This window comes from Balaenoptera physalus (genome assembly GCF_965194825.1).
Source record: "Balaenoptera physalus genome assembly, chromosome: 5".
Taxonomy (NCBI): Eukaryota; Metazoa; Chordata; class Mammalia; order Artiodactyla; family Balaenopteridae; genus Balaenoptera; species Balaenoptera physalus.
Window position 1 is genome coordinate 74,060,461 of NC_138884.1, and position 251,834 is coordinate 74,312,294.

At 40.2% G+C, this 251,834-nt stretch overlaps 5 protein-coding genes and 1 pseudogene across 15 annotated transcripts; 2 read left to right on the plus strand and 4 right to left on the minus strand.

Moving 5' to 3' along the window:
- Positions 1-20,033: 20,033 nt before the first annotated feature.
- LOC309662087 (uncharacterized protein) lies at positions 20,034-103,260 on the minus strand. 7 transcript variants are annotated; one of them, XR_014264501.1, is made up of 6 exons: positions 102,763-103,260; positions 94,731-94,881; positions 68,352-70,738; positions 42,529-42,589; positions 39,645-39,709; positions 35,316-37,688 (listed from the first exon to the last, which is right to left on the minus strand). XR_014264501.1 is itself a non-coding variant. In XM_082464508.1 (4 exons), the coding sequence occupies exons 1-4, from the start codon at positions 43,880-43,882 to the stop codon at positions 22,922-22,924; spliced, it is 336 nt and encodes a 111-aa protein (XP_082320634.1). In that variant the 5' UTR covers positions 43,883-47,215; the 3' UTR covers positions 20,034-22,921. The 7 variants fall into 7 exon arrangements, 1 of the variants encoding a protein (XP_082320634.1); XR_014264499.1 differs by lacking the exon at positions 42,529-42,589 and having other exon boundaries at positions 35,316-39,709; positions 68,352-68,418; positions 70,625-70,738; XR_014264502.1 differs by having other exon boundaries at positions 35,316-39,709.
- On the plus strand, positions 55,188-85,864 carry HOPX (HOP homeobox). Of its 3 annotated transcripts, none has more exons than XM_082464510.1 (3): positions 55,188-55,399; positions 78,715-78,871; positions 85,069-85,864. In XM_082464510.1, exons 2-3 carry the CDS (start codon positions 78,728-78,730, stop codon positions 85,144-85,146), a joined length of 222 nt encoding a protein of 73 aa, XP_082320636.1. In that variant the 5' UTR covers positions 55,188-55,399; positions 78,715-78,727; the 3' UTR covers positions 85,147-85,864. The 3 variants fall into 3 exon arrangements, with proteins under 3 accessions (XP_082320636.1, XP_082320637.1, XP_082320635.1); XM_082464511.1 differs by lacking the exon at positions 55,188-55,399 and adding an exon at positions 78,139-78,249; XM_082464509.1 differs by lacking the exon at positions 55,188-55,399 and having other exon boundaries at positions 78,278-78,871.
- On the plus strand, positions 102,061-182,145 carry LOC309662079 (small ribosomal subunit protein uS17 pseudogene; annotated as a pseudogene). The gene is made up of 2 exons (XR_014268391.1): positions 102,061-102,118; positions 181,475-182,145. The product of XR_014268391.1 is annotated as a small ribosomal subunit protein uS17 pseudogene (transcript).
- SPMAP2L (sperm microtubule associated protein 2 like) lies at positions 128,374-196,519 on the minus strand. The gene is made up of 9 exons (XM_082464512.1): positions 191,028-196,519; positions 175,243-175,273; positions 164,235-164,300; positions 161,974-162,102; positions 158,434-158,571; positions 149,698-149,809; positions 134,196-134,327; positions 132,194-132,369; positions 128,374-130,558 (listed from the first exon to the last, which is right to left on the minus strand). The coding sequence occupies exons 1-9, from the start codon at positions 191,509-191,511 to the stop codon at positions 130,444-130,446; spliced, it is 1,383 nt and encodes a 460-aa protein (XP_082320638.1). The 5' UTR covers positions 191,512-196,519; the 3' UTR covers positions 128,374-130,443.
- A 138-nt stretch (positions 196,520-196,657) lies between these two features.
- ARL9 (ARF like GTPase 9) lies at positions 196,658-216,161 on the minus strand. Of its 2 annotated transcripts, XM_082464490.1 has the most exons (4): positions 214,056-216,161; positions 211,046-211,208; positions 208,248-208,423; positions 196,658-196,944 (listed from the first exon to the last, which is right to left on the minus strand). In XM_082464490.1, exons 1-4 carry the CDS (start codon positions 214,323-214,325, stop codon positions 196,765-196,767), a joined length of 789 nt encoding a protein of 262 aa, XP_082320616.1. In that variant the 5' UTR covers positions 214,326-216,161; the 3' UTR covers positions 196,658-196,764. The 2 variants fall into 2 exon arrangements, with proteins under 2 accessions (XP_082320616.1, XP_082320617.1); XM_082464491.1 differs by lacking the exon at positions 208,248-208,423 and having other exon boundaries at positions 214,056-214,180.
- Positions 216,162-216,307: 146 nt separating this feature from the next.
- Positions 216,308-243,018, minus strand: SRP72 (signal recognition particle 72). The gene is made up of 19 exons (XM_082464482.1): positions 242,538-243,018; positions 240,534-240,654; positions 238,365-238,488; positions 236,918-237,061; positions 236,727-236,838; positions 234,834-234,865; positions 233,431-233,555; positions 233,280-233,337; positions 230,850-230,981; positions 229,838-229,966; positions 228,957-229,029; positions 226,926-226,990; positions 225,544-225,639; positions 224,571-224,674; positions 224,366-224,443; positions 224,002-224,139; positions 221,491-221,528; positions 218,539-218,698; positions 216,308-217,727 (listed from the first exon to the last, which is right to left on the minus strand). Exons 1-19 carry the CDS (start codon positions 242,644-242,646, stop codon positions 217,550-217,552), a joined length of 2,016 nt encoding a protein of 671 aa, XP_082320608.1. The 5' UTR covers positions 242,647-243,018; the 3' UTR covers positions 216,308-217,549.
- Between the last annotated feature and the right edge of the window lie 8,816 nt (positions 243,019-251,834).

Below are 251,834 nucleotides of genomic sequence, written 5' to 3' on the forward strand. Positions count from 1 at the left end.
CGTCAAATCCCTGGAATCTGTGAAGGTCTTTGCCAATGTGATTAAATTATCAGTCTTGAGAGGAGGTGCTTATCCTAGTGGGCCCTAAATGCAACCATATGTATCCTTGTAAGATAAATACACAGAGGAGAAGAGCCAGACATACAGAGGAGAAGCTAATATGAAGACAGAGATTCGGAATGATGAGGCCACAAGCCCAGAAATGCTAGGGCAGCCATTAGAAGACGGAAGAGGCAGGAATGGATTGTCCCCGAGGACCTCCAGTGGGAGTGCAGTCCTGCTGACCTCCTGATTTCAGACTTCTGGACTCCAGAATTGTGCCACAATAAATTTCTCTTGTGTTCATCTACCCAGTAGTGGTAACTTTTTACAGCCGCCTTAGGAAATGAATACAAACAGCGTTGCTTATATTCTTTCACCGTCTCACAGAGGTTTCTGGTTTTGTTTTAATTGAGTGAGTGTTCTTTAACTGAAAGCTCTTTTGTTTGTTGCTCCCATAGCACTCAGACACGGTTATATGGGGACCCCGGGCTGAGCGGCAGCCACCAAACTCTGATTGACAGAACATCTCTCTTCTGCACAGACTTGTCCGGTCTGGTTCCCTCTTCCTTTAGGAGCAGTCCTCTCCAAGGGCTTCCTCAGCCCCTCATGGCAGTCATGGGGACTTCAGATGGACCACCCAGCAACTCACGTGGATGGCAGGTGAAGATCTTGATGATGGCAAGAGACTGAACTCAAACTGGAAGTAACATGGGTCCACAGGCCCATGGGAATAACATGGGTCCATATACACACTGTAGAGAACTTGTCTGCCAGGGTTCCTAGCAGATACAAATGCACAAAGAGAGCAGGACAAGCTTATCTTTTTAGAGGACATAAGATGAAATCCCATTACAAACTGTATTCCAATTGCCCTTCAGCTTCTTGAAATGGTCTTCATTGCCTAAAACATTCTCCTCCTCAACTTCAACAAGATGTGAAGACTCTGAAAATCTTTTTTCTGTTGACAATTTGTACTGTAATATATTCTTCACCTGGAGAACCAGTTATCTCAGAGTGCGGCAATTTTTAAGGAAAGGTACCCTGAGCCACAGTTTATGATGACGCACTTTTGGGTGCTGTACAGAATTCCTAAATAAAAGATTGTATTTAAAATAATATGATTGGGGGCTTCCCTGGTGGCGCAGTGGTTGAGAGTCTGCCTGTTAATGCAGGGGACACGGGTTCGAGCCCTGGTCTGGGAAGATCTCACATGCCGCGGAGCAACTAGGCCCGTGAGCCACAATCACTGAGCCTGCGCGTCTGGAGCCTGTGCTCCGCAACGGGAGAGGCCGCGATAGTGAGAGGCCCGCGCACCGCGATGAAGAGTGACCCCCGCTTGCCACAACTAGAGAAAGCCCTCGCACAGAAACGAAGACCCAACACAGCCAAAAATAAATAAATTGAAAAAAAAAAACCTTAAAAAAATAAAATAAAATAAAATAAAATTATATGATTGGATCAGTGGAACAGAATAGAGAGCCCAGAAATAACCCGCACACCTACGGTCAATTAATCTTCAACAAAGGAGGCCAGAATATACAATGGAGAAAAGACAGTCTCTTCAGCAAGCGGTGGTGGGAAAGCTGGACAGTCACAGCACTTCACTGGTTCTAAGCCAATGAAGATAGAACACTCCCTCACACCATACACAAAGATAAACTCAGAGTGGCTTAAGGACTTAAATATAAGACATGACACCAAAAAACTCCTAGAAGAGAACATAGCAAAACATTCAATGACATAAATTGTAGCAATGGTCTTTTTTGTTTTTTGGGTTTTTTTTAAAGATTTATTTATTTATTTGGCTGTGTTGGGTCTTCATTGCTGTGCGCAGGCTTTCTCTAGTTGTGGCGAGCGGGGGCCACTCTTCATTGTGGTGCATGGGCTTCTCAATGCGGTGGCTTCTCTTGTTGCGGAGCATGGGCTCTAGGCATGCGAGCTTCAGTAGTTGCATCAGGAGGGCTCAGTAGTTGTGGCTCACAGGATCTAGAGCACAGGCTCAGTAGTTGTGGTGCATGGCCTTTGTTGCTCTGAGGCATGTGGAATCTTCCTGGACCAGGGCTCGAACCTGTGTCCCCTGCGTTGGCAGGTGGATTCTTAACCACTGCACCACCAGAGAAGTCCCTTTTTTTGTTGTTTGTTTTGTTTTGGGTTTCTTTTGGCCGCAGTGTGCTGCTTGCAAGATCTTAGATCCCCAACCAGGGACTGAACCTAGGCCCTGGCAGTGAAAGCACCGAGTCCTAACTACTGGACCTCGGGGAACTCACCAGCAATGTTTTCTTAGGTCAGTCCCTTAAGGCAAAAGAAATGAAAGCAAAAGTAAACAAATGGGACCTAATCAAATTTATAAGCTTTTGCACAGCAAAGGAAACCATCAACAAAATGAAAAGACAACTTACAGATTGGAAAAAACAAATTTGCAAACAATAGGACCTACGAGGGTTTAATTTCCATAATATACAAACAGCTCATACAACTCAACAACAAAAAAACAAACAACCCAATCAAAAAATGGGCAGAAGACCTAAACTGACATTTCCCCGAAGAAGACATACAGATGGCCAATAAGCACATGAAAAGATGCTCAACATCGCTAATTACTAGAGAAATGGAAATCAAAACTACAGTGAGGTACCATCTCACACCATTAAGAATGGCCATCATTAAAAACTCTACAAATAACAAATGCTGGAGAGAATGTGGAGAAAAGGGAACCCTCCTATACTGTTGGGGTGAATGTAAGTTGGTGCAGCCACTATGAAAAACAGTATGGAGGTTCCTCAGAAAACTAAAAATAGAATTACCATATGACCCAGCAATCTCACTCCAGGCATATATCCAGACAAAACTCTAATTCAAAAAGATACAAGCACCACTATGTTCATAGGAGCACTATTCACAATAGCCAAGACATGGAAACAACCTAAATGTCCATCAACAGATGAATACATAAAGAAGATGTGGTACATATATACAATGGAATACAATGCAGCCATAAAAAAACCTGAAATACTGCCATTTGCAGCAACATGGATGCAACTAGAGATTATCATACTAAGTGAAGTAAGTCAGAAAGAGAAAGACAAATACCATATGATATCACTTATATGTGGAATCTAAAAAAATGATACAAATGAACTTATTTACAAAACAGAAAGAGACTCACAGACATAGAAAACGAACTTTTGGTTACCAAATGGGAAAGTGGGAGGCAAGGGATAAATTAGGAACTTGGAATTAACAGATACACTACTATATATAAAATAAACAACAAGGTCCTACTGTATAGCACAGGGAACTATATTCAATACCTTATAAAAACCTATAATGGAAAAGAATCTGAAAAAGAACATATATATACATATACATATATATATATATGTATATATATATTCACCGAATCACTATGCTGTACACCAAAACTAACACATCATTGTAAATCAACTATACTTCAATAAAAAATTAAAACAACATGATTATACTGAGCAGCATGCCCAGTGTAAAATTTTTAAAAAATATTTATTTTGGATGCGCTGGGTCTTAGCTGCAGCATGTGGACTTCTTAGTTGCGGCATGCAGGATCTAGTTCCCCGACCAGGGATCAAACCCTGGCCCCCTTCATTGGGAGCATGGAGTCTTACCCACTGGACCACCAGGGAAGTCCCTGGTCAGTGTAAATTTACTCTTAAAATAATTTTTAAAAAGCTATCAGGGGCTTCTCTGGTAGCACAGTTGTTAAGAATCCGCCTGCCAATGCAGGGGACACGGGTTCGAGCCCTGGTCCGGGAAGATCCCACATGCCGCGGAGCAACTAAGCCCGTGCACCACAACTACTGAGCCTGCGCTCTAGAGCCCGCGAGCCACGAATACCGAGCCCAGCTACTGAAGCCCGCGTGCCTAGAGCCCGTGCTCCACAACAAGAGAAGCCACCACAATGAGAAGCCCGCGCACAGCAACGAAGACCCAACACAGCCAAAAATAAATAAATACATTTATTAATAAAAAAAAAGCAATCAGAAAAAAATAAAAAACTATCAGAAAAAAGTTAATTTTTTGAATAGGTAAATCACTCAAATGATTCAAAAGTCAAAAAGTATAAAAGGGTGTAAACATGAAAATTTCCTCTTGTTTCTATCCTCCAGTCATCCAATCTCTCTCCCTACTATACAGTTTGCTTATTCACAGGAAACAGAGGGGCAGTTTGTTTCTTATTATACTTCCAGAGATGTTTTCTGCACAAACGGTGGCATCCTATGCACAGTTTAAAATTTAAAAACCTTTTAACTGAAGAATAACATAAAGAATAATGCAGGGAATTCCCTTGTGGTCCAGTGGTTAGGACTCGGTGCTTTCACTGCTTGGGGCCCGGGTTCAATCCCTGGTCGGGGAGCTAAGATCCCACAAGCTGCGCAGTGCGGCCAAAAACAAAAAAAACAAAAAAGAATGCACACCTCAATTTTCATACACTGGACATATTTATGTTACCAGTACTGAGATCAAGAAACATCACTACCTGAACCCCTTGGCCCCCTCAATGTCCTCAGTGTCCCTTCCAGTCACTACATCCCTCAAGAGTCCACTATTCTCATTTTTAACAGTATACTTTTGCTATATTTATATAAATAGGGCAACCTTGACTTTTAACAGCATGGGTTACTTTTGCAGTCTATGCATACCTTACATAAATGGAATTATTCAATAAGATTGTGCCTGGATTCTTTCTCCAACATTATGTTTGTGAGATTCTTCCATATTGACAGATGTAGTTGTAATTTAGTCATTCTCACTGGTGCTTAATTAATATTCCATTGTTATACATACTATTTTTGCAACTTGCTTTTGTTTTGTTTTGTTTTACAATATATCTCAGAGAAATTTTTGTATCCATATTTTGAGTGCCCTTATTCTTTCTTTGTGTAGTAGTATTCCATTATGTAAATAACAACTTTTTTTTTTTACTTGTGCCCTAAGATAGACATTTAGCAACAACCTATATTTAAAAGTAATATGTGCTTCTAACAAAACAGGGACTAATTTCATAGGACTCTCTGTACATTAGTAAAATATTTTCTAATGAAAAAATTATGTTTTTAAAATATCTTTTAAAAATATATTGACTTATAATAATAAATGTATTTGCTTTATAAAGAAACCAGATTCAGTAAACCACCAAATGCCCCACAGGATGGGACTGTGAGGGCAGAGAAGCAGGGTGAATGACCCCCATGACCTGGGGGACGAGGGGGTGCAGGGGGTGGTGCAGAGCCAGAAGAACAAGTTAGTTCTTCTGATCCCACGACTGAACCAGTATCCTGGACCAATTCCAAGGCCATTTGCTCCACCTGCCAAGTCTCATGGTTTTCCAGCTTTTGTCATTGAAAAACTAGGAATAGAGAAATTTATTTAAGCTATCTCCAGCTAATGAAGAAAAGTAGAAATTCTTCATCTGTAGTTGGGTCATAAACATTTCAGCAAGAACATAAGTATAACTTTCCCAGGTAACATTGATAACATATTCTAATCCTTTGATGTCTGTGTGGGAAACAACTGAGTAATTTAATAGTGAGCTTATGCTTTAAGTGCAAAGAATTATTGTGGAATCAAATGTTCATTTCTGAATTTAGTTGTCACTTGCTCTTCAAGTACTTGCTCTTCAAATTCATTAACAATAAATGTGTTTAAAAATTTTTTTTGATATCATGCATTATAACAGCTTGATTAAAATTAACCAAGTGCGTCTCACCTCCTATGTCTTTTACACATAAAGATAAGCCCTCAGGTCAAATACTCTTTCTCTTTCCAGTTCGTAGAAAAATGGTTTGTGATTTGGTCTGTTGGGGAGGCAGTTTCTCACTCTGTCTCTCTCTAAATGACAGCATGAGGTTATCCGTTACATATCGTTTAAACATTCATGTTAAACATGCATATTTAACATTTATAGAGATAAGACCGGGGCCAATTTAGGGCAAAAACATGACGTTCACAAACTGAGGGGCTCCTGACCCTTGTTGGGGAAGAGATCAAGAAGCAGAGCACTGTGGTAAAGTGTGAACATCCCAATAGACACTCCTCTGTGTTTCTGAACTCCTAGATCATTATGGTAAATTCTTAGGAGTTGAACTGCTGTCAAAGGTAGGTGTATTTTAAATGTTGATGCATATTCAAAAATTATTTTCTAGAAAATTGGTAACAATTTATATATTTAATGAGTGTGTTTTTCTTACATCCTTGCCTACACTGCACATTGACAGCTTCCCTCCCTGTCTTTTTTTTCTTTACAGAATCTGTAAAGTATGGTAGTTAAGAGCATAAGCTATGGCTTCAGAGTACCTAAATTAGAATCACGGCTCTGCTACTTTCTAGCTGTGTGACATTGAGCAAATTACTTAATATCTCTGTGCCTCAGTTACATAATCTATAATACAAGGAGTGTAATAATATGTACTTTTGGGTTGTTGTGCAGATTCAGTGAATTAATTTTTGTAAAGTGCTTAGCAATGAACCTGAATATCTCAGGTTGAGCCATTTGAAACTAATAAACAGTAAAAAAAAATCAGCAATTGCACAGGGTTCAGTGCAAGTGTTAATAAATGTAAGCTATTATTATCTTTGTACATCTGATAAACAATATGTATTTTTAATTTAATATAGCTGCTATCTAATTAAAGTAGGTTGGTACTGGACTCTGACTAGACAGTCAAGCCAATGCCTCAGGAAACGGAACTCTGAAATCAACCCAAAACTGTGAAAATTTAGGCTATGATAAAGGTAGCATTTCAAATCATAAGAAATAAGGATTTTTAAGTTAATGGTGCTGGGACAACTGGCTGGCCACCTGAAGAAAAGCAAAGCTAAGTCTACAGTTAATTCTGTATGCTGAAACAAATTCCAAATGGAGAACAGATGCAAACCTAAAGAGTTTAGCCTATAAATTATTAGAAGAAGACACTGGAAAAATTATTTAAAATCCCAGAATGGAAAAAGACACGTTACCTTGAATTCATAAAAAAGAACTTTAAATTATCAAATATTTCTGCATGGTGGGGACTCCCTGGCGGTCCAGTGGTTAAGACTCCATGCTTCCACTGCAGGGACCATGGGTTCAATCCCTGGGCACGGGACTAAGATCCCACATGTCATGTGGCACGGCCAAAAAAAAAAAATTCTCCATAGAAAAAATACCTTAAACAAAGTAGAAGATCCCAGAAAAATACTTAAAACAGTTATGACAGACAAAATGCTAATTTCCTTTATATACAAAGAACTGTTATAAAACAATAAGAAAAATACCAATAGCATAAAAAGAAAAGAAATGGATGAAGGATGTGAAGAGGCAGTTCACAGAAAAAGCTTTTAAACATTGGAAGAGTCGCTCAACTTCATTCATCATTAAAGTAGTGCAAATAAAAACAAGACATCACGGGACTTCCCTGGTGGTGCAGTGGTTAAGAATCCGCCTGCCAATGCAGGGGACACGGGTTTGATCCCTGGTCCGGGAAGATCCCACATGCCGCGGAGCAACTAAGCCCGTGCCCCACAACTACTGAGCCTGTGCCCTGCAGCCTGTGAGCCACAACTACTGAGCCCGCATGCCCATGCTCTGCAACAAGAGAAACCATGGCAATGAGAAGCCCAAGCCACTGCAATGAGAAGCTTGTGAACTGCAATGAAGAGTAGTCCCTGGTCCTCACAACTCGAGAAAGCTGGCGTGCAGCAATGAAGACCCAATGCAGCCAAAAACAAACAAACAAGATATCAATTTTCACCTGTCATATTGGCTAAGAGTTGTACTGCTTGATTCTTTTTATTGGTTGTATATTTATCTTTCAATAAAATAATAGTAGTATTTCCAATAAAACAGTAGTTTAAGCCAATCTACAAGTTTAAAAATGGTAACATATAACAGTGGATTTTGAAACCAGAAATCAAAGACAAATTTACTCATTTATTCAAAGTTTACCTAAAATCTTGCTTCATTTCAACCCTTCTGAGATCCTTAGGTAAATGAACTCTTCCTGCTATAATAAGTCCGTGAGTATTACACAGAATATGCTTTAAGAGAGGCAAAGCACCCCCTCCAACATCTTTCTCCTCTTCCCTGTGCTGCCATCAAGAAGAAAGTTGGCATGGATTTTTCAAGTTCTAGGACTCTTATTGCGTCAAGTTTACTAGCAATTAATGTACATTAAAACGTCACTCATTTTGGGTGTGGGAAGACTGAAACTCTTTCAGCATTCTCTTCTCTCCATGCTGAAGAACTGGAAGGTGTCAGGGCCCATTCCTAGGTGTGTGTGTGTGTGTGTGTGTGTGAGCCCCAGGTTGCAAAATAGTGAGTGGACATGGGGTCTGCTTCTCCCAACACTACCCAAGGCCAGCCCAGCCATCCCTTGTCTCTTCTCTCCCTTCAATCACTGACAGGCCAGAGTCTGTTCTCCTTCTTGCTTCCCTTTTGCACAGACGCACACAGTGCTCACTACCCCAGCAGTTGTCTAAGCCAGCTCAGTAGTAGGCAGTGAAAACAAGTACCTTCTATCTTGCTGCCTGTGTGCTTCTTTCTGAACACTCTCTGTGTCTTGCTGGATGTGTCAGATTGGCTTTTTGCCTGAAGGTTCTTAGTCCTAACCAGACTGGCCAAAAAGGACTGATGCACGCATTTCAGTTCAGATCACCCGAGCTCTTCTCACTGAGTTCCAGGTCCAAGCTCAGTCAGCAACGAAGGCACACCAGCTACTCCTGGGTGTAAAGCATCAATGCAACTTCCAGACCCTACTTGCCAAATGGGGAGGGGACTTGCTTGGACGTGGCTAAATGGTCAAGAGCAGCTGGCCTGCAGCTGAGGGGACTGAGGAACATAGAAGTGGACTTGGATTTGACTTAACCCACTGCCAGGGCATAGCAGGGGCTCAATAAATGTGGACTGAGGTGATGACTGAGGTTGGAAAGACAAAAGAAACACATAGTGAATACTGTTTTTCACAATATAAGAACATGTCATCAAATACTACATTATGAGACGCAGCCGAATTTATTAGGAGATTGTACTAGTTAGGATAAAGACTATGCTACTGCAACAAAAACATCCACAAATCTGACTGGAAGAGGATAGAAGTTTATTTCTCTCTGGTATAATAACAACCATTTAGTCTAGGCTACCGAAACAGCGCTACTCTGCGAGGTCATTCAGAATCAGTGCTTCTTCCACCACTGCTTAGGGCTACAGTTCCCAAGTTGTCCCAAAGAGCCTCAGTGAGCTCACAGGAGCACCATGGGACGTGTCAGATTTTTGAGAAAAACACAGTAATCCTCAACATCTGATATACACCACATAAACTACTAGCTTGAGGTACTTCACAGTTTCAACAAGAGATAGCACTGCTTTCCTTTTGATGACATATTTCTGAATCTAGGTTTTTGGTGGTTGCCGTGATAAAAAGCAAGTCCTCTAAGAAAATCACTGTGGAACAGGGAATGGGGTAGTGGTGTCCAATCTGATTCCAAGGTTTGAGGAGTTGTGCAGTGCCCCATAGGTATACACAGTCCATCATCAAGTGACTGCAGTTGTTTAAAGTAAAATTTTTTTCTTTCAATTTATGCATATTATTAGTTACAAATGTCTACTAAATGTTGGAAGACAGTTTTTCATGGATCGCTCATGGTTTTGCATATGTTGTAAGCAGAGGCAATGACTGCCACTGATCCAGGCTATCTTTTCAAGGATGCTTGTATAACTAATAGGCTTGGTAGACAGAGATAGTGACTGCCTCTGGAACAAAGAGTGGGTGGGTCTACTTACTGTCTAGTATAATAGAAATGACGTTTCCCTCTAGGGCAAAGATCAGGCAGGCTTACTACCCGTTATAAAAGATTCAGGTTGCCAAAGCTTGGTAACGAGAGACTCAGGTTACCTCTCCTGTAACACAACCTGCTGCCTATGCAGGTGTCACACCGCCCTCTTCACAGAGCCCCATAGGAACTGGGGCTCAGGAAACCGAAGCCAATGCTGACACGCTGACTATTGCTCTTGCCATGAGTAAGGCATTCCATTGTCTCTGACCCAAGAGTCTCCTGTCTTCTGCCAACACCCATGAAATTGTGGCTGGCTAACTTGTTAGTTTACAAATAGGATAAAACCTCAGACTCTTCACAGTTCTTGACACTAAGTGGTTAGGACATAAGTACTTGTTAGGTTGTTTGGAAAAAACTACTTAAAATACAGAACTAGTCTTTCTTTTGGCCCAGGAGCACCATGATAAAATTACTGAGACACTAGGGGATGCTATGAACTGGAAAGTTTGGGAACTTCTGGCTCAGTGCATTGTTCTCATCCACATGCTTAAAGGTGAGACCTGTCACTTGCCAGCTGGCAGGGAGGGGAGAGGAGAAAGTCCAGGGAAGCAATTTCTTTTAAAAAGAAAACCAGGCATGAGTTACACACATCTCTCCTGCTCATGTTCCACTGGTGAACTTAGCCACAGGGCTACAGCCAGCTGCAAAGGAGGCTGGGAAGTGGAATCTCTACACAAGTGTCCCTATGCTTGGCCTAAAATCTATGTCTATGGAGGAGGGGGAGATGGATTTTGGCAGACAACTAGCATTCTACACCACAGAAATATTTCCCTATGGCTATCATTGCTTGAAATAGTAGTGCAGGGTGAGATGTGTAAACAATCTTTTAATGTCTTTACTGTGAGATGGCTCTGCATGGCTTTTATCAGAGAGGCATTTGCCTTGGTAACCTCTGCAGATTTCTTCCTTCCTTAGCCTCTCTTGGCACCCTACCCTAACCCTTACTTTCAGGAGCCCGCTAATGAGAATCTTTTCGTTAGCAGACTCTGGGGTGCTCTGCTTCTTGTCCTGGGTGGAAGGTCCTAGGATCAGCAATGTGTATGGCTGGCCTTGGAGCTCTTGGTGAAGGGGGAGCAGTGAGTAGGGAAGGGATACTGGACTCGTGTTTATGGCATGGTGGAGTAACCACATTTGGCACTGGTCAGGCAGGGTAGATCCAGGCTTTTATGTGCCTGAAGCTTATACAATTTGGGAGCCTTCTTTAAAAAACAAGAATACAAAATTATGAATACAAAATTAACTATGTATCGAGAACACAAAATAAGTATTTGTTTAGAATGAGGAAAGAAATCATAGTAATTTTCAAAAAATACACAAAATTAGTCTGAAATTAAGGTATACAGAAGAGCAATTTAAAATTGCTTCTTGTATTGATCTCCATAATTATGTAATCAAATTATTTTTATATTACTTACATTGACTTATTAATGGAATGTGTATGGGACTTTTGATACAGGAACACTTGCTTCTTCGGGCCATTTTCCTGTGTCTATGGTAATGTTGTGTTTGTTTTCATCAACTGATAGACTTTGTCAGCACAAGAAGCGTCCGATAGGCTAAGAGGTAATCTGATCAGATCTGATGCATAAGACATGAGTCTTCATACACAGATGTGCCTGCCATTGACAATACTGCTACAGGTATATGCCCTATAAACCTAGGAATTGTGATCAATTCTATTTTGCAAGATTTCCATCAAAAAAGAAACAATATATGATGCATTAATAATTGTGTACATTGTACCATCAAGTATATTTCTGAAGTAGCAAACTTTTAAGTAAGTTTCAATGAGAACTGAGCCTTCCACTTACAGTTGTACACATCTGATGATTGGAAGAACTTTCTGAAGACTAGCTTTTGGTCCCCTACTTTCCAAACCTTATTTCTCCTCCATTACTTACATCTATTTCTGGTGTTGGGTACCCTGGGACATGTTCATACCACTATTTTGCCCTTGGCTCTGCACTTTTATGTTATGGTGCCAGATGAGTTGGCATGGGAGGGTCAGGAGTATTCCTAGAAGCCATTTCCATACCAGGAGGCCTGTAATAACATGACCAAACCTGGAAGTGACTACAAATCACAGATGTATATGCCAGTCAATCCAAACTTCATGTATCCTCAACCCAACTTCTCTTTAGCCAGTTACCAAAAGCGCCTACTGCCACACATCACTGTTCAGTAGGAAAAGATTGATGGTGAGAAAGTCGGAGAGGAAAGACACAGTGGTCTTAAACCACTGCTGTTAAAATATCCTTATTTTCCAAGCTTTATAAAGACATGAGACCATTGGAATACATTGCTAGGGCTGCTCAATGGGCCTTGGATGGGGCATGTACAAGTGAAGCTTAACCTCCATGAGCTTCCCCTGGCTAGAGGTTGTAAGTGACCATGAGGAGATCCATCTTAAAACAAATGCAATATCCTCAAAAACCAACTGTTATTTTGCAGTACTTTATACCTTTCAGAGCTTTCATACTCATCACTATATCTGATCCTCAGAGCAGCCTTTAGGTTGCCAGAGCTGATACCAAAACTTTGGGAAGTGAAATGTTTTGCTCCAGGCAAGTGAAACCTCCTAGACTCAACAGTGAGGTCTTTTAACTTCAGAATTCATGCCCTTTCTACTGTATCATTCCAGAGAAGACTCATACAAGACATTTTTGCATGACATATATTAACTGCTCAATAAATATTCATGGGACAAATGAAAGAAAAGAAAGAAGTCAAGCAGGAGCCAGGAATCCTTTCAGGGGCCAAAGACAGACAATCCATCAGTAGGAAAGAAAACAGGCCAGAATCCCACCTTTCCAGCTGGGACAGATACTTTCCCTACATTTCTTACAGATGTCAACCTGTTTTCCATGCTCCATGGGCCAGGCCAGTGCTATATGGAACAAAACACAGATGATTACTCTGTAAGAGGGCTCTGGGTCCACACGCCCTCATAAAGCAGTTTCTATTTTTCTGGGTAACAGGTGGGGAGTGGGTTGGGTTTTTCTCTGTGGGTGGGGTGGGGCAATGGGGAGCAGATGGGTGAGCCTTCATTAGGGTTAATTGTAGCTTTGGTAAATAATGAAAATATGCCCAGGTAGATTTTTGATGACTGTGTCACTCACCAGTTCAATGCCTGTTGCTTAACTTTAGTTGTTAAGTGAGAGGAGGCAGGAAAGGAAATCTGCACTTTGAATGTAAAGAGCAGCTGGCTTGATCTTTATTTCAGATGTAGTGAGATCAGTGATATGCTCTGTGCTTCTCTTCTGCTTTGTCAGGCCTCAGACAAGAGGAGGCTTTTAATGCTGAATTCCAGCAACTTAAAAGCAGACAAAGGGATGGAAACTTAGGAAAGTTGATTTAACATGGCCCAGGCCTTTCAGGAATCTCATGGGTCTCTGGAATTTCTGACAGCCCAGTTTCCACCCTTTAGCATGAGGGCAGAGAAGGGCTTATTTAAAACTGGGGCCCAGAGCTTTCCTGGTGGTGCAGTGGTTAAGAATCCGCCTGCCAATGCAGGGGACACGGGTTTGAGCCCTGGTCCGGAAAGATCCCACATGCCGCAGAGCAACTAAGCCCGGGCGCCACAACTACTGAGTCCGTGTGCCACAACTACTGAAGCCTGCATGCCACAACTACTGAAGACTGCGTGCCTAGAGCCCATGATCCACAACAAGAAAAGCCACCGCAATGAGAAGCCTGCGCACCGCAACGAAGAGTAGCCCCCGTTCACCACAATTAGAGAAAGCCCGTGCACAGCAACGAAGACCCAACGCCACCAAAAATAAAATAAATAAATTTATATTAAAAAAAAACAAAACTGGGGCCCAGTAATTTGGAGACTTAAATGGTCAGGATAAGGAGGTCTCAGCCAAGGAGGTGAGGTCTGTTCAGAACCATTTCCATCTATGTTTAAAACCTTCCGTGCACCCTTTGAGAGCTCAGCTGGTAGAGCGGAGGACTATAGACCTGACATGTGTGGATATCCATCTATGTTTAAACCTTCAAAGGCTTCCTTACTTCCCTTAGAATAAAAGCCAGACTCCTTACTGTAGCCCACCAGGACTTGCATGTCCTGGTCTCTTATCTCTCTTCCACTCCCCGTCCTCTAGCCACACTGGTGACCCTTCTGGTCCTCACACATGCCACCCCCTTTCTTTCTTGTAGCCTTTGCATATGTTGCTCCTCTGGCTTTTCACAGATTCAGCTTCTTATTATGTTTCAGGTCTCAGCTTAGGGTCGCTTTCTCAGTGTGGCCTTCTCTAACCACCTCATGTAAAGCAGCAGCATAACCTCCGCTCCTGCCACTTTTACCTGCCATCAATCTCACTGTTTCCTCCCTAGTACGTCTTAGTTTATAACGTTCTTATTTATTTAGTTGTTTCCTTACTTAGCTTCTGCTTCCTTCACTAGGCCGTAGACCCCATGAAGGCAGAGGACTTACTTCTCTCATTCACCAGCATATTCCAGCTCCTAAGACAGTATCCAGTCCGTGGGAGGTGCTCAATACATATCTGGTGAGCAAAGACTGAAAGAATTGTTTCCCTTCAGGGCACTAGCTGCTCTATTGGTGGAAGGTTCATCTTAGCTCTCAGAGTGGTTTTCAAACTCTCAACATGTTTTGTTGCCTTCCTGCCCTGGGCTAAGCCTTTCCTCCATCCAAAGACCAAACAAAGTCTTGACTCGGGTCTCTCTGAGGTCTCTCCCCTGGTACACTGAGCGCTCCAAGGGAGCAGAAGTTTTCTCAGTGGGTGAAACAACCTGTTTCTCAAGGGTGTGCCCTCTCTCAGTCAGACAGGACGTGCCCTCAGAGCTTGCCAGGGCACGCTTCTCCAGAAAGGCAGGTGCTGCTCAAGCTCAACTGAGCCGCTGGAGCGTGGCAGCCAGGAGCGTCCACGGGAGACGACCAGCAAGCTCAGGAGAGATGCACATGGAAAAATAAAACTCTTAACTTGGGAGCCAACCTGGGGCTGGAAAGTCCACTTTCCAGTCCAAAGAGCCAAGAGAGTTGGAAAAAACAGGAAAACTCCCATCGACACATACATTTTCACTGGAGCCATTCCATCTGTGTTTGTTTCTCTAGGGCCTTGCCGTGAGGACCTTACTTGCATTGACCATCAGAAACCTTCAGTTCAGGGACTTGCCTGGCAGTGTGGTGGTTAAGACTCTGTGCTCCCACTGCAGGGGCGGCGGGTTCCACCCCTGGTGGGGAATTAGATCCCACAACCCATGCAGCAGAAAAAAAAAAAAAAGAACATTCAGTTCAGGGTGAAAAGGGAGAGGAGAGTGGAATGAAGATAGCAAGGCCACAGGCAAGGGAGAAGGGCTGCTGTGGAAACACTTCCTGGCTCTGGAGGGTAATGATCTCCAGAGTTTCCCTGGGGCCTCCTTTGGACCCCTCCTCCCGGAGAGGAGGGAGTAAGTTACAACAGGGAGAGCCTTGGCCTGACGGCCAGCAGCCCTGGGTTCTGCTTCTCCCATCTGTGCTCCTCGCTTTCTGAGTGACCTCGGACAAGCCACTTCACCTTGAAACGTGGGTTTTTCTTTTATTAAATGAGAAATTGAACTTTTTTTTTAATTGAGGTATAGTCGATTTACAATATTATAGAAGTTTCAGGTGTATAACAGTGATTCACAATTTTTAAAGATTATACTCCATTTATAGTTATTATAAAATATTGGCTATATTACCTGTGCTGTACTATATATCCTTATAGCTTATTTTATACCTAGTAGTTTGTACCTCTTACTCCCCACCCCCATCTTACCCCCTCCCCGATTCCCTCTCCCCACTGGTAACCACTAGTTTGTTTTCTATATCTGTGTTTGCTTCTTTTTTGCTATATTCACTAGTTGTTTTTTTTTAGATTCCACATACAGTATTTGTCTTTTTCTGTCTGACTTAGAATTTGAACTTTAAAAAAAAAAATGGTAAAATATATGTAACATAAAATTTATCCCTTCAATCATTTTTAAGTGTATATAGTTCAGTGGCATTAAATATAATCACATTGTTATGCAACCATCACCATCCATCTCTAGAACTTTTTCGTCTTCCCAAATGAAATTTCATACCTGTTAAAGAGTAACTCCTCATTCCTCCCTCTCCCCTACCCTGACACTCACCATTCTACTTTCTGTCTCTATGAATTTGCCTATTCTAGGTACCTCGTATAAGTGGAATCATACAGTATTTGTTCTTTTGTGATTGACTTATTTCACTCACCATAATGTCTTTAAGGTTCATCTATGTTCAAGGTTCACATGTTGTAGCATGCGTCAGAATTTTAAGTCTGAACAATATTCCGTTGTATGTATATACCACGTTTTGTTTACCCATTTATCCATTGATTGGGTTGCTTCCGCCTTTTGCCTATTGTGAATAATGCTACTTTGAACATGGGCGTGCAAGTATTTGTTTGAGTCCCGTCTTTCACTTCTTTTGGCTATGTACCCAGAAGTGGAATTGCTGGCTCATACGATAATTCTATGTTTAATTCCTTGAGGAACCACCAAACTGTTTTCCATAGTGGCTGCACCATTTTACATTCCCATCAGCAATGCACAAGGGTGCCAATAAAAAATTGAACTTTTATTCGTCAGAGAATCCATTTTTCAGAAGAAATGTTCCAGGATGCTCTATATGCAAAAGACATTAGAGTGGAGTGCTCCAAAGCAGCGGGGGCGAGGAGCCCAGTAACCCAAAAAGTGTTCTCTATGGAACAAAATGAAAACTGGATAAGACGTTCTCTAAGGCAGGGGTCCCCAACACCTCGGGCCGCCACAGACCGGTACCTGTTAGGCACTGGGCCGCACTGCAGGAGGTGATGGCAGGCAAGCGAGCGAAGCTTCATCTGCAGCTCCCCATGGCTCCCTATTGCTTGCATTACTGCCTGAACCCTCCCCCTTCCCCGCCCCTGGCTGTGGAAAAATTGTCTTCCATGAAACTGGTCCCTGGTGCCAAAAAGGTTGGGGACCGCTGCTTTAAGGCTCTTTCACATGTCAAGCATCAATTAGTCTACATTCACGTGACATATTGAGCAGCCAACAGGCATAAGGCATATTTGATTTACTTATACATTACCTGTTCCACAAAGGATTTGAGGAGATTTGCAAAAACCTATGCAATAGAAAAGGATAAAATACATAGTCAAGAGTATCAGGGCAGAGAAAGGTGGGAGGGATACCTTTAAGATATATGAGCAGACACTGCCTCTGCCCATGGGCTCTCTCAATCTGAGCACTGTAGGTGAAGGAATGTCAGAGAAATCCAGAGCAAGATTGCTCTATGAACATGTGGAATCTCCAGAGGCGAAGGAAGACAAGACTGTTTATATTATACATTACTTCACCCAAAGCCACGTTGCAAGACTCAAAGAATGAAGAAAGAATCTATTTTGGGTCGAACAAAAGTATGCTGAGGAAGCAGAGGCAGTGCTTCTAAGAATGAACCTAAGTCGTAAGCCCGAGGTTTACACCCTAGCTCCACTTCCTGCTTACCCAGGGCACAATACTTGACCTCTTTTTTTTTTTTTTTTTTTTAAACATCTTTATTGAAGTATAATTGCCTTACAATGGTGTGTTAGCTTCTGCTTTATAACAAAGTGAATCAGTTATACACATACAATATGTTCCCATATCTCTTCCCTCTTGCATCTCCCTCCCTCCCACCCTCCCCATCCCACCCCTCTAGGTGGTCACAAAGCACCGAGCTGATCTCCCTGTGCTATGTGGCTGCTTCCCACTAGCTATCTATTTTACATTTGGTAGTGTATATATGTCCATGATACTCTCTTACCCTGTCACATCTCACCCCACCCCCTCCCCATATCCTCAAGTCCATTCTCTAGTAGGTCTGTTAGAGTCTGTCATACAGAGTGAAGTAAGTCAGAAAGAGAAAAACAAATACAGTATGCTAACACATATATACGGAATCTAAGGAAAAAAAAAAAAAAAAGCCATGAAGAACCTAGTGGCAAGACGGGGAAAAAAGATACTTGACCTCTTTAAGCCTCCATTTTCCCATCTATAAATGAGGGTGACGCTAGGGATCGCTGTGAGGATTAAGTGAGACAAGGCAAGTCCAGGGCCTGGTATAGTAAGCTGTCAGTACATGGTAGCTGGAATTACACTCCGGAGGTTCCCATACCATGTCTTTCTTGTTCATCCCTCTCTCCCCAGCGCTTAGCAGAGTGCTGGTCTTAGTAGGTACTGAATGGATGCTTGCAGACTTGATTTGATATAGATGCTTTTCCTGTTTGACATGCCACACTCCCTCTGACATTGATGGGTGACAGGGTCACAAAGCATGAGGTCAGGCTAGTTAAAGGCGTTGTCCACTAGGTAACACCGAGACTAAATGCTCATGGAGTTTGATGAAATTCATGCTATGGAATGTATATGACCCAGGTCAAGGGCCTCTACTGTGCTTTGCCTCATGCCCTCCCTCTTCAAAGGAATGTGTTTTGTTTATTCCAGTGAAAGATGTAAAATGATAAATTGGATAATAAATTAGGACAGGAGAGATATCAGCCCTGCAAACTTCATTTCAATTCAAACTTCTACGATTTATTGAATGTTTAACATTTAAGGCTCTTGGTTGGGCACTGTTGGAAATTTGAAGATTAGCAAGAAAACACCTCTTCTCTCAAAGCATATACTTTCTAATAAATGGGTAGCATATAGATATGCTACTGTGAGAAAAATGCCATAAAGATGATCAAATGAACAATACGGGAAATGAAAGAAGGCAGAAATTACATTCAGTTATAATTATCTGGTTATGTTTCTCAAGGGAGGTACCTTTCCAGATGGTCTTTGCATTTGGTACCATGGGGTAGGGGAGGAAAGTAGATTAGAGGCAGGGGGAATGAGAGGAACAGAAAAGTGTAGCATGCTTGGCAATCAGTGAGTCATCTATTTTAGGTGGATCATACAATACACGTAGAAGAATAAGTCTAGAAAGAAAGAGGGCTTTGAGGGTCTTGAGGTTCAGATGAAGATTTATAGGGAATGGAGAGCAAATGAGAGATTTTTAGCAGGGAAGTGGGATGATCAGACTGGTAATGGGGAAAATTAAACTAGCAGCGTATGTGAAAGGAATTGCGGTGGAGCAAGGCAGGAAGTGAGGGATGACTTAGGGAGCAGTTGAAGTGCATCTGGGAAGAAATTATGATCGAGGGTGTGGGCAGCAGGAATGGGCAAGAGGGGCCTATTGGAGAGGCTTTGTTGAGGTAGCTACGACAGGATTTAAGAGTCAGTTCCCTTGTTTTACTTTGAGAGAAAATGAAGTTTGGATGCTTCATCTTTCCCAAATCAGCTCTCACAATCTTCCGGTGATCAGACCCCAGGCTTGGAAGCAAAGTGTGGAACCCGGGTCTGTAGGTTGGGAGAGGGCCTTGGAGAGCTGGAAGCATCTCTTATTCTCCCTGGTGCTCCATGTGCTTTAGCCCAGCCTCAGAGGAAAGAGCTAGAGGAGCAAGCTGTGAGAAGGAAGCTTCCCCGCGCCTCCCCAGGTTCTCAGTTCTGCTGGAACAGCCCCACATCACAGGATGAGGCTTGGCAACCTCGTTTGTGATAATAAAAACATAGCACAACAGTCATGTATCTCTTGGAATGTGACAACTACAAGATTATTAGCTTACGTGTTCTTAGCCTACTGTCCTTTCTCCCCTCCACACCCTCCACCAACTAAAGAGAGGTTTTTTTTTTTTTTTTACTGCTTAGCTTCTTCCCCTCCTCTACTCTCTAAGGAGAATTCCGTCTACGGATTCTGTTTTTCTTGTGATACAGAAATAGGGAGAGAGAAACCAGACTGGACAATTAGGAAAAGGGATAAAATTCTGATGGTTTGGTCCAGTTCAGGGTTACCCTTCTCTCTGTAAAATTCACGTCAAGGACTATATCGACTAGATACTAAAGAATGAAGCCAGAAGATCAAGTCAACCCATATAATATGGACCTAAGAGAGAAGTAGGGAAAAAAGAAAATGAAAAATAGTTTGGGCTGGGCTTCAGGGAACATTTGCAGGGGGAGTCTTGATAAATGAAAGGCTCCGAGATAGAAAATATGTTGTTATATAGTATGGACTGAATCTCTTTTAATACTAATTAAATGTTGTAATTTCGGTTTTGGCTGCTCACAGTTTTTAATGTTTTGTTTTTATGTCATACCATGCTTAGACTAGACAATATTGTATTCCAGCTTAACAGCAGGAATTCTGGAACCAAACTCTTGGATCTCACATCCCATTGCTACCACTTAATAGCTGTGTGACCTTTGGCAAGATACTTCATTCTCTGTGACTCAGTTGCTTTGTCTGCAAAATGAGTTAACAAGAGTATCGACTTCAGAGAGCTGTTGTGAGGATTAAATGAGTTGATATTTGTAAAGCTCATGTAAAGCCCAACATGTAGTTAGCACTACATAAGCATTAGCTATTATTAGTACAGGAAAATTTGAGGTCATGAGATTTTTCTGCCTTGGTTCAACCAAGGTGGCATAGACGACTGCCAGAGAAGAATTATTCTCAATAAAACAGATCCTAACTTTTGGGAAAGAATGGAGGTTCTAGGCAGTTGTAATAGGCGGATTTCTAAAATGAACCCCAAAGATTCCCACCTCTGGGTTTTCACACCCTTGTGTAATCCACTTCCCATTGAGAGTGGGCTGGACCTGGTGACTTGTCTGTAGCTCACAGAATATGGCAATGATGGTAGGATATCATTTTCGTGATTAGGTTACAAAAGGTTGTGATTCTGGTCTTGCTGGCAGGCTCCCTCTTGCTGGCTGTGATGATGCTCAAGCTGCCTTGGTGGAGGGGCCCTCATGGCAAAGAACTGGGGGAAGCCTGGGGCCAAACAGCCTGTAAAGAATTGAGACCATCAATCCAACAGCCCGTGAGGGACTGCCAACAACCACTGAGTGAGCTGGAAATGGATCCGGCCTCAGTTGAAACTTGATTGCAGCCTTTTGAGAGACTCAAGCAGAGATCCCAGTTAAGCCATGTCCAGATTCCTAACCCTAGAAACTGTGGGATAATTAATGTGTGTTGTTTTAAACCATTACATTTTAGAGTATTTTGATACATAGCAATAGATAACTAATTCAGCAATGTACCAAAGTAGGAACTGGGGAACCCAGCGACCCAGCTCTAGGATATGAGGGTGGAAGTTGGGGAGGCCTTGAGGGTGAGAGTCACCATTGAAGGAACATCCTATTGTCACACTGGGGAGACCACACCCTCATCTACATGGGGAGGAGAGTGACTCAGGCGGAGCCCTTCAGGATGAAGTGGCTGAGGCTATCCTAGGGCTTCCTGTTCAAGTGCCTATCAGCCTGGGAACACTTAGTTCTCATCTTGCATCATTGACCTCTTTGCAGCACTGGAGTGTGTACTCTTCTAGAAATGCCTCCTTATCTTTATGACACCACTCCATTCGATTGTTTATCCATTCAGGCAACAGCTATGAGCTGGACACTTCTATGAGGTCTGGATACATTATGAACAAGGAGAAATGGCCCTCACACAGTATAAATTTCTTCTGGCTTTATTCAGTCTTTTTAACTGCTCCTCTGTCTTCTTCCCTGGGGCGACTTTTGTTCACATACCCCTTAAAGCCTAGCGTTCTCCATGGCACTGTCCTTGCGCCTCTTTCCTTTTTACCTTATACGTCCCCCTGCATGATTCCAGGCTGTATCTATCACCTATCGCCACGTCCATGCTGACCTCTCCCATTTCTGAGTTCCTATTGCCCTTAGGGTCAGGACCAAGCACTTAAGTTCCACCTTTAACTGTTGATCTATGGAACCTTTCCCATGCCTGGGAGTTTAGTCCACTAGTGAATATCTGTATCTCTTTGTATAATAGAAGGGTATTTGACAAATCAAGAAGAGTAGGTAATGAGAAGGACTGGCAAAACCCAGAGCTGGCAAGACTGTGTAGCAACTGAAACTCTCACACACTGCTGGTAGGAGTGAAAACTGTTTGGCAATACCTATTAAAGCTAAATATTTATATATACTTTGACCCAGCAACTCCATTCTTGGGTAAACACCCAAGAGAAACAAGTGCTTATGTCCACCAAAAGACATGTACAAGCATGTTCATGCCAGCTTTATCTATGATAGCCAAAAACAGGAAACAATTCAAATGTCCATCAATAGTAGATTGGATAGGGGCTTCCCTGGTGGCGCAGTGGTTGAGAATGTGTCTGCCAATGCAGGGGACACGGGTTCAATCCCTGGTCCGGGAAGATCCCACATGCTGCGGAGCAACTAAGCTCGTGCACCACAACTACTGAGCCTGTGCTCTAGAGCCCATGAGCCACAACTACTGAGCCCACATGCCACAACTACTGAAGCCCACATGCCTAGAGCCCGTGCTCCACAACGAGAGAAGCCACTGCAATGAGAAGCCCGCACACTGCAACGAAGACCCAACACAGCCAAAAACAAATAAATAAAATAAATAAATTTATTTAAAAAAATAGATTGGATAGTATTTTATACAATACAATGTTACACAGCAATGAAAAAAATAAACTACTGCTATACATAACGACATGGATGAATCTCATAGACATAATATTGAGTGAAAGAAGACAAACAGAAAAGAACATATACTATATGATTCCACTTAGGTGAAGTTCAAGCACAGGCAAGATAATCTATGGTGTCTACACCCTTTTTGCAGAGTTATCTTTGCAGAGTTATGACTGGGAAGGGACACAAGGGAAAATCTGAGTGTTCTGAAAATATCTAAATATTGATTTGGGTGGTGATTACCCAAGAGTATATGTAAAAAGTTATCCAGCTATACACTTAAGATTGGTACATTTCACTGCCGTTAACTTATACCTCAATAAAGAGTTAAAAAGAAAAAAGAAGAGTATGTTATAGATAGCTCTTGCTTTTGCTATCCAGCATTTTTTTGTCCTTTTCTTAAAGTAATTAACCCTGATTTACCACTGTCCTTTACCTTTAGGGGTTGTAGACAATGCTCAGCTCATATATATGTCGCATGATCCAGGACTGGCCATCAGAGTTTTCCACACCTTGGCCACAGGGATGGACCTGTGATTTAAACCAAAGCAATGAGATTCAAACCCAGAACTTTAAAACAAATCCTATGCTTATGTGTACATTTACAAGGAGGTGAGTGGTTCTATGGACATATGTCAACTATCTGTTGTTAGATATAGCTCCTCAGAGGGAAAAGGACAGAAAAATACCACCTAATCCTCACAAGCCCCCTACTGAAGCTGTTGCCTGAGTCTGGGAAACAATTCCCTTCTATGTCCACCCCTCACTTGCCTGGAGGTTGTTGCCTCCCTGGTGAAGTGGACATGAGTAGAAAGAGTATGGTTCTGGGAATTCCCTGGTGGTCCAGTGGTTAGGACTCCATGCTTCCACTGCAAGGGGCCCGGGTTCAATTCCTGGTCAGGGAACTAAGATCCCACAAGCTATGCAGTGCAGCCAAAAAAAAAAACAGAATATGGTTCTGGGTTTGTCAGATATCTTCCATACAGACTCAAGGATCACATGATCACAACCTAGCTGCAAGAGAGGCTGGGCACTGTAAGAGTGTGGAAACAAACACATTTGGTGGCCCACATCACATCCCCTTGGCCACCTCTGATACCAGCCACGGCTACAATGGACAGTCGTCCTGTGTGAGCCCAGGTGTTGTTCTGACAGCATTCCTCCTCCAGTGTGAGGTCTCATCCTTCCGTGTTCTGCCCCAGGGCCTCCTCTAACACCCTGGGACCCTGCTCAGCCTACAGGTAATAGTACCCCAAAGTACAGGGGTGTAATGTCCCTCTTGGCAACTTCCAACCACTGGGGGATGGAAGCTAGTGGATAAATTCCCTCACCTTTAGGTGAATGGTTGTAGGAGGCCTTCTGTACTATTCTCATCTTGATAATACACTTTCCTTCTTGACATCACTCTCCCTGCTCCCCCCATTCCTGTTTCAGGGGATCCCTCTTCAGTAAACTACCTGGACCAAATCCTGCTGTCAGATTCTGCTTTGGGGGGAACTCAAGCTAAGATAAGAACTCATGGAAAATCTGGGGAGCACTAACTGTTCTCAGAGAGCAGTTTGCAGGGCTTTCTTTGTCAGCTTAAGGTAAGGTAAAGTTTGGAGACTTGAGAACTTACTGGAAAATTACAGGTTAAGGCCTCAGGGGTTTTGCAGAGCCCTTGGGAGAGGCAGCAGTATCAGAATATCTTTGCCTCACTACTTCAGGGCTACATCTTGGATTTTACTCCAAGTCATTTCCAACTCCCATTTATTATCTCATTGGCTTACGTTAGAGCAGAGTTTTGCTGAAAATATTGTTCAGGGCTTAGGTCCTTCATGTAAATGGCAGTGGCATGCTATAATTCTGCTGCCTTTCTGATGAGATGATGTGATTGTGTGGCTTTGATTTTTAAATAAGATTATACCCTAATTTCAGCCCTAATCGATGGCAAATCTGGCTGACACATATAAAGTTTAATAATTATTACTTAGGCATTATCTAACTTTGCCAAGGTGTGCCTCAAAGGTAATACAGATCCTCTAAGTGTCCGATTGGGCCTAGATGTTTCTGGGCTTCAGCAAGTACATTTATTTTAAATCCCACCAAATCAGCAGTGGTCAAATAGCTACTTCTTGGTAGGGGTTTCAGAGTTTCTCTGATTTAAAAAAAAAACAAACATGGATTAGATCTTACTCAGTGCCAGTCCCATTCACCACTGCTAATCGCTACAGTGCCCTGGCAAGGTGGTGGTCATGATTTCACCTTTACAGCCAAGGAAGAAGGAAGCTCAGAGCCTTGGTGACATCATGGGCTCAAGGTCACACAACAGGTGCACTGGCAAAGCAGAGATTTGAATGTAGATCCAGCTGATTCCAGATTTCCTGCTCCTTCCTCAGTATGCCATACTGGTGTATCTCTAAGTAGGAGAGTGTGTGGGAAGGAGAAAGGAAAGGAGATTCCCACAAATGAATGATAAGATCAGAGAGTCTCAGATTTGGAAGGATCCTTAGAGGCCATCTCGTCCACACCTGTGGGCAGGGCACATACGTCCCTCCTGCAGAGGTGCAGCCAGGTCAAAGACCAGGGGAAGGAGCCTGGACAAGGTGTGGGGTCAGGCCTGTATGCCCGGCAGGGGTGGTGGCGGAAGTGGCGGTGCAACTGTGCGATAAAAGAAAACCCTGTGCCTGCTGTCCCTGTTTTTCACAGCCTTGAGTTGTGTGTGTGTGTTTACATGTGTGGACACACACATGCGTATATGCACACAATAAAATACACATAAAATTCACCATTTCAGCCATTTCAAAGTATACAATTCAGTGACATTTAGCACATTCACAGTGTTGTGCAAACATCACCACTATCTAGTCCCAGGACATTTCCATCATCCCTAAAGGAAACCTTATACTCATGAAACAAGTCATTGTCCATTCCCCTCTTCCCCCCAGCCCCTAGCAACCGCTGCTTTCTCTCTATGCATTTACCTGTCTGGACACTTCATGTAAGCGGAATCATATCATATGTGGCCATTTTTGCCTGGCTCTTTTCACTTGGAAAAATATTTTCAAGATTCACTGATGTCATAGTATGTATCAGTAGTTCATTTCTTTCTATGTTCACAGCCTTGTCTTTATACTGCTTCCTTGAACATACTTTTATTATAGTCTTAAAATATTAACTAATGGTCACTTTAAATCTCTCTCTTTTTAAGAAAGTGACCAAAGGGCACAATTACTCCCCTGAGACCATATAGCCACCTTCCTCCTAGATATAAGGTCATCTAGTCCATGCTCCATGACAGAAGGAAACATTCCATTCCATTACAAAAGTATATGCAAAGAAAACTGTAAAGCTTTATTGAGAGTTGTAAAGGACTTGAGTAAATGGTAAGACAAAAATTTTTCCTGGATAGAAATGTTAAAGATGTTAATTCTTCTTAAATAAATCTGTAAGTTTAATGCAATTCCAGTCAACATTACAATAAGAATTTTGTGGGGGGAGGAGCAATATAGGGATAGGGGATTTTTTAAAAGGGTTATTACGGGATTATATGAAATCCTGGTGTGAAACTTTTGAAAATTGTAAAGCACTGTAGAATTTTAAAACTTTCATTCAATAAAAAAAAGATTTAAAAAAAGAATTTTTGTAAGAACATTATTTTAAAATTAATCTGGAAGAGTAAACATTTTAGAATATCAAAGAAAGTTCTGAAAAAAGATAACCCTGAAGGGGCTAGACATTTTAAAGGGTAAAACTATTTTAGAGTTACAGTGATTAAAGCAGTATATTAATAATTCTGGAATAAACAGGTAGTTCAGTGGAACCATCTAAAGTAGAAACAGTCAAACTCAATGGCCTTTTTCTCAGCACAATCTCCTTTCCTTCCATCAGCCTCCTTTAGTTATCCCTGTAGACCTATTTCTTCAACCTTATCAAAATCTTGAATCCCTGGCCCCTCTGCTTCTTAGTATCCACCCCCTATCTAGTCGTCTCTTGTCTTCACTCCCTTCCCAACGTGATGGAGACTCCATGTTCCGTTTCAACAATTCTTTGCTCATACTTTCAACTTCCTTGCTCCATTTCCCTGCCATTATACCCTGTGGCGGAAACCCAAAACAAATAAAGATAAACGAACTTGGATCTAGTGACTGGAAAGAGACACAAAGTTGGTATACTAGTTTGAATAGTGTCTTCCCAAAATTCATATTCACCCAGCACCTCAGAATGTTCCTTATAAAATAGGGTCTTTGTATATGTAATCAGTTAGGATGAGATTGTAGTGGATGAAGGTGGGTCCTAAATCCAATGAGTGGTGTCCTTATAAGAAGGCTATGTGAAGACAGAGAGACACAGAGATGCAGACATACACCAAGGGAAGAAGACCGTGTGAAATGGAGGCAGAAATTGGAGTGGTGCATCTACAAGCCAAGGAGGCCCAAGGATTGCTGGGGAACACTGGAAGCCAGGAAGAGACAAGGAAAGGTCCTTCCCTAGAGCTGACACTTTGATTTCACATTCTAGCCTCCAAACTGTGAGAGAATGGGTTTCTGTTGTTTTAAGCCACATTTGTTGTAATTTGTTACAGCAGCCCTAGGAAACTATTATAGGGGCTTCTAGGCTGCTGGATATACAAGTGCCTTCTCTGTGTGAATTCATCACGTTATATGTGATGTATGCCCACTTCTATGTATATAGTATACTTCAATTAAAAGTAAAAAAGTAAAAAGAAAAAATTAAAGCATCGCTCTTCCTTATCTGAGCCCACACCTGTGCCATTCAGCGCTGCTGGAGAAAATCTCCCAACCTCTGTGAGTGGTGCCTAATCTCTGCGGGGCTCTTGTGCTGCCCACCGATCCCTCCATATGTCCCTGGGAAGGGCTTTCTCTCTTCTCAAAATTCATTCCACAAGAGCATTTCCTCCTTCACTCTCATCAAATGACCCTGCTTCTAACTTGTCAGTGAAAAAGACACCACTTGAAGGCAACTCCAGAGTATCCAGCCCTTCCTCCTACACACATCCCACTTTTCCTCTTCCCTTCTAGTTAAAAGAGAAGAACTTTCCCTCCTCCTGCCAAGAATCATTCTGGTCTCTGGATCCCATCTCTTATCAGCCTCTGAAAAGATCTTACTCTTTTGCAATGTTCTCATATATATAAATAAATCCACACTCCCTTTGGCTAAATAGAAAGATCTCACCAATCCCTTCTCACCCCATGCCCTGGAGATTCTGAAAGGTTTTCCCTAGCAAGGTGTGCTCTGGTGCCCTTTGAGAATCCCTCCATCTTCTCTGTGTCTTCATTGGGTAAGAAGAGTCTAGAGCATCACCTTCGGTCATTTGCATCATGGAAACATTAGGGGGACTTCCCTGGTGGCATCCACTTGCCAATGCAGGGGACACAGTTTCGAGCCCTGGTCCAGGAAGATCCCACATGCCTCGGAGCAACTAAGCCCGTGCGCCACAACTACTGAGCTCGCGCTCTAGAGCCTGCGAGCCACAGTTACTGAAGCCCGCGCGCCTAGAGCCCGTGCTCCCCAGCAAGAGAAGCCACCGCAGTGAGAAGCCCGTGCACTGCAATGAAGAGTAGCCCCCGCTCGCCGCAACTAGAGAAAGCCCGCGCGCAGCAACGAACACCCAATGCAGCCAAAAATAAATAAATAAATAAATTTATTTAAAAAAAGAAAAGAAACATTAGGTACACGTAGTGTGTTGTTTTCTGAATGCTTTGTCCTGGTATTTCCTGTTTACCCTTTCCCTGACCCACATTTAGGAAGCTAGGCATTTTGTTTTGTTGTCTCAGGGATGGGGTGACACAGCAGAATGTGGATAACAAAAGAGGCTCATTTTGGGCTTTGCAGTTTCAAAATCCCAGGCCTCAGAGCAAACACAATGAATCAGGAAAAATATAAAAAAGCCAGGCTACCTCTGCAGACTAGATAATAATGAGTGAAAAGAGAGAGCAGCCAGGGGCACCAAATGAGCTCAAAGGCCGGTTGGCCATGGTGAGGGTTGCTGTGGACGCTGCCCACATCCCCCCTTTAGGACTGAACACTCACCCCTCCCCCAGCTTCTGGGAGTGCTGACTGCTGGTGGCTCACACCTGAGTCCCTGCCCAGGTATTACAGAAGGCTGCCTTGCCCAAGATTATGTTCCCTCCCTAGGGACAACCAGTAATAAAGATTCTTCTACGTGGAAGAACAAAGGTCCAGCCCCCTTGCTTCAACTTAGGATAACTCTGAGAGGCCATCCAGTGTCAGAGCTTCCTGAGGCACTGGTAGGGGCCTCTGCGGCAACTGCACCCCAGTTCAATCTCTCCCTTGGCCCAAACGTAGCTGCTGTTCCCAAAAGTCTCCCCATTCCCACTCCTTAGTAGCTTCTTGCACTCAAATGTTCATCTACCTAAAGGTTCCTGGCAGCTCCTGGGAAGACACCTGAAAACTGAGGAATGGAAGGCACCTGGAGAGGTCCCCAGAATCGCTGAAGCTTAGCCTAGTGCAGGAGAGTAGAGGAGAAGTGACGTGCAGCTTGTGTCAGCTGAGAAGGCCTGAGTCAGTCTCAGTATTTCCCACAGGCCCGAGCTTCTTCCAGAACAGTACAGGACCACTGATCTGGTCAGGAGGGTCCCAGATGTGGCACTGGCAGACAAGGGACTTGAAGAGGTCTCAGGGCTGGGACCTGCATGGACCCACAACTGATGACCAGATGAGAATGAGGGCACCTTGGAAGGCGCCACCATGACGGACTGTGATACTGAGAGCACAAAATTCCAGCCCCGCTCCTCAAAGCCTTGATACTATCCACATCCCCCTGAACTTCCTCAAGGAGAGGAAATCAGCCTGGGAATGGGCAGAAATCTAGTTTACATAGGCTATGAAATCGTGTTTATCAAACCTCCGTGTGACCTCCAAGCCAATAATCAAAACAAAAAATAAACAACAGATTGGAGGAAATATTTAGCAAACAGGAAGACAAACGACTACTATTTTTAAAATAAATTTCGTTATTATTTATTTATTATTTTTATGTTTTGGCTGTGCCATGTGGCATGTGGGATCTTAGTTCCCTGACCAGGGATCAAACCCTTGTCCTCTGCAGTGGAAGAGCAGAGTCTTAACCACTGGACCACCAGGGAAGCCCCCAGGAATACTTTTTTTTTTTTTTTTTTTTTTTTTGGCTTTGTTGGGTCTTCATTGCTGCGCGCGGGCTTTTCTCTGGTTGCGGTGAGCGGGGGCTACTCTTTGTTGCCATGTGAAGGCTTCTCATTGTGGTGGCTTCTCTTTGTTGTGGAGCACAGGCTCTAGGTGTGCGGGCTTCAGTAGTTGTGGTATGCAGGCTCAGTAGTTGTGGCGCACGGACTTAGTTGCTCCGCGGCACGTGGGATCTTCCTGGACCAGGGCTTGAACCCGTGTCTCCCGCATTGGCAGGCAGATTCTTAACCACTGCGCCACCAGGGAAGCCCCAGGACTACTATTTTTAATATGAAGAATCCATACACATGGACAAGAAAAATGCAAAGACCCCAAATGGGGAGGGGGAGACACTATACTCTGTTATTTGTATCCATTACCTCATTCAGCTCTCTCAGTTGTCTTTTAAGCAAGTTCTATCATTTTCTCTGCCTGAGGAAAGTGAGGCACAGGAAAGGATGGGCATCACACAGTGGTGGAATTAGGATTCAAACGCAGAGCCTGACTCTGTAGCCATGGTCTTGACCAGTATGTTGTATATATATGGGTATACATACATTTATATTTTCTGTTAAAATATTTATAAGGACAATTACAAACATTTAAAATGCCAATGAGATAATGTTACCTAAAAGGTGACCCCCCACGAAATGTGTGTGCACGGTGATTTGTGATTTTCTATGTACATTAACATGCATCTCTGAAGAGGCTGTAATAGTGCTATGCATGATGGTGATTTTTTTATTTGTCAAAGTGCAAAAAAGTAAGTAAGTATCAATCACGAGCCTAGGGTTGAACTCATTCATATGTAGTTCAGGTATCTGGGCTGGATCAGCTCCCTCTCCTTCCTACTCCACCACCCTGGCTTATTGTGCCAGCCTATCATTGTTGGTGTCATTGTTTGCCTCCCCAAAAAACACTATGAATTCACAAGAGAACTGGGGATCACAGCTGGGAAGAAGACAAGCATAGACTTGAACCAAGGGTTTTCTAGATTTGACCCTGGTTTTTCTGACTTTTATTATAGTTGCTATTTCCAGTCCATCATTCTACTTCCTTCTCTACCTAGGAATTGAAGCCTAATTTTTACAAAAATTTTATTGAAGTATAGTTGATTTACAATGTTGTGTTCGTTTCAGATGTACAGCAAAGTGAGTCAGTTGAAGCCTATTTTTAAAATACACTTCTTATTTTGGAATAAGTTTAGACCTACGAAGAGTTGCAAAGATAGTACAGAGAGTTGTGTATGGTCTTCACCAGCTTGCCCCAATGTTAACATCTTTCAAACTTAACTTTGTCAAAGTTAAGAAATTGGTATTACTATGATTAACCAAACTCCAGACTTTATTCAGATTTCACCAATATCCTTTTTTTTTAATCAATGAAAGAGTTTCTGTCTTTAATGAGAGGTTTTTTTTTGGTTTGTTTTTGTTTTTTTTTTTAAAGTACACAATTCAATGGTTTTTAGTATATTCACAGACTTGTGCAACCAACACCAGAACCAATTTTAGAACATTTTCATCAACACAAGAGATAATCCCACCCCCCCATAAGCAGTCATTCCTCATTCCTGTCACCCACCAATATCCTTTTTCTGTTCAAGGATCCAATCCAAGATACTACATTTAGTTGAAACCCATTTTTCTTTCATACACTAAAAACATCAAACCCACTCTTTAATTCCAGTGGAAAGCACTGCATAATTCTGGCTGTGGTTTTCCAAGTCTGCTCAAATAACTTTTTGTTTTTTCAATAACCATCTTCAGGAATATACAGTCTAGTCAGTTTTGACTACAAGGAACAGAGAATCCCTCAAACTAGCTTAAATAAGGCCAAGGAGCAAGTCCATGGGGATTCATAGACAGGAAGCAAAGAATCAAGGACAGGAACCGGAACAGCTGTCTGAAATAGATGTTGTTCTCTCAAGTTTGTCTCTCAGTTTCTCTCTCCTTTGCTTACCTCTGCACCTCTCCTTTCTCTCTCCTGACGTAGTTCCCCTGCTTACTTGTCCTACACATGCCCACGCTGGCCACTCTGGCCCACAATCCACAGAGTTTAGCATGTGCCACCAAATGCAACTTCACTCTGCTTAAATCCCAGCTCGTATATTCCAGCCAACCCCCAAGTCTTACGGGTGTTAGTCAACAGATGGTGGTAAAACTTGGGTCTATTTTTCATCCTAATCAACCTTGAAATATATCTTATATATTTACATATATACAGTGGTATTAAATATATACAATTTTTTGTTATTGCGGCAGAAAAATCAATTTATCTATGATGCAAGTTATCACTGATATTGGACAATAGCATTATTAGAATGCACTCGTAAAATATTGGAGGAAGGAGATCATCAAAATTGAATTTTTATTTGAGGCGGAACTAGAAGAGAATAAAATCTCTAGGCATTATTAAATACAGGGCTGCAGAGATTCTACCTCAAAGGAATTTGGACAAACTGTATGGGCTTCAAACATTTCCCAGAATCTCAGCTAATATCCTAGAAAAGAAAGTCCACAGCAAACCTAAATCTGCTAATTAATCTAATAGAACACGTTGGCTTTTTTTGGCTTTCTCCTTTGGGAAAGGAAAAAAATAACTCTGCTTATAAATTGATGGTTCCTTAAACAGACAGATTAAAACTTACTGCAGTTCTTCAGGGATTTTAGGCTTCAATAAACCAATGGGAAAGTCTATCCTTGAATACACATACACACCTTGTTACCCAAATAACACTTCCTACCCTTCCTCTCTTCCTCTCCTTCCCCCCGCTTTCCCTTCCTTCATTCCTACTACAAATACTTATTGAACACCTATCACGTGCCACATACAGTTAGTCCTTGGTGAAACAGCAGTGAACAATAAGTAGGGAAGGGGTTTAGAACACAACATCCCAAAATATGCCACTTTGGCATAACGATTATTTCGAGCTAAAGGCACTTGAAAAACAGGTGCAAGGGCACTCTGACCTCCCCTTTTCTTCCTGAAAGCAGGAGATGAAACTCTCATGTGAAAGATGCCCTCCCAATACCAGGAAGAAAAGAACATTTGTACCACTAGAGACAGGGAGTCGAGGCTGAGAGAAATCAATAGAAACCAACATTGTTAAAATAACACTTATCTTCCTTTAGCCCCTTCATGTATTTTACTTACTTTTCCACAATCATCCCTCTTTGTTCAACCTAGCATATAAACACTTAGGCCTAAGTTGCTTAGGTCTAAGACCCACATTTCTTTGGGTCTTCATTTTCCTGTGAGGACTCCCATGTACATGTAAAATTTTATTATAATGGAATTTTTATGCTTTCCTCCTGTTAATTTGTTAAGACAGTCCCAGGTGGAAACCCTAAGAGGGTAAAGGAGAAAATTTAACCTCCCTTATGGTAGAAAATAAGATAGAATGTTAGATGTGTAATGTGCTTTGGGGAAGTATGAAGCAAAGGAGGGGTCAGGGAGAGTTGGTGAGGGGCACTACAATTTTAAAGGGTCAGGGAAGGCTCCTTATGAGGGTGATATTTGAGCAAAGGCCAAAGCAGGTAAGGGAGGACACTTTGCAGATATTTGGGGCAAAAGCAAATGGAAAAGTGCTGCTGACGGAGTGTGCCCAGAAGTTTGAGAGCAGTAAGGATCAGGGCTGGGATTAGGGGGAGGCGAATCGTGCAAATGCAGGGTCGGGTCCTGTCTTTCTTCTAACTTTGAATATTTTGTGCATCATGGATTTTTTTGCATTAATTTTGATATTAAACTAAAATATTTATCTTGATTACTGAGTTTTTTGGCATGTCGAGGCCTGTGCCTCGCGAACTTCACTCTAGTTCAGACCCTGGAGTTGTTGGAGGGGTGAGGGGGGAAAGAAGAGAGTGGGAGGAAATGATGTCACAGCAAAGGGCACGGGGATTCGGAGGAGCGTGGCTTTTACCCTGAGTAGCATGAAGTCACTAGAGGGCTGAATTCATTTTCTATTGCTGCCATGACAAATTACCTCAAATCGAGTGGCTTAAACAACAGACATTTGTACCTTGCAGTTCTGTCGATCAGAAGTCCAACACGGGTCTCACCAGGCTAAAATCAAGCGGTTGGCAGGGCAGCATTTTTCACCGGAAGCTCTAGGGGAGAATCTTTTTTCTTGCTCGTTCAGTGTGTCGGCAGAATTCAGTTCCATGCAGGTGTAGGACCGAAGGCCCCCTTTCCTTGCTGTTGGCCATGGCACCCTCCTCCATTTTCAAAGCCAGTGGTGGAGGGTCAAGCCCTTCTCATAGCAGCTGTCTCTGACCACTCTGAGGCCTCTCTCTTCCGTTTTTAAGGACACGTGATTAGATTGCACCCACCTGGTAATCCAGGATCATCTCCCTATCTCAAGGTCCATACCCTGAGCACATCCTTAAAAGTCCCTTTTGCCATGTCAGGTAACATAGTCACAGGTTCTAGGGATTAGGACATGGACATCTTTGGGAGACCATGATTCTGCCCACCATGAGGGCTTTGAGCAATGGAGTAATGATCACTCTAGCTGCTTTGTTGAAAACAGTTGTGGGGAGGGGCAGGGAGGCCAAGAAAAGAAACAGGGAAACTGGTAAAGAGGTTAAAGCAATAATTCAGGGGAGAAATGCTGGTGGCCTGGTTCAAGGGAGGGGGCTGTGGAGGGGAGAGTTGAGGTTCGATAAGTGACAGTAGGTTTTATGTGTCACCTTGACTAGGATACAGTCCCCAGTTATTCAATCAAACACTGATCTGGGTGTTGCTGTGAAGATATTTTGTAGATATGTTAAAGTCTCTAATTAGTTGACTTTTTTTTTGGGGCTGCATTGGGTCTTCATTGCCGTGCGTGGGCTTTCTCTAGTTGTGGTGAGCGGGGGCTACTCTTCGTTGCGGTGCGCGGGCTTCAGTAGTTGTGGTTCGTGGGCTCAGTAGTTGTGGCTCACAGGCTCTAGAGCGCAGGCTCAGTAGTTGTGGCAAACGGGCTTAGATGCTCCACAGCATGTGGGATCTTCCCAGACCAGGGCTCAAACCCGTGTCCCCTGCATTGGCAGGCGGATTCTTAACCACTGTGCCACCAGGGAAGCCCTAATTAGTTGACTTTAAGTCAGGGAACTTATCCTAGATTCAGGGTGGGCCTGATTCAATCAGCTGAAAAGCCGTGTGGGCAGGGCCAAGGGTTCCTTGATGAAGAAGAAGATTTACCTGTGGACAGCAGTTTCAGCTCATGCCTGAGAGTTCCCTCCTGCCCTTCCTGATGGCCCACCTTACAGATTTCAGACTCACCTAACCAGCCCCTGCAATGATCAAAGCTGGTTCCTGGCAATAAATCTCCTACTGGTTCTGTCTCCTGTTGAACCATATATAGACACAGATCCTGAATACATTTTGTGATTTAGATCATTATAAATATGGACTAGCTTTTGAATGGGGAGCCAACATGATACGCTGGTGGGCTGGAAGTGGGACGTGAGAAAGAAAGGAGTTAAGGATGATTCCAAAATTTTCACCCTGAGCAGTTAGAAAATGGCTCACTTGTCTCCTTCTAAGGTAGGAATCGCTGTACCATGAAAGCCACCCAAAAAGAGCCCATTCAAATGACGTGAAGGAAGATGCCCCATTTCCCCCCGAGGAAGCCCCTTGCGAGGAAGGGTGTCCCAGGCAGGAATGGGCAGGTGAGCTGGCCAGCCCTGAGGTGGGCAGTCTCCAATCCAAAGGGGAAAATAGGGAAGAGAGTCCCCACTGTGTTTCCCTGCATTCTGGAAGAGCAGATCTTTTTACTGTTCTCTGCTGCAAACTCCACTTCCCCCGCTGGTCTGCACTGTGTGGGAACCAGTTAGCTGAACCCTGTGTCAAAAACAAGCAAGGAGAGCTGAATAGAGACTTTATAAGTAAATGCTGCTCTGTGGGCTTCTTTTTTCCTTGTGAAGGAACAGGGTGTGCTTGAAAGCAGAAAGTGACCTGGGTTTTGGCTTTTGTGGTTTTAAAAATTCTTCCTGGAAGGCAGAAAAGAAAAAGAAGGCACAGTATTTGTTTGTCACTTGTACTGCTCTGGTTAACACAGTGGTTGGGCCCCTGATCCCTCTCCAGGCCTCCCAACCTGGCACTGAATGAAACTGAAGAAATGAAAGGAGCTTTTCCACGAGCCTGGCAGCTCAGACAGAGGCTGAGGTGGCAGAGCTGTGAGGTACCGGCCCGCACGCAGAGGCCTCTGTTTCCTTCCACCTTCCAGAATGCAGCAAGCGGAGCTCCACAGAACTGCAGTCCTGTTCAGGCAAACCTCACCTGCATGTCAGGTCTTCACAGAGAATTGAAACCTCCACTCCTGTGAGCACAGGGTGGGCTCCTCAGTTTCTAGCCCAGTCGCTGCCAGTATAAACATTTGAGGGCCTCTCCGGTGAACAAAGCAATAGGCCGTCTTTAATCTGAAGGGGCCAGATACTGCGCTTCTTCAGTCTCAAACAAATGGCCAAAGATTTCACGCCAGGAAGCACTTCGTTAAACCAGCTTAGATTCCAGAGCCTTCTTCCTCCCTCGCCCTCTATCTGCATTGGACCTCCAGTGAGAAGTCAGAACCAGATCCTTTGACCCAGAGAAGTATCAGGTGTTTGTTTTTCCTTTAAAAGCCAGTACTCAGGTTTCAGGTGGACTTGGAGTGATTTCTGCAGGGTCTTTGCTTTCTCTCCACCTGAAAGGCTCACTGCTGAGGTAAAATTGGACGAGGTCCTAATCGCCTCAGGTCTGTATTGCAAAGAAAGTGAAATATTTTTGTCCTACCTCCCTCTGCCCTTGATCTCCACAGGAAAGGGGAAAAGCCCTGAGGAGTCTGGTTTGGAATAAAAACATGCACCATACAAGATTTTTGTGAGGATTAGACAACTTGGGCCAAAGTATCTTGGAAGCTGCCAAGGGCTCTACAGATGAGATATACAGAAGTCTTGGCTGAAAGCCGACTTAGATTGGCAAGCATAATGCAGACGTAAGAAGCTGAAATGGCCTCTGCAGTCCCTGAGGGGGACAAGGATGGGAAAAGGAGTCTCCCAAGAGAAGACTAGAAGAATTCTTGGCCCAGCGAGAAAGATGAAGAGGGGGAGAAATGGCAGGTAGCAAAGTAAAAAATGCTAGTGATATATAAGAGGATCTGTGGTGTTTTCCCATTTCTAGTTTCTAGGACTTCAGTCGTATGAGGGACACAGTCATTGCCAAGGGCACAGCCCAGGGGTCTGTGGGAAAACCAGCCCTGGGAGTCCCTGCCATCTCTGTCTCAGAACACAGGGTGAAGGACATCCAGAGCGTGGGATCTGGGGAGTGTAGGGAATTTTGGCTCCTATATGGTGTTTCCAAACAAAATATTTGTTACTTTCTGTTCATGAAGCTTCTTTTCTGATGATCTTGTGGTATGCATGCTAGGATGAGGACTGAGCTGGCCATGTCTGTCCCACATCTCAGCTCTTCCCAGAAGTGCTTGGCAAAGGAAAATATGGGTGGAAAGTGTGACAGCAAAATGCCTTGGAAACATGCAGAAGGGTGCGCTGTTGCGGAGGATGAAAACAAAGCTAATGTAAATTGATTGATGACTTGCTATAGGCCAGGCAATCTTCTAAGTATCGTGTTTGTATTAGCTCATTTGATCCTCAGTACAATCCTATGAGGCAGGACAATTCTTGTCGCCATTTGATGGATGAGGAAGCCGAGGCACAGAAAAGTTAATTTGCCGAAGGTCACACAGGTAAAGCCAGATTTTGAACACAGATCATCTAGCTGCATAATCTTCCATTAAGTGGATATAGTGTGTTTCCCTAGCCTGTCTCCCATCAGAAAATGGGGAAATAACATGCCAGCAAAGGCAAGACCTAGTGTAGACTATAAAGATGTAGCATCACAGCTTAGAATGTTAAAATGTTTTTGGCCACTGCATCAGTAAGTTACTCTACAAATAACAATATCTAACCAAAATTAATTAAAAAATAAGGACATTTATTCTTTCACATAGCAATAAGTCTGGATTCAGTCCAACTTTAAAAGATTGGATCAGTGATGTCTTCAAGATCCAGATATGTTTCATCTCTTGGCTCTGCCTTCCTGGGTATCTCAACCATGTCTCCCTCCTACTAACAAGTTGGCTGCAGCAGTTCCGGGCACCACGTGTCAACAAGATTATATCCAGTGAAGAAGGAGTTTCCCATAAGACCCTCAGAAGACGTCACCAGTCAGTTGGACTAAACTGGGTCTCATGTCTGTGCCTAGCTACAATTCGCAGCTCTACTGAAGGACAAGCTCCTCTAGCAAGTCAGAATGAGGTGGGGTGAGGGGTGTTGTGTCACTGATTTGACCACCTACTTATTGTTTTTATGTTTTACGTTTCTTTTTGAAATTTATTTATTTTATTTATTTATTTTTGGCTGCGTTGGGTCTTCGTTGCTGCGCGTGGGCTTTCTCTAGTTGTGGCTTGCGGGCTCTAGAGCGCAGGCTCAGTAGTTGTGGCGCACGGGCTTAGTTGCTCCGTGACATGTGGGATCTTCCCGGACCAGGGCTCGAACCCATGTCCCCTGCATTGGCAGGCGGATTCTTAACCTCTGCGCCACCAGGTAACCCCCTTTACTAGAATTTTTAATACGAGAAATGAAGTTCCTAATGGCCACCAGAGAGAAGTTCTGCTACACCCAGCACCAGAGAGACAGGAATCGTGCCTGTTAGAATTAAGTTCAGCTGCAACAGGGACATTAAACATGGCCTAAATATGACTGGCGTGTATTTCCCTCTCATGTAAAAGTCCCAATTTAGCCATTCAGGGCTGGTCAGAGGGCTCCACAGCTGGGCATAGCTAGGGCATGAACTTCTTGCCTCATAGGGTTGTCATACAAATTAAATAAGGTCATTTATACAGTGTCTAGTAGATCATAAACCGTCTCTTGTTTGATAATGAAAGTAATAATAACTAATATTAATTGAGCTTTATCTGTGTGTCAGGCCCTGGGTAAGGGCTCTCTGCATATTAACTCATTTAATCCTCACAACAGCCCTATGAGGAAGGGATGGTCATTCTCCTCTTTTCACAGATGGGACACTGAGAGATTAGGTGTCCTAATAAGACTGTCTCCTTAGTTAGTTGGTGCAGAGCTGTGGTTCAGACCCAGCTTGTCTGATTTCTGCGCCCAAGAGCCTAGCCGCCAGCCCCACCACTTACCTCCCCGTGTCAGAGCCCTCCCACCACCCCTCTCCTTCACTCCTCTGGCTGGAAGTCAGTCACAGTGTAACCGGGAAAGCAGAGCACGTGCTAATGAAAAGCTAATTCCTAATGCTATAAGGCAGTAGGGGCTGAGTGCCTAATGGGCGGTATGATTCAGATAAGGGAGAGGCTCCTTCCCCTGGAGTGAGCAGGGAAGGGGTCACAGTGGGGAGGGGCTGAATTGGGTTGTGACAGACGGGACGGAGGAAGGTGTGCCAGGCGTGGGGAATGGAGTGGGTAGAGTCTTGGAGGTGGGGAAGGAAATAGTGTGGTTAAGGAATAACAAGGAAACAGTCCTGGCTAAATCACAGGATTCTTACAGAGGAGTCCTGAGGGAGCAATTTGAAAATGAAGATTGGAATTAGATTAAGAAGAAACTTGAATGTTGTTCCAGAAAGCTGAACTGTATTCAGGAGACACTGGGTAGTCATGATGGGGCAAGGTTTGACCAGTGAAATCACATGATGGAAGCAGTTTCTTTAGGGACAACACGGAGGTTGTGGGAAGAGTGCCTTAGAGACATGGAGGCTGGGAGAAGAGCTAAGAGGGTCTTGAAATGACCTAGACATGAGGTAATGAGAACTTGAGATGGAGTGTTAGCATGAGGCATGAATGGAATGAAAGGGATGTGAGAGGCGTCACTTTAGAGCAGAACAGAGGTGCTTGGGAGGAGGAAAAGGGAGGGGTCGGGGATGACTGCCAGGATTTAAGCCCGGGTGATGGGAGAGTACTGTTATAAACAGAAGCTCTGACTCTCCTAGTCAGAGGGGAACCCTGGTTTCCACCCATCCTCTGTGAGGTCTCTGTGTCCACTGACCATCTTCACATACTCAGCATTCCCCAAAGGTACCTGGACCAGCCAGTTGTCTTCTCTTTCTTCTTTGCTGCAAAATACCACTTCCTCCAGAGAAGAATCTAGGGCACAAGGGGAAGCATGGAGTTAGGGTCAAAGATAGGAATTTAAATCTTCCTTCTCTGTCACCAGCATGGTAACCTCAGACACATTTCTTAATTTCTCTGAGATTCAGTTCTCTTTAAATTAGGGATGATAATACCTACTTGATGGGGGATTTGGGGGATTTGATAACATAAAGCATTTAATACTGTGCCTGGCACAGAGTAGACGCTCAATAATAATGGCTAATGCATGGAGCTTATACAAGCACTGCTCTAACTGCTTTACATACATTCACTCATTCATTCCTCACAACAGTCCTATGACGGTGATACCACTAGTACCTCCAACTCAGAGAAGAAGAAATGAGGCACAGAGAAGATACAGGACTCACTAAGGTCACAGGGACAACGTGAGGCTTTACCAGGGCTTGAACCCAAGCAGTCCAGCTTGAGAGTCTGTATTCTCCATCACTATCCTGCCCTTATATTAATAAGCAGAGCTATTGTTTGCACTAAAAGGAGGCAACGGGGGTATTAAAATACATCACCAGAATGGCTAGACAAAGAACTTGAGAGAATGGCTACAGGTCAGAGCTGGATCCTGGGGAAGGTGCAGGAGGGAGTGGTCCCAGGCAAGGGGCAGAGGTAAATTGCTGTGGCATGTCCTAAGGAGGCTCGGGGCAGTGGCTTTAAACAATTCATAGAGAGATGTCAACATCTTAACTTTCCAGTATGGCAGGATAGGTGTTTGCCAGCAAAATATCAGAACTGGTTACCTCTTACCAGTGTTCTCTAATCAACCTGTACACAAAACAAATAATGACTTTCTAAGGACATTTTCAGTGTTGAATAGTATACTGTTTTTTTTAATGTATTTTATTTATTATTAATACCATGCTTAAATTATTAAGAAAAAAAGATTTGACATACCTTGTAGTAAAAATCTCTTTGAAAATAAAATCATTAAGACTGGATAAATAATAAACATTGTAAATATTTTATACCTGAAAACCTAAACTAAGAATATACAATGAAACTGAGCACTAAATTTGGCTCTGAGACTCTCAGCAGCCAATGTGAAATAAGAAATAGGATGAATTTCCTAGTATTGATTATGAAAACAGGCCTAAATGCTTCTATCCATATGCTTAGAATTTAGGTGTGCAGGACACAAAGATGGCATTTTGATATGAAAACAAGAAGCCTCAATTTATATCCTTGCTCATAGAGAAGTCCATATCACGTGCTATTCCATGTAAGTTTCATATAATCAAAGCGAAGCATACCTTACTAGATATACTTCTGCCCAGTAAAAAGCCAGTCACCGTTTTAAAGTAAATGACTAAAGAGAAAAGCAGGCAAAAGGTGTGTTTGGTAGCTCAGGGGAGGAGAATGTGATATGAGTCGGCCTCTTGCTTCTTGTTGGCCTAAGAGGCACATCCTCATCTGGGTGGCATCTTGAATTACCTTAAGCAAGACAATGTGCATGCCATTGATTTCCCTCCACTCAAGTATAGGACCAGCCAATTATATGCAGTCTTTCCTCACCAGAGAAATAACTGAGAACTTTGCAAATACTAGAGGGCATCATGGTGCCTACCGACCTTCCTGGGGAGGCAACCACACAAGATGCCTGGGATTCTTTCCTGCAGACCTTCCTTGAATTAAGGGTAAAAGTTGCCATTGCCGTTTATTGGCGTAAGACCAGACCAAAGTATTTTGGGGGGCCTGTTTCTAATAGATTCTGTGATTAGGAAGATTACAGTTTTCTAGGATTAGAAGGAACACCTTCCATATCTTTTTTATTATTATCATATGACCTGAATTTCTCAGATCTCACCACCCAGCAAATGCAAAAGAGATTGCACTGGGATGCCCACCTGCTGACTCAGGGCTTCATATTCCAAAGTTTCCCCTTAAGATTTCTGGGACTCTCCAGGGGGTGTTTTACAAACACTAATAACAAGCCTGCTCTCAGTAGGTATCTGCTAGGCATCTTTCTTGTTTGCTGGGCATCTGCTAACTCCTGCCTTCCCTGCTGCCCCTCTAATGACTGCAGAGCAAAGGGGAAAGTGGGCATTTGGCTTCTGGGAAGAGAATAAAAGGATGTGGTCATGAAAATCTACCCCCGGGCTTGCACAGGATAAAGTTTTAGTTCATAAAATGGTGGATATCTGGGTCTACTCCTCATTTGTTATTTCACCTTGCAAAGGTCACCTTGGTTCTTTTTGCTTCAATTTCCTCCACTAAAAATGGCAAGAATTCTCACATCGTACAAAGATGTAGCAGGAACTGGCTGTTTAATGATTGGATGGTATTTTAAAAACATCAAGTGCAAGGTAAGTGCTAGGTTAGAAAAGCCAAAGACTTGTGGCTTCCCTAATGAGGCAGCGGGATGTGCCTGGTTTTATTTTCTTTTTGCTTTAGACATCCAAAGGAAATAAAATTTAAAATGTCTGCCTAATATTGAGAGAGAAAAATCTCAAATCCCCAAAATCAATAAATTGCTCTTTAAGCCTCCTTAAATGAACTAGGTTGTTGCATAGGTGAGACCCAGGTTACAAGGAGGATAAAGTCTTGAAAAATTCTATGCAATACGAAGTTACATAACTAGGGGCATTAGGACGATAGAAAATTTGGGAGGGAATGAGACCACATAAGCAATATTTGATCATTACATTTTAACAAAAAGGACATTTAATCCTGAAATACTCTAATGGCATTAAAAGCCTTAATGAAAACCTTTACTTAAAATTTAAAGAAGGTGTTTAGGAGATACAAGAGAATGGCCAGGGCCATGGAAAGGAGAAGATAGATATAATATTTGAAAATTTTACCTGGGATTGGGCCCTGCTCTTCCATTCATACTTTCAGAAACCACGTCAAAAGAAGCTCCTTCTTTCAAAAAATGAGAGACATGTTATGGGTTGAATTGTGTCCCCCCCCAAATTCATATGTTGAAGTCCTATCCCCCAGTACCTCAGAATGCAACCTTATACGTAAACAGGGTCATTGCAGATGAAATTAGTTAAGATGCAGTCTTACTGTAGTAGGGTGAGTCCCTAATCCAATATGACCTGTGTCCTTATGAAAAGGGGAAATTTGGACAAGATACATGCACTCAGGGAGAATACCACGTGAAGATGAAGGCAGAGGTTGGAGCAATGCTTCTACAAAACAAGGAATAGCAAAGATTACCAGCAAACCATCAGAAGCTAGGGGAGAGGCATGGAATGGTTTTTCTGTTATAGCCCTCAGGGAAAATCAACTTTGCCAAGACCTTAATCTCAGATTTTTAGCCTCCAGAACTGTGAGACAATACATTTCTGTTGTTAAAGCCACTCAGTTTGTGGTACTTTGTTATGGCAGCCCTAGCAAATATAGCACATTACACCCAACTGTTCTACCCTAAATAGTCATAAGTAATGTGGAGAAGAAGAGATTAAAGGTAGTTAACGTAAGGTTCTTCAATACTTATTCCACTAATATAGAGATTTATTTGGACTAACATTATTTTCTTAAAATACAAAAACTTCGGGCTTCCCTGGTGGCACAGTGGTTGAGAATCTGCCTGCCAATGCAGGGGACACGGGTTCCAGCCCTGGTCTGGGAAGATCCCACATGCCGCGGAGCAACTAGGCCCGTGAGCCACAACTACTGAGCCTGCGCCTCTGGAGCCTGTGCTCCGCAACAAGAGAGGCCGCGATAGTGAGAGGCCCGCGCACCGCGATGAAGAGTGGCCCCCGCTTGCCAGAACTAGAGAAAGCCCTCGCACAGAAACGAAGACTCAACACAGCCATAAATAAATAAATAAACAAATACTTTAAAAAAAAAAATACAAAAACTTCTTTTAAAGGCTATGATCATCAGTTATTTATACCTTATGGCATATTACATTTTCCAAAGATGGTCACAATATCTCCCAGCCCACATTGCTCTTCGAGAACCTTGCCATTTCTCCATTGAGGAGTAAGTCTAATTCCTCCTTGAATCTAGGTGGGTTTGTGACTCACTTGTAAGCCATGGAATGTGGCAGAAGAGATGCTGCGTGACTTCTGAGGTCATGTCATGAAATTTGATGTGGCTGCTGTCTTGGAAGCAGAAATACTTGCACTGGAGCAGTTTTAACTGCCCTGAGTCTGCCATGCTGTGAGGAGGAAGCACAAACCAGTTCTTTTGAAGAGAGCACATAGAGAGGCCCTGAGACTGTATGAAGAAAGAGAGAGATACCCAGCAAGACTGCAGCTCCTCTAGCCCCTCTGCTGTTCCAGCTCCAGCCGCTATCTGATTGCAGCCACATGAGGGATCCCAGACCAGAATCTCCCCACCAAGCCCTCCCTGAATTCCTGACCACAGAAACTGGGGAAGGTAATAAAATAGTTGTGGTTGATTTACGTCGCTGAGCTTTGGGGTGATTTATTATGCCGTTAATGGGCATGCCTTAATGCGCTACTCTGATAATCAAATTTCTTGACTTTTAAACTAACTGTTCCAGAATTTAATTTTCTTTAGAAAAGTGTGGGAAGCACAGGAGAAAAGATGATCTGGTAACCTAGAAACATCTACTTTGCAGATTTCCCCAGAATCTGGTGGGCCATTTTGTGTGCCCCCGAAGCCAGCAATGTCACTCTCCTTGGCATTCTGCCCCTTCGTTACTTTAGAACGTAAATGTGAAGGAGGTACTGTAGGCTTTGAAACCACCGGTCACACTAAATGTTTATGTAAATCAGTAAATTCCTGATTGGAGAGCCCTTTTTTCTCTCTACTCCCAGAGGTGTCCTAATTACGCAAAATTGTGCCATCAGTTGCCTTGGACACAAACTAGTTTGTTATCACTGCCAGAGTCTTGCATGTTGAATTTTCCAACGTTTGAAGACTTCTATTTTCAGTCAGAACCTGGCACTAATTCTACTGATTCTTACTTCATTTGCGATGGGGGTGAGAGGCCGGGGGTGGTGAAGATGTTTGCACTTTGAATAGTCCCCTGCCCTTGGCATCTTCCTAATAAGAGGTCCCTCCTGTCGTCAGCACTGACAGAGCTCTGCTCAATTAATGAAGGACCATTTCCCCCAGTCTTTTCCTTCCTTTCAGAAAAAGCCTGGATCCCTTTGACACCTTCATGTTCCAAATACTCCCTATCAGCCTGTAGCTTGTTTTCTATGGTGTCTTTGATTAAGGCCTTCTTTTATCTGGGCATTTGAATAATAATCCCCTCCGCTTCTCTTTTGTTATCTGAGTTCTTGCTCGATGCTTCTGGTCTCCAAGACAGCCCTCAGCCGTCACTGCCAGGGATTAAGATGCTTGTGAAATCCACCCTTGTGCTGCAAATGCCTTGCAAGGGTGTCCTTTGAAAACATTGACTTCTTTTCCTTTTTCAGCCCTGAAACAGTACTTACTGGGAGATAGTTATTCGAAAAAAAAAAAAAAAGAACATGGCTATTAGTTTAGAATCTTTGCAGACAATAGCCAAGGGGCAGCAAAGAAACTAAAAAGAAAAGGCTTCATAATCCCTTATTTGTGACTCCCAAGTGGTAGCTCTAAAAGTGACTTCTGCAAGCAGGCATCTGCTTCTGCCATTTACACTTAATCAGATAATCATAGGGCTGGGAGAGGCCTTAATCCACCCTTCTGCATTAGCCAGGGCCTGCAAGGCTTTCTGAAGATGGTTCCAGAATCTTCAAGTGCTGTCCTCACACCTACACTGGGAAAAGTAAAAACACTTGGGGAGAGGAGACATCTACTCCTTCTTGGAACAGAGACAGAAAGATATAACTTTTGTCACCCAATCCTCTTTCCTTCCTGAACAATCTATGGATGGATATCAACCTTAGTCCTCTAATACCATATATTGTTATCGTTATCCTCATTTCACCTATGGGGAAACTAAGGTTCAAAGAGTTTAAATTACTGGCTATGAAGTGAGAGAACTAGGATAGGGTGACCAACCATCCCAGTCTGCACAGGACTAGGGGGTTTTCTGCGACATGGGACTTTCAGTGCTAAAACCAGGACAGTTCTGGGAAAACCAGGAAGCTTGTTCACCCTAGGTTTGAACCAGGTCTCCAAAGCCTTTCCTTTGAGCCCTGGTACCACGCTGAATCATCCTCAGCCTGAGATCTGGCCCTGGGACAGATGGGGCATCCACTGGCAGCACCATGACGAATGCAGAGTTCATTTCCCTCTGAGTCAGAGAACAGAGTCAGGGGTGTGAGCTTTGGGAGATCAACTCAGGACAGCAGGCCCTCTTGCAGGCTCCTCAGAACCACTGGAAAGACGAATCCGGGAGCTGCCTCTCCAGAGAGGTGAAAACCAGACACAAGGGTGCACCCCACCGTTTATGCAATGCGCCACATCACAAGACATTTTACAGGAGACCTCAAATCACTGCCCACTGCACTGCCAGGGCCTCATTACAGAGACCTCAGAGAAGGCCACAGAGGAGTCAGGGTTTTGCTGAAATGCATAGAGCAGAATTGCACTGAATTAGTTAACAAAATCAGACCACAGCATATTTTTGCCAAAAGCAGAAATCAAGACCTTCAAACATTTTTTTCAGGGATGATCTACACTCCCTTCCCTCCTTCTTTCCCCACCTTTCCTGGGGTTTTCTCTCTCTCTCTCTCTGTTTTTAATAAATAAATAAATAAATTTATTTTTGGCTGCACTGGGTCTTCGTTGCTGCGCAGGCTTTCTCTAATTGTGGCGAGCGGGGGCTACTCTTCGTTGCCGTGTCCAGGCTTCTCATTGCAGTGGCTTCTCTTTGCTGTGGAGCACAGGGTCTAGGCACGTGGGCTTCAGAAGTTGTGACTCGTGGGCTCTAGAGCACAGGCTCAGTAGTTGTGGCTCACGGGCTTAGTTGCTCCACGGCATGTGGGATCTTCCCGGACCAGGGCTCAAACCCATGTCCCCTGCGTTGGCAGGTGGATTGTAAACCACTGTGCCACCAGGGAAGCCCAGGTCTGTAGCTTCTAATGAAAGCTCTTTTCTCCCTTCAGCTGATCCACAATTTTAGCCCAAATTATTTTCAACCCTTTCTTTCTCCACTATATAAAGCATGCAAATTGTTCTGTTTTCTCTTCAAACTTTATATTTTTATTAGCTCAGTCCTCCTTTCTTCTTCCTCTGTTCCCAAGTAGAATCATTCACAGAAGTCAAGTGTCTTAAACAAACAGACCTCAGAGCTGGGGGGACCCATGGGGAGGAGGTGGGGCTGCTCTTCGTCTCCTGCCTGGGGCTCTGTGAGTCGCTCTTAGAAGTGGCTGTAAAGATCGCCCCGTGCAGCAGTCAGAACAAGGACTGTGCCTGGCTTTGACACCCAGTCAAGCGAGTTTTTACCTAAGGATTTTGTTTTTTTCACTCCGGCTCCCCACCCGCTGCTTTCTAAAAGCACAGAGCCCATCCCTGAAATTTTAGTAGTGGGTGTGGTGACTCTCTTTCCTCACCCGTGTGTTAGGGGATTACAAGCAGGCTGAGGTGGCCCCGACCTGCAACATCCTTCAATTATTCATGGAAGAGGAAGGCTCTCAGGTGAGGCTCCACCGTCGCCCCCCCCCCCGCCCCGCCCCTTGAGAATGGCACACACTGCTTCTCTTGCAGCTCCTGCCAGCGGCGTTCAGTCCTAGTGCTGAGGGAGTCATGGGTGAAGCCCGTCATCCATGGGTGAAGAGAGATGCCTCCCTCCACCTTCCTTCCACAGACGGGGGCATGCTCCTCATTACCAAGGGCCTTCCCCTCCTCTGACCATTAGCATGAATGGGATTTCAAAGGAAAACAAGGCTCATGCCCTCCCTGTTCATTAGACTCTGGGTGAAACTAAATGCAATGAGAAGAAAAGGCAGCATGGGCCACGCCAGAGGGAACGGCCTTGCCCAGGCCCACTCATTCATGGGCGCTGCTTATAGGCTGCAGCATCTTAACCCCCAATCATCAGCTGACTCACAACTCCATGAGGACAACAGATGGATTAGGTAAGATGATGGAATCCACACTTAGAATGAAATACCTGCAGTTCACCGAGTGGATGACCTCATCATTACTAGGTATACAACAAACTACAGTGAATACAGAGTGTGGTTATGTCATAACTTCCAGTCCCTCTTCACCAGGGAACTTGTGAAACCCACTGCCGGGAGTAGCCAATGGAAACACCTCCAACCCAGGCCAGCTGGCATCTTTTTCCAGATCCAGATTCTCTGTCGTCTGCTGATTCTCTTCTACTTCCCACACGGTTCTGCACCCCAGCCAGGCTGGACCAGGAAGGGCACTCTGGGAGCCAGAACTCCCACACCATCTGTAGAGAATTCTCAGTCTCTCTGTCTGCAAGTTCATACCTGGTGGGGCAGAACTTTCAGCAAGTATGCTTCTACATTCTGGTTACCCCTTTTCCCCATTTGCTTCTGTACAAGTCAGATTTTGACCCTTGGGAGGTTTGTATCCTTCATAGTGAATTTTCTTAAATGCCTTTGGTAGTTTTCTGTCCCTCAAGGAATGGTTTTTCTCTCTCTGCACTACTGCTTGGTTCCATATGTTCCATGTTCATAATGTGGCTCTCTGCACTTCAGTGATCTCTAGCTTTGGGCAAGAAGAGAATAGCTGTCCAGATATCACTGCCTTCTGTGTGGTTCCACCAATCACCTCTGTTTGCTGGAGCGCTTGGGGGCTTTAGGTTTAAATACTTTGTGCCCATCGTGTGTGGGCTCCACAAAGAAGACTAAGGAAAATCTGGCATCCTGTTTTAAGTATTAGCAGTAGCTACTAATTATTGATCATGTACTATGTTCTAGACACTACGCTAAGATAATTTACCTATATTATGTATAGTCCTCACAGCAAACCTGTGAGATAAGCGTCATTATTCCCATTTTACAGCTGGGGAAACTGAGTCTGAGAGAAGTTACACAACGTTCCCTGGATCACATGCATGGTAAATGGCAGGGGTGGGGCTTGAATCCAAGTCTAAATGATTCAGAAGCCCATACTCTTTCCTTTCCACCATTCTTCCAGTCACTCGGCAAAAACTTATTTTTTTTTACCAACTCCCAGACATTGTTATTTCCTTGTGGAGCGTAACATCTAGCTCACCTCATCCTTCATTCTAATTCTCTTGATTGTGACAATTGAGAAGAGAATTCCTGAAGCTCACCACAAGGAAAAGGTCTAGAACAGCGAAGAGAAGAAAGTAATTACCTATCTGCAGGTGTTAATTGGAAGTTTGTTAACCACCAGGAGAAAAAGAACTATGTGAGAATTACTGTATCAATCATATATTTCTAGTTCACACATCCCAGGCAGTAGCTGGAGCTCTCAGGCAGAGACAGATGCAAACATGTAGGATTATGTTATCCACCGAAATATAATAGACAAGAGGAGGAGCAGGAAAATGAACCTTAAGCCCCTATAGCCTGTTTTGCAATCTTTTATAATTAGTTGCAGTATTAGACTTGATGTTTCTAAGAAGTCAACAGCATCATCAATCCCATTTGACGCAGGAGAAGAGGAGAGGCTGATAGATTGTGTGCTATTCCTTGGATATGCAGAAAATCAGTGGTCATATAAAGACCTCAGATCTAAACCTATAGAAAAAAATCACTGTGGCCAGCTACTTCCCTTATTTGTGGGTTGATGAAATAGTTTTAATTTTGCTGAGAGCCAAAGCGTTTTCGCACTTAAAAAAAAAAAAAGCACACAGAAATTGAGAACTGATATTGTGAAACCCAATTTTTGAGACCTGGATTGGTGCCTAAGCACTAAAGCTGTTTAGGTTATCATACTTTAAAGGATTTCTTGGATTGGCAGAACTGTTGGTAGCACTTCTCAACTACCTCCCTATTAACTGAACCCTGATTTTGTTTAGATATCAGGGAAATTTGTCTGGGGAATGTGGAACCTTTTCCTGGGCCCATGAGATGAACCTTGATCAGTGTGATTCGTTTCCTCTTTGCAGATGATGGATTTAGCCAATGTGGTGGTCATTTGATCCACTTCTCAGTAAGGAGACATAACTGGAAAACTGCTAATGTCTTCTGGATAGATTTTCCTCTCTAACAAAGAGAGATACTAAGGAGAAGGCCTACATCCCTTCCTACCTGTCTTTGAATGTTCCTTTTTAAGGATGTAATGTACTGAGCTACTGCAGCAACCTTGCCACCATGAGGAGAGGCAACACTGCCACTCTGGGGGCTACAAAATGAAAGAAAAAGCCTGGGTTCTTGGTGACCTCATTACACCACTGGACAACCTGAAACCACATACCTGCAGAGTTCTTAATTGATGTAAAACTGCTCTATGGTTCTAGCCACTTTTAGTTTCATATCCATGATACATGGATAAAGAGAAACAGCTTGAAGCCAATGCATTATACAAGAGCAAAAGAAATGTGTCTGAAGCAAGATGAGACTCTGCTGATGTCAGACCCTCTGTCTGTTGGTTTGCACAGCCTTCAAAGGAATTTAGAAACTGAGCAAATAGCACATATTTATTGAGCAAACCCTTACTATGTGCCATACACTGTGCTGGGTGCTGGGGTTACAAGAGTGGACAAGTAGGCAAGGTCATTAAGGTCATGGAAATCACATTCTGGGAGACCGATGATAAACAAGTAAGCAAATAACAATAGGTGAAAACATTCTTAGGCAACTTTCAAAATATTTCTTCAAATCAGTCCTGAGTATAAACCTAGACTCTGGAACCAGATAGATCTGGATTCAAATTCTACCCCTACCACTTGCTGTGACCTTGGGAAAGTCATTTAATTTTTCTGAGTATCAGTTCCCTCATCTGTAAAACTAACTCATAGGGTTGTGAGGATTAAATAAGCAATAAGAAGCTAACTCATAGAGTTATGAGGATTAAATAAGCAAACTCTGTAAAGTGTTTTACACAGAACCTGGCGCGTAGTCAGTTTCTCTAGATTCTAGATCATCATTATCATCGTCATCCTCACCGTCATTGTCATAATAATTTGTGCCAGGCACTGTGGGTGTCAAAAGATGAACAAGACATAGACCCTGCATTCAGGAAGTCTGGGAGGCAAGAATCCAGATTTGGAAGTCCAAAGTTAGGCAATGAATTAGGCAGAAACAAAAGAATTCCTCTGGTAACCAGGGTTGGGGTAGGCTAAGCCCCCTGTCTCTGCTTTTCTCTCACACATGTTTTATAACCATTATCCCCTTTTCCAAGAGAGAAAGAAATATTCTGAATGATTGCTGCTCTTCTTTCACATACAGCTGCTGTTCCCAAGAGAATCAAGTGGGCCTTTTCTAGCTCCAGTGAAGTGAAAAATATAGGATGTGTATATCTGGGTGGCACTTACCAGTTTGTGCTGTGTACCAGCAAACACACCCAGATACTCCCATAAATGATCTCACCAAACCCTCTCTCCCTTCCTTCATCCTCTTAAAATCAAACCCACTTAATGTGTTTAGTGTCGTGCAATTGACTGTTGACTGATGTATCTAGCTGTAAAATCCAGATAAACACTGACTAACCGGTCCCCACGCCCACACACATACCCTCACCCTTAGGAACACTTCCTTTGATGATCATACAAGCCACTGAACACTTACCCTGAGAGTGCATCTTCCCACAGCCTTGCTCACACACTGGCTTTTTATTTGAGCTCTCTTGGGGAATCTTGCAACTCTCAGATAGGAGTTTCATTAACAAAGGAAGGGGAGGGGCAATTGGGAGGAAAGTCCAGATGCAGAGGGAAAGAAATTAAAATTGCTTTCTAAGGGGACCTAAAATTGTATCATCCTAGCCTGATCCTCCCTTATAACTATTTGTACGTTCTGTGCCTGGAAAAAAAAAAAAACAACTTTTCATTGATTGGACAGTTGTCCAGGCTCTTAGCTTGGCATCCAGCCCACAGAGCTGTGAAATCAACCTCACCAAGCCTATGCTTTGAAATGAGGCAACACCTAACTGGAAGCCCACTCAAAATAAGGAGCACAGCGCAAGGGTCCAGGGCCCGGCGTTTCTTCCTTCTCTTAGCCGCACATCGCTCATCCGATCTTGGTGAAGAGATCTACTCGGCTAAGAAAGAGATCAGGGACAAGAAGGCAGTGCCAAGAAAGTTCCATGAGACTCTCAGAAGTCTCCGCCTGAATACTAAACCTGAATAACCAGGAGAGATGGAACTCTCAGGTGTTCTCCTCTTGCCCATGCTGCAGGTTTTTCAGGTCCCTGCTTAAGTGTGCACTCACAGGCATAAAAAAACGTGCTACCCACAGCCTGCGTCAGCCAACCCAGCTATTTAAGCAGGCTGGCTTCAGTCAATTTAGCTTCCAAATCCAGGGCTTGCTGTTGCCACTTCCACGTAAGTAACTTTCAGAGGTTTGTTTTCATGCAGAGGAATTAACTTATATAGAGATTGGACTGAAATGCTGTCATTACCATGTTTGCTATTCTGATGGGAAAAGGTAGAGGTGAAAGGGAGAATGAAAGTTAAGAGCCGGCCCCAAGCGGGGAGCCAGAGAATGCTGCGGGGTGTAAGGCATCAGAAGCTTGAGAACCTGCGTGGGGTGGATTTGGAGCAGGGGGGGGGGAGTCCATGTTGGCCTTTGGGCCAGGAGGTGAGATGTCTTTCTTGCTCTCTCCTATCTGAAAGACACAGTGAAACCAGCGCTTATATGACTGTGCCAGATGCATATGAATTTCTGTCATTTAGAAGTCGATATTGCTATTCTACTTCTTACTGTAAAATCAGACATAGTATCATTTTAAAATATTTTTTGACCCAAAAGGAGTCAAAACTCCCAGAAGGGGAGGTGTCTCTGGATTGATTAGAGGTGGCTCGACTGAATTTGCAGTGCTATTTGTTGTTACTTCTGGTTCCCATAATGCTTAACAGTTATAACAACGAAAACGTTGGTCTTGTTTAAGGTGAAAAGGAATCCCATGCTCTGGGGTTTTGAGGAAATATAGGTTTGTGATATTTGAGCACCAGGTATCCAGGTAAGTTGTTAAGTAAAGTGGAATAAGAATTAAAGGCACAACACGCTGCAAAGCTTAGGTGAGAACATCTAAAAGGTAAGAGGAATGCAAAAAATTCCCAGGTAGCACTGACAATCAACAGGGCCCTGGAGTGTATTTAGTTAGTAGGGTTAAGTATAGCCAGAGCCCAGAGAACAAAACAAAGGTACTGGGGACTGAGGAAGGAAAGAGTTGGGGGAGCAGATAGTAGAAGGTTTATAATTAGACATCATATTCATAAAATGCATGTAGGACTAGAATAAGGAATAAAGCATGGCATGAATTCTATAGTTCCTCCCTTTGGGTCAAGAATCTGGCAATTAAGAATCTGGGGAAATCCGAGAGCTCTTCCCAGGTTGTTCCCCCGCCCCCTGCCCCCAACACTCATGTTGATGCTCATTTTCTGAACCCCTAGCAGTCCATGATGCTAAATGAAGACCTCTGGTTTAAACAAATGCATTATGTTTTGACTGAGCTGAAACTGCTGACTAGGAAGCTACAGAGAAGTGGGGAGTTGAGACCATTAACACAGGAGGCACTTCTTGCCACCAAACTGAAGCTCAGTTGTGAGGTCATAAAGGTCTGATTTCCATTAAGCAAATAATGATTAAGGGGCTTCTCTGAGCAAAGATAAGTTGGGGGCCAGGAGGAAGAGAAAAGAAATAAAAGGTGGCTCTTGCTCTTAAAGAACTTGAAATCTCAAGTACAAGGACATCAGTAATAAGAAGCCAGGCAAAAAAATAGTACATACTGTATGGTATAAAATGATAGAAAATGCAAACTAATCTATAGTAACAGCAAGCGGGTCAGTGGTTACCTGGGGAAGGGGAGCGGGAGAAGAGGGTTATATGGATTAGGAGGGTTTGGGGGTGATGGGTATATTCACGATCATGACTGGCAACCATTTCTCATACGTGAAAAGTTATCAGATTGTACACTTTAAACGTGCAGTATTAGATGCCAATTATACTCAACAAGCAATACTTTAACAATCCATCTTTTTTAAACAATTAAAAGCATTTCTAAGAATTCGCCTATGCAACAGACTGAAAATGAAAAATGAGTATTTTTTGGGAAAAAAAAATCCATTCAAAAAATAAAGTGGAGGACCAGACCGTCAGGACTGTGGACTTTTATAGAATTGGAAGGGTCCCAGAGATCATCTAATGCAGTGGTTGCACACCTGGAGAACTGTTTTTAAAAATACTGAGCTCCGCCCCAACTAATTAAATAAGAACGCCTGGGCGGGTGGCCCCCAGCACTGCTTTTTAAAGCTCCGCAGGTGATTCTAATGTGCAGCTGGGGATGAGAACCGGTGACAGCCAAACCCCTCACTTGACACAGAGAGAGGGCAGGGTCTGCCCTTAGCCACACGACCACACAACCCCCGACCGACCGCCCTGTCCCAGGGCCCAGGGAGGACAGCAACAGGACCTCAGAGGACGAGGGATCCCCAAGACCATTACTTCTAGGTCCTCAACACCACATTTCCAACTCTAGCTAGGATAGGGTATCCAGCGCATCTGCAGCAAATCCTTAGAACCCAGACATGCTCCCGGCGGCAGGCGGGAGGAATTAGAGCCTCAACGGTACATCATATAAGGATTGTGCTAACGTGTGAGAAGGGATGTTTCAAAACTAAAGCTTCCTTTTGTTTCCTACATAATATCTGGTCTAAGCCAGAAGATTATAATTGTTGAAAAGAACCGCAGCGGACGCACCAGGCGCCCTGCTCCGGGGGACTCAGCCAGGTGGTTCTTGGCGGAGCCAGCCCGGGGTTCTCAGCACTGGGATGGGTTGATTCGGCACCACAAGGTTTTTTCATCGTGATTTCCGGGTCAGCACAGGCAGAAGCATGAGTGGAGTGAAGTTTGTGGTTTCTGTTCTTCCTGCCTGTCCCTCACCTTGGCGCGTGTGCCCCTGCAGGTGTGGCTGTAGGGCTGCCCCTGGGGCCACAGCGCCTCACCTGCTCTGCCTGGGCCAGCTGGTCATGTTTCAAGTGACTTCCCATCTCTCCTCCAAGTCCGATAATTTCTAGTGTCTCATCCCCTTAGGGCTATTCTTACCCAGCTCTGGAAAACTAATTAAAGTTATAATGTTAATAGACAATAATTGTTTAATGAGTTATGTCCCTCCCTGGTATATTACATAGGTTCCAGCAAGATAATGTTTATCTGGGAGTTCTTTGAAATGTTATATAAATATCATTACCATTTGGAGTAATCAGGAGAATCAGTTTTAGGCAAAATTTATAATCCCTACTAGTCAGAATCCCAAGCAGCTTGCTGGGGGAAAATATACCAAAATTGGAAGTTTTCAATAGAAATCCTCAAATCACATCCCATAGGGAACTCCCTGCACACTGTGGGCCCTGAGAGATTTCTTTTGCTGAATCAGTCTATTCTTTGTTAAATGCATTCGTCCTCATCGGAGATGGCTGCATTTCATTTATCTTTCTGAGAAATGGAAAGTCACATTAAGGTCACTACAGTAGAGATAAAAAGTCAATACATTCTGCTTACAGGGCTTTATAAATATTACCTGCTTCCTTCTGCAGGGCAGAAGGCTGGCACTGGCAGAACAGCTTGCCCAGGCTTCGTGACAAGGGGCTTCTTTCCTTGAGGACCGAGTCCTGCAGCTTGGGTCCCCTTAGTTCCTGTGACTCTGACGGCCCTTTCTTCCATACGGAAAGCTCAGATTGCTGCAGCTCTTGTTGGCAAGTGGCAGCTGTACTAGGTAGGTCCAGCCTCTGAAGAGGGGTGTGGTCAGGGGTGTACTTAACCTCCCTCTGGGGAAGTAGAGTCTGCAGGCTGCGGGGAGCCAGGTGGCACAGAGACCTCATTGGTGAGAACAGCAGTGAGGAGGGGAGGGGGAAGGTGAGCATTATCCTGGGTCCCGGGGGACCAGGAGATGGGGACCCAAGTTCTGGGGGAAAGGATTAGGCTGTTGCCACCAGGGCGACACCCCAAAATTGGTTTAATGCTGCTGTTCAGAAGCCAAATGTTCCTTCTTGCCATTCAGAGTTTCACCAAAAAAAATTATTTTTTAATGAGTAAATTAAAAAAAAATTTTTTTTTGCACCGCTGATGAAATAGGGTTGTAAAACAGCGACAGAATTTCTGCCTTCTTTGGATGACTTTTTAAAAAACATTTTCCCCTAATCTTTGTTTCCAAATTCTCTTAGTGTGGAATGGCTTATTTCCCTTGGGCACATTTTTTTAAGATTGTGTCATGACCTAACACGGATTAGTTTTTTGATGTTGTTGATGGCTTCCTCCAACTTTAAAAAAGCCAGGTGAACAGGGCTATGCAATGATGAAATTGTTAGAACGATGGCCTGTGGCCCAGAGTGATTTATGAAGTACTAACCTGCCCATTAAAAACCAACACCTGAGGAGGGACTTCCCTGGCAGTCCAGCAGTTAAGACTCCACGATGCCACTGCAGGGGGTGAGGGTTCGATCCCTGGTCGGGGAACTAAGATCCCTCATGCCACATGGTGAGGCCAAAAAAAAAAAAAAACCCAACACCTGAGCATCCCAAGGCAGCCCCTGGATCATCCCATCCTGTCCCCAGGCCTTGGGCCAGTGGAGAACAGGTTTGAGGCTGCAAATAAAAGGGGCTGTCCTGACACAGGGGCTGCCTGCATCTGCCCTCTTCCTGGCCCTGGCTCCCTTGGCCTCCCCTGCCTTTCAGTGACCTTGATGTGGATTTGGTGTTCCACTGCTGTTGATTCTGAACACAGGTGGGGTTTGGGATGTGTGAGTGCCTGACCAAGCAGGTGCAGGTCAGGCTGTCCTTTTTAATTGCTGGGAAAATGCCTTCATTGATTTTTAGGTGATATGGTGAACACTCTTCCACAGAACTCCAGTATAGACAGGTCCTGGCAGTGTAGACAGGTCTACAGTCCCATGTAGACAGCCTAGCCTGGGAAGCAGAGTAGGGGTCTGGTGGTCAGGAACCCAGTCCTATTTTCAGCTCTACTCCAGCTATAATGGAATTTTAAAGCAGGAGGTAAAAGCCTAAAACATCACTTGTCCCAGTGGATTATTAATAGTGCCTCCTTTCATTCTCAACAATTCCTGGCCATGAGCAATATACTCTATGGTCACCTGTGATTACAGTATATGAAGGTACAAGAGAGTAAAGAGAGTTGCCCTGTATCTTAGGACTAGTTGGAGGCTGAGCTGACTCTGAGCCCAGGCCTCCCCATGCCTCATTCTGGTCTCTCTGCCGAGTCACTCACTCCTGCTGTGACTCAGGTTCCCTGTGGGAAGCACTGTATCCATCCTGCCCAGACAGAGAGCTGTTTATTTATATTGGCTCACCAAAAAGAAGTTCAGTATGAATGCTGGGCATTCAAGGAATTGTTAATCACAAGGTCAGCTTACTCAGATATTTGCTTTAGGCTGTTGTTAGCTTATGGCCATGTTTAGGTCATGATAGAAGCTCTTTTGAAAGTAGGGAAGTTAACTTTTACCCACCCTCATATAATTTCTTGTAATTTACTTCTGGTGGTTTTGATAAAATGTGACCAAACATAAAAATCCTGTCAGATCTTTCATGAATGAACTATTCTATCTTTACATGTTAAAACAAAAACAAAGTCATAAACAACGTAAGGCAGACACTGATCAGCTCTAATCTCTTAGAGTACACTGGGCAGAAAACTAATGGTGGTCATTCCAGCCATTAGATCTAGATGGATCATGATGGAAATTTCCTGTAATTCTTAAGGGCATGACAGATCTGCTTAGATAGTCTAGTCTTTGTTGATGTCTTTTCATTTCCTTCCTGTGAGGTTTCTCCCTGAGGAAATTTACATAAACAATTTTCCCTAGGGTTTATATTCCCTGCCTCCTTTCCAAATTTCTAGTCTATTGGTTCAGGAGTAGAATCTGTTTTATAAAAATCTTTAATTCAATAATTTATGCCCAGAAATGTCTATCACTTTATTGTGTATTCTTCACACTCTTTGTGGATAGTATTGGGTTGGCCAAAAAGTTCATTTGAGTTTTTCCATACGATCTTATGGAAAACCCAAAATGAACTTTTTGGCCAGCCCCAATAGACTAGCATCCTTTGGAAATGACTAGAATTGAGGTTTTTGAAGCAGGAGTGAAGAAAGAGGGAGGCCTCTTCTGCCTTCATTAGCATGGTACCCGGTTCAGGGTTCCACAATTTAAAAGGGAGGAGAGTCCTTGGAACTAGCTAAAAAGAGCTCCTAGATGACTAACTAATGTTTTCAAAGTCTATAAAGAGTGGCAAAAGGACCTGGTGTTATTTAAATTGGATAAGAGAAGGCTAGAAAGCCATTTGATGATGGTGTTGAAAAGCATGGAGTACGGTCATGCAGGACAATGAGCTATTCACCTTGCCCTTCGGGGAAAAAACCAAGCCCAGGGATTGGTGTAGGCTGCAGCATGAAGGGTATTAGGTGAGCCATGAAGTATTCCCTCATTATGCAAAAAATACACTGGAAAGAATTATACAGACAAGCTCTGAAAGATGGGGCAGTCCAACAGTGTTCTAATTTTTAAAGTCTTTTTTTTGGTCTTTAGGCTCACGTTGAGTTAACACATTCCTTAATCCATAGTGCACACAAGACCCTTCTTAGGTTTTACATCTCATTCTATTTCTTCTGCTCTCCCACTCTCCTTCTTTCTTGCTCTCTCTTTTAACTCAACACCGTATTTTTATGGTCTACCTACATTGCTGATTATATTTCTAATGTTTCCAATGCATTACTTCTAACTCCATATATATAGTAACTTTGCTACTTATATACACTATTGGCTTATCTAATCCTCTAGTGTTGGGCATTTCTTCTGCCCCCAGTTCTCACCAATGATGCCATAATGAATACACTCACACGTATACTCAACCACCCTTTAGATCTGGTTGGTGGGAGACAGGGGAAGGGAGAGGTGTGGGTTAGATGGCCTACGCTTTCTTTAAGCAATATGGAATATTGAATTGTCCATAAGAAATGGAGATACATGGCATCATAAGTTCTAGTCTAGTATTTCAAACATTTAGGAGCTTCTCTGTGTTCCTTTACTAAGACTTTAAAAAGTGACCAAAATAATTTTCTGGAACTTAAAGAGTGTGATCTTCAGCAATCTGTCCTTCTCAATGTCATCTTCTTAAACTTGGCTGGTTAGTTTTAGAAGCATTTAATTTCTCCGTATTGGTGACTGATTACTGGACAAAGCAAATGAAATGTTCTAAGAAATCTTTTTAGGCATAAGTTTGATGAAGTTTCTACAATGTTTTGCTACACTAATGGTTGCAAAACCGAATGTTATTAGTTGCCCAACATTATGTCCTGAATCACTGGGAAAGCTGGATTAGAACCTTAATAATGGTATCTTGTATCTATATACTGTTTATAATTTATAATGCTATTCATAAACTTAATCCATCTCACTGAATCCTACTACAACCCTGTGGGACAGGTGGAGTAGGATTACAGCTTCAGTTATAGATGAAGAAATGGAGATTCAAAGCAATTAAGTGAGTTGTCCACAGTCACTTGGGGATTTAAGTGCTACTGCTGGAAGGAGAGTGCGGGTCGTTTGAGGCTCCATCCAGCCTCTTTCTGCAACATTATGTCTGATGCTCCGAGAAAGGATCTACTGTAGGTTCAGAGCTAGCTTTCTGGTGTTATCTGTCCTTTTCAATTATTTTGTGATGTTAATGATTAGGGTAGAGCAGCACGCCCTCTGTTTATCCCATTAGTTGAACACCTGTTCATAACAACCACTCAATGGGGGAAAACATAAGGTCCATATAACTGAGTATCATGGCAACAAGCAGCATGCATGGCTGGACTTTGGCATAACTTGGAGCTCTACAAAGAACCAGTTGTGTGTTATTTTATCCATTACTTAAAGTACAGTCATAAAATAAGAATGGTAGTTGGACCATAAAAAATAATAATTGATTCAAGTGTATGTGCGCAAAGAGAGAATTCCATTCTATCAAAGAGTCTTTTCTGCAAATGCACAAACAACCCGAGGAAGTTATGCCTGTTTGCATTGGGCAGGTTTCAAAGGCCTATGAATGGGCACCCTAAACATCTACCGATCATGCATGTGCCATCCCATGAAGGTCCCCAACTACTGTTCCTTACTAGGTAATTAGGGCTCAGGCAAAAATATTGTAGAACCCAGAATACATTTTCAAAAACAATAAATCATATTGACATGTCCCCAGAATTACAAATGAACAGCCCTTTTCAGAGTCAGGCACTGGAACGAGAACATTTTCAGAAAGAAACTAATTTTTTAACATTCTAAAGTGACTGAATGGTCACAGAGAAATATGACAATTCTACTTGATTCTCAATTGTCTATGTGTGGCTTATAGGGACTAAATTTTTAAAATATCAGACTGATTTCCATCATCAGCATTTAAGTTTCTGAGCATCCCTCCTTTTCTATGCAACAAACACACACACCTCCCTAATGACTTAATTAATATAATTAATGTTCTCCTAAATAAAACATAATTAGGAAGCTACATGGGTCACACAAAAATTAATAACATACTCTAAAACAGAAAAAGAATATTTATCTGCCATTTTGACTTATTTGTGCCACTTTTCTTCTCCACAAACTCTTTAGAAATTTGATCTTTTTGTTACTTGCTTCTAGGTTTAGTAGTGCAAATTTCCCTTTATGTTTAATGGTTTTCTTTAGAAATATTGAGACACCGCCTACCCCCCAACCCCCCCAATAACAGAACTCCGTCTAATTTCTTGGTGTATTAGGGAATCAGAGATTTTCAAAGAGGAGAGCTGATGATTCAATTTACTTCACAAGTCTCATGCTTCCTGTGTTATCTGGTTTGAAAAGCCCTGGCTCTGCATCATGGAAATCTCTAGTACAAGCCAGTTTTGTTCCTTTGTTTATATTTGATCATAGGCCCAAACTCTGTTTGATATGTAATGGGTATTCCCACTTACTAAGCATTAGTACAACTATACTAACAATACTCAAAGCAGGCAGAAGCCCAAGCATTATTCACCCTACCAGATAAATTTCTATTCTATGTATTCAAACTGCAATAAAAATGAAAGGTCAGGAAATTTGAAGCTATAGTATATCCTCTTACCTTTAACCACAGAGCTGCAACAAGTATGCTTTCTTAAGAGCAAAAAGCAGCCTCCTGTTCATTACTTTGGATAGGTGTATGTGGTTCTGTCCTCTAAGATCCTAATAGACCTGCATCTTACTAACAGCAGCTCAGATGCCTAAATTCAACAGGTGCATTTTTACTCTCCCACACCTAAGTGAAAAATTTAACCTTTTACATATAATAAGGGGACCAGATATCCAGGTTTGCCTGGGACATTTCTGATGTATGCCTGTTGTTCTGGTGCAATTATTCACAGCACCGCTTTTACACTTAAGTGTCCTCACTTAAGTGATGACAAATTATATGTCATGTTAATTTAACAGATAGGCTGAATATTAAAAAGCACTTTGGTTCAAAATATTTCATGGGCCCCTCAGTTGTTCTTTGAAGTAGAAACTAGGCACAAAGTGTTCAGCAAATCAGGGACATAGGCTAAAATAGGCCACTGTACTCCCCTTTCTCAGGTCAATGACATCAGTAAACTGTTGATGAAGAATAACATGATGATTTGAAACCCAGACCATTCTGATCATCAGAATATTAAAAGAGAAATGATCTCAGAGGTCATGTGGCCCAATAGCTTCACTTTTCTGGCTGAAGAAATAATCATAACACTTCCGGAAATGTGTATGTTATTTTACAGTTTTCTAAATTGTTTCATGAGCATAATAATCTCACTGGTTCACAACTGGAGTAAATAGGCAAGGAAGAAAGTTTTTAGTCACATTTTACAGAGAAGAAAACTAAGCTTCAAATAAGTAAAAGACAAACAAACCATGGATTGGTTCAAGATGGCGGAGCAGAAGGACATGTTCTCACCCCCTCTTTCGAGAACACCAGAATCACAACTAACTACTGACAAAAATCATCGACAGGAAGACACTGAAACTCACCAAAAAAAGATACCCCACGTGCAAAGACAAAGGAGAAGCCGCAATGAGACGGTAGGAGGGGCGCTATCACAATAAAGTCAAATCCCATAACCGCTGGGTGGGTGACTCACAAACTAGAGAACACTTATACCACAGAAGTCCACCCACTGGAGTGAAGGTTCTGAGCCCCACTCAGGCTTCCCAACCTGGGGGTCTGGCAATGGGAGGAGGAATTCCTAGAGAACCAGACTTTGAAGGCTAGCAGGATTTGATTGCAGGACTTTGGCAGGACTGGGGGAAACAGAGACTCCACGCTTGGAGGGCACACACAAAGTAGTGTGTGCACTGGCACCCAGGGGAAGGAGCAGTGACCCCATAGGACACTGAACCAGACCTACCTGCTAGTGTTGGAGGGTCTCCTGCAGAGACGGGGGGGCAGATGTGGCTCACCAAGGGACAAGGACACTGGCAGCAGAAATTCTGGGAAGTATTCCTTGGCATGAGCCCTCCCAGAGTCCACCATTAGCCCCACCAAAGAGCCCGGGTAGGCTCCAGTGTTGGGTTGCCTCAGATCAAACAACCAACAGGGAGGGAACCCAGCCCCACCCATGAGCAGACAAGCACATTAAAGTTTTACTGAGCTCTACCCACCAGAGCAACAGCCAGCTCTACCCACCACCAGTTCCTCCCATCAGGAAACTTCCACAAGCCTCTTAGATAGCCTCATCCACCAGAGGGCAGACAGCAGAAGCAAGAACTACAATCCTCCAGCCTGTGGAACAAAAACCACATTCACAGAAAGATAGACAAGATGAAAAGGCAGAGGGCTATGTACCAGATGAAGGAACAAGATAAGACCCCACAAAAACAACTAAATGAAATGGAGATAGGCAATCTTCCAGAAAAAGAATTCAGAATAATGATAGTGAAGATGATCCAGGACCTCGGAAAAAGAATGGAGGCAAAGATCGAGGAGATGCAAGAACTGTTTAACAAAGGTCTAGAAGAATTAAAGAACAAACAAACAGAAATGAACAATACAATAACTGAAATTAAAAATACACTAGAAGGAATCAATAGCAGAATAACTGAGGCAGAAGAATGGATAAGTGACCTGGAAGACAGAATGGTGGAATTCACTGCTGCGGAACAGAATAAAAAAAAAAGAATGAAAAGAAATGAAGACAGCCTAAGAGAACTCTGGGACAACATTAAACGCAACAACATTGGCATTATAGGGGTCCCAGAAGGAGAAGAGAGAGAGAAGGACCTGAGAAAATATTTGAAGAGATTATAGTCAAAAACCTCCCTAACATGGGAAAGGAAACAGCCACCCAGTCCAGGAAGCGCAGAGAGTCCCATACAGGATAAACCCAAGGAGAAACACACCGAGACACATAGTAATCAAATTGGCAAAAATTAAAGACAAAGAAAAATTATTGAAAGCAGCAAGGGAAAAACGACAAATAACATAAAGGGAACTTCCATAAGGTTAACAGCTGATTTCCCAGCAGAAACTCTACAAGCCAGAAGGTAGTGGCATGATATACTTAAAGTGATGAAAGGGAAGAACGTACAACCAAGATTACTCTACCCAGCAAGGACCTCATTCAGATTCAAGGGAGAAATCAAAAGCTTTACAGACAAGCAAAAGCTAAGAGAATTCAGCACCACCAAACCAGCTCTACAACAAATGCTAAAGGAACTTTTCTAAGTGGGAAACACAAGAGAATAAAAGGACCTACAAAAACAAACCGAAAACAATTAAGAAAATGGTAACAGGAAAATACATATTGATAACTACCTTAAACGTGAATGGATTAAATGCTCCAACCAAGAGACACAGACTTGCTGAATGGATACAAAAACAGGACCCATCGATATGCTGTCTAGAAGAGACCCACTTCAGACCTAGGGACACATACAGACTGAAAGTGAGGGGATGGAAAAAGATTTTCCATGCAAATGGAAATCAAAAGAAAGCTGGAGTAGCAATACTCATATCAGATAAAATAGACTTTAAAATAAAGAATGTTACAAGAGACAAGGAAGGACACTACGTAATGATCAAGGGATCAATCCAAGAAGAAGATATAACAATTATAAATATATATGCACCCAACATAGGAGCACCTCAATACATAAGGCAACTGCTAACAGCCATAAAAGAGGAAATTGACAGTAACACAATAATAGTGGCAGACATTAACACCTCACTTACACCATAGGACAGATCATCCAAACAGTAATACTAAGGAAACAGAAGCTTTAAATGACACAATAGACCAAATAGATTTAATTGATATTTATAGGTCATTCCATCCAAAAACAGCAGACTACACTTTCTTCTCAAGTGCGCATGGAACATTCTCCAGGATAGATCACATCTTGGGTCACAAATCAAGCCTCAGTAAATTTAAGAAAATTGAAATCATAACAAGCATCTTTTCTGACCACAACGGTATGAGATTAGAAATCAATTACAGGGAAAAAAACATAAAAAACACAAACACATGGAGACTAAACAATACATTACTAAATAACCAAGAGATCACTGAAGAAATCAAAGAGGAAATCAAAAAATACCTAGAGACAAATGACAATGAAAACACGACTATCCAAAACTATGGGATGCAGCAAAAGCAGTTCTAAGAGGGAAGATTATAGCTATGCAAGCCTACTTCAAGAAACAAGAAACATCTCCAATAAGCAATCTAATGTTACACCTAAAGGAACTAGAGAAACAAGAACACACAAAACCCAAAGTTAGTAGAAGGAAAGATGTCATAAAGATCAGAGCACAAATAAATGAAATAGAAACAAAGAAAACAATAGCAAAGATCAATAAAACTAAAAGCTGGTTCTTTGAGAAGATAAACAAAGTTGATAAACCATTAGCCAGACTCATCAAGAAAAAGAGGGAGAGGACTCAAATCAATAAAATTAGAAATGAAAAAGGAGAAGTTACAACAGACACGGCAGAAATACAAAGCATACTAAAAGATTACGACAAGCAACTCTATGCCAATAAACTGGAAAACCTGGAAGAAATGGACAAATTTTATACCTTCCAAGGTTATACCTTGGAAGGTATAACCTTCCAAGACTGAACCAGGAAGAAACAGAAAACATGAACAGACCAATCACAAGTAATGAAATTGAAACTGTGATTAAAAATCTTCCAACAAACAAAAGTCCAGGGCCAGATGGCTTCACAGGTGAGTTCTATCAAACATTTAGAGAAGAGCTAACACCCATCCTTCTCAAACTCTTCCAAAAATTGTGGAGGAAGGAACACTCCCAAACTCATTCTATGAGGCCACCATCACCCTGATACCAAAACCAGACAAAGATGCTACAAAAAAAGAAAATTACAGACCAATATCACTGATGAATATAGATGCAAAAATCCTCAACAAAATACTAGCAAACAGAATCCAACAACACATTAAAAGGATCATACACCATGATCAAGTGGGATTTATCCCAGGGATGCAAGGACTCTTCAATATACGCAAACAAACAATGTGATACACCATTTTAACAAATTGAAGAATAAAAACCATATGATCATCTCAATAAATGCAGAAAAAGCTTTTCACAAAATTCAACACCCATTTATGATAAAAACTCGCCAGAAAGTGGGCACAGAGGGAACCTACCTCAACATAATAAAGGCCATATAGGACAAACCCACAGCAAACATCATTCTCAATGGTGAAAAACTGAAAGCATTTCCTCTAAGATCAGGAACAAGACAGGGATGCCCACTCTCACCACTATTATTCAACATAGTTTTGGAAGTCCTAGCCACAGCAATCAGAGAAGAAAAAGAAATAAAAGGAATACAAATTGGAAAAGAAGAAGTAAAACTGTCACTGTTTGCAGATGACATGATACTATGCATAGAGAAGCCTAAAGATGCCGCCAGAAAACTACTAGAGCTAATCAATGAATTTGGTAAAGTTGCAGGATACAAAATTAATGCACAGAAATCTCTTGCATTCCTATACACTAATGATGAAAAATCTGAAAGAGAAATGAAGGAAACACTCCCATTTACCATTGCAACAATAAGAATAAAATACCTAGGAATAAACCCACCTAGGGAGACAAAAGACCTGTATGCAGAAAACTATAAGACACTGATGAAAGAAATTAAAGATGATACCAACAGATGGAGAGATATACCATGTTCTTGGATTGGAAGAATCAATATTGTGAAAATGACTATACTACCCAGAGCAATCTACAGATTCAGTGCAATCCCCATCAAATTAGCAATGGCATTTTTTACAGAACTAGAACAAAAAAATCTTAAAATTTACATGGAGACACAAAAGACCCTGATAGCCAAAGCAGTCTAGAGGGAAAAAAACGGAGCTGGAAGAATCAGACTCCCTGACTTCAGACTATACTACAAAGGTACAGTAATAATACAGTATGCTACTGGCACAAAAACAGAAATATAGATCAATGGAACAGGATAGAAAGCCCAGAGAGAAACCCACGCACCTATCGTCAACTAATCTATGACAAAGGAGGCAAGGATATACAATGGAGTAAAGACAGTCTCCTCAATAAGTGGTGCTGGGAAAACTGGACAGCTACCTGTAAAAGAATGAAATTAGAACACTCCCTAACACCATACACAAAAATAAACTCAAAATGGATTAGAGACCTAAATGTAAGACCAGGCACTATAAAACTCTTAGAGGAAAACATAGGAAGAACACCCTTTGACGTAACTCACAGCAAGATCTTTTTTGATCCACCTCCTGGAGTAATGGAAATAAAAACAAAAATAAACAAATGGGACCTAATGAAACTTCAAAGCTTTTGCACAGCAAAGGAAACCATAAACAAGATGAAAAGACAACCCTCAGAATGCGAGAAAATATTTGCAAATGAATCATCGGACAAAGGATTAATCTCCAAAATATATAAACAGCTCATGCAGCTCAATATTAAAAAAACAAACAACCCAATCCCAAAATGGGCAGAGGACCTAAATAGACATTTCTCCAAAGAAGACATACAGATGGTCAAGAAGCACATGAAAAGCTGCTCAACGCCACTAATTATTAGAGAAATGCAAATCAAAACTACAATGAGGTATCACCTCACACCAGTTAGAATGGGCATCATCAGAAAATCTACAAAGAACAAATGCTGGAGAGGGTGTGGATAAAAGGGAATCCTCTTGCACTGTTGGTGGGAATGTAAATTGATACAGCCACTATGGAGAACAGTATGGAGGTTCCTTAAAGAACTAAAAATAGAATTACCATATGACCCAGCAATCCCACTACTGGGCATATACCCAGAGAAAACCATAATTCAAAAAGACACATGGGACTTCCCTGGTAGCGCAGTGGTTGAGGGTCTGCCTGCCAATGCAGGGGACACGGGTTCGAGCCCTGGTCTGGGAGGATCCCACATGCCGCGGAGCAGCTGGGCCCGTGAGCCATGGCTGCTGAGCCTGTGCGTCTGGAGCCTGTGCTCCGCAACGGGAGAGGCTGCGGCAGTGAGAGGCCCGCGCACCGCGATGAGGAGTGGCCCCCGCTTGCCGCAACTAGAGAGAGCCCTTGCACAGAAACGAAGACCCAATACAGCCATAAATAAATAAATAAATAAATAAATCCAAAAAGTTAAAAAAGAAAAGGAAACAATGTTTAAAAAAAAAAAAAGACACATGCACCCCAATGTTCATTGAAACACTATTTACAATAGCCAGGACATGGAAGCAACCTAAATGCCCATCAACAGACAAGTGGATAAAGAAGATGTGGTACATATATACAATGGAATATTACTCAGCCATAAAAAGGAACGAAATTGGGTCATTTGTAGAGACGTGGATGCATCTAGAGACTGTCATACAGAGTGAAGTAAGTCAGAAAGAGAAAAACAAATATCGTATATTAACACATATGTGGAACCTAGAAAATGGTACAGATGAACTGGTTTGCAGGGCAGAAATTGAGACACAAATGTAGAGAACAAACATATGGACACCAACGGGGGAAAGTGGAGGGGGGTGGCGGTGGTGGTGTGATGTATTGGGAGATTGGGACTGACATGTATACACTGATGTGTATAAAATGGATGACTAATAAGAAAAAAGTAAATAAAAAATAAACATAAAAAAATAAATAAAGTAGACATTTACAGTTAGAAAAACAAAACAAAACAAACAAACAAACCAAAAAACCCCCAAAAAACTACCTCAGCCAAGGTCATGTGACTATTAAGTGGAGAAGTTAAAGTTGAAATCCAGGTCTGACTCCTTTCCCAGTGCTCTTTCCATTATTCCATACCAGTGTAGTGATTTCACTCATTAATGAGTGCAGAATAGTTCCTACATATAATTTATCTATTAAAGATACATAAACATTCCCTCTGTAATTAATGCTATATACTCAGAAGAACTTTATTTCTGCTTCTGGTTCCCCTTCCACCTACAAAGAGCTCTGGCCAGCAACTAAACTGTTCTTGTCTGACAGCGCCACTTAGGGGCTGCCTCAGGAAACATGAGGCACAAAATCTTTCCTACCCTCTTCTTCCTTGTCCCTTGGGTAGAAGGATGAGGAGGAGAAGACCATGCAAAGTAACCACTGGCTTTTTCTTTATCGTTCACCATTCACATCATTAATCATATCTCAGACGACCTACTTTTCACATCAATACTTCTCAGCATTCCCCTTCTTTCCTTCTTCCTCTTTCCACCTCCTTATTTCATCTATGACACACAAAAACTACAGCTCTAATTATTATGCCTTTATATCAAGATAAAGAAAAGTCATACTTCTTGAAGTGAAAATAAAGTTCAGTCAACATGCATTCAGTAAGTATGCACTGCACACCCAACAGTGTGTCAGGGACTATTGTGCATACTTGGCATATATCGTAGTTGTGCTATAAACCTCTAATATTCTCAAAAGCGCCCTGAAAACCCCTTTAGTATCTGCACCAAAACCTCACCTCTCTAAGTCAAATTTTAATTATTGGGCTGGCCAAAAAGTTTGTTCGGTTTTAAGTAAAAATAAAAGACCCATTTTTCATTTTCACCAAGAACTTTATTGAACAACATATTCATTAACCGAAACAAACTTTTTGGCCAACCCAATAAAACTGCTTTTTCTTAAGCATTACTTTCAAAATAAAGAAACAATTTCTTATTACATTTCACTAGGATATTTCATCAGGATTATTTTCTACTTTTTTCCAGTTATGAATACATAGCATTTCAGTTACACTCCCTTTTGTGGGTTAGCCTGGGATTCTGTCTACAATTTACAATGTTCTTTCTAAAGGAAAGATTTTCTGAATTCTTAACAATCATGTGGAGACAGACCTTTGGAAAAGCGACCTGTTTACAAGATGGAGATCTCCTCTAAGGAGATTGTAGAAATGGGATTGCTCACTTTCATTTGCCCATTTATTTCTAAGAAGGTAGACTAAATGCTCCACTTATTTCACAGAAGAAGTCTAAGGTTTTATTATTGGCTTTCGTCATTTTTCCATGTTTCCACATACAAATCTTTGGATTAGAACATGAGCTGGGTTATCAGTGAAAACAACTCAGTGTGCACGCAAAGAATTTTATGTCCAGGGTTAATTAATGATTAATTCACTGCTGGAAGTCAGTCACGGACACCCTCCCTTCCAATAGCTTTTCATAATATCTTGCTATTTTCTGTAAGTGGCTGTAAAAAGACTAAACCACTGACGGTTTTGTTCCAACAATAGTTTTAGGAGGTTCCCTAATCAAGTCAACAAAACTTTGTACATGTAGGGATTAAAACAGCAGCAATAGTCACTAAGATCCAGCTGGTTTGGTTGAAGCCAACTCTTCTATTCCATTCTGTCAGATGCTGTAACTTTTTCTCATTTGTGTACTGTATTATTCACATAATGTCATCTTTCACTTACGTCTGTACCAATTAAAGAAGAGCATGTGGGGAAAAGAAAGCCAGCCTGGCTGGTGGTGCTGGTGGTATTCACTGAAATCACTAGCTAATCCATTTAGCTGGGTCAGAGCCATGTCTGGTCACCAAGGTTGAGAATCGTGTCACAGGGAGGGAAGCTCTGCTCCCAGACTAGCCCTGCCCCACAAGGAAGCCGGAGCAGACAGAGGACACTGCCTGACTCCTGTCCCAGGTGCACCACTCAGCTTTACTGCCCCTTTTCCACTACCACCCATCAAGGCTCTTCTGTCTACATAGCTACTTGGTACACAGAGGAAATGCAGTGTAGTAGTTAAGAACATGGATGCAGAAGTTAGACTTTCTGGGTTTTAATGCCTACTCTGCCACTCACTTGATTTGTGATCTGGGGCAAGTTATATACATCTCCTTGGGGAAGGTATATGTTTCCATCAGTTTACACATGTGTAAAATGGAGACAATAGGCATGCCTAACACAGTGTTACTGTTCCTCTAATGATTAAATGAGTTAATATGTCTAAGACATTTAGGACTGTGCCTGGCACATAGCAATTAATAAATATATGTTGTTATTGTTATAACAGGTGAGGTTTCTGTATCTGATTCAAAAGTAGGAATCAGCTCTGTGTTATTTGAGGCAGTGAGGACCAAAGGGTATTAGGAGGCAAGAACGTTATTTTTTCCAATGTTATGTTTTGGTTTTGAATATGGCAGTTCCTGGGTGTTGAAAACACAGAGCACTGTCTTCCAAACTTTTGTCCTAAATCAAGTCATGCCAGATGCCACTGGTTACATTCAGTTCAACAGACATACAATGAGCACCTATTAAGTGGTGGAACTCTTAATGAATGCTGGGGAGATGGAAATGTATAAGACACGACACATCTACCACAGGACAGCATATAATTTGGTAGGGAAGACAAGCCCATGAACAAATTATTTCAAAACAATTAGGTCATTATTCTCATAGGCCAAGGTGGCCTCAAAAAATCTACTCACCAATTCATAGAATAATTGTTCCTGCTTATTATTAACTTCCTCACTATTCATCTTCTGTCCTAGTGATGCTTCCTCAGTAGTAGATGAGAGGAAAGTATAAGTTAGGGAGTGGTGCTGAGGAGTGAGCAAAGAAACAAATATTTTAGTGAAAATGTCAACAACTAAGTTCAAATCAACGTACAATGTGTAGAATTTTGCTAATGAGAAAACCTGCCACCCCCATGTGTTAGGCTTGAGAAGCTCCATCCAGAGACACATCTTTCAATGAAGCAGTATATACAGCATTTGATTTTTTAAAAAAGGTTCTGATTTCAATCATTGTGCGTTACCGTTCCAGAAAGATAAAAAAAGGGATTGAAACCCAGAAAGAGTGAAACTTACAAACGATTCTTACCAGTTTGCCACCCAGAAGACGCCCTACTGCACTCCTTGCTCATGGTCATTTAAAGAACAATAGTATCAGTATCTTCCACAAGCAAGCACTTTACAGTTTAGAAACACTTTCCCTACAATGATATCATATGAACTTTACAACAGAGCTGTGAGCTAGACTCAGGTGTGTATTATTATACCCCTTCTTCGCATGAAAGAAATGGAGGCTCAGCAAAGTGATATTTCAAAGGATTAGTATTCAGGATTTCTAATTATTTAACCTTTTAACTACATTAACTCAAACTTCATCTTACTCTTAATTCTGCTGGGTTTCCTAAAACAGAGCAGCTTCTAAGCCAAGAGGAAAGCAAGTCTAAAGAGGAGGACCTGGAAAGTACTAAGCTGAATTGGCAATTACACAGAGCACATATAAAAGCGCACGTCAGATATGCAAAACTTAAAAGAAGGCAGCACTTCATATATTTTTTTTTTTTAGAAGGAGGGACCTAGTATTTTTTTTTTTAATAAAGTCTCTTTATTCTTTTTTTTTTTAATTAATTAATTAATTTATGGTTGTGTTGGGTCTTCGTTTCTGTGCGAGGGCTTCCTCTAGTTGTGGCAAGTGGGGTCCACTCTTCATCGCGGTGCGCGGGCCTCTCACTATCGCGGCCTCTCTTGTTGGGGAGCACAGGCTCCAGACGCGCAGGCTCAGCAATTGTGGCTCACGGGCCTAGTCGCTCCACGGCATGTGGGATCTTCCCAGACCAGGGCTCGAACCCGTGTCCCCTGCATTGGCAGGCAGATTCTCAACCACTGCGCCACCAGGGAAGCCCAGCACTTCATAGTTTTAAGCCTTGACTTAACTACTAAGAGATATGCAACCCCTGAGCAGGGCTGAAACACTGAAAACCAAATTGGTGACACCTGTGCCTGACAAAACTGGGGGAATGAGAGGTACTTGGGATGGTATGGTCACTGGCGACCAGTTGGAATGGCATGAATTCAAGCACTAGTTGGCATCTCAGCCTTCCTGCCCCATGGAGTCAAGTGCAGCATGTTCTGGGAGAACAGCGTGCTTGTCATTGTGAGATGGCGGGTGGTTCTGTGTGTGCCTGTAGCTGTTACACTGGGTCAAAAGTTAGGAGCTCAGATCTTACCAAACTTGAACAAATTTCCCCAATGTATCTGCACCTCAAAATGTGGAGTCAGAACAAAACTTGAAAGGGGCCATCCCATTCTCTCTGTTGCCTTGGGGTCAAGTAGATACTAGGGCTTTCCCAGGAGATGTGAGGAGGTCTGCAAGAGTGCTGGGCTGTGGCAGCCGCTAAGGGAATGAGGCTGGAGACCCCACGGTTGGTCAGCAATGGCCTGGCTGCCCCAGCCCCAGTTATTCACTAAAGTGACAGACTATGACTAAAATTAGAGCTCAAAGATCCAAGTAGGGGATTCAGTGATATCTTAGAATTTCTGACATCAAGAGAGCATAAGGAGACTACATTTTGGAAGTAGGCATCAATCTTGATGCTCATGACATCAAGAGCTGCCTTTACAGCTGTGGCCAGAATAAAAGAATTCAGAGTCTTCCTTTGATGCTGTAGATAAGTTAGTTAACCTTTCTCCACCACAAAACAGGACTAATTCCATTCCGATTCCTAAGACAGAACTGTGAACGAAACTGAAAGAACTAACGGCGACCTGCTTTTGAACTAGAACTCAGCACCCCCATGATCACGGTCTTGCAGTTCAAACACTGAGCACATTATTTGACTTCACGTGTTTATATCCTATTTTAAGCTCACAGCCGAATCATCTCTCTCTTTTACACTTCCTGTCTATCCCTACATCCTTTCTTCTTCCTTATTCAGTCATTTTAAATCCATCTCTGTGGTTTTCATCTGGAGACTTTGATATTCGCTTTAAGGGCGGGGGACAATAAATTGATATGGTTACACATTTTTTAAGTGCAGATTCAAGTCCTGACTTCCAGGAGCTCTGTAGAAGGGAAGAGAGTAACATCTTTAGCATTATACAGACAAAAGGTCTGCTGTACTTAGTTTTACATATATCTTCCGTATGGCTCTTGGTGACCAGTGGAAATAACAAGCTAGCCTGGAGACAGAGTCTAAACCCTCCAAAAATACCTCAAATCTCTTTCTGGGCTGGAACAGGAAATACGTTTTTACAGTAAATAGTAAACATATGGAACCTTTTAGCCTCAAGAAGTTAATCAGGATGGAAACATAAATAGCTTCAAGTAGGTTTAAATATTATTCATGGACAAAAAGAATATATAACAATTTTGGAAAAAAATTAAGAAGTTTGACAATCCACGCGTTGATGAGAATGTAGAGCCAAGGAAATGCTATATACTGCTGATAGGAGTATAGTTTTGTTCAACAATTTTGGAAAAGAAGTTGGTATAATGTTGTAAAGCTACTAGTCACATACGTTATGACCAGTTCCACGCCTAGAGAAGCCTTCCTAGATGTGCTTCAGAGGATATATACAAAAATATTCAGAGAAAATTGTTCATAATAGCAAAACACTGGAAACAACCCAAATATCCACCAACAGGAAAAGACATAAATACATTGCAATATATTCACTAAATGGAAATAGCACAGAATATGAATGAAGTTCTCTGCATGCTGAGATATGAATAAATCTTGGAAACATGCTGATGAACAAAGCAATAACAAAAGAATTATATACAGTACAATATAATTTTTATGTATCTCAAAAATACAAAAACTAAAAAAAAAGGTCTTTTAGGGATCCATACATATGTGATGGAACTAATCTAAAAAAGGAATAATTTTTTAAGAAAAAAGTTTTAATTTCTAACTTCAGGGTAGTAAATGTGAAAAAACAGAACAATAAAAGAAGAAAAATTTTAGGTCATCTGTAGTATCACTATCTAGATATAAACACTGTTAACATTTTGTTGTATTTTCCTCCAGTTTTTTTAATATGTAAAACTGGAATCAATATAGCATTAAAAAATGTTTTTTCCTATTTAAATTTGGAATCTTGTTTCTCTGAAGACAGCAATGACACTATGTGTATATGGTGTATTCATAATCTAATGTTCAGTTTTAAGTTGTATTATATAAATTGTCTATATAAATAATAACTTAAACTTTAGCATTTCCCTCACTGGAAAATTTAAGAATTTAGAGGACAATCATTTGTCAAGGTTGGCAAGTCTCTTCCACTGTAATTTTTAGCTTCTAAATCAATTATGAAAATTTGTATGATAAGGTAGAAGGAATTTTTCTTTTGATGACCTGCTTTCTTAAACTCTGATCTCAACAAAAGAATGGGTTTTTCTGAAAAAACATTTAAAGAGTTTTATATTATTTCTGAATTTTTGAAAGCATGGGGAAATTTCTCTTAATAATTCATAATTTTAAAGACAATTTCCACATTCCTGACCATATATACAAAAGGTAAATAGCATAACGTCTAAATTTCCTCTCCAATGTATATTTTTAAAAGCTTATTCTTTTAAAACTACCTCAACATACTGTCTACTCAAGTGTTGAGATGATATACAGCATCAGAGTTAGAAGATATTTTAAAGCATCCTAACGGTATAAGGTATAAGAAGCTCTAAACATTTACAGTTGATTTTAATGATTAAGTTGCAAACTCCTGTGAGAGCTGATACTTTTTGTGTCTCCCCCATGCTGGATTCCTACAATGTGGTTTTGGTTCAGGAGGTCAACAGTGTGCTTGCACATTTCTACAGGTGAATCTGAGGCCCAGCCATGGCATGAGAACTATCCTAAGCTTAAGGATATTAACCACCAGGTTCATATTTAAAGAACAAACAAAAACAAAAAAATCCTTTCTTTTAAAACCAGCCTTCTTGTTAACCTGGGGAAGCAGATCAGTATTCCACTCCCACTTGTCAATTTCTGAGAGACACTGACAGCTTGGGTGATCCCCCCCTCAAACCCCATCCAGAGTAGTTCAGTCAGTGACAAGTGAGGAAACTCTATCCACTTCCAAAGACCCACCACTTCTCTTGGGGAAATGGTGCTATATTATTTTTCTCACTTAAGAAAACACAGAATACTTCAAGAGCCCACTGCTTCCAGAAAGTCCACAGTGAGCATAAAGGAGATTCAGGCTAAAGTAAATTGGGAGACACCCCTAAAGAATGATCCATCTGCTTTCTTTGCTTTTGGGCGGCTCACCATGGGATTGTTTATGAGGAGTATCTGCCACTGATAATCTTCTTGTCTCGGTTTAGAATTAGCGGCATTACAAAGAGGTCAGAATGGCTGGGTTGGGGAGGAGCAGATGGTAAATGTGAGCCCAAAGAGAGTTCTGCAGGTTCCAGTTTTGTAGCACTCTTCGTGAGCTGGTTCATATAGGTAGATACTTTTAAAATAAATGACTACAGGATTAGGGGACAAAGGTAAAGCTGTCATATTGGCACACATTGTCTACCCAGGCATTGGAATTTAGAAAAAAGCCAGCAGTTTTCATTTAATCTCTGGAAAATGTTTACGCATTGTCTTCCCCCAATCACAGAAGAAAACACAACCACAGGACAAATTACTCTTTGAATGTTTCATAAGATATTAATAACTACAGCAACAATAGAGCTTGTGCTCAGATTGAAGTTTAAGAAGCTTTGAAATATTTCTAGTTCTTTTCATCTGACATTGTTTAGACTACCTTCAGAGATACTTTTCAACAGTTTCCTTACTGGAAAGAGTTGAGAAGTTTTATAAGGCCAAGGTTACTAGGGTGATTTGATTTGTAAGTTTCCTTTGAAAGAAAGAGAGGGAGGGAAGAAATGAAGCAGCAGCAGCAAACACATGTCAACCAAAGAGGGCTGAAATAACAGAGGCTGAGTTTTGTGGAGAAATAACAGGTAGATATCTCTATCGTGCTTAGATCTTCCATCCTCATTTCTAGAAGTCAAGTTTGTTTGTTTAGTGTACCTTAGAGAAGTAGGTACTTTCAAATGGTCCTCCCACAAGTCTCCTTAGCAGCCAACCAAGTCCAATGGCCCTCAGCCAACTAACCCAAGGAGTACTTTAAAGTCAAGTGGACCTTTCCATGAAACCTCATACAAAGTCCTGTAACAGAGAGCTGCAAAAATGTAAGAGAAAATGCACCTGATTAAATGTAAGAACATGAGTCACCCATGAATTATATAATAGCAATTAAAAAACCGAAAGAGGGGGCTTCCCTGGTGGTGCAGTGGTTGAGAACCTGCCTGCCAACACAGGGGACACGGGTTTGAGCCCTGGTCTGGGAAGATCCCACATGCCGCGGAGCAACTGGGCCCGCGAGCCACAACTACTGAGCCTGCGCGCCTGGAGCCTGTGCTCCGCAACAAGAGAGGCCACGATAGTGAGAGGCCCGCGCACCGTGATGAAGAGTGGCCCCCGCTCGCCGCAACTACAGAAAGCCCTCGCACAGAAACGAAGATCCAACACAGCCAAAAATAAAAATAAATAAATAAATTTAAAATTACCTTTCTAAAAAAAAAAAAAAAAAAAACCGAAAGAGGGAAAGAAGTACATGTAGAACAGTCCTTGAATCTGAGTCCAGTTTAGAAATCTGTGCATGTGATGAACACTTCTGAAGGACTGGGGAGTCTACAAAGCAGTGGCAAAAATTTTCCTGGAAGAGCCAGCATAACTGTGTAACTGGAATTAGATGGAACCTTTCTAGGGCAAGGAATAAAATCAGAGGCAGCAGTTTCCCCTCTCCTTTGTTTTTTCAGGCAAAATGCGCAGCGGTGGGTGGTTCCAGTGGGCAGCTTTGGCTGGAACTGGTATCCTACGAGGGCAGTCAGAGCCCATTCAAAACAGCAACAAGCCCCTGCCTGCATTTACACGGTTGCCCTCCTGATTTTTTTGTGCCAGACTAAAGACAGAATGGCCCGCTGAGAAGGATCTAGAAGAGCACAGGACTGAAACTGAAGCCAAGGCTTTCCATTCTCAGTTGCTGGTCACCAAGGTTCTTTCCAGCTCTGAAGTTCTGTGTGAGAGAAAGGGGGAGATGGTGCCAACAGGAGAAGAGGCATTTACGACCTGGCTTGACCCCGTCCTTCCTCAGCACTGTGACAGGAATCACGGGGACAGATTAAGCGGGGATGCACAGAACTCCCTAAAATCACGAAGATTTCACTATGACCTGACAGCTGGTTTAAGCCCAGAATCTCTCACAGTAGAATGGCTTCTTGTCTCACCTGAGAAGCCTCTTCAGGTGACCAAGAGGAGAGGGAAAGACATTTATTTAGGGAGCCCAGGGTGCAGGTCACATTTGAAAAGGTTGCCACGGCATCGGGGACATTATGCAGGCAGATCAGTGGAGTGTGGCTCATCCCCAGGCACAAACCACATCAAAACCTACTCAGGATTGTGCTGGATGATTTTGCAATTGTTTGTTAAAACAACAAACCAACGTGATTCCCACACTTGTGCTTGTCTTTTACCGTCAGCAACGGCAAGAGCTGACCTGTCTCTACCAAGTGCTCAGCCAAGAACTTGAAGACTCTAACTTCCTATACCTCAATACATCTTAAATTGGGGGGAGGGGAGGGGTGCACATCTGCCATTTTTTGGTCCCATTTCAGAGGCTACTTAGGTATGAGAGATGTAGCAGGAAGTCATGTTGCCCCAGATCTGCTAGAGTAATGTTTGGCTCTAAAGCAAGGAAATACAAGAGACCTTGAAGCTGGTAACCGGCCAATTCTCTTGACTTTACAGTTAATTTTAATACAGCTAGAGGGGATGTCTGATTTCAGAGACAGCTGCTGTAGATCCTCAGTTGGGTTTTGGCTCTATCTTGGAAGGCCTCTTCTAGCGAGGAACATAGTGAAGTGGACTCTGGTGGACCCTGTGGAACAATGTCCAGGCCACGCTGGGAAGTGAACAGCTGAGTTGGCTGGAGGCCTCTGACTCATGGCTTTAGTTAGAAAAATCGGGGGTGAAGGGATGGAGGAGGAGGTTGCAGATCTTAGAGTGACTCACACAAGCCCTCAGGTGGAACTTTCTCCTGATGCTCAGTTCCCGGCCTTAGCAACTGCAGGGGTAAATCACTGCGGACCTATCTTCACCTCTGTAAAAGGAAGAGATTAAAAGCGCCGCCCCCATTTCCCCAACTTTGAGAAGTAACTTCTGTCCTGTGGGTCATTTCCTTGAAGGAGGTGTAGGGGTGTGCGGCCCTCCCTGGCGAGGGCTGCAAAGTGCTAAACTGCTTTAGAGGCGGCAGGGCGCGCACGGGTGAGGCGTCCCCGCCGCGGACTCGGGGCTGCCCAGCCACGCCATCTGTCAGGACTGTACCCAGGGCAGCTCCTCCCAGGAGGAAGCTTTGACGACGGCTTTTCAAAATCACCGCCGCGCTTCCTCCACTCCTTTCTTAAAGGCTCACGGCCGGGAGGGCGCGGCGTCAGCTTCTTCCCACCACCCCAGACCACTGACCCCGGAGAAACTTGTAAAAATTCGGGGCAGGAGCGCAGCCCAAGGACGCGCAGCTCAGCGGCGGGACCCCTAGGCGCGCGCCCCTGGAAGGAGCCCGGGCAGGTTCCCGCAGCAGCCTGCAGCGCCGGGGACCCGCGCGCCGTGCGACCGCGGGCGGGGACAGCCCCGGGGGCTGAAGGTGCCCGGCAGCGCCCCGGATCGCCGTTCCTCCCTGTGTCCCCCCCGCCCGGGGCCTCGCTCACCCCGCCGCTTCTCCCTCTCCCGCAGCCGTGTCGGGACCATGTCTGCGGAGACCGCGAGCGGCCCCACTGAGGACCAGGTGGAGATCCTGGAGTACAACTTCAACAAGGTCAACAAGCACCCGGACCCCACCACGCTGTGCCTGATCGCGGCCGAGGCCGGCCTTTCCGAGGAGGAGACCCAGGTAAGCCCCCGCGCGCGCCCGACTCCTGCCCGCGGGGACCCGCCGCGCCCACCCTCGCCTGGGCGATCTCGAGAAGGTGGGGGGTCGCCCTTGCCCTCGGCTCCCTCTTGGCCTCCTTCCCCCGGCTCTTTCGTCGCTTCTGCCCGCACCCCGGGAACCCAGACCTGCATCGCTCCCACCGCAGCATCCCAGCTTCCCGGCTCCACGGGCGCCAGGTCTGTCCCTCCACCCCAGCCCGGTGGCTCCCGCGGGAGCTGCTTAGAAGCCCCACGCCCACCCTCCCTTCTCCTTGCTTTCCCACTCTCCCCTACAGCTTGGGATAAACGCTCTCTCCTCCCTCCGGGCTGGGAGCAGCGTCCCTTGGCCCACTTTTGTCTCGCTTTCCCGGGTTTATTTTCTCCTCTGGGCTGGAAGCGAAACCTTCCAGGAGAGGTGCAGTGTGCGCCCTCTGAGCCCAACGCCCTCAAATCTATTCTCAGCGGGAGTGTCAGAGCTGGAAGGGATCTTAGTGATCAGCTATAAATTCAGCCCTCAGGTTTGGTAAACGAGGAAACTGAGGTTCAGAGGGAGAGACTTGCCGTGATGGCACAGGTCGTTAAGCACGCTCTTTGCATCACATCGCGCTGCAGCTTCCGGTTAGCTGCAGAGCTAAAATTGCACGGAGCCAGGGAGATTTGGTTCCGGTTTTTAAAAATTCCACGGCTCTAAGGTTTAGGGTCCTTTTCTGGAGTTTTCTGAGAAGGTAGACATCTGACATTACAACTGAAGGAAGTGGAAAAAGATGTCACCATAAGTGCATTGATTTATTTATCTATTTTAAAAGCTCCTCTATTATCCTGAAAATTGTTTAGGGTAGAGAATGCAACACTGCCCATGATTTTTAACCACTAGGTGCAGAAGGTGCAGTATTGGCTCCTTCACTTTTTTTTTTTTTTTTTCTTAAACCCCTGTCTAAACTCTGACTTCTATTTCCCCTTTGGTCATGGAAAGACAAATAGTTCTGCATGACTATGCCACTTGGAACTCCTCTAGCACCTCTCCTCCCATGGGAGCCCAAAGCAATTCACACCTCTAGTCGCAGGTCTAAAGCAGAGACTTTCTTATTCTTCCCATCTTATAGACCAGAGCATTCAGACATTTTGTTCTCTCCTCACCATGAATCATACTTAGCTGAGGCTTAAAAGCTTGTAATGGGAGCTCCAGTGAATGCTAGAACCAAGCCCCAAGATCCATTTTGGATATCAAGTCCAAAATGATTTTTACTAATTAAGCCTTTGGAGAACTTGCCCAGAGAAAATCCTCCCTCTCCTAGGTCAAACAGAAAGTCCAGCATATCAGTCTTTTGCAAAGGGAACAGATATCTGGCTAGGCAGAACCAGAACTTAATGGAAGGTGATGTACTTTAACCCAAGTCTAACAGCTCATGTTTCTCAGAACCCCAGCTCTCCCCAGGAGGCAGCCTGCTGAACTGTTGTCATTTACAATCCCACACTATATTTAGAAAAGAGGAGTGATCACAGAGACAGTAACTCAACTTTAAGGCTGTGGGTTTACCATGGGCCCCGTATTAGCCTGATTCTCCCTTGGCAAGTGACTGTCATTCCCTTACCTGTAAAGCAGAATGATTATGCTGGCCTTTGTAACAGATGACACTTGCCGCCTATTGCTCCAGGTACTCTCCGAGTATTAAATCATTTATTTGCCACAACAATGCTATGAGATGGGCACTCTTGGCCCCATTGTACAGAAAGCTTAAATAACTTGCTGAAGACCACCATTGGGGAGTAGCAGCGCTGGGATCTGAACCCCGGCAGTCTGGCCCCCTGGCCCAGACGCTTCACTACCATGCTGTTTTGTCTCCACAGAAAAGGAATGGAAACAACTGGGTGGGGTGGGAGGGAAGCACTGAAAATTCAATTTATGTTCTATTTCTTCCTGAAAAAAAATCCATGCAGTAAATGAGTCATCTCAGCCTATATTCAATCTTTCCTCAAGATTCACTTTATACGAGAGAACTGAACTGAGATCAGGTTAGGGGCAGGAAGAAAGAGAGGGCACTCTTCTATAATTGAGGTCAGCCAATTCAGACCCCTAGAGAGCAGGTTCCTCTGCCCCTTTCAGGCAGCCCTTCTCCCATCCCCCCCTCTTCTCCCATCCTCAAATGAGCAAATGGTAGACTCAGCCCTGAAGTAAGCATTCGGGAGAATGAGTCAGCCTCAGAGCAGGGCTCCTCGCTTCCTTTTCCTGCAGCGAGGCTAACACCTTCTTCCTCCCTGAGATTGCCACGGCTCGGCTTGCCCCTCTGTCTTCTGGCATCAACCACAGGGAAGCATCTGAGATCCAAGAGCTCAGAGAGAGGCAGAATTTAGCAGTTTCAGGGAAAGAGGCTTCCTAGGTAACCCTCCGTCATCCCTTACCAGATTGGATCTCATCTTCCAACTTCCCATCCTTCCCTCCCATCCCCTTAACCCCTTCCCAACCCTCTCTGGGTTGGGAAGGGTGAGAATTGTTTCCCCGTAGGGACCCTTTAAATAACTGATGGAGGCCAGGTTTGTTGGGCCTAAACATAAGCAGTGTCTGGTATCAGCACTTCCCCTGTTTCTTTTATTTGTTAGCATTGCCCTTTTCCATGAGAAAAGGTCATCAAAGCCAAAATAATATTTATTTCCTATGCTTGGTCCCTTATGCCTAATACCACCCACTTCCAGAATTGGATTCATATTCATTTTCCTAGAACAAGTAACACTAGGAGAAGAAAAATAAGCATGTGATGCTCCTATGAGATAGTTAACTCAAGCTGATTCACACTGCTGATACTTTGGCAAAGGCAAGAGGGACTAAAATGTTGACATATTCTCTGACTGGGGGCTTTGACCTCTTTATAACTGTCCCACTGTAGGACAATGTTCTCTACTTGGGGTGGTCGGGGGAGGGATACCTATAGGAACCCAGAAAGAGGTGAAGGATGCTCTAATGGAAATAACTTTTTAAGGTGCATTTGCTGGGGTCCTAGAATGGGTTTTTTCTCATGACAGTAATTAGATATCGCCTATATTTAAATTAGAGAAACCTTACAGAATCCCGACCCCTGTGTCTTTTATCATTTTGAAGTCAGTGTGAGAAGGGGCTGGGAAAGCTCTTATCAGCCCCTTGGGAGGTTAGAATGATCTTCCATTTTCTATTATCACTGATTCAATCCCAGTGTAGTTGGCGTTGGTTCTTAGATTGGTTTCCAGGATTTTTATCCCCTCTTGATGTCCTGGGACTCTTCCTAGAACCCTGGTTTTAGTTGTTAGATGTCTTATCAGTGGAATAAAGACCTCTAAAGGTCTCCTCCCAAAAAGAATGAAATGTTAGTTACTAGAGAAAAGGACAGGAACAATATTATTTTGCCTCACCCCTTCCCCATCACAGTGTCTAATTATCATCTGTTCTCTCAGAGTAAATAAATCTCCATCAATGGGCAAGGCTAATGAGGGCATCCATTCATAAGCAAGCAAGGGATGAATGTCTTTCCCAGGGGATGACTGAAACAAAGAAGAGAAGGAGAAAGCCAGGTGGAAAATTAGTATTGATGTGAGTGAGATGTGATAAGATTCAGCTCCGGAGGTGAAAAAAGCAAGCAAGGTGTTTAATGATTTTTGTTGGAGAGCAACTGGTTTGCTAAATTATTATATACATATGTGATTTAAAAAATATATATCTGTGGAAAATAGTTGAGCTTTTCTTGAACCTCCTCCCATCCCCCAATGCTAGGGTTCAATTTATTAAGCATTTGGATGCCAACTCACCGATTCACAGATTTGGTCATTGCTGAAGTTATTTTCAGTAACTGTACGTTAATATTTTGCTTCATTACTAGTATAAAGATGTGGGTGGCTCTTCTGAATGAAGCCAGCTCAATCATTTTGTCTTAAATGAATCCTGATAGAAAATGAACCTTTCCCCCTCCAAGTTTTAATTAGTCAGTCTGTAAAACTCTGCCATTTATTCAGCTCTAGAAACTGGAAATTCTGTTTAATCAGACCTTGTAGCCTTGAAACCCCTGCAGAGCTACCTCATTAATGAAACTGGAACTATGCTGCTCTCACACCAGATTCCAGAGTTAACTAAATACACACATGGATCACAGAAGCAAATATGCCCACCTTTAGCAGTAGAACGTTGGTTAAAGCCACCAAAGATACATGAGCTCTGTATTCTCCTTAAGGTTGGAGATCCCCAGGAGTGAACTATGGCACCCAGAGAGCAACCCCCAAAGAGAAGGCTTCCCTACGAGTAGTCTGCTGCCCCTGGCTTTAGATTACTTTTCTCTGCTGCCACCCCACAGTACAAAGGTATATAAGACAACTGATCTTGACAGCTGTTAGGCACTTCAGTGTGTAAACTGTTGAACAGTTAGGGAGAGTTATAGGCATGGTCCCTTGCTGTTCAGCCAGGTGAGCATTGGTGCAGAGCCCTAGACCGTGCTGTGGGCTCACTCCCTTCTAGCTCTACAGACCTTGAGCCTTAGAAGCACTCCTTCCCCTGTGGTTCTCCCCCTTTCTTCTCATGTTGGGCTTATGCTGAAATGCCTTTTGACTCCCTAGATCTCCGCAGAGATGAGGTCTTCCCACGCATGGCCCTAGAACCCACCCTGTTTGTTCAGAGGTTGAATCTGCATCTGGCTGTGCTAAGTCAGAGCCCTCTAGGTGTTTCTCACCATACCATCTCCATCAGCACATTCCAGGTCTGGCATCTATCCCACAGCTGTGTTCTTTTTGCTTCCTTTCTGTCCCCTCATCTACTGACCCCTAGAACAGGTAAATTTTAGAAACACTACAAGGGACGGTAGGAATCCCCTAAGTTTACCTCTTCATTTACAGTTGAGCTGACTGGCGCTCTAACTTCCTCAAGCTCTCAGAGCCAGTTGGTTACAATAGAGCTTCCTGTTGGCAGGGCCCAGGACTGCAGAGCCCCCAGTGGTCACCTACAGTATGACATGAAAACGTCTTCATTCTCAAAGTGGGCCATGATGTGTGAAAGGTTGGGAAGCACAGGAGAATAAAGCCTGGAGGTCCTGCCTTCCCACACAGCCCTCTACTCATCCTCTCCCATGTGGATTAATGCTTGCTGCTTCTATTTCTTCACTATTGCCTCTTCAATGTTGTTGTTTAAAAATCCAGATTCCTCCTGGCCAACCTGGTTCATACCCCAGACTATTCCCCAGCATGGGTCTCCTTATCTCCACTTTGCAGAATCCCCTGCCCTTCAGGGGTATAATAAAGGCAGATCTATATGCCTTTACATACATTTTAAAATGCATAAAATATGCTTTAGCCCTCACATGGTACCTTGTCTAGAAGTATCCCATCTGGGGCTTTTCCTAAATCCATGGTCACTTTTGCAAGGTGTGAATATTTGGGTCACACAGAGCTAGATTTTGAGTAAACTGGGAATCCCACTTGCTCTTTTCTCACTGTTCAGTGGCCCTGGAGCAGGAGCGATTGGTCTAGACTACTCCATGGATACTCAAAAAGGAGTGCCCCAAGGTTGTTCAGTGCTTATTTTTTCATTCATTTTATTCAACAAATTCTTACTAAGTGCTACTGATGACTAAGGCCCTTGAGATTATCACACATTGATGAGGTATAGCAGCCATACAGATTTATCTGGGGCATCAAGGAGATGCTTCAATTTCTTTTATTCATTCAACAAACATTTATTAATCTCTGTTAAGCCCTTATGCTAGGGGCTAATGATGGTAAGATATGCAGACTCTGCTTTCATGGATCTCATATTCTAGAAGGAAATGTAGATTAAAAACAAGTGAATACACAAATAAATTAATTACAGATATTAAAAGTTCTGTGAAGGTAACAAAGTATTAACATAGAGAATAGGAGATGGATGGAGAATCTACTTTAGATAAAATGGTTAGGGAAGGCTTCATTGAGAAGGTTCTATTTAAGCTGAGCCCTGAGGATTATTTATCATCAGATAAATAATGAAGGTCAGATATTCTAAGCATAGAAAACAGTATGTACAAAGGTCCTGAGGCAGAAATATAAGTATCACAATGAGAAGAACCATCCCCAGGGACTCAGTTCTTGCTTTCCTCTTTTCCAGCTGGGCCACAGAAGCTACTTTTAGAAAGGGAATGGACATTTCAGTTTTTCAGTATGTGACAGGTAATTTTGCACATTTCCCTCCTCCAGAAATGGTTCAAGCAGCGCCTGGCCCAGTGGCGGCTATCAGAAGGCCTACCCTCAGAGTGCAGATCCGTCACAGACTGAGGAGACGGTGGTCATTGGCGGCTTCCCTCCATGAAGACCATCTGCTATTTCTCCCCTTGGCTTAATCAAGCTCTTTTGGTTTTTCAGTGTAGTGTCATATGCTCCTCTGTTAGCTGTCCTGCTATTTAACACAACGTTGTATTTTTTTTTTAATGTACATAACTAGAAAAGAAAATAACAATAGGAAGCTATGGGCAGCTTCTGTGTAAAGCAGTGGCTTGGCTGGAAGTGGTGTGGCTTGCATTTCCTTTGGGTCATGATGACAGATGGTGTGAAAACCATCTAAGTTTATTTTTTGACCATCACCTCCCAGTAACAATTTACTTTCACCATCCATTTCAGAACAGACAAGGCCTCTGTTGAAAAGATAGCATGACCAAGAGGGAGAAACATTCCTTCTAATTCTACTTCCCTAAGTCATTTTCCTTGTGTTTCATTTAATATATTGAGATTGAGTGAGAATGCAGAGGGAATTTGAGTTATTCAGATTCCATAAAGCAGTTCCTTGGATTATAGCTGAATTAACTTGGAAAGCACTCAGGCTGGAAGACAGAAACTTCCACTGGCAGAAAATCAAGTAACTAAGGAAAAAAATCCACAAAAGTCTTGAATTTACCTTATTTAAATGCATTTGTTAAATTCATTTTGCTAAACAAAATGAACTGCTTTTTGTCTCTAAAATGATATTCTAAATAAAACCTTAACATTTTGTTGAAAATGCACTGAGTCCTCTGCAGATTTTTAACTGAATAATAAGCATATCAAAGAAAAACAGAATAGCTCAACATAGAAGCCACCTGCCAACAGAGCTGTCATTTTCTAAATCCTTGCTCCTCAAAGAGTCGTCCAGGACTGGCGTCATCAGCATTAGCTGCAGGCTTGTGAGAAGTGAAGAATCTCAGACTCCAATCCAGACCTACTGAATCAGAATCTGCATTTTCAACAAGCTCTCCAGGTGGTGTCTATGCACGTGAAAGCTTAAGCAGCACTGCTCTAAAGGACTCTACAGTCGATTTGCATCCATTTTCTATCAGAGCACATTAAACATCTTAGCAGTCCATTGGTTAAGATTGTGTTTGATTGCATGGAGCAGTAACTTGATTACAATGGATTAACCAAATAGGCTTTTTGTATGTTTGTTTAATTGATTAATTATTTTTACATAAGAAATCAGCAGGTAGGTTGCTCCCTAAGATTGCCAAGAACTTGCAGACATTTTATCTTCTTACTTTCCTATCTTTAGCATGTGGCTCTTGTGTTTATGGAGACAAGATGGATGCATTTCAAGTAAAAAAGGAAAAAGCAAAGGGAAATGCCAGCTAAGACTTTTCCCTGTAAAAAAGGTTCCTGGAGGCCCCCATCTAGGGACTTCCCCCTACATCTCATTGGCCAGAACTGGGTCACATGGCTACTCCCAACTGCAAGGGAGTTGGGAAGGTGAGTCTTTTTAATTGGACATAGTACTGCCTTGAGAAAAATTAGGGTTCTGTTGGTAAGAAAGAAGGGGAGGATGGATATTGGAAAAGCCACTAGCAGTGTCTGCCAGCCCAGCCCAGAATGATGCTGGTGTGCACTTCTGAACTCTTACCTACAATGCAGGCATAGTCTTTTCAGTTCTTTAAAATAAAGAGCCCAGAATAAGAAATACTAGCGGTTATGCAGAATACAAATGTTTACAAGACCCCATTAAACATCCTTGGCACGCTTCCTCGTCCTCTACCTTAAAACATTTCTTCTCTAAACAGTACACAGTGAACCAGGGTCTGAGCAGCACAGCCTCATCTGGCTTGCTCCTCTGCAACCTAATTGATGGTGGTCTGAGAATCTGTCAGCACAGGGCTGGATACTGACATCACTTTCTGGAAAGAAGGAAGGGAGGAGGTGGGGACAATACAGGAATGTGAGCACATCATACATACCCGCGTAGAGAGAGTATTCTTTACCTTTCAAAGCACTTTCATAGACACAGACTAACAGAGAGAAAAAAAAAAAGTGCTGTTAATATGACTGTGGGCAAAGCAGATCCAGACAGAGCATGGAGATTTGCCCATGTCAGGCAATGAGAGAGATGCTAAACCAGGTCTAAGCCCCAGCTCAGAAGTCTTTCCAGCACACCAGAGACATGATTCTAGAATAAGCCATCCGGGACAAGAAGAGTTAACCAGCTGGGCAGAGACTGTGCCTTTAGCCGGGAGCTGAGAAGCATGTTTAGGACAGAAGGATCACTTCCTGTGTTTATCAGGCCCAAGAGTCAACAGTCCTTAAATAGCAGGTGCTGGAAGGGAATGAGGATCAGGTATCCTTTAACTAATTAATTATTCAATTAATATATATGTTTAACTAGAGCCAAGTTTTTTATTTGTTCATTTCTTGCATTTGAAGTACTCCTGATGATACCATAGTCCTTAACCACCACTCAGCTTCAACCAACCACTTTGCCAGGTTTTCCTCTCTGTCAGTTTTTCAGAGGCCTACCCATTGCCCTAGTTTCTCGTTGTCATCAACCTTAATTAGGTTGATTTAGTGTTCAGCAGGTGGAGTGAAATCTTAAATGTACCTGAGCCTCCACCTCTGCACTGCTGGGCAGCCTCAGGGAAAGAGTCAGTGCCCTTTTAAATGTAAATTTGTTACCAATATTAACCTCCGTGAGTTTACTTTTTCAACTGTAATACAAAGATAGCAATACTCTACTAAAAGAAAAAAAGCACTTTGTAAATAGTAACAATAATTACTATTGCTAGTACTCTAGAGCTCTCTAACTCTAGATCAAAATCTTTTTAGAGCTCCCTCTAACTCTAGATCAGCTCTCTTTAGAGCTTGCAGTGCAGTCCAGTTTGGTAGCCACTAGCCACATGTGGCTATTGAACACTTGAAATGTGGCTAATCCAAATTGAGATGTGCTGTAAAGTGCCCACCAGATATCAGAGCCTGAGTATGAAAAAAGAAAATGTAAAATATCTCATTAATAATTTTTCTCTTGGTTACATGTTGAAATCATAGTGTTTTGGATACACTGGGTCAGATGAAATAAATTATTGAAATTTGAAAAAAAAAATTACTACTGCTACAAAGTACTAATGAGGACAGGGAAAGGTTCATTTTGATGCCTGAGGTAAGTCTTAACCAGAACCCAGAGCTCTAACTAACTTTTAATATCAGGAGTCTCTTCTGGACACCCAGGGTCACACACCAAAGTGGTAATACCCACCCCAGGCTGAGAAAAACTGCACAATCCCCTCTTTCTTTGCTGTGTGTCCTAGTTCTGTTGCTGACACTGTTGGTTGCTTAGCCTGATAATTATTCCCAACCCCTCTCTCTGTTACCTCCTTTCTCTACCAAGGCTGCTGAGGCTGGAAAACCAAAATACAATACTACTCCTGTTTTCATCCTCACGCGGAGCTGTGGTCATGTGACACAGTCTGGCCAATGAGGTTTAGGTTTAAGCGCGCAGTGGGGGGGGCAGGGAGGCGGTGTTAGAAGGCTTTGGGGAAGAGTTTTTTTGGTTTTTTTTTTGGCTGTGTGGGTCTTTGTTGCTGCACACGGGCTTTCTCTAGCTGCGGTGCGCAGGCTTCCCTTTGCAGTGGCTTCTCTTGTTGCAGAGCACGGGCTCTAGGCGTGTGGGCTTCAGTAGTTGTGGTGCGTGGGCTCAGTACTTGTGGCTCGCGGCTCTAGAGCGCAGGCTCAGTAGTTGTGGTGCACGGGCTTAGTTGCTCCGCGGCATGTGGGATCTTCCCGGACCAGGGCTCTAACCTGTGTCCCCTGCATTGACAGGCGGATTCTTAACCACTGTGCCACCAGAGAAGTTCTGGTGGGGAAGAGTTTTGTGTTTCCTGCTAAAACGTACAGAAGCAGCAGGCTCTGTCCTTTTCTCTTGTCTTGAATGGCACCAGTTTCATTTGTTAATTGTAGAAACAGATAAGCAAAACAAACCCCAAACAAACATACAATAAAACAAACAAACCCCATAAAAATTAACCATGATCTCACCATGCAGAGGTAACCCTAATATTAACCTTAATATTCTTGAGGGTAGGCATGTTTCCAGCGCATAAATACACAGGGAGCTGAAGAAGAAACCATTTTAGGAGGTAGCTGCTGTTTGAACCACTGCTCTGAGAGGATGTATAAATGAAAAACGCTTGTTTTTCACTGCTACAACACTCTACTCAGAATATTTCAGTTCTGACACCAGATAGGTGGGGTTTTTTCCCCCCCACATGCAGCGATTCTGTGACACCAATTGGAAGTCTTGCAATTCAATTCGGTCTGACACTGTCTACCTGGAGTTAGCCTCAGATCCCACAGGTTAAGGGCTCAGTCCCACAAGACTGCCCCCCACTTCAGATGCCAGTCGCAAGCCCAGGTTGTTACCTGTGCTTCTGATCAACTGGCTGTAAATTGGAGGTTTCCAAGACCCCCTCCTCGGATTGGATTGATTTGCTAGAGCAGCTCACGGAACTCAGGAAAAGTTTTCTTACCAGATTGCCGGTTTATTATAAAGGATATAACTCAGGACCAGCTAGATGGAAGAGGTGCAAAGGGCAAGGTGTGCGGGGGAAGGATGTGGGGCTCCCAGGCCCTCTCTGGGCACAGCACTCTCCCAGCACCTCCACCTATTCACCAACCCAGAAGCTCTCTGAACACTGTACTTCAGGGGGTTTTTATGGAGGTTTTTGATTGATAAAATCATTGGTCATTCACTATTAAACTCAATTCCCAGCCCCTCTCCCCTCCCTGGAGGTCAGAGGTGGAGGGGTGGGGCTGAAAGTTCCAACCCTCTAATCACCTGATTGGTTCCCCCGGTGACCAGTCCCCATCCTGTGGTTATCCAGGGGCTTTCCAAAAATCACCTCCATGACATAAATTCAGGTGTGGTTGGAAGGGGCTTGTTATGAATAACAAGACGCTCCCTTCACCTTTCTCACTCTGGAGCTACTTCAGAAACTGGAGCTATTTGAGGGCAAAAGACCAGATACTATAACAAAAGATGCTCACGTTACTCTTATCACTTAGGAAACTACAAGGGTTTTAGGAGCTGCGTGCCAGGAGTAAGATGAAGAGCAACACATGTATTTCTTATTATTAATCACAATATCCTTAGAAAGATTCTTCCTAAGGGAGAATTTGCTCTTTTGTTTATGAAAGCGTCCTGATGAGTGTTTTTGGCTATAAAACATAGGTCTAGAAGGAGAAAAAAAAAATGAAGAATTCAGTGGCTGTGCACAATAAAGTAGCAGGAACTTAGGACTGTGTCCCATGGACGCTCAGGTAGGAGGCTAGCTGGGGCCCTCAGGCACTGAGAGGAGAGATGGAGAAGAATGATCTGGTATTGGAGTGCAGGCTCCAGCAACGAGTTGGCTGACCCAGAAGGCTGGTGGAGTTGGCTCAGAGACTTCAAAATGTCAAATATTCATTTTAAATTAACACCTGTACAATGCTGGTCCACTGCTGCCATTCTGTCACTGCTGTTTGTTATCTTCTACCTTTAGGAAAGCACTATTGCACAAAATAGCCGTGCATTGGTGATGCTTTGGGAGCCGAGAAAGGAGCTGCTTGGGCCACATTTGTGGCCCACAGTGGACGGCAGAAGCTCTGTTTCTGCCTGCTCTCTTCTTATAAAGGGGTAACACCACTCCTTTACATTTGGGGAACACCTCCCACTTCATGTGGTCCTGGTAGAGCAGTCAATCACAGTGTCCCAGGTTCCCCACTCTACTCAGAATTAGACACACGACCCAGACTGGCCAATCACAAAGCCACCTCCCTTCACACACGGGGACTGAACCAAGGTATGGGCACTTGACCTAAGCTGAGCCAATCAAAATCCCTCACCAGAGTTTTCCCAACTGGACCGGGAGGGGCAGTACTCTATTAACCTTGTGCATGGAGGGTTGTGAGGGTGGAGGCCTGGGGTTGCAGGCAGCCATCTACCCAGCCACGTAGAGAAGGTTACACTGTAATGAGAGACAATGGAGGCAGGCAGAGATGGAAGTTAGAAAAAGAGAGAGAGAGACAGACAGACAGAAGCTAGGTCCACTCTTCCCTCAGGCCATCCCAGCCTTCCTAGCTCTGTGAACTAGTGAATTCCCTTCTTGGTGTGTCTGTCATTTGCAGCAAAAAGAATCCTAACTAATGGGAGAGTGAAGAAAGGAAGAGAGGAGTGCGTGGAAGGAGGAATATTGGCCACTAGGGGAATTATGAATCCAGGAGAAGCAGGAGCTTAGAGTAGAAAAGAGCCAGGAATACATAGGCCAACAAACCCTGAAAGTAATTGGACAGAGTACCAGACATTTCTCAATCGCTGGGGACTTGAGAAAAAAGATTATTTTTCCATATTAATGGAAAAGATTACTAACAGGTAGATAATATTTGGATAATAAGTACATACTTTTTTGAATTAAGTGCAAATATATGGTAGATATGATTTTGTTACCTTCCTGGGGACATCTGGCTACTCTCCCTCAACCCTGGCCATCTCCATGTAGAAATCTTGTTCCACATATTCCACTGTCCAGTAAAGGGCCATTTTAAAACCTCACACTGTTTCAAATGTATACCTGCCCAAACTCAATGTCAAAGTCACTAGCAATAATAATGGTATAATTTAAAACTTCATATTCTCATCCCATGATGCAAGTACTAGGGGGTAGTGGAGCACACGTAAGTCAGGCAGGGATGCAGGACATGAGCCACTGTTTATGTCGACAAGGAAGGACAATAAGATTTCTTGGTTTTCAGAAGGCTGGTGCTTTGATGGTGTGGGCTCTGTGAACAATTATAGGCATGAAGAAGCAAAGGTTTCTAGAGAGCTTCTCCCTTCAGCTTCACCATCTGCTGTATTCTGACAAATATTTCAGCACTGCTGCACTGGGGATGTACTCCTGTAAACATAAATTTCAATGTGGCTCCTTGTAAGAGTTTACCACCTAAACTTAGAAAAATATGAGAAACACTGGACTTGAATCTCAATTTATGTAAGTCATCCAACTACCTAGATACAATGACCAACTGACTCATAGTTCCTATGACTCATCCTTGGAGTTCCAGATGAGCAATGCAGAAGGATTTTCTTTCTCTTTCTCCCAGATGGAGGCTCCCTCTCCCCACCCCTTTTTTAAAAAAAGCTTTCTACTTTGGAATTTGGCACTGCCTGGGAGTGAAGAAGGCAAGTCTCTGGGGGTAGTGATGCTGAGGATAAGAATCCTCAGGGCATAGCATAGGAACCATAATCCAGAAGCTTAGAACCTTTTCAAGATATAGAATGTGTGTTCATGTATGAGAAAAACTGTATATATATACAGCTATATATATATATATATATATATATATATATATATATATATATATATATGTCCCCTTTCTCCAGAGTGGGAGAGCTGAGGCAGAGAATTCTGGTTGTCCCCTTAGCCCTTCTCTCTTTCTTTCTGTAATTTTTATCTGAGGAGAACGGCTGCCCAGCTAAAGACTAAATTTGCTCACTTCCCATATAGTTAGGTTTTATAGCCAGCCTCCAATGAGCTCTGCCTTCTGGTATTCACACATTTGCATAGGCCCTTCCCACACTGAACAGGGGTTGGTCTGTGTGACCCAGTAAAAAAAAGCAGAAATGATGATGTGTCACTTCTGAGATTAGTTTCTAAAAGACACTACAGCTTCTCTCTCTCTCTCCCTCTCTCTCTCTCTCTCTCTCTGGGATTAGTTGCTCCAGGGAAAGGCAGCTGCCATGTGGAGAGGTCCACGTGGCAAGGTACTAAGGCCCCTGAAAACAGCCAGTGAGGAAAGAGGTCTGCCAAGAACCCTGTGAGTGAGCTTGGAAGTGCGTCCTTCAGCCCCTGTCTAGCTTTCAGACAACTGCAGCCCCTGAGCCACAAACCACTCAACTAAGCTGCTCCTGAAATGGCTTGATAGAATAAAGGTCTGTTGTTTTAATCTGCTAAGCTTTGGGATAATGTGTTAGGCAGCAATAGATAACTAAAGCTTTGCATGTGGTCAGTGAAGTGATGTGTGCTACTTCCGTGTCATGCCCCTAAAAAACCAAGTGTGTTCTCTTGTTTCTCCTTCCCACTTCCCATGAGCTAGAATGTGACTATGGTAATTGGCTGTCTCATATCATGCAGATGACCGCAATCCCTTAGGTGCTGGAGGGCAACAAAACAGAAAGAGCCTGGGTCTCTGTATTAGTCAGGAAATAGCAGGTTTAGCTGCACTACCAACCAACTTCTGATCTCAGTGGCCTAAAAGCAATGCTTTATTTCTCACTTCCACAAATCTGCTGCAGCTCTGAGAAACTCTTCAGGATGGCTGTCCTTCATATCAATAGTGCTTCCACAAATTTCAGTGAACAGGGAAAGGAGTGCGAAAGCCTTGCGTTGGCAACTAAGTGCTTCTCTGACACACCTCACACTCACTCACTCACATTTCACTGGCCAAAGCAAGTTGCATGACCACAACTAACCCCAAGGGGGCAGAAGAGCACATTTCTTCCTTATTTCCAGAGGAAGAAGACTGGAAATACTTTTTTCAGCAGAACTAATAATCTACCAAAGCACTCAGCACCATCAAGTCATTGCACCAACCCTGGACTTCTATATAGGACTATACCTGATAGAGAAAAAAGTTACATCTTGATTAAGTCACAGTGTTGGGGATCTCTTATTATAGAGCCTAGCTTTTACCCTAAGCAATAAAGGCATATAGATTAAAGAATGGATCTAGGATCTGCCTACCTACTAACTGATTCTAAAGTTATTGACAAGGAAAATGAAGGCACACAAATGGATAGTCCTGCTTGTCCTTCCACATCCACTCGGCATCCTTTTCTACCCGACTCTGTGGCCAAGGAGGGTGACATTACAGATACCTCAACCAGGCTCCCTTGCCCCCTGACTTCTGCTGGGGTTTAGCCAATGATAGTCACTAGCAGGAGATCAGAGGATAAGAGTAGAGTAAGATCAGGGTATTTTTTCCCAGTCTACGTCCATCCAGAGTCATGGTTTGACAGTGACTATGTTCTTCTAGCCAAGGCCACAGCCTCTGTCAGGGGGCCCTTTCCACAGTTATAAGTCTCTCCAGCTTTCAGTAACCTCTTCCTCTCCTTGACCTATTCTAATCCTAGAGGTAGTAACACTTATTAGCCCCAGTGTTTCACTACCCTTCTTGATTTCCCTTAAAACTCAAATCTTTGTAGAGTCCTTTCATTAAATTGTCTTAATTACTTCCGCCATCTATTTCCTGTCAGTACCCTAACCAATGCAACACTTCTCCCTTGACTGATAGCTATTAGTCAAAACAACCAATGACATAAGAAATAGGCAGACATGATAATCCCAAAAGGGTGGTGATGATCTTTTAGATCAACAATGTAATAATGAGATCAAATAGGCATTAGCACCCAAATCTCACAGCGCATGGGAAAGATGTCCCCTGTACTGGCATCATCAAGACAGTGAGAAGCCAAGTGGTATCTTAAATATTTGCAACTTTATGCCAAATCGTTCCAGCAAAAGCTTGTTGACATACTTATTCCAAAATTAAAGCTTATCCCCAAATATCTCCATTATTCATTTCAAATATCATTGGCTTACCAACTCAATTCCTTAGCTGGAGTTCCACTGAGTTCAGCCAGGAAGCTTTGAATTAGAACATGGAGTTTGCCAGGTTCATGTTTGAACAAGATTCAAGGAGCCTCCAAAAATCTCACAGGTCAAAGAGAGTACAGCTCACAGCCCAGCTCATCTGTGGTAAAAGAAAGAAAGAGAGAGAGAGAGAGGTGGGCTGGGGAAGAAGGGAGGGAGCAAATTTAGGGAGGGAGGCAGGGAGGAACGAACCTGCCTATCAAGTTCACAGGAAGAAAGATGATTCTTCAAATGAGAAGATGCCTCTTCCACATTAAAAAACCCAAACACCCTCATATCGGAGTGCTCCCCAAGGGGCACACATCTAGGGGACCTAGAAGAGAATGTGGCTTTGCTGCCAAACACGTCAGCTTCCAGTGGGGGGTATCTGCAGTGGCAGGAGGAGACAGATCAAGGAAAATGACTTTTATCCATAAAGATGTCTGGGATATAAAATCCTCCATGATCAAACAGGACAGCTGAGAGGAAAATAAAAAATATCACAGTCTTCATCCATTTATTAAAATATTCACTCATTCTAATCCAAAACAAACAACGCCAACAAAACCATGCGTATTTGTTAGGATGATTTTGGCTACAAGTGAGTGAATATCCAACTGAAAGTGTCTTATCAGGCTTTCTATTTTCTCATATAAGAAATGTAGGTGATTTCAGGTTTGGCTAATTTGACCACCTAACTAGGCCAGAGCTCTGTGTCATCCTCCCTGAGATTCTCTTCTCCTTCTCTTGGTGGTCGCAAGATTACTACTCCAGTTCCAAGCACCACATCCCACATTGACACCGCCCACCGTCCAGACACAGGAAGGAAAAGCCCTGCCTTTCTCTTCAGGCAACTCTCATTTTATTGTTTTAGGGAGGAAAAGCCTTTTCCAGAAGGCCCCCAACAGTCTTCCCCTTGCCCCTCACTGTCTGGAATTGCACCACATGTCCACCCCATGCTTATAACTATCAAAGATAGTCAGCACTTAGAACAGACTGGCACATAGCAGGAGCTCATTAAATATTTGCCAAATGAATGAAAGGTGAATTGGACTACCATGGTTGCCTTAGACTAATTCCAGCCCATTTCATAGAATCCATTTTCCTAGAACACACTGTTGTTTGATAGCTGAAGAAAATTTGCATTTTCTTTTCAAAGAAGAAGGAAGGAATAGCTTTTGAGCAGTCAGCCAACAGCATATGCCACATTACGCCATTTCTTTTTTCTTTTTCCTTTTTGGCCAAGCTGTGCAGCTTGTGGGATCTTAGTTCCCTGACTCCCCGACCAGGTTGATCCCGGGGCCCCAGCAGTGAAAGCACCGAGTCCTAACCACTGGACCACCAGGGAATTCTCACACCATTTCTTTTTTTTTTTTTTTTTTTGCTTTGTGTATTTCTGTATTATCTTTTTTTTTTTTTACATCTTTATTGGAGTATAATTGCTTTACCATGTTGTGTTAGTTTCTGCTGTAAAACAAAGTGAATCAGCTATATGCATACACATGTCCCCATATCCCTTCCCTCTTGCATCTCCCTCCCACCCTCCGTATCCCACCCCTCTAGGTGGTTGCAAAGCACTGAGCTGATCTCCCTGTGCTATGCAGCTGCTTCTCACTAGCTATTTTACATTTGGTACTGTATATATGTCCATGCTATTCTCTCACTTCATCCCAGCTTATCCTTCCCCCTCCCCGTGTCCTGAAGTCCATTCTCTATGTCTGTGTCTTTATTCCTGTCCTGCCCCTAGGTTCATCAGAACCAGTTATGTTTAGATTCCATATGTATGTGTTAGCATACCGTATTTGTTTTTCTCTTTCTGACTTCACTCTGTATGACAGACTGTAGGTCCATCCACCTCACTACAAATAACTCAATTTCGTTTCTTTTTATGGCTGAGTAATATTCCATTGTATATATATGTCACAGCTTCTTCATCCATTCATCTGTTGATGGACATTTAGGTTGCTTCCATGTCCTGGCTATTGTAAATAGTGCTGAATGAAGACTGTGGTGCATGACTCTTTTTGAATTATGGTTTTCTCAGGGTATATGCCCAGTAGTGGGATTGCTGGGTCATATGGTAGTTCTATTTTTAGTTTTTTAAGGAACCTCCATATTGTTCTCCATAGTGACTGTATCAATTTACATTCCCACCAACAGTGCAAGAGGGTTCCCTTTTCTCCACACCCTCTCCAGCATTTGTTGTTTGTAGATTTTCTGATGATGCCCATTCTAACAGGAGTGAGGTGATACCTCATTGTAGTTTTGATTTGCATTTCTCTAATGATTAGTGATGTTGAGCATCTTTTCATGTGTTTGTTGGCAATCTGTATATCTTCTTTGGAGAAACGTCTATTTAGGTCTTCTGCCCATTTTTGGATTGGGTTGTTTTTTTGATATTCAGCTGCATGAGCTGCTTGTAAATTTTGGAGATTAAACCTTTGTCAGTTGCTTCGTTTGCAAATATTTTCTCCCATTCTGAGGGCTGTATTTTCCTCTTTTTTAATGGTTTCCTTTGCTGTGCAAAAGTTTTTAAGTTTCATTAGGTCCCATTTGTTTATTTTTGTTTTTATTTCCATTTCTCTAGGAGGTGGGTCAAAAAAGACCTTGCTGTGATTTATGTCATAGAGTTTCTGCCTATGTTTTCCTCTAAGAGTTTTATAGTGTCTGGTCATACATTTAGAGCTTTAATCCATTTTGAGTTTATTTTTGTGTATGGTGTTAGGGAGTGTTCTAGTTCAATTCTTTTACATGTAGCTGCCCAGTTTTCCCAGCACCACTTATTGAAGAGGCTGTCTTTTCTCCATTGTACATTCTTGCCTCCTTTATCAAAGATAAGATGACCATATGTGTGTCAGTTTATCTCTGGGCTTTCTATCCTGTTCCATTGATCTATATCTCTGTTTTGTGCCAGTACCATACTGTCTTGATTACTGTAGTATAGTCTGAAGTCCGGGAGCCTGATTCCTCCAGCTCCATTTTTCTTTCTTAAGATTGCTTTGGCTATTCAGGGTCTTTTGTGTTTCCATACAAATTGTGCAATTTTTTTGTTCTAGTTCTGTGAAAAATGTCATTGGTAGTTTGATAGGGATTGCACTGAATCTGTAGATTGCTTTGGGTAGTACAGTCATTTTCACAATGTTGATTCTTCCAATTCAAGAACATGGTATATCTTTCCATCTTGTTTGTATCATCTTTAATTTCTTTTATCAGTGTCTTATAGTTTTCTGCGTACAGGTCTTTTGTCTCCTTAGGTAGGTTTACTCCTAGGTATTTCATTCTTTTTGTTGCAATGGTAAATGGGAGTGTTTCCTTAATTTCTCTTTCAGATTTGTCATCATTAGTGTATAGGAATGCAAGAGATTTCTGTGCATTAATTTTGTATCCTGCTACTCTACCAAATTCATTGATTAGCTCTAGTAGTTTTCTGGTGGCATCTTTAGGATTCTCTATGTATAGTATCATGTCATCTGCAAACAGTGAGTTTTACTTCTTCATTTCCTATTTGGATTCCTTTTATTTCTTTTTCTTCTCTGATTTCTGTGGCTAAAACTTCCAAAACTATGTTGAATAATAGTGGTGAGAGTGGGCAACCTTGTCTTGTTCCTGATCTTAGAGGAAATTTTTTCAGTTTTTCACCATTGAGTATGATGCTTGCTGTGGGTTTGTCATATATGGCCTTTATTATGTTGAAGTAGGTTCCCTCTATGCCCATTGTCTGGAGAGTTTTTATCATAAATGGGTGTTGAATTTTGTCAAAAGCTTTTTCTGCATCTATTGAGATTATCATATGGTTTTTATCCTTCAATTTGTTAATATGGTGTATCACATGGATTGATTTGCGTATATTGAAGAATCCTTGCATGCCTGGGATAAACCTCATTGATCATGGTGTATAATCCTTTTAATGTGCTGTTGGATTCTGTTTGCTAGTATTTCATTGAGGATTTTTGCATCTGTGTTCATCAGAGATATTGGCCTGTAGTTTTCCTTTTTTGTGACATCTTTGTCTGGTTTTGGTATCAGGGTGATGGTGGCCTCGTAGAATGAGTTTGGGGGTGTTCCTCCCTCTGCTATATTTTGGAAGAGTTTGAGAAGGATAGCTGTTAGCTCTTCTAAATGTTTGATAGAATTCGCCTGTGAAGCATCTGGTCCTGGGCTTTTGTTTGTTGGAAGATTTTTAATCACAGTTTCAATTTCAGTGCTTGTGGTTGGTCTGTTTATATTTTCTATTTCTTCCTGGTTCTGTCTTGGAAGGTTGTGCTTTTCTAAGAATTTGTCCATTTCTTCCACGTTGTCCATTTTATTGGCATAGAGTTGCTTGTAGTAATCTCTCATGATCCTTTGTATTTCTGCAGTGTCAGTTGTTACATCTTTTTCATTTCTAATTCTGTTGATTTGAGTCTTCTCCCTTTTTTTCTTGATGAGTCTGGCTAATGGTTTATCAATTTTGTTTATCTTCTCAAAGAACCAGCTTTTAGTTTTATTGATCTTTGCTACTGTTTCCTTCATTTCTTTTTCATTTATTTCTTATATGATTTTTATGATTTCTTTCCTTCTGCTAACTTTGGGGTTTTTTGTTCTTCTCTAATTGCTTTAGGCGTACGTTTCGGCTGTTTGAAATTATTCTTGTCTCTTGAGGTAGGATTGTATTGCTATAAACTTCCCTCTTAGAACTACTTTTGCTGCATCCCATAGGTTTTGGGTCATCATGTTTTCATTGTCATTTGTTTCTAGGTATTTTTTGATTTCCTCTTCGATTTCTTTAGTGATCTCTTGGTTATTTAGTAGCGTATTGTTTAGCCTCCATGTGTTTGTATTTTACAGTTTTTTTCCTGTAATTGATATCTAGTGTCATAGTGTTGTGGTCGGAAGAGATACTTGATACGATTTCAATTTTCTTAAATTTACCAAGGCTTGATTTGTGACCCAAGATATGGTCTATCCTGGAGAATGTACCATGAGCACTTGAGAAGAAAGTGTATTCTGTTGTTTCTGGATGGAACGTCCTGTAAGCATCTATTAAGTCCATCGTGTTTAATGTGTCATTTAAAGCTTGTGTTTCCTTATTTATTTTCATCTTGGATGATCTGTCCATTGGTGAAAGTGGGGTGTTAAAGTCCCCTACTATGATTGGGTTACTGTCGATTTCCCCTTTTATGGCTGTTAGCATTTGCCTTATGTATTGAGGTGCTCCTTTCTTGGGTGCATAAATATTTACAATTGTTATATCTTCTTCTTGGATTGATACCTTGATCATTATGTAGTGTCCTTCTTTGCCTCTTGTAATAGTCTTTATTTTAAAGTCTATTTTGTCTGATATGAGAATTGCTATTCCAGCTTTCTTTTGCTTTCCATTTGCATGGAATATCTTTTTCCATCCCCTCACTTTCAGTCTGTATGTGTCCCTAGGTCTGAAGTGGGTCTCTTGTAGACAGCATATGTACAGGTCTTGTTTTTGTATCCATTCAGCCAGTCTGTGTCTTTTGGTTGGAGCATTTAATCCATTTACTTGTAAGGTAATTATTGATATGTATGTTCCTATTACCATTTTCTTAATTGTTTTGGGTTTGTTTTTGTAGGTCTTTTCCTTCTCTTGTGTTTCCTGCCTAGAGAAATTCCTTTAGCATTTGTTGTAAAGCTGGTTTGGTGGTGCTGAATTCTCTTAGCTTTTGCTTGTCTGTAAAGGTTTTAATTTCTCCACTGACTCTGAATGAGATCCTTGCTGGGTAGAGTAATCTTGGCTGTAGGTTTTTCCATTTCATCACTTTAAATATGTCCTGCCACTCCCTTCTGGCTTGCAGAGTTTCTGCTGAAAGATCAGCTGTTAACCTTATGGGGATTCCCTTGTATGTTATTTGTTGTTTTCCCTTGCTGCTTTTAATATTTTTCCTTTGTATTTAATTTTTGAAAGTTTGATTAATATGTGTCTCGGCATGTTTCTCTTTGGGTTTATCCTGTATGGTCCTGTGTTTCCTGGACTTAATTGACTATTTCCTTTCCCATGTTAGGGAAGTTTTCAACTATAATCTCTTCAAATATTTTCTCAGACCCTTTCTTTTTCTCTTCTTCTTCTGGGACCCCTATAATTTGAATGTTGGTGCATTTAATGTTGTCCCAGAGGTCTCTGAGACTGTACTCAATTCTTTTCATTCTTTTTTCTTTATTCTGCTCCCTAGCAGTTATTTCCACCATTTTATCTTCCAGCTCACTTATCCATTCTTCTGCCTCAGTTATTCTGCTATTGATTCCTTCTAGACTATTTTTAATTTCAGTAATTGTGTTGTTCATCACTGTTTGTTTGCCTTTAGTTCTTCTAGAACCTTGTTTAATATTTCTTGTATTTTCTCCATTCTGTTTCTGAGATTTTGGATCATCTTTACTATCATTACTCTGAATTCTTTTTCAGGTAGGTTGCCTACTTCATTTATTTGGTCTTGTAGGTTTTTACCTTGTTCCTTCGTCTGTAACATATTTTTTGTCGTTTCTTTTTTTTTTTCTTTTTTGATGGGTGGGGCTGTATTCCTGTCTTACTGGTTGTTTGGCCTGAGGCGTCCAGCCCTGGAGTTTGCAGGCAGTTGGATAGAGCCGGGTCTTGGTGCTGAAATGAGGACCTCCTGGAGGCCTCACTCCAATTGATATTCCCTGGGGTTTGAGGTTCTCTGTTAGTCCAGTGGTTTGGACTCAGAGCTCCCACCACAGGAGCTCGGGTCTGACCTCCGGCCTGGGAACCAAGATCCCACAAGTTTTGTGGCATAGTAAAAAAAAAAAAAAAAGAAAGAAAAAAAGGAGCAGTACAATATCAAAGAATAATAGGAAAAATAAAACTATAATTGAAACAACTGCAACAAGGTAAAATAAAACCACAACAGAAAAAAGAAAAGAAAAAAGGTGGGGTGGGAAAGAAGCCAAAAGGAGAGAATAGTAACAAAGTATAAAGAATAAAATTAGAAAAATAAAAGATTTATTAGGAAAAATAAAAATATAAAAGAATCAACTACAGTGAATCAACAAGGTAAAACAGAACCCCAATCTAAAAGAGGAGAAAATAAAATAAAATAAAATAAAATAAAATAAAAAAGCCTTGACTATGGGGGCAGAGTTTAGGCAGGGGGTGGAACTTAGGCAGGGGCGGGGTTTAGGGTGGGGCGGGCCCTAGGCGGGTGGGGGGGTGACGTTTGAGCATGGGGCGGGGCCTAGGCTCAGTACCCACGCAGCCAGAAAAGGCTTTGGGGGCGGGGCCTAGGCGGGGCGGCGTTCAAGCGTGCGGTGGGGCCTCTGCTTAGGACCTGCACAGAAGGGGAGAGGCAGCACGTGGAAAGGAGGGCCTCCGGAGTGTGGAGTTCCGGAGTTTGGAGGTAGGGCCCTGGGTGAGGGTGTGTGGGTGGGGTTTAGCCCCAGCGCATTGGAGGGGGTCTCTGAGTGTAGAGGTGGGGCCCTGGGAGGGGGTGCAGGGGTGGGGCTTGGGCTCTGCACGGCAGGAGGGAGGCTCTGAGGCCCAGGAGCCCAACAGGCTCCCCAGTGCCTAAGTGGACAGGGAAAGCACTGGCACTGTTCTCTTCCATTCCTTCGTGCCCCTCCCCCCATCTCCCCCAGGGTCTCCCCCCGTTGCCTCTGGACCCCCTAACCATGGGTGGGTCCCGCTGGGTGTAGGAACTCTTCCCCTCCCCCAGCCGCCCCTCAGGGGTGCCGGTCCCGGAGGTCTGGCCTTTACTTTTGCTCCGCCTTCCCTCCCTCCCACTCCCACAGTACCCGCCCAGCTAGAGGGCGCCTCAGTGGGCAGAGGATCAGGCCCAGGATCTCAGCAGGCTCTGGGGGGCCCAAGTAGGCAGGGGAAGCCTGGCCACACTCCCTTTTGATCCTCTGCCCTCCCAACGGTCCCCCAATTTCCCCCTTCGGGTGTGGGATCCCTTCCCCTCCCCTAGCCGCCCCTCAGGGGCACCAGTCCCGCCTGGCCTCCACTTCTCCTCCCCCTTCACTCCCCGCATGCCTCACATCCTACCTGGTCACTGGAGGTTCCTCCTGTCCCCTTAGGCGTCCATGGTCCCCCACCAGTGCCTTGTAGGTGCCCTAGTTGTGAGGAGACACGAATTCTGCATCTTCCTAGTCCGCCATCTTGACTCCGCCCTACCATTTCTTCTTAAAGCAGAGAACAAGAGGAACCCAAGAAAGGGCTTATTATTTTCTAATGGTTACTTTGGAAAAAAAAAAGGTTTTTGGATTTAAACAAATTGTTCATGCAAGGGAGTAGTATCTCATTAGGGGACAAGTTACCATATTCTAGAGAGCAATGAACTTTTTTTCTGCCAGCTTAGGCATCAGTTCCTTCAGGATATTCTCTGCCCAAGTTCAGTATGGGTTAGGTGTCTCTCCTGTATACTATCAAGCACCCTTTACCTCCCCATAGTACAGCACTTACCACACCAGATTATCCTTCCTTGTCTAGCCCTGCAGTAGAGACTGTGTGTGTTCACCAAACTCGTTCCTTTCTCTTCTGCATACTCAGCTATGTTTCTCAACCTCCTCTGCAGTTAGGTGTGGCCACATGACTCAGCCTGGTCAATGCAATGTGGGTAAAGTGATGTCTGCTACTTCCAGGCTTGGCCGTATCATGAAAACTACCCGTGCAGTCTCCTAACTCTCTTTCCAATCTGCTGGCTGAACGGAGAGGGCTCTGTGGACATAAAAGAATGTGGAAGGAGCCTGGGACCCCGAAGGACTGCATGGGGCAGAACACCCATCCTCTCATCAGCCCAAATCAGACTGAGACGAAACGCGTGAAGAATCCATTTTTTATTGAGCTAAGCCACTGAGAATTAGGTGTCTGTGTGTTTTTGTTAGAGAAGTTATCCCACCCTGACTAATACAGTTCCCCCATTAGAACGCAAACCTCTTCAAAATAGAAACCTCCTCTATCTTTTCCACCATGGTATTCCTTGCTTTGGCATAGTGCCTGTCACATAACAGGCACTTAATATATTTTTTAATGAAATAAATGTAATTTTCTCAACATATGTCAAGTACCTACTATGTGCCAAAATAGCTTTAACTTTGCAATGATGTATCAGTAATTTTTGATATCTCCTCAGTGCTCTACATTGAGACTAACAGTAAATCCTTTTAAAAGGGGATTGGGGTCACCTAGGTTGATCGTCCTCCTTGGCAACAAGAAAGGGAGGAAAGAAGCCGACTCTCACTTTTAAACCTTGCATTACTGAGAAGAAGACCCCCAGGGGGGCAAAGTGAAAGGTGGAAGCTTTCCCCCAATTTTTTTTTTTTTTTAAGATTTTTAGAAATTTCATGTAATGTAATATAATTTTTATGTGTTTAAAAGAATACTCAACAAAACATTTAATGGTTTAAAAAGGTCAGTGTCAGTAAGGTGCTATGATGTAGAGTGAGATGGGAATATTCTTACTTTTATCCCCAGCACACATTATGTGCTAGCATTGCTGAACCTCTAAACAATGTTTTGGAGTAGTTTTTGAAACACCAGTGATATCACCTGGGATATCTCTTTAAAAATGCAAATTCTGTATTTTTAACCAGAATTCTCCTGCCCAGTACAGTATGAGGAACATTGCTACCTACCCTGCTTTTTTTTTTTTAATTACTGTTTTTCAACAGGTTAATTGGAAACAACTTTAGCATCTCCCTTTCTATCAAATCCCTTTCCCTTTTAACTAGCTAATGTCCCTGCTAGGAAACTACCCCAAAATAGCTGCAGGGTTTCCTTCCTGCTGGTACTGGTTGGGGTGGGACAGTTACAGGCCCCTCCCTGGCCTCTGTTTTTATTGTTTTTCTTTCATCACTCAACTGCAAACCATGGATAGTTCATATGCCAAATTTTATGCTGCCAGGAACTTGGCCCAGGTTAAGGTATCTGCTGATTTTCTTTTCATCTCAAAAACCACCACTGGAGTTCTGTTAGTGAAAGTGTGAAATGATACAACCACCTCTGAAAAACTGTTTGGCACTATCTACTAAAGTTAAACATATACCTACCCTATGACCCAGAAATTCCACTCCTAGATATATCCTCAAGAAAAATGAATGTGTATGTCTCTGAAAACGCCTGTACCCCCAATGTTCATAGCCGCTTTATTCAGAATAGCCCCAAACTTTAAACAAGCTAAATGTCCATCAACAGAGGACTGGATAAGCAATATGGCATATTTATATCATGAAGTACTACGCAGCAATAATAAAAGAACAAACTATTGATACACATAACAATACGGGTAGATCTCAGAAACATTATGCCATGCAAGAGAAGCCATATACAAATGAAAATATGCTATATGATTCCATTCATATGATGATCAAGAAAAGGCAAAGCTAATTTATAGTGATATGAATAAGAATAGAGGCTACTTCTGGGTGAGGAGAGGAGGCTACTGAGCTGGAGGGGGCATGAGAGAATTTTCTGGGAAGATAGAAATGTTCTAGGTATTGATTTGGCTGGTGGTTTCATAGGTGTATATGTGTAAAAATTCACTGAGCTATATACTTAAGACTTGTGCACTCTATTCAATTCTAGAAAGATGGCTGATTTCTACTACCTTCAAGGGGCAGATCCACACGCTCCTGCTTGTTACTTCCCTGCCCTTTCTTGTCTGGGTTTCCTCCACTCCACAGGCCTCTGCAATTTTTTGTGTTCTTGCCAGAAGTTTTCGGCAGTTGCCAGTCTCTGATCAGTCTCCCTTCCAGAGTTTTCTCTCGGTGTCCCTGTGAGTGGTGCCAGAGCTGATCCTGTGTACAGCTGTCCCTTGGGATCCTTGGGCGATTGGTTCCAGGACCCTCTGCAGATACCAAAATGCTTGGATGCTTAAGTCCCTCATATAAAATAGCATAGTATTTGCAAATAGTCTGTGTACTTCCTCCTGTATATTTTAAATCATCTCTAGATTACTTATGATACCTAATACAATGTAAATGCTATAGAGATAGTTGCAAATACAATGTAAATGCTATGTAAATAGTTGCCTGCACATGGCAAGTTCAAGTTTTGCTTTTTGGAATTTTCTGGAATTTTTTTTCAAATATCTTTTGTTCCATGGTTGGTTGAATCTGCAGATGTGGAACCCCGGGGTACAGAGGGCCAACTATATTTACCCCCATCACCTACCATCAGGGTGGGGTACTAGCTAAAACCTCACTGGCCCTCCTGTAGCCTAAAGTAGCTGTTACTGATCCTTTCTTTATGGCTCTTTAAAATCATCTAACTTCTTTTTTTTTTTAAACCCATTTCTATCTTTTTCACAAATTGGCTTCAGCTTCTGGGGACAAACGAAAAAAAAAATTAGTACTTTGATTGGTGGATTTAACTAGGACCACTTGTGCTTTGGGACACAAGACCACATGGGTTTGCCAAATAGAATGAATACCACGCAGAAGCAGCTTGCTGTGCTGCTGGCAATGGAGGATTTAGGACACTAAAGGCTAAGGCTCTGGGAGGCCAGGAAGACGGTTAAATAAACTAAAGTATTACAGTTAGATGATAAATACAAAAGAGAGCACATAGGCCCAGTAAAAGTCCTCACATTTCTAGCTCGTTTCATCTTAGTTTTTTGCTCAGGACTTCATAAACTATAAAATCCAGGTTTTTCAGGGCAAAAGTGCCAACCCATTTGGACAGAATTCAACTTTTGTTCCAAAGTGGAACAAATGATTCTCTGCCCACAGCTGAATCACAGCAACCTAATCCAAAATGAGAAAAAAACTGCAAAGCATAAAATATTCCCTCTTTAAATTACTGAACATTCGGGGTCACCCACAGAAAGGAAAATAGTGGTGAATTAGGAGAAACTAAGGGGCCGTCTTGACTTGGAGGAGGATCTGTCCTTGAGGACAAGCAGCTCTCTTTGCTGACTGCTGTTAATGGAAAGAAGATAGGGTGTGAGAGTGGTCACCTCTTGAGGGAACCCAACTTGCTGAGCAGTCATGATGCTCTAGGCTGGCGGTTCTCAAACTTGGCCGCACGATGGAATTTCATGCGGCACCCTAAAAACCACTGAGGCCGGGATTCTACCCTAGAGATTCTGATTTAACTGGTCTGGGGTGTGGCCTGGGCATCAAGAATTTTAAAAGCTCCCACGTGATTTTAATGTGCCACTGAGGTTGAAAACCACTGACCTGGTTTCTAGAACCCAGACGCAGCAGGGTACTTAGCAGGCTACCAAACATTCAGTAAATATTTGTTACCATTGGTCATAGTAACTTAAAAAAGAATTCTTATTGAGATAAAATTCACAATTTTAAAGTGTACAATTCAGTGGATTTTAGTGTATTCTCAGAGTTGTGTGACCAGCACCACTGTATAATTTCAGAACATTTCCCCACCTCAAAAAGAGACTCTGTACCTCTTAGCAGGCAGTCCCTATTCCCCCTTCCTCCAAGCCCCTGGCAAACATTAATCTGTTTTCTGTCTTTACAGATTTTCCTATTCTGGACATTTCATATAAATGGAATCATACAGTATGTGGCCTTTGCTGTCAGGCTTTTTTCAGTTAGCATAATGTTTTCAAGATTCATTCATGTTGTAGCAAGTATCAGTGCTTCATTTCTTTTAATTGCTGAGTAACATTCCATGGATATACTGCATTTTGTTTTTACATTAATTAGTTGATGGACATTTGCATTATTTCCATTTTTTGGCTATTATGAATAATGCTGCTATGATCATTCATGTACAAGTTTTTTTTGTGAATGTATATTTTCATGTCTCGTGGGTGTATACATATGTAGGAGTGGCACTGCTGGGTCATGTGGTAATTCTATATTTAACTTTTGGAGGAACTGCCAAACTGTTTCCACAGTGGCTGCACCATTTTATACCTCAGTGTGTGAGCATTCCAATTTTTCCATATTGTTGTCAACATTTGTTATTCTCCATTAAAAAAAAATATAGAACATGGATGGACCTAGAGATTGTCGTACTGAGTGAAGGAAGTCAGGCAGAGAAAGACAAATATATGATATCGCTTATATGTGGAATCTAAAAAACTGGTACAAATGAACTTATTTACAAAACAGAAATAGAGTCACAGATGTAGAAAACAAACTTATGGTTACCAGGGGGAAGGAGGGGGGAGAGATAAATTGGAAGATTGGGATTGACATATACATACTACTCTATATAAAATAGGTAACTAATAAGAACCTACTGTATAGCACAGGGAACTCTACTCAGTACTCTGTAATGACCTATATGGAAGAAGAATCTAAAAAAGAGGGGATATATGTACAACTGATTCACTTTGCTGTACAGCAGAAACTAACACAACATTGTAAATCAACTATACTCCAATAAAAAATTAATTAAAAAATAAAATAAAATAAAATATAGTATGTATGAAGTGGTACTCATTGTGATTTTGATTTGCATTTTCCTAGTGACTAATGATGCTCAGCATCTTTTCATGCACTTATTGGCCATTTGTATACCTTCTTTAGAGAAATGTCTATGTAAGTCTTTTGCCTATTTTTAAATTGGGTTATTTGTCTTTTTATTGTTGAGCTGTAAGAGCTTTTTATGTATTTTGGATATTAGACCTTTATTCCATATGTGGTTTGCAAATATTTTCTCCCATTCTGTGGATTGTCTTTTCACTTTCTTGATAGTATCCTGTGATATGTAAGTCTTTAGATGAAGTCCAATTTACCTGTTTTTCTTTGGTTACTTGTATATTTGGTGTCATATCTCGGTGATATTTATTTTGATAAGTAAAAAGTCACTTTTCTCTCTTTAGCTGGGGTAGGCAGCACCTAAGATGGCTTCAAATCCCTACACCCGATATTCATGCTCTTGTGGAATCCCCTCCCCTTGACTGGGCTAGACCCTGTGACAAAATTGATGGGGTGTCACTTCCAAGATTAGGTTACAGAAAGACAGGCTTCTGTTTGCTCTCTTTTGCTCACTCTTACTCACTCTGAGGGATCCTGCTGCTATGCTGTGCACTGCCCTGTGGGGAGGCCCACATGTCAAAGAACTGAGGGAAGTTTCTAGTCGACAGCCAGCAAGGAGCTAAAGCAACCACCTAAGCTGCACCCAGATTCAAGGCCCACAGAAAGTGAGATAATAAACACTTACAATTTTAAGCCTCTGAGCTGTAGGTTAGCTTGTTACACAGAAATAGATAACTCATATGATGACTTTCTGCAAAGGCAAAATGAGGAAAAATGATAAACGAAACTAAAGCTTGGCAGTGAAGCACTCTCGCCTCTGAAGTAAGGCAACTGGAATTCAGGTGCTTAACCAAATAGTATTCACTGAGCCATCACAGCACAAGTTGTCTTATTTACTAAAGGGACTTCCAATTAAATATATATAATTTATATTTAATATAATATACATTATATGTTATATATTAATATATCAAATGTAAAGTAATATATTTATCAATAAATTAAATATATGATCATATTATATTAATGCATTATATATTAATAGAATACATTAAATTTAATATAATGTATATACTTATATATTATATTAATATATGCTATGTAATGGAAATAATATAATAAAATACAAATGACTAATTTTAGATCAGTAGCACCCATATCGCCAAAACATTCATTCAGAACACCTGAACCAGTTTGTCTCTTCCCGTCTTTCTCTTACCCACAACTGTTTGCCATACCTTCAAATTGGTGTGAGGTTACAGAATACAAGTAGTTATAATATCTGTCTAAGCAAAACAAGTTTAGGCAAATGACTTCGTTAACCAAGTAATATGCAATATACATAAAGTGACCGTACAACTCACTCCCAGGACAGTTTTGATTTCAAATCTCCTTTCTTACATGTCCTGTATGGGGTTCAGAGAACAGTTTGCCACACATATACCACAAGGTCAAACAGCAACCATTTAAAATCTTTTGCAGGTTTAGATAATTCAACCGCACTTCAACTAAGTTATTCCATTTGCACCAACAGTTGGGAGCGGTAAGGGTTAATGAACCAAGAATTCGAGGTTCTCTAATTAATAAATCAATCGTAGACCATCTTCAAAGACCAGAAAGTTTCAAAACAATAGCAGCAACCTAAGAGGTCCTGTTTATGAGTTTAGCTGAGTGTAAACAAGGATAATAAGCAGGGAACTTGCCTTACACAGTCTGGGGAAAAGCCACAGCAGGATCAGGTCTAACACAAATCCCAGAGAGAAGGGTTGTTTTGCTCCAAGGAGCTGAGCAGCTGGCCAGAGGGAAGAGAGGGCCTTTGATATCCCCATCCTGGCCACCGCGGTCATTCCTTTCATCTTCTCTCATCAGGAACCCACTTTGTTGTCCCGTCCTGGTACAAAATACTTATTCCACAAAAGCACATGAGAGTCTGGTCTGAAGATAAGAAGGGGTCTTTCCCCTTTGCTTTCTACTCCTTTGCACATTGCACGGAGAACAATTAGAAAAGCAAAGACAAAGAATTAGAATCACCTGAGTCAATTAGTAAACTCAATTTATCTTTTTCAGAGCCTGAGACTTATTTGGGGATATTAAAAGGCTTGGTGAGGTAGACCCAAATTCCACAAACGTGGACTAAATGCAGCTCATTTCAGTACAGTAAACATTGCGGGAGTGGCCCTGAGGTGGCAGACACAGGGCTGGGCTCTGGGGTGTAGGGGTGAATGAGGCCTGGACCCACCCTCACTAGATCGGCTGCTCAGCACCCAGCCTCAGCGTTTCATACAAATAGCGAGTCATTATGTTGCACACCTGAAACTAATATAATGTTAGATGTCAATTACATCTCAATAAAAAATTCTTAAATTGATATAGCTGAAAAAAAGTTAATGGCCTTGACAAGGTTCAGGGCTGTGAGGGGCGGGGGGCGTGGAGACGCCATCAGCCCTGGGCAGTGGAAGCAGGCGAGGAGAAGTGTTTGGAGCAAAGAAGAGCTTATTCCCCCTTCTCCATCAGCGTGGTGCCCTCCCAGTGGTGAGCCACCCAGGGCCCTGGGACTCCAGCCCACACACTGGAAACCCGGGGGAGCTAAATACCACAGCTGCAGGCTCCCTGCGGAGTTGAGGGGAGAATGAATAAAGCGCTCATGGGACAACTCACAAAAAAGAAAGTTGATGGGCTCACACACCCCCTTACCACAGATGCAGGGCCTACCCATCTTGGACAAAATTACAAACCTTTGGGTTGGTTTCTGAGACCCTTTCATATTCCATTTCTCACCCCAGTCTCCCATGGGAGGCTGTGGCCTTCTCCTTTTCCCCTTCCACCATCTTTCATCAAAACTTACCTGTCCTGTGTCTCATTCCTTCAGGGTTTGCTCTTCAGTGAGTAACCAAGGTCATCTAAGAGCATCACCAAAGAGCACGTTTACGTTTTAAGACAGGCCTTCGGTGCCTCATCCTAGAGGAGTATCTGATGTGAGGATTCTGGAGAAGCACTGTGGCATTTTGGGGTAGGAGACTCAATGTATTCAGGTTTCTACCCCTTCCCTCCCCCTGCCATAGTAATATGGTTATAACATTCACCATCCTCTTAATGATTTGGACCAAAGCTTTTCTATTTGATGAAAAACAGTTTTAAAATTTCACCTATTCTGGTGAACTGTGTTCAGAGGTATCCAATGTCTCCAAAGGTGGCCAAAAATGTAACAGCTGGCAACGACTAGGAAGGGAAGTCTTACGATGTAGCAGCGGGGATGTGACCATCACGACCCCACAGGAGCGCTCCAGAGCTGTCCTCAAAGCTGTTCAAGGCTAAAGGAAGAACCACCAGCGATTGTCAAGGGCACACCTTTTCACTCCACAAATGCTAGGGAGGACATGAGAAAACAACTCATGCTATCAGACAGTCTAAAATATACTAAGGGAGATAAGGCCTCCATACAAATAAAATACATGGCCGAATAATACTCTGAAATATGGGTTTCTTCCTTTTTCTCTGTAGGGCTCCTTTCCCTTCCTTCCATCCCAGCAGGCTCTGGCCTCATTGCCTTAAGGAAGGGATGTACAAGGGAGAAAACATATAGTTTGAAAGTATTTTTGCTTCTTGTTCCAAAAACTTAAGCCCTTAGGGAATCCTAGGGGTGGGGTGTTGTGGAGAAGATTAAAGAAAGAGAACCCGTGTCATCCCCACACTGGAAAGTGTTTTTAACAGGTGGGAGTCTAGAGGGAAAAATGAGAGGTCATGGATTCCAGGAGCAGAAAAGATCTGAGCCTGGCTTTGCAGCAGAGTCACTACTAGTCACTCCTAAGGGAAACAATCCCAGAGGGAAAATGGCTGTGTCGAGGCAGATAGGATCAAAGGCAGCCCTGCCAAAGACTCCCACGTGCCAGTCACGAAGGAAAGCAGCAGAAAGCGGGAGGACCTGCAGGGAACATGTGAAGAGGGATGACATGTCTAGGCACTAACCTGCATGGACCATGGCCCAGAGGATCTTCCCCACCCCACCACTTAACATCTTGGCACTCGGAGGCTCCATGGAACCCCAGAAAGACGGGAGGCTGTTTTTCCACCAGCTAGGCAGAATAAAGCTTGAGGTTGGAAAGCAAGCTGAGTTGGAGAGAATAAAGACATGTTTTTTTCATAGACCTGAGTTTACACCCATGATTCAAGGCAGAGAAGGTGGTGAGTGGCCAGAGGAGGAAGGATGCAAGTGGCTCCAGGGCTGCAGGAAACTGGGGTCTGATTGTGAGAACAAGTTTGAATTCTCTAGGATTACAGAGCTTCCACTGCAGAGAGGGGCTTACAGACCTCGTTCACCACCTGAGCAAAAGCTGTGTGTTCTGATGAAGTTAAATGTGTGATCGCTGATCAACAAGATACTAACAATAAAGCATATATGTTTGTTGATGTGGTGAATCCTGTAGTGAGAATTTCTAAGATACAGAGTTTACTTCCTAAATAAATTGAAGAAGATTTGGAACTTTTCTATAAAGGGTGAAATTTATTCCTCTGAGTAGATTGATTTAAGGTTCATGATAGTCAACCAAATGGGAAAGCTTATTTTGGCAACGGATGCAAGACATTCTATTGCTCTCATTTTGTTCTTAATCCTTACGCCCTTGCAAAATAAACAATGCACCTTTAAGCAAAGTAAATAAAGAACTGAAAGCATGTTTTAGCCTGATTTGTGTTGGATGATTCAAGATTTTCCCAAGAATCAGCAATCTCTTTGTCCACCAATTTAGTTTTCTTTAATTAATAGACCTTATTAATTGGGGGGCAGTTTTACGTTTTCAGACAAATTGAGTGGAAAGTACAGAGTTCCCATATACTTCCTCACCCCTACTCCCCACCCCCCAATTTCTCCTGCTACTAATTTCTTGTATTAGTGTGGTACAATGGTTATAATTGATGAGCCAATACTGATACATTATTAACTAAAGTCCATTGTTTAAATTAGGGTTCACTCCTTGTGTTGTATAGTCTATGGATTTGATAAATGTATAATGATTTATCGTTACATTTACATCCACCATTACAATATCATGCAGAATGGTTTCATTCCCCTAAAAATCCCCTGTGCTCCATCAATTTATCCTTCCTCCCTTCCCCTCCCAAAGCTGGTGACCACTCCAGTTTGCTTTTATCATTAACATAAACAACTCTGGAGAAAATGAGGACCCAATGAATATAAGTACTATTTACATAGGTTTAAATTAAGTCCCCATCTTTATCAGTAGACAAGCTTGTATTTTGTCCATAGCTAAAATAACTGTACTATTTTGAATTCTATCAATAATTGTTTTCAATCAACATTATTTCATAGATCTATTTCTATGTGAACTATTTCTATGTGAACTATTTCATAAATCTATTTCTATGTGAACTCAAGCAGAGTTCACATACTTATCATCTCTGATCTTGTCATAATTTTAAGGATGAATTACTTTATAGTTGCCATGAGTTTGCAGAATTAATTGCCCTACAGTTTTGAGATGTTTGTTCAACTTCTAGCTCTTCTACATAAACAACTGCCATTGAATTGCAATTTGATTCTTTACTCATGAACTAAATGATGTCTTAGCTTTTGTCCACCCTCTTATACAGAGGTCATATTTTACTCAAGGAACAAGTTTTGGGAGATCTCTCATAAATCAAGCTCATTTTACCAAAGGAATAAAGAGTATGAGGAATGCATTTGTAGAGTACAAAAATCTATAACTATTGGAGCACATTTTTACTTTAATGTTGCTTTTAATTTTTAAGCACTATTTAAAATTTTTCCTATAGGGCTATCTCTTAAATTAATAGCATAGTATTAATTTGGTTGATTGGCCTTATTCATACCATTTTATCTAACTTTTATTCTGAACTTTTTGATTTATGGTTGCGTTTTTCAAGCCCTGATTTTAGCAATATCATAATTTGAATGATATTTTTATAGGATTTATAAAATCTTTCAAATTATAGTAACAGCATATGTGAGAATAGCAATGTAATAAATGCTAAATTTCAAAGAGAATTTCAGATGTCTTCAAATAACCATAGCTCTCCTGACACGGAGGATGAAGAGGATTACAGTTTGCCAGCTAAAGGGGCACTGCCAGGTGCTAGGCAGCAATAGAGAACAGCTTACAAGTCACTTCCTTATGCAGCAAGACAGTATTTCTGTCTCATACCACTATTGTGGGGACCTAGAGCTGATATGAAGATTATTTTAAGCTGAAGACATTTGAGATTCAACAGATGTGGAAAGAAGCCTTCTCAGAGCTTCCTTATCTGACTAAAAGCAGCAACGTCTGGGAAATGAGGCTGCCATAAATCCGCTGTCTGGGGTAGTTTTATGGCTGCGTTGGGTCTTCGTTGCTGCGTGCGGGCTTTCTCTAGTTGCGGCGAAAGGGTGCTGCTCTTTGTTGCGGTGCGCGGGCTTCTCACTGCGGGGACTTCTCTTGCTGCAGAGCACCGGCTCTAGGTGCGTGGGCTTCAGTGTGTGGGCTTCAGTAGTTGTGGCACACGGGCTTAGTTGCTCCGCAGCATGAGGGATCTTCCGGACCACGGCTCGAACCCGTGTGCCTTGCATTGGCAGGTGGATTCTTAACCACTGCGCCACCAGGGAAGCCCATCACCAACTTCCTTATCTCCCATTTGTTCTCCTAAAAATCCACTTGTCTTTCCTAAAGAAACCTATTTGTCTTCCCATAACACCTTTTTCCTCCCTCCCTTGTCCCTACTAAGTTAGTCTAAAAACCCCTAAATTTAACTATTTAAAGAGCCAGACTACTGCTTTTGTTGGTTTTCATATACATACAAATAAACCTTTTTCCCCTGTAAATCTCTCGTGTCAGTTTAACTCACAGGCCCACAGACACTAAACGTAACAGAGTAGAGGAAAAGTTTTTCCTTTCTAACATTTTAGATTCACAAAAGTCAAATTTGCTTACAATGCATTTCCACAGCTAAATGCACTCCCTAGCCTGCCCTGCTGAAAACCATGTGCCTTAAAAACACGAGAAGTTTATTTTGTTCCCTTAAAGCTGCAACTCATTTTATCTGTTCATCAAAAAAAAAATTTGTGTGTGTGGAATATAAGCTGTTTTTTTTTTCTTTTTTAGAAAATTGAGGTGTAGTTGACACACACTGTATTAGTTTTAGGGGCACACATAATTATTTGATATTTGTATACATTGCAAAATGATCACAATAGGTCTAGTTAACATCCAAGTATTTTCTTTTTTTCAACATGAAAAACTTCCAAGGAGCTGGACAACAGCAACTAATTTAAAGAGGTTTCATCCTGGCTGTGCAAGAATCAGTCTGATTCTCAGGCTATGACTTTATTTTCCTTGAGAAGTTACTTTGCGTAAATTGCAGGCAGGCTGTAGCTGTGGTCTGCCATTTCCCATGCAGGACTTACAACTCGCTGCTGCAGAAAGGCCCAGGGAGAGGCTTTGAAACAGCAGTTTTTCAGCTAACTTCTTACATTCATTTAGGTAAATGTAGATGCTGCAGAATCCCAGCCAGCCGGCCTTCGCTGTGACTCTGCAGTGCGTGCTAGAGCTGCCTATGATTTTATTCTACAAGAGCCACTCCATGTGTATCAAACCTATGTAGACTAGCTTTTTTTTTTTTTTTACAATGGAGTTGTAGGAGTTTTTTTTACATATTTTAGAGATTAACCCCTTATCAGATTAACCCCTTTTCAGATACATGGCTTACAAATATTTTCTCCCATTCATTCTCTAGATTGCCTTTTCACTCAGCTGATTGTTTCCTGTATTGTGCAGAGGCATTTGAGGTTGAGGTCGTTCCACTTGTTTATTTTTGTTTTTGTTGCCTGTCATATAGCCAACATATGGAAAGAACTTAAATGTCCATCAACAGATAAATGGATAAAGAAAATGTAGTATATTCATACAATGGAATACTCTTCAGCCTTTAAAAAAAAAAGGAAATCCTGCAATATGCAATAACATGGAGGAACCTTGAGGACATTATGCTAGGTGAAATAAGCCAGTTACAGAAAGAAAATTCTGCACAATTCCACTTATATGGGGTATCTAAAACAGGCAAATTCATGGAATTAAAGAGTAGACCGTTGGTGTTAGGTGTTAGGGGGAGAGGGAAACAGGGAGTTGCTAACCAACAGACACAAATTTTCAGTCCAACAAGATGAATAAGCTCTGGAGACCTGGTGTACAACATTGTACCTGTAGTCAACAATGAGGTATTGTACATATAAAATTTGTTAAGAGGGTAGATCTCATGTTAAGTATTCTTACCACAATAAAACAAATTTTTTAAAATGTTAACCTATTTTAAACTAAAACAGGGAAATGGGCAAAGGAAAATACAGATACCTTGCCATGGAACATCTCAGTTGGCTGACGAAGGATGGTAAAGGAAGATCTTAATATATGAAGATCTCCCGCAGCTTGGAATATTCAGCAGAAGGTCACAATATGGAGAACCCTCATCTCCTTCTTCTGTGAAAAGACCTCATAATAGTCTACAAAGTCCTGGTTCCTGGCTATTTCTCTGACCTCAGACCTCTCTGTCTACCTCTCTACCCTTTGCTCACTTCACTCTAGAGGGAAGGGCAAAGAGAATTCAGAGATCTCATTAATATCAAAGGAATATATAAAAGAAGTCATTCCATTAGGGATCATATTTCTTATAAATGACTCTTAACTGGTGAACCCATACTGTTTCTTTGATCTGTGGAATCTAGAGCCTTGCTACTCAAAGTGGTGGGGTCCACACACCCAGAAGAAACCAACCTTGCTGAAACCTTGATCTTGGACTTCTAGACACCAGAATTGTGAGAAAATAAATTTCTGTTGTTTAAGCCACCCAGCCTGTGGTCCTTTGTTATGGCAGCCCTCCGAAAACTAGTACATAGCATCAACATCACCTGGGAGCATCTTAGAAGTACTGATTTTCAAGCCCTAACCCAGACCTACTGAATCAGAATCTCTGGGGAGTGAAACCCCAAAATCTGTGTTTGAACAAGTCCTCTGAGTGACTCTTGTGCAGCTAAAGTTTGAATAGCACTGATCTGGAGCAGTGCTTCTTCAAGCTGTGTATCAGCATCACCTGGGCAACTTTTGAAAAAGAGCAGTGCCTGGGCCTCACCTTAACATTCTGGTTCAGTTGCTTGAGTGTTGGATGGTCAGGGTTTGCATGGGCACACCTGGTTTAGGTATTTTCTTAAGCTGCCCTGTTGACTCTAAGGTATAGCCAGGGCTAAGCTCCCCAGGTCTAGAGCCTGTTGGCACGATGTGGAAACCTGCAGAAGAGATGACTGAGTGTAGGCACTCTGGGTAAAGTGAGACAGCTTACTAACTCCCTAACCTAAGGAGCTTCACTGGTAGTGTGTGATTTCAAAAACATACCTTATTCCTTCTCTAGAGATAATGACGCATCCCTCTTCCACCTGCAAATCCCCACCTCCCCTCTATGACTGGGTGATGGTTAGTTTTATATATCAGCTTGACTGGCCATGGGGTGTCCAGACTAAACATTATTTCTGGGTGTGTCTGTGAGGATGTTTTCAGATGAGATTAACCATTTGAATTGGTGGACTCAGTAGATGGCCCTCCTCCATGTGGATGTGCTTCACCCAATCCACTGGGGACCTGAATAGAACAAAAAGCAGACACAGGTGGAATTTCCTTCTTTTTTTCTTACCTCATTGCTAGAGCTCGGACATCTCATCTCATCATGTCAAGCCCCCAGACTGGGATTTATATCATCAGCTCCCCTGGGTCTCAGGCCTTCAGACTCCAAATGAATTACACCACTGGCTTTGCTGGGTCTCCAGCTTGCAGACGGCAGATCATGGGTCTTTCTCAGCCTCCATAATCTTGTGAGCCGATTCCTCATAATAAACCCCATTTAGATAGATAGATAGGATGAAAGAAAAGAAAGAGAGAGACAAAAAGTGAGAGAGGAAGGAAGGAAGGAAGGAAAGGAGGGAGGGAGGGAGGGAGGAAAGAAGAAAATCTCCTACTGGTTCTGTTTCTCTGGAGAACCCTGGGCAAGCACAGATGCCAAGGAGGTAAGAGTATCTTACTAGATTGGAGCAGCCTGACACCAGATTGAAAGGGGGAAATTCAGATGTTCTGGACCTAGTGTTACTGTCCTTAGTCTTGCATGTAATTGGGCATGTGCAAGGCTCCTCAAGAACAGCTTAAGGATGTATGGGGCCATTTCTCCTAAGGGGTTAGTAAAGCTTATATTCTAAGCTTCCAGTCTTCCTGTTTAGGATTTTATAAACTCCTCCATGCTGAGGTGTAAATGCCTGATTAGGTTTAGTGAGGCACCCATTCTGCCCGTGTTTGCATTTTAAAAAGGGATAAAGCCTTAGGTTATGAGAAAACAATTCTGGAGGTGGAATTTTATGCACTAGCAAACTGGCAGGAGAAATGGGGGCTGGACTGGAAAATGATGCTACTAATGGCAATAATCACTGAATATTTATCAAGTGCTATGACTATACTTAGAGCACTTCATCCATTGTCTCATTTAATCCTCACAGCAATGCTGGAGGTAAATTGGGAGAACTTGAACCTAAACCATCTGTGCCTACACAGATCACTGTCTACATTATTAGCATGACTTTTACCCACTGCCTTCAGTAATAGGTTTTTGGAAATTCTTGCCCAGGAGGATGAAGTTACACACAACTTTTGTTATTGTCATGAAAGTACTCCACTAGTCTCATCAATTCTCAAAGACTCCTTTGGAAACCGTCACCCTGCTGTGTCTGTCAAGCCTTTGCTCAATCCTAAACAAGCCCCAAACCTATAAATACCCCACCACTGCCCTCTCTTTACTAGATGCTGCTTAAACTCTGTTGAGATAGGGATCTCCCTTATCTCAGTGAGTTATAAACTCAGCTTTGCTTTGTCCACAAGCTCTTTGGCGGTGCTTTGGGGAGCAGCATTTGACAGCACTATTCTTAGCTCCATTTTGCAAGTGAGGAAATTGAGGCCCAGAGGAGTTAGTTAATTTATCCAAAGACACAGAGCTAGTAAGTGGTGGGTCCAGGGTTCAAATCCTGCCATTCTGATTCCAGAAAGCACATTCCCAGCCATATCTACACTGCCTCCCTGTATTATATGAAATCATATAATACAGTCACTTATTCTTTCTCTACCAGCGATCAACCAAGAAAAATCAACACAAACTGTGAAAGAACGTGTGCCTTCAGGCTCCCTCTCCTTACTGCCTGTGCTATGTCTCTGCTGTCAAGGGTGGTCATAGGCCAGGACCTCCTCAGATAGGTCCTTAGTTGCAAAACCCTCTGGGAGGAGGAGGGGGAAGTTAGGTAAGGTGGGAGGCTCGGCTCTGTCAGTGAGCAATGCACTCCTCCGCCTCAATTCATGCAGCTTCTTGCTAGACAATCATGGGTCACTTAAAAATCCCAGAGAAGCCAGAACTTAAAATGGCTCCCTGACCTAGGCCATGCCTTAAGCTTTGCTGAAGCCAGGAATGTGGTGCTTTTAAACTATCCAAGCCCCAGGGCACTCCTGCCTGCTTAGATTATTACAGAAAACGCGGTGTATTACCTGGGGTCTGTTACTGCTTTCCTCTGATGTCCATCTGCCCAAGCCTCAATCACCCTCTCCCTGTTCACAGAGCAGCTGCCCGCCCACTGCCATCGTGTCCCTGGTATCCCGGGGTGAATTTGCTCCCCACTTCACACTGAGGACCAGCTGCTTCTTTCTGCTCCCCTGCTCCCCCAGCCCCCTTTCTCTGTCTCCAGCCTTCTGCCTGCCCTGTCTTGCAATCCAGCTTAGGATGCCCAACATCCTGGAAGTCTCAACAGACCACGCCCTGGCAACAGAGAGCAGGCAGGCAGGCAGATGCATGCTGCTACGGGTGGGGAAGTTTTCCCACCTGGCAGCACCTCCCAGACTGAGAAGAAAAACCAACACAAACTGTGCAAGAATGCGTGCCTTCAGGCTCCCTCTCCTTACTGCCTGTGCTATGTCTCTAAGGGTGGTCATAGGCCAGGACCTCCTCAGATAGGTCCTCAGGAAGCAAAGCCCTCTGAAGGAGGAGGGGACAGTTAGGTAAGGTGGGAGGCTCGGCTTTGTTAATGACCAGCCCACTCCTCTGCCTCAATTCATGCAGTTTCTTACTGACCAATCAGGGGTCACTTAAGTTCAGGTCTGCTGTAGGTTAGTTCACACAAGTTGATAAAGGCACTTAAAACAGCTAATTGAAGGAGAAGTGTGTGCCTGCTCCTTTAGCAGACCCTAACCAAGTACTTGCTCACAAACCGATGAAAATCAGCTGGCTGCAGTCCGAACCCCTTGCTGCCCTCCCTACCACCCACGGCTTCAGTCTCTTGCTCCACTGGCTTATTCACTGTTTCAGTTCCATACCGCTGAATAACAAACCAACCCAACACAGGAGCTTAAAACAATCATTTTCTTTCCTGACCTTTCTGTGGGTTGGCCGGGCAGTCCTTCTGTTGGTCCTGCTGGCTCACTCACACGGACGCATTCAGCAGAGGGTGTGCTGGCCGCCGGACTCAGAGGGGAGGTCTGGACTTCTCTTGCTATGAGGTCTCTCAAGGAGGCTGGGTTTCTTTCCATGCAGGTCTGGAGCAGCGTTCCAAGAAGGCAAGGCTGCTTGGGGCCTGGACTTGGAAGTCATACAATGTCACTTCTGCCACCTTCTGTTGGTCTAAGCAAGTCACAGGCACCCCAGACTCAAGGCATGGGGAAGTGGACTCCACTTCTTGATAGGAGGATTGTGTTTTCATTGGGACTACAATGGGTACCACCAGAGGAAGTAAACTCCCTTATCCAAAAAGATGTGAGAAGCATCTTAATATCCACTAATACTAATGACTAAGAAAACAAAACCTACTTACCATGTACTGGATACTGTGCTAAGTACAATACTTCACAAGAACCCAGTGAGGTAGGTGTTAGAGATGAACATTTATCTCCCGGTGCTCCCGTTTCCATGTGGAGAGGGAGAATTCCCCAGAGAAGAACTTCCTGGTTTTTGCCCTCACCCACCCCTATTTCCTCCTTCCCGTGGGAGCAGTGACTCCTCCGCTGGTGAATCTAGGAGAAGGAGTGCATTTCTTCCTCCTTGAGATCCTAGAGCCATAAGCAGAGTGTGTTCAGCCTGCTCCAGGGGCAGGTGTGTCTGGTGAGTTGAGCCAGAGGGTCAGTTCAGTTCAGGAGGAGGGGGATATTAGAAATCCAATTGGTCCACCAAAGTCACCTTCTCCAAACTGCTTTACCAATTGTAAATGAGTTGTTTTGAACTCCATCTGCCTGGGTTTCTCAATTGTTTCTGAACTCAGGCAGGGAAAGGATGGGTATAATTTATTGGAAACTTCCAAATCTCGACAGCAAACACTATTAGCCCTTTTTCATTGAGAAGTTAAGTAATTTGTAAAAGGTTGCACAGCTAATACTTGGTAAGGCCTCATTCCAGACCAACCACCTTGAACCAGAAACGGAATTGCCTTCACCCCCTCTCTCCTAGACTGCAGGAAGCCATGTAATATTTATGCTCCAATTTTTCTTCCTTCAACCAAATCCAGGTTAACAAACAAGTCTTTAACACCTTCTCTGTTCCCACTTGTTCACATCTTGTGTGTCAAGCACTTGCAACCTAGAGGTCGACAGAGGTATCCTGACCTTTGAAAATTTAATCAGAGTTGACTCAAATATCTCCGCAACCAGAAGTGTGGTGAAAGTCCTGAGTCCCTCCCATTCCCCTGGATTTGGGGTGGGAGCACCAGTTTATCTCGTTTTACCTTATTTCTAGTGGGTTGTAAATCCACGATCCTATTTCCACCAAATTATAAACTACCTTACCATCTTGTATGTGCTAGTTCTTCCCCACACTGTCCCCAGCCATGGACTACAGACAGATTGCCTCGATTTCTCCCCTTAAACAGCCCTAACACCAAATGTGTGGGAGTGAAGCAGACCTGATTGGTGTGCGGCGTTCGGGGAGTTTTGAGTTGCTCAGGCCCCTCAAGCCTCTGCTGAGACCTGTAACTGTCCATCCTAGCTCCCCTCCTACCTTGCACTTTATTATGTAAAACTTCAAACATATCTAACAGAAGAGAGACTATCGAATGAATAGTCTAGACAATGAACCCTAGGATTCCATCACTTAGTTTCAACAATCACCAACTCACAACCAAGAGCCGTTTCATGTATACCCTCATCCACTCCCCTGTTGGGATTATTGCAAAGCAAACTCTAGATATCACTTTATCCACAATTGTCTCAGCTTGCATCTCTAAAAGAACTGCTTTTAAAAGCATAACCACCATACCAATACCCTTCTAAATATAATTAACAGCAATTCTCGAATATCAGCAAATATCAAGTCAGGATTCCCCCTCTCCTGGTCCTCCCTCTTACCCCGTAGCTCCAACCACAGCTAACTGAGATGACTTGCACATGTACACCTGCAGCAGATCTCAGGTCTCGACACTACAACACAGACCCATGTAAGGACTGCATACCTGAACCTGGCCGACTGCCCCATTGGGCACAGTGGGCCCATTGCCTACAGACCATAACATTTTCTGGAGCTTACAAAAATGTTTTAGTTCTTTTTATACGAGAAAAAAAGATGAACTTTTAATTTAAAAAAGTCTTAATATATAATATTTATATGTTCATCTTTATACTAATGCAGTCATAAAATATAATTTTTAATATTATTTTAAGGAAGAAAGGACCCAGAAAAGCAAAAGTGCCTAGGGTCCCTGAAAGTCATAATACAGCCCTGCAGCTGCCATCTCCTTTTATTTATTTATTTATTTATTTATTTATTTATTTATTTATTTATTTATTTATTTATTTTAAACACCTTTATTGAAGTATAATTGCCTTACAATGGTGTGTTAGCTTCTGCTTTATAACAAAGTGAATCAGTTATACACATACAATATGTTCCCATATCTCTTCCCTCTTGCATCTCCCTCCCTCCCACCCTCCCCATCCCACCCCTCTAGGTGGTCACAAAGCACCGAGCTGATCTCCCTGTGCTATGTGGCTGCTTCCCACTAGCTATCTATTTTACATTTGGTAGTGTATATATGTCCATGACACTCTCTTACCTTGTCACATCTCACCCCACCCCCTCCCCATATCCTCAAGTCCATTCTCTAGTAGGTCTGTGTCTTTATTCCCGTCTTGCCACTAGGTTCTTCATGGCTTTTTTTTTTTTTTTTTCCTTCGATTCCGTATATATGTGTTAGCATACTGTATTTGTTTTTCTCTTTCTGACTTACTTCACTCTGTATGACAGACTCTAACTCCATCCACCTCATTACAAATACCTCCATTTCATTTCTTTTTATGGCTGAGTAATATTCCATTGTATATATGTGCCACATCTTCTTTATCCATTCATCTGTCAATGGACATTTAGGTTGCTTCCATGTCCTGGCTATTGTAAATAGAGCTGCAATGAACATTTTGGTACATGATTCTTTTTGAACTATGGTTTTCTCAGGGTATATGCCCAGTAGTGGGATTGCTGGGTCGTATGGTAGTTCTATTTGTAGTTTTTTAAGGAATCTCCATACTGTTCTCCATAGTGGCTGTATCAATTTACATTCCCACCAACAGTGCAAGAGGGTTCCCTTTCCTCCACACCCTCTCCAGCATTTATTGTTTCTAGATTTTTTGATGATGGCCATTCTGATCGGTGTGAGATGATATCTCATTGTAGTTTTGATTTGCATTTCTCTAATGATTAATGATGTTGAGCATTCTTTCATGTGTCTGTTGGCAATCTGTATATCTTCTTTGGAGAAATGTCTATTTAGGTCTTCTGCCCATTTTTGGATTGGGTTGTTCGTTTTTTTGTTATTGAGCTGCATGAGCTGCTTGTAAATCTTGGAGATTAATCCTTTGTCAGTTGCTTCATTTGCAAATATCTTCTCCCATTCTGAGGGTTGTCTTTTGGTCTTGTTTATGGTTTCCTTTGCTGTGCAAAAGCTTTTAAGTTTCATTAGGTCCCATTTGTTTATTTGTGTTCTTATTTCCATTTCTCTGGGAGCTGGGTCAAAAAGAATCTTGCTGTGATGTATGTCATAGAGTGTTCTGCCTATGTTTTCCTCTAAGAGTTTGATAGTGTCTGGCCTTACACTTAGGTCTTTAATCCATTTTGAGTTTATTTTTGTGCATGGTGTCAGGGAGTGTTCTAATTTCATACTTTTACATGTATCTGTCCAGTTTTCCCAGCACCACTTATTGAAGAGGCTGTCTTTTCTCCACTGTATATGCTTGCCTCCTTTATCAAAGATAAGGTGACCATATGTGTGTGGGTTTATCTCTGGGCTTTCTATCCTGTTCCATTGATCTATATTTCTGTTTTTGTGCCAGTACCAAACTGTCTTGATTACTGTAGCTTTGTAATATAGTCTGAAGTCAGGGAGCCTGATTCCCCCAGCTCCATTTTTCGTTCTCAAGATTGCTTTGGCTATTCGGGGTCTTTTGTGTTTCCATACAAATTGTGAAATTTTTTGTTCTAGTTCTGTTAAAAATGCCAGTGGTAGTTTGATAGGGATTGCATTGAATCTGCCATCTCCTTTTAGATGTCTCAAAGGTGTCCTCTAATCTAAGTGTCCAGAAGTGAACTCATGCTTCTCCACTCTTTTCTCCTGGTCATCTCCTGGTGTTCCCTACGTCAGTGAAGGGCTCACTGTTGCGGAAAAGATCAGTCAAATGAGAATACACCCAGGCTCTTTATTCAGAGCCTGCTATGGCCAGGGAGTCAGCCACCATCACTTGCAGGTGGCAGAGACTCAAAGGCAGAGGAGTGGGACAGCTTTATAGTGGGGGGGGGGAGGGGGGCAGGGGACGGAGGCTTTGGGAATGCTCTGTTAGACCCTGTTGGCATGGGGAAGGTGGAGACCGCCTAACTAGAAACAGGGCATCCTAGACGATTGGCTTAGGGAGTATATTTGGCTTTCTCTACTTGGTCCTGAGATGGAAGTGGGGGCAAAAAATAGGTATCATTTGGGACCACTGGCCAGATCCTGACCATTCTGGGCTGATTGCTGCAGAGGCTGTGGTTTGGATTCCTGACCTGGTTGCTGCAGAGGTAGTGAGTCAGAGTTCTACTGTCATATGTGGCCTGGCCATTGTCCACTTGTATATTCAGACCCTCACTAACTATCTTGTTTCATAAGTTAGAAATCGAGGAATTATCTTGAATGCTTTTCTCTCCCCAATCCCACATCCAATCCATCACCAAATCCTGTGAAAATACACCTCCTCAAATATCTCTCAAGGCCTGTCTCTTCCTTGCATCTCCACCATGGTACCACCAAACTATTTTCATCTTTCATCTGATCTACTAAGTAGCCTCCTAACTTGGTCAATCTACCTCCACTGCCCCCTCCCCAATTTATTTGTAGAAGTAATGTTTTCAAAAGGCAACCATGGTTACATTATCCTCATGCTTAAATTATTTCAACAGCTCCCACTGGAAGACTAAAATCTTCAAGGTGGCCTCCAGGGCCCTGTACAGTCTGGCTTCCATCCTCTGCCTCCTCACTGATCACACAACCCCTTTTTTCTTCCCATCTGAGCCACGCTGGCCTTTCAGTCCCCAACACCTCTACCCATCTGCCACAGGGGATTTACTGCAAGGCTGTGCACAGCTCCTGAGTCAGATGAACAGGGGAGGGCCGCGGTGGGGGCCAGGGCAGCTCCAGGTACAAAAGTAGGAGGAGAAAAGTGAAGTCTCATCAGGGCACCACTACTGGGAACGACCGCCTCCAACTACCCCTGCCTCTGCACCACTCTGCCCATGATCCAAAGCCCCAGAGGACAGTTCAATGAGCTGGCTCAGGTCACATGCCCATCCCTTGGCCAGGGTACCTGGAATAAAAGTCTCAATAAACCTTTATCTATGAAGAGAAATCCCCAAAAGAAAATTGGGAGTTCTTACCAGAAGGAGGAGGAATGGGTGCAGGGTCGCCCCCAAATCAACAAATATCCACTAACCACATTTCCCACTACCTGGACTGATTTCCTGTCCTTTCTTTGTTAGTTAACCCTACTTAATTTTTAGATTCCAGCCCAAATGTCCTTTCATTAAAGAATCCTTCCCTCACCTTCCCAAGGGAGTCAAAGTTCTCTATTCTGTCATTTTATAGCACTATAACCTCTCCTTCATAGCACTTGCCATTGCTGTATTTTACATTTATTTGTGAATGTCTGAATAACATCCATGTCTCCCAATTGGCTAAATAGCCTATGAGAGCAGAGCCCATATATGTTTGGCTTACTATGATAGCTTTAGTGCCTAGCACAGTGCCTGGCAAAGCAAAGACATCAAACAAACATTCATTTAATGTATGAATCAAGCCATAAAGATATTTCTTTTCCTAGTGATATGAATTATGCCACTCCCCCCCTTAGAAGGCAAAAGGAGCTAAATTTTAAACAATTTTTTCCAATTCATACTTTATTACATAATGTTCTTATTTACTCTTTACAATAATGCCACAGGAACTCACTTTATACATAAAGAAACTGAGGCACAGGGATTTAGGGAATTTTTTCAAAATCACATACCTGGTAAATGATCCACGTGGGATACAAACCCAGGTCTGATTCCAAAACTCAAGTTCAAATCTACCATATGGTGTCATATACTAATTTCACCTAAAAAAAAAAAAAAAGTGGTTGAGGTAAAAAAATATATATATATTTTAAATTATATAATTATATAATCTATATAGTTATATAAAATTCTTCCTCCTAGTTCCAAAAGAAGCTATTTAGAATTGCTACTAATTTTTAAAACAATCTGGAGAGACTGTTCAACATGTTTAGTTTCAGTCCTTCAGATAAAAATCCAGAGTACCGAACATTTCATTGATTGTTCAAGAAAAGCATTAAATCCATGGTTAAATCATAATAAAACAACACCTGGATGATTCATAGTTTAGTACTTTTATAGTTAAATAAAGGTACATAACTTCTAGTTCTGTTTTTCAGTAAGAAATCTAAACAAAGTAGAATGTCTTCTCTATCTCTTCTTATAGTATAATTGAAGGTAAAACTAATAATACTTGGGAATTAAAGAAGTTAAAATTATTACTTAAATGTGAGGTATTTCTTTGATATTACTTTTCTTTTTTTTAAATAGATTTTATTTATTTTATTTTTGGCTGTGTTGGGTCTTCACTGCTGCACGCAGGCTTTTCTCTGGTTTTGGCGAGCAGGGACTACTCTTCGTTGGGGTGCGTGGGCTTCTCATTGTGGTGGCTTCTCTTGTCACAGAACACGGGCTCTAGGCGTGTGGGCTTCAGTAGTTGTGGCTCGCAGGCTCTAAAGCGCGGGCTCAGTGGTTGTGGCGCACAGGCTTAGCTGCTCCACAGCATGTGGGATCTTCCCGGACCAGGGCTCGAACCCGTGTCCCCTGCATTGGCAGGCGGATTCTTAACCACTGTGCCACCAGGGAAGTCCCTTACTTTTCAATTATAACTACCACAGTAATAGTGGTCAATTATTACTCACTAGTACACTATTTAAGTTTAGTAAAATACAACACCCATTAACAATGGAATGCTTTCCTTTTTACCTCCCTGTAAAAGATGCTGTTATTTATTAAATAGAGGTATTCATTTTGGCACTTTAAGGTCAGTTGACTTTCTTCATACAAATTTTACTACTACCTTCTCTTTTGAGTATTTAGATGAATATATTTAATTTTTCCTACTGTTCAAGAAATCAAAACATATTTTATATCAGCATTTTAATGAGCTTTGCTTTAATTATTAATTCAATGTGAAGTTAGTCTATACTTGAGTTATGAAAATAGAAAATAATTATTCAGATGCTTGAGTTAGGGGTGCAATGATAGCCAAGTATAACAAAATGCTGTTTAATTAAACTTATCTAGTGGGAACTTTCAATTAAGCTTTCATTTTGTTTGTTTTCGAGAACCAGAGGAGGGAAGAAGGGAATATTATCAGGTAAGGCAGAATAAAACAGTTTTAATCTTCATCCTTTGTCCTGAGAAATTTCAGGCCTTCCCGAACTAGTGGCTTTGAAAAATGTCCTTCGATAGTTTAGGCAGACCATGAATAGTCTCATTGATGCCATATTCCAAAATGAACAATCTTAACTTACCTAAATTTCACAAATCTAATAATAACATTCTCCACCTTTCTCCTAACAGGGAGCTGAAAATCACTCCAAGGCTTAACAGAGACAGTTCATACAGTAGTCTGGGAATAAAAGCTGCAGAAAGGTGGACATTTGCAGCTATTACACTCGACAGCTAAAAGGGGTGAGAAGACATTTGAGCTTCTTAGCGAAGTTATTATAACTTTTGGTAGTTAATCACAGGCCTCTGTAGTATTCCTCAACGGGATTATTTAATTTTAATTTAACCACTTCTTTAAAGGATTTAGGAAGTTTTCAATTTACACGCAAACATGTAATAAAAACAAATACAGACACACATGCTTATGAACATGCACACACATATACACTCCATGGAACAAGTAAAAATAAATTCAGATTAAATTACCGGAAACCAAGCAGAAGAGGGGCACAGATGAGCTGTCAGTCTCCTGGGGTGGTGGTGGAGGAGGTGATGATGGTGGCAGCTGTTATTGCTTAGTTTCCTGCTATGATTAGTCATGATGCTAGGAATTTTACTGGCTGAGGGGCTCACCATGTTTGAACATTACATTCATTAGGCTCTAAGATCCTTGTATCCAAGTCAACGGGAGGAAACAGGCAAAAGGTGAATATAATTTAGGAATTTAAAAACAGAATCGTAATTCATGGCAAGAAACAATCTGCTTACATGTAGTTTGAATATCACAGACTCTCACCTTTCTTACTGAATTTTCATAGATATCCCTGAATAGATGTTTCTTCATTTGTTGTTTGTCCTAAGGGCCATTTCCAGAAGCTTTAATTTAAAAAAATAATAACATTCACTGGAGAGTGTGGTCACTGGAGTTCCCATGCCACCTTGCTGGAAGTCCATCTCTTCAGAGTACTTTTTAATGGATACATTTCATCATGTTCTGAAACATACAAACGTTGAAGGTATCTCAGAAATGTACTTGGGTTTTATAAATTTCATGATTTATTCTAGACCCAGACAAATTCCAGTTGGACTTTTTGTCCTGCAGTAATCAATTTACATACTAGGTTCAATTTGGGGCAATTTAGGTGATTTATTCCAATAGTACAAAAAATACACTTGCTGTGCAATCCAAGGATGGACAAATCTACCACGGGCCTATCTCAGAGAGCACTGACCGTGAAAAGTGACTGTCTCTCTTCCTCTTTGTTGGATTCAAATTCAATAGCTCTAGACTTGTTTATTTTCATTAGAGCTAGGAAAAGAATTTAGCTTCATTTTAATCAATACACCCAGCTTTTTTTCTACCTAAAAAAAAAAATACTAAAACAAAAACCAACCAAAACTATTGTATGGTATTGCCTCTCCGACACTAGTTATCTCTTTAACATTAAGGCCTTAGAGATAGAACTCATTCATCTGTAAAACTGGTTTTCAAACAAGTTCATTTTCATGTAAATCTAGATAGGCCATAAAAGTTAGTTTACTTTGTAAAATACTAATCCATGGACAGAATAAAGCAAATGAAATAAAAACTCTGGGCAGATGCAATTCGACAAAGCATTATAATGCTTACCAGATGTTTAGCTTCTTCTGTCATTCATGATAAATGACACTGAGCATGAGTGAAGGAACAGAAGTTGGTGGAGATGTGATCATTTAAGGTAACCTATTCCCTCAATTTCATCTACAGATTATATAAAGCATTTTGACTTAGCCACAAAGGCTTCACCATTTCAGTGTTATGGAAAAGTAACACAAGGAATGATTTCAGTTCTCAGGATTTATTAGAGAAGGCACTGAGGTGAGATCAGCTACTGGGGAACACAGATCTCACTGGGAAAAGAAAAGCAAAACCGGCAAATATAAGGAAGAATGCATCTTCAGGTCAGTCAGAGCAACGAGACAGCCAAGGTGCACGTGAGGAGATAGTAAGGATAATAAGGCAGGCTATCATTTTCTCTTTTGTTGCATGCCGGAGTCCCCAAACCTGCTAAAGAATGATTACAGGTAACAGCAGCAGTGGTGTTCCCTAGAGGTCTCGTGTGTTTTGAGGGAGTGGGGGCTATAAACTGACAGTACCAGACAAGGGAACTAAGTCATCTAATATGTCTTCTAGAAACATAATGAGTTTGGCTGATGTGGCTTTCCGTGTTTAACGCGTAAGAGGTTGTGCCAACTCATGGATCCTCGGAGAACACTGTGCTTTCAAAGCAGCTGGCTTGACTTTAAAGACTTCCGGATCGTAATATACAATATGCACAGGAGTCCTGAAATGGAAAAAAGGATTTGGCCTAAAATAAGATGAACAGAAAAGGGAACTAACATTTCTCAGGCATCCACTATGTGTTAGGCACTATATTATCTCATTTTGATTTTCTTAAGCATCACATAAAACAGGTGTCATGACCTCCACCATACATATAAGGAAATGAAGGCTCAGGGAAGTTGTAAGAATGACCTGTGGTCAAGTCTAGATTTGTATATGTGTCAGATTCCAAAGCCTTTCCTCTTTCCATAGAAAGTAAATTCTGGAAATTTCTCAATAACTTGACGATGTTAAAACAAGCCAGACAATCCACTGGTGAACTTAAAGAAATCAATTTTTTGAAGTTTTCATCCTTAACACCTTAACCACCAAATAATAATCTTGCTACTGGGATAGACTCTTGAGCACTTGATCTTACTCCTCACTTTCCTTTGTCAGTGTACAGAGAATGAGTGTCATTTCATTTGATGTTGAACTTTTTTTTTAAGGAAAAATACATTATAAAAATTTAAAAAATCGGGACTTCCCTGGTGGTGCAGTGGTTAAGAATCTGCCTGCCAATACAGGGGACATGGGTTCGAGCCCTGGTCCTGGAAGATCCCACATGCTGCGGAGCAACTAAGCCTGTGCACCACAACTACTGAGCCTGCGCTCTAGAGCCTGCGAGCCACAACTACTGAAGCCTGCGCACCTAGAGCCCATGCTCCGCAACAAGAGAAGCCACCGCAATAAGAAGCCCGCGCACCGCAACAGAGTAGCCCCTCCTCGCCGCAGCTAGAGAAAGCCCGCGCACAGCAACAAAGACCCAACGCAGCCAAAAATAAATAAATAAATAAATTTATTTTAAAAAAATAAAAATTAAAAAAAAATTTTTAAATATTTTATTATATAAGACCAAACACATTTCCTATTCCCTGAGCTCAAGACTACTACAACTTTTTCAGTTAGGCTTTCTTGATGGTGCTTTAAAAAGGGGATCAGGTATTATCCCTTGAAGGTAACAAAATGAATTGAGGTTCAGGCAAGTTGAGAGGTCTAAAAAATGAACAGGAATTAGAGGCAATTTCTTCTTCATTGAATATATTTTCTGATTTATTTGAAATAGTTCATACATGTACATGATGCAAAAACATTGAAAAATACAAAAGCCTATTTAGTGAAAAATAAGTCTTCCTACCATCCTGGCTCCCTAGGCCCCCAAAGTAACTGTTGTTACTAGCTTCTTACATACTCCTGTGAGATAGTATAGGCATATGTAAGCAAATATATGGCATATATGTATTTTTTTCTTACACAAATTATAACATATTATGTTTCTGTTCTTCAACTTGTTAGATCAATATATGTTAGATAAATAATCCTTATCAATATATGTTAGATAAATAATCCCATATCCATAATTACAGAGTTGTCTCCTAGGTCTAAAGTTCAATACTAGTCCACTAACCCTTTAACTGTAGGCTTATATTTATGGTAAGAAGACCACAGATTTGTCACAATAAATGTAACAAATAAGATGATTTTTCAAATTTTTAGTATTTCTATGATTCATTTCACTGGCCTTAATATGTCAACTTTTCCCTGTCCCTAGCACCCCATGCCTTTCCTGTCCCATCTTAGCCTTAAATTGACATACCTTGTATTTGGATTAGCTAGTTCTTGAATTCTGGGAGATATCTTGGAATGGATAGCAGCACAAGATACTGGCCAGTAGGTATCACGGGGAGGTAAATAATCTTGATGAAGAGGCCTGGCCTTAGCTAGAGCTAGTATTCGATGGCTAGGTTTGGCGAGCAAGGCAGCACAGGATATCTATAGTGGAAAACAAAATGACACAAAAACATACCTCAAATTTCACCACGTCTCCCTCTCTTTTCAGCTATAGCCCTAATCGAGTCACCATCCTTTCTCTCCTGGATTACTGTAACAGACTCTCCTAACTGATCTCCCTTCTTCCATTCTCACTCCTCCACAACCCAGCCTTCACACAGCAGTTACTGAGGGAGAGAAGGAGCATTTTAACAAGTATATTCCATGAGCTAGACAGTGTTCTCAGTGATCTGCCTAAATCATTCCCATGCAATCACCGTAACAACTTCATGAGGGAAGTACTTTCCAAGGCCCAAGCCAGATCATGTCACTCCCAGTGTTTAAAATCTTCCAGTGGCTTTCCATTTTGCTAAGAATAACACTGAGGCTCCTTACTGTGGCCTAGAAGGTCCTACATGATCTGCCTACTATACCCTCCTCCAACCTCACCTTCCTCCCATCCCCACCTCAATCACTATGACCCTAGCCACACAAGGCCCCTCTGGCCCAGCTCTTTCTATCTCAGGACCTTTGCACTTACTAGTTCTGCTTGAAACCCTCTTTCCTCAATCTTGTCATGGCTGCCTCTTCGTCATTCAAGTCCCTAGACTCAAACATCACATCCTCAAGGAGTTCTTCCCTCACCATCCAAGATATATCACCCTTTCTAATTACCCTCTTCCACAGTACTTATTTAATCTTCTTCATAGCACTTAACAACACCTGACTTAGCTCATTTATTTCATTGTTGGTATGTTTACTGTCTGTTTCTCCCCACCAGAATATAAGCCGCTTGAGAGAAGTACTTGTTTGCCAAAAGCTAGACTAGGCTCTGGTGCATAATTGGTGCTGAATAAATATATTCTGACTGACTGACTCATCAACTCCCTTTGGTCTTACTTTGGAAACCACATCTGCCAGGAGGCCTTTCTATTATGTTGCTTTACTGGTAAAATAGGAAAGATGACATATAGCTACTATTCTCTCTCTCAAGGGCTCATTCAAAAGAATGAGGACCACAACAAACACCACTCAGTAGCCCTGAAAATGTTCTATATTGCACTGATACAGATTAGTTTGGGTTCTACGAGTATGATTATGTGCAATGGTATCACTTTTTTAAAGGAGCACCTGCCTTATCTATTATCACAAGTCATAACAGCCCTGAAACTGGGAACTGTTATCTTCACAATCCCCTTGCTCACCTTGCTCCACCCGACTTCAAAGCTATCCAACTTAAGGACTTTGTCATGTGCTCTTCCCTCTACTAGAACATTCTCTTCTCAGATCTTCACTTAGCTGACTCCTTCTCATTATTCAGGTTTCAGCTCAAATATCCCTTCCTTAAGAGAGGCTTTCCCTGACTACCATATGCAAAGAAGCTTATCCTCCACCCCCAGCCATAGTCACTCATTTCCCATTTTATTTTCTTCATAGCACTTACCACTACCTGACATTATCTTATCTGTTTCCTTATTTATTTTCTGTCTCCCTCCATCTTGTTCACTGGGCACGGTGCCTGGCACACAGTAGATATTCAAATCCTTATGGAATGAATAACGCTCAGGAAGGTTATTACAACATCACAGAACTAGTAGTGGTGAGGCAGGAATTTGAACCCAGCTCTTACTGACTCCAAAGTCCATGCTCTTCACCCTCTACCCACAGCCTCTCTCCATATCTTGCAGCTAGGTCTTCCTTCCTGCCGCAGACCACTCTTTCAAGGTTTTCTTTTCCAATGACTTTGGTCTATACCCTATAGAAGCAAAACAACACCCTAGGAACAAACAGAAAGTGAGCTGAAGGATGCCAAGGTAGTGATGGCTTACAGGACGGATGGGCATTTCACTTCTTTCTCTTTCAAAGCACAGACCCTCTATCTTAATCCTTGGATGGGCAAGGTCTACAGTTCTTGGAGTTGCAACAGCAGTCAGGGCAGACATCGCAATTTTGGTTTCAGTCTAGGGGAGAAAAAGAAAACAGCACCTGTAAGCATCAAACAATAAACACTATCGCAATCAAAGTTACAAAGTAGTATCTGACCACTGGACCAGACTTCTCAGTAAATCCAGCAGAAAGGATGAGAATATTGCAGTAACCTATGATCACAGCTGAAAAGATCAGTTTCCATCCTTCTCAAACTAGGTTGTATAAATTCCAAGACAGATTTTTTGGAACTTACTGTTAAACTAACGATGGGGAGAAAATGACAAGTACACAAATGGACTAAGAGGTAAATGGCAATGCTGATTATTAGAACAATAAACTCAGCCAAGAGGGAAGTTCTCAGCCCTATCACGTGAGAACACTATAAGGGGGAGAGCTCTGCTTTGTTCTTACTTATCTTGCCCTTTGGAAATTGGAATTCACATTATTACAAATCCCCATGCTTAAAATGAATTTAAGTAGCTCTCTTCTAGTTGGAATGGATAATACAAAGTAACCAAAGACAAGAGGAAGAAAGGCAGAACAGAACCATATCTCCATAGACAATGTTGTACTGGTCCCCCAAGACACTCCTCACTACCTTAATTGTGGAAATGTGTTCAAATTACATGGTCTTCTATTTAAATTACTTATATCCAAACTCAAAACTTACCAAAAACTTTGAGGGGGGAACATAATCAATAACTGGAAATGAAATAGAGTTTTAACTGTGGGTAGAAAAGTAACACACAAGGTATATTCCAAACCCCTTCTTATGTTGTTTAAAATGATGATGATGATGATACTAACACAGACAGTATTTTACACCTTTTAATTCATTTATTCCTCACCTGGGTATCATTTTTATTTCTATTTCACTAATGGAGAAACCAAGGTATTGTGAAGTTTGGCAACTTATTTAAGTTTATATAGTTTGTAAGTGGCAGAGCTGGGATTCAAACAAAGACCTTCAAACAAGGTCCTATCTATCTACACAATACCATGATGTACTAATCAAGCATTTCCAATGAATAAAGCTTTGTCTCTTATCAGGCTCTTGGAAAATCAAAAAAATATATGACAACCAGTGCCTTCAATTAAGGCTTACAATCAAAAAGGAAATAAAACAATCATTCATTAATTCATTATACAAATATCTCTTAATTATATTATGTAAGACACAACAAAGAATAATAAACCAATACCTTTCCTTAAAGTAGTTTTCAACTTAGAAGGAATCATAAACCTATAAGCAAATCACTGATTATTTGATATCCAAAAAAGAGAATAAAGTTTTGAGGAATATCAGAGGAAAGGTGGGAGAATCCAAGAAGAATTCTCTTTTCATGGATAAAGAGATATTAAATTGGGCCTTGAGGGAAGGATCAGATTCTGACAAGTAGAGGGAGGAGAAAAGATAGGGAGAATGAAGGAAGGAAGATTGAAGGGAAAGTCTGGACACAGAAGCAAGGAGGCATGGAGCAGATTGTGTCTGGTCAGGCAGGGAGATCAGGCTTGCAAATACATCTGAAACTAGGTTAGATGTGGAGGGCACTGATCACAGCCAGCAAAGAACCATGAAATCTTTTCACTGGAGAGGAAGCATGGTCAGGGCTGGAGATTAATCTGTCAGGCATGTGGGAGAAAGACTGAAGTGGGACATGGGAAGCCAGAAGGACAATAAGAAAGTTATGGCCAAAAGAAGAAAAACAAGGGTATACATAACCTACCCTATTCTAAAATATATATATATATTTTTAATAAATTTATTTATTTATTTTTGGCTGCACTGGGTCTTTGTTGTTGTGCACGGGCTTTCTCTAGTTGTGGTAAGTGGGGGCTACTCTGCCTTGCAGTGAGCGGGCTTCTCATTGTGGTGGCTTGTCTTGTTGTGGAACACGGGCTCAGCAGTTGTGGCTCGTGGGCTCTAGAGCACAGGCTCAGTAGTTGTGGCACATGGGCTTCGTTGCTCTGCGGCATGTGGGATCTTCCCGGACCAGCGCTCGAACCCGTGTCCCCTGCATTGGCAGGCAGATTCTTAACCACTGCGCCAGCAAGGAAGCCCTAAAATATTTTTAAATTTACAATAATTTAAGCAAAATGATACTTGCATAAAAATAGATCAGTGTAACCAAATAGAGAATTCAGAAATATTATCTAGTACAGTGGTTCTCAATTTTTTTGGTCTAGAGCCCATTTACACTTTTTTTTTAATTGAATAAATTTGATGTGTAACATTCTTTACCCTCTTAAAAAGTGACTGAGGGCTTCCAAAGACTGAGACGTTTAAAAACATTTATTATTTCAACTAAAAAGAACCCATTACATGGAAATACAAATATTTTTTATGATGAAGAACTATATTTTCCAAAACAAAAAAAATTGTGACAAGACTGATATGTTTTACATTTTTGCAAATCTCTTTAATATCTGGTTTAAGAAGACACTGGTTTTTGGTTGAAGTATATGAAGAAAATCCAGTTCCCCATACTAGTTGGAAAAGAGTGTATTTCAACAGCTTTTTCAGATAATTGTGGATATCGTTCTTTGATACTAAAATAAAACTTGACAAAGGGTAGTTTCTTAAAAATAAGAGTTGCAATGTACAATCTGAAACTGTCAAGGAACTTTTCATACTCCATAAAATCCATTTGTCTATCTTACACATTGAATGAACCTTTTACTTGTGCATAATTTTGAACTTGCAGATTACTTAAAAGGTTCTGGGAAACCTTTATGCATACCTGGGTCACATTTTTGAAAACCGTTGCCCTAGTATAAATAACATTGTGGTATATAATAACTGTGGCAGTGAACAAATAAAGGCTGGGGCAATCATGGGGGAGGGGCAGATTCTTACCCCATATTTTACATAGAAATATACTTCAAATAAGTTGAGGAATTATCTACTTTAAAAATAAAAAGAAACCACAAAAATACTACAGGAAAATAGAGGTGACCAGTGGTGTGCTGGTAAATGTTTAACAGTTAGCTCCTCAGAGAAAAAAGACTGATTTGTAGTGCTTGCCAGTTTCTATGGTGTAAAAATTCCCACCATAGTCAATTTCAAACTATGAAGGTGATCGACCTCACTAAATGCAAAGTTAGAAAGAGATGTGCACCATCAGCTCTTGTGAGCCAGTACAAGCACACTACTGGGGGTGATTTTCTGAATTCTTTTTGGGTAGAATTTTCTAATCATAAAGCAATGGAAGAAACCTCAAAATAATAAGATTATGGGTTTTACCACACATAAAATTTTAACCTCAAGGTAACCAAAACAAAATTAAAAGGCAAATTAGAAGTTCTGCTTCTAGTAATAGCAGAGTAGCTTGCATTGAACTAATCTTCTTGCCTATAACAGTTAGAGACTCTGAATAAAACATTAAAAACAAAACAAAACAAAATTCTTTGAAGGCACTGGAAAGCAATCAGAAGTAGGCAGAAACTAGACAGGATAAGACTCTTGAAAGAAGGAAAGCAGTTCATCCTCGCCCCTTCCTGATCATTTGGGAGAGCAAAGCAAGGTAGGTGTCTCAGCCTGGTGGGAAGGGAGAAGGCACAGTGGCCCACAGCAGGATGTTAGGGCCAGAGCATCAAGAGAAGGGTAGACCAAGTAAGAGGGCTTGAGATATCAGAGACACCAGTAAGAGATCAGAGCCTTGGGAAGGGGCCTCCCAGTATGAAGTGTCAGAGACCGAGTGGCATAGTGCAGGGTGTAAGAGCCCACATGCAGATAGAGAAGACAGCAGAGATGGGAGAATGATTATACACAGAGAGGACATGTATTAAGGGTAATGGGAGCCAGGTTTTTAACTTTCAGAGACAAGCATTATAAATAAGGAAAGGGAGGAAAAGGGTAAACTCCGTAGTGTTGGATCAGAATTGGAGGTAAAGGTGAAAAATCATATATAAATCGATATGGAAATAAATATAGATGAAAATGTGTGTATGTATGTGAATATACACCAAAGATTCATAATCTTACCCTAATTACAAGAAACATTCAGACAAATTCAATTCATCCGCTATTCTATAAAATAACTGGATGGTAATATTCAAAAGTGCTCAAGGTCAACAAGGCAAAAAAAGATTGAAGAACCATTCCAGACCGAAGGAAACTAAAGATACTTGACAACACGTGACTGAACTGGATTATTCCTCTATAAAGGATATTACGGGGAAAAATAAGTGAAACTTGAATGGGGTCCAAAGATGGATACAATGAGTGAAGAGATTAAAGGTCCAAGAGAAATATGGAAATTATATATATTTTTAAAAAAACAAATGGAAATCCAAGAACTGAAAAACAGTATCTAAATTAAAAATCCACTGGATGAGATTAAAGGAGATTGTTCATTGTGGTAAAAAGAACTGATGACACTGAGTACAGGTGAATATAAATTATTTAAAATAAAGCATATAGAGAAAAATATTGAAAAAATAAATAAAACAACCTCAGTGATCTATGGTATAGAATATGATGATATAGCACAGGTATAACTAGAGGCCTCAGAGTAGAGAAAGAATGACACAGAAAAAAAGTCTGAATAAATGATAGCAGAAACTATTGAAAAATTTGATTAAAAGCAACATCCCACAAATCCTTGAATTTCAGGGAACCACAGGTAGGACAAATACCAAGAAAACTATATGTAGGCATATTTAGCCATACTGCTAAAAACCAAAGATAAAGAGAAAATCTTAAAATAGCTAAAGGAAAAGGACACATTAAATATAGAGTAAAAATTATAATTTTAGTTGATATCTCGCCAGAAACCATGGAGGCCAGAAGATCATGAAAAGATACTCTAAAGTGTTATCAACCTAAAATATGTTTGTATATCGTACAAACATATCCTTTACAAATAAAAGTAAAATAACATTTTCAGAGTAACAAAAACTGAATGATCCACTCTATAAGAAATGGTAAAAGAAATTCTTAAAAATAATTGAGAAAAAAAATCAACAAATACAAAAGTTGACTCTTTGGAAAGATTAATAAAGCTAATTTGTTAATCCCTAGCAGGCCTGATCAAGAAATAAAAAGAGAAAACAAATTAACAAACAGGAATTAAAGCGTCACCACTACATATCTTAAAGCTCTTAAAGAGAAGAATATATATATTACCATTAAAAACTTTATGCAAATAAATTCAACATAGAAGAATGGACAAATTCTTTTAAAATACAAAACAGACACAAGAAGAAATAAAAAATCTGATTTGACCTATACCCTAAAGGAATACCTGAAGAAATTTAATTCATAATTAAAAACCTCCCCATAAAGAAAACACTAAGCCCAGATTGCTTTAAGGGTAAATTATCTCAAATATTTAAGGAAGAAATAATATGAATCTTACACAAATATACAGAGAATAAAAAAGCAGGAAATACTTCTCAACTCATTTTACAAGACCAACATAACCCTAATTGCAAAACTCAACAGATATATTTTTAACTATAGATCACTATCCATCATGAACATAGATGCAAAGTTCCTCACTAAAATATTAGGAAATCAAATTCATAATGTCTAAGTGGGATTTTCCCAGGAAAGCAAGGCTGGTTTCTTACTTTTAAAATCAATAAATGTAATTAATCACATTAGCAAAGTAAAGGACAAAAATCATATGGCCATTTTAATAGATCCAGAAAATCATTCTATAAAATTCCTGGTTTAAAAAAAAAAACTCTAAGCAACTATGTACAGAAGTCTGCACATTAACAAAATAAAGAGAAAAGATCATTTGGGCTTCTCAGTCAAGAATAATACTTATTCTGGTATCTTGATTACGGTGGTTAATGAATGAGTATATATATTTGTTAAAAGCTTATTAAACTATACAACATAAGATCTACACATTTTAAATTTTATACTTATATTATAATTTTAGTATACTATATATAGATTACTATTATATAAATTATAACCCCAAACTTTAAGTTACAAGCTGGGAAAAATATTCACATCATATATAACAGATGAAGAATTAATATCCCTAAGATGTAAAGAATTTTATGAATCAATAAAAAATGTACAGACCAGTAGAAAAATAAAGCCATGAACAGACAGATTTAGAAAAGGAAAATACAGATGGCAAATAAATGTGGAGGACGTTTGACTTTATTAATAATCAGAGAAATGAAATTTCTCCTAATCCATGAGGTCACTATACCAACATGTCTCTCCCCCATCATTCTCAATCTTGATTATTTTCTGAGAATAAAAATTCTAGAAGTAAAATGACTGAATCAAGGGTATGAACATTTTTGAGGTGATACACATAAAATCCAAAAATGTGTTACAACAAAAGTGATTTTTATTTACATATTCACTTGCATTATTTGGGCTGCCTTTTTTTACTGCACATAATATATTAATTATTTATTTTACAAAATATTAATTTTATAATAAAATATATCTCATTAAAATAGTTATGGATTAAGTGAGCTATGAAACCAAACCCTTTCTTTTTAAGTTTTGTAGTCCTAACAGTTATTATAAAAAGAGACTTGGTATGACATTCATAGAGGTAAAAGGACTTCCTACAGGGTATCCATACAAAGTCTCTGGTGGCAAGTAACCTCAGGTACCTGTAATAGTAACTTGACTTCTTTTGTGGGTGTGTGTTATTTTTAAACTCTGAGAAGATTTAGAATTAACTGTCAAAAACCTAAGAAAATCAAAATCATAGAATTAATACTTTGTCTTAATAATAAATATGTGCAAGAATTGATGAAATTTGAACAGGGACCATAGATTAGTTATAGTTTTATACCAATGTTAAATTTCCTGATCTTGATAACAGTATGGTAGTTATATAAGATAATGTCCTCTTGTTAGGAAACACACTCTGAAGTACTGAGGAAAAGGGGTATATGATGTCTGTAATTAACTTTCAGAAATGATTCAGGGAAAAAATTAAATATACACACACACACCACGGAGGAGAGAGAATGATAAAGCCAATGGACTTTAACTTTTGCAGATTTTCAGTAAATTTGAAATTATTGTTAAAACAAAAAATAAGTGTATATTATTAAAATAAAAAGCAGGTACATGTTTTAAGAGAATTTGGCCTGTAAGAGTGATAACATTACAATTGCAATTTGAAATATATAACAGAGTAACTGATTTAGAATTACGACATTAAGTTGAAATATTAAATTTATGTCATTCTGAGACTGGCTGGGACCTGAGACCCTTGACTGTAGTGCTTCCACCTAGACAAATGCCTCCTGGAGCAACAGAATACAAAGAAACTATAAGGGACTTAAAAGAACTGCGTGCATGTGCCGTTGGGGCAAATTATGAACAATAAGAAGATACAAAAAGGCCAAAACCCAACTGCCACTTTTGAGGTACCAGGAGCAAAAGTAGGGTACTATGCATGATCCCTGCACCCAGCACCACCAAGGGGGTGGGTCCACCACGTACGCCACCCCCCAGCCCGATCCACCTATTGGCCCCTATCTTCACCCTGTTTAAGGGACCAGCTTGCCCCCTCTCAGGGAGTGAGCAAGGGCACGTGTTACTTGTTTTCCCTCCCTCCTGCTATAGCACGAGTCCCAGTAAAGCCTTGCCTGAATTTCTCATCTGGCCTCTTATCAATTTCTATTGATTAAAGAGTCCAAGAACCTTAGTCAGTATCAATTATTACAACGCTAAAAAACTTCAGGTTCACTATAAGTTTAACGTATTAGATTTTTAATAATTATTTAATATTTGAGAAGGTTTTGTTAATGTAGATGGCTGAAATAAAATACTTTAAAAAGAAATCAAGTTTAATGTATTTATAAATATAGTTTAAAGTATTTGAAGGTATTTAAATAAGTTTGGAAACCAAATCAAACATTATTTAGGACTCTTAAAAGTCATTGTCAAAAACTGCTAGAATTATTGGGACTTCCCTGGTGGCGCAGTGGTTAAGAATCCACCTGCCAATGCAGGGGACACAGGTTCGAGCCCTGGTCTGGGAAGATCCCACATGCCGCGGATCAACTAAGCCCATGTGCCACAACTGCTGCGCCTGCGTTCTAGAGCCCGCACACCACAACTACTGAAGCCCATGCACCTAGAGCCCATGCTCCGTAGGAAGAGAAGCCACTGCAACGAGAAGCCAGCGCACCACAACGAAGAGTAGCCCCCACTCGCTGCAACTAGAGAAAGCCCACGCAGCAACGAAGACCCAAAACAGCCATAAAAAAAAAAAAACCTGCTAGAATTATAAATAGAATAATAAAAACTCCAAACTAAACTTAAAAGCCTAAGAAATAGATTTTCTAATTTGAATATTTTTAAACTATTAATCATTTAAATCAAGAGTATACTTCCGAGCAGCCTTTTCTGCAGACAAAAACCATGCTCAAGGATACCAAAAGACTCACATCACTGGGTATGGAAGTCTTTTTTTCTTAAGTGCCTATAAATTCTTTGCCACTTCTCTCATGGAGAGGTGGGGTTTGTGTCCCTGCCCCCTTGAATTTGGCCAGACTTGTATATGCATCAATCAACAGAGTATGACTGCAGTGACATAATGTGACTTCCAAGGCCAAATCATAAAAAAACATGTAGCTTCTACCTGATTCTTCTGGAAGGCTCACCCTTGGGACACTACATCTTAGGATATGTCCATCCACCTCACTACAAATAACTCAATTTTGTTTCTGTAGTTTCCTCTATAAATTTTATAGTGTCTGGTCTTACATTTAAGTCTTTAATCCATTTGGAGTTTATTTTTGTGTATGGTGTTAGGGAGTGTTCTAATTTCATTCTTTTACATGTAGCTGTCCAGTTTTCCCAGCACCACTTATTGAAGAGACTGTCTTTTCTCCATTACATGTTCTTGCCTCCTTTGATATAAATTAGGTGCCCACATGGGGGTGGGTTTATCTCTGGGCATTCTATCCTGTACCATTGATCTATATTTCTATTTTTGTGCCAGTACCATACTGTCTTGATTACTGTAGCTTTGTGGTATAGTTTGAAGTTGGGGAGCCTGGTTCCTCCAGCTCCATTTTTCTTTCTCAAGATTGCATTGGGGTCTTTTGTGTTTCCATACAAATTGTAAGATTTTTTTGTTCTAATTCTATGAAGAATGCCATTGGTAATTTGATAGGGATTGCACTGAATCTGTAGATTGCTTCGGGTAGTACAGTCATTTTCACAATATTGATTCTTCCAAGAACATGGTATATTTCTCCATCTGTTTATGTCATCTTTGATTTCTTTCATCAGTGTTTTATACTTTTCTGAGTAAAAGTCTTTCATGTCCTTAGGCAGATTTATTCCTAGGCATTTTATTCTTTCTGTTGCAATGGTAAATGGGAGTGTTTCCTTAATTTCTCTTTCTCATTTTTCATTGTTGGTGTATAGGAATGCCAGAGATTTCTGTGCATTAATTTTGTATCCTGCAACCTTACCAAATTCACTGATTAGTTCTAGTAGTTTTCTGGTGGCATCTTTAGGATTTTCTATGTATAGTATCATGTCATCAGCAAATAGTGAGTTTTACTTCTTTTCCAATTTGTATTCCTTTTACTTCTTTTTCTTTTCTGATTGCTGTGGCTAGGACTTCCAAAACTATGCTGAATAAGAGTGGCGAGAGTGGACATCCTTGTCTTGTTCCTGATCCTAGTGGAAATGCTTTCAGTTTTTCACCATTGAGTATGATACTTGCTGTGGGTTTGTCATGTACGGCTTTTATTATGTTGAAGTAGGTTCCCTCTATGCCCACTTTCTGGAGAGTTTTTATCATAAATGGGTGTTGAATTTTGTCAAAAGCTTTTTCTGCATCTATTAAGATGATCATATGGTTTTTATTCTTCAATTTGTTAATATGGTGTATCATATTGATTGATTTGTGTATACTGAAGAATCCTTGCATTTCTGGGATAAACCCCACTTGATCATTGTGTATGATTCTTTTAATGTGTTGTTGGATTCTGTTTGCTAGTATTTTGTTGGGGATTTTTGCATCTATGTTCATCAGAGATATTGGCCTGTAGTTTTCTTTTTTTGTGACATCTTTTTCTGGTTTTGGTATCAGGGTGATGGTGGCTTTGTAGCATGAATTTGGGAGTGTTTCTCCCTCTGCAATTTTTTGGAAGAGTTTGAGAAGATCGGTGTTAGCTCTTCTCTAAATGTTTGATAGAATTCGCCTGTGAAGCCATCTGGTCCTGGACTTTTGTTTGTTGGAAGATTTTTAATTACAGTTTCAATTTCATTACTTGTGATAGGTCTGTTTATATTTTCTAATTCTTCCTGGTTCAGTCTTGGAAAATTGTACCTTTCCAAGAATTTGTCCATTTCTTCATGGTTGTCCATTTTATTGGCGTACAGTTGTTTGTAGTAGTCTCTTATAATCCTTTGTATTTCTGCAGTGTCAGTTGTGATTTCTCCTTTTTCATTTCTAATTTTATTGATTTGCATCCTCTCCCTTTTTTTCTTGATGAGTCTGGCTAAGGGTTTATCAATTTTGTTTATCTTCTCAAAGAACCAGCTTTTAGTTTTATTGATCTTTGCTATTGTTTTCTTCGTTTCTATTTCATTTATTTCTGCTCTGATCTTTAGGATTTCTTTCCTTCTACTGACTTTGGGTTTTCTTTGTTCTTCTTTCTCTGGTTGCTTTAAGTGCAGGGTTAAATTGTTTATTTGAGATTTTTCTTGTTTCTCGAGGTGAGATTGAATTGCCATAAACTTCCCTCTTAGAACTGCTTTTGCTGTGTCCCATAGGTTTTGGGTCATCGTGTTTTCGTTGCCATTTGTTTCTATGTATTCTTTAATTTCTTCTTTGATTTCTCCAGTGATCTCTTGGTTATTTAGTAGCACACTGTTTAGCCTCCATGCATTTGTGTTTTTTACAGTTTTTTCCCTGAAACTGATTTCCAATCTCATAGTGTTGTGGTCAGAAAAGATGCTTGATACGATTTCAATTTTCTTAAATTTTCCGAGGCTTGATTTATGACCCAAGATGTGATCTATCCTAGAGAATGTTCCATGTGCACTTGAGAAAAAAGTGTATTCTGCCACTTTTGGGTGGAATGTTCTATAAATATCAATTAGATCTATCTGGTCTATTGTGTCATTTAAAGCTTGTGTTTCCTTATTTTCTGTTTGGATAATCTGTCCATTGGTGTAAGTGGGGTGTTAAAGTCCCCTACTATTATTGTGTTACTGTCGATTTCTCCTTTCATGGTTGTTAGCATTTGCCTTATGTACTGAGGTGTTCCTATGTTGGGTGCATAAACGTTTATAATTGTTATATCTTCTTCTTGGATTGATCCTTTGATCATTATGTAGTGTCCCTCCTTATCTCTTGTAACAGTCTTTATTTTAAAGTTTATTTTATCAGATATGAGTATTGCTACTCCAGCTTTCTTTTGATTTCCATTTGCATGGAATATCTTTTTCCATCCCTTCACTTTCAGTCTGTATCTGTCCCTAGGTCTGAAGTGGGTCTCTTATCAGCATATATATGGGTCTTGTTTTTGTATCCATTCAGCCAGTCTGTGTCTTTTGGTTGGGGCCTTTAATCCATTTACATTCAAGGTTATTATTAATATGTATGTCCCTATTACCATTTTCTTAATTGTTTTAGGTTTGTTTTTGTGGGTCTTTTTCTTCTCTTGTGTTTCCTGCTTAGAGAAGTTTCTTTAGCATTTGTTGTAAAGCTGGTTTGGTGGTGCTGAATTCTCTTAGCTTTTGTTTGTCTGAAAAGCTTTTGACTTCTCCATTGAATCTGAATGAGATCCTTGCTGGGTAGAGTAATCTTGGTTGTAGGTTTTTCTCTTTCATCAGTTTAAGTATATCCTGCCACTCCCTCCTGGCCGGCACAGTTTCCACTGAAAAATCAGCTGATAACCTTATGGGGATTCCTTCGTATGTTATTTTTTCTTTTTCCCTTGCTGCTTTTAATATTTTAATTTTTGTTAGTTTGATTAATATGTGTCTTGGTGTGTTTTTCCTAGGGTTTATCCTGTATGGAACTCTCTGTGCTCCCTGGACTTGGGTGACTATTTCCTTTCCCATGTTAGGGAAGTTTTCCACTATAATCTCTTCAAATATTTTCTCAGACACTTTCTTTTTCTCTTCTTCTTCTGGGACCCCTATAATTCGAATGTTGGTGCGTTTAGTGTTGTCCCAGACGTCTCTGAGATTGTCTTCAATTCTTTTCATTCTTTTCTCTTTATTCTGCTCCTCAGTAGTTATTTCCACCGTTTTGTCTTCCAGCTCACTTATTCGTTCTTCTGCCTCCATTATTCTGTTATTGATTCCTTCTAGTGTATTATTCATTTCAGTGATTGTGTTGTTCATCTCTGTTTGTTTGCTCTTTAGTTCTTCTAGATCTTTGTTAAACGTTTCTTGTATTTTCTCAATCCATGCTTCCATTCTATTTCCGAGATTCTGGATCATCTTTACTATCATTGCTCTGAATTCTTTCTCAGGTAGATTGCCTATTTCCTCTTCATTTATTTGGTCTTGTAGGTTTTTATCTTGCACCTTCATCTGTGACATATTTTTCTGCCATCTCTTTTTTTATGAGTGGGATTGTGTTCCTGTGTTACTGGTTGTTTGGCCTGAGGCTTCCAACACTGGAGTTTGTAGACTACTGGGTAGAGCTGGGTCTTGGTGCTGAGATGAGGAACTCTATGAGACCTCACTCTGATGAATATTCAGAGTGTATTCAGAGTCTGAGGTTCTGTGTTAGTCTGTGTTAGTCCAGTGGTTCAGACTCGGAGCTCCCACCACAGGAGCTTCCACCCGACCCCGTGCTCACAAATCAAGATCCCACAAGCCGCGTGGGGTGGCAAAAAAAAAGAATAATAACAAAGTAAAAAATAAAATTAGACTAGGAAACTAAGAGATATGTTAGAAAGAATGCAAAAATAAACATATAGATGAACCAACAACCGGAAGGTATGTTAGTACCACAATAGTGAAAAAGAGGAGGAAGTTTTTTTTTTTTTCCTTCAGAATCAGAGAATCTGGTTGCATTAATGAAAAATAATGAATAAAATGATCCGTCTGACAATTCTCATAGCTGCCTAGGTTTCAGGAGAATAATGAACTAACTTTATTAATCAACAGTTCCTGATTGTTACAAAGTGCCATCCATAAATTTCCCTTCATTTTAATAATACTTGCTGAACGCTGAAAAGAAAAAAAAAAAGGAGGTGGGGAAAGGCCTTGACTGTGCAGGGCAGGGCCTAAGCAAGTGCGAGGTTTGGGTGGTGGGTGGGGCCTATGCTCAGGAACCATAGGGCTGGAAAAGGCCCTGGGGGCTTTGGGGGTGGGGCTTAGGCTCAAGGAACAGAAGGGGCCCAGGCGTGCCCCCCACCCCTGGTCTCAGAGGGCAGGGTACCTCACCTGGGAGCCCAGCAGGCTTCCTGGGCCCAAGTGGGCGGGGCAAACTCCCTCCTCTCCTCTCCCACTCCTCCGGTCTGGGGTCTGGGAGGGCCCCTCCCGCCTGCCACTCCTGATCTCCCCAGCCTCCCTCCTATGCCCCGAGGGCCCACGCAGCCTGGATGGGCTTTGGAGGGGGGGAACCGTCTTGGGAGCTCAGCAGGCTCTGTGGCCCCAGTGGGCCAGGTGATTGCCCTCCACTCCTCTCCCCGCTCTTCCTGGAGAGTCCCTCCCACCTGCCTCTCCTGATCTCCCCAGCCTCAGGGGTGCCGATCCTGTCTGGCCTCCACTTCTCCCCCCTCGGTCCCCCTACATCCTACCGGTTCACTCTGGGGTTCCTCCCGTCTCCTTGGTGGTTAGAGCCCCCCACCAGCGGCCAGCAGGCACCCTAGTTGTGGGGAGAGCTAACTCTGCAGCTTCCCACACTGCCATCTTGGCTCCTCCCCCCTGGCTGTTGTTTTACATCACTAAGCTTGGGGGTGGTTTGGTATAAAGCAACAGATAACCAGATCAGAACTTTAAGGATGGGTTCTCTGTTCAGGCATACTGTGTTTTATTGTACTTTGCAGATACTGCGTTTTTCACAAATTGAAGTTTTGTGGCAACCCTGCATCAAGCAAGTCTATCGGCACCATTTCCCTAACAGCATCTGCTCACTTTGTGTCTTTGTGTCAGAAATACTCTCACAATATTTCAAACTTTTCCATTTTTATTATATTATGCTGATATGTGATCAGTGATCTTTGACATTACTATTGCAAAAAGATTACAACTCACTGAAGGCTCAGATGATGGTTAAGATTTTTTAGCAGTATTTTTTTAACTAAGGTGTGTACATTGTTTTTTTAGACATAATGCTATTGCACATTTAATAGACTACAGTAGTGTAAACATAACCTTTATATGCACTGGGAAAGCAAAAAGTTTGTGTGACTTGCTTTATTGCAATATTTGCTTTATTGGGGTGGTCTAGAACTGAAACCAAAATATCTCTGAAGTATGCCTGTACTGGTTCTAGACTATCTGGAATTTGTTTTCTGAGCAGATTAGATTTAAAGCTATTAATGATCCTATTGCCAGTGGTTTAAAAAAAAAAAAAAAAAGACACTGGTAATCCGTGGCATGCACTGACAAAACAGAAAGCAAGATTTGGTAACCAAGCAGCTGCTGACAGAGATCATTTTAGTGAAATAAAGAGGTATAGTGAGGTTGGCTCATTGCTTCTAAGTGCACTGGAGAACTTGAGGAAAGAAATTACCAGCTCAGGCCTTTAAATTCCCACCTTAAGGTGTAGTTAAGGGACCACAAAGTTTTTGTGACTTACCCAAAAGAAACCCTTATCTTTAATGGTCACAGGACTGAAAATTCTCAAAACCAAGCTCAAAATCTAATTCTGTGAGTGGGGGAATTACAGCGCAAATTGAATTCCCAAACTTATATGGTCTCCTATATTAAAGTTAGGGCAATGATTGAGAAGGAATTGGACCTTAAAAATTGGAATCGGAACATAAGGGCACATTCCAGTGAAGGGGGGACTTTGAACCCCTGAACGTACCTGAGCCTTCCTTACCAATAGAATCAGCCCTTCCTCCCTTGTCTGAAGAGGCAAGACTCTCCTGTAATGGCCTCCCCTGAAGTAAATATCTTCCAGGGGACTGCTGAACTACCCCTAGTCTCTCACATTTCTTCTAGATCTATGACCAGACCCAAGTCCCAGCTGCTGTAACAGTCTTCCACAGACTTTTCATCAGCTCCCACAATTGCTTAAGGTTAATTCTATAATACGCATTGTGGTTCTGCTTCTCTCATCAAATCCTGACTGATACATTAGGCACGGGGGAGATAGTCAGAAAAATTCATTTGATGAGAGGGGAAAATAAACATGAAGAAAAGGAAAATACACACCCAGAAATAAGAGGGGAGCACATTACAGTTACAAACATGCTACACGTTACAAAGTCCATCAGGAACTGTTTCTTTCACATGGACCCACTTACGCTTTTTGGAGGAACATAGTTTGGATTTGTGGCTTTGGCTATTGAGAGTTGTAATATCCGGGGAGAAGGATCAGAGATTTGAAGAGAATCTCTTAAGTAATCACTGAAGGGCCTATATGCAAATGGAACATGAAATATTATAATCATTGGAGGAACAATAACTGCATTCTTCATTGCTATAATCAACCTCCAATCAATTATATATATTGTTCCTATCTTAGGAACATCTTTTCCCATAATCATTAGTGTTCTTTCTACTAGATTGGTGTTTCTCAAAGTTGTTTTACTATGATCCACAGTAAGAAGTACATTTTATATTGTGATACAATATATGTAAATCTGTGTATCTGAAACAAAATGATCATGAAACGATGCTCTCCCTAGGCAATGCATTCTGATTTGTAAAATTTCATTTGATTTCATAAAAACAACAACTGGAATTGATTTCATGATCCACTGATGGGTTGAGACTTGCAGTTTAAAAAACACTTCACTGCCTACCAAAACCTCCTATTAAAACCCTGAGATAAAAATTCCAGTCACTACCAAGAACCCTCTGTGATGGCCAGTCTCCTCTGCAGTGCAGTTTGAGATAGCGCTGGACATAACCCCCAGCAACCTGGCCGATTATCATAGGTGGTTTCCCCACATACTCCTTTCCCAGAACAGAAACCTATCAACCAACAAACCTACAAACCTAATATGGAAAAAGTTTTTCTCAAATAAATATGATTACCCTCTAGGGGTAGTCTGTTAGTTTTAAAAATTGATATATAGTTAACATACCATAGAAGTTACCCTTTTAAAGTGTACAATTCTACGCTTTCTAGAATATTCACAAAATTGTGCAACCATCACCACTACCTAAATTCAGAACGTTTTCAACACCCTAAAGAAAAATCTTATACCTATTAAAATCCCACCCCATTACCCCCTCCCCAGCCCCTCCCCACCTCTAGGAACTAGTAATCTACTTTCTGTCTCTATGGATTTGCTTATTCTGGAAATGTCAAATACATGGAATCATACAAATAGGTCACTTTTTGTGTCTAGCTTCCTTCACTTGGCATATTTTCAAGAATCATGTATGAGTAAGTCTTTCCTTTTATGGTTGAAAAATATCCCATTATATGGATTTGTCACATTTTGTTTACCCATGCATCCATTGATGAACATTTGAGTTGCTTCCACTTTTTGGCTATTTTGGAATGCTGCTGTGAATATTCATGTACAAGCTTTCGTGTGAACATATGTTTTCAAGTGTCTTGGGTACATGCCTAGGAGTGGAGTTGATCATATAATTCTATGTTTAACATTTTGAGGACCTGGAAAACTATTTTCCATATAAGCTTCACCAGTTTACATTCCCACCAGCAATGTATGAGGGTTTCAATTTCTCCACATCCTCTCCAAGTTATTTTCTCTTTATTAATTACTATTATTGCCATTCTAGAGGTGTGAAGTAGAATCTCAGAGTTTTAACATGCAATTCCAAGATGACTAATGATATTTAGCATCTTCTCATGTGCTTCTTGTTCCTTGTATATTTTCTGTGGAGAAATGTCTATTCAAGTCCTTTGCCTATTTTTTAAATTGGGTTATTTGTCTTTTTTGAACAGTATTAAGAATTCTTTGTATTTTTTCTGAATACTAGTCTCTTATCAGATATATGATCTGCAAATATTTTCTCCCAATTTATGAGTTGTCTTTTCATTCCCTTGAGAGTGTCCTTTGATGCACAAAAGTTTTCACTTTTGATGAAGTCCAATTTATTGTATTTTTGTCACATGTGTTTTTGGTGTCATATCTAAGAAACCACTGCTTAGGTCACAGAGATATATGCCTATGTTTTCTTCTAAGAGTTTTATAATTTTAGCTCTCATATTTAGGTCTGTGATCCATTTTGAATTAACTTTTGTGTATGGTGTGAAGTAGGGGTTCAACTTCATTCTTTTGCATGTGGATATCCAGTTATCCTAGCACCATTTGTTTAAAAGACTATTCTTCCTCAATTAAACTGTCTTGGCATCCTTGTCAAAAATCAACTGACATATACCATAAGGGTTTACTTCTGGACTCTCAATTCTATTCCATTGATCTATATGTCTATTCTTATGCCAGTAACACACTGTTTTGATTACTGTAGCTTTTTAGTAAGTTTTCAAATCAGAAGCTGTAAGTCTTCCAACTTTGTTATTCTTTTTCAAGATTGTTTTTGCTATTCTAGGTCTCTTGCATTTCTATATGAAGTTTAGAATCACCTTGTCAATTTCTACCCAAAAAGGAGAGCTGGACTTTTAATAGGGATTGTATTGAATCTGTAGATCAATTTGGTGAGAAGTGTCATCATAACAAAATTAAGACTTCTAATCCATGAACAGAGAATGTCTTTCCATGTATTTAAATCTTCTATTTCTTTCAACAATGTTTGTAGTTTTCTGTGTACGTACATTGCACTTCTTTTGTTAAGTTTATTCCTCAGTATTTTGTTCTTTTATTTTTAATTATATTAAAATACATATAACATAAAATTTACCATCTTCACCATTTTTCAGTGTATAGTACAGTAGCATTAAATGCATTCATTGTTATGCAACCAACCTCCAGAACAATATTCGTCATGCAAATCTCTATACCCATTAAACAACTCCTCATTCTCCCCACCCCCTAGTCCCTGACAACCACCATCTTACTTTCTGTGTATGAATTTGACTATAGTTGGTACTGTGTATAAGTGGAGTCATATAGTATTTGGTTTCTTGTGACTGGCTTATTTCATTTAGCATAATGTCCTCAAGGTTCATCCATGTTGTAGCATTTGTCAGAATTTTCTTCCTTTTTAAGGCTAATATTCCATTGCATGTATTGTTTTGTGCTTTTTGACGTTGCTGCAAATGGAATTGTTTCTTAATTTCATTTTCAGATTGTTCATTGCTAGTGGATAGGTATACAATTGATTTTTGTATATTGATCTTCAATTCTGTGCCTTCCTGAACTAATTTATTAGCTCTAATCATTTTCATGTGGATTCCCTGAGATTTTCTATGTATAAGATCATGTCATCTATGAGTAGAGAGTTATCAATACTTCTTCCTTTACAACCTTCATACCTTTATTTCTTTCTCTTGCCTAATTGCCCTGATTCAAATCTCTAGTATAATGTTGAATAGAAGTGGTGAAAACTGATGTTCTTGTCTTGTTCCTGATCTTAGGGTGAAAGCTTTTAGTCTTTCACCACTAATTATGATGTTAGCTGTGGGCTCTTTGTAGATGCCCTTTATCAAGCTGAGGAAGTTCACTTCTATACCTAGTTTGTTGAATATGATATGTGTTAAATTTTGTTAAGTGCTTTTTCTGAGTCTATTCAGGTAATCATGTAGTTTTGGGTTTTTTTAGTCTATTAATTTGATGTATTACATTGATTTTAGTATGTTGAACTCAACATATTCTTGTATTCCTAGAATAAATCCAACTTGGTCATGGTGTATAATTATTTTTATATGTTGTTTGATATGCTTTGCTAGTATTTTGGTGTGGATTGTTGCATGTATATTTGGACTTGGTTTGGTAGTATTTTGGTATGAATTGTTACACATATATTCATAAGAGATATTGTCTGTCATTTTCTTCTCTTGTCATTACAAACGTTTTTTGGTTTGGTATCAGGGTAATATGGACCTCATGGAATGAGTTGGGAAGTGACCTATCTTTTGGAAGAATCTGCAGGATTGGTCTAGGTCTTCTCTAAGCATATCATTGAATTCATCAATGAAGGCATCTGTTCCTGAGCTGTTCATAGGAAGTTTTTAAAAAGTATTAATTAGGGCTTCCCTGGTGGCACAGTGGTTGAGAATCTGCCTGCCAATGCATGGGACACGGGTTCGAGCCCTGGTCTGGAAAGATCCCACATGCCGTGGAGCAAGTAGGCCCGTGAGCCACAACTACCGAGCCTGCGCGTCTGGAGCATGTACTCCTCAACAAGAGAGGCTGCGATAGTGAGAGGCCCGCACACCGCGATGAAGAGTGGCCCCCGCTTGCTGCAACTGGAGAAAGCCCTTGCACAGAAACGAAGACCCAACACAGCCATAAATAAATAAATAAATAAATAAATAAATAAATAAATAAAATTTATTTTAAAAAAGTATTAATTAAATCTCTTTATTTGTTATGGGTCTGTTGAGATTTTCTATTATTCAGTCAATTTCAGTGGTTTGTCTTTCTAGGAATTCATCCATTTCGTTTATGTTATCTAATCTGTTGGCCTTACAATTGCTCATAGTAATCCCTTATAATCCTTTTTCCTCTCTATAAGATCAATTTGCAACCCTTCTTTTGCAAATGATTCCTTAGAAAGGTCCCTTCTTTCTTTCATGATTTTAGTAATTTGAGTCTTCTGTCTTATTGTCTTGATGAGTCTAGCCAAAGGTTTGTTTTGTTGATCTTTTCAAAGAGCCAACTTTCAGTTTTGTTGATTTTCTGTCTTTCTGGTTTCTATTTATTTCCACACTAATCTTTATAATTTCCTTCTTTCTGCTTGCTTGAATTAGTTTGCTTTTCCATTTGTAATCTCTTAAGATGGAAGATTAGGTTACAATTTGCAATCTTTTTTATTTTTTATGTAGGCATCTACAGCTAAAATTTCCCACTAATCACTACTTTAGCTGCATCTCATAAGTTTTGGTATACTGTGTTTTCATTTTATTAATATCAAAGTGAGTTATTCTTTGACCCATTGTTTGTTTAGGAGTGTATTTAATTACACATATTTAAATTTTTTCTTCTGCTGTTGGTTCCTAATTTCATCATTGTGGTCAGAGAACAGATTTTGTATGAATTCAATTCATTTAAATTTATTGACATTTGTTTTATGACCTAATATATGATCTATCCTAGAGAATATTCCATGTGCACTTGAGAAGAATGTGTGTTCTGCTATTTTTGGGTATAGTGTCCTATAAATGTCAATTAGGTATTTTTGGTTTATAGTATTGTTCAAGCCTTCTATTTCCTTGTTGATCTTCTGCTTGTTATTATTCCTATTATTGAAAGTAGAGTATTGAAAAACTCAACTTGTTGAATTATCTATTTCTCTTTTCAATTCTACCAGGTTTTGCTTCATCTATTTTGGGTTCCTGTTGTTAGTTATATATATGTTTATAATTGTTATAGTTCTCTAATGGATTGACCATTTCATTACTATAAAATGTCCTTCTTTGTCTTAAAGTCTAATCGTCCGATATGAGTATATCCACTCACTTTAGTTAGTTTTCATAGTATACCTTTTTACATCCTTTTCCTTTCAGCTTATTTATTTCTTTGAATCTAAAGTATGTGTCTTATAGACAGCATACTACTGAGTACGTTTTTTTAATCCATTCTGTCAATCCCTGCCTTTTGATTGGACTGTTCAGTTCATTTGCATTTAATGCAATTACTCATAACATGGAATTTATGCTTGCCATTTTGCTTTTGTTTTTCACATGTTACATCTTTTTATTCCTCTATTCCTCCATTCCTCCCTTCTTCCATGTTAGATATTTTCTAGTGTACCCTTTAAATTCCTTGTTATTTCTTTTACTATATTTTAAAAATTATTTTCTTAGTTGTTGCCCTGTATATCTTAACTTATAAGAATCGAATTCAGATTAATATCACTCCATTCCCTCCCCTCTTTGGGCTGTTTTTTAATACATTGTATGTCCATCAAGACAGATTTATAATTATTGCTTTATGCAGTTGTCTTTTCTTTTTTTTTTTTTTGCCCACGCCACGCGGCATGTGGGATATTCATTCCCTGACCAGGGATTGAACCTGCGCCCCCTGTATTGGGAGCATGGAGTCTTAACCACTGGACCGCCAGGGAAGTCCTATGCAGTTGTCTTTTAAATTAGGTAGGAGAATAAAAGAGTTACAAACAGAAAAATACATGTATACTATCTTTTATATTTACCTATGTAGTTAACTCAATTTTATTTCTTCATGTGGATTCAAGTTATTGTCTAGTGTCCTTTCATTTTAGCCTGAAGGACTCCCTTTAGTATTTACTGTAAAGCGGGTCTGCTGGTGATGAATTTTCTCAGTTTTTGTTTAACTGGAAATGTCTTAATTTCTTTTATTTTTGAAGGATGATTTTGTTAGCCAGAGTATTCTTGGCTGACAGTATTTTTCTTTCAGTGCTTTAAATACGTCATGCCACTGCCTTCTGGCCTCTATGGTTTCTGATGAGAGGTCACCTGTTAACCTTATTGCAGATCCTTTGCATATGATGAGTCACTTCTCTTGCTGCTTTCAAGATTCTCTCTTTGTCTTTTATTGCGAACAGTTTGATTATGATGTGTCAGGCTGTAGATCTTTTTGAGTATATCACACTTGGCGTTTGTTGAGTTACTTGCATGTGAAGATTGTTTTTCATCTAACCTGGGAAGCTTTGGGCCATTGTTTCTTTAAATATTCCTTCTGCCCCTTTATCTCTCTACTCTATTTATGAAATTCCCATTATCAATATGTTAATACTCTTGATGCTGTCTTACAGGGCTATAGGGCTTTATTTTATTTCATTCTTTTTTCTTTCTGCTCCTCAGACTTGATCATCTTCACTGACCTATCTTTAAGTTTGCTGATTCTTTCTTCTGACTGCTCAAATCTACTGTTGAGCCCCTCTAGTGAATCAGCTAAAATATATGTCACAAAGTCCAAGCTCATGTAGTACGTTTATTGGACAACCCTGTGTGTCTTCATTAAGCACTTGCATTTTCCCCCTCACACAATTCTGACAAGCTTGGTTATCTGTTTCCAGAGCACAAAAGATCAGAAAAGAGGCTACTTAGAGACTATTCTCCCAATAAAAAGAGAAATGACAGGAAAACTATGAGAAGTGAATATCATAATCTAAAGAGGTCAGACCACTTAGCCTAAGCAATGTGCTTCATACTTAAATACTTTCTGAGAGGTTTACCAAATTAAGTTATTATGTGATAGTTGATGTTCATAATAAATATCTCAAGCCAATGGAAAAAGGTTACATGTATGTTTAGTATCAAAAGAATCTCCTTAGGAAAGCAGGGAAACAAACTTTTAAAAATACAGAATGTTTTAGCACTCAAGGGGGTTTCACTTATATGAAACGTCAAACTCAGGTGTCTCAAAAATTGGTAACAGATAATTAAAGTATTCTTCTAGTTTATAGATACAGATTTTTACCAGATTTACATGCATATTTTACATGCATATTTTAACTAAATTAACAGATTTTGTTTAATAAACTGACAAATAAGCAAATTTTGTGGAGGAATTGGGCCACTTTTGCTGGATTCTATGATGGAAAAAGACTCAAGTTGTCCAGTTCAACCTATGCCTGAATACATGAATCTTTTCTAAGATCCATGTATAGTCATCATTCCAGTTTGTGCTTGAACATTTTCAGGGATTTGGGTGGAGTTGGCAGTTGACCTTTCCAAATAAACGCCTCCATTACTGCATAGCTATCAGAAAGATTTTTCTACACTTAGCTGACATCGGCTGCTCTGTAAATTCCTTGTTCTACTTCTAGTTCTAAGTAATTTTACTTTGACTTCCCTTTCCTCTTGCAGATGCTGACCCTTGAAACATAGCTATCACTGCTACTTTAGTGTCTTCTCTAAGCTAAACATGTTATTTCTCTTAACTATCATTCATATAACATAGCTTCCAGAAGAATCAACATCTCATTCATCACCTCTGAATAGTCTCAAATTTATTATCAGTTTCTTCAGGTATAACATCCATAAGTGGACACATATACCTAATGTGTTCTGATTAAAGTAGTGTACAGTAGTACTATCACACTCCACACTTGGTGGAACATGTACACTGCATATTCCACTAATGCAACCTAACATTTTTTCCAATAACCTTATCACAATCTTAACTCCCATGTGGAAAGTATCACCTAAGCTCTTTTTTTCTTTGGCTGTGCCGTGTGGCTTATGGCATTTTAGTTGCCCCAGCAGGGATTGAACCCAGGCCCTTGGCAGTGACAGTGTGAAGTCCTAACCAGTGGACCACCAGGGAATTTCCTAATCTGTCGTTTTTTGTTTTTTTGTTTTTTTTTTTTATTTATTGATGGCTGTGTTGGGTCTTCATTTCTGTGCGAGGGCTTTCTCTAGTTGTGGCAAGTGGGGGCCACTCTTCATCGCGGTGCGCGGGCCTCTCACTATCGCGGCCTCTCTTGTTGCGGAGCACAGGCTCCAGACGCGCAGGCTCAGTAATTGTGGCTCACGGGCCTAGTTGCTCTGTGGCATGTGGGATCTTCCCAGACCAGGGCTCGAACCCGTGTCCCCTGCATTGGCAGGCAGATTCTCAACCACTGCGCCACCAGGGAAGCCCCCTAATCTGTCTTTTAAAGACAAGGAGAATTTCAGAATTTAAAGCAGAAGGAAGAGCATTTGCAGTCACAGAGGCATAAGAGAACATGAACTGCAAAAACCTGTAATATTTCATTTGCATATTTTTTAATTGGCTGACAATGGTAAGTTTAGTGTGAATTTTAGCTTCACTACAATTTGAGTCAAATGTAATTACTGATGATGATCTTCTGATTAACCACAATTGCTGCAAATATTTGATTTTTCACCCTGATGCTTTGAAACACAAGTGGACTTCTATTTTATGAAATTGCATACACTAAAATTAGAACAACAATATTATGACATTCACCAAATTAGATGAGAATTTATGGAGATTCTCAAGGTACTCTACCTATTTATTAGATTCCCTTTCTTGAATCTGTTGGGCTGTGCCAGCTTCTGGATCCTTTTGGAAGGTTGGCAAAACAGTGCAGGAGAAGGGATCTCCCAGATTACAGACTCTCTACCGCAGCTGTAATAATACTGAACCCTGCAAGTTGTAAAAGAGAAAAGAAGTGAACGAAACAGGCATGAATTCCAATTACCATAGTAATTTCCAACACTGACCCCCCCCACCACCAGGTCTAGGGGAGCGGGTATGGCAGTTTATCCCTTCACTGCTGAGCTATTTTCTACATAGGGAGAAATTAGAAACGGTTATAAGCCATCAAGTTTTCAGCTGCCTTCTAATATCCTATTCTAAAAGACAATTTTCTGTAATAAATAAAGTTCATTTTCTAAACAGACCAAAAAATACCCTGATGAAGAGAAAATTTGCTGCTTTTTAAATAAAAATTTTCTTTAGCATCTATATAGACAATTTAAATATTTTTACTAAATTTTTAGCTAATAGGATAAATTACATTGATGCTTTTCTTTGTGTTAAAGACCTCTGAGCTTAGGAATAAATGCTACTTGATCATGGTTTGTAGATTATTTAATCATTATCAGGTTTTGTTTACTAAGATTTTATTTAAGATAATAATATTGTTCTTCTTATCACTCCTGCCCTTCAATCTTTCCTTTATCAAAATATTATCATTAGTGGAAAAAGAAGTGATATTGACTACTTTAACCTGGCGTTAATTTAGATCGCAGTCCCACTCCTGCTTCTATTATTTTCCAAAGGACCTCTGCTCCTTTAGGACATTCATAGATATGGCTCTGCGTTCATCTGCCCAGGCCTCTGTCTGCTGGTTGCTAATATAAGCCTTGGTCTGGGTTTAAGCCTGTATTTCCCTTGCTTTTGACCACTCAGACTTGAGGCCCATCTATACCATCACACATCTGCTTTTAAGGGGCTTGAGACTATGCAGCCCTGGCCCTACTGCCTGACAGAGCTGACTCAGCCACCGCCACCCACATACACAGCCAAGCTCTGACAGGCAGAGAACCTCCAGCACTTACCTGGGATTTGCCTTTTGCAGGAACTGGAAGTTCAGTTTGGGAATTGGAGACAGAGAAGGAAGAGGTGATTTTGAACAGGGGGGCATTTGGAAGAGATCAGACCCAAGAAAGGAGGGCACAGTGGGTGGAAGGAAGGAGTGAGCAGCACAAAGTTAAGATGCTCTTGGAGAGTAGGGCAAAGGGTAGAAGTCCAAGAAGCAAATAAAACAAACAAAAACAAAAAACAAAAAACAAAAAGAAGAAGAAGAAGAAGAAGAAAGATGGGAGGACACCAGAGACATAACTCAATTATTCAACGTTCTCTGAGGTGGGAGTGGCTAACACCAAACCATAATACTTATGCCTTACTCTGCCAACAACTAGAAGTACATGAGTGTTCTAGAAGATGGAGAAGATAATACATCTTATGGTGGTTATGAAGATTAAATAAGAGAATATAAGTCATTTTATTAAGTTACAAAGCACTATTCAAATAAAATTTTATTATTAACTTGTATATTAATTCTAAATTTCATGTGTACATATCTTTTCTGCTTGTAGATACTGTATATTAATAGAATGTATAGCTGCTGCCTTTGGGTGCTTCTCCTTTCTTGTAGTCATTCACACACCCAAGTCTCCCCATTCCATCAATGTAGCAAGTACTCAAATATTATTTTAATATAGAGTACTCTGCATTTTTCTCATTGTAAAAGAGATAAATATTCATTATAGAAACTTTGTAAAAGCAAGAAAAGTTTAAGAGAGAAAAACAAAAAACACATATTATCCTGCCATTCAGAGACAACAATACTTTGGAAAAATATTTCCTGACTCATACACTCAATACTTATTGAGCACCAGGCACTCTTAGGCACTAAGGAGAGAGTAGAAAGTAAGACAGACACAATCACTGCTTTCTTGGAGCTTCTTCTCTATGTTGGGAGGAGAACAGAAAAAATTAGGTAGATAGTTGTGATAAGTGCTATGAAGGGCATTGGCTATGCAAGAGAGATAGAGGCTTTCAGAGTAGGTTTGTGAGGAGGTGGAATGTTATGTGGAGAAGAGCAGTCAGGAAAGTCTCTCTGAAAAGCAGAGACCTATGCTGAGACTTAAGGACCAGAAAGTCTTAGTCATTGTAAGCATTGCAGGCAGAGGGAGAAATATGAATAAAGTCTTGAGATGGTAACGATCATGACATGTTTGATGAATAAACATTATTAAAAATAAAAAGAGGATCATAATACAGTTTTCTATTTAATTTTTTTCACTTAATATTATAGCATAAGCATTTCCAACATATAAAAGAAGCAGCAAACATATAAAAGCAGCAAATTATTACCAATAATGAGAAAAATCAATCCCTAGAAACAGACCCACAAATGACATAGTATAGAATTAGTAGGCAAGGAGATTAAAAAATTGAGCAAGTAGAGATAAGACATAAAAAAATACCCAAATTGAACTTCTAGTGATAAAAACTATGACACATGAAATAAAAATTACCCTGGATAGGATTAATAGTATATTATACACTACAGAGAAAAAGGTTAGTGAAAACACAGAGAGAAATAAAACAGAAAGAGAGGGAAAGAGAACAGATTCGATGAGCTGTAGGACAAATCCAAGCAGCCTAATGTGTAATTGGAGCCCACAGAGAAGAAGTAATAAATATCAATTCTATACATTTTCCGATTGATTCTATGAGGACAGCATTGCCATAAACAAAGACATTACAAAAAACAAAGATATTACAAGAAAACTACAGACCAATATCCCTCATGAACACAGATGCAAAAATTGTAAAATTTTATTGGAACACAGGCATTCTTGGTTTACATATGTCTATAGCTGCTTTCCCAGAGTTGGGTAGTTGCTGCAGATATTTAATGGCCAACTTTACATCTGTCCCCTTCCAGAAAAAGTTTGCTGACTTTTGACTAAAGGTGTATATTGAAAGAGGAGAGAAATGACTACCTCAATTGTCATGGAAACCAAACTTCAGATAAATAATAGCATCTTCACTTTTTTCTTTACTTTAACCTCCCTCACTGCCTGTACCCATCTTCCCTACACCTCACCATCTTTCCTCAAAGAGCCAACCAGCAGAAAGTCCAGTCATTCAACAAACATGCACCAAAAACAAATTTGCAATGGGCGTCAAAAGTCTTAACATTATTACCTTTAGATGCCCTAATTAACTTACAGTAACCATGCCCATGGGTGGTATACAAAATTCACAGTTTCATGCACAAATAAGTTCATCCACAACAGTGTTATATATGGTACATATCCTTGCATAATACCCTTATTTTATTAAAAAATCAAAATCGTGATAAGCCAAGACACTATAAAATATAATACAAGTCTGCAACAGCTAAATATTAGATGTTGCTCTGGAAAAGTTTTACTGTAGCATCAGATTGGAAACAGATATAGAATCCCTAATCCTCAATAAATTTTGTGTTCCTGATAACACACAACCTGGTAACACACAAATACTAACCTGTTAGGTACATATTGGTGGGAGACTTCCTTAGGCTGGGCAAGGTTCTCAAGTCTTTTGGTCAGTTGAGCCTTCAAAGCATTCCGGGAAACAGGGCGAATAGGATCTTGATTTCCCCAAAACAGTTTTCTGTTAAAAAGCAGAAAAATAAAATGGTACAAAATTCACTGCTAATTGGCATCTTAGAAATGGCTCTTGACGTCTTCTCTACTAATTTTACTTCACTTCAAGAACTATCTCTATTACAAAATTTTAGTTTCCAGACATCAGAAGCTGAATAAACTACTTATGGAAGTTAAAACAAGAACAAGACTGTTTTATCTACTGTCTTAAAAGATGATGACCAAAAATGAACCTATTAGAGATAATTCTATTTCTGCCAACATGTAATTAACACTGTAATTTATATTCAGGTCAGCAAAAAATGGGCATGCCACTTATCTACACTGTGCTCCCAGTTTGGGTAAAGCACTGTACCAGGTGGTCAGACCTAATCAATTCCCAAAGGCCCCACCTCCAAATACCATCACACTGGGGGTTGGGATTTCAACATATAAATTTTAAGGGGACATAAACATTCAGTCTATATCATCTGATAAAGTACTGGTATTCAAAATACACAAAGAACTCTTAAAATTCAACAATAAGAAAACAACCCGATCAGTGGGCAAAAGATCTGAATAGACACTTTACAAAAGACAATATACAGACGGCAAACAAGCATATGTAATACGCTCATCATGTCATTACAGAATTGCAAATTAAAATAATGAGATACCACTACACACCTATTAGAAGGGCTAAAATATAAACCACTGATAACACTGTGGAGCAACAGGAACTTTCATTCATTGCTGGTGGGAATAGTGCAGACACTCTGGAAGACAGTTTCGCAGTTTCTGACAAAGCTAAGATCATATTCTTACCATATGATCCAGTAATCGCACTCCTAGGTATTTACCCAAATGAGGTGAAAACTTGTATCTACACAAAACCTGCGTATGAATATTTATAGCAACTTTATTCATAACTGCCAAAAGTCAGAACCAACCAACATGTCCTTCAGCAGGTGAACAGATAAACTATGGTACATCCAGACTACAGAATATTACTCAGTGCTAAAAAGAAATTGCTACTGAAATGAAAAGCCATGGAAGAACCATAAATACATATTTCTAAGTGAAAGAAGCCTGTCTGAAAAATTTACACATTGTACAATTCCAACATTATATGGCATTCTGGAAAATGTAAAACTATAGATATAGTTAAAAGATCAGTGGTCACCAGGGGTCTGAAGAAGAGGGAGAGAGGGAAGGGATCTATAAATGGAGCACAAGTAATTTTTAGGGCACTGAAACTATTCTGTATAATAATGTAGTAGTGAATATATGACATTATGCATTTGTCAAGACCCATAGAACTGTACAACACAAAAAGTGAACCCTAATGTAAACTACAGACTTTTGTTAATAATAATGTGTCAATATTCATTCATTAATTGTAACAAATGTACCACATTAATGCAAGATAATAATGTTAATAACAGGGGAAACTAGTGGGTGGTAATATAGAAATTTTCTCTGTACTTCTCTGTACTTCTGTTGAGTTTTTCTGTAAATCTAAAACTGCTTTAAAAAATAAAATCTATTAATTTAAAAAATAAAAAAGCAATAGGAGATCAGAAAAAAGAAAAAAAAAAATCAGGCTTCACTCGGGAGCCAAAAAGGAAAAGGGGGAGTCCTGTGGCCAAAAGTGGAAAGACAGTGGGTCCAGCCTGCTGGAAATCTAGAAAACAGGTATGCTCTAGGCAGAGGCTCAGAGACAGCAGGACCAGCTGTTAGAAGCAACAAAGTTGAACTTGGAGGATGGGCACAAGTGTTTCATGTGAGTGTGGAATAATGCCCTGGGACAGTGGTTCTCAAACCTGTCTGCGTATTGGAATCATCTGGGGAGCTTTAACACTCCTGAAGCCTATGCTGCACCCTAGGCCAAATGAGTCAGGATTTCTGGGAACAGGACTAAAGCATCAGTCAGTCTTAAAATTTTCCAGGTGATTCCAGTGTGCAGTCCAATTTGAGAGTCACTGACCTAGGGTTTGCCTTCCATGTGTTAACTCAACTGAGGTGACAATATTGATTCAGTGGATCCAGTTGAGCACAGAGGTGCTGGGATGCAGTGTTAGTGGACAGGTAAGAATAATATTTACCTATTTAACGTAAGGAATACATCATCACACACAAGACTACATAATATTGCCTTACCTATCTGGGGCTCCCCATTGTTTCTTAGGCCTAGAAAGATCTTGAATTCTCTTCCTAGAAAAAGAACTAACAAATACCAGCTGATTAATTCAAAGAGAATGTTTAACAAATACGATTACATTAGATGGCTCCTACTCAAACAAATCTCATTTGAGGGAGAAAGAAAAACCAATGTCCTATTTAATGTGATTTTTTTTTAATTTTCTTTTTTTTATGTAGTAGGTTCTTATTAGTTATCCATTTTATACATATTAGTGTATATATATCAATCCCAATATCAATGCCACTTTCCCCCCTTGATGTCCATAAGTTTGTTCTCTGCATCTGTGTCTCAATTTCTGCCCTGCAAACTGGTTCATCTGTACCATTTTTCTAGGTTCCACATATATGCGTTAATATACAATATTTGTTTTTCTCTTTCTGACTTACTTCACTCTGTATGACAGTCTCCAGATGCATCCACGTCTCTACAAATGACCCAATTTCGTTCTTTTTTTATGGCTGAGTAATATTCCATTGTATATATGTACCACAACTTCTTTATCCATTCGTCTGTCGATGGGCATTTAGGTTGCTTCCATGACCTGGCTATTGTAAACAGTGCTGCAATGAACATTGGGGTGCATGTGTCTTTTGGAATTATGGTTTTCTCTGGGTATATGTCCAGTAGTGGGATTGCTGGGTCATATGGTAATTCTATTTTTAGTTTAAGGAACCTCCATATTGTTCTCCATAGTGGCTGTATCAATTTACATTCCCACCAACAGTGCAAGAGGGTTCCCTTTTCTCCACACCCTCTCCAGCATTTGTTGTTTGTAGATTTTCTGATGATCCCCATTCTAACTGGTGTGAGGTGATACTTCATTGTAGTTTTGATTTGCATTTCTCTAAAATTAGTGATGTTGAACAGCTTTCCATGTGCTTCTTGGCCATCTGTATGTCTTCTTTGGAGAAATGTCTATTTAGGTCTTCTGCCCATTTTGGGATTGGGTTGTTTGTTTTTTTAATATTGAGCTGCATGAGCTGTTTATATATTTTGGAGATTAATCCTTTGTCTGTTGATTCATTTGCAAATATTTTCTCCCATTCTGAGGGTTGTCTTTTCGTCTTGGTTGTAGTTTCCTTTGCTGTGCAAAAGCTTTGAAGTTTCATTAGGTCCCATTTGTTTATTTTTGTTTTTATTTCCATTACTCCAGGAGGTGGATCAAAAAAGATCTTGCTGTGATTTACGTCAAAGGGTGTTCTTCCTATGTTTTCCTCTAAGAGTTTTATAGTGTCCGATCTTACATTTAGGTCTCTAATCCATTTTGAGTTTACTTTTGTGTATGGTGTTAGGGAGTGTTCTAATTCCATTCTTTTACATGTAGCTGTCCAGTTTTCCCAGCACCACTTATTGAAAAGACTGTCTTTTCTCCATTGTATATCCTTGCCTCCTTTGTCATAGATTAGTTGACCATAGGTGCATGGGTTTATCTCCGGGCTTTCTATCCTGTTCCATTGATCTATATCTCTGTTTTTGTGCCAGTACCATATTGTCTTGATTACTGTAGCTTTGTAGAATAGTCTGAAGTCAGGGAGTCTGATTCCTCCAGCTCCGTTTTTTCCCCTCAAGACTGCTTTGGCTATTCAGGGTCTTTTGTGTCTCCATACAAATTTTAAGATTTTTTGTTCCAGTTCTGTAAAAAATGTTATTGGTAATTTGATAGGGATTGCAGTGAATCTGTAGACTGCTTTGTGTACTATAGTCATTTTCACAATACTGATTCTTCCAATCCAAGAACATGGTATATCCCTCCATCTGTTGGTATCATCTTTAATTTCTTTCAGCAGTGTCTTATAGTTTTCTGCATACAGGTCTTTTGTCTCCCTAGGTAGGTTTATCCCTAGGTATTTTATTCTTTTTGTTGCAATGGTAAATGGGAGTGTTTCCTTCATTTCTCTTTCAGATTTTTCATCATTAGTGTATAGGAGTGCAAAGAGATTTCTGTGCATTAATTTTGTATCCTGCAACTTTACCAAATTCATTGATTAGCTCTAGTAGTTTTCTGGCGGCATCTGTAGGATTCTCTATGTATAGTATAATAAAATCTGCAAACAGTGACAGTTTTACTTTTTCTTTTCCAATTTGTATTCCTTTTATTTCTTTTTCTTCTCTGATTGCTGTGGCTAGGACTTCCAAAACTATGTCGAATAATAGTGGTGAGAGTGGACATCCTTATCTTCTTCTGATCTTAAAGGAAAAGCTTTCAGTTTTTCACCATTGAGAATGATGTTTGCTGTGGGTTTGTCGTATATGGCCTTTATTATGTTGAGGTAGGTTCCCTCTATGCCCACTTTCTGGAGAGTTTTTATCATAAATGGGTGTTGACTTTTGTCAAAAGCTTTTTCTGCATCTATTGAGATGACCATATGGTTTTTCTTCTTCAATTTGTTAATATGGTGTATCACATTGATTGATTTGTGTATATTGAAGAATCCTTGCATCCCTGGGATAAATCCCACTTTATCATGGTGTACAATCTTTTTAATGTGTTGTTGGATTTTGTTTGCTAGTATTTTGTTGAGGATTTTTGCATCTATATTCATGAGTGATACTGGTCTGTAATTCTCTTTTTTTGTAGTATCTTTGTCTGGTTTTGGTATCAGGGTGATGGTGGCCTCATAGAATGAGTTTGGGAGTGTTCCTTCCCCTGCAATTTTTTCGAAGAGTTTGAGAAGGATGGGTGTTAGCTCTTCTCTAAATGTTTGATAGAATTCACCTGTGAAGCCATCTGGTCCTGGCCTTTTGTTTGTTGGAAGATTTTTAATGACACTTTCAATTTCATTACTTGTGATTGGTCTGTTCATATTTTCTATTTCTTCCTGGTTCAGCCTTGGAAGGTTATACCTTTCTAAGAATTTGTCCATTTCTTCCAGGTTGTCCATTTTATTGGCATAGAGCTGCTTGTAGTAGTCTCTTAGGATGCTTTGTATTTCTGCGGTGTCTGTTGTAACTTCTCCTTTTTCATTTCTAATTTTATTGATTTGAGTCCTCTCCCTCTTTTTCTTGATGAGTCTGGCTAAAGGTTTATCAATTTTGTTTATCTTCTCAAAGAACCAGCTTTTAGTTTTATTGATCTTTGCTATTGTTTTCTTTGTTTCTATTTCATTTATTTCTGCTCTGATCTTTATGATTTCTTTCATTCTACTAACTTTGGGTTTTGTGTGTTCTTCTTTCTCTAGTTCCTTTAGGTGTAAGGTTAGATTCTTTACTTGAGATTTTTCTTGTTTCTTGAGGTAGGCTTGTATAGCTATAAACTTCCCTCTTAGAACTGCTTTTGCTGCATCCCATAGGTTTTGGATCGTTGTGTTTTCATTGTCATTTGTTTCTAGGTATTTTTTGATTTCCTCTTTGATTTCTTCAGTGATCTCTTGGTTATTTAGTAATGTATTGTTTAGCCTCCATGTGTTTGTGTTTTTTACGCTTTTTTCGCTGTAATTCATTTCTAATCTCATAGTTGTGGTCAAAAAAGATGCTTGATATGATTTCAATTTTCTGAAATTTACTGAGGCTTGATTTGTGACCCAAGATGTGATCTATCCTGGAGAATGTTCCGTGTGCACTTGAGAAGAAAGTGTAATCTGCTCTTTTGGGATGGAATGTCCTATAAATATCAATTAAATCTATCTGGTTTATTGTGTCATTTAAAGCTTGTGTTTCCTTAGTATTTCTGTTTGGATGATCTGTTCATTGGTGTAAGCGAGGTGTTAAAATCCCCCACTATACTGTGTTACTGTCTATATCCTCTTTTATAGCTGTTAGCAGTTGCCTTATGTATTGAGGTGCTCCTATGTTGGGTGCATATATATTTATAATTGTTCTATCTTCTTCTTGGGTTGATCCCTTGATCATTATGTAGTGACCTTCCTTGTCTCTTGTAATATTCTTTATTTTAAAGTCTATTTTATCTGATATGAGTATTGCTACTTCAGCTTTCTTTTGATTTCCATTTGCATGGAAAATCTTTTTCCATCCCCTCACTTTCAGTCTGTATGTGTTCCTAGGTCTGAGGTGGGTCTCTTGTAGACAGCATATATATGGGTCTTGTTTTTTGTATCCATTCAGCAAGCCTGTGTCTTTTGGTTGGAGCATTTAATCCATTCACGTTTAAGGTAATTATTGATATGTATGTTTCTGTTACCATTTTTTAAATTGTTTTGGGTTTGTTTTTGTAGGTCCTTTTCTTCTCTTGTGTTTCCCACTTAGAGAAGTTCCTTTAGCATTTGTTGTAGAGCTGGTTTGGTGGTGCTGAATTCTCTTAGCTTTTGCTTGTCCATAAAGCTTTTGATTTCTCCCTTGAATCTGAATGAGATCCTTGCTGGGTAGAGTAATCTTGGTTGTAGGTTCTTACCTTTCATCACTTTAAATATGTCATGCCACTCCCTTCTGGCTTGTAGAGTTTCTGCTGAGAAACCAGCTGTTAACCTTATGGGAGTTCCCTTGTATGTTATTTGTCTTTTTTCCCCTGCTGCTTTCAATAATTTTTCTTTGTCTTCAACTTTTGCCAATTTGATTACTATGTGTCTTGGCATGTTTCTCCTTGGCTTTATCCTGTATGGGACTTGCTGTGCTTCCTGGAGTTGGGTGGCTATTTCCTTTCCCATGTTAGGGAAGTTTTCGACTATAATCTCTTCAAATATTTTCTCAGGTCCTTTCTCTCTCGCTTCTCCTTCTGGGACCCCTATCATGCGAATTTTGTTACATTTAATGTTGTCCCAGAAGTCTCTTAGGCTGTCTTCATTTCTTTTCATTCTTTTTTCTTTATTCTGTTCCGTGGCAGTGAATTCCACCATTCTGTCTTCCAGGTCACTTATCCATTCTTCTGCCTCAGTTATCCTGCTGTTGATTCCTTCTAGTGTATTTTTCATTTCAGTTATTGTATTGTTCATCTGTGTTTGTTTGTTCTTTAATTCTTCTAGATCTTTGTTAAACATGTCTTGCATCTTCTCGATCTTTGCCTCCATTCTTTTTCCGAGGTCCTGGATCATCTTCACTATCATTATTCTGAATTCTTTTTCTGGAAGGTTGCTTATCTCCACTTCATTTAGTTGTTTTTCTGGGGTTTTATCTTGTTCCTTCATCTGGTACATTGCCCTCTGCCTTTTCATCTTGTCTAACTTTCTATGAATGTGGTTTTTGTTCCATAGGCTGCAGGATTGTAGTTCTTCTTACTTCTGCTGTCTGCCCTCTGGTGGATGAGGCTATCTAAGAGGCTTGAGCAAGTTTCCTGATGGGAGGGCCTGGTCACCACTGTATTCTTCTTATTGGGCCACAGAACCATACAAAGTTATTTGATTCAAAGTAGATACTTTGTCCTAGAGTATGTAGGCACCATCCTCAAAAAGAATGACATCTGAGCTTTTGCTTCAGGTGTACCTTCGGGAGGTTGTTCCAGCATTCAGTGAGGCCAGCAGCTTCTCCAAAGTCCAGAACTCCACAATCCAGAGGCCCTTCTTTCCACATGATCTATTTTATGTGATTTGAAGAGTGCTAAAAAGTGCAAAGTATTCAAAATATTGTGGACCCAAAATACTCACTTCTAAAATCATTAAAAATACAGTACATAATAAAACAAAGATAATATATATACAATATAACCAAGAGCATACTGTCTCCAGAAGAACCCAGGTAAAATGCACACTTAATGGCAAAACCCCACAGTTTTCATATTAAGTAATTTAAGTAATTTTGTAAATGGCTTGATGGCATTGGATTCTGAAGAGATTGTATAGATAAATTTCAGACTGAATATCTGGCTTTGAGAAAACTATGAAAAAGGCAAAATATACTCTGGGTACTGCCCATCCCCTGTTCTGCCCTACTCTGCTCCCTTGGTCCTTCCCTGACTATTCTGAAACCACCGATAGCAGACACAGTTTGTGCTCCCCAAGTATCCATGTGATCCTTTACATTTCCCAGTCTCCTTTGCAGTTGTTTGAAGCCATGTGACCAGTTATGTCTACGTTTAGCAGAAGTGTTGGGTATCACTCCAGCGCAATGCACTTAAGAACTAGTGTCCTGGCGGGGGGGGACGGGGAGGGATAAATTGGGAGATTGGGATTGACATATATACACTACTATATATAAAATAGATAACTAATAAGAACCTACTGTATAGCACAGGGAACTCTACTCAGTACTCTGTAATGACCTATATGGGGAAAGAATCTTAAAAAAAAAGAGTTGATATGTGTATATGTATAAGTGATTCACTTTGCTGTACAGCAGAAACTAATACAACATTGTAAATCAACTATACTTCAATAAAAATTAAAAAAAAAAAAAGGAGAGAACTAGTGTCCTCCTCCTCCATCTCTCTTTTCCTGTTGCAGTGACCCTAGAAACTACATATTCTGTACGGCACAGCCAGCTAACTCACACTGGATTGTGACATGAGGGATAAATAAACTTTTATTGCATCTAGTCATTGAGAGTTTTGTACCTTGTTTGTTACTGCAGCATTGCCTATCCTATGCAGACTAATACACCACCTATTTTACTATAGCTCATGTTATAATTATTTATGTACTTGCTTGGAGTTTGAAGGACCCAATAAATAACAACTCTTTTTGCCTACCACAATTAGGAACTAACTGAAAAATAGGCATAGAAGTCAGACAAGTAGAAAAAACATACTTTCTCTGTTATTGATAAGATGATATTGAAGAGAGTCCTGTGGATCTCTGACATCCCTGTATTGAACTTGTCCCCCAAGGCTGCAAGCCTCACCCTTCAGAGGCTAAGTTTGCTATGTGACAGAAAGCAGATCACAAAGATCATTCACTGTAGATAAGCAGGTCCCAAAGAGTGAGGACCCAGAAGTGACCAGTTCTCTCTCCCAATCCCATCAAACAGATGTCACTTCCACCCCCTGGGGAGTCTAATTATGGGATAAGGAAAGAGGTCAGAATTACTCAAGGAAAGTGCTTCTATGTACAAAAAGGCAGGTGAGAGGAAAAGCATTCTCCCTTGCCTGAGCTCTCTAATAGGCTCTATAAACTCTTTATGTTAAAATAAGCCCTGGCCCTGGTGCCAGGTAGGATTCGGGCCTGACACAGCACAGGCAAACCCTTACATGAAGTCTTCCTAATTAAATGGTGATTGATGCATCATGAAGCTCCTTTTAGAAAGTGGGAGGAGGCAAGGGGGGATTACCAGGAACTCCTGAGGTTGCACAGTCACAAAACTGGGCCATCCATCCTGAAGATCAAGCTGAAATCTTTCAATCAGTTTATCTATTTCCATGTTACTCTCTGTTTAACTCAACAACTTTTGTTGTCCCTCAGCCTTTAGTAATGACTTATTTGCCCCTTAATGCCTTGCCTTAGCTGTGCTAGCAGAGAAATGCAAGTCAGGATTCTAGGCACACACCCAGGCCACAGTATTAACAATGGAACATTTCCCCTGAGGCCAGTGTGGTGGTGGCAGCACTCAATCTTAGAAACATGGAATGCTTGATCCAACCATTCTTCTCATGTAAGAGATTATTATTTCAGTACCAACAATGGATATTCTGTGTTTTCTTATTTTTAAATGAAGTGCTGTTTTCTTATCCCGGAGCAAGTTACTTAATTCTCTCAGCTTTCATTCATTTGCTCAACAAATATTTATTGAGCACTTACTATGTAACAAGTGGTGTTCTAGGACTGAGAGTATATAGGGGAACAAAACAGACAAAATCTTTGCCCTCAAGTCAGGGCGGAAAGACAATAATGAAAAAATAAATACATAGTATATAAGATGGCAATAAGAGCTACAAAGAAAAATAAAGTCAGTAAGGGGATGAGGAGTATGTAGAGGGGAATGGGGTTGCAATTTTAAATAGGGTGGTCAAAGAAGGCATCACTGATCAGCTTATATTTGAACAAGGATAAGGTATATAAACTTTTCAAGAAAAGATCATCCCATTGAAGCAGTGATAGCAAGTGCAAATGCCCTGGGGCAGAAGCATGCCTATATGTCTGAAAAATAACAGGAGGCCAGTGCAGTTAGCCTCATTTGTAAATAAAAATAACTATATCCATCTCGAAGGGTTATGTACCTAGCACATTCTAACCATGGAGTGAGTACTCAGTAAATGTTAGTTGTTCCTTTCTCATTCACAGCACCTAGTATGATACCTTGCACGTATAATAGTAAATGCTCAGTAAATGCTAATTGAATTGAATTGAATTGGTATTTAATTGTTTAAAATATAAACTGAGTTTAAGCATCTTATAAGGGAAAATCATGGAACCATCAGTAAACCAGATAAAGTAATACATTTAAGATTGTTTAAACTGTGTTATCACTCAAAGAGTTTGCTAGGTAAAATACAGGTTTGAAGGCAGTAAGAACAGTATACCGCTTCTACACCCTTTTCCCCCAGTGTCATATTCTGGACTCTTCTAACTACCCCCTTTCCTACTGCAACTAACCTATCTGCATTTTGTCCCTCAGGACTACTCTGATGCTTACCTCAAGGGTTCCCAGCCTAAAGTTCCCAAAACCTTAGGAGATCTATGAAGACAATAATGGGAGTCCACAACCTTTAGAACATCTCAGAAAATCAAATGGAATCCTACACCACCCACTAACAGGCTGTTGAGGCTCTCCAAAACACCAAATTTGTTTCTGAACCATATCAACTCCATACATTACTTCACACTGATAGAAGACTCTGATTAGTACTTTTGCATGTCCTTAATTTTTTTAAAAATTAACAAATATAATGAACAATAACAACAAAAAATATTTCCAAACATGAAATCTTGGTGGTGGATTGAGATAACCAAAAGATTCTTTGGTGGTGAAATGTTTGAGATCTGCTATGTAACTGATACAATGCACTCCCTAAGCCATGTTACTGTCAGGAAACAATGAAGACACTGTCCATTGCCAGAAGGAAAAAAAACCCCAAAAAACTACACCCTTACTCAATAAAAGAATGGTTTTGCCATGTAGGTACTCTTTGAGCCCTGCTGAGACAGCCTGAGCCAACTTTCCAGGGGGGGTGGCTAGGTGGAGGAAAAAAGCAAGCCTTAGTCCAGACAAAACATTTTATTATATATTAATCTTTGCAAGCAAGTCAGCTTCTGGCTCCCATCATCACCTCCAAGCCAAGATTTCCCTCCCTACCTTTTCTTCATCAGCTAAACAATATTCTTTTAATGTATCATTTTACACAAGACAGTTGAGTTTCCTCATTTATTCCTATAGATACTTAAATTGGATTGTTACTTCAATTGGAAATTATCTCATTTAACATCTGCTAATCCTATGTGGAGGTCTAATATCTCTCCTTTTCATTCACTTATTGTGCATTATGTCACCATAGCTACATCTGCAACCTACATCTCTTCATCTTAAGGCAGGCTTCCCTTCTCTCTCAGGTATTATATTACCTCACAATGTCTAGTCGTGATCCTGTGCAGAAACAAGAGAATGTGGTCGAAGGATTTTAACTCTTGAAGGCAAATTTTTTTTTCATGAGGATTCCCTTGTTGTTCCATGTCTTCATTGATAATTAGTCTCCTATAGTTTGACAACAGCTAAGAAAGTTTTGGAAATCCTTACCTTAGGTGCAGAGCAATAAATATATGTTTATATAGCAACAATTATGGAAATGATTTCAGGTCTGAATTGATTGGGTAACTCAAATAATTCTCTCTTTCAGTCAAAATGCTCTTTTACACTTGACTATTTTGCTTATACTCAGAACATATTTTCTTTTATAACAATCAGGTACAGCACATTTGTTTAACAAGATTATTTGAGAGGACTGGGACAGGGATAGAAAATGGAGATAGAACAATTTTCTCACAGAATCAAACCAAATTAAGCAATAAAACAAAAGCAATAAGTAGTATCACAGCAAAAACAAAAACATTTAAAAAACACTCTCTTCACAGTCTTTTTTTAAGTATAAAAACTTACCAGGTGTAAATGATTTCACTGTCTATCTAGTAATTGGAGAGTCTGCTCACTCAGCATACCTTTATTTGAAGTAATTTGGTATTTTAAGTGGATATTCAGTAATACTCAGTAAATGTTAGTTCTACCAGATCTTCTACTCAGCCATCATACAACCTTGGCAAGTTACATAATTTCTCTTAATTTCATTTTCTCTCAGTAAAATCTAGTTGATTATATCCACCCTATCGACTTCTCAGGATTCTTGTGAGAAAAAAAATCTTTTTAAACAGCAAAGTATTACATAAAAATAAGGTAGCAGTATTTAATACCTAAAAGAGGTGAGGAAAAAACAACTAGAAAGCATAGTAAATAGAAAATGCAAAATAAGTCTAACTAATAACAATAAATGTAAATGTTAAATAATAACAATATGAATGGTTTTAACTGACTTATTAAAAGAGTAGATAAAAATAAAATCTGATATTATTTACTTCTCATCTATATGAGCCATTGATATGAACCCTTGGTATTTTCTCTTAAATGATTCTATTCTGTTACCTCTTCTAAGTATTTCTTAGCCAAACCAAGAGTAAGCATCTATTTTCAGGAGGCATCTAGTTTATACATTGTATGTACACACACACAAACACATTTTTTTTTCATAGAGGACACTTTCTTGAAATTTCATTAGCTACTGAATTTGAATTAGAGGCAAGAGGAGACTGGGATACATTAACTTGGAGCTTCACAAAATCTATGACATGAGATTGTCAGTGCAGAATCCCAATTTCCTTAAAGGTTCAGCCCTATTCTGTGACACACATAGCATTGAGGAAACAAGTAAGCACGGAGTGAATATAAGAAGAGTTCTCCTAAATCTTCATCTAATCACTTTATCTCTCTTCTTTCCTTTTTCCCACAGGAATTACCATGAGAAAAGGGCCTTATGACAAAGGGAAAGCATAGGAATCTTCTCAAAACCCCCAAGATAGGCTTTCACTTCAAATGCCCCAGATTGAGTGCCCCATTCAGCTAGTAAAGTCTGGGAAAATGGTACTATATCTATATTCTTACCATTTCCTTACAAAGTCACAGGGACCAGGATCTGCAAAAAGAAAAGTAAAAGCAAAAATTAGATTCAGTAAGAATCAAATATATGATAAAAATAGCCATCACAAATCAATAAATAAAGGAGCTAGGAAAAGTAACTATTTAGGGGAAAGACCAAATTAAATATGTCACACTATTTTACCAAAGTAAACCATAGGTAAATCAAAGATTAAATTTTTTTTAAAAAATTGAATTAGAGCAAAAAAAAGAGAATACCTACTTAATCACTGGATTTTAATCTGCATTAAAGGTGACAAAAGATATAGAGGAAACATACAGATTAAAATATTTAAAACTTAAAACTTCTGTGTGTCAAAAAGTAAAACTTAGAATAAAAACTTGGAGAAATATTTGGTAAAATGATAAAGGCTTAATAGTCTTAATAACTGAAGAGTATAAAAGGATAGATGAATAAGGAAAACACTAAGGAAGGTGTCAAAAGTTAAATGGACAAAGAAGAGAAATTCATCTATGGAGACACAAAGGGCTAATAATCATAAGAAAAAGTTCAAACTTGCTTGTAATCAAAACAATGCAAATAAAATATGAGATTTTTAAAAACTATCAAATGAGCAAAAATTTTTTACAAAGGATAACAATGCAGGGACTTCCCTGGTGGTCCAGTGGTTAAGACTCTGTGCTTCCACTGCAGGGGTCACAGGTTCAGGTTCAGTCCCTGGTCGGGGAACTAAGATCCCACAGGCCACAAGGCGCAGCAAAAAAAAAAACAAAAAAAAAAAACAATGCTGGAAGGGTAAGATGAAATGAGTACTTGCATGCTGCTGGTGGATATTTAAATTAGTACACTTTGTGAAAAATAATTTGGTAGTACGAGTCAGCAATGCTTATACTCCTTAATCCAATTCTACTTCTAAAAATGTACCCTAAAGAAATAATTCCATTGTAGGCAAAGATTTATGCACAAAAATGTTAATGGTGGTATCTTTAACAGTAGAAAGCTGGATACACCTGAACTATTCAAAACAGACAAAATGGAAGCAAATTAAAATTCATGTTTAGAGCGACTTCCCTGGTGGCACAGTGGACACGGGTTTGATCCCTGGTCCGGGAAGATCCCACATGCCGCGGAGCAACTAAGCCCGTGCGCCACAACTACTGAGCCTGCATTCTAGAGCCCATGTGCCACAACTACTGAAGCCCGTGCGCCGCAACTACTGAAGCCCGTGCGCTCTGCAACAAGAGAAGCCACCGCAATGAGAAGCCTGCACACTGGAACAAAGAGTAGCCCCCGCTTGCCGCAACTGGAGAAAGCCCGTGCACAGCAACGAAGACCCAACACAGCCAAAAATAAATAAAATTAAATCTTAAAAAAAAAAAAATTCATGTTTAGAAGTTTTTTTTTTTTTACTGTGGGAAAATATAGGTGATCATACAGGCCAAATTATCCAAAGGCCTATTATAATAGGCCTCATTATGACAAATTGTTCCAGACAGTTTCTCCTTGGGAGTTTTTAATCACGTCTGGGAGTCCACCCTCTGGAGTGTTTGGGGTAAAGGAAAGTGGGTGTGCTCTGGCATCAGACAGACATGGCTCTAACCCCAGTTTTGTTACTTACTCAGCTGTACAATCTTGGGCAAATTACTTAACTTCTCTGAGACTCAGTTTCCTCTCCTCAGATAGGAGGATAATGGGTAGGGTGTAAAGATTAGTGACATGTATGTAAAACACCCTGCATATAATAGATGCAGACAGTAGATGAATGGTAGAATTATTAGTTACAACTTTAGTGCATCAATGTAGGAGCACCGTAGGAAACAGAGCAATCAGGTATTGATTGGGTTTCTAGTATGTGCAGCCTGGTGCCAAAGTTGAGAGAACAAAATTTATAAGATAAGGTTTCTCTTTACAAGGAGTTTACAGCCCACTAGGAGATAGGCTATGACCTTAAAAAAAAAAAAGTAAATGAAAATTTTGAATTCGGCTATTTTCTATTACTCTCCTTTTAAGGCTAAACTGACTCAGACCTAAGGAAGAGGGGAGAGTAGTCTACAAAAATGCCCTTGTACACAGTCATGCTGTCACTCATGAAAGATACAGCACTTGTTTTGTGGACTTTGATGCATCACCAAGCTTGGTTTCCAGCTTTATATACACAAGTCAGAGTCAGTATAACGCTGAGTCAATCCTAAAATAACTTCTACAAATGCTGGTAATATGAATGAATTATGCTATTGCCTTTTGCCCTTTCATGCTATAATTTCTCCCACAGGTAGAGCTTTCATGCTTCATTTTAGAAACACATTTTTAATGTTATCTCATCAACTGGCAGGAAGGAATAGCTCTCAGGTGGCCATTGTGTTAGCTATGTCCCAAGCAAAGCAGTATTACAATGGTTTCCAAAGTTGTCTGCACATTAGAATCACCTGGAAATCTTTTAAAAATTTTGGGTCCCAGCCCAGTTAAGTCACAACCTCAGGGGGTGGGACAAGCACTGGTATTTTTTGAAGCAAACAGGTTTAGGGAATACTATAATATTGTTTAATGGATAGGACCACTGGCTCTGGAATCAGACTGCCTAGAACCAAATCCTGGCTCTAACCTCTGATCTTGGGCAAGTTTACCAAAGCTCTCCATATCTTAGTTTTCTCACGGTCATGTATCACAAAACGTTGTTGTCTGAAAGTTAAATAAGATAATACGTGTAAAGCACTCTGCATAGTGCCCAAAACATAGTAAATACACAATAAATCGTAGCTATAATCCTAAAAATTTAAAAATTAAGATTAATTTTAAATTCTTAAATTTCTGTAAATAAAAAGAAGTTTAAGTAACTGTTAAGTTTCAGTAATTGTAAAGTTTAAGTATTGGGTTGACCAAAAGGTTCATTTGGGTTTTTCTCCAACAGCTTACAGAAAAACCCGAACGAACTTTTTGGCCAAGCCAATAATTTACTATTAAAGATTCCAACTATGAAAATTAATATTAATGAAATGAGAACCTAGTTGTGATCATGTACTCACATGTATTTTCATTGGTTTCCTTATGTATTTATACCCTCCCCTCATTTCTAAAAGGATTTTAGATTGCTTACATAAATGCATACACTACAATAGGATATTATCTGTTTCAAGGTGAAAAATTCAAGGAAAGAGATAGAAAAATAGTGGAGGGAGAAGAGAAAGGAAAATAAAATGAAACAAAAGGAAGAATGTATAATTAAAGCCTTGTACAGTTGTATCTGAGCATTCTAATTCTACCATTGAAAGCAAAAAACATCAACTTTTCCTAATATTGAAATCTGAAAGAAACTTCTCTTGTGAGGTCTTAACGGTGTTATACACACATAAAATAAATTATAGGACTTGTGAATGAAAAGGTGAAAAGAATCCTATTTTCTTAGTTTTCTTCCTTCTTTAAACTTTACTCTTGATATATGCGTTTCATGAAACCATGATAAATTTTAAAAAATAAGAAGTTTTCAGTAGAGCACCATAAATAACTGAGTATAAGGAAAGATTTTGTTCCCAAAAATTATTCCTCAGAAACGAGGTTACCTTGCATGCAAGTTCTTATAAAAACTCATCTTATGAGGCACTTTCTCAATTATTTTCCCAACAAAGAAATGAGAAACGAAAACATATCAGCCTGAAACAACTTCAATTAATGCTAAAATAATTATAGAGCTCTCCCTACAATTTAAATTTAAATCAGTATTTAAAAAGAGGGACGAGGTAAAGAAATTTAAAACAGATTTAATAATTATTCTTGGGGATATGCTTTTGTAATCCTAAGCATTGGATGTTGCTCTAAATAAATAAATATCATTTTAAAAAGCAAAATAGAAACACAAAACACAAAGAATGAGGCAGTTGTATTGTGCAGATAAAAGTACAGCTACAGAATGAATTTTTTTAAAAGTTCTGTTACATTACATGAATGGGTTCTGATGGCTTGTTACATAATTTCTAGTGACAGCATCAAACACAGCTTCAAAAGGTGCCTATCTTACCCCTAATGATATAATGGAATCTAGGTGAAGAACGAAACTGGTTGCTGAAACCATCTGGTGAAAGGTGGATGGGGAACTTTACCATGGGGGGTTGAGCCAACCTCACCTGAACTCACTCATCAATCTTAGAACCACCACAAACGTCAGAGCCTGACACCGTATGCCCCCAAGCATGGCAGCACCTATGAAAAATTCTTGCTTGAAACTATTTTCAGTCTAAGCTAGCCTCTTAATCTATATGCTTTGCAAAAAATAGGAGAGCTAGAAGAGCAAGTTAAAGACGTCACAAAGAACAAATTAAATTCAGAATATGGGATATTTTACCCAATGTTTCTAACAAATGTGTTTTAAAAAGGGAGAGGGGATTAGGGTTAGTGTTAAAGAGTAACAGAGGGACTTCCCTGGTGGTCCAGTGGTTAAGACTCTCTGCTTCCACTGCAGTGGGTGCAGGTTCCATCCATGGTCTGGGAACTAAGATCCCACATGCCGCCCAGTGCGGCCAAAAAAAAAAAAAAAGAGTAACAGAGAAGAGACAATGTGTGGCCCTTGTTTGAGGGCTAATTCAAACTAACCAACTGTAAAAATACACTTTTGAGACAATTAAGGAAGCTTAAATATTTAGCGGGTATTAGACGGTATTAAAGAATAATTATAAATTTTAAGTGTAAATAATGGCATGATAATTATGGGTTTTTTAAAGTCCTTAGCAATGAGAAAGGCATATAAGATACTTATGGGCAAAATGAAATGGTGTCTAGTATTTTCTTTAAAACAACTTGTCTGATGAGGCCCATGAGTGATGTTGCACAAGCAGATGACAGGTTCCCCAGCAAAGGCAGAATCAGACTAACAGGCAGCTTCTGGAACTGTGCTGTTAAGTACAATAAGTATTTGTTCAATAAATTAATAAATTTATCCTTCAAGAAAAAACAATACTCAGCCATAAAAAAGAACAAAATTGGGTCATTTGTAGAGACGTGGATGGACCTAGAGACTATCATACAGAGTGAAGTAAGTCAGAAAAACAAATATCGTATATTAATGCATATATGTGGAAGCTAGAAAAATGGTACAGTGAACTGGTTTGCATGGCAGAAATAGAGACAGAGATGTAGAGAACAAACGCATGGACACCAAGCGGGGAGAGCAGGGGGTGGGGGGAATGAATTGGGAGATTGGGACTGACATATTATACACTAATAATATGTGTAAAATAGATAACTAATGAGAATCTGCTGTATAAAAAATAAATAAATTAAATTTAATGTAAAAAAAAAAACAAAAAAACTTGTACTACAGGAGACCCAAAAATGTGTGTGTGGTGGGGGGGGGGGGTAGGGAGGGTTGGTAAGAGAATACCTAGATGAAATGAGATTAGCAAAATGTTAATAATTATTAAAACTAAGTGATGGGTATATGGGGGTACACTATAACATTCTGTATTTTGGGTGTGTTTGAAAATTTCTAAAATAAAACTCTTAAATTTTCTATCTCAAATAACTTAAGAAATAAAAATGATTTTCCTGGAAAAAGTGTTAAATTACTCAAAAGGTAACTCTAGTGATGTCAAGCATGCAAGTGAAAAAGTTGAATAAAACTGCTTTTCCATGAAATGTAACGTTGGAAATGAGAACTATTTCTAAATTATATCATTGATTTTAATGTTACTTTAATTTTATAGGTATAACTAAATTAACAGAATTCTAAATAAACATTTGTCTATCTTTCTTCCTAAAAGTTTATCTATTCAAATTGGCTAGAGTTTTTCCAAATTTCCTTATATTCAAGAATATATAGTAATCTCATTTTGGCAACATCTTGCTGTATCAAATTAAGCAGCTGTATTAAAATCCAGATTCTCAGCACTATAATTCTCATTTCACTAGGAAGGAAACAGACATGCAGCTATGACAAAACCAGAAGTAACCTCCTAGTTTAGTGCCCTTTCCAGTGGCATCAAGCTCCCTCCCCTACTAACTATGCGCTCAAATTGAAATCCCCAGTATGTGGGTGGAGCCATGACTCGGGCAAAGCCGTGTTCAAGCATTCACATTTCTTTGGGGGCAGGGACAGGATTTCAAACATCCAATCCATCCTTGGGGCAGATCTACCTGAGTAAAACTCCAGTATCACTCCCTGTTCCTAAAATATTTCCCAGCTCCTTTTTCCTAGAGAGTAACAGCAGTGCTTCTTTTCTCCATTCTCCATTCTTTTCTCCTGTATAGCCACTGCAGTATTTCACAGGCTTTGGATCAAACTAACAGGGCTTTGAATGCTGGTCCCACCACTACATGCCCACAGACAAATGCCAAGTCTCAGATTCCTCATCTGTGAATTGAGGATAAAAATACTTTGCAGAACCTTTTTTCAGGCAGCTTGGAAGATGGTGGACATTCAGACTGAGCATGTCTACAGAAAGCAACTGATCATCTTTCAAAATAAGAACAGGGTCCTGCTTGGAGAAACTATCAAGGAGAAGCTCCCGCAAGACAACAAGAACATCAGTCTGGGCTTCAAGACACCAAAGGAGGCCATTGAGGGCACTTACATTGACAAGAAATGCCCTTTTACTGGTAATTTCTCCATCTGAGGGCGGATCCTGTCTGGCTTGGTGACCAAGTTGAAGATGCAGAGGACCACTGTTATCTGCCGAGACTACCTCCACTACATCCGAAAGTACAACCACTTCGAGAAGCACCACAAGAACATGTCCGTGCACCTTTCCCCCTGCTTCAGGGACATCCAGATCGGTGACATTTACACAGTGGGTGAGGGCTGGCCCCTGAGCAAGATGGTATGCTTCAATGTGAAGGTCACCAAGGCTGCTGGCACCAAGATGCAATTCCAGAAGTTCTAAGACTGGACCCCTGCCCACTGTGCCAAACAAAATAAAATTATTTTCCCAGTCAAAAAAAAAAACAACTTTGCAGGGTGATACAAGAATGGGAGATAATTGTACATAGAGGTAGAGGGTCTGGTTATGGTTGGACTGAAGGCCACATCACTCATCTGGGCTCTAATTACATATTTTGTTATATTTATGTCTATATCATTTCCCTAGCTTGTAAACACGTGAGGAAAGACTGCTTTATTTTGTACTCCTCACAGCACATAACATACACAGTTGAATAGATAGACAGGCCCACTATTTACAAAACACTATAATATCTATTGAGCACTTACAATGTGCCAAGCACTGTGCTGAGCTCCTTCCCCTCATTATCTTCCTTACTTCCCTTGTCACCCATAGTACCTAGCACAGGTAGAAGTGTGGTGGTGAAGTGGAGCAGGGTGTGGGATTGCCTGCCTGGGCCCAATCTCTGCTCTGTTATTGTGTGTGTGGCCTTTGGCAAGTCACTTACCTCCTCTCTGCCTCAGTTCCCTCTTCTGCAAAGTGGGGACACAAATAGTACTTACTTCAAAGGGTTGTTTTAAAGATAAAATGAGATGGTGTTATATATGTAGGACACTCAATGGACATGTTACCGTGAGCTGAATAACGACTGGATGAATCTAGACAACGTCCGTATGAATGACTTTTATGCGTAATTCGTCTCGACGTTCTAAGCTTTGGACTAGAGAAGGGTCACGATAAAGTCCCTGTCCTACCCTCAAGCAGCTTGTCTTTCAGGTGGACAGACAGACAATAAGCAGGTGAACAATTTCAGACGGTGGTGAGTACCGGAAGAAGATAAACTAGCATGATGTTCACTGCGTGGAAGGAAGGGGGCACCTAGTTTAGGGAGATAGTAACACTAGATAGTGATCTAGTCTTCGGAGGAAGTGACACTCTACCTGTGGAAATGAAAGACAAGAAAGGGCCAGATGTAGGAGAGGGGAGAAAGGGAAATGAGAGAGGAAGAGCATTTCAGACCAAGAAACAGCAAGTGTGAAGGCCCTGAGGTGAAATTAAGAGAAAGGCGCAGCAAGACAGCAGTGAGGGTGGCTGGAGGGAAGGGAGCAAGGAAAAGGAGAGCAGGATTTGTGGTGAGGCCAGATCACAACGAGCCCTGGAAGAGTTTGGCTCCTATTCTAAGGCCAACAGGAAGGAGCCTCTAAAGGATTCTGAGCAGGATGATGAATAGCATCTCCCTTTAAGAGATAATCAGAACTTTATGGCTGTGTTATGCCCTTTAGATGTTTGTATTTTATTCTGTAGCAAACAAACCACACGGCTCCTGCTGCCCCTGGAGCCAACAGTGGGATGATCTGGCTTGTGCTCCAAGCCGTCTGATGGGGAAGGCTGCCATCTGCTGGGAGGAAGCATGATTAAAAAGCTGTTGTTCCCTGACGGGGACTGAGGCACTCCTACACAGGGATTCCCGCTGCATGTAGAAGTAAAGCGTTTTGTAACACGATAAGGATGAAATATCAGAGTATAACTACTCTCCACTTGCCCTCTACCCTGCCTCCTTAAGGAGCCCATGTGTGAGCTGCTCAGCCTCAGGTTCGAACGGGATACCACTGACCTATAAAGGAAAGGCAGGGAACGCCTCTCAGGACAGAGCTAGTGGGCACAGGAGGGCAAGAGAGGCAAGCTGCAGCTTGAGAGAAACAGGAAAGGTATTTGTGGGGAACAGCTGTCATGGTGACCGTGACTTGGGAAGAGATGTGCCTCAAGAACATTTCAGCAGGATTTTCTCTGTGTTAGATGGTATAATTCCCTGGAAGGTACTTCGGTAAGACCTACATTATGTCTCAAAGCTTTCTGAAGTAAAATTTGTGCTTGTTTTAGGTGCACTATGGTTTTGAAGACTAGTCTTAAAGCAGTCCAGGTCTATGCTGGGTATGACCATGTAAACAAACATTGGGATGTTCTCTGACACGACAGATTAAGCTATATAATCATTACTACTATTCATTCTTCCTCAATCCTCTCCTAGGCACAGCTCCCCACTGCCTTAGCTCACGGTCATTTGGGCAAGAGATAGGAGAATGCGGGAAAGGGTTTTGCTTGAGGGTGAGAAGGCAGAGGCAGGAAGAGGGCAAGCCCTTCCATCTGGTTCAACAACAACAAAAACTGGGACCTCCATGCAAACTAGAGCTCAAAAATATCACATCACCAAGCTAACTATTAAGCTGTGTCTCCTCTCACACCCCCTCGGTCTACACCTTTGTGACTTTTTTCTCTTGTTTCAAATATATGTTTCATGTTCATTTTCACCCAATTTCATCCGTGTCAAGATAGCACTGGCAACTGAGTAGGCACTAAGAAAGTTGTGTTTATAACTCATACCATACACCAGGATAAATTCTAAATGGATCAAAGATTTCAACGTTTAAGAAAAGAAAACCCATGTTGAATTCTTTCATCACCTAGAAGTAGAAAAAGACCTTTCTAATTATGATTCAATACAGAAGCCATAAAAGAGGTCAGCATTGCCATTTAACTCAGAAAAATGAAGTGACGGTCCTATAGGACACTCAAGTCCATTTACTTTCTATGCCATGGATGTGTTGAGGATGTGTTTGGCCTCCCCAATCACACTGACAGTCCTTCAAGGATGGGATCCACATCTTATTCATCTACAGCTCAGTGCCTATGCTCTGAACATAGTAAGTGCTCAATAAAGTTTAACAGTGACAGTGATGATTAGTGACAACACATTAGTAAGGTGTTAGAATGATGGAACTTACTCTACAATATACATTTTTTAAATGTGCACACAACCAAACTGCCATGTCTCAGTCATCTCAACACCCTCACAGGACACAGAAGAGTGCCTTAGTATATTCTCAGTAAACGTCTTTCATATGAAGGAATGTTTGTTGAGTGAGAGGGGCATGGTGACATGCTGACTAAATATGGCCTAATGTTTACATTATTTTATGTAAATAATATATAAATATACTCGCTGCTTATTGAATTAACATAAAGACTTACTGGAATTTTTAACAAGGAAAATCTAGAAGATAAATTGAGAAGATAGAAGCTTTAAAGTAGTCCTTTGCTTTCTAAAGCAAAGTCTGAAAACTTTCTAGACTGGGACTTCAGGGGGGCTACTGTGGGGCAGCAGACAGGCAAGGCCCTCTAAAAGGTAGGCTTTCCCACCCTTTAAAAACATGGGCTGAGATCTGAACAGGAATTAACCATGAGATGATCCTAGGAAAACAATAAACATCTAGGGAGAGAAAACCACCCATGCATATTCTGAAGCAGGAGCAAGTATGGGATTGGCCTTTTAGGGGAACAGAAAAGAAGCCAGTGTGACTAGGGCAGAGTGAGCAGGAGGGAGAGTGGTAGGGAGTGCGGTCAGAGAGCCCGTGGAGCTCTAGAGACCCCTACAAAAGGTTTGGGTTTATCCTAAGAGCAATGGGACGCCACAGGAAGGATCATATAGTAAGGGAAAGATGTGATCCAATTTGGCTTTTTAAATATCCCCTCTGGCTAAGGTAGTAAAGACCTGAAAGGGGACAAGAGCAGAAGCAGGGAGACTACTCAGGAGGAGAACATAGAAATCCAGGTGAGAAATGACTGTAACTGGGATGAGTGGGATGATGACTGTAAATGACCGTAAGTAGCAGAGGAAATGAATGAATTCAGGAAATGGTCTGGAAAGAAAACAAACAGAACTTACATTGGATGCACTGGATTTGAGGGTGAAGAAAAAGGAATCAGGGAGAAATAGATTTTGGCGGGGTGGAGGGGGGAATCTTCAGCTTTCAGTTGGAAGACTGAAGGAGGAACAAGATTGGGAGGAAAATCAAGACTTCTGTCTCAAAGCATATTCTATTTGAGATGCCTATGATATATCCAAATGAAGATGTCCAGTAGGCAGTTTAATACAAAAGTGTGGGACTTTAAAAACATGAGCAGACCAAAGAGTGTATTTTTGGCAGAGTGATCTGGTACACCTTTGTAAGGAGGTGACAAATACTTGAGGGAAGAGTGTCCTGGCAGAGGAAAAAGCAAGTGAAATGATCGAGGTGGGAGCAAGGAGGCTCATGTGGCTGAAGAGCAGAGACAGTGGGGAGAGTGGTGGGACACGAAGTTGGAGAGGCAGGTCAGATCATGTGGGCCTCGTACGCTTACTTAGGACTTTAGACTACAAACTCTGCAAGATGAGAACCCCCTCTGGAGAGGTGAGAGCAGGAGAGTTGTGTGTAATTTATGTTCTAAGGGATCCCTGTGACTGCCACATGAACCATGAACTGGTGGAAATGGTATGGGGAAGGCATGAATGTGGCAAGAGTGGAAGCTGCTGCAGCAGACCAAGCAAGAGATGACAGTGGCTTACAAAGGTGATGAAGGCTTGGATGTTAAGAATTGTCATTGTCATGACATATTTCAAAATTAGGGTTTGCTAATGGCTCGGAGGCAAAGTGTAAGGGAAAAACGGGTGTCAAGAATGACTCCAACGTTTTTGACTTGAGCACCTGGCTGAATGAATTGTGGTGCCATTTGCTAAAATGGGGAACAATGGAGGAAGAGCAAGTTTGGGGGCAGAAGTAAGAGTTCAGTTATGGATATGTTAAATTTTACATTTCTACTAGATATTCGAGTAGGGTTGTTAAAGAGACAATTGGTTACAAAACTCTGGAGCTCAAGAAAGAAATGGAGGCTGGAGATAATTTGGGAAGTCATCAGCATACAATTAAATCCACAGAACTGATGACATCATCCAGGGAGCAAGGAAAGTTCTAAAGAATCTGAGAGAACTGAGCCATCGCCCACTTCAACCTAGAGGCTGGGAAAAGAAAGATGATCTAGCAAAGGAAACTGAGTCAGGAACATTCAATGAGGTAGGATGACAATGAAGTGGTATCCCAGAAGTCAAGTAGAGAAAGACTTCTAAGAAAGAGGGAGTGAATGTGTCAAACAAGTAAGTTGAGGATGAAGAATTAGCCATTGAATTTGGCAAGGCAGAGGTCATTGTGACCTCAACAAGAGCAACTTCAGCTAAGTAGAGGGGATAAAAGCTTAAGTCGGTTCTCAAGAGAATGGGAAGAGAGGATATGGAGATAATAACTCATAAACAACTATTCTGAGGAATTTTCCTCTAAAAAGGAGCAGAGTATAGGAGTGGTTCCTGGAGGGGTACATGGGGTTAAGGGAAGGTTTGGTTTCTTCAAGTTAGGAGTTATCGCTGCATGTTCACGTGCTAATGGGAATGATCCAGTGGAGAGGGAAATAAAATGATGCAGGAAAGAGAGGGGCTAATATTAGGAGCAAAGAGCTTAAAGTTAGGTGGAATAGGATTCAACATACAGGTTGAGAGAATGGCCTCTGGTAAGAACAAAGACAGCTTGTCTATTATTAACAGGACAAAAGGTAGAGTATATATGTATAGATCCTGGTAGTTTGATAGGTTCCACGTTAGCAAATGAATTGATTAGGGAAATGTAGTATGATTGCCATACAATCACTGAGAGCAATGAAACCACACTTGAAGTTCAAGGTCATGGATTTAAAGATCAGTCAACATAGTTGTTTGTTTTCTCTTGTCATCTTTTTTTTTTTTTTTTTTGCATCTTTTCAAGTGCAGGCAAGAATTGGATTTAACTAAGCAAGAATGATAGAGGGAGAGACAAGGGAGCTAATATTTGCAAGGAAGTGATTCCATTGGTAGACCATGGACTATAAGGTGAGTAAGGAGAGACAGAAGGACATAAGGTAGTAAGTGATATATAACGAACAGTTGATAGCATCAGTGGATTAGAGGTCCCTTTGAAGCTGAAGAATTGAAAGGGTACAGGAGGAGTAAGTGAGCTGGAAAGATAGACGTGCTTAGAGATTAGAATGCTTGAAACAGAGATTTTGGAAATGATACAGCAATTGACATTATCAAAGGCTAATGCAGTGGGGGTCTAAGATGCAGTGAAGGATCCCATCATTCAAACTGAAGAGGTCAAAGAACTAAGAAGGCAAATGGATCACCTATACTGAAATATCCACATGTGACAAAAGGGTTGGCGGTGGGAGAAAGACAGTAAACTAGAGCAGTTTCAATGGAGTGGAGGAGAAAGACGCCTAACTAGGTGGGTTGAGGAGAGAATGGCAGGCAAGAAAAAGGAGTCAGTGAGTACAGATAACTCTTTTGACAAGCTCTGTAGTGACTTGCAGAAAAATGCAGAAAAATGGGGCTGATGGTGTGAGAAGGAAGGGTCTGAAGAAGACATGGGGTTAAGGGTTATTTCAAGATAGAAGATTCTGCTCAACATCATTAATCATTAGAGAAACGCAAATCAAAACTACAATGAGGTATCATCTCACACCAGTCAGAATGGCCATCATCAAAAACTCTAGAAACAATAAATGCTGGAGAGGGTGTGGAGAAAAGGGAACCCTCTTGCACTGTTGGTGGGAATGTAAATTGATACAGCCACTATGGAGAACAGTATGGAGGTTCCTTAAAAAACTAAAAATACAACTACCATACGACCCAGCAATCCCACTACTGGGTGAATACCCTGAGAAAACCATAGTTCAAAAAGAGTCATGTACCACAATGTTCATTGCAGCTCTATTTACAATAGCCAGGACGTGGAAGCAACCTAAGTGTCCATTGACAGATGAATGGATAAAGAAGATGTGGCACATATATATACAATGGAATATTACTCAGCCATAAAAAGAAACGAAATTGAATTATTTGTAGTGAGGTGGATGGACCTAGAGTCTGTCATACAGAGTGAAGTAAGTCAGAAAAAGAAAAATAAATACTGTATGCTAACACATATATATGGAATCTAAAAAACAACAACAAAAAAATGGTCATGAAGAACCTAGGGGCAAGATAGGAATAAAGATGCAGACCTACTAGAGAATGGACTTGAGGATACGGGGAGGGGGAAGGGTAAGCTGGGACAAAGTGAGAGAGTGGCATGGACATATATACACTACCAAATGTAAAATAGATAGCTAGTGGGAAGCAGCCGCATAGCACAGGGAGATCAGCTCGGTGTTTTGTAACCACCTAGAGTGGTGGGATAGGGAGGGTGGGAGGGAGGGAGATGCAAGAGGGAAGAGATATGGGGATATATGTATATGTATAACTGATTCACTTTGTTATAAAGCAGAAACTAACACACCATTGTAAAGCAATTATACTCCAATAAAGATGTTAAAAAAAAAAGATAGAAGATTCTAGAGTATGTGTGTATGTTCATGGGTCTGATTCATTAGATAGGGAGAGACTGATGCTGTTAGGAGAGAGAGGGGATAACTGCAGGAACAAAGGTCTTCAGGAGACAAGAGTGGAATCCAAAGCACAAGTGGAGGCTTTTGCTTCTCATAGAAAGAGGCACAATTCTTCCCTGAAATATGAGAAAAGACAGAATCCATGGGTGCAGATTAGAGGAAGGCAATAGATTAGTGGTAAGAAAATAAGGGAGTTCATGATATCACGTCTATTTTCTCAAGTGTGAGGCAAAGTCTTCAGCTGTTTGGGGTCAAAGGTGTGAAGGCTGGAGTAGAGTAAAGAAGGCATTTAGTCATCTCACTGATTAGGATAACTAATTTATTAGGTGAATAAAGTGGGCTTGCTAGGCAGTGCCAAGTGACCAGCTGAGATCTGTGGTCATGAAATTGAAATAAAAGCAGTCAGTATGATTGTGTGATTTTGTACAGGAAGAGTCAGCTGCTCAGGTGTAGGCAGAGGGTGGATGGGTGGGCTTAACCAGGGTTGAGGTTTTCCCAGGAGAAGTACGGTGAACAGCCAAAGAGCCAATGGGGTGGTGAAGATGTTGTAAGTAAGCAACTGACATGACAGACCATAGAATCAAGGCTGATAAAGACAAGTCAAGGAGAACATGAGATAAAACGTGGTCAGCCAAGGAACTGGAAGCCCAATGTGGACAAGGAATTGTTCTGGGTGGAGTCATCAATGAGAGGCCATAAGTGAGCTGGATGTTTATACCCAAGTCCCATCAGTCCTGTTAGCTTGTGAACTTGGTGATGACTGAACATATAGCAAGCACTTAATAAACATACTCTTTGAATTTTTGCTCAATGAGTGTTTTGTTACTCCATCTTTAAAAATGTAATAGCATTTATTGAGCACCACCATGTGCTAAACACTGAGAAAACTATCCTCCCTTCAGGGATCCCTCCCCTTAGCTGAGGAAAACGATAGTGATATAACCCAAAATCTTAAGTGCCATAATAGAGGTATGTTCAAAGTGGCAACCCAGAGGACTGCAATGACTAACTGTAGAGAAGCCTTAAGAAGGGCTTCAAAAACAAGTGACAGTGATTAATCGAGGACAGCTAGTGACAGTGACTAATCAAGGACAGCTAGAAAGTCCCCAGGTGGAGAGAGAGCAGAGTGAAGAGATTGTTTCATCACCAGAGTCTCAATTTCCTATCAGAGCTTCTTGAGGTCCAAAGACAGGACACTGTAAAACAGCAGGTAAATGACACAAGTGTTATCCTCCTTTGAAACAAAATGAGGGAACTTCCTTGGTGGCACAGTGACTAAGAATCCACCTGCCAATGCAGGGGACACGGGTTCGAGCCCTGGTCAGGGAAGATCCCACATGCCATGGAGCAACTAAGCCCGTGAGCCACAACTACTGAGCCTGCACTCTAGAGCCCGTGTGCCACAACTACTGAGCCCTCGTGCTTAGAGCCGGTGCTCCACAACAAGAGAAGCCACCGCAATGAGAAGCCCGCGCACTGCAATGAAGAGCAGACCCGCTTGCCGCAACTAGAGAAAGCCCGCGCAGCAGCGAAGACCCAGTGCAGCCAAAAATAAATAAATTTATATATATATAAAAAAAGGGTCCTTGCAGGCAAACCTTCCCATTAGAACCCCCAGAGGGACCCCCAACACCTACCTCTCAGGGAAGATGGCGGAAGCCGTGGCGGGAATCTGGTCAGCAGAGACGGGGAGACCATCACGCCAGCTCTGGGAAGCAACTCGACTTCGTGGGGCTTGTGGGGCTTGTGGGGCTTGTGGGGCTCGCGGGGAGCGCGGGGCCCCTGGGGCTTATGCGGCTCGCAGGCCTCACGGGGTGGATGAGGCTTGTAGGGTGTATGGGGTTTGGGGGGCCTGTGGGGCTCACAGGGTTGGTAGAGCTCATAGGGCTCGTGGGGCTCGGGGATCTGGTGGGGCTCTGCACACGCCTCGGATTCGCCTGGCTGGTCTTGCTCGTCGGCCTCCTCGGGTAACTCCGGCTCCTCAGACTCCTCAGGCTGCTTGTGCACGTCAAATATCCTGACTACAAAGGGCTTCTGGAGGGCTTCGGAGCGAGCGGATATTTCTGCCGTGTCATGCCCATCGGACAGCCCAGAAGAACTGGAAAACTCTTGGCTCTCCATTGGCGGCCCAGAAGCTCCTGCTGGACGACGGCCGGAGGCTACTCGCCTTCTAGAAGATGGGAGAGGATGGGCGGGCGGCCCGCCCTCCGCGCCCCGCCCCAGCGCGCCCCGCCCCAGCGCGCCCAACCCGGACGCGGCAGCGGCGCGACGCCTCTGGGCCCCTCCCTGCACGTTCTCCGGTTGCCAAGAGGACGCGCCAAGCTGCCAGGGCCCACCTGCGCCCCGCCCCTTAGAGAGGAGACACAGGTGAAAAAGAGAAAGGCGGCGGGCCCCTGATCAGCTGTTTTTGCTTCCCTTACTTTAAGTCTGTTTCTAAGCGCATACACTTGCGTGTAGGATCATTATATCTTCTTGCAGAGTTGACCTCTTTATCATTATGTAATTCCCCTCTTTTAAAAATTTATTTTTCCAGTTTTATTGAGAAATAACTGACATACATCCCCGTATAAGTTTAAGGTGTACAGCATGATGGTGTGATTTACATGTATTGTGAAATGATTACCATGATAAGTTTAGTTAACATCCATCCTCTCATACCAATACAATAAAAAAAATTTTTTTTTCTCCTTGTGATGAAAATTCTTAGGATCTACTCTCTTAACAACTTTCCTATAATGCATACAGCAGTGTTAACTAGAGTCATCATGTTGTAGGTTCCATCCCTGGTGCTTATTTATCTTATAACTGGAAGTTTGTATCTTTTGACCACCTTCCTCTAACCGACCCCCTCCCCCCAATCCATATAACCACAAACCTGATTCCTTTTTCTGAGTTTGGTGTTTGTTTAAATTCCACATATCAGTGAGATCATATAGTATTTGTCTTTCTCTGTCTTATTTTGCTTAGCATAATGCCTTCAAGGTCCATCCATGTTGTTGCAAATGATAGGATTTCCTTGTTTTTTAATGGCTGAATAATATTCCATTGTATGCACGTTTGTATGCATGTATATACATATATATATACACTACAAATTCTTTTATCCATTCACCCATCCATGGACACTTAGGTTGTTTCCATGTCTTCACTACTGAAAATAATGCTGCTAGGAACATCGTGGTGCAGATATCTTTTTGAGTTAGTGTTTTCATTTCCTTTGGATATATTCTCAGAAGTGGAATTGCTGGATTATATGGTAGTTCTATTTTTAATTTTTTGAGGACCCTCCATACTGTTTTCCACAGTGGCTGTACCAATTTACAATCCCACCAATGGTACCACAGATTCCCTTTTCTCTACATCCAAGCTGGCATTTATTATCTTGTCTTTTTGATGATGGCCATTCTAATAGGCTTGGGGGGATACTTCATTGTTTAACTGGCATTTCCCTAATGAGGAGTGACGTTGAGTATCTTTTCATGTACTTGTTGGCCATTTATAGATCTTCTTCAGGAAAAATGTCTGTTCAGGTCCTTTGCCCGTTTATTTTTTCTGCTATTGAGTTGTAGGAGTTCTTTATATATTTTGAATATTAACCCCTTGTCAGATATATGGTTTGCAAATACTTGTCCCATTCCATTGGTTGTTTTCTCATTTTGTTGATGGTTTATTTTGCTGTGTAGAAGCTTTTTAGTTTGATGTAGTCCCACTTATCTTTTATTTTGTTGCTTGTGCTTTAGGTATAATTCCCCTCTTTATCTTTGATAACTTTCATTATTCTCAAATTTTCTCTGTCTGAAATTAATATAGCTACTCCTGCTTTCTTTTGATTAGTGTTGTATCTTTCTTCATTCACATAATTTTAATCTGTATGTCTCTTTATATTCAAAGTGAGTTTCTTGTAGGCAAGAAGTGAGTTTCTGGATCTTTTATTTTTTAATCCACTCTGACAATTTCTGTCTTTTAGTTGGTGCATTTAGACCACTGACCTTCAAAGTGATTATTTAGTTGGATTAATAGCTACCATATTTTTACTGTTTTCTATCTGTTGTCCTTGTTCTTTGTTTCTCTTTTTGTCTTCCATTCTTTTTCTACCTTTTGTGGTTTTAATTGAGCATTTTATTTGATTTCACTTTCTCTCTTTTCTTGGCTTATCAGTTATAACTTCTTTTATTTTTTTTAGTGCTTGTCCTAGAGTTTGCAATATACATTAACAACAAATCCAAGTCTACTTTCAAATAACACTATACCACTTCACAGATAATGTGAATACCTTATAATAACTAAATAATCCAAATTCCTCCCTCTCATCCCTTGTATCATTGCTGTCATAACATTTATACACACATATAAGCATACATAGTCAAATATAATGTTGCTATTGTTATTTTGAAGAAACTGTAATCTGTTAGATCAATTAAAAATAAGACAAATGAAAGTTTTAATTTTACCTTCACTTATTCCTTTTCCAATGTTCCTTTCTTTATGTAGGTCCAAATATCTGACCTATAGCATTTTCCTTCTGTCTAAAGAATTTCTTTTTAACATTTCTTGCAACACAGAAGTACTGGCAAAAAATTCCCTCAATTTTTGTCTAAGAAATTTTTCTCCTTCACTTTTGAAGGATTTCACAGGGTACAGAATTCTAGGCTAACGGTTTTTTTTCTCTCAACACTGTGAATATTTTACTCCACTCTTTTCTTGTTTGCATGGTTTCTGAGAAGCCTAATGTACTTCTTATCTTTGATCCTCCATAGGTAAGGTGTTTTTTCCTCTGGCTTCTTTCTGGATTTTTTCTTCATCTTTGATTTTCTGCAGCTTAAAAGTGATATGCCTATCTATAGTTTTTTGTTGTTGTTGCTGTTTTTTTTGGGGGGGAGGGCATTTGTCCTGCTTGGTGTTCTCTGAGCTGCTGGGATCTGTGGTTTGGTGTCCAACATTAATTTGGAGAAATTCTTACTCACTGTTTCAAATATTTATTCCATTCCTTTCTTTTCTCTCTTTCTGGTTTCCCATTACACACATGTTGCAACTTTTGCAGTTGTCCCACAGTCCTTGTATATTCTGTTCTGTTTTTTTCTAGTCTTTGTTCTCTTAGATTTTCAGTTTTGGAGGTTTCTATTGCGATATCCTCAAGCTCAGAGATTCGTTCCTCAGCTATGTCCAGTCTTTTAACAAGCCCACCAAACACGTTCTTCATTTCTGTATGGTGCTTGTGGTATCTCTTCTGTATTTTTTGCCTTTTAGTATGTCTTGTAGTTTTTCTTGATAGCCAGGCATGATGTACTGGGTAAAAGGAGCTGCTGTAAACAGGCCTTTAGTAATGTGGTGGTGAGGTGTGGGGAGAGGGGGAGTGTTCTATAGTCCTATGATTAGGTCTTAGTCTTTTAGAGACTAAGTGCCTCTGGACTGCAAACTTAAGTCTTAGTTTTCTGCCCTTTTAGGTGGAACAGAATGTCTAGAGTGGGCTGGAGTTGGGTATTTCCCCCAGGTCAGTTAGGCTCTGGTGATAACCCAGCAGGCTAGGCTCTGGTTAACTAGTTTCCCCTGAGGGCAGGCCTTGTTAAGAAGGACAGAGTGCTCTGGCATATTTCAAAAATTTTTTTCCCCTCCCTTGGAAGCACCAGGGGATTTCTCTCCAATATTTATTATGGGAATCTGGTCAAGGTCCTGGAGGTAAATCTCAAATAATTGGGGGCCCCTCCAATGACTGGGTTCCCCTAGAGTTTTTTAACTTTCAGATTACTCCACTTTGAGCAACCAGCAATTCATCAGTCACCGTTCCGTTTGTTCTACCCTGGGGTCCCCATGGGGAATTTCCCACTATAAGTCTCTGCTCTGGTAAATTGTTAATCTCTGTATTCTCCTGTTGCTCCCTCCAATGCTGATATTTTAGTCTGTTCAGCTTTTTAACTTGTTAGAAGGGAGTGGTGGCTTCCAAGCTTCTTACATGCTGGACTCAAAACTGGAAGTCCTTATTTTCTTAAAAAAAAAGATCAAGACAGGACACTAAGGTTCGAAGTTGGATTTATATCATGTCTGTAGGTAAATAGAGTTATCACTTTTACAAAATATTTCTAGTAAAGAAAGCTTATCTATATAAAAAAGCTAAATATCAAGAATTTAAAAAACAAATCCCTAAGGTGTTCTTCTTTTAGTGCAATAGTTTCTTAAAAAGAAGCCTTTCTGGGGCTTCCCTGGTGGCACCGTGGTTAAGAATCTGCCTGCCAATGCAGGGGACACAGGTTCGAGGCCTGGTCCGGGACGATCCCACATGCCATGGAGCAACTAAGCCCGTGCGCCACAACTACTGAGCCTGTGCTCTAGAGCCCGAGAGTCACAACTACTGAAGCCCGCACGCCTAGAGCCCATGCTCCGCAACAAGAGAAGCCACCGCAGTGAGAAGCCCGTGCACCGCAATGAAGAGTAGCCCCCGCTCGCCGCAATTAGAGAAAGCCCACATGCAGCAATGAAGACCCAATGCAGCCAAAAATAAATAAATAAAATAAATTAAAACAAAAAAAAAGAAGCCTTTCCTAAATCTTTCTGAAGCTGTTAATTTATGTTTCTATGTGGGTTTGATAGTGCTTACCTTTCTTATTGCCCTATCCTGATATTTCTTTCCCTACAGTGTTAAACGGATCCACTTAAAGGAAAGACACCTGGATTTTTACTTGAAAAGAGAAAAGTTATTAAAATATTTTAATGTAAATCTCATTTCATTGAGAAACTACAAATGGAATGAATGCTTGCTACTGTTCACTTTAATTTGGTTGATTAAAAATCCAAATCCCAGGAATTCCCTGGTGGCGCAGTGGTTAAGAATCCACCTGCCAATGCAGGGGGCATGGGTTCAAGCCCTGGTCTGGGTAGATCCCACATGCCAGGGAGCAACGAAGCCCATGCACCACAACTACTGAGCCTGCGCTCTAGAGCCTGCAAGCCACAACTACTGAGCCAATGTGCCACAACTACTGAAGTCCATGCACCTAGAGCCCATGCTCTGCAACAAGAGAAGCCACCGCAATGAGAAGCCCATGCACCACAACGGAAAGTAGCCCCCGCTCACCGCAACTAGAGAAAGCCCGCATGCAGCAACAAAGACCCAATGCAGCCAAAAATAAATAAAAATTTAAAAAAAAATTCAAATCCCTCCAAATACATTGTTTTACCAATATTTTTAAAGTTCAAGATATAAATAGAGATCCTCTTAATCAATTAACATTATCTTATATATGTGTATATGCCGTGCATTGAGAAAATAGGAAATGCCTTATTTTTTATTGGGAAGTGGAAACTTTTGGCTTCCAGCCTGCCACTAAACATTGCCTGGTGACATTCAAATCATGAGCCTCACAGTGGGCCTAGGCCTGATCACTGCATGTCTGCAGCCAGCTGTGCAATCAGGTCTCTGGCATCTTGCATGATGGAGGGTATCTCTGAGCCATTCTCAGTCACCTGGGTTCCGAACAGGAACATCTTCCTGTCATTTCCCACCTCAGATAACGCCAAAGCTTCATGGATATCTGTAATGTGATAGGCTGCTTCAAGATCCTTCACCAAGAATGAAAAACGAATTGAGAAAAAGTTGGTTATTTTGCAATCTTTTTGGATAGATACATTTTTTACTCTCATTTATTGCTCTCAATGACCCCACCTCCATTCTAATATGGAGGATACTGTAATCCCATTACTATGATCTTAATGACTGTTTGAATATAATGATTTTCATTGGAATTATATCAGCATTTATGAGTTATTATCAAAAAAGTATGTTCTGGAATGAAGTTAAGTCAATATAATACCTTAATCAATTTCCTAAACAGTGCAGTCAATCTGCTTCTAATTTTGTTTTTCCATTTTTATCTTTATTTTCCTAAGATTATTTTTAATTTGTCTTTAACAATAGAAATTTGATTCATTAATTGGTTTTTGTCCATATCATATTTTATTGATTTAGCATTTGCCAAATGTGAGTTTTCTTTTGCAACCATTATTTCTACTGAACAAAAAATTTTGGATCAAATTTGGGGGGATGGAGGGAGACAGAGAAGGGATAAGGGAGGAAGTGAATTTAGAAAATAAATAGTGCGTAAAGGAGGCTGAGAGGGGAGGGACAGGTGGAGGGAAAGAGGACAAGATGGAGAAATGGGGAAGGCTTAAAGGACGGAAACCCACTGGGAGAGGCAGAGAGAAGAGAGATTAAAATGAGGAGACAGAAAGCATGTGTTTATGCTGCATGCCAAGGTCAAAACCTCCCTGAGGTCAAAATGCCAAGGTCAAAACACATTTCTTTGCCTCTCACACATCAAGAATTATTTATGCAAATGACCTCTGACATTCCCTCTCCTAAATACATACACAGATTTAGTTACAGTTTTTAAGTCCTTTGCAAAAGTTTAAGTATTTTCACTCCTAAAATTGCATTTGTATTTGGCTTTTTGTTGTTTCATAGTGTTCTCCCATAGCTTTAGGGCATCATCTGGAAATAGTCCAATATTGTGTCATTTTTTTCTTGTACCAATATGAACCTATCAAATTCCATAACTGGGAGCCTGTGAGACTTTTCCTGATGTGGTATGATTACCTTTCTGGTCCTTCCAATATATTGCCTGTTTGAAACCTGAATTCACTTATTCCTAGAGCCCGCAGTGAATTTTGGAACTGTGTTAATGAATCTAGCAACATGTGGACAATGTCTCAAGTTAAAAAAAAAAAGTCACTGATGGAATTGGAGAGGAAGAAAATAGGAGAAGGAGGGTGTTGCGTGGGAGGAGGGGCTCCTTGTAATGATAAAAGCACATCAGGGATAAATAACAGGTGCATTCCACACTTACATAACTGTGCCTTAATAGAGATCATCACTCAAAGAGTAAAGATAGTAAGTTGATGTTTTAAAAATACTTATCTAATAACTTGAACCAGTGAGTCATACAAAAGAATAAATTACTTTGGCCAAGGAGTATCAACCAAGATGCATTAAACTTAAACTAGAATATCCAAACCTTTTATTATTAAACCCCAGTAAAAGTTATAAATTTGACACCAAATGGCTCTGTTTATTCAATTTGATGAAGAGATATAAACCACAAAGGAGAGTATTGCTAAATTTGACTATTAAAAATGAAAACCTGGGACTTCCCTGGTGCACAGTGGTTAAGAATCCGCCTGCCAATGCAGGGGACACAGGTTTGAGTCCTGGTCCAGGAAGATCCCACATGCCACGGAACAACTAAGCCCATGTGCCACAACTACTGAGCCTGCACTCTAGAGCCCGTGAGTCACAACTACTGAGCCCGCGTGCCACAACTACTGAAGCCTGCATGCCTAGGGCCCGTGCTTCACAACAAGAGAAGCCACCACAATGAGAAGCCCGAGCACCGCAACGAAGAGTAACCCCCACTCATCACAACTAGAGAAAGCCTGCGTGCAGCAACGAAGACCCAACACAGCCAAAAATAAAAATAAATAAATAAATTTATTTTAAAAAAATGAAAACCTATGTATTAAAAAGAGAACCATAAACAAAGTAAAATGATAAGCTAATAGATTGCTGGAGAAGATATGTGTAATGCATGTAACAGACAAAAGTTTTTCCAAAGGACATGAAAGACTTCTACAACTCAAAGGAGAAAAGATAAACACCGTAACAGGAGTTTGGGGAAAGATATTAAAAGATAATTCATAAATGTGGAAATTCATTTCAGAGAATGACACTAATTTGAAACTAATAACCAGTGAACATCTGAAAAAATGTTCAAGCTCACTAGTAATTAAGGAAATGCAAATTATAATAAGATAAAATTTCACCCTCATGAGACTGGCAAAAATGAAAGTTTGACAAACCAAATATTGACAAGGATGTAGAGCTTTAAAAACTGTCATATACTGCTGGTAGGAAAAATAAATTGGTTCAATATCTTTGGAAAGCAACTTGCTAATATCTAGCAAAATTGAATATGTACAAATCCAAAACCCAGCAATTCCTCATGCACTAGAGAAATACTGGTACACATCAACGAGGAGACACATACATGAAGATTCACTGTAGAACTGATTTTAACAATAAAACATTGGAAATGAACCAAATATCCAACAAGAAAATGGTAAAGCCATGGTATATTCATGCAATGGAATACTATACAGCTCACTTAAATGTACCAGGATCCTCTAAACCTTTACAGTTTGTGGTACTTAAGATGCTCATTTAAAAAAAAAAATCTCCAGCTTTTCTTTTAGAAATAATCTGCTGGACTAGCATCTATGCTGGACTTTAATATAGGCTCCTACTTTTACATCATCATCTGTAATTATTTAGTTTACTTCCATAAATATTCACCCATAGAAGTAGTGGAAGAAATGGCAGGAACTGAGCTCTCTTATGACTGGCAACCCTAGCCATTAAGAGAGGGGTTTTTGCATTAAAGGCATACCTCAGAGATATTTCAAATTTGGTTCCAGACTACTGCAATAAAGTGAATACTGCAATAAAGCTAGTCACATGAATTTTTTTGTCTCTCAGTGAGTATAAAAGTTATGTTTACACTACTGTAGCCTATTAAGTGTGCAATATCATTGTCTAAAAAAAGTACATACCTTAATTTAAAAATACCTTACTGCTAAAAAATGCTAACCATCATCTGAGCCTGCAGCAAGCTGTAATCTTTTTGCAATAGTAACATCAAAGATCACTGATCACAGATCATCATAACAAATATAATAATAATTTTAAAAGTTTGAAATATTGCAAGAATTACCAAAATGCTACACAGAGACACGAAGTGAGAAATGCTTTTGGGAAAATGGTACCTATAGACTTGCTCGATGCAGGGTTGCCACAAACCTTTGATTTGTAAAAAACACAATATCTGCAAAGTGCAATAAAATGAGGTATGCCTGTACAATGCTATAGATGTCTAATACCGTTTTTAACTTTCTTTATTGTAGTAAAATACACATAAAGAAATTTGCCATATTAACCAATTTTAAGTGTACAGTTCAGTGTACAGTTAAGTACATTCATATTGTTGTACACCATCCATCTCCAGAACTCTTTTCAACTTGTAAAACTGATACTCTGTACCCATTAAACAATAACTTCCTGTTTCTCCCACCCCCAGGCCCTGGCAACCACTCTTCTACTTTTTGTTTCTATGAATTTGACTACTCTAGGGACCTTATAAAAGTGTATTCAGGGACTTCACTGGTGGCGCGGTGGTTAAGAATCCGCCTGCCAATGCAGGGGACATGGGTTCGAGCCCTGGTCTGGGAAGATCCCACATGCCATGGAACAACTAAGCCCATGCGCCACAACTACTGAGCCTGTGCTCTAGAACCCGCGAGCCACAACTACTGAGGCTGTGTGCCACAACTACTGAATCCCGCATGCCTAGAGCCTGTGGTCCACAACAAGAGAAGCCACCTCAATGAGAAGACCGCACACCACAATGAAGAGTAGCCCCCACTCGCTGCAACTAAAGAAAGACTGCATGCAGCAACGAAGACCCAATGCAGCCAAAAATAAATAAATAAATAAATAAAAATTTTTTAAAAAGTGTAATCATACGGTATTTGTCCTTTTGTGACTGGCTTATTTCACTTAGCATAATGTCTTCAAAGTTCATCTATGTTGTAGCATGTGTCAGAATTTCCTTTTTTAAGGCTGAATAATATCCATTGTATGTATAGATCACATTTTGTTTATCCATTCATCTGTGGATGGACACTTGGGTTGCTTCTACCTTTTGGCTACTGTGAATAATTCTGCTATGAACATGGCTGTGCAAATATCTGTTTGAGTTCCTGCTTTCAATTCTATTGGTTATATACCCAGAAGTGGAATTGCTGGACTATATGAAAACTCTATTTTTAATTTTTTAAGGAACTGCCATACTGTTTTTCACAGTGGCTGCCCCGTTTGACATCCCCACCAACACTGCACAAGGGTTCCAATTTCTTCATGAACGTTTAATATTTTAATGCATGTGTGTGAAATAAATTCAGGTCAGGCTAATTGATCTAAAACTACTTCTTTATACATATTAAACACACAAATATTTTGTAGAAATCAATTCAAAAGTCAATAAATGTTTACTGAATTAAATTCAACAGGTAGATTGGATCAAGATGGTGGAGTAGAAGGACGTGTGCTCACTCCTTCTTGCAAGAGCACCGGAATCACAACTAATTGCTGAACAGTCATGGACAGGAAGACACTGGAACTCACCAAAAAAGATACCCCACATCTAAAGACAAAGGAGAAGCCGCAATGAGATGGTAGGAGGGGCGCAATCACAATAAAATCAAATCCCATAACCGCTGGGTGGGTGACTCACAAACTAGAGAACACTTATACCACAGAAGTCCACCCACTGGAGTGAAGGTTCTGAGCCCCACGTCAGGCTTCCCAACCTGGGGGTCTGGCAACAGCAGGAGGAATTCCTAGAGAATCAGACTTTGAAGCCTAGTGGGATTTGATTGCAGGACTTTGACAGGACTGGGGGGAAACAGAGACTCCACTCTCGGAGGGCACACTCAAAGTAGTGTGCACATCAGGACCCACAGGAAGGAGCAGTGACCCCATAGGAGACTGAACCAGACCTACCTGCTAGTGTTGGAGGGTCTGTGGCAGAAGCGGGGGGTGGCTGTGGCTCACCATGGGGACAAGGACACTGGTAACAGAAGTTCTGGGAAGTACTCCTTGGTGTGAGTCCTCCCAGAGTCCGCCATTAGCCCCACCAAAGAGCTGGTAGGCTCCAGTGCTGGGTTGCCTCAGGCCAAAGAACCAACAGGGAGGGAACCCATCCCCACCCATCAGCAGACAAGCGGATTAAAGTTTTACTGAGCTCTGCCCACCAGAGCAACACCCAAATCTACCCACCACCAGTCCCTCCCATTAGGAAGCTTGCACAAACCTCTTAGATAGCCTCATCCATCAGAGGACAGACAGCAGAAGCAAGAATAACTACAATTCTGCAGCCTGTGGAATGAAACCACATTCACAGAAAGATAGACAAAATGAAAAGGCAAAGGACTATGTCCCAGATGAAGGAACAAGATAAAACCCCAGAAAAACAACTAAAGGAAGTGGAGATAGGCAACCTTCCAGAAAAAGAATTGAGAATAATGATAGTGAAGATGATCCAGGACCTTGGAAAAACAATGGAGGCAAGGATCAAGAAGATGCAAGAAATGTTTAACAAAGACCTAGAAGAATTAAAGAGCAAACACCTAGAAGAATTAAAGAACAAACAAACAGAGATGAACAATACAATAACTGAAATGAAAAATACACTAGAAGGAATCAATAGCAGCATAACTAAAGCAGAAGAATGGATAAGTGACCTGGAAGACAGAATGCTGGAATTCACTGCTGTGGAACAGAACAAAGAAAAAAGAATGAAAAGAAATGAAGACAGCCTAAGAGACCTCTGGGACAATATTAAATGCAACAACATTCGCATTATAGGGGTCCCAGAAGGAGAAGAGAGAGAAAGGACCCGAGAAAATATTTGAAGAGATTATAGTCAAAAACTTCCCTAACACGGGAAAGGAAATAGCCACCCAAGTCCAGGAAGCGCAGAGAGTCCCATGCAGGAAAAACCCAAGGAGAAACATGCTGAGACACATAGTAATCAAACTGACAAAAATTAAAGACAAAGAAAAATTATTGAAAGCAACAAGGGAAAAACAACCAAGAACATACAAGGGAACTCCCATAACGTAACAGCTGATTTCTCAGAAGAAACTTTACAAGCCAGAAGGGAGTGGCATGACATATTTAAAGTGATGAAAGGGAAGAACCTACAACCAAGATTACTCTACCCGGCAAGGATCTCATTCAGATTCAAGGGAGAAATCAAAAGCTTTACAGACAAGCAAAAGCTAAGAGAATTCAGCACCACCAAACCAGCTCTACAGCAAATGCTAAAGGAACTTCTCTAGGCAGGAAACAAAAGAGGAGAAAAGGACTTACAAAAACAAACCCATAACAATAAAGAAAATGGTAATAGGAACATACATATCGATAATTACCTTAAACGTGAATGGATTAAATGCTCCAACCAATAGACACAGGCTCGCTGAATGGATACAAAAACAAGACCCATATACGCTGTCTACAAGAGACCCACTTCAGACCTAGGGACACATACAGACTGAAAGTGAGGGGATGGAAAAAGATTTTCCATGCAAATGGAAATCAAAAGAAAGCTGAAGTAGCAATACTCATATCAGATAAAATAGACTTTAAAAGAAAGAATGTTACAAGAGACAAGGAAGGACACTACATAATGATCAAGGGATCAACCCAAGAAGAAGATATAACAATTATAAATATATATGCACCCAACATAGGAGCACCTCAATACATAAGGCAACTGCTAACAGTCATAAAAGAGGAAATCGACAGTAACACAATAATAGTGGCAGACATTAACACCTCACTTACACCATAGGACAGATCATCCAGACAGAAAATTAATAAGGAAACACAAGCTTTAAATGACACAATAGACCAGATAGATTTAATTGATATTTATAGGACATTCCATCCAAAAACAGCAGATTACACTTTCTTCTCAAGTGTGCACGGAACATTCTCCAGGATAGATCACATCTTGGGTCACAAATCAAGCCTCGGTAAATTTAAGAAAACTGAAATCATATCAAGCATCTTTTCTGACCACAAAGGTAAGAGATTAGAAATCAATTACAGGGAAAAAAACGTAAAAAACACAAACACATGGAGGCAAACAATACATTACTAAATAACCAAGAGATCACTAAAGAAATCAAAAGAGGAAACCAAAAAAACCTAAAGACAAATGACAGTGAAAACACGACGATCCAAAACCTACGGAATGCAGCAAAAGCAGTCCTAAGAGGGAAGTTTATAGCGATACAATCCTACCTCAAGAAACAAGAAAAATCTCAGATAAACAATCTAACCTTACACCTAAAGGAACTAGAGAAAGAAGAACAAACAAAACCCAAAGTTAGCAGAAGGAAAGAAATCATAAAGATCAGAGCAGAAATAAATGAAATAGAAACAAAGAAAACAATAGCAAAGATCAATAAAACTAAAAGCTGGTTCTTTGAGAAGATAAACAAAATTGATAAACCTTTAGCTAGACTCATCAAGAAAAAGAGGGAGAGGACTCAAATCAATAAAATTAGAAATGAAAAAGAAGTTACAATGGACACTGCAGAAATACAAAGCATCATAAGAGACTACTACAAGCAACTCTATTGCCAATAAAATGGATAACCTGGAAGAAATGGACAAATTCTTAGAAAGGTATAACCTTCCAAGACTGAACCAGGAGGAAATAGAAAATATGAACAGACCAATCACAAGTAATGAAATTGAAACTGTGATTTAAAATCTTCCAACAAACAAAAGTCCAGGACCAGAAGGCTTCACAGGTGAATTCTATCAAACTAACACCCATCCTTCTCAAACTCTTCCAAAAACTGCAGAGGAAGGAACACTCCCAAACTCATTCTACGAGGCCACCATAAGCCTGATACCAAAACCAGACAGAGATACTACAAGAAAAGAAAATTACAGACCAATATCACTGATGCAAAAAACAGAATATGGATGCAAAAATCCTCAACAAAACACTAGCAAACCGAATCCAACAACACATTAAAAGGATCATACACCATGATCAAGTGGGATTTATCCCAGGGATGCAAGGATTCTTCAATATACGCAAATCAATCAATGTGATACACCATATTAACGAATTGAAGAATAAAAACCATATGATCGGGCTTCCCTGGTGGCGCAGTGGATAGGACTCTGTGCTCCTAGTGCAGGGGGCCTGAGTTCTATCCCTGGTCTGGGAACTAGAGCCCACATGCATGCCACAACTGAGAGGTTGCATGCCGCAACTGAGAGATTGCATGCCGCAACTAAGGGGCTGGTGAGCCACAGCTAAGGAGCCTGCCTGCTGCAACTAAGACCCAGCGCAACCAAATAAATAAATAAATAAGTATCAAAAAAAAAAAAAAAGAGAGTGGGAATGATTTAAAAAAAAAACAAAAAACCATATGATCATCCCAGTAGATGCAGAAAAGGCTTTTGACAAAATTCAACACCCATTTATGATTAAAAACTCTCCAGAAAGTGGGCATCGAGGGAACCTACCTCAACATAATAAAGGCCATATACGACAAACCCACAGCAAACATCATTCTCAATGGTGAAAAACTGAAAGCATTTCCTGTAAGATCAGGAACAAGACAAGGATGTCCACTCTCACCACTATTATTCAACATAGTTTTGGAAGTCCTAGCCACAGCAGTCAGAGAGGAAAAAGAAATACAAGGAATACAAACTGGAAAAGAAGAAGTAAAACTGTCCCTGCTTGCAGATGACATGATACTATAGATAGAGAATCCTAAAGATGCCACCAGAAAACTACTAGAGCTAATCAATGAATTTGGTAAAGTTGCAGGATACAAAAGTAATGCACAGAAATTTCTTGCATTCCTATACAATAACAATGAAAGATCAGAAAGAGAAATTAAGGAAATAATCCCATTCACCATTGCAACAAAAAGAACAGAATACCTAGGAATAAACCTACCTAAGGAGACAAAAGATCTGTACGCAGAACACTATAAGACACTGATGAAAGAAATCAAAGATGACACAAACAGATGGAGAGATATACCATGTTCTTGGATTGGAAGAACCAATATTGTGAAAATGACTATAGTACACAAAGCAATCTACAGATTCAATGCAATCCCTATCAAATTACCAGTGGCATTTTTTTACAGAACTATAACAAAAAAATCTTAAAAGCTGTATGGAGACACAAAAGACCCCGAATAGCTAAAGCAGTCTTGAGGGAAAAAAACGGAGCTGGAGGAATCAGACTCCCTGACTTCAGACTATACTACAAAGCTACAGTAATCAAGATAATATGGTACTGGCACAAAAACAGAAATATAGATCAATGGAAGAGGATAGAAAGCCCAGAGATAAACCCATGCACCTATGGTCAACTAATCTATGACAAAGGAGGCAAGGCTATACAATGGAGAAAAGACAGTGTCTTCAATAAGTGGTACTAGGAATACTGGACAGCTACATGTAAAAGAATGAAATTAGATCACTCCCTAACACCACACACAAAAATAAACTCAAAATGGATTAAAGACCTAAATGTAAGACTGGACACTATAAAACTATTAGAGGAAAACATAGGAAGAACACTCTTTGACATAAATCACAGCAAGATCTTTTTTGATCCACCTCCTAGAGTAATGGAAATAAAAACAAAAAGAAACAAATGGGACCTAATGAAACTTAAAAGCTTTTGCACAGCAAAGGAAACTATAAACAAAACGAAAAGACAACCCTCAGAATGGGAGAAAATATTTGCAAACAAATCAATGGACAAAGGATTAATCTCCAAAATATATAAACAGCTCAAGCAGCTCAGTATTAAAAAAAACAAACAACCCAATCCAAAAATGGGCAGAAGACCTAAATAGACATCTCTCCAAAGAAGACATACAGATGGCCAAGAGGCACATGAAAAGCTGCTCAACATCACTAATTATTAGAGAAATGCAAATCAAAACTACAATGAGGTATCACCACACCAGTTAGAATGGGCATCATCAGAAAATCTACAAACAACTAATGCTGGAGAGGGTGTGGAGAAATGGGAACCCTCTTGCACTGTTGGTGGGAATGTAAATTGATACAGCCACTATGGAGAACAGTATGGAGGTTCTTTAAAAAACTAAAAATAGAATTACCATATGACCTAGCAATCCCACTACTGGGCATATACCCAGAGAAAACCATAATTCCAAAAGACACATGCACCCGAATGTTCATTGCAGCACTCTTTACAATAGCCAGGTCATGGAAGCAACCTAAATGTCCCTTGACAGACGAATGGATAAAGAAGATATGGTATATATATATACAATGGGATATTACTCAGCCATAAAAAGGAACGAAATTGGGTCACTTGTAGAGACGTGGATGGACCTAGAGACTGTCATACAGAGTGAAGTAAGTCAGAAAGAGAAAAACAAATATCATATATTAATGCACATATGTGGAACCTAGAAAAATGGTACAGATGAACCGGTTTGCAGGGCAGAAATAGAGACACAGGTGTAGAGAACAAACATGTGGACACCAAGGCGGGAAAGTTGGGGGGGGTGGTGGGATGAATTGGGAGATCGGGATTGACATATATACACTAATATGTATAAAACAGATAACTAATAAGAACCTGCTCTGTAAAAAATAAATAAATAGAATTAAATTAAAAAAAATAAATTCAACAGGTATTTGTTGAATTCCTACTATGTACAAGGCATTATGCTAGGTTTTACAAGGGACACAAAGGTGAATGATAGTCTCTGTTCTCAAGGAATTTACTGCTGCCCCTTGGTATCTGAGGGGGATTGGTTGCAAGACCCCAGCAGACACCAAAATCTGAGGATGCTCAAGCCCCTTACATAAAATGGCATAGTATTTGCAAATAACTTATGCACATCCTCCCATATACTTTAAATCATCTCTAGATTACTTATAATACCTAATACAATGTAAATGCGACGTAAATCGTTGCCTGTGTGTGGCAAATACAAGTTTTACTTTCTGGAACTTTCCAGAATCTTTTTTTTCCTGATCCACAGGTGGTTGAATCCACAGATATGGAGGGCTGACTGTATAATCCAATAGATCTAATAGTATAAATTGAACTGAACATACAACATATTATTGAATATCTTGCTATTAAAAGTAGACATTTCTACTTCTTGTATTAATAATAAAACTACTGAGTACAATTTATATTTGCACAAATTTTTACCTGTTTGTTTGCAAACACAACCAGAGGAAGGATTGGATTTGTCCCAATTAGTTGATGAAGGTGCTTCTTGGCTTCAGGTAATCTGTTGTGATCTGCTGAATCCACCACAAAGATTAGCAGCAATCCCTTGGACAGGTACATTTCCCAACAAGAACGGAAAGGTTCGCTGCCACCAACTACAAAGAACAGTAGAGAAGGAAGACACACACACAAACCTCAGAAGAGTCCACTGAGGGGGGCAGGAAAGACACATTTTGATAATTTCTGAACACTGGATACGTATTCTGATAAAAGACCTCTGTGAGACTCTACCCAATTCTTCGAACAACTTGAGCGATGTTACTGGGGAATTTATTGGTGGGAATATTTACCCTCCACAAGCGGGTCACTCATTCTGGAACACAAAGGACCAGCATAAAGATCTTAAATTTGTACTACAGTGGATGCCTCCTGATCTGTTATACACAGCAGCCACGATGGCCAATGCCTGTCTGTCAGGTATAGCTCAGCGAATGGGAGTAGGATACTAAAATAATTCAGGGTGGTGGGTTAAAACACATATTTCTCTAAAATAAGTTTTAAATGGACTGATTTAAATGTCATTGGCTAGCCTCACTTGCACAACTTTTTTCCTTTGTCAAAATCCCAGAACTAATTTCCTCTCTTAATCTTGCACTATGATCCTGTGGGCATTCAGGAATACTTGCCTCAGAAAAAATTCCTTTGGGTTATTTCATTCTGTTGATTCTTCCCAGAAGAAACTTTTTGGAATGATAATAATACATACACAATGAATTCAGTTTTTATTTTTCTCCTGGGACAGAATATGACAAACAATGGCCCACAGCCTAAATCTGGCTCACTGCCTATTTTTGTACAGCCCACCAACAAAAAATGGATTCTACCTTTTTAAAGGTTTGGGGAAAAAAAGAATACCATTTTGTAACACATGAACATTATATCACATTTGGATTTCAGTACAAATAAAGTTGTATGAGAACACAGGCACGTAGATTTGTGCACATATGGTCTCCGGCTGCTTTCGCAGTACAACTGCAGGGTTGAGTAGCTGCACAGAGCCCGTGCGGCCACCAAGTCTACATTAGCTACTCTCGAGCCCTCTGCAGAAAAAGTGTGCAGACTCCTGTTGTAGGGACTTAACAATACCATTTAAAAAACTAATAGGAAAGTGTGTTGATTTGTCTTTGCTTTGTTTTCTTTTGTATGGAGAGCCAGGCTAGTCATTCTTTGAAGTATTTTGTGTTTTTAATTTTTTTAAAGAATGTGTATAATCCAAGTAATTCATATGGTTTTAACACATGTAGTTTAAAGATGAATGAACATGTCGTTCCCCATGTTTTTGGCAACACCATGACATTTCACCTACATAGGGATTGCTATCTTTTAGTTATTAACTTCCAACTTAACAGCAGTGTAGTTGAGAACAGTTTGTATGATGCATCCTCTTTGAAAACTTTGTTAAGACTTGCTGTATGGCCCAGTAAGCGGTCACTGTTGGTAATTGTTCTGTGAGTGTTTGAGAAGAACGTGAATTTTACCTTTTGTATGTGGCTAAAATTGTCTAATTGGACAATTTTATATTATTCACTAGATCAAACTTGTTGACTGTGTTCAAATTTTATATATCTCTGCAGATTTTTTTTCTCCTTGATCTTATTAGTAATTGACAAAGATATGTTGAAACCCCTCACTCCAACGGCAGATCTGTCCATTTCTCCCCCAATTGGAGTTTTCTTTTTTTTTCCTATCTCCCTTTCTTTTTTTCCTTCCCTTTCCTTTCCTTCCCTTTTTTCTTTTCACTTTTTATATTTTGAGACTTTTGTTAGCCATCCATTTCATTAAAAATATTATTTCTTCCATAGCTTCTGGGGAAATTGAAAACTCTATTCTTAATAATGCTTTTATCATAAAGATTTGCCTGCAGGTTTACCAGTTTCTCTGCCCCCCATTTTCTCTTCGCAACTGAATGAAAGCAAAAATTCACAGCATTTTACTTGCAGACTGGAGATGGGGTACAAAAGGGGGTACAGAAAACTCCCAGTTTTCTGGCTTGAGCATATTGATGGGTGAGGAGACATTTACTGACCAGTTGGATTACAAGCGAAAGGAACAGATACGGAGATATAGCAAACATTTTGTCTTGACGATATTAGGCTTGAGAGGCCAATCAGACAGCCAGGTAGAGATGTCAGGCAACATTTGGATATGTTTGGCTGGAGAGATAAATTTGGGAGTCATTAGCATATAGATAGTATTTAATGTCAAGAGGAAAGATGAAATCATCCTAGGAGAGAGTGTAAAGAGGAGACAAGAGGATCGGATGCAACTTTGGGGTACAGCAATATTTTGAGAGGTGGTGACTCCAGAACTGCCAGAGGAGGGGTTTCTGGGTTGCCATCTGGTTACAAGAGGTTTGGAGCTTACCTCTATTTGCATTTGCAGAGAAGGAAACACACTGTATTTACTTAGATTGCATTTATATTTGGGGTAGTAAGGGAGGAGGGAGGCTGTTATAAGACAGGTGCGAAAGCCTTCGTCTCAACTCCCCTTTATCACCACCACTGCAAAAAGAAGAAAATAAAAAGAACAGAAAGTGATCCCCACACTGTACCCAAGCACTAAACTACACATGCATTCTGAAAGACTAGGAAAATCTGACCCAGTGTTTCATTTCACAAGGACCCAATGTTGATAACATTAAATCTGACTTAAGGTATAACGATAATGTGGCTATAGGCTATCGGTTATCCCCAGAACTACTGAGAAAGACAGCTTACTCTCCAGGAACTCCAACTGGCTGTCTTCAGTGCTGATGCACACTGCATTGAAACCTTGGGTTGGTGCCACGCTGTGCTGGACTCTGTTTAAAGCTAGAGAGTGGAGAACACTGGTCTTTCCTGCTCCATCCAGGCCCAGCACTAGGATCTGCTTATTTTTCTCCTGCGAAACAAAAGATAAGTCAATAAAGCTATGCTATCAGGGCCTGGTTTTCCTGGCTCCTGGCAGTGTGCCTGCCAATAATATTGTGGAATTGTAAACCAGAACAAAACTTTGCAAAAAATTTAATAGAACAAACTGTACCAGTCAGTTTGTATTTTATATAATCAGCCATCAGTTATGTGATATTAATTGCATACCCCCTCTCCATCCCCCAACTCCTGGTCAATCTATCAAATAAATACTTTATATATATATATATCAGGATTTATGGGAGGTGCCATATTTTCAGGGTCAATTTTCAGACTTCACTTTGCTTCCTGAGTTCACGTCTACTGGAGACTGCAACAGAATTCAATTTGTTGTATGGGGTCTTGGGGCCTACTTGTTCCATGTATTGACTTTGCCACTGAGCATGTAAGCATCTAAGTTCTCATATTATTAATCTGTCTTGTCTTCCCAGTTGAATCACTAGATTAAAAGCTCTTAGGGCAAGGTTTACCCTCATAAATGAAAAGGCGAAGATTATAGAAACTGTTAAACCAGTTCCAATCATAATGGAGTATTTTAAAATCTGATGCTAAAACCTGATGAACTAGATGTAAACTTTAGGAAGAAGCATTCAACCAACAAGTAAAATTTTATGACAAGTGATTGAGGGGCAAGAGGGCAGGCTGGTATGAAGACAGAAATAGAAATTTCAGAGTGCTCAGAAAGGTGACTTTTAGGGTACAAACTTTAATGTAAACAGTAATAAATGAGCAACAGTCCAGCCAGAGTACTCACAGGAATTCTATTTCTCAAACAGCCTACTAAAGAGATTTCTCATGTATAAAAAACACTAGTAAATGTCTTCAGTGGCATTCGTTTAAAAATAATAATCTTATACATTTCTGCTTGAACGCTAAATGTTGACATTAGACTCAGACTGGATTTCTGTTTAAAAAAAAAAAAAAAAGTGATCCTAAACAGCACTAAATGTCTATCCCACCTCCCACCTCTTTTTTTTTTTTTTTTAAATATATAAGATCTGTGTAAAAGTAAGATGTTTTAAGGTCTGGTCTAATAGGGTCTTGTGTACAGGGCAGCATTTAAGAAACCTGTCTAGTGAATAACAGAATGTTTCTTTTTGGAGTGAATTCTTTTTTTTTTGTTTTTGGTTTTTTTTGGAGTGAATTCTTGATGGCTCTTAAAGCAAAAGGTATTTCCATAGGTGTTTCCTCTCTCCATCCCCACTTCCTCCCTGTTCCCTCTTACCCATACCTAAATGTCATAGTGTCATTCTGAGAGAGTGATGGTAAGGAAGAGGGACTTGATGCATGAAGGGGATGCTTTAAAGCAATGATGCCACCAAGAACTGGCTGCAAGATGTGGATTGTGTCCCCCTCATTATCTCCACCAATGGCTCTACTCAGGCTATCCCAACATATTTCATCAGTTCCAAGATGCTGTGTGTTTTTTTGTTTTGTTTTTTCACATTTTAACATCTCTGAAATGAGGACTTTACAATCTATGGTATGTCATATTTTGGTTGGCAGCATTTTTTTTCTTTGTTTGTGGTACCTAAAATAATGGCACCTTAGATCCTATGAAATTTTGTGAATAAAAACAGTTCCCTACTCCCTTTCCAACCATATCGCTGCTCCTAAACCCCTAGAAATTCTGCAGTCACTGATGCTTTACATTTTGCTTATTTTTTAGTCTAAAATACAAGCCTCCTCATGTTTATAATCTCTTAAGAAAAGCAGGGGTTACTGTAAACCAGGAGTTCAGACCCAAAATGTAATTCTCAACACGACTGTTCCTTGCAAAAGTTATTCATTTAACTATATGTGAACCTATGTAGTCTGTGTTTTACCAGAGATCAAATCTCCATTAATAATTCACATTGTTTAGAACCAGAAAGCAGCTCTGAGCTCAGGAACTCCAGGAGCACACAGCCCAGTGAGCTGATCCAAATAATGCCTGTTTTTCCTTCTTCCCCCTCAATTTTTAAATCATGGTAAAATACACAACATAAAGTTCACCATCATAACCATTTTTAAACATACGGTGATATTAAATCCATTCATAATATTGTGCAACCATCACCACTATCCATCTCCAAAACTGTTCACCTTGTAAGATTGAAACTGTACTCACTAAACTCTAACTCCGCACTCCCCCTTCCCCCAGGCCCCACCATTCTATTCTCTATGATTTTGACTACTCTAGGTACATCATATACGTGGAATCATAAGTACTTGTCCTTTTGTGACTGCAATGTCTGGTTTCTGAGACCTCTCAGTTAAACCTTTGTGCCCGTCCCTTCTGGGCGCTGGTGGTCTGAAAACAATGGAAGTAGTAACCTCAGCGCCCACAGAAAATGTCCAGAGGGACCCAAAACACATCCTGCACAAATTCAGGAGCCCTGCACCTTCCCACATGGAACTTAGGAAACAGAAAAGACTGGGAGAGAGAGTGCATGTGTGGTGAGGGTTTGGGGCTGGTTTCAGTGTCGTGGGCGGACTGGGAGCTAGCGTTGGGCATCGGACGGAGATGGGGCTGGAAAGAGGGCTGTTCCCCGCGCTCCCGTGAACCCGACTAAGGCCTCCTCTTCAACACTAGACCTGACGAGACCTGACCTTCCTCAACAATAGACCTAGACCTAGACCTTGACCGCAGGGTCGGGGTTAGCGGTGAGAGCGGGCAAGGGGCTGGGGAGATGGCGTTCGCAGCTTGGCACACCCGTTCCATCCGCAGGTACAAGGCCTGCACACGAGACCGGATTCCCGCCGGCGCGAGAGCCGGCGCTCCGGCCAGAACGCCGACAACGGCCTTGGGTGAGGGTTTGAGGCACCCTTCTCTTACCAGCAGCTCCAGCGGGGGCTTTGCCAACGTGCTGCTCTCCTCCTCTTTCTCTTCTTTTTCCGTAAATTGTTCCTTCCCTTTCTCCGTCTCCCGCCCTTTCCTCTTTTCCTCTTCTTTACTCTTACTTTTCTCCTCCCTCCCCCTCTCCTTTTCTTTTTCCTTAATTTTCTCCTTCTCCACCTCCTTATCTTTCTCCTCCTTTCCTTTTCCCCGAATTTTCTCTTTCTCCGGCTCCTTTCCCTTCTCTCTCTTCACTTTCCTCCTCTCCATCCCCACCACCCTTGTTTCCGTCCCTCCTCCCACGCTCCCGCGCGCTGGAGCTGCGGTGCGGGGTCCCGGCAGGAGTTGCCCCTGCGGGGGACGCAGGGAGGAGACGCAGGTCCACGCAGCGTACAGCGCCCCCGCGGTCACCGCGCTGCCCCGAGGGGCGACGGCATCTCGCGCTCGCTCGCAGGGGGCTGCACGCAGCAGATTCGCCGAAGCCTGGGGCGGTAGGCGAATTGGAGAGGGTAAGGCGCGGATAGCTAGAGGAAGGGTCGAGCCCAAGCGAGGGGGTCTGGGAGGCCCGGCCACGGGAGCTCGGAAAGACCGGTCAAACAGGAAAAGCGTCCCCAGGTGCCACTTCCTCGGGACCGCGCGCTACAGCGAGATCCCCTCGGGCTGGGCAGGGTGTCTCAGAAAGGCCTTTCGAGACGCCCAGATCTTAGCCTCTCACCTCTCCCGCCTCCTCCCCGAGCCCGCCCAGCCCTCGTGTCTCCGACCCGAACGCTTGAGGCGCCCCAGAGGATGCCCCGCCTTCCCCTCGTCAGTAGTCACAAGCCTGGAGAGTGAAGTTAGGGATCTCTCCGCCCTCCGTCCTGTTTAAGTCCAGCAGCAGCGTCTAGAGACACTATCCAGGATGCTTAAGGAAAAACAGAGGAATGTGAATGGTTCCCTTATTTTAAATTTGTTACATTTCGCTTAAAAAAAAATTTCTCTGGAGATTAGTCTGCCAGGATCACAGATACTGGTAATACCGGGTATTAAAACCACAACTAAACAAAATAGTCTAGTCGCTCCCAATGATCTAATATGTAACAAATTGGGTACCCACGGGGCTTTGCAAAGGTGGTGTAACGTTGCTTACACTGCTTGGGAAGTATATGGATGGTTCTTTTTTATTATTTTGTTAAATTGGACCCTTTAGTTTACAATCTAACAAAATTATCTTAATGCAATAAACTGACTTACCTTCATCAGATCTACATTTCAAACAGGCTTAAAGGAAACAACGAATGAACTGCAGATTTCAGAAAGCGTCAGTGATGCAACAGTTTTTAAGTAGTTCTTAAGGTTAGCAGTTTCCAAGCAGTCTTGAAAATGCTATGCATAAAAACTGAAAAAATGTTTACTCCTCAATTTGTTTATATACAGATATCAACATGATGAATTTTCAGTCAAGTTAAAACTGGGTTCTCTCAATCCCATTAGTTTAGTTTTCCCGTTTTGGGGGGAGAGGCAGGGGATAATTTTAGATACTCCGCTTAAAAAATTCTTAGATATACTAACAGAAGTCCTCTGTAAAATGCCAACACCCCAGAACACCTTAATCCATACTCACTGCTAGATTATTTTATTTTAAAATGTGCTACAGTGAATGGATATATCCATATTGGTTTTTATAAATGCACACACACACAGACACATATATATATATACACAAAGTATATAGGTCATTGGTTAAAGACCTGTCCAAAAGAAGAAATAATTACTAGAAAGTTAATGTAGGTGTTTACACTTCATTTGACAATTACAATTTATTTGAACTGAGGTTTCAGTTGCTTAGTAATGACTGATAATAACGACTGGCAATTACAATGACTTAAATAGAGAACTATAAATTTCTCTGTGTGCCTTGGGTCAAAATTTTCACTGGCGGATAATTTTCACCAAAAATTCTGTAGCTTAGTTAACCTAAAAAATGATTATCCTTCACCATAGAAATTTAATGGAATCCTAAAATCATAAATTTACTAACAATTATTTTTGTAATGGGGTTTATATTCAGAAGGAATAAATATCTGTCACTTACCAAAAGACTATTCTGAGAGCTCAAAAAGTATAATGCCATAATAAATCATTCATATATGAAGGTCTCTTGTTTAGATGCTACCACAGTTTATGTTAAACAGAAAGGCAGCACCACATTTCTTACTCTTGTAAAGGAGGAAAGTCTTTAAAAAAACTCTTTGAAGAAGTTTCAGTAGATATGGTCAGAGTCAAACACAGCAGCACTTTATTAACAAGGACAGAGCAATATGATCACAAGGAAATACTCATAAGTCTAAACTGAATGCTATCTTGGGCAGCATAAAATGAATACTAACAAGGGTAGGCATCCCAGTGTATCTGTCTCCCACCGGTTCAATGGGAAGGTGACTTGTAAGCAAGGCAAGAACAGAGCAACACTGATACCACACACTGACTACAATACTTCATTACTTTGAGAAGGGTAGTGAATGGTCATACCCCCAACTAGAAAGAGGAGTCATTTGAGACCTATCAATTGGGCCAACAGTTCTTTTAAGCTTTAATACTGCCTACTCCTGAACTCTAGTATTGACTTCCTCTCTATGTAGGAAGTCAATGCTCATGCTCTTGATAGGGGCTGTTTAAATCTTTCTGATTTCTGTCAAATCCATCTGACCTCAGAACACTGGGTCTAAGAGTCAACTTCCTGCAACATCGATGTCTTTCCCTTGAGATCTTTAATAGTGCTAAATCAGCATAATGTTATCATAATTTGAAAATGCCATGCGGGCACAAAGAAGTCCTAATTTATATACGTGTATATATGTATATACATACACATACTTTTCATTACTATATATACAGCATCCCATATTCCAGTATCACATGGCAGAGAGAATTTACAGTCAGAATAATCAAGACATTTAATTTAGTTTTCCTGTGGCCACTCGTGTAGTAAACTGAAAAATACCAGTGTACTAATAATAAGGTCCCTTTTTATTACATGCTATTTCTAAGCAGATATTTGGAATGCTCAGAAGACTCCACTTTCAGTCTCCTAAGGCCTCCTAAGACATAATTTAAAGTGGGACTTGATAGAACAAATATCTTTGCACTCTAGTTGAAACAGAAGTAGTTTCTGTTTACATCCTAGGAAACCTTGGATAACATGCCTTGTTTGTGAAATTGAAAAAAACAGCAGATAGTACACAAAGAGAAAGGATGCAACAGATATCAAAGTGGGTAAATGCCCAACTCTTCTGAGCCCTCCTCATCTGTGCAAAGCAAGGTGGTACAAGTAGGCCAAGTCTGACTAGGCAGAGTTTGAGGAAGATGCTTTTCTGTTTGATGCACAAGAAAATAATTTTATGAAAATGTGGGGATGGGAGAGGGAGCAGCTCTGTGCTTCTTGCTGTGTTACCTTTATTATGTTCCCAGTGTCACTGAGACTAGTTTAAAAATAGCCTGCAAAAAGAATGTTCTAATCACCAGCCACCTTTTCCACCTTTCTTCTTTTTCTGTTGCTGTTTCTTTTTTGTTGCTGGAGCCCCTGCAGGTTTCTGGTGTCTTGGGGGTATGATATTACTTGTAGATGTAGATGCTGTTGCTGCACTGCCAGGTCTTGGGGAGGTGGGTGGGCTGCTCACAGTTTTACTGGCATCCCTGAAATCATCAGATCAAGAAAGTGTTGGTCATTCATATACTCAACAAAGGAAAAGGCTATAAAAACGTATGTACATGGATTTCACTTTCCACCTCTCACAATCTCCCACACACATTTTCTTTTTCTTTCTTTCTTTTTTGGCCGTGCCACACGGCATGCGGGATCTTGGTTCCCCGATCAGGGCTGGCATGCGGGATCTTGGTTCCCAGACCAGGGATGGAACCCGTGCCCCCTGCAGTGCCTCTGAGCTCGGAGTCTTAACCACTGGACTGCCGCGGAAGTTCCCACAAATATTTTCTTTTAAGGTGCGTTCCCCAACTCCCTATCCATTTTTCTTTTGAATAAAATTTTTACTGCTTTATAATTTTTTAAAATGTAATTGATGGTACATGTCAATTTTTAAAAAGCTTAGAAAATAAAAAAACACTTTTAATGACCTATAATCCTACCATGTAGAAATAACTGATTTAGTAACATTTTAAATCCTGCTTTCTAGTCAAATTATTTATTTATATCTGTTTCTCTAGATATTTAGTTAGTTGAATTACTCAGTGTATATAGTTTCCTTTTGAAGGTACTGTAATCCTAACATCTGCAATACAATCCGGCAATTCTAGTATTTACAATACAACCAAGCCAGAAACAGCACGTTTTCTTTCCTTTACATAAGCATATTACATAACATTTATTAAAGATATCTGACTATACTTCTCATACTGAAAACATATTTCAAAAATTCTTAATGATGACCCTGAGTCAATCTCAGAAAGAAGCAACCTATGCTCTGAGGACTGGGAAGCAATGACTTACAGTTCAGATGAAGCTCCTGCAGTGGCTCCCTGGGTCCCTTTTCCAATCTGATCCTTCTTTTTACCCTTCTTTCTTCCTCGGTAGTAAGAACGTTCACGCATTGGTAGCCATCTTTCTGGATCTGGGGTCACTTTTGGGTCATAATTTTTAGGCAATTTTCCTGTGTAACAATTAATTGATAAAGAAATGAGAGCTCAGTCCATAATGTTTTCGAGATAGTTTGTTTAAACACTGTGTCCAAACCTGGGAATAAATAACATTAAAACTGAAATAAATTTATCTGAGAAAGTTTTATTTGTATAATCCAGCAGGGGAAAAGGACTTATTTCTAAGCATGACACAAAATTCAGAAGCCATAAAAAGATTTCATAGATGTATCTGTATAAAAAAATTTAAATTTTGATTTGGTAAAAGATAATTTTTGAGAGAAATAACAAAACAAGAAAACATTTGCATACTATGTTAACAGAGTGAATTAATATTCTTAATATAGAATGAGTTCTTGATAATCAGTAGGTAAATCATGTAAAGAAAATGGACATAGCTGTAATTAGAGTAAGCCAAGAGAAATAAAAGTCATTAACCACGTGAAAAGATGCATGACCTCACTAATTAAAAATAGTAAGGATAGGGAAGTTCCCTGGTGGTCTAGTGGTTAGGATTCTAGGCTTTCACTGCCGTGGCCTGGGTTCAATCCTTGGTCAGGGAACTGAGATCCCATAAGCTGTGCAGCGTGGCCCAAAAAAAAAAAAAAAAATTTAAAGGATAAAAAATTCTATATTAAAAAGCGTAATATGCAGTGTTTGTGAGATAGTGGGAAACTCTCAAACACTACTGGCAGAAGTATATACTAATATAGCCTCTGTAGAGAGCAAATAATTGGCAGTACCAGTCAAAATTTATACTTTTAGAAATTTATCCTGCAGAAACTCCTAAGTCACAAAGCTATATATGTGTAAGAATACTCTCTGTGATATTCTTGAAAACAGCAAATTAACTTAAATGTCTATCAATAAGAGAATGATTAAATAAATTATAGTATCCCCACACTATAGCAAGCTATAAAACTGAGTTAAAAAATGAAGTACATCTATATTTAATAATTTGGAAAAATGTCTGCACAATATAGTCTAAAGTAGAAGATTAAAACAAATTATCCTGATGATTTGTTTGTATCAGTTTTGTAAAAATATTAATTGAGCATGTAAATGTGTATGTGTTTCTACATACAAAAAAAGTTAAGTAATTATCTCTGGGAGAATGAATTTGGGGTAGGGAATTTTCCATTCTTTATGCCATTCTATAATGACAGAAGTCTGTTACTTTTGTTTTTATTTTCTTTTGTTTTTATAATGAGCATATCTCTTGTAAATTTAAAAAAATACTCATCTGGAAACCACGAAAATAGAAAAGAAACTGAAACTGGAGGTTACTGATACCTATAGTTAACAGCTATTTCCTTGCAGTATTACTAATAAATAAAACCACATGAAGCAAATACTTTAGTTTTTACCAATTTCCAAGTACAGTGATAAAAGTGAAGAACTAGTAAGACTTGTAGGTAAAGACGGTGGAGTGAATGGAACACTGGCTTCTGCACTATCCAAAACTCCACTAAAATAGTAATAAACCCATTAAAAGGAAGAATGGGAGAAAAGATATTTTCAGTAAAATTCTAGAAGCTGGAAAACAGATGGAGGAGTGGTAATAAATTTAGCAGATTTGGGAAACCTGAATCCTTGATTTTGCAGTAAGCAAGATCAAGAAGCAAACTGATTTATACCACAGATTTCCCAAAGACTCAGGAAACAGGTAGGTGGCTCCAGGGATATCCTCTGACTAGTTGAAGCCAAGCATGGTAATTCCACCCTCTCTTGCTATGGATTAAATTAGGTAAGCCAATCAATGCATGGCATTCCTCTGGTTAATGGTTCAGGGCTGGACACTGACCTATATTGGCCCAATCAGGTTAATGGGAAAGACCTGCCAAATGCAGAGGCTCTCTTTACATCCTGCTGGATATAAATGACAAGTATATGGCTCTGTTTCCAACAAACATCTGATTACTCTAATGGGATTCATTTTTGTGTACAGGAGAACAAAGAGATACAACTACTGGATAAACTAACCCTGATATAACCTTCCTCTACACTGCCAGTTTCATAAACAGTAAATTTTCTTAAGCCAGTTTGACGGAGTTCTATGGTACTTGTAGCCAAAAGCACTCTAATGTATAAGAGCTTATTACTGTGTGCCAGGCACTGTTCTAAGAGCTTTACATGTAGTATCTTATTTAAACCTATGAGGTGTATACTATCATATTCCATCTTACAGATGAAAAACTCAGGAAGGTATGTTAACCTGTTCACAGTCACAGTGAAAGAGCAATATTACTAGAGCAACAATTTGAATTCAGGCACTCATAAACTTCAGAATTGCACTCTTTAAAGTTACAAATTTAAGTAAATGTTAGCTATAGTCAAGACAAAACTCAGTTTCAAAGATATGAGAGTTTTTTTTTTTTTTTTTTTTTAGAATGTAATTTTTTTTTTTTTTTTCCGACCAGGATTATTTATTTATTTATTTATTTATAGCTGTGTTGGATCCTCGTTTCTGTGCGAGGGCTTTCCTTAGCTGCGGCAAGTGGGGGCCACTCTTCATCATGGTGCGCGGGCCTCTCATTATCGCGGCCTCTCTTGTTGCAGAGCGCAGGCTCCAGACGCGCAGGCTCAGTAGTTGTGGCTCACGGGCCTAGGTGCTCCACGGCATGTGGGATCTTCCCAGGCCGGGGCACGAACCCGTGTCCCCTGCATTGGCAGGCAGATTCTCAACCACTGCGCCACCAGGGAAGCCCGTTATGAGAGTTTATGTCTGAAGATTTCTATGTAAGACCAAACTCAAGCTTTTACCTTATAGAAAGAAATCTAAAGATTAAAAAAAAAAAAGCCTTACCCTTCTTTTTTTTCTTCTTTTTTTTCACATCTCCCTGTCTACAAAGAGAAGAAAAATCATTATCATCATTGTGATAAAATATTTATAGAGCATTAAGCATGTGCAAAAGCGTGAGCTGGGTACTTTATCATAAAGGTGTTTAAGATTTGGTGTCACCTCACCAAAGCTAATAAACCAGTTGGGATATTAATTCAGGTTAAATTTAATCAAGCTTCAAACACCGTACTTTTTGGAAGGTGCTTTAGAAAAGAGGGGTGACAACTGTTTTCAGAAAATAGATACCATTTACACTGGCACATATTAAGTCTATGTAAAAAGGTAAGAAATTTGTACAAGCACAAAAATCTATAGTTCTGTGCTAAGTTACCTTATTATTTGGCAAAACTAGAAAACAGGTAATTTAAACTCTTTGCCAGAAGAACATGTACAGGTATCATACATGCAAAGAATATTTCTGGGAGGATACGCAAGACAAGTAATATTGGTTGTGGCCTTGGGTGGGAAGAGGGCAGACAGGGGTGGGAGGAAGACTGTACTTTTTTAATCTTTCAGGCTTTGAACCTTGTGAGTTTATTGAATTTTTTAAGTAAGTAAAATCTTTATTAAGTACACTGACCAAAAATAAATAAATAAAGGTATTGAAAGAGCATAAAAAGTCAGGGGAATACTTCAAAATAACTATTAAGTACTCTGACAGCTACAGTAGAAAAGAGGAAGACATTAAAAAAATCCCTCTGGATATACTCATGTGATATACCTCTATGGGAACTATGAAACAGTGAACTAAAAAGATAAGACAGCAACAATGTCTGCCCAAATTTCATTCTACCAAGTCATTCAATTGTGAAAGTTCTTTTAGGGTACCCTGAAGAATAAGAAATGCAACATACAGCATCTTACTTTAGGGCTTCATCTCTCACTCAGACTATGCAACAGTCTTCTGAACTGTCTCCCTACAAATCATACTACACAGCCATATCTGCAATTTCCCGAAGACTCTCTGCCATGTCTTACTTCTTTGCCTTTGCTCACATTTTGCCCGTCTCATCCTCATCTTCCTCCAGAGTCAACACAGTCACCTCCTCCATGAAGCCTCTCCTAACCTCCCACCGTCCCCGGGAAGGACTGACTATTCCCTGTGGTGTACTCCTCTATGCTTGCACAATCACAGCACGTGCAACCTTTATTTCAATTACTGCTTAAGTATATTTCCTTCTGCTGGACTGAACTTCTTTTCAGGGCAAGGACAATGATTTATTTTTGTCACCAACATACTGTTAACTTCAAAAGAAACTACACCTTTTTATGTATCCAAAAGTCAACATAAAATAAAAGGTATTAATAATGCCTAATGAAAATACTGTGCTGAAGCTGAGAAGCTTTAAAGTCAATGTACATCTTAATAATTGTCTAATGGAAAAGATAAAGACGATTAAAGGATTAGAAAAGAACTGTATGTTCTTACTAATTACCCAGCCCTGTTTTGGAAAAGGAAAAAAAAAATACTGAAAATACTTAAATACACATTATATGAAAATCTCCTAAGACCTGGCTTGAATTCATTATTTAGGAGTTCTTGATAAGGCTTGAAATTGGGATCATGATAAAATGAAATTTGGAACAATGTAATATCTCTGAGACTCCAATTTCTTATTTAACTTTAAAAAATCTATCATGAGGATGGTAATACCTTTTTAACAAACACAGAGTTCATAATGAAGTCAATCATATACTGTTGCTGATATATATATTTTTTTAATTATGAAAAATCAGATTTCAAAAGTCATTCAAAAAAAGAGAAAACTGAAAAATTATGAAAGTCACAAAACTGGGGAAGTGCTATATCTCTTCCATTCTCTATTCATCCTGAGTCAAAAACAGAATCTTAAAACAGTTTATTCAGTAGGCCTCTGCTATTTTTGAGATGACAATGTATGAGAACAAGAAAAGAACTGGAATTTGACTTCTTATAAGTTATTGAAGCTGGCTAACTTTCCTCCAAATCAGCAAAATAAACCTTATCTGAAATTTGGTCTAGAATTCTAAATGATGTACTAAATGTACATCAATATCTCACAGGTAAATAAAGTAAGACACATCCAGCCTATGGAATACTATGCATAAAAAGAGTAAAATATGCCTACATTGAGAATATGGAAACATCTCTAAGACTTATTAAATGAAAGAAAATTCGAAGACAGTTAAATACAATATAATCCCATTTCTATAAAAAAAAAAATCTAATCTAAGAAAAGTATTTCTACATCAGCCTGTGTGCAAACACAAAGAAAAAGATCTGGAAGTAAACACACTAAATTATTACCAGAGGTAAACTGTGGGTGGGGAGGAGGAGGGGAAACAAGGACAAAAAGCTGGGCACAGCAAAAGAGAAGGGAAAAGAAACAAAGTGGACTTAAACTTTATTCACATGGAACTTCCATGAGAATGCATTTTTTATTCCTTATATAACTTAAAATCAGCATTAGTGAATGTTACAATGAAAAACATTACCCTTGCTCCTTTGGTTGACTATCTCCAGCAACTTTTCCACCCTTCTTCCGAATGTACGTAGCACCAGGAGAATTTTCAAGAGCCTCAACATCTACTTTTAGAGACATACTATCTGATGAAGGCAAGTGTCTACTAAGGCTGGGACAGAACAAGAGTTCAGGAACACAATATATATACATATATATGTTTGGATCTATCACTGTATTTTTCAGGCACATTGATCAATAAATTCTCATTTTGCTTTTACTAGTTAGAGGAGGGGTTTTGTTTGTTGAAATTTATAACAAAAAGCCCTGGTCAAAACGGGTAAGGGAAGGGATTTATTGTACTACTTGGGAGCTGTCTAAAACAATCAAAAGGATACGCTTTTGCCTTCTCAGGATCTACAAGTGAGTAAGCAGAAATAAGCTGTGCCAGGGTGTGAATATCTTTTGGATTTTGTCTAAAAGAAGAAATAAGAAAGTCACTGAACAGTTTATAAAACTGGAGAAAGTAACATAAACAAGCAAAATAACTCCCTCATATCAAATAAAACTTGGATTTCTGCACCTCCACCTTTCAGAGCTTACTTCCATAGCTGTTCTAGGTCACTAATTGCCTCCTTCTTCCGCCCATATTTGAGTTTGAAGTTTGCAGCTTCTCTTATCAAGGACAAATGAGCAGGAGATTTGGGCTACAGGTTCAATAAAGAAAGAAAAAAAGTTTTAAGCTAAATATCTAGCAAGTCAATGAAGTTATATTCATTAGATCTTTAAAATGGACCTATCCATTAGAGTTCTCATCTTAAGTTTTACTGAATGCATGAAACAACAAAAAGAAATTCACACAGACACACAGACACACACACACACACGGAGAGGGATAGACAAATTAGTACAAGTGAAGCCCAATGTATGAATTTGGTATACAACCCATCTCTATTTAGACTGTCTTGTCTACAACTAGAAATATTGCATAATCAAATCTTAAAGTTACGTCACTATAGTTCTCAAACATTAATTTGACACGATAGTTCCTAGAACACCGATATCTCTTCACTGCTAACAGTGCTAACAGTATTAATGCCCCCTGTGTGTATGTGTATCTGTAAGTTGGATATTGCCTATGCAGAGACCCATACTGGAAAAAAAGAAGATGTTCCTATTAGATAGAGATATACAATTATTCTATGTACTGCTGTTCTACCAATTACTACCATCCATGGGCTCTCCAGCCACTAAAGATGAGCTCTCTTATACACAATCATGTACAATTAATATTCTTATTTCTTGAGATTACACACACAAACACACATACATACACTCAGGAAGAAGCTTCAGAAAATATAACTGAGCTTTTTATTTTTTTTGGTAGCCATTTCTTTCTTCTAATAACTTTATTTGGATCTGGTATACTTAAAAACTGACTGACAGTCTAACAGCATTCCATTTTTTAAACAGCGAGTTGAAATGTTTCAGTTCTCCTTAATTTTGAGTTCACTGCTGCAGCTTTTCATTCTTATGCAAAAATGTACCCTCATAACATTTTACTCCATCTATTTACCTGATGGTTTTGATACCACTGGATAGCTTGTGTGAAGACCTCAATGGCACTGTCAATATCTTCCTCATGGCTGTACATTGTCACTAATGCAGACACCTACCCAGCCAAAGGTATAAATTAGTGAACAGAATTCCTCCTTCTCTCTCAGAATAAACTTTCTGAAAATGAATAATGTTAAAGAAACAGCAAATAAAGGTTGCTAGGCTCTGTGCTAGTACCTATTTCATCATAAAAATTGCTAATGCATAACTAGAAATACCATGAACAACAATGGTGTTTTCCAAACACAAAGGTGGTTATCTGTAAAAAAAAAATACCTCCCCTAAAGCTCATTCACAAATGGTTTGTTACCAGTACACCACAAGGTAAATACAGAAGTTGAGAAGAAGCACTTAGAAAATTAGTTTATATGATCACTGAGGTACACACACTAGAGAGGCTAAACTTGCATGTGGCCTCCACTACATGAAGCCAGTGAACGCTTGCCTAGTGTGCTGGAGGGACAGCAAAGAGGCCCATGTAACTGGAGTGGAGTGACAGGGGGAGGAGCCATAGGCAGATGAGGACAAAAAGGAAACAGAAACAAAAAGCCAGATCATTGAGAAAAATCAATAAAATTAACAAACCTCTGGCTAGACTAATTAGAAGAAAAAGATAATAGGAACAAAATGTCCTACAGATATTAAAAGGATAAACAGGGAATATCTGAACAACTTTTATGCCAATAAATCCAACAACCTAGATGAAAGATTATTGTTAGCCATATATTATATTTGATTCTAACATAATCACAGCCCAGTCTTAAAGTATGATTCTTCAAAAGAGAAAACACTACCATAATACTATTATACATTTACTGAGTGCCATTTGTAAACAAGCTGTGTTGGAGAATGAAACAGTCCCTGTACAATAAATGTACATACCACCACTACAGAATGTCTTTACTTCGAAGCAGATGTGCTCACAGCTATATTAGTGATCTAAACCTGTGATGCTTGAATAATCAGAGAACTAAAAACTAAATTCGTAGGCCATTATTACCAAATTATTTTAACTCAAAGAAATCACACTGAAGACATGATAAAATAATAGGCTAAGAAATTCCCTATATATGTCTTAGGATATTTAAGGTTGGCTTTCAAGTGGTAATATAAGGCCTAAACAGTTCCTGACACATCTGACTAAATAATAAATCAATGCAAAGCAGAGCATAAAATGTAATTAAATTTACACCAGAAAGCTATTATTTTAACTACAACTTATACATTTTGAATAAAGAAATAAGCAGAAATTAAAGTGAAAACAAAGAAATATCAGACATACCAATGAACTATTAATTCCGTTACTTTTTCAGTCTTAAAATATTTTAGTTATAAACTCACCATGCCTGGTTTATGCTTTAACTCCTCTATGCTTCGCAATATCAAACATGCTTTGGAAATATTACCTTAATAGAATAAAAACAAAATCAGCATCACATTGAAGAAAGCATCTCATGGAGGAAAAAAAAAGACAAAAAATTTAAGAGTCATATTTTGTAACATCTCTAAACACTCAAGCTTTGGGACCTTGGGAATAATGTATTCTATTTATTCATTTTACAAAGGAAATTAAATCCTAAAGAAACAATATATCTTGCATATGCCCACAAAGTTAATGGCAGAGCTCCTACCAGAAAAGAAGTCTCCCAGCTCCCAATCTGTTGAGTTCTATTTCTCCCTTTTCAGAGTGTAACTTAAAGGTCGGAGTCCTTCCCTTAAAGGCCTTGAAATTGTTACTGTAGATGTAAGTGCAATGGATAGTTTCCTACAATGTTAAAGTCTGATTTTCTACTCATTGCAAACCTCAATAACAAACCTTCCAAAGTCTTTAAAGACAAAACAAAACAATAACCATGACAGACTCATTCTCAGTAATATTAGTATGATAAATAATCCTCACAAAATTAAACTGAAAACTGGATGAGAAAAGAAGATAAAGAGGAAAGCAAGAAAGAAGAAAGAGAGGTGGGAAAAGGAAAAAGAAACAAAGGAGGAAGATAAGAAATGTGAGAACAGGGTAGCTATCAGGTATCAACCTGATTTTCATTACTACCCCACTGAGGTGCCTTTTTAGACATTTTTTTTCCTAATTGCCAACTCCCCTCCCCTCTACCCATGAACTTTTCATTTTAGCCATCACAATATCTAAGATTTTTTTCAATCCTGTGCACCAAACCAATTATCACCCCCATTGAGAATGTACGGTCTACACCAGAGCTGTCTGATAGAACTTTCTGTGATGATGGAAACATCCTCTATCTATGCTGTCCAGCTACCCACATGTGGCAATGAAACTTCTGAAATGTAGCCAGCACAACTGAGGAACTGAATTTTAAATTTAGTGTAATTTTGGGACTTCCCTAGTGGTCCAGTGGTAAGGAATCCACCTTGCAATGCAGGGGACACGGGTTCTATCCCTGGCCAGGGAACTAAGATCCCATATGCCTCAGGGCATCTAAGCCCATGCGCCACAACTACTGAGCTCGCGTGCCTCATCTGGAGAGCCTGTGTGCTGGAAACTACAGAGCCCACACCCTCTGGAACCCGCACGCCGCAACTCAGAGCCCACATGCATTGGAGCCTGTGTGCCACAACTAGAGGAGAGAAAAAACCCTCAGGCCACAACTAAAGAGAAGCCTGTGTACCACAGCAAAGAGCCTGTGCACCACAACAAAGGATCCCACGTGCCGCAACGAAGACCCAACACAGCCAAAAAATAAATAAATTAATTAATAAAATAAATAATAAATAAATCTTAAAAAAAAAAAAAAATTTCGTTTAATTTTAATTTAAACTTAAAATAGCTACATATGGATAGTGGCTACCAAATAGGGACAACACAGCTCTAGATACTCAACACTGGTTCAAAATTATAAACAAAAAACTGTCAGTTCTCTGTAAGATTCAAAAACACGAGTTCTCATTAAACTTCCTTGCCTCTTCTCTACCAAAGATACAGGTTATAAAGTATAAATGAAGAATAAAGGGCTAAGAAATTTTGAAAACTAGGAAGCAAAGTAACTCTTAATTCATGCAAATACTACCAAGTGACAGATATAAGCATTTCTACACATGACGTACACAGGAAATTCAAGTATAGAACAGAGGAATTCTATGCTTCTACAGACTTTCAAGGCATGGATTGAGAAACATTCTAACAATTTAGGAATTAACCCAAGAAAAGGCCTCCTAACTTATTACTAAATCTGTTGGAGTTCACACAATCTAGCTTCATATTTGAAACAGCATTATGCTTCACTATTATGCAAAAATTTTTAAAAATCACATAGTCCACAAGTACTTCAGAATCATTCCAATCATATGTTTCCATTAACAGGATTATTGTAATCATAATGAAATAATCATGAGTACCTTGGGAAATTTTCAGCTGTGCCATGGTCAGCTTAATTTCAGCAGCGTTTTCTGGATGCTGATCTGCAAATTCCTAGAATTTTTTTAGTTGGGAAAAAAAAAATCACATTTATACAACTAAGCACACATATTCTAATTACTTATTTCAGCCTCATTAAATTTTAAATCCAGTTTTGAAACATTAAACTTCTGGTTTCAGGTCAAAATTTTAAATTTGGAAAAATTTTATTCGACACCCACTTTGCTTAAGATTGTGTTCTGAAAGAAAGTGCAATAATGTCACGTTTCTAGGAAGTCGCCAGTAGAGAAACAATAATTTAAATTACTACATAGATTTTTCTTTTTCTTTTTTTTAAAGAAAGATACTCAAAAAAAATGATGACTCCTTACTGAGGATCCCTGCTTGGCAACATTGCCCCTCAGGATGGTCCTAATTTTATGCTGTCCAACTTTCCAACGTAGTCTACTCTCAGGAAATTTGAATGTGATTTAATGTTTGGTTTAGCTTAATTAAAAACCAAGTCAGTATCTCTGTAATTGTTTGAGGTTTTGGATTGGGACTTACTAGAAAATACATTATTGAAAAAGGGGCTAAGCATGTTCTGGTATTTTAAGTCTAAAACAAACCGTTAACTAGTGTTATATCGATCTCCAAATGAAAAGCATTCTTTGGAGTTTACAGCAAACATTTACTAATGCAAATTTATATAAAACAAAGCTGCGGCCCAAGAACTAACTAAAGTGACACTCTGGCATGTGTATAGTGGTATATTACCTATTAGTTTTCCCGTGAAATTTACAAGCTTGTAATTATAATAATGAAAATAAAACAAGGCTACAACTACCTGACATCTCATTAAAAATGCAAGTAATTGTTTTACCTGAAGCAGCTCTATTGCTTTTGTGTGCTGCTTTTCACGGCAGAGCTGGGCAGCTTGGATTAACACAGGAAGGAGATGCTCAGGACTCTGGGACTGTAAACTGGCAGATATTTTGCGACATTGTTCTGCCTAAAAGACAGTATTTCCCCCCCCCACAAAAATAAGTTGGTTAATTAAATCAAACATTAAGTGAATGACCAAAAAGAAAAGAAGGATGGGGAGGTGGAAGGAAACCAGTTGAAACAAAATAGTAAGTGAAGAACTACCTAGGGTAAGAGAGGTGGTTTACAGTATCCTCAATTTTTTCCTGAAAGAAAAAGATTTCCATTTACTGAATGTAAGCTATGAGTTCTTAAAGCATTTAGGAAAGAATAAGTCCTAAACATTCATTTGGATGCTTAAATTGCAGAATTTTGTTTAAAAAAAAACCAAAACACATCAAGTGTCAGCCTTTGCTTCTAAGCAACAAAATGTATAGGTATTTCTTGCTACAGTATTTAGGAACAACTTGACTCACGTCTAAATAATGAAAATGTTACTGCCTCTCAGTCCTCCACTGAAAACCTCTGCTCTAGAAGAGTACAAAATCGTAATTTAATTAGAATTTACACATATTGGAGTTAGAATTGCCCTTCTTATTTATAATTTGATGTGATTATGCACAAACTAAAATGAAAGATGGATCTTAAATTTATAATCATGATCAGCATCTTTGATGATTTTTCCTTTAATTCAGAGAAATTAGAAATAAGGTAATGAGAGAATTATCTCATTTATAGCCGTGAATAGTGTTTTCTTCCTCTTAAAAGCCACCACTGCAGACCCTTACAAAGAACTGGGCAAATTACTTACTTAACAGATAAAATCTATGATACATGACCTTCTGAAGACTACATGAGTCTAAGACAAAATATAAGCAAAAATATAAACAGACTGGACTGATACACCCATTAGGCCTCATGTGCCATACTCCAAAAGGTTTAGCCAGGGGAACCAGAGGTCTATTACCTACCTGGTTTGTGTACATAGCAAGTAAAGCTTTGTTAAATTCTATAGCTTGCAGTTGTTTCTTGGAAAGCTTAAACTCCACTCCTTCTGCATTGGTTAATTTCACCTTCTTCTTGGAGTCAAAGACATTTTGGTCCTGACAAAGAAAAGTTCATTCACCATTAACAGCAATCTCAGACTTCAACTCTTTTAACACTCCAAGGCCTTATTCCTCTTTCATTTCGTTATTTTATGTAAACACAACAAGAGAGCTTGGAAGATAATACACCTACCTGGCTGGGGTGCCTATGCTCCTAAGGTACATATAAATTTGGCTTGGTTTCTTGGTTTGGTTTTATCTTTCTACTATTAATTGCTTTTTTTAGCTTTTTGATGAAAAGTACAAAGGGACTGCACAAATCTTACAGTGGAAATTAGGACTACAAAGATACCTAAATTTGCAATTTCTACAAACTATCTTTAGAATTTAGATGACAAATGAGGAAAGTAACTTATTCCTCTCTGACATATTGTCATACATAAGCAAATGGAATGGAATAAGAATGGAAGACAATTAAGTCACATTGCACCCTGAGAAGGATAAAAAGGGCATCTAAGTGTCTACTATGTGCACAGTATTCTAACTTTGTTAAATATTCTTTGCAAATACGTGTTACCACTGTGCTTTTTAAACCATGTCTTCTACTAGTTTAAAGACTAAAAGGAGGCAAAGAAGAAATCTAAAATAAATTCTACTTTTTACTGTGAAGCTCCAAACCAATGTGAAATTATCTTAAATGTACAGCAAGAAACTGGCTTTCATATAAATCAATCCTCAAGAAACCATATTTCTAGTTGGTACTCCTATGTCACTATTTTAGTACTTAAACTCACCATGCATGCCACTGCCAGACTTCTCTTAAACTTTGCTACCATGGCACTTATTAACATTTTTGATTTTTCAACGTCTCCCACACCTTGATTATCATTCAATGTAACTTTTTTTTTTTCTTAACTAGCCAGCATGTACGTATCCTCACATCTTTTGCTCTCACTTTCCCTCCATAAGTCATTTGCTTATGCTGTTGCTTAACCTTCAAACCATATCCCTCCTTCAAGGCTCTACTCAAATTAGCCAACCCAGATCTTCCTTCACCAAATACTGTAGTTACAAAGTATACGACAAGAAATTTAAATGTGCACAATTTTTTTCAACACTAGATTTTTTTATACCATGTAATGATTAAGACCACGTTTCATATTTATTTTTGCATTTCCTATTGCATCCAGCACCATACTGAATAAAAAATTAGAAATAAATGTTAACTGAAGAAAAATTCAGTGTATAAATACATTTAGATTGAGATATTTAGTACTTCACATACTCTCCTCCCCACAATTATATATCAGATAAAAACAATTTGCCCTCACTGGCATTTCAAATTGTTCATAAACATAGGCAGGTACATTTTGCTGCTAAGAGTCAAATGCCAGCATCAATTTTTGGAAACCTAAACCATGCCAATGGCCTACAACATCCTATGTCTATTACCCCCTTAATGCCATTATCCTACATCTGAGAACCCTCTGAATTTCTGCTATAGGGGGAGAGAGATACCACACAGGCCTAAAAGGAGAGTGCATTGGAGTCAGAGACTAGACTCTGAATCCAAGTTCTACCTCTTACTGGCCGTGATCTTATACAAATCACTTAACTCCTTTTAGCCTCAGATTACACTCCTATAAATTGGAGACATGTACTGCCACCTAAAAAGATAATTGTGAGGATGAAATAAGCTGGCACTTGGAAAATCACATAGCCTATCAAAAGAAACTAAATGTTACTTTTCTAATTTTCTATTGACTTGAATTTCATATCTGAACTTGAAATAACTTCCCATTAAAACAATGTTCCAAAAGGTGGTTAATTTGACTAGTACAGTACTCTTTAGGATTGTTTATATACATGCTTGTAATAGTTTACACAGGGCTTACGGGCGGGGGGGGCAGAGAAAGAGAGAGAACCTGCCCATGCCTCCTCTCCCCCAAAATAAAAACCACTGGAAAGAGAAAAACTATATACAGAAGACTTGTATTCAGACTTACTAGATGAAGAAATCAAAGTCCAAACAACTTATATCTCTAATAAGTATTCTCCATATAATGATAATAATGGGAAATAATATTATAATTATATTAATATTGTAATTATATAGAATAATAATTTTTAAAAACAATGGGAAAAGGGTAAGATTTTAAAGTCCAGGGTATGTAACTACAAAATAGTTTTGTTATTTGAATATACCTTGCAGAATCATTATGAGAGTTAAATAAAACTCTCCATTGTGATTTTGCTGCAACTGGACTCTGTCATGGAAAAACTTATCCTAGAACAAGGCTGGGGTAATATGCTTCCAGCAAAAAATAGTGTAGGAAAACCATGGATATTCCGTACCTTGTTAATTGTAATGATGTTATTTGCAATCACAGCTAGCAATGCTACATCTGTTGGTCTGTAAACAAAAAGCAACAGTCAAAAAGGAATAAACCTTTAAAAAGAAAACTCATCGCCTATAAAACACACTTCATTTTAATAACCCACTTACTTTAGTTTTATTATCTGATTGTACAGTTGCAAAGCCTCCTCTGTACGACCCTGAAGCTGCAGAATATAGGCCATCTGCCCGTGGATGATGGCCAGTTCTGCCTGTGGGTCCTCTTCAGTCCCATCCTAAGCAGGAGAAGAAATTTTTTTTTTTCCTGTGAGTTCTCCAAATTGATCCACATATTAACCAAGTAATCCAAACATTCAAAAGATATATCATCCTAAAGAAGACATATAATTTCCAGGAATTTTCCCGTAGAGTCAGTTTGTTAAAATTTACGAATAGCTACCAAAAGAGGGAAGCTTAAATGAGAATGGCAAAAAGACAAATTCTGGAAGGACATGGCGACAAGCTCAGGAATACCATTCACTGATCATTTTTATTCTCTAAAAAGCTAAGACTAAAAAAAAAAAAAAAATGTAAAAAACAGCATACAAGTTTAACTTTTTCCAATTCCCCTAAATTCTGGAAACAATTTTCTCATAGAAACACATTTTCAAAATGCTTCACTCTTAATTCTAAAATAATTCTAATCCAAAGACTACAAAATTCTAACTAGTAACTATCACTGTACAAAGAACTTCAAAAGCTGAAACTAATTCTGTAATTAAAGTAGCAGCTCTCTTAACTGATACCCCAGATCAATCTATATTTTCCATTCCTTTGGAGAGGTTGACTGACGCCCACGTAGAGGGAATGCTCAAGGCTAGGAGGCTGCTCCTTTTTGCCATACCAGGCGCTCCTACTCTCACCTGGTAAGCATATGCTGACCAGGAGGTCAGACCTGTTTGTTTCCAATCCCATTATGCCAGTTGTGTTTGATAAAGAAATGATAAAACTTAAGTATTACAGTAAGACAAGAACTATGCGTGAGAAAAAAGAGACTTGCTTCAATGAAAACTATGTTGAATGCTCAGAAATATTTGACAAAGGTTAGTTCCTAAAGAAAATTACTATCTAATTAGGTATGAGCCAGAAAATGAAGGAAAAAAAAAAAAAAGGACTCTGTAATGAAACTAATTCACAACTGTCTTTAAAGTATTGTTACACTTAAGAAAAAAAAAACTGGAGATCATGACTGTTGGATTATGTATAGTTTATGTAAGAAATATGCATGGAATGCCTATGAATAGGACCTTACTCAAAGACCTGAGCCCTACATCTAAAACAGGAGAATGAATTTATATGAATTTAAAATGAAATGCATAAGGCATATAAAATTTTGTATTGTAATTTCTCACCCTAAGAGAGTCCATCAAATAACTGGTTAAGAGGGTTTCTGTGATTCCTATCTAATGAATCAATATCATTTCAAAAAGTCAATAAATACTACAAAGAAGGTTCCTACAAATTTATATTAGCAGAAGTGTAAAATCTGGGTTTAACCACAGTGGAATACTTACAGAGTCTTCTGATAATGAACGGCGGCAAAGATCTATAGGAGAAAATGGTTTTAAAATTAACATTGCTGGGTAACTCTCATTTCTTTCATGTTCCAAAGAACAAGAACTAAATTCTTAGGCAGAAGATTTAAGATAATTTTAATAACAAGCAAATTTGGAATTTATCGTTAACATCAAATATATTACATAAATATAATCAATCCTTGATTATTCTAGCTCTTTGGCATTTTCTTTCACTTGTAATCCCTATGTTAAAAAAAGTTTTTAAGGAAATTTAAAATATATAAATTTAACAAATGTTGACTGCAAAAAATCAATTACAGAAAAGTATAAAAATAAGGACAATAATCCTGCCACCCAAAGATAACCACTGTAGCATTTCAGCTATTTTTTTTTTTAATGTAAATGCACAGCTACATTTTTAAATGAAAGTGGGATAGTCTACTATTTTGAAACCTCCCTTCCCCCATTTAATATACTGTGGACATCTTTATGTTATAACACATTTACATCTACATTATTATTTTTAACATGATTATTGTTAATGACTGCATGGTAATCTATTCTGTGATTATAATAAAGTCTTCTAATAGGACAGAAACTTATGTTTCTAAATTTTTGTTCTTATGAACATCCCTTCAATTAAATTCATATATATATATATGTATGGATGTTATCTAATTATTCCCTTATTTCCTTAAATCTCTAAAAATGAAATTCTTAGATAAAAGGGTATGAAAATTTCAAAATCTGCTACACAGCACCAAACTGCCCACGGCAAAGCCTCTACTACTTTTACATTCATACCTGCAATATATGAGGATGTCCTCCCATACCACTGTCAATAGTGGGTATGATCCAGAAATTATAATTCTTAAACATACTTTTCTCCTCATGATGCTCTAACCTCTGCCCTTATTATTTTTATTTATTTATTTATTTATTTATTTATTTTTGGCTGTGTTGGGTCTTCGTTTCTGTGCAAGGGCTTTCTCTAGTTGCGGCAAGCGGGGGCCACTCTTCATCGCGGTGCGCGGGCCTCTCACTATCACGGCCTCTCTTGTTGCGGAGCACAGGCTCCAGATGCGCAGGCTCAGTAGTTGTGGCTCACGGGCCTAGTTGCTCCGCGGCATGTGGGATCCTCCCAGAACAGGGCTCGAACCCGTGTCCCCTGCATTGGCAGGAGGATTCTTAACCACTGCGCCACCAGGGAAGCCCCCTCTGCCCTTATTTTAACCATCAATATTTAAGAATAAAACAGACCCTGTTTCACCATTTTTCCTTCCCACCATTCACTGCAGTCCCTACAACATCACTTTTATAGCTTCCAAGGGAAATGTATGGAGAAGAAAGTCGAAATGTTTCAGGAGTTGAGACCAGACATAAGTTCTCTAATAAATTATTTTCTTTTTCACTTAATTAAGAGCTTCAAAGCATGCAGATATTGTATATGGAAACATACTAAGTGGAGTTAAAATGTGCTTGAATAGTGTTATCAATGCATAAATGTGGCACACCATATTGTTACTGTATTTGTGTACTTGTTTAATACAATAATGGTGATAATAATATTTACCGAATGCTTACTAACTCAGTTAATTTACATTTAACATTCATAGTAAGTTGTTCAAAAACCTACTCCTCAAAACTCAAACTTAAGGTTTGGTGTGGTTGAAAATGGACAAGTAGGCAGGCTTAGGAATAAGATAGTAACAGAGGAGAGATAAGAGTCAAGAACCCAAGAGAAAGGCTAGATGGATTTTGAGAAATTTCCACTGCATCAATAATTTCCATTTAAAAACTTCCCAAAGTTTTTAACTTTTTAACTTTTGGAAATGCTTTGCAACGTTATATGCACATTACATTTACATATCATTTTAACAAACTTCCAACCTTCAGCTTTTTGCAGAATTTTCATTGCCTGGTTTAGCTGGCCTTGTCCTATCAGCGCACATGCAGTATTGTAGCACAGTTCGTGTGTGCCTTCTTGGAGACCCAAGTTCTCCTGTCACAGAGCAAAATACCAGTCAAACACTAGACAGGAATATTATGTCATGGCTGTGTAAGTACACAGAGATACTCACTGGAACCACTTTTTCCCAGTTACTTTGAGCTGCAACAACTGCTGAAAGGTTTGTTTTTCTCTCCTCATCATAATCATCTTGAGAGTTTCGGACAAGATCTCTATACACAGCCAGGCATTCATCATAGCGTTCTAATCGGTACAACTGAAGAGATAAATAGCAAGTAAAAAATCAGAGAAGACAAATATTGTGTTACATCCTAACACCATATAAACCCTTTTTTTGGAACCACCATGTAAGAAACCTAACTCAGCATAACGTGGGCAATTAATTGTTTTTCCTTTACAATTTTTCAATTAGTTCTGTATGCTACTAATACTTCCCAAAAGTTACTTGCAATGAATCTCTACTATATTGCATATTTGTAGGCATGATTCAGTTAGAAAAGCCATTGTATTGACCCCCATCTTGAGGTGAAGTAAGTGTCTAAGTGGGTTGTGAATGAAAACCATTCTGTAGAAATCAACCGTTACCTAAATCTGACTTACAATTAAAAAAATTTCCCACAAGTTTACTAAGCCCCAGTAAACAGGAACAAAATTAGATGTTAACAAAAGGACTTACTATTTTCTAGGAGTTCATTATACCGAATCTTCATTTCTCTTTTCCAGAAACCAACTATTGTATAGGGTAGTATCAAGTATACACAACATAATTCTTGCTTATTTCATTCAAGTTGTTCTTAAAGGGCAATAAGAACTGCCACTCTGGGTCAATTAGTCTACATGTATGACAAAGATGGGTGCCCTTCATCAATATCAAAATGCTGGAATCTACCCTAAGCTAACCCAGTTTACATGAAAAGTTCTTCATAGACCTACAATCCATGAACTTGCCCAAATCTTTGTTAAACTCACACTACCTTTTGGGGACAATATATGCAATACATTATTTGCCCTAAACTGACATTTTAAAAAATTTTTAAGAGGGTTTTGCTAGTTCTAATATAACATTTCTGTCCTCTTATCATAAATAACCCTATTTTACATTAGGCTTAATTGTATGTCTCAAAACTCTTTTAGAATAAGGTATTTCCAGGGATTTCATGAACCATCTGAATTCATCCAAATTCTTATTCATCATGATTTTCTTTATTTTACACTTAGAATAAAATATCAGTTAAAAACTAAAAAGACTATTTCAAAACTGTGTAAGTATATAAGCTTACTGGCCTTCATCTTTCCAACTAAAAAGTCCAAATTTCATAGGCTAGTTCTTAATTTTCCAATTACCCTTAGGAAGTCATTTGTTCACAGAACACTATACATGCAATTGTTCATATGAAGATCAAGGAGAGGGAATATGTTCAAACCTCAAGAACTGGTTTGGTGGCAAGTTTTACGGAGCATCAGGATGGGCTGGGTTTCCTCATCCCTGCTCCTTGCTATAGGTAGAATCACGTTCACGCAGGATGACTGTCAAACAGGGATTTTAAAGCAGTAATTACCACTTGTCCATAAAGCTCCTTTAGTTTGTCTGTCTGCTGGTTGGCACTTTCTATTGTCTTCAAGGCATTCTCAATTCTGTTCAGCCTGTACTCACAGTATGCCTTCTCAAAGGAAAGAGAGTTACTGAAAAAGGAAAAACCCATGTCTGATTATTAGCTAACACTGCAGAGGACCCACTATAAGCCAGACACTGCTCTAAGCACACTTGATACATATTATTTAATCCCCTTTAACAACAGATGACAAAGGTTAGCAACTTGTCTAAAATCAGATGGCTCATAAGTGGCAGAAAATATTACATCCATTTCCCTAGGCTCTCTTGCTTTCATGGATATTCTTATTAGAATTACTGGCCTTTGAAACGAATATATAAGAATGAAATCCTGAATTAGCTAAAAACTGTTTTAGATAAAAGACAATCTGAACATTGTTTTAAATGGGTTGTTATAGAAGTTTCTTAAATCCATTTAAGAAGCTATAATAAGCCACATAATGCTGCTCTAACTTGTCAAGAAGCAAATTATTAGCAAAGAAAAAGTAACTAGAAATCTTAAAAGAACATAGCACTTGTAATCAAACAACTGGTAAACACACAACTACAAAAACACTACTTACATACAGACTTAAAAATTCATCTACATTAATGTCACATATGAAACATTTTGAAGTTTCAACCATAATCTGTGAGGAAAAATAAACATCAAGCAAATGGCAACATCCTTTATTCACCTAACAAAAAATTATTTGAAAATTTCCCTCTCTCACAAAATGGTCAAAAATCAAAACACTGAATTTTAGCATAAACATGTTTACTAGTAGAAAGCAGTGTCCCTTTTATTACCCTTTTATTTTTAATAAAGTTTAAAAATTTGTTTTTAATCTGTAATACATGCAGTTGGCCCAAGTAAAAAAACAAAAAGGTATACACTGAAAGGGTTTTACTCCCACTGTTATTCAAATCTACTCTGTTCCGCTCACCTCCTACAAGTGACTATTTTTACTCATTGTTTCTCCATCTATTGTTTGTCTTTGCAAATACAAAAAAATACACATAGAAATTCGTATATCCTCCTTTTCTTATACAAAAGGAAGTATACAATATACTATTCTGTACCTTATAAACATTAAATAATAAATATGCTACAACCTTCATTTCAATACACATTTCTTTTGGGGCTTAGGCATAACTGTAAAGAAAAATGAAATTACAGTACCAATTCAGATTATAAGTTCACGTTTCATGAAATGATAAATTAAATAAATAAATGAAAAAGATTAAGAGTAATAAAAAACTGCTATAGGGCTTCCCTGGTGGCACAGTGTTTAAGAATCTGCCTGCCAATGCAGGGGACATGGGTTCGAGCCTTGGTCCAGGAAGATCCCACATGCCTCCGAGCAACTAAGCCCGTGCACCACAACTACTGAGCCTGCGCTCTAGAGCCTGCAAGCCACAACTACTGAGCTCATGTGCCACAACTACTGAAGCCCTCGTGCCTACAGCCCGTGCTCCACAACAAGACAAGCCACCGCAATGAGAAGCCGGCGCACTGCAGTGAAGAGTAGCCCCCGCTCGCCGCAACTAGAGAAAGCCCGCGCTCAGCAATGAAGATCCAACACAGCCAAAAATAAATAAATAAATAAATAAAAAGTAGATTGAAAAAAACTGCTATATATTCTAAAGGCTGCTAAAGAACTCTGACACTGAAAGATCTTGGCCTAAAATCATACTCACCTACACAATTCTCAAAGGAGGTAGGCACAGAGGTCAGGCTAAGACTGCCATACCATCCTAGAGGCCTCGACTAATACATCCCTACCCTATATGTTCTGCCCTCTCTGTCTTTTTTTTTAAATTAAACTTCTGCTGACTTGTTTTCCCTATGTCCTCCAAGAAATCTTGTGACTCTTGTTTATGCCCCACATCCCTCCAGTTTCCCTTCTTCTTAGTGGTTCAAAGGGAAGACAGGGGTAAAGAAAAGGCTCCTTAAGGCAGAAAAGAACAAAAGTTACTATTGCTCTTTCCAGTTTCAGAAGCACCATTGGCAGGCAAAAGGAAAAAAGAGGGGAAGGAGAGAAAAAGGTCAAAAATCACTGAATAGTGGGGAAAAAAACATGGAAATGGTTATAGCTATGGTAAACATGCACAAACAACTAATTAAATCACTTACTTGGCAAACACTTTGGTGTGAGTATTGATGACATTCAAGGCTTCCTTGAAGCTTCCATTCTGGATAAGGCACACCACTTTACAGTGTAGGGCAGTTACATCATCCTTGTTGATCTGCAGTACTAGAGAGCAATTTTAGGAAAGCAATTTTTAAATCCATTCCCTTTCCACATTTCCCATCTCAGGAAGCCACATTTCCAATTTTATTGCAGCAGAAATGATTAGTCAGAACATTTTTTTTAAATGACTGATCTTTATTTTTAAGTTAAGAAGTGACAATAAGGAGAGTTAAGTTAGACTTTCCAGTGAGATAGCTTCCCAAGATGCATGTACCACAAAAGTAAAGTGAGATAAAGAAGCAAGAATGAAGTTGTTTTCTACTGCTTTTTCATCTTGCAATGCATGCTATATCCAACACATTGCATTACTTCACAGGGAAAGAAAAAAGTTCACATAAAACTTGGCAGCAAATGACTTAGGTTTGAGTACAAGCTTGTCACTAAATGCCTTGATCAAGGGTCTTGGACAAGTCATTTGATTGCCAAATCTCAACTTCCTGATCTGCAAAACGAGTATGAAAGCATTACCTATTTTACAAGGTTATTAAAAAAATTACATGAGCATATTTTGAAAAAAAATCTATAAGCTGTAAAGTATACAAACACAATTTGTTTTGCTGGCAATATTTCCAAACACCATTCAAAATTTCCCTTTTCAGCTAATATAACTAAAGAGAAGTGCAAGGAAGGAGTCAGGTGGCCAAATTTCAATGCTAAACAGCTGTTCAGTGTCAAACTGACTAGGATCACCCCCCTTGCTCGTGGGCAACTATAGGAATTCAAATCTCAGTCTAAGAATCAGAGTAATTTCTATCAATTAAGAAAATATATATTGGAGAACTGACAGCCCTTGCTGATTAAACAATTCCTGCACAATACTTACTACACTGCTGATTAATATTGGTTGCAGCCCTAGCAAAGGCCAAAGTTAATTCAAAACAAGTTTAAGAATCAAATAATTGTCATTAGTAGACATTTTCCTCAATGTCTGAAATCACCAAAAGTGCACTGTGGGCACAATCACTTCTTTTCACATTAACCCAGAAATAGTTTGTTGAAAATTCACACTTGTACGTTACAGACATACCATGTATGTTATTACTTCTTTCAACAGTCAAACCCTGTCCTGGTAATTACATTTCCAAATCTAACAAATACAGGCAACACCTTCAATAAAGAATTTAGCACGACAGAGAGCATTAAAAAGCATGGCCGTATTACAGTTAGGCAGTAAAGGATAAAAGAATATAATGAGTTGAACCTCACACCGACGACAGGTCACTCAAAATGATCAGTTACCGGGCAAAAAACAGGATTAACATTTGTCTTTGCAACGTTATTGCAAATGTTAGTGCTTTCACACACACATTTTCTGGTCTAAGGACGCTGGAGGGATTCAATCTGTGGGAATGACAGGCCTGACGTCCAGATCCAGCCCTTCCCTCTACCCTAAGTCTGTACAGCTTCCACCTTGTCAGCGCCAGCTTCCAAATTACGTGTCCCAGGCAGGTTCCTCCCCCAGCTGCGGCCCAAGAGAAAAAGCTCCCTCAGCAATACTGTCTTGATCACTCCGCTATAAGGAAAGCGAAAAGGGGGCAATGTGGAGTATTTGCGAAATCAGGCGTGAAAACAACGGAGTAAAATAAGAAAGCAGTTTGGAAGAGACGTCGGGAGCTGCGGTCTCTTTAAATCCCTCCCTCGCTTTCTGCATTGGGGGAAGTAAAGACGGAAGTACACGTGGCTCTAAGCCACCCAGGACCCAGGGCTGGCCGGGGGGAGCGGAGGCACTGCGACCCGCGCCCGCTGGGCGTTCGGGCCCTAGCGGCGGGCGGCTGGGGTCTCCCCTCCCGCTGTCTGCTCGGAGGTGGTCGCGCGCTACGGAAGGAGGCTGCATCCTCCCACCGGCCCGGGTCCGCCCCCGCCCCGGCGCCCGCCGGGACACTTACTCTTGTTGACGGTTTTGAGAGCGCGCGTGAAGTCGCCGTTCTGGCCATAACGGTTCACTTCACTCCAGAGCGCAGACACCGAAACCCCCCCACTACCGCCGCTCGCCATCTTGGCGGAGACGCGGGACGACCTCTTGCCCCGGAAGAGGATCTCGGAGGTGGCCAAGCGGAGAAGGAAGCAGGTGGTTGCTAAGCGTTTCGCAGTCGGAAGCGTCTTTATTCCAGAGTTGGCGTCAAAGACCGTAGTCTTCACTCTCGTACCTAGAAATTTGCGAAGATAGAGTCGATACACCTTAGTAGAAGGGGGTCTGGAGGAACGAGGCGTCGGACCCCAGGAAGGGGTTGAAAAGGATTCACCAAACGGATTCGGCTAAAAACAGCGTGCGTTTCCGGGGCGACCGCTGGGGGCGGAGAAGTGTCCAGGTCCCTAGAGGCGGAGCTGGGCGAAGGTCTATGGAAAATAAATAACAGGTCTCTGGCGTGGTAAAATACCAACTAGAAACCGTAGGGGGTCATCTGAAGGAATGGGAGAGAAGGGGAGGGGGAGAGAGACGGCTTCTTGCTGCCTGGGAATACTTCATAGAGGAATTGGTATTTGACTGGGATCTTGAAAGGTGATTAGGAAAACCTGGGGTTGGTTCTGGGTGAAGTTCAGTCAGAGAAGCGAATATGAGGAAAGGCAAAGAAGAAGAAAAGAATCTCCAAGTGCAAAGCACGTTTGGTGAAAACCCCCTGGCTACCCTTTGGGCTGCATTTCAGGAGCAGTTGGCAATAAGGCTGAAAGGGTGATGTGTTTTGGCGTGAGAATACCAGGTTCAGTTCCTGGCTTATGTGACGCACTAGATGTCTGACTTGTGAACGTGTTATCAGAGTCCCAGTTTTCCTGGCTGTAAAATAGGGATAATATGTAATTGTTCTAGGGATAAACGATACTTCCTGCATCCTGTCATAGTAAGCACTCAAGTAACACAGAGACATAGGGGATTTAGAGTTTTTCTAAGACCTTAAATATCAAGATGTGCTTGTCAAAACCGAGTACCTACTGAGTACTCTTTTTTTTTTTTTCATCTTGATATTTTGTTAGCACTTTTATGAGTTCATAAGTTTTTCATTAGAGTTCTGAAAATGCTTATTCATTCAGTTCAGCAGTACAGTCAGTTACCTGAAACCTGTACTTGTCAGAGTCTTTTCCATGAATTTCTTGAAGATGAAACCCTTTTATAGGAACATATTTGCAAAATCATCAGAGTACACCCAGAACTGTCTGTAAATGACAAAAGACTTAAAAATGACCACGGTTAAAGATTTGATGAAAGTTCATAATAATGCAGTTGACAAGAAAATTAGTTATTTCTGAGATATACATTTTAAAGTAATAACTAGGATTATTACTTATAACATTATACCAGAACATATAAGATTTTCAGAAATTTCATGTAATGTCTGAAACATTTATATTAACATATTTCCATACATATTTCCATACAAATACAAATATAAGATTTTTAGAAATTTCATGTAATGTCTGAAACATTTATATTAACATATTTCCATACATATTTCCATACAAATACAAATATAAGATTTTTAGAAATTTCATGTAATGTCTGAAACATTTATATTAACATATTTCCATACAAATAACCCAATGAAAGTTTAGTATTAGTTGTTTTGTTTGTTTTTTTATACTGCAGGTTCTTATTAGGCATCATTTTTATACACATCAGTGTATACATGTCAATCCCAATCGCCCAATTCAGCACACCACCATCCCCACCCCACCGCAGTTTTCCCCCCTTGGTGTCCATATGTCCATTCTCTACATCTGTGTCTCAACTTCTGCCCTGGAAACTGGCTCATCTGTACCATTTTTCTAGGTTCCGCATACATGCATTAATATACGATATTTGTTTTTCTCTTTCTGACTTATTTCACTCTGTATGACAGTCTCTAGATCCATCCACGTCTCAACAAATGACTCAATTTCGTTCCTTTTTATGGCTGAGTAATATTCCATTGTATATATGTACCACAACTTCTTTATCCATTCCTCTGTTGATGGGCATTTAGGTTGCTTCCATGACCTGGCTATTGTAAATAGTGCTGCAATGAACATTCGGGTGCATGTGTCTTTTTGAATTATGGTTTTCTCTGGGTATATGCCCAGTAGTGGGATTGCTGGGTCATATGGTAATTCTATTTTTAGTTTTCTAAGGAACCTCCATATTGTTCTCCATAGTGGCTGTATCAATTTACATTCCCACCAACAGTGCAAGAGGTTTCCCTTTTCTCCACACCCTCTCCAGCATTTGTTGTTTGTAGATTTTCTGATGATGCCCATTCTAACAGGAGTGAGGTGATACCTCATTGTAGTTTTGATTTGCATTTCTCTAATAATTAGTGATGTTGAGCAGCTTTTCATGTGCTTCGTGGCCGTCTGTATGTCTTCTTTGGAGAAATGTCTATTTAGGTCTTCTGCCCATTTTTGGATTGGGGTGTTTGTTTCTTTGATATTGAGCTGAATGAGCTGTTTATATATTTTGGAGATTAATCCTTTGTCCGTTGATTCATTTGCAAATATTTTCTCCCATTCTGAGGGTTGTCTTTTCGTCTTGTTTATGGTTTCCTTTGCTGTGCAAAAGCTTTGAAGTTTCATTAGGTCCCACTTGTTTATTTTTGTTTTTATTTCCATTACTCTAGGAGGTGGATCAAAAAAGATCTTGCTGTGATTTATGTCAAAGAGTGTTCTTCCTATGTTTTCCTCTAAGAGTTTTATAGTGTCCAGTCTTATATTTAGGTCTCTAATCCATTTTGAGTTTATTTTTGTGTATGGTGTTAGGGAGTATTCTAATTTCATTCTTTTACATGTAGCTGTCCAGTTTTCCCAGCACCACTTATTGAAGAGACTGTCTTTTCTCCATTGTATATCTTTGCCTACTTTGTCATAGATTAGTTGACCATAGGTGCGTGGGTTAATCTCTGGGCTTTCTATCTTGTTCCATTGATCTATGTTTCTGTTTTTGTGCCAGTACCATATTGTCTTGATTACTGTAGCTTTGTAGTATCGTCTGAAGTCAGGGAGTCTGATTCCTCCAGCTCCATTTTTTTGCCTCAAGACTGCTTTGGCTATTCGGGGTCTTTTGTGTCTCCATACAAATTTTAAGATGATTTGTTCTAGCTCCGTAAAAAATGCCATTGGTAATTTGATAGGGATTGCATTGAATCTGTAGATTGCTTTGGGTAGTATACTCATTTTCACAATGTTGATTCTTCCAATCCAAGAACATGGTATATCTCTCCATCTGTTGGTATCATCTTTAATTTCTTTCATCAGTGTCTTATAGTTTTCTGCATACAGGTCTTTTGTCTCCCTAGGTAGGTTTATTCCTAGGTATTTTATTCTTTTTGTTGCAATGGTAAATGGGAGTGTTTCCATAATTTCTCTTTCAGATTTTTCATCATTAGTGTATAGGAATGCAAGAGATTTCTGTGCATTAATTTTGTATCCTGCAACTTTACCATATTCATTAATTAGCTCTAGCAGTTTTCTGGTGGCAGTTTTAGGATTCTCTATGTATAGTATCATGTCATCCGCAAACAGTGACAGTTTTACTTCTTCTTTTCCAATTTGTATTCCTTTTATTTCTCTTTCTTCTCTGATTGCCGTGGCTAGGACTTCCAGAACTATGTTGAATAATAGTGGTGAGAGTGGACATCCTTGTCTCGTTCCTGATCTTAGAGGAAATGCTTTCAGTTTTTCACCATTGAGAATGATGTTTGCTGTGGGTTTGTCATATATGGCCTTTATTATGTTGAGGTAGGTTCCCTCTATGCCCACTTTCTGGAGAGTTTTTATCAGAAATGGGTGTTGAATTTTGTCAAAAGCTTTTTCTGCATCTAGTGAGATGATCATATGGTTTTTATTCTTCAATTTGTTAATATGGTGTATCACATTGATTGATTTGTGTATATTGAAGAATCCTTGCATCCCTGGGATAAATCCCACTTGATCGTGGTGTATGATTCTTTTAATGTGTTGCTGGATTCTGTTTGCTAGTATTTTGTTGAGGATTTTTGCATTTATATTCATCAGTGATATTGGTCTGTAATTTTCTTTTTTTGTAGTGTCTTTGTCTGGTTTTGGTATCAGGGTGATGGTGGCCTCATAGAATGAGTTTGGGAGTGTTCCTTCCTCTGCAATTTTTTGGAAGAGTTTGAGAAGGATGGGTGTTAACTCTTCTCTAAATGTTTGATAGAATTCACCTGTGAAGCCATCTGGTCCTGGACTTTTGTTTGTTGGAAGATTTTTAATGACACTTTCAATTTCATTACTTGTGATTGGTCTGTTCATATTTTCTGTTTCTTCCTGATTCAGTCTGGGAAGGTTATACCTTTCTAAGAATTTGTCCATTTCTTCCAGGTTGTCCATTTTATTGGCATAAAGTTGCTTGTAGTAGTCTCTTAGGATGCTTTGTATTTCTGCGGTGTCTGTTGTAACTTCTCCTTTTTCATTTCTGATTTTATTGATTTGAGTCCTCTCCCTCTTTTTCTTGATGAGTCTGGCTAATGGCTTATCAATTTTGTTTATCTTCTCAAAGAACCAACTTTTAGTTTTATTGATCTTTGCTATTGTTTTCTTTGTTTCTATTTCATTTATTTCTGCTCTGATCTTAATGATTTCTTTCCTTCTGCTAACTTTGGGTTTTGTTTGTTCTTCTTTCTCTAGTTTCTTTAGGTGTAAGGTTAGATTGTTTACTTGAGATTTTTCTTGTTTCTTTAGGTAGGCTTGTATAGCTATAAACTTCCCTCTTAGAACCGCTTTTGCTGCATCCCATAGGTTTTGGGTCGTCGTGTTTTCATTGTCATTTGTCTCTAGGTATTTTTTTATTTCCTCTTTGATTTCTTCAGTGATCTCTTGGTTATTTAGTAACGTATTGTTTAGCCTCCATGTGTTTGTCCTTTTTATGTTTTTTTCCCTGTAATTCATTTCTAATCTCATAGCGTTGTGGTCAGAAAAGATGCTTGATATGATTTCAATTTTCTTAAATTTACTGAGGCTTGATTTGTGACCCAAGATGTGATCTATCCTGGAGAATGTTCCGTGCGCACTTGAGAAGAACGTGTAATCTGCTGTTTTTGGATGGAATGTCCTATATATATCAATTAAATCTATCTGGTCTATTGTGTCATTTAAAGCTTCTGTTTCCTTATTTATTTTCATTTTGGATGATCTGTCCATTGGTGTAAGTGAGGTGTTAAAGTCCCCCACTATTATTGTGTTACTGTCGATTTCCTCTTTTATAGCTGTTAGCAGTTGCCTTATGTATTGAGGTGCTCCTATGTTGGGTGCATATATATTTATAATTGTTATATCTTCTTCTTGGATTGATCCCTGGATCATTATGTAGTGTCCTTCCTTGTCTCTTGTAACATTCTTTATTTTAAAGTCTATTTTATCTGATATGAGTATAGCTACTCCAGCTTTCTTTTGATTTCCATTTGCATGGAATATCTTTTTCCATCCCCTCACTTTCAGTCTGTATGTGTCCCTAGGTCTAAAGTGGGTCTCTTGTAGACAGCATATATATGGGTCTTGTTTTTGTATCCATTCAGCCAGTCTATGTCTTTTGGTTGGGGCATTTAATCCATTCACGTTTAAGGTAATTATCGATATGTATGTTCCTATGACCATTTTCTTAATTGTTTTGGGTTTGTTTTTGTAGGTCCTTTTCTTCTCTTGTGTTTCCCACTTAGAGAAGTTCCTTTAGCATTTGTTGTAGAGCTGGTTTGGTGGTGCTGAATTCTCTTAGCTTTTGCTTGTCTGCAAAGCTTTTGATTTCTCCATCAAATCTAAATGAGATCCTTGCCGGGTAGAGTAATCTTGGTTGTAGGTTCTTCCCTTTCATCACTTTAAGTATATTATGCCACTCCCTTCTGGCTTGCAGAATTTCTGCTGAGAAATCAGCTGTTAACCTTATGGGAGTTCCCTTGTATGTTATTTGTCGTTTTTCCCTTGCTGCTTTCAATAATTTTTCTTTGTCTTTAATTTTTGCCACTTTGATTACTATGTGTCTCGGCGTGTTTCTCCTTGGGTTTATTCTGTATGGGACTCTCTGCGCTTCCTGGACTTGGGTGGCTATTTCCTTTCCCATGTTAGGGAAGTTTTCAACTATAATCTCTTCAAATATTTTCTCTGGTCCTTTCTCTCTCTCTTCTCCTTCTGGGACCCCTATAATGCGAATGTTGTTGCGTTTAATGTTGTCCCAGGTCTCTTAGGCTGTCTTCATTTCTTTTCATTCTTTTTTCTTTAGTCTGTTCCGCAGCAGTGAATTCCACCATTCTGTCTTCCAGGTCACTTATCCGTTCTTCTGCCTCAGTTATTCTGCTATTGATTCCTTCTAGTGTAGTTTTCATCTCAGTTATTGTATTGGTCATCTCTGTTTGTTTGTTCTTTAATTCTTCTAGGTCTTTGTTAATCATTTCTTGCATCTTCTCAATCTTTGCCTCCATTCTTATTCCGAGGTCCTGGATCATCTTCACTATCATTATTCTGAATTCTTTTTCTGGAAGGTTGCCTATCTCCACTTCATTTAGTTGTTTTTCTGGGGTTTTTTCTTGTTCCTTCATCTGGTATATAGCCCTCTGCCTTTTCATCTTCTCTATCTTTCTGTAACTGTCCCTACTGAGTACTCTTGATGAGAACGACAGGACATTTTATTGAACGCCTACTCTGCAGGCTCATTTCTGGTCACGATCCTACCAGTTCCTGCCTCTTCCCCCCTCCTCTCTTTCTCGGAACACTAGCTAATTCCTTTTCATCCTTTAATATTTCTGTATCCTTCTGGTTCCAGGTTAAATGTTACCTCTTTGACTTTGCGGACTCTGCAAGGTTCCCCATTACACTCTCTTATGGAGCTCTCTACTTCTGAGCACTGCTCATCGTTTAAGGCCTGTCTCTCTCCAGATGGACTGTAATTTCCATGAGGCCAAGGACTATATTTGCCTTGCTCACTGCAGCATCCCTAGGATCTAGCGCACTCCCTGGCATATAGTTGGTACTCAACTTTTTAACTAAATGAGTTTTTGCTTATTTCTCCCTTAATCTGTGAGTTCCTTGTGAGCAGAAACTATGTCCAGCTTATGGCTATATCCTATGGTGCCTGTCACATTTCATGTCTGGTTAATATGTACAATGCAAAAACAGCACTAATGATCCAATGAGCTCTAGCTCAGGAGGATATAATCTCTGTGAATTAGTAAAAATCATGAGAAGGGCTGTGGACTTCTACTAGCTGTGGAACTGTCGTGTATTTCAAGCCAATTATGCCTGGATTTCAGAGGGTTTAAGGGAGTTCTGGAAGACATTTAGTATACCCAAAATTTTATTAGACTTTTTCTGAGGAAAGATTTTGTAGCTTCCATTGGATTCTCCAAAGGTGTTTATACCAACTCCCCTCTCTCCCTCCAAAAGCTAAGAACCACTGCCTTAGTAGTGCATTTCTCTCTTTTCAGAACATTGACTTTATGTTAAGGATTCACAGTTTGGATTCTATATCTGTCTGATCTCATATACTTTGTAGCTTCTAGAAATTTCCTCAGAATTCCTCTGCTGTGGATTCCTGTTTGTTTCTTCTGTCATTTTTAATGGAGTTTTGTGGCAAACAAGATATAAATGTATGGATTTAATTTGCCCCTTTTGAAACAGGAGTCTTCCAAACCAGAGTGATTTTTAAAAAAAATATATTTATTTTAGGCTGCATTGGGTCTTTGTTGCTGCACGTGGGCTTTCTCTAGTTGCAGCAAGTGGGGGCTGCTCTTTGTTGCGGCGTGCAGGCTTCTCATTGCGGTGGCTTCTCTTGTTGCGGAGCACGGGCTCTAGGCACACGGGCTTCAGTAGTTGTGGTGGGCAGGCTCAGCAGTTGTGGTGCATGAGCTTAGTTGCTCCGTGGAATGTGGGATTTTCCCGGACCAGAGATCGAACCCGTGTCCCCTGCATTGGCAGGCGGATTCTTAACCAGTGCTCCACCAGGGAAGCCCCAGAGTGATGTTTTAAAGCATATACCTGATGTCACTCTTCTATCCTCAGGATAAAATCCAAACTACAAAGCCTAGTATGGAAGGTCCTTTATGCTCTTTTGTTACTGTCTACTCCCCTTGCATGTTATACTCCTCTAATATTTAGTTATGTATGGTTCCATGTTGCCATACCTATGGGAATTTGCACATATATTCATTCCAAAAATATTGAGTGCCTTCTAAATGCCAATGTCAGGCATTATATCAATACTAGTCGCTTGGGATACAATTAACAACAAAAAGACAACCTAGTGTACTCATGGAATGTATTTTCTAGTTGGGAGAGAGAGGCAATAAACAAATATATACCATGTTTGGTGGTAATAAATTCTATGAAGAAAAGTAAGGAAAGGTAAGAGGGATTGAGGACAGAGTGCAAGGAGTTACTGAAGCTCAAAGAGAAATGTGCCCAAGGAAATCTTTTCATTCCCATTCTACTGCTGTTTTCATTGTACCACAATGCTGGGTTAACAACCCCACTCCAAGTATTTGAGGTTGTGAGGAGTTAAATGCAAAAGGCACCATTATAAGTAAGCGTTTCCATTGGCTTTCCAAGGACTGCTGGGCTGAAGATGGCGGGGAGAAATTGTGGATGTTCTATGGCACGTCATGTTTTATTTAAGTCACATTATGCTCTCTGCCCTTTTTTCCTATTTTTAGAAATTAAATCAGCTGAAGGGAATATCAAATTCAAGGTAATTTTCATGGAATCAACTCCACTCATTCTATACAGTCAGCCAAATAGATTTTTACATTACACATTCATGTGCTAGGATATACTTTACATATATTGACTCATTTAGTTCTCATAATCACCTTGAGGTAGGTAGTATTAGTCCTACTTTACACACGAGGAAATTGAGGCACAAGAAATTTAAGTAACTTGTTGAAGGTCACATCTTCTCTCAACTGGACTACAGTAGCTTCTTAACCAATCTCCTTGCTTCTCCTCTAATCCACACAACAGCCAGAGAATACTTTAAAACCTGTTGAATACATCATGTCAGCCCCTGCTCAAACTTACCAATGGTTTTTCCTGACACACTTCAGTGTGGTCTGTAGGCTCTAAGTTATCTAGCCTTTGCTTACATCAACATCTCCTTCCACTCTTACCCTTGCTCACAGAGCTCCAGCAATATTAGCATGTTTGCAGGTCCTCAGAAAGGCAAAGCTGTTTTACTTTCTGTTCTTTTAGTCTGGGAAACTATTTCCCCATATCTT

What these genes read in the sequence shown, in the direction of transcription:
- LOC309662087 (XM_082464508.1), bottom strand. Translation starts at nt 43,882, where the DNA reads ATGTGCTCTCTTCAAAAGAACTGGTTTGTGCTTCCTCCTCACAGCATG. An exon ending in CCACATTCCATGGCTTACAA is followed by an intron (nt 42,587 to 43,704) that starts GTGAGTCACAAA and finishes TTTTGAAAGAAG; the next exon opens with GAGCTTCTTTTGACGTGGTT. An exon ending in AGAGCAGGGCCCAATCCCAG is followed by an intron (nt 39,710 to 42,528) that starts GTAAAATTTTCA and finishes CTTGTGCCCTAG; the next exon opens with ATTCTTCTCTGGAGGAAGTG.
- HOPX (XM_082464510.1), top strand. Translation starts at nt 78,728, where the DNA reads ATGTCTGCGGAGACCGCGAGCGGCCCCACTGAGGACCAGGTGGAGATC. An exon ending in TTTCCGAGGAGGAGACCCAG is followed by an intron (nt 78,872 to 85,068) that starts GTAAGCCCCCGC and finishes TCCCTCCTCCAG; the next exon opens with AAATGGTTCAAGCAGCGCCT.
- SPMAP2L (XM_082464512.1), bottom strand. Translation starts at nt 191,511, where the DNA reads ATGGAGAGCCAAGAGTTTTCCAGTTCTTCTGGGCTGTCCGATGGGCAT. An exon ending in ACTATGTTCCTCCAAAAAGC is followed by an intron (nt 134,328 to 149,697) that starts GTAAGTGGGTCC and finishes TTTCTCCCCTAG; the next exon opens with ACTGAAACCAAAATTGCGAT. An exon ending in CTAGCTAATCCAAATACAAG is followed by an intron (nt 130,559 to 132,193) that starts GTATGTCAATTT and finishes TTTCCATTTCAG; the next exon opens with GACTCCTGTGCATATTGTAT.
- ARL9 (XM_082464490.1), bottom strand. Translation starts at nt 214,325, where the DNA reads ATGGAGAGGAGGAAAGTGAAGAGAGAGAAGGGAAAGGAGCCGGAGAAA. An exon ending in AGCCCCCGCTGGAGCTGCTG is followed by an intron (nt 211,209 to 214,055) that starts GTAAGAGAAGGG and finishes TTTGTTTCGCAG; the next exon opens with GAGAAAAATAAGCAGATCCT. An exon ending in CCAGTTGGAGTTCCTGGAGA is followed by an intron (nt 208,424 to 211,045) that starts GTAAGCTGTCTT and finishes TGTTCTTTGTAG; the next exon opens with TTGGTGGCAGCGAACCTTTC.
- SRP72 (XM_082464482.1), bottom strand. Translation starts at nt 242,646, where the DNA reads ATGGCGAGCGGCGGTAGTGGGGGGGTTTCGGTGTCTGCGCTCTGGAGT. An exon ending in TAAAGCATAAACCAGGCATG is followed by an intron (nt 225,640 to 226,925) that starts GTGAGTTTATAA and finishes TTGGCTGGGTAG; the next exon opens with GTGTCTGCATTAGTGACAAT. An exon ending in AAAGAAGAAAAAAAAGAAGG is followed by an intron (nt 218,699 to 221,490) that starts GTAAGGCTTTTT and finishes ATTGTTACACAG; the next exon opens with GAAAATTGCCTAAAAATTAT.